Source organism: Lutra lutra, chromosome 13 (genome assembly GCF_902655055.1).
Source record: "Lutra lutra chromosome 13, mLutLut1.2, whole genome shotgun sequence".
Taxonomy (NCBI): Eukaryota; Metazoa; Chordata; class Mammalia; order Carnivora; family Mustelidae; genus Lutra; species Lutra lutra.
The window spans coordinates 27,118,931-27,407,288 of record NC_062290.1 but is presented as its reverse complement, the minus strand read 5'-3'; the positions used below and the strand labels follow the sequence as shown (position 1 = coordinate 27,407,288).

At 39.2% G+C, this 288,358-nt stretch overlaps 1 protein-coding gene across 1 annotated transcript; it reads left to right on the top strand.

Moving 5' to 3' along the window:
• Positions 1–82,146: 82,146 nt before the first annotated feature.
• On the top strand, positions 82,147–240,338 carry AGTPBP1 (ATP/GTP binding carboxypeptidase 1). The gene is given in 28 exon segments (XM_047700023.1): positions 82,147–82,323; positions 82,326–82,387; positions 115,878–116,002; positions 125,020–125,087; positions 128,460–128,523; positions 128,973–129,119; positions 129,928–130,059; positions 132,303–132,396; positions 140,634–140,671; positions 143,812–144,020; positions 146,253–146,430; positions 155,004–155,101; positions 160,139–160,255; positions 170,908–171,623; positions 181,092–181,175; positions 182,761–182,847; positions 182,931–183,079; positions 202,003–202,090; positions 205,438–205,582; positions 208,093–208,246; positions 209,378–209,439; positions 209,441–209,559; positions 211,704–211,774; positions 211,777–211,835; positions 212,817–212,948; positions 215,221–215,397; positions 219,534–219,694; positions 237,185–240,338. Coding segments are annotated over 28 exon segments (3,855 nt in total). The 5' UTR covers positions 82,147–82,182; the 3' UTR covers positions 237,363–240,338.
• The last annotated feature ends 48,020 nt before the right edge of the window (positions 240,339–288,358 follow it).

The window sequence follows — 288,358 nt, the reverse complement described above, 5'->3', positions numbered from 1 at the left end:
AAGTGAAAATATATAATGTGAGGTTAAAACCAAGAATAGGATTTATTCAAAACTGAATTCAGTAATTAAGAATGCAAAATGAAATCTACTCTAACAATCTTTCTTACCAAAAGATTACCAAATAATTTTTAAATAATTACCAAAATAATTTTTGATTACCAAATGATTACCAAAATAATTTTTAAATAATGCAGATAAAATATACTGGCAAGTGTAGAGGGGGAAGAAAATGTTTACCTGGTACAAGCTAGGATTAGTAAGTTTTCTAGTATCACTCTAGCCTTTTCCTCTTTAGGGACATTCAAGAAATAGGATTTCTGTAGATATACCAACATATGAAATGTAGAATTCACATTATTATGTAATGGCAGCACATGAGTATTAAAAAAAAATCTAGAGTTATACTAAAGAATCTGATGCAGCATAACTTCCAGGTTCTAGAAGAGTCTAAGCTAGAAGATCGATCCTTCCACATACCCATAGATCAATGAAATCAACCATGGTATCTGGAAGGTCTTTGGAACACTATTCTTTCATTATTTGCTCATTTTTTTTGGAAATTAAGGTAGGTGGGGCAAGACACAAAACGCCTATTTCGTAGGGTTTTTGTATAGAACTTTCATTTCTGCACACCCTTTTTGTTCTGCTAATCACAGCATACATTCACATCATGGAATCTTTCCACACAACACAGACCCGTGAAGAGTGTAGGATTCCTTGAATCTTCACGTGACAATGACTCTTTATTCCACATGAGAAAAATATGAAGAGAAATTATCTTGTTACCAAGTCCTTCATTTCCAACACTACTTTTCAGTTCTGAAACTTTTACTGATTACTTCTATAACTCAACAAGTATTTATTACGTGCCCTTTTTTGCCATGTGCTCTCCTGTGCAGTGGCAACATCTCAGAATAAGAAGCCAACAAGATTCTTGTTCTCACAGAACTTACAACTTGGGAAGATTAATTATGCTGGTGTTTTATTATAAAAATAAGTCAAATCCGAGGTTATTCAGAAGAAAGAAAGGCAGGAAAAATGAATTCTACCCCAACACAATTATTAGCAGTTCAGTTTCTTTGCTTCTAGTCCCTCCCCCCGCCCCGTCAGAATTTGTGGTTGATTTCCTTTGTTGGGGGGCTGGGTACGACAGAATGTTAACATACCACATCCTACGTTTTTCTCCTTTTAAGCATGTGCCCGTGTAACTGCATAATTTTCAAAAGGATCATATTTTAAATAAAGATTTTATTAACTTATTTGGCACACAGAGAGAGATCACAGGTAGGCAGAGAAGCAGGCAGAGAGAGAAAGGGGGGAAGCAGGCTCCCCGCTGAGCAGAGAGCCCAATGTGGGACTCAATCTCAGGACCCTGAGATCATGACCTGAGCCTAAGGCAGAGGTTTAATCCACTGAGCCACCCAGGCACACAGAATCATTTAAAAAAAAAAAAAAAGATTTTATTTGACAGAAAGTGAGCATGCACAAGCAAGGGGGCAACGGGCAGGCAGAGGGACAAGGAGAAACAGATTCCCAGCTGAGTAGGGAGCCCGATATGGGGCTCAACTGCAGGACCCTGGGATCATGACCTGAGCTGAAGGCAGACGCTTAACCAACTGAGCCACTCAGGCACCCGAAGAGATAGTCATTTTTGTAGTTTATACTATTCAAATATTCAGTTTCTTGAGACTGATATTTGGATGGAATCCTGAACTCCAGTTCCTATTCCATCCTTAGGAAAAACTAATCTCTACTGGGGTTTGTGAGAAATGTTCTTTATAATCCAAATCCTTTAACTTCAGTCTTGCTGATCAGGGATCTCGGGGTCTATAATGGGTTTACACAGACATGGTCCTGTTGATGCTGCTGCCCAATGATGGGACATATACTTTCTCATAGAAAGAACATGATGAACAGCACTTCAATTCCCAGGCCAGGCCAGAGAATGAAGGGCTTTATTGACCTAGGATATACTTAGTGTAGCCTTACCATTAAGCTTCTTCAAAAATTCAAATGGCTTTCGATCCCAGAATTGTGAACAACTGCTATCGTGTTGGTGTCAGAATATGTTTGGCATTATAAAGGGATACCATACCAATGAATTTTTACAATAGGACTTATTTATAAACTCTTGTCTGTTGTAACAATGCTATTTTTCCTTGTCAAAGAAAACAATTGTCGGTAGATAGAATGAGTTGTGCTCACCCATTTATTTTATCAAGATATAAAATGAGTGGGTTGCCTCTACTTGGAAAAGAAAATCTCTGGCTTTAGTGATGTTATTTGAAATTCTTCAGATAATAGGATCTATAATTCACACCTCAATTCCCAAAGAAACTTTGTGTATGTATGTACAGAGAACAATCTAGGTTTCTGGTATGCTAAAAGACATGACCATCAACTGGCTTCTAATGTCAAGGAAGAGAGTTATAGGCTGACAACCACAGCAGGAGCCACAGTGAAGTAAAGTGCCACGATAGTGGTAGTAGCTTTGAAGAAAGTAAAAAGACAACCCAAAGAACAGAAGAAGAGGGGCACCTGGGTAGCTCAGTAGGTTAAAGCCTCTGCCTTCAGCTCAGGTCATGATCCCGGGGTCCTGGGATCGAGCCCCGCATTGGGCTCTCAGCTCAGTGGGGAGCCTGCTTCCCCCCTCTCTCTGCCTGCCTCTCTGCCTACTTGTGATCTCTCTCTGTGTGTCAAATAAATAAAATCTTAAAAAAAAATATTTTTTTAAGTCCTTTATCTGACACAGAATTTGTATATAGAGTAAGTATATAAAGGACTATTACAACTCAAAAATTTAAAAATGGACAAAAGATTCAAGTAAGATACAGAAATGGCCAATTAGCACACCGAAAGATACTCAGCATCTTTAGTCATTAGGAAAATGCAAGTTAAATGAGATACAAACGAGGTACCACTTCACGCTAATAAGAGAGACCAATAATAACAAATGGTGGCAAGGATGTGGATAAACTGGAACCCTCCTATATTGCTGATAGGAATGTAAAATGGTACAGCAGCTTTGGAAACAGTCTAGAAATTCCTCAAAGGCTAAACTTACAGATACTATTCTACTCCTAGAATGACCCCTATCCAAAGAAATGAAAACTTCTCTCTACACAAAAACTTAGACATGAATGCTCAGAGCAGCATTACACTTCATGATAGCCAAAGAGTAAAAATTCACCCACATGCCCTCCAAATGAAGAATGGATAAAATGTAGTATACCCATACAATGGAGTATTAGAACACAAAATGAGGTACTAACATGCGCTACAAGATGGATGGACCTTGAAAAGATTAGGCCAAGTGAAAAGAGCCCATAGGATTCCATCCATGCAGAATATCCAGAGTAGACAAACCGGAAAGAGCTAGAAAGTAGATTAGCAGTTGTCTGAAGCTAGGCAAGATGGAGGGTTACCGGTGATTGCTAAGAGGTACAGGGTTTCTCTGAGGTAATTAAAATGTTTTAAAATTGATTATGGTGTTGATTGCACAACTGCGATTATACTAAAAGCCAGGGATGTGTATACTTTAAGTGGATGAATTATATGGTTTGTGGTTTATTGCTCCATAAAGCAGCTTTAGAAAAACTGGGGTCACAGGATGGGAATGAAGACTGACTGCCTGTGGTCATGAGGATTCTTTTGCGGCTGGTGAAAATGTTTGATTCTGGCGATGGTTTCACAACTCAAAATTTATTAACAGTCATCGAAGTGTACCTTCAAAATGAATAAGGTTTATGGTAAATAAAAATCTGACATAAGTAAGCTCTCAGAGGATCTAAGATTCCAGCTCAGAAACTAGAAACATTCTTGGTCAGAATCCAAAGTTCTGGAATAGTTATGTTCCCTGAAGCAGAAGTTCTGTAGGGCAGCATAATTTGTGGTCAGCCACAAGGCCCAGAGGTGTTGCTGTTAGCAACTGTATTTCACAAATTCCAGGTAACCAGTCATATGCTGATTTTCAACTGGTTAGGTGGTAAAGAAAGGTAACTTGTACAGCTAAGCACTTCTTCATGCCCCCCAGGTGAACCTCCAGAACACATGACTATGGTAGGCTTCCCAGTACAGCATTGTCATCCAGAGTATCTTCTTACACTGGAGTCCTTCTTGGGACAGCAGTTATCGGAGCTCCCCAGAGAGGATGGTTTCCTGGAAGATGAAATGTCCTAATACCTCCAGAGAATGCCAAGGATCAGAGGTTGGGGGACAGAGGGAGGTATTCATCTATACAATGCCAGAAGTCAGAGTTGAGTTTTTATACAAGGGGGAAAATGAAGCGGAGTTGTAGCTAGCTGGTACCTCTTCTCTCTCCTATGCCTGGCATAGAGAGATAGGCCCATATGGTTAGCCATCGATGCAGGCAGAACTGGATCTATGATCCCAAGACTGCAATGTCTGACCTTGAACAGCAGTGAAAGAACTATCTGATTACCTGGTTTCTCTGCCAGTTAGGCCTGTTAGGATTCCACTGAGACCACAGAGCAAGACCATGGAATGGGTAAAAACAGGTACCTAGTGTCTGGTCAAGTATGTAACACTGGTCACTCACTAGAGCATAGCTATCTACTGTGATAATGACAACAACTCCAGAAGGGTCCCATGAAACCCTTCAGGTAGCACCTGGATAAAATGCTGTAGTATGTATCAGTCTTGGTCTTAGGCTAACAGCTACCAACCCCTGGGAACCAAGCTAATGTGGCCCACCACATGGTATCTCATCCAAGATTAGTACCACACCTGGCAATAGGGGGAAACAAAACAAAATGTTGACAGAGAAATTAAGTCAAGGGATTACAAACTAGTACAGCCTGTCTAATCTATGTGGGTTGAAGTACTCAGGATGGATTAGGGCAAGTCCTTAAGAAAGTAGGATCTCCACAGAAAAGTCAGGAGAGTTGAAAAGGTAGGTCTGGGAGTCATCTCAAAGGGTAAGAGGTAGTGATGGCATGATACTTAGGACTGACTACATGAACCTGGACTTGAATTCTCACTCAGGCACTTGCTAAATACCTAAGAAGAAAAGTTTCCTTTCATTCTCTGTAAAACTATCTGCTTTTTAGGCAGGTCAAATATGAAGTGGGAAAATTTTTTTCTGTATCTCTGAAGCCATAGTATTAAGTGAGACACTCTCTCTCCCTCCCAGCAAAGGCTCAGAATAAGAGAGAAAAAGCAGAAAGGACTAATGATAACAAAGATGGCAAATATCTGAGGACTGGTTTCCTATCTGCTGATAATCAAGAATGAAGCAGGATGAAAATATAGGTTATCAAGATAGGGAAAACAATTTCTGTTTAAATATAAAATGTGACAGGGTGCCTGGGTGACTCAGTTAAGCATCTGCCTTCGGCTCAGGTCAGGCTCCCAGGATCCTGGGATCCAGTCCTGGGTCACACTCCCTGCTCAATGAAGAGGCTGCTTCTCCCTCTCCCTCTCCACATCCTCCCCACCCCCGCTTGTACATGCACATGCGCACTCCCACTATAAAAATGAATAAAACCCGTATATATATAAATATATATATATTTGACAAACTCTTAAGAAAAAGTCAGCAACAATTGAATGTTTTATGAATGTAGTATTTCAGTGAGTATTTTGAACATGCTTATTTTAAGAATTTTAAGTTACTTTAAATTGAGGTTTAGGTTACTAACTTGCCAATAACCCATTAATTCTGAGAATTGTCATAAATTATGTTATCTCTTATGTGACTCCCAGTAGGCATCCAGAGCTCACTGCAAAGTGAAAACAGATTTCTCAGGTCACAGAGGAACAATATTTTAGTTAGTATCTCAAGGCAGTGAAACAAACAGATATTCCAGCTAGAAGAGAGTCAGGCAGGAAAAGTTTTCCCTTGTGTGCAGGAAGGTGAGCCTTTTTTGTTCTGTTCCTTCAAGTGATAGGATGAGGTCCACCCACATTTGGGAAGGGAATCTCCTTTATTCAGTCTACGGATTCAAAGGTTAATCTTATCCAGAAATAAGACAGGATACACAGCAGCATAATATTTAACCCCTCTTCCAGTTCCGTCCATGTTGCTACAAAAGTTGGGTATTCATCCTTTCTGATGGAGGCATAATACTCCATAGTGTATATGGACCACATCTTCCTTATCCATTCGTCCGTTGAAGGGCATCTTGGTTCCTTCCACAGTTTGGCGACCATGGCCATGGCTGCTATAAACATTGGGGTACAGATGGCCCTTCTTTTCATGACATCTGTATCTTTGGGGTAAATACCCAGTAATGCAATTGCAGGGTCATAGGGAAACTATTTTTAATTTCTTGAGGAATCTCCACACTGTTCTCCAAAGTGGCTGCACCAACTTGCATTCCCACCAACAGTTTAAGAGGGTTCCCCTTTCTCCACATCCTCTCCAACACATCCTCCTCTTCTCCACATCCTCTCCTGTCTTGCTAATTTTGGCCATTCTAACTGGTGTAAGGTGGTATCTCAATGTGGTTTTAATTTGAATCTCCCTGATGGTCCTAGCTGGATTTCTGAACAGCAAAGCAGTGCAAAGAAGGGAAGATGAAGCAACACGAAGCAAAGAAGATGAAAAATCAAAGTTATGAGGTGAACTCGCACCTCTTTTATTCTAACAGGGAAACATTACTATTACTTTTGGCAGGTTTCCATTCTGAATATTTGTTTTTAAGTGATTTTCACATTAGTCTACCAGACTGAAAGTCACTGAAGCAGAGATTTTCAAACCCAAGACTATCGGATCTCCCTGTGGCGAGGGTCAGGGAAAGAAAGCTTGTCCGAAAGAGGAGTCCTGACCATCTCCCCAGAATCCCGATAGGTCTAGGGTGGGGACCATGACCGCATTTCCAGCAGGTTCCCAGGTAAGACCTTATTATTGGTCCTTCGACCACACCCTAGCATCGCACTAGAGGACAGAATCTGTGCCTCAAGCATTTAACAAGTGCCCCGTATGTTCAAAACCCTGCATTAGCTACTTAGAAAAGAAAGAACACACATGTTTTCAATAGGCTCCTAGTCTTGTAGGAGCAAACAGATATAAAATATTTTGTTTCATCAAATTTAAATTTATTGAAGAGAAAGTTCCCCTAACATAGGGATAATGATAGCATTCCCTTCATAGCATGATTGAGAAGATTATAAAAGATCAAACATGAGGGGGGTGGGAGGTTGGGGGCACCAGGTGGTGGGTATTGTAGAGGGCACGGATTGCATGGAGCACTGGGTGTGGTGCAAAAATAATACTGTTATGCTGAAAAAATAAAAAATTAATAAGAAAAAAAAAAGATCAAACATGAAAAGCACAGACCGTAAAGAATTTTTCAGCAGTGACTGGCACGTAGTAGAAGCCTATATCTTGGTCCTTAGGGGTGTTTGTACAGGAAAGGGGAAGTGAGAAGCCATAGCCAATAGTAGGATTCTGAAGAGTCAGGAGCTGGAATCACTCACCTGCGGTGGGTGCACACACTGATGGCCATAGCAGGCAACTGATATGAAACCAAAGCTCCTTTTCAGATACAGTATAAAAGCTTCTCCAAACCAAGTGGCAGGCAGCACTTCTTGAAAGTCCAGCAACAGAATTCAGCAGACGGAAGGAAACAGAAACAACTGGAAGAAAGCAAAAATCGTACTCTGGGAAACTTCCAGAAACACGACTGACTGCAGCTCACCTTTCTGTACCAACTACAGCATGGAATGGAGCTTTTAGAAGGCATGCACCAGATGAACCCAATGAATCCTTGATTCCTTGATCAATAGGGAGCTGCCGGAAATTATGTTGAATCACATGAATCAATTCAAGTAATTCTGTTTCCTCTTTCAAAGCCTTTGTTTCTACAGAAGCAGGGGTTCTCAGCCTTGATAGCACATTGGAATCACCTAGAGAGCTTGAAAAACTACTGATGTTTGGATCTTATCCCCAGAGACTCTGACTTAAGTAGTCAGGGTTTAGCCAGGACATAAGGATATTTTAAAGTCTTCTCTAATGACTCCAACATCTAGCCAAGATTGAGAACCGCTCTCAAAGTCTTCGTGACCCTTCTATGCTTAGTTATAAAGCATAAAAGATTTTATTCCATCCAATACGTGGAAATTTCTAAGTAAGTGTCAAAACTAATTGAGGCTACAAAAGGTCAAAAGAGAATTTGTTATGAAGGTTTCTTTGGAGGGGCGCCTGGGTGGCTGAGTCAGTTAAGCCTCTGCCTTCGGCTCTTGTCATGATCTAAGGGTCCATGGGATCGAGCCCCGCATCGGGCTCTTTGCTTGGCAGGGAGCCTGCTTCTTCCGCTCTCTCTCTCTGCCTACCTCTCTGCCTACTTCTGATCTCTGTCTGTCAAATAAATAAAATCTTAAAAAAAAAAAAGGTTTCTTTGGAGAGCATTATTCTGTAATGCCAATCTCCAGGATGGAAGCATAGGGGATGACTTCCTCTTCCCCTTGGCTAAGAGGGGCTTTAGCAAGATTTATTAGAATCTTCTATTTATCCGACATACCAGGGAGAAAAAGTGGCCTGGTATCTGACCATTGGAAAATTTAAAGGCAGAGAGAAAGAGTTGCTAACTGCTCCAATGTTGAGAGGTAAACTGTTTTGTAGGACAAAGCATGCCTGAACACACTGCTCAGGACATACAAATTTGCACGGTCCTGAAGGTTCATTCCCTTCATCGTTTCAGTAGATTAGCAAAGAGCTGGCCTACCAGTCTGAGTTCATTGGAAGGGAAAACAGGCTGATAGAGACAGCTGATCTCAGAAGGCTTCCTCTTTCTATTCTATATTTTTATTTTTATCTTTCTTTTCTCATTTCCTAAAAGTAAGAGAAATGTCATGGGAATGCCTACAGTTTCAAATAGAAGCAGGGAAAGTAACTTCCCACTAAATGATTTAAGGGGACAGTGGAAGTCAAAAAAGAAAGAGTGGTTTTAGCAAAATGGATAACCAGGAGGTCCTAGCCCCCACTTCAACCCCTCGAAAAATCTCCCAGAAAATAAACTAACATGAATCACTATATTGTACACCTGAAACTAATATAACACTGTATGTTAACTATACTATAATTTTAAAAATTAACAGCATAATAATTTAACAACTACCCATGGATGGAATAGCCTGGGAATATTCCAGATGATAGTTAAGAAGTACAGCAACTCAGTGGAACACAAAAACCAAGGATGGCCAAACAGAGAAGGTAGGAATCATTTTACCTGCCCCCTAGCCCCAGTGCCAAGAGGAACCCCCTACACTGTGAGTTCTTCTGAGGGGGATAAGGAGAGCAAAATGACCCCAGTGGCTTTTACTACTAAGGCCTCTAGCCACCCACACTGCTTCCTTGGATCCCCATAGCCTTCACAGCTGAGGACCTGAACAGTCCTCGCCAATGGAGATCTCAGCTGCTAGAGACCCAGGGAGCCCAGGCCAGTGTCTCCTCCCCCTGAAGCAGCTCCATTATGGCCCACCTCCCTTCCACAGCCCTGTTACCACCATATGCACACCCACCCACTCCAGATCTGGAGATTCTGCATACCCACGAGACCCAGTGAAGTGACATGGACTCAATGGAACTCAGAATGTGTCCACAGAATGGGGATCACCACATGTCCCCTGCCGTCCCCCTGGTGCCCACTACAGGTGAAAGTCTCTCCCTACTGATGCTAGTCCTTAAAGTCTAGAAGAGGTGACTGCTTCTTAAAATGTGCTGACAGAAACACGAGGCTACAAAGAACACACACAAAAAACAGGCAAACATGACAGCACCAAAGGAGCACAACTAATTTCCAGTCACTAGCCCCAAAGAAATGGATACCTCTGAATTACCCGACAAAGAATTTTAAAATAATTCTTGTGAAGAAGCTCAGTGAACTCAGTTGAGCTCAGATAGACAATTCAACAAAATCAGGAAAGCAATACATGGACAAAACAAGACGTTCATCAAAGAGATAGAAATCATTAAAAAAAGAAACAAACAGAAGTTCTGGAGCTGGAGAATACAATGAATGAAATGAAACATGCAATAGAGACCTCTGACAGCAGACTCAATCAAATAGAAGAGAGAATCAGCAAACTCAAAAACCATTGGAAATTATCCAGCTGAAGGAGAAAAAGGGAAAAGAATGAAACACAGTAAAGAAGCCTACAGGGTAATGGGACATCCTGAAGTAAATCACGTGGGAGTCCCAAAAGAAGAAAGAGAAAAGAAAGGGAGGGTATAAAGAGATTATTTAAATAAATAATGTCTGAAAACTTCCTGAAACTGGGGAAGGAAATAGACTTTTGCATTAAGGCAGCCCAAGAACCCCAAAGAGGTTGAATATAAAGAAGTTTAATTTATAATTAAATTGTCAAAAGACAAAGGCAAATGGGTGCCTTGTTGGCTCAGTGGGTTAAGCATCTGCCTTTAGCTCAGGTCATGATCCCAGGGCCCTGGGATCGAGTCCCCTGTAAGGCTCCCTGCTCAGCAGGGAATCAGCTCCTTCCTCTTCCACTGCCCACCCCCCACTTGTGCTCTCTCTTGTTCACTCTCTTTCAAATAAATAAATAAAATCTTTAAAAAAAAAAAGAAGATGAAGGCAAGAGGGAATTTTGAAATCTGTGAGAGAAGAGTGACTCATCGCACAGAAGGGATTTCCCTTATGAGGCTATCAGTGGATTTCTCAACCATTACCTTACAGGCCAGGAGAGACTGGGATGATATATTAAAAAGATATATTCAATGAGTATGATATATTCTTCCATTCAGCTAAATGGAAGAAAACTCTCAACTAAGAGTACTATGTCTGGCAAAAGAATCCTTTAGAAATGAAGGACATAAAAGTCTTTCCCAGACAAAAACTAAGGGAATTTGACATCATTAGACCTGCCTTACAATAAATGCTTAAGGGAGTTCTTCAACTTGAAATGAAAACTTGTTAAACAATATGAAAGCATAAACCTCAAAGCAGGTATTAAAGCTGGCTCTAGAGATGGAGAAGGTTATTCTATGATGAAAGGGTCAATTCAACAGAGAGATTTGGCAATTATGAATATATATGCACTCAACATCAGAGCACCTAAATATATAAGGCAAACATTGGCAGATCTGAAGGGAGAAATTTACTGCAATACAGTAATAGTGGGAGTCAGTACTCTACTTTCAAGAATGAATAGAACATCCAGACAGAAAGTCAATAAACACCTGACTTAAAAAAAAAAATTAGATAAAAAGGACCTTTAAAAAGCTGAGCTCCGGGGTGCCTGGGTGGCCCAGTTTAACCAACTCTTAGTTTTGGCTCAGGTCATGATCTTGTGGTTGTGGGATCCAGCCCCATGCCCATGCTTACCACCGTGCTGAATGTGTAATCTGTTTCAGATTCTCTCTCTCCCTTCCCCCATCACATGTACTCTCTCTCTCTCTCTCTCTTTCTCAAATAAGTAAATAAATAAATAAGTCTTAAAAAAAAAAAGCTGAGCTCATAGAAACAGAGTAGAATGGTGCTTATCAGGGGTTGGAGGGTAGGGGAAAAGGTGAAAAGGGGAGCTGTCGGGTAAAGGGTATAAACTTTCACTTATAAAATGTGTATGATCTGAGGATTTCATGTACAGTACAGTGACTACAGTTAACAATACAGTTGACCCTTGAATGATGACCCCTCTAGCAGTCGAAAATCCATGTATAATTTTTGACTTCCCCAAAACTTAACTACAAATTATCATCTGTGGACCAGCAGCCCTACCAATAACATAAACAGTCAATTAACACATGTTTTGTATGTTATATATATTGTACACTGTATTCTTTTTTTAAATTAATTAATTTATTTATTTATTTTTAATAAACATATAATGTATTTTTATCCCCAGGGGCACAGGTCTGTGAGTCACCAGGTTTACACACTTCACAGCACTCACCATGGCACATACCCTCCCCAATGTCCATAACCCCACCCCCCTCACCCTGCATACTGTATTCTTATAATAAAGCAAGCTAGAGAAAAGAATATGTTATTTAAAAAGTAATAAAGAAAAGACATTTACAGTACTGTACTGTATCAGAAAAAATGCATGCGGTTCAAAACCTGTGTTGTTCAAGCGTCCACTACTGTACCAAGTACTTGTAATCTGTGAGGAGACTAGATCTTAAGTGCTCTTATCACCAGGAAAAAAAAGGAGCGGGGGAAGAAAAGCAAGAAAGAAAGAAAAAAGAAAGAATGAAAGAGAAACTCGTAACAATGTGAGATGATGGATATGTTCATTAGCTTGATTGGGGTGATCATTTCACAACATATAAATATACCAAAACATCAAGTCGTAAAACCTTTCATGAAAAACCAAGACAGAGACTACAGTTTAAATATACCCCTGGACCAAACATCAATAGTCACATAAACAAAATATAAAATTGTCCTGATTTCCCTGTAATCCTGACCCAATGAGGCTGAAAAGGAAAAAGAAAGATAGAAAGGTGTTCTCTAATTACGCTCCTTAAATCAAGACAGCTTGTTCAACCTACTGGTTTTGTTACCTTTCACCCCTCATTTGGGAAAATCTTAGAATATTTGATAACACCAAATATTGGTAAGAATGTAGGAAAATGGAACCCTCATACTTCACTGGGGGAGTCATTCAGTCAAGGGTACTTGACTGGTGAAATGGATAGGCGTACCATATCCTCTAGACCAAATAACCACATACTGCATGCACCCAGAGAAAGATACACACAGGTCACAAAGGGTACATGTACAGTGATGTTTGTTGCAACGTTGTTTGGGATAACGAGCAATTGTAGGAAAAGTATAAATAAGAGTTTAGCTTCCAGTCTTTGTATAGAGACACTCAGGAAACATAGTATCCATCACTTAAGTCTGGTTTAAACTGGAATTCTTAGGATCAAACTAGAATACCTAAAAAAACCTTACACAACACCTGACTTCTGGATTCCATGTCAGATCTAACCAGACACTGTCAGGTTCCTGTGTGTTTCTCCAAATATTAAACTATGACTTTTTTTTTAAAACACTGATAGTGTAGCTAGTGCCTTGGTTCTTGGTTCACGTGGGTTTTGCATACTCGGTTCATTTTTACAGTCGCACCATCTATATTTCTAGAGCACATTGCCACTATATATTGTATATTCAATGTATCTGTTTTCTTTTTTGCTTGTCAGGAGTTCTTTATGTCCTAGGTTCCACAAGAAGGGTCATTGGAGGGGCGCCTGGGTGGCTCAGTGGGTTAAAGCCTCTGCCTTCGGCTTAGGTCATGATCTTAGGGTCCTGGGATCGAGCCCCGAGTCGGGCTCTCTGCTCAGTGGGGAGCCTGCTTCCTCCTCTCTCTCTGCCTGCTTCTCTGCCTACTTGTGATCTCTGTCTGTCAAAAAAATAAATAAAATCTTAAAAAAAAAAAAGAAGGGTCATTGGAATGATATTCTGCAAGGTGTTGCATGCTCATCAAAATTTATCAGGGACCTTAATTCTTTTTTCTTTTAATTGATGGGAAATTCACATAAAATCAATTAATCTTTTCAAAGTGAACGATTCAGTGGCATTTGGTATATCCACCATGTTATTCAACCACTACTCTGTCTAGCTGGGAAATATTTTCATGACCCCCAAAGGAAACTTTGTATCCATTAAGTAGTTACTCCCACTCCCCTTTTCCTGGTCCCCAGCAAACACCCAATCTGCTTTCTATTTCTACGGATTTACTTATTGTGTTCATATATATGGAATCATGCAATATGTGATTTTCTGTGCCTGTCTTCTTTTTCTTAGCATAATGTTTTTTAATTCATCCACATTATAACATGTAGCAGTACTTTGCTCCTTCTTATTCCCAAATAAGACTTGTTAGTGAGATGTGGTTTTTTTGTTATATTTTTTTCCCTGTTCTCAGAGCCCTCGGAAGCCTTACTTTTGCTCTTTGTACTTTACAAATGCAGACACCACGTTGTTCTTTCCTTGTTCGTAGATTGTGAATACCCACCCATACTTTGGATAAGATATTTTCACTTTGCTATCTTAAATTGCTCTGCCTACTGTTAGGGAAATATTTGAGGAGATTAAAAATTGCACTTATCAGTGTCATCTTCCCAGAATCCCTCAATTCACTATTATTTATTTACTGTGTGTGTGAGAAGGGGTAGGGGGACAGAAAGAGAGGGAATTCCAAGTAGGCTCTACTCTCAGCTCAGAGCCCAAGTTGGGGCTCCATCTCATGACCCCAAGATCACGACCTGAGTCAAAATCAAGAGTTGGATGCTTATTTTTTAAATAAAAATTCAGTTCAGAGTAGCTCCAAGCAGAAGATCTGTGATATGCCCCAACAATTGTCCACCCTCACTGCCACTGCTCCAATCAAAGGCGTCTTCTCCAAAAGATATGATCTTTCTTTTTTGCTTGGCTGTAAAATCTCTTCCTGAGTCTTAATTCTTTCAACAACCCAAGCCATACATTAGAAAATTCCTTTACTAAAATATGAGGTTAGTATACTGAGATGTGATGACAATATCCTTTGCAATAATTAAAAATTTGAAAAAATCTGTGAGTGTAATCCACCAATGGATTCTTTTTCCTCTCTCAAAGGTGTTTGAGACACTGTGCTCGCTTGCAAAGTTAAATCTTGGCAATAGCAGCAGTCTCAATCCCTAGATTTTACTTGAAGTGCCTTTCTTTTTCACCAACTATTTTTAAAACTTCTTGATATCCATTTCCTCTGAGGGTTGTAGTACTGAATGTAGTGACATAGTGGCCACATGCAGGTGTGGGGCAGCTGGGTGGTTCAGCCAGTTAAACACCTGCCTTTGGCTCAGGTCATGATCTCAGGGTCCTGGGATGGAGCCCTGAGTAGGGCTCCCTGTTCAGCAGGGAATCTGCTTCTCCCTCTCCCTCTGCCCCTCCCCCCCACTCATGCTCTCTCTCTCTCTCTCTCTCACTTACTCTCTCTATCTCGAATAAATAAATGAAATCTTTAAAAAAATAAAATAAAGGGGCGCCTGGGTGGCTCAGTGGGTTAAGCCGCTGCCTTCGGCTCAGGTCATGATCTCAGAGTCCTGGGATCGAGTCCCACATCGGGCTCTCTGCTCGGCAAGAAGCCTGCTTCCCTCTCTCTCTCTCTCTGCCTTCCTCTCCGTCTACTTGTGATCTCTCTCTGTCAAATAAAAAAAAATAAATAAATAAAATAAAATAAAATAAAAAGTGCAGATAATGAGAGTACCAACCCTGTATGGCAGTTTTGAGGATTGTGAAAAATCAAATTGTGAAATTGTGAAAAAAAAAAAAAAGCTTAATTGGAAATTTATCCTGAAACACAAAACTAAACAGTGTAAAAAATTTATCTTATGTTGAACAAAATTTAACTAATTTCAGCTAACCATTAGATGATAGAATGAAGAAGAAGAATTCCAGCATTGATTTTTATAGGACAGTGGACATGCCATCCTTCATAATGGACTTTCACAGCCTGAGTATTTTCGCCGAAATATTAAAGGATGTAACCTGATTTTCATGAGGCCTATCTTAATCCTTTGTTGGTTAACTTACCCTCTTTTGAAACTCCTCCCATGTCCTAATCATCCTCATTAATTTCTTTCCTTTCCTTTACTGTCTTAGATATGTCAGGTCATGTGGCATCTCCTCTCTCTCTCTCTCTCTCTCTCGCTCTCTCTCTCTCTGTTTTTTAGATTTCATTTATTTATTTGAGAGAGACCACAACAGGGAGAGGGTCAGAGGGAGAGAGAAAAGCAAGCCCCAACTCAGGGCTTGATCCCAGGGCCCTGAGATCATGATTTGAGCCAAACGAAAGCAGACCCTTAATGGACTGAGCCACCAAAGCGTCCTGCGTCTCTTCTCTTTTATGTGACTTCTGCTTCCCTTTACAATCTTGTAACTGCAGGAGTTAGTCATGAATTTTCAGAAAACACAATCCTCTTAGAATAATTCCTATCTTTTGAGGTGGTATAAATAACATTGTGTTCAAAATGAGCCCCTTCATACTTTTTGAACCATTATAAACATTTATAAAAACATGCTATTTCCTGCAATTGCTTTAAGGTTTTAAGATAATGTTAGAGAAAGACTTAGGGGCAGGAATACCTCTTGGTATATCCATATTTTTTTTTAACATTTATTTATTTATTTGAGAGAGAGAGGGAGAGAGAGAGAGAGAGAGAGCACCAGCTGGGGAAGGGGCTGAGGGAGAGGGAAACAGAGAGAATCTCAAGCTGACTCCCCACTGAGCAGGGAGCCAGACGCAGGGCTCAGTCCCAGAACCCCGAGATCATGACCTGAGCTGAAATCAAGAGCTGGATGACGAACCGACTGAGCCACCCAGGCACCCCTTGGTATACATGTTTTTGTGAAAGTTTACCAACTGGCATATTTTGGACAACGGCATGGTGCACTTCTGTGCTTGACTGTCTCCACAATTTCACAGTTACAGTGAGAACATGTGGACATATTTAAGGAAGATGTGTCTCAGGCCTGTGAAAGGGACTGTCCCCTTTTTTGTGATGTTAAATAACTTATATCCCAACTTAAAATCAAACAACAAGAAAGCAGCCAAAGACACTCACATTTGGAATAAGAGCATGTCACAAGGCTATCATAACTGAAAATGACCAGTAAACCTGGAGATAGAAGCTAGCAGGTTACACTTCTTCCTTTGGTCCTCAGTGACCCCCCCAGTCCAGACATTAGACAGACTACAGCATCTTAAGGCAGGTACTAAAGTCATTCATGTTTTGCTTGACAAATTAACATCCATAGTTGCAAGCACTTATTAGAAATGTGACAGTATTTCAATGAAAAACTCATCCTACCAGCAATAAATAATAAGGTTTTATATGAATGCGGCAGTAGTCCTTTCTATATCTTGTTCATATTGGATGAATAAAGATTTTGTGCCCGTGGATGCCTCTCTCGCATCATTTCTGTCTCAGTTCAAAGATCACCTCTGCCAGGGCGCCTGGGTGGCTCAGTGGGTTGGGCCGCTGCCTTCGGCTCAGGTCATGATCCCAGGTCCTGGCCCCGCGTTGGGCTTTCTGCTCAGCAGGGAGCCTGCTTCCTCCTCTCTCTCTGCCTGCCTCTCTGCCTACTTGTGATTTCTCTCTGTCAAATAAATAAATAAAATCTTTAAAAAAAAAAAAAGATCACCTCTGCCAAGAAATCTTTGACCGCCTCATCTTGTATTCCTACATCACTCTATCTTATCATGCTGTCCCATTTTCTCATTACTACTTGAAATTACCTCGTTCATTCATCTGCTTAGTTATTTCCTCCCTCCCCCAAGAATGTAATCTGCTCAAGCACAAAGAGTGTACCCATCTTATTAAACTATATCCCCAATGCCTAGAGCTGTGGTTGTTTGGCACATTTCAAATATGTTGTACAAATGAAGGAATTATGAAGTTGCAAGGGTTAGTCAGCTACATTAATACACAGGAGGCTTAGTGGGTCTCAAAGTTCCATTGAAATATTTGCATTAAAATGTTAATATGCAAAAAATTAACTTGCAATTATCTACAGAACACAATGCAAGCATCAGATACATGGTCTTTTCAAGCTTTCAAGCTTTTCAGGCTTCCATTATTCAAATATGTTTTGTCAGCTCCTAAGATAGCTTTCCTGCATTGGATATCTAAATTTGTATGCAAATCTGGCACTCTCTCTGTCTACTTCTTAGAAATTTATATGCTACCCAAAGGTAGAACGAGACAGAAAATATGCAGCTTGAATAAGTTTTGCTTTAATTCAAGACAATTTTTATTCTTAGTCGACAGAAGTTACACACTTATCTTACTCTAGAAATGAAATTCTTTTCTTTCCATCCTCTTCTCTTTGAAAGAGCAATCCACATGACTGAGACAAATGCACGTGCCTAAGAATGTTGAAATCATCCCGTGGTGAAGTCAATGTTTCATTTTTAGCAATTCATCTAATAATTTCTTTTTCTTGCATACATTGTAAATTTTAGTATGTATGATAAATTAGACTATCAAAAATATTTCCCTGTTTTCAAAAACACCTCAATAAGCAAGAAATAAATTAAGGAAAATATTGTTGCCCATATTATGTAGTTAGCTCTTATGTATTTATGATCAAAGATGAGGATAACACACATGAATGAAATCAACACCTCATTCCTCAGTTTATTCATTAGTTCCAGCTTCTCCTCACTAAATCCATTACTGAATGAATAATGAAATATAGAATCAAAAGCTTATGTTTTACCATTTGTTAAAATTAGGCTAGGTTTATTAAAATTAGCCTAGGTATCCTCCCCCTCGGGTAGATTCTCCACCACAAGCTTCCAAAAGAAAGACTTCTTCTCAAACATCATGTCTGTAACACTAGTGCTTATCCTAGGCCTGTGTTAGGGTTCAAGAACTGTGTTATTGTCATGTTGGAAAGTCTCTGTAGAATTGTATATTGGTATGTAGTTGTGAGTAAAACAACATCCTGCTGGACTAACAGGTCAGCCAGTTTACAACCTTAATTTTAATTTTATTGTTATAGTTTAAAAGTCAGGAGACTTTGACTTAGAACAAGGAGATCAATTCTACATTCAGAAGTCAGTGGGATGGAGGTGGGCAAAATGGGTGAAGGGGAGTGGGAGATATTGGATTCCAGTTAAGGAATGAGTAAGTCACAGGGATGAAAAGTGTAGCAGAGGGGCACCTGGGTGGCTCAGTAGGTTGAGCATTTGACTTTGGATCGGGTCATGATCTCAAGTCCTGGGATTGAGCCCTACATTGAGCTCCCTACTTGTCCCTTTCCCTCTGCCCCTCACCCTCACTCGTGTGTGCTCTCTCTTTCAAATAAATAAATAAAATCTTAAAAAAGAAAGGTACAGCATAGGGAATATAGAAAAAAAAAAAGATTCAAAAACCCTGTGATGGACACTGGCTGATTCACCCACATATATTCAACCCCAGAAAAGTAGTTGTCTAATTCATTGTAGAAATTCTATTTCTCTTCCAAAGTGGAGTGGTGAAACTATTCTTGGGTTACCAGTGACAGACTTCCACTAAGGAATGCACCAACTCTGAAGGGTGCTAGGGTGCTATGCCTCTTGTAGTTGGATTTAGTGAAATTATGAATTTCTTTATTGTTTAAGCCAGCTTGAGTCAGGATTTTTGTTGTGCACAGCAGAGAACAGATCCCCAAGAAAGGAGTCCATTGCTGTGATTCCAATTCACTAAGACGGACCTCAGAGTTTGGGTATCACTATAAATCAAATGCTCCAGAGAACAACTTCTAGATTCGGAGACCAGGGCCCTCAGAGCCTCGAATGGACCTCTTTTTAACTTTTTGGAGGCTAGGAGAATCTTGTCTAGCTTGACATTTTTTGTAATGGCCCCTGATCTCTCTGAAAACTATCACTAGTTTTATCCATTTATTATGCATGCTTTTGAGAGCACTTGGGATTCTCCAGGGTTCAAACACCCTGTACATTCCAATGTGGCATCTTTTTAGAAAAGTAATGCCCAGCAATTTCAGTGCCTATAGATAGAGGAGGGGCTTGATTATTGCATTAAAATAACCTAAATCTGTAGGTTTGTATTTTATAGCTGCCTCTCTGTCCCTAAAAACAAATGGAAATGAGATCTACTATTACCTCCGAGATTGTTAAGTCTACTTTGATAAGTAGACCCAGGGTGTCTGAATTTCAGCAAGGTGATCCAACAAAGCCTCTCATGCTTTGTTCACAAACTGGACAAATGTGAGCTGGCTATTGACTTATACTAGCTATTGCTATTATTGATTTATACTTGTCATTACTATTTAAATGCTCAGGTTTTCAGAATGCTGTTTAATGGATCAAGTTGGCTTTGATCCATTAGTCAGGTCAACTTAGGTCAACTTAAAGTTCTCCAGTGTCTGCTTTGAAACATTCCCATCCAATGTGCTCTATTCAGTATTTTTCTTTTTTTTCCCCCAATATTCTTCTCAGTGAACAAAATGAAAGCACAAAAGCATGTTTTTGGATCATTTCCCAATGATACAACATTGAAGAAAGCGTCAATATGATGGATAGCTGCGGCAGAATCCAAAAACAATTCGTCAAGCTGGATCAATGAGTCAAATCTAAAGAACGCTATTTTCATAAATAATATAGAAAGATGGTGAAGATCATGTAAAATGCTGCTAAAAAGAACTTGGAATAGGAAGAGGAAAAAGGAGGTAGCCATATTCATTTTTTTGCAGGACTATCATCTGGAATTAGAAACAGACATATTATCTGTAACTCCATAAATACACCTAGGATGAACTTTTTGGCTCCATAAGGAAGGGACTCTAATATTGGAGGTAAAGGATCTATGTAAGAAAAGAATAACCCAGGGGCAGCTGGGTGGCTCAGTCAGTTAAGCATCTGCCTTTGGTTCAGGTCATGAACCCAGCGTCCTGGGATGGAGACCCGCATCGGGCTCCCTGTTCAGTGGGGAGCCTGCTTCTCCCTCTCCCTCTTCCTGACGCTTCCCGCACTTGTTCTCTTTGTCTCTCTCTGTCAAATAAATAAATAAAATCTTTAAAAAAGAAGGGAAGAAGGAAAAGAATGATTTGGAGTGGGACATAGCGATGTAGTGAGATGCCTACTGTTTACAAGATCAAATCAAAGCTGAGTGGCTGTATGCAGTGAGTTTCACGTTATAGATAACTTGAAGAAGAGGAACTCTAAACTCTGTTCCCTGGGATTTATTTTTAAATTAACCCGTCATTTTTAGTGCTTGGGTTGGAGCATTTCATTGCTTTATATTGACTGTAAACATTTAAATATTTGATTACGTCATTCTATATTTGTGATTACTACGTGATTTATGTTTGCTTTGTTCTCTGTTTCTTTTTCTCTCCCTTTTGATGTCTTTTAGATTGACTGATTTTTTAAAAAAATTCTACTTTTAATCTCTATTCACTGAGAGGTTACATATTTCACTCCTCTTTTGGGGTTGCCTTAGAGATTACAACATGCAGTTTTTACGTTGCCAAATTTTAATAATAACAGCACTTTTACTCATTCCCAGTACAATGGGAGGTTTCTGCAACAGTGCAAACCCATATACCTCCCTCCCAAATTATGTACCATTGTGGCCTTATATTTAACTCTATAAATAATTTAAATTGCGTAAGACATTATTATTTTTGTTGTATATCATAAATGCATTTTTAGATTTACTAATACCATTGTTTTTATTATTCCTCATTCCTTCTGTATTCCTGACCTTCTACATTGATGCATTTTCTTTTTACCTGAAGTGCACCCTTTAATACTCATACTATGGCCTTGCTGGTGATGACCTCTCACTTAATTTTTTTTCTTGAAAATGTCTTTATTTCTATTTCATTTCTAAAGGGCATTTTCACTACTGATAGATTTTACCAAGTAGCTATGGCAGTTAATGTCTTCTTCTTTTTAAAAAAGTTTTTATTTCAATTCCAGTTGGTTAACACATAGTATAATAATAGTTTCCAGTGTAGAATTTAGTGATTCAGCACTTCTATATAAAACCCAGTGCTAATGATGACAAGTGTCCTCCTTAGTTCCCATCACTGATTTCCCCCATCCCCCCACCATCCTCTCCCCTGGTAACTATCAGTTTGTTCTCTACAGTTAACAGTCTGTTTCTTTCTTTCTTTTTTTAAAGATCTTATTTATTTATTTAGCACACACAAGTGGCAGGGGGAACTGTGCACTAAGCATGGAGCCCAAGGCGGGACTCGATCTCACAACCCTGAGATCATGACCCAAGCCATGATCAAGAATCAGACATTTAACCAGCTGAGCTACCCAGATACCTCCACAGTCTGTTTCTTGGTTTGCTTCTCTTTTTCCCTTTGCTCATTCATTTCTTATCTTCCACGTATGAGTGAAATCACATAGTATTTGTCTTTCTCTGACTGACTTATTTCCCTTAACATCATGCATGGTAGCTCCATCCCTGTCATTGCAAATGGCATGATTACACTATTTTTTATGGCTGAGTAATATTCCATTGTATGTATATACCACATCTTCTTTATCCATTTATCGGTTGATGGACACTTGGTCTGCTTCCATAATTTGGCTATTGTGGATAATGCTGCTATAAACATTGGGGTGCATGTATCCCTTTGAATTAGTATTTTTGTATCCTTTGGGTAAATACCCAGGAGTACGATTGCTGGGTATGGCAGTTATTTTCTTTTAGCAAATCGAGGGTGTCATTTCATTGCCTTCTGGGTGCCATTATGGCTGTTGAAAAGCAAACTATCATTTCAGTTGTTCATTTCTAAGATGATCTGCCTTCTTTTTCTGATTGCAGTTAAGACTTTCTTTTTTTTCTTGGGGTTTGGCAGTTTTACTCCAGTGTGCTTAGGTAGTCTTTCTTTTTCCAGTTTTGGTTAGTTTTCTCAGAGGTTCTTGAACTGGTTGGCTGATATCTGTACAAGAGTTATTTTGTGTGTCACTATGCCCATATGCTAATGTTTCCACAGATTCAGGTCACAGCCCTGAGTCCCATCCCCACCCCTGCCCTCTGTGGTGACCATTCCCAGTCCCTTGCCACACTTGAGCTCAGTCTGCCAACGTCTCACCGCATACACTCCCTATGTACTTTCATCTCTTGCCCTGGGGCTTCCCAGTGCGGCTGAGGCATGACATACCAAGGCACTCACTTGGCACTTACACATACACAATCCTGAAGTTCAGGGCTTAATACCTAACTGGGGGACTCTATCCAATTCAAGAGGAGAACTGGTAGATAATTTTCTCTCTCTTTCTCCTCCTAACCAGATTGTTGGAATACCAGTTGCATATATATGAAGAGTCCTTGTGAGACTAAATGATGAGCTTGGCACAAGTTTATGGCCAGGTCGACAAAACACATTCTATATATTTATATAATCTCTTTCTTTGTCTCATTCCATTTTTACCTCCTGCTCCTATGGGATTAAGAAAATGTTATGACAAATAAGCATTTGCTTCAGGTTCTGTTTTCTAAGTGATCTGGGCTAAGGCAAGGTCTTCAATTAGCTTAGAAAATCCTCAGCTATAATCCCTATATATTTCTTCTGATCTACTTCCTTTTTCTTTTTCTTCTGGAACTTCAGTGAAATGCAAGTTAGATTTTTTTTCCACCAAGTCCTCTGGTTCTATCCTCTCTTCTGTAATATTTATCTGTTTGTCTCTCCGTGCTTCACCTTGGATATTTTCTTCTGTCCTATCTTATAGCAATTAACTCTTCATCTGTGTCAAATTGGATGTTAAACCCACTCACTGAATTCTTTCTTGGGGGTGTAAAAGATTTTGTTTTCAAAAGCATAATGCTGCACGGATAACTTCATTCATTATTTATTTTATTTATTTTTTCAATTTAATTTTATTTTTTCAGGGTTCCAAGATTCATTGTTTATGTACCACACCCAGTGTTCCATGCAATACATGCCCTCCTTAATACCCACCACCAAGCTCACCCACTGAATTCTTAATTTCAGTTACTGTACTTTTTCAGTTCTAAAATTTCTGGATACTTCCTTTGAAAAAAAAATCTTCTATGTCATTTCTATATAATTTTCAATTTTCTGTTGATTTTTTTTAAATTATTTATTTGATAGAGAGAGAGGGAGAGAGTGCAAGTGCACAAGTGGGGGAGAGGGGAAGAGGTGGAGGGAGAAGCCGACTTCCCACTGAGCAGGAAGCCTGACACAGGGCTTGATCCCAGGACCCTGGAATCACGACCCAACCTGAAGGCAGACCCTCAACCAACTGAACCACACAGGTACCCCTCTGCTGAATTTTCTATCTAAAATTTTATCTATTTGTTTATATGTTAGTTCCAATATCCAGAACTTCTATAGATCTAATTTTCCTGCTTATGATTTCTAACTGGACTTCATTCATGTTGTCTTACCTTGTGATGTGCCTGGTTATCTATAAGTATGTGCTAGTTATTGTATTTGAGCAAGTCCTAGGATGTTATCTTTCTCCAGAAAAAGAGTTGCATTTGTTTTGATCAGGTGTCTGTAAGTACCACCATCTTGGATTACCTTTGTCAATTTCAGAGACTAAAGTTTTTATGAGCCAGCTAGATAACTGGGAGCTGGGTTGCAGTTTGATTGAGGGCTGTTATGCCTTGGTTTCCTCTTAAGCCTAGGCTACCACCTTTCAGTGTACTGTTCCAAAGTGGGGCTTTATCAGTACCTTTCCCTTAGTGGGCCCTGAACTTTTGTTCCCCTCTTAAATCAAAGCTGTCAAAAAACATCACTCGGTCTTTCAGCTGACAAACGTCCCAAAGGCAAATGACCTCAGATGTCAAGATCCCTGTCTTCTCTTGGATTTTAGCAATTCTTCCTTACCTTGTTAGCTTTCTGATGCCTTCAAGTAGAAGGCATCAAAATATAGGAAGCCCTATATTTTGTCCAGCTTTTCTGATCATCACCAATGAGAGTTATCGGTCAAGCAGCAGCAGAATTCTATGTCTGGCCTAGAGATGCACTGAGCCTCTTCACTTCAGGACTAAAATCCTGCAATTGCACTAAAATCAGTACTTTTATTTAGTTTTTATAACTTGGAGGTGTTTTGGTTGATAGAGCAGCAGCCTATTGATCTATCTATATAATATATACATATATATGATATATTTAATACTTCATTAATAAAATGGTAGTGTGTGCTTATCATGATAATAGGGTATTTAGACTTCTTAATTTCTAAGACTTTAAAATATTCCATTTTAATTTAAATTTTCAGTGTAGACATAAAGCTGGAGATTCTGTTTTTTTCAAGTACATTCGAAATAATAAAAATTAACATCAACCACCATTATTATTCCACAAAAGAAAGAAAATTTTAATGCCAAAAAATCAGTTAGGATATAATCTCATGAAAGATCATCTTCAAAACTGGATAAATTAGTGTTATGTAAAGCTCATTATCTTTTTATTTTTCTCCCTTCATCATGGATCAATGAAAATTTGATTATCTGGAAGGAGAAGTGTCAGACTAGTACTTTGGAGCAATTGCTTTATATTATTTAGCTTATTTTCTACAGTGGTATTTAAAAGAGAGTAGAAAATCTAAATACAAGACTTATTATTGAATAAAATTCATGTAGGTTTCCAATGAAAGTCTGTCTAAATTACCACTCTTATGCTAAATTAAGATAGATTCTCAAAACATGTGCCAGCAGAGTCAAGCTTGCAATGATCTTCTTCTGTGTTGCTAAAGAAATCTGACAAGTATTTATACTTTAGAAATACAGATATTCCTAAAAAAAAGAGGTCACCTTGTATTTCCAAGTCAAGATTACACCCAGAGTTATGATTTATCCAGTATGAAGAGTAATAAACAGTCCTTATCTGTAGATGCCATGATTGTCTACATAGAAAATCCTAAAGGATATACAGAAATACTAAAACTGTTAAGTTGAGCAAGGTCATAGGATACAAGATAAACATACAAAAATCAATTGTATTTCTATATACTAGCTGTAGACATGTAGACACCAAAATTTAAAATGTGGTATCATTTACAATTGCTCAAAAAAGGGAGAAATGTTTAGGTATCAATCTAACAAAAATGTGCAAGACTTGGATGCTGAAAATGATGTAATACTAATGAAATAAATCAAAGAAGATCTAGACAAATTGAGACACATACTTTGGTCATGGCTTGGAAGAGTCAGCATAGTAAATTTTCTAATTCTATCCAAACTGATACATAGGTTGAATACGATTTCTACCAAGACCCCAGCAAAAACTGTTTGAGGATATAGATAAGTTATTCTAAAACATATATAGAAAGACAAATGAAGTAGACTAGCTAAAATGATTTTGGAAAAAGAAGAATAAAATGGGAGGAATCAGTCTACATGGTTTTAAACCTTATGTATAGATACAGTAATAAAGACTGTGATATTGGGAAGGGGTAGACACATACATCCATGGAAGAGAGCAGAGAACTCGGTAATAGACCCACAAAAATATACTCAAATGACTTTTTTTTTAAGTTTTTTTTTTCAATTTTCAGCGTAACAGTATTCATCGTTTTTGTACCACACCCAGTGCTCCATGCAATCTGTGCCCTCTCTAATACCCACCACCTGGTTCCCCCAACTCCCACCCCCCGCCCCTTCAAACCCCTCAGGTTGTTTTTCAGAGTCTATAGTCTTTCATGGTTCACCTCCCCTTCCAATTTCCCCCAACTCCCTTCTCCTCTCTAACTCCCCTTGTCCTCCATGCTATTTGTTATGCTCCACAAATAAGTGAAACCATATGATAATTGACTCTCTCTGCCTAACTTATTTCACTCAGCATAATCTCTTCCAGTCCCGTCCATGTTGCTACAAAAGTTGGGTATTCATCCTTTCTGATGGAGGCATAATACTCCATAGTGTGTATGGACCACGTCTTCCTTATCCATTCGTCCATTGAAGGGCATTTTGGTTCTTTCCACAGTTTGGCGACCGTGGCCATTGCTGCTATAAACATTGGGGGTACAGATGGCCCTTCTTTTCATGACATCTGTATCTTTGGGGTAAATACCCAGTAGCGCAATTGCAGGGTCATAGGGAAGCTCTATTTTTAATTTCTTGAGGAATCTCCACACTGTTCTCCAAAGTGGCTGCACCAACTTGCATTCCCACCAACAGTGTAAGAGGGTTCCCCTTTCTCCACATCCCCTCCAACACATGTTGTTTCCTGTCTTGCTAATTTTGGCCATTCTAACTGGTGTAAGGTGATATCTCAATGTGGTTTTAATTTGAATCTCCCTGATGGCTAGTGATGATGAACATTTTTTCATGTGTCTGATAGCCATTTGTATGTCTTCATTGGAGAAGTGTCTGTTCATTTCTTCTGCCCATTTTATGATATGATTATCTGTTTTGTGTGTGTTGAGTTTGAGGAGTTCTTTATAGATCCTGGATATCAACCTTTTGTCTGTACTGTCATTTGCAAATATCTTCTCCCATTCTGTTGTCTCTTTGTTTTCTTGACTGTTTCCTTTGCTGTGCAGAAGCTTTTGATTTTGATGAAGTCCCAAAAGTTTATTTTCGCTTTTGTTTCCTTTGCCTTTGGAGACATATCTTGAAAGAAGTTGCTGCGGCTGATATCGAAGAGATTACTGCCTCTGTTCTCCTCTAGGATTCTGATGGATTCCTGTCTCATGTTGAAGTCTTTTATCCATTTTGAGTTTATCTTTGTGTATAGTGTAAGAGAATGTTCGAGTTTCATTCTTCTACATATAGCTGTCCAGTTTTCCCAGCACCATCTATTGAAGAGACTGTCTTTTCTCCTGAAGCTGGTTCAAAAAATTGAAGCAGAAGGAAAACTTCCAGACTCTTTCTATGAAGCCAGCATTACCCTGATCCCCAAACCAGGCAAAGACCCTACCAAAAAGGAGAATTTCAGACCAATATCACTGATGAATATGGATGCTAAGATTCTCAACAAGATCCTAGCAAACAGAATCCAACAGCACATTAAAAAGATTATCCACCTTGACCAGGTGGGATTCATTCCTGGGCTACAAGAATGGTTTAACATTCACAAATCAATCAATGTGATAGAACAAATCAATATGAGAAGAGAGAAGAACCACATGGTCCTCTCAATTGATGCAGAAAAAGCATTTGACAAAATCCAGCATCCGTTCCTGATTAAAACGCTTCAAAGTACAGGGATAGAGGGAACATTCCTGAAGTTCATAAAATCTATGAAAGACCGCAGCAAATATCATCCTCAATGGGAAAAAGCTCGCAGCCTTCCTGTTGAGATCAGGAACACGACAAGGATGCCCACTCTCACCACTCTTGTTCAACATAGTATTAGAAGTCCTAGCAACAGCAATCAGACAACAAAGAGAAATACAAGGTATCCAGATTGGCAATGAAGAAGTCAAACTCTCTCTCTTCGCATATGACATGATTCTTTATATGGAAAGCCCAAAAGACTCCACCCCCAAACTACTAGAACTCATACAGCAATTCAGTAACATGGCAGGATACAAAGTCAATGTACAGAAATCAGTGGCTTTCTTATACAATGAAAATACAGAAAGGGAAATTAGAGAATTGATTCCATTTACTATAGCACCAAGAACCATAAGATACCTGGGAATAAACCTATCCAAAGAGGTAAAGGATCTGTACTCGAGGAACTACAGAACACTCATGAAAGAAATTGAAAAAGACACAAAAAGATGGAAGACCATTCCATGCTCTTGGATCAGAAGAATAAACATTGTTAAAATGTCTATACTGCCTAGAGCAATCTATACTTTTAATGCCATTCCAATCAAAATTCCACCGGTATTTTTCAAAGAGCTGGAGCAAATAATCCAAAAATTTGTATGGAATCAGAAGAGACCCCAAATCGCTAAGGAAATGTTGAAAAACAAAAATAAAACTGGGGGCATCACGTTACCTGATTTCAAGCTTTACTAAAAGCTGTGATCACCAAGACAGCATGGTCCTGGCATAAAAACATGGAACAGAGTAGAGAGCCCAGATATGGACCCTCAACTCTACGGTCAAATAATCTTCGACAAAACAGGAAAAAATATACAGTGGAAAAAAGACAGTCTCTTCAACTCAAATGACTTTTGACAAAAGTACAAAAGCAATCCAATGGACGAACAATAACTTTTTTGGTAAATTGCTCTGGAGCAGTTGGACACACATCCGCAAGAAGATGAAATTTGACTTCAGTCTCACACCTTATATAAAAATGAACTTAAATGGATTACAGACTTAAATATGAAAGGTAAAATTATAAAGCTTTTAGAAAAAAAGCATGGCACAAGATCTTTGGGATCAATGGCTAGGCCGAGAATTCTTAGACAATGCTAAAACCAGATCCAAAAAAAGGAAAAACCAATAAATTGTCCTTCGCCAAAATTATAAACTTTTGCTCTGTGAAAGAGTCTGATAAGAAGATGAAAAACAAGCTGTACATTGGAAGAAAACACTTGTGAAACACATAACTGACAAAATACATATATTTATATTTATAACACATATGTAATGTGTTTTTAATATATTTTTATAATATATAATATAACATATAAAAATATATGAGTATAAAACAACTCCCAGAACGCAACAGTAAAAGAGCAAGCAGTCCAAATAAAATATGGAAAAAAGGTATAAAGAGACATCATACTGAAGAAGATATGCAGATGGCAAATAAGTACTTGAAGAGAAATTCAATATCATTACCTATTAGGGAAATGAAAATTAAAACCACAATGAGATATCACCGCATATCTATGAGAATGGCTAAAATAAAAAACAATGACAATACCAAATGCTGTTGAGGATGCAGAAAAACTGGATCATTCATGCATTACTAGCGGGAATGTAAAATGGTACAGCCACTCTGGGAAACTGGCAGTTCCTTAAAATGCAACATGCAACTCACCTACAACTTAGCATTTGCACTCCTGGGCATTTGTTCCATAGAAGTGAAAACTTATGTTCACACATAAACTTGCAAGGGAATACTTAAAGTAGTTTTGTTCATAATAGCCCTGAACTAAGCACAACCCAGCGACCCTTCAACAGGTGAACGGTTAAACAAGTTATGGTACCTCCATATCAGGGGTTACTACTCAGCAATACAAAGGAATGAAATACTGATACACATATTAACCCAGATGAACCTCTAGATAATTGTGCTGAATGAAGAAAGCCAATCCAAAAAGGTTACATGCTATATGGCTCCATTTTTGTAACATTCTTGAAATGACAAAATTATTGAAAGGGAGAACAGAGTAGTGGTCACTTGGACAAAGTGGGGCTTGGGGGAAGTTGGTGTGACTAAAAGGAGCTACGTGGTGATGGAACTGTCCTATATCTTGACTCTATCAATGTCAATATCCTAGTCAATATCTAAAAACCACAAAATTTTTTATTAACACACACACATATAATTTATCTTCTCTGTCCTTCAAAATGTGAACTTCTTTAGAAAATTCCCTGGCAACCTAAGATTCTTCACTAATTAATTTAGTGTATTCCAAGGTCTCAAAATCAGTTAGAATGTATAATCTAAGTTGACATTAAGTTATTAAATCACTATTAATATTAAGAAGGCATCAGAAAAATAAAACATCCCAGGATGGTGTAATTGGAGGATATCTGCAGGTCCACATAATCTTCAGTAATGTCAGAAATTTACAAGAGCAAATTATATAACCATCATTTTAAAAAATTCAGTTTAACGAAATCTGTTTCCTTCCGTATACTAAATAATGGTATAAAGAATAAGGATAACAAATTTAGGAGGTTACAGTTAATTAACCTTTTTGCCAAAAACAAATTCAAATTTGGCACAAATGACAATGTCATATTTGCACTTAAGTTTTGCACTGTGATATAAATCAGAGAGAGGGCATTCAACTATCCTTTAACTCCAATTCATAAAATAAAGTTAATTTAAGGATTTTTCAGTATTAGAAGTGTTAAGTAAACTTAGCTAATGCTTAAAATAGAATTCTTCAAATTAATTTTATGGTCTAGAATTAAAACCCTCCAAACCTTAGTAAAAGATCTTAACACAGAAAAATTCCTTAAAGATCTCTTACAATTACTAATTGTTGGCCCAATGCCAGCAGTGCCAATGTGCCTCTCTTAGGTCCTGATCTTACAATTCAGAAGCAAGGATCTTGAAGAATACTTTAATAAACCAGTTATATTTTCATTTGGTAAAGATATTTACCTTTAAGCAATGGTCTCATAACTCAGTTGAGTAATTGATTTTTACTTGGAATAGAACGAGGATCTTCTCCAGGTAGAAAACCATTATAAGATTTAGTTCCCTAAAGACTGATCTCTTAAATCTATTTTAAAGTATTTGTGCAAGTTACAGAGTATATTCTACTGCTTGGCATTATCATGACGTTCACACTTTTATTTCTTCCATCCTGGAAAGATTTTCTCAAGAAGCATAGCTCATATAAAGCATTAAAGATTTTATTTCACTTCTTTTTTCTTTCTTTCTTTCTTTTTTTCCCTGGCAAACTTTGACACTTCTTATTTTAGATCTGTATAAGTTCTTGAGAGTGTCTAAAAATCAATAGAAAGAGAAGAGCCATTGAATTTGGGACTCAGGAATTTTATCTGTTAATTCTCTATGGAGGCAGGCCATCCTCTCTTTTTCAAAGATAGTTTCCAAGGGAAGCACATGTCCTTTACCAGAAGTGGTGTCCCCATAGCAGCTTGGGAGCAACAGAGTCCTTATCCAAATGGGGAAAAATATGTTTCACAAAGTAGAGGCATCTTATCAAAATCTGATTTGAAGGAGGCCCTCTTTTGAGGTCAGGAGTCCCTACCTCTAGTCTAGCAGAACGACTCTTGGATGGAGATCTTACTTAGCAGGGTGACATTAAAAATGTTGGACTGTGGATGTAGCAGAGATGGATGCCCGACAGCATATGGGAGCTGCACATCAGAGCTGGAACCTTGTCCAGTTAAAAATCTCTAACTCTGGGAATTCTTAAATAGCACATGTTGTTTCTTCCTTCCATTATGCACCTAAAAAAAGAAAACAAATTTAACCAATCAGATCGCGAGAGAGCTAGGTCTTCCTGCAAACATTTCAAAACCCCACAGCAAATCCTTGCTGCTAGCACTCAGAGCTTTTCCCCACAGCTTGACTTGACTCATCTTTGTATTTCTATGAAATGTATCTATTTTTTCCGAGGCTGAAGAGCAGAGATGCTTGGGGAGAGTTTAGGAAGGAAAAGTCTTTGTGCCAATGTACCCTTCCTCCTGCAGATGAGATTGTAAGAAGGGAGAGAACACGTATTCCCACGGATGCTGAGAGCTTCCCATGAACGGGTTTTCTCTCTGGTGTTTATCCTCCAGGTGGCAGCAGTCCCTGTTCCTGAGGAAAGGTCATCTGGTCAGCTCCGGTTCCGTGTCTAGGGGTCTCTCTGTGACAGACGCCCCGGAGTCACCAAGACCGGAAGCAAATGAATCTTCCAGACTCAAAACTCACAAAAAGAAAGACTTGCCTAAATTCTAACCCCAACAACTCGCAAACCTAGGAAATAGCTTTCCCAATACACGTAGTCCTGTGTGGCTGTCTGACCTGATGGGGCAGGAATGGCTAGCTGTTCACAGATAATGCTTTTCTGCTTCCAAACTGCACAATTAAACTATATACATTTTCCAGCCCTCCTGCCAGTTAGATGTGATTACCTGAATGAATTTAGCTGATGGCTTACAAGCGGAGGTGACTTTACAGAGACAAGTGTATGCCTTTTGTCCCCTTTTTCCTGTTTCAGGTTGCAGACAAGGAGATCCTTAACTATAGCCACAAGATCCTTAACTAAACCCACTAGAGGAGTCTGGGTTTCTGAGTCACCTCGCTGAGAACAGAGGCTGGATCCCACTGACCAAGTGAGAAGCCTAGTTCTTTTGTGTTTGAACCATTGCATTTCTTTGTTCCTTTTGTTTGTTTGTTTGTTTTAAAGATTTATCTATTTGAGAGAGAGAAAGAGAGTGAGCAGGGGGTGGGGCAGAGGGACAGGGAGAGAGAGAATCCTGAAGTAGGCTCCCTGCTGAGTGCAGAACCCCATGCTGGGCACCATCCCAGAGCCCTGCCTGAGACCATAACCTGAGTCGAAGTCAAGAATCTGCAGTTCAGCCTACTGAGCCACTCGGGCGCCCCTCTTGGTTTCTTTGTTCTAGCAGTTTAGCCCACTCTAACACTATACTTGGTAAAATACGACTCAGCAGATCATGTTAAAATTGACATTTCTGAATTTTTTGTCTGCATTTATAAACGTAATCAATAAGGATACCTACTGGATATTTCGAATCCTTTTTTCCTTATAGATTTTATTTATTTATTTGAGAGAGACAGAGAGAGCATGAACAGGGGAGGGGCAGAGGGAGAGGGAGAAGCAGACTGAGCGGGAACCCAGAGGCAGGGCCAGATGTCGGGGGAACCTTGATCCCAGGATCCCAATACCATGACTTGGGCCACCAGGCACCCCTCGGATATTTCAAATCTTGAGTAAATTCAGATACTGACTTAAATCTTTCTTATAGATCAATACTTTTAAAAAGTAATTAATTAGGGGTGCCTGAGTGGCTCAGTGGGTTAAAGCCTCTGCCTTCCGCTCAGGTCATGATCCCAGAGTCCTGGGATTGAGCCCCACATCAGGCTCTCTGCTCAGCACGGAGCCTGCTTCCCTTCCTCTCTCTCTGCCTGCCTCTCTGACTACTTGTGATCTCTGTCTATCAAATAAATAAAATCTACCCAAAAAAAGTAATTAATTAATTAATACTGTTTCCAAGTAATGTAGTAATAGTCCCCCCAAAATTGTAAAACTTATGTTTTTGCATTGTATGCTCTCACTTTTATAAGGGTGGTTCCCAAATATTGTCAAAGAATATTCTAGAATGTATGTTTTTTATAAGAAAAAAATAACATCCATATATATTTTTTTGTAAGGCATAGTGTAGGACCCTACCTCTCAGTTTGCTTATAATTGAACACAGAAGAAATAAGTTATGAACAAATAACTTTAGCACATTAATTGGTGATAGGTTCTAAAAATTGGTTTGGATATTCTTAAACATGAAAACAGTCATTACCAAGAAAGTATGTATGTTTCTGAAGGACTCAGAATTATCTCAGAAATGTCAAAGCTAATAACTATAATAAAGCATTTACTATAAAACAAAGATGAAATCATTTCTACTTCTAGTTTTGGCAATGGAAAGACAGAAATTAAAACATAAAATGTACAGATGTTTCCAGTGCTCAAAGACTTCACATACTACTAAAATGAATAACTATTTTGAGACCTGTGGGAAAAAGAAACAAGACAAAACCACCAGTCATGAGAGTAATCAGGGATATTTTAGAAAGACTCCGAGAGTATTATCAAAGACTTGGAGCTGACATCATGGTAGTGGTAAAACGTCCATTCCTTCTTTCAGTGGACTCAGTCTCTCATCAGCATGCGTTTAACCACAGTATGTCAGCCACACTCCTGCATGTTCTCTAAAGCCAAATAAAACTGGTTTTCCTACACTGGGTAGGAATCCCTGGTAGAGATCCCTCTACCCAGGTTCTAGACTGTGGTCTAATAGATGCAGCTGTTCAGTAACAAATGCAGGCTGTGTAACATTTCCAAAAGCTCGTGGGTGGACACCACGAAATCCTAAGGGCAGAAAAGAATTTCACTCTTGACTTTAGTAAGTCTAGTAAACCATGAAATTCATATTTCGTCTTTTTATGAGGAATGTGATAATTACAGAGGATTTCATGGCCAACAAAATAGGTTCCAGATTTTCAATGATCTTTACATAGCTTATGTTCCCTCCTCCTGTGTGAGCGCATGTGTATATGTACAATCTTACTGCTAACTAAGATCCCTGGAGGCCTTCCTACTGCATGCCCCAATGCCTGTGATCTTAATTTCAGGGAATGGAGGGATGCTTTTCTAACCCACAGGACATTTTTTTCTTTGTTGTTTATGCTAGGCTGACTTACCAAACGAGAAACAGCTATTTGCTAATTGAACAAAATCAGAAGAAATTATGAATAGATATTAATGAAATACATTTTTAGCATGCCTATTTTCCCAGTCCTATGTATTGGAGGTCCAGCATATCTCATGAATTTAAGTTATATGAATTAAACTACAGGCAACTGACAAAAAAGAAAATTGATTACAAATATAGGTATAGTATGTTTTTTCTGGATCTTGAGGGATTTTAAAGAGGAATTTTAACTATCTCAATTTTTGTGTTTTAGATTAGAACCTAATTTCCATGTATGAAATAATTCTACAGCATCTTCTTTTTTTTTTAAAGATTCATTATATTTGAGAAAGAGAGATAGTGAGAGAGAGCATTAGCAGGGGAAACAGGGAGAAGCAGCCTCCCTGCTGAGCAGGGAGCCTAGATCCCAGGACCCTAGGAACATGACCTGAGCCAAAGGCAGACACTTAATTGACTGAGCTACCCAGCCTCCCCCTACTGCATCTATTTTTTTTAGAAATATCATTACCATTAAGAAGATGAATCTTGATGGCTTTCTGTAAGGTATAACCTAACTTTGCTCATATTTTTTTAGAGTTCGCATGTGGTAACAATTATTAATTTTTGTGCCTTTACAATGTAATTTGATTTTATTTTTAAAAAATTTTATTGAGGTGTAATTGACATATAATATTTTGTTTGTTTCAGGTATACAACACATGATTCTATATTTGTATATATTGTGAAATGATCACCACAATAAGTCTAGTTAACACCTGTCATTGTACATCATTACAACTTCTTTACTTGTGCTGAGAATTTTTAAGGTTTACCCTCTTAGCAACTTTCACATATAGAATACAGCATTATTAACTAGAGTCGCCATGCTATACATTAAAATACCTTGACTGATTTATTTTATAACTGGAAGTTTGTACCTTTTGACAACTTCGATCCATTTTGCTCACTCTCCACACCATACCATTGGCGACCACCAGTCTGTCCTCTATATCTATGATCTTGGGATTTTTGGTTTTTGGTTTTTTCCAGTTTCCACATATAAGTGAGATCGTATGATATTTGTCCTTCTCTTCTATTTCACTTAGCATAATGTCCTCAAGTTTCACCCATTTTGTTGCAAATGGCAAGATTTTGTTGCCTTTTATGTCCAAATAATATTACTTTAAAAATATTTATTTACTTACTTACTTATTTATCTGAGAAAGAAAGAGTGTACAAGTGGTGGGAAGGGCAGAGGGAGATGGAGAGGGAGAAAAGGAGACTCCCCACTGAGCACAGAGCCCAACACAGGGCTTGATCTCATGACCCTGAGATCATTACCTGAACCCAGACCAAGAGTTGGCCCTTTTGCCAACTGAACCACCCAGGCGCCCCAACCTAATAATATTCTATTGCATATATATATATATATATATGTATATATATATACATATACATACATATACATATATGTGTATATATATGTATTTATAAGGATATATAAATACACACACGCACACATATATATAAATATATATATACCACATTTTCTTTATCCATTTGTTTGTTGATGGACACTTGAGTTGTTTCTGTATCCTGACTATTGCAAATAAAGCTGCAATGAACAAGGGGTTGCGTATATCTTTTTGAGTTAATATTTTCATTTTCATTGGATAAATACCCAGTAGAATTGCTGGATCATATGTAGTTCTTTTTTTAAATCTTTGAGGACCTTCCATGCTGTTTTCTGGTGGCTGCCTCTATTTACATTCTCACCAACAGTGCATGAGTGTTCCTTTTACTCACATCCTTGCTGACCCTTTATCTTCAGTAAATCTTAAATTACATTGTTCAAGTCTTTTAGCTGTCTTAGAGATTAAACACTTAGTCACCTAAAATGCCCTGGGCTGGTTTCACCTAAATTATCCTTATTTTCCCAATTTCTATTGCTTCGAGAAGTTCCCATCCAACTGTCACTGTTCTCACTTTCGTTTCTTTAAATCCTTTTTGAAAAGATTCATTTAATAATTTTAGAGAAAGTGTGAGCATGGAGAGAGACAGAAGGGGAGTCTCTCAAGGAGACTCCCAGCTGTCGGGGGAGCCTGACGTGGGGCTCGATCCCACGACCCATGAGATCATGACCTAAGCTGAACTCAAGAGTCAGACGCTTAACTAGCTCGGGTACCCTGGCACCCTCAAATGCTTTTTAATTAACTGCTTGATTTTACGATGTCTTTAATTCTTGAGATACTATTCTCATTCTATTGCCAGGCTAATATTTTCAATTCAAGGAGTAATCGCCACATACTTTCCTATGAATCACTGTATGTGGGAGAAAAAAGAGGAGATAATGACATCTTTGCCTTTATAGTAAATAACTGTGATGCATGAAATATGTGGAATGTATGCTAAAATGAGTTTTAGCAGTAAAGTGATGTCTTAGCTTGGGTTGTTATCACAAATATCATAAACTGAGTGGTTTTTCAGCAACAGGAATTTGTTTCCTTATAGTTCTGGAGATTGAAAGCCCCAGATTAGGATCCCAACATGGTCGAGCTCTGGTGAGGATCCTCTTCTGTGTTACATGTAGCTGACTTCTCATTGTGTCTTTCTATGGCTGAAGACAGGGTAAGCTGGCTCTTTTCTTGTCAGGGCACTAATCCCATTTGTGAGGGCTCCACCTTCGTATGTTAGTTACCTTCCAGAGGCCCTCCTCCCAAACCATCACATTTCAGCATATAGATTTTGGGGGGACATAAATATTCAGCCCATAACCCCTGAGATATGGGTTCTCAAGACTAATTCCAACCAGAAGAATAATCTGGAAAGACTTCAGGGAGGAGGGTGTATTTGAACTGGACACTGAAGGATAATAGTGGTGGTGATGCAGGATTTCTCATAGCATCGATTGTATAAAAATGTAAATTTTAATTTTCCTAAAACCAAACTTCATTTCTATTTCAGTTCCTCATTTCTGCCTCATGTCAGAAAATTTAATCTAGACACTTCCAGATAAACTCAGCCAAATGTAGAGAGCTCCTATAAATTTCTACTGAAATTCAGTCAAACCCAGCTTCGCTAGTCAAGGTGTAGTCTTGAGCTGCGTAGCATCATCTGACTGTGTGCTAGAAATGCAGACTCTTGTCCCGCACCCTAGATCTCCTGAGTCAGAATTCAGATCTCATCAATATTCCCTGAGTCAGAATCAGCGGTTTAACATGATTCCCAGGTGATTTGTGTGCACATTACAATTTGAGAAATCCTGAAATAATACATATTTCTCCTTTCTTCTTAGTACACTGTCAATAATCTGCTCTAGGTTGCCAACCAGTCTGCCCTCAGAGGGCTGAGCCCTCCCCTGTGGCTAGCTTCACCCATAATGAAGGCTTGTGTCCATCTGATCTCTGGTCTTACCTTTCCTCTGGTACTGTGATTTCTTTTGTCCTGGCTGCAAGACCTTTTTGTTGTTGTTGTTAAAGACTTTTTATTTATTTATTTGACAGAGGGAGGGAGAAAGTGAGAGAGGGAACACAAACAGGGGGAGTGGGAGAGGGAGAAGCAGGCTCCCTGCTGGCGGAGTTCATTCCCAGGACCCTGGGATCATGGCCTGAGCTGAAGGCAGACGCTTAATGACTAAGTCACCTAGGCGCCCCCTGGCAGCAAGACCTTTAATGACCTTTTACATCTCTCCCTTTTTACTAGTCTCATATTTCTCTGGTGTTTTGAAATTTCCTCCATTTTTCCAGAAATTTTCTGGCTTGCTTGGTCTTTATAGGATCTCATGAGTCCAGACACCCGCTGGTAGTTAATTACCACAGATGCAGCACAGACCTTGGTTTAGGGGACAAGACGTACGGGCTGTGTTTGGCTGCACAATGCTGAGTTCATAATAAACAATAAATACTGAGTGGAAGTAAAATGTAGAAGGTGCTAAGTATGGAGGCACAAATTCTTCAGTAGTTAACTTATTAATTCAGACTCGGCTGATTTAGAATATGTGATAGTCCAGACAAGGTCTGGGGTGATGGTTATTTGTCTAAAAGATGCTCTAACTCACAGCCAAAGTTCTTTCTAGCTTCAAGATCATCCATCCCTCCTCCTAATGAACATTTACTGAGTGGCCAATATATATCAGACTTTGAGCTAAAAATTAGCTTTGAAATTAGTATAGTCCCTGTTTCAAGGAGATAAGAGAAAGATATTTAACGTTAGTTATATGTAAGGAAAATAATGGAAGCAGACTGTAGGCACTCAGGTTACCTTATTGGTTGTAGGGGAGAGAAGGGGCAAGCTTATAATCCAAATAAAGTATAAAGGATGTCAGTCATATTTTAATAAACAAATGGCTTTCATACAGTTTCAAATCCAATTACATATATTGTACTACATTTTATAATTCTTATCTGTTAATGAAAAGTATTTTCTTTATTAATAAATGAGAACTTTATTAGTCAGTGCAAATGTGGCCAAATGTTTCCTAACTCTACATATATGAAGGTAGTAAAATTATTACAATTTTTTATTTAAAGATTTATTTATTTACTTTAGGGGGTGTAGGGCAGACTCTGAGCTGAGTGCGGAGGCCAACATGAGGCTTGATCTTATGACTCTGAGATCACAACCTGAGCTGAAACCAAGAGTCGGATGCTTAACAGACTGAGCCACCCAGGCACCCTGGTAGTAAAATTATTTTTAAAAACTACCTAATTCAGAGGGGCGCCTAAGTGGCTCAGTGGGTTAAGCCCCTGCCTTCGGCTCAGGTCAGGATCTCAGGGTCCTGGGATCGAGTCCCACATCGGGCTCTCTGCTCAACAGGGAGTCTGCTTCCCCCTCTCTCTGCCTGCCTCTCTGCCTACTTGTGATCTTTCTCTCTGTCAAATAAATAAATAAAATCTTAAAACAAAACAAAACAAAAACTACCTAATTCAGAATTTTTCAATAAATGGTAATAAATGGCATGGAGAATAAAAAGACATAGAGAAGATAATCAGATGCTAAAACATAGGGAATTCTCTTGCCTAAAAGAGAAAGGTTGGGGCGCTTTGGTGGCTCAGTTGGTTGGGCATCTGACTCTCTCTCTCTTTTTTTTTTTTAAGATTTTATTTATTTATTTGACACAGAGAGAGAGAGAGAGTGCACAAGTAGGCAGAGGCAGGCAGAGAGAGAGGGGGAAGCAGGCTCCCTGCTGAGCAAAGAGCCCAATGTGGGGCTCGATCCCAGGACCCTGAGATCATGACCTGGGCCGAAGGCAGAGGCTTAACCCACTGAGCCACCCAGGCACCCCTAGGGCATCTGACTCTTGATTTCAGTTTAGGTCCTGATCTCAGGGTGGTGAGGTCAAGCCCGGCATCAGGCTCTGCACTCAGTGTAGAGTCTGCTTTTCCCTCTCCCTCTGGTCCTCCACCTGTTCACATTCTTTCTCTCTCTCTCTCTCTCTCTCATAAGTAAATAAATAAAATCTTTTTTAAAAAGTAAAGGTATCACTGAAATACTTTTGTTTTCTAGAATAAGAGTATCCATAGATAACCTTGCCTTCCTCAAACTAAATATAGTCTTGTCAAACAATTCAGCAATTACACTGGTAGGTATTTACCTATCTGTGTTGTAAATCTAGGAGAGCACAAAATAACTGTGTCACATCCATATAATGGAATGCTACTGAGCAATAAAAAGAAATGAGCTATTAAGCCATAAGACATGGAGGACACTTGCATGCCTATTGCTAAATGAAAGAAGCCAGTCTGAAAAGGCTGCATACTGTGATTCCAACAATATGACATTCTGAAAGAGGCAAAAGAATAGAAATAGTAGTAAAGAGACCAGTGGTTGCCAGGAATTCAGGGAGCGGGTGGGGACTTTTAGAGAAGCAAAGCTGTTTTCATGATAGTGTAATGGTGTTCACACAACATCATGTATGGGTCCAAATGTACAGGTCCTTACAACACAAAGAGTGAATTGTAATGTATACAAATTTAAAAATCCACTTGGAAGGTTAGGGGATACCAGGAAAGCATCCAGGCTCTGCTGAGAGAATCTAACTGCATTATGAGTAAATGAAACAAACTCACAGAAGGGACCAAGGAAAAGGTGCTGACCTAAATAACTTTGGCAACGAATGGAGTCTGTGTGACCAAGGACAAAATGAACTGCACGAAGTCCCATATTCTAGTTGATAACAATGTTTCCTCTGGCGGGATAGGAATGCTGATATTATACATGTATATTGTGCTTGAGCAGTTAAGTAAATTGATGACAGATGTGGGAGCCAGGCTTCTCAGTATTGAAATAGGAAGTGACAGATCAGGGAGGAGGCAGAATGGCCCCTATGGCACTCAATTAGAGTTGGAGACATCAGGAAGAACTCAGGTTTAGCATGATGTAAATACTCATGATCATATAGAGAAATATTTTTATGTGTGTATATACCCGGTGTTTTAGTTTGCTGCAGCTGCTGTAGGAAATTATCATAACTGGATTGCCTAAAACAAGTGAAATCTATCCTCTCACAGTTCTGGAAGCCAAAAGTCTGAAATCAATGTGTCAGCAGGGCTGTACCCTCTCTAGAGACTCTAGGGGAGAGTCCATTCCTTGCCTTTTCCAGATTCTGGTGGCTTCAGGTATTTCCTGGTTTATGACTGCATCACTCCAGTCTTTGTCTCTGTGATCACTCTGCTTCCTCCTCTTTGTCTGTCTTTCCTCTTTGTGTCTCTTTTATAAGGATACATGTGATGGCACTTGGGGTCCACCCAGATAATCCAGGATTATCTTCTCATCTCAAGATTCTTAGTCACAATTGCAAAGACAGTTTTTCCAGATAATGTACATTCATAGGCTCCAGGGATTTGAGGTAGGGAACTTGACAGGTGTGTGTGTGTGTGTGTGTGTGTGTGTGTGTGTGTGTTTGTGAGAGAGAGAGAGAGAGAGAGAGAGAGAGAATTTTTGGCTTACCACATACAGATTAACATACACACACACATTTCTTCACCCTGGCAGCTTAGAGAAACAACACCCCAGTAACAACAAGTATATCCATTGCCCAGACATTGGTTTCTAATACCATTACCCAATAGAAGAACCAGGGTTTCTGGAGAAATGTGTGATTCTAGGACTGGGACAGGAGCTATACAAAATGAGTCTGGAACATTTTGTAGAACCAGAAAGTAAGGAAGTTTTCAACAGCAACAACAGAACAAATTTATGGGAGCGTTTTAAAGGGACGGAGGAGTCAACTGAAAGAGCTCTCAATGGCCAAAGTTGGAAAAATTTGAGCAACAAAATAAATAAAGTAGTATTGGATTATAACCCAAAGTTTAAAAAATAAATAACTAAAAGTCCATACTAATATAAATAAATGATTAAGTAAATCAATAAACAGAGGAGAAGAGGCAAATCTTCTATAAAGAAGACTTCCAAATACTTTATGTAGAAACTCCATTGTAAAGGAGGAAAGCATGACTCCTTGTCCCTTAAGTGTGGGCTGTGCATAGTGACTTCCCTCCAAAGCCTGGAAAGGGGTGTGTGTGGGTGGGTTGGTGGGGAGAATGACTTTACAGTGGAGAAACATGATAGATACTACTTCAGCCAGGTGATGGAAGTAAACATCGACAGTTAAAAATTATGTTGATGTGATGGAAATGACACCTCCGTGGTTTTCCTCCCCCCAATCCATAATCCTAGTTATCATGATAAAAACACAGGCAAATTTAAACTGAGGCAGATTCTACAAAACACTTCACCAGTACTCCTCCAAATGGTAATGATCATCAAAAATGAGGGAAGTCTGAGAAACTGTCACAACCAAAAGGACTCTAAGTGGCACGACAACAGGATGTAATGTGATATTCTAGATGGGATCCTGGGACAAAACATGAACATGTGGGAAAAAGTAAGGAAATGTGAATAAAGTGTAGACTATAGTTAATAATACATCAATATCACTCATTAATCATAAAAATTTAGCACACTAATGTAAAATGTTATTAATAGGAGCAATTATAAGCAGAGGTGGGGCTGTATTTTGATACTGTCTGTACTATTTCTTTAATTTTTCTGTAAGTCTAGAACAATTCCTGAATCAGTCCATTAATAGAATAATATCTTCATTATTATTCCACTGTCTTCATAGTCAGTTCTTTTTTTCTTTTTCTTTTTTTTTTTTCAGTTTAAGGAGTATAACTTAGTAGCCAGCCCACTTGGATGTGCAGACAGGTTGTGGATTCTAGAATGAGCTGCACAGCCCACCTCCTTCAGGGATCCATGTGGGCTTTGACAAGGTTCTTAGCCTCTCTCTACATCAGTGGCCTTGTGGGCAGAATAACATGTTTCAGCTACTTCATGGAGATAATAATGTTATACCTCCTCTCCTAGATTTGTGAGATTTAAATGAGTTAGTATCTTGGTGGTAAGTTCCATGGGTCAAGGAATCTCATCTTTTTTTTTTTTTTTAAAGATTTTTAATTTATTTGACAGAGAGAGATCACAAGTAGACGGAGAGGCAGGCAGAGAGAGAGAGAGGGAAACAGGCTCCCTGCTGAGCAGAGAGCCCGATGCGGGACTCGATCCCAGGACCCTGAGATCATGACCTGAGCCGAAGGCAGTGGCCTAACCCACTGAGCCACCCAGGTGCCCCAAGGAATCTCATCTTTTATGACTCATCAGTGATCAGTGTACCCTCTACCCCTGGTCTGCCTGGTACATTGGTCAGTAAACTTTACGTATAAAAATGCAGATAGAAAATATCTAAAGCCTTAGGAACTACGTGGTCTCTTACACCAACTCAACTCTGCTTTGGGAGCACAAAAGCAGACTTAGACAATATGTAAGTGAATGGGTATGGTAAGATGCCATTGAAACTTTATTTATGGATGCTGACATTTAAATTACATATATAATTTTCATGTGCCAGGAAACATACTCTTCCTTTGATATTTTTTCCCTTAACCATTTCAAAATGTAAAACCATTCTTAGGCAGGAACTAAAGCTCACTTCGGAGCTCGTGCATCAAAGTTAGCTAGCGGGAAAGTAAAGCTCTTTTAATTGTTAAGGAAGAAAGGAAGAAAGAAAAAGAAAAAGAAATTAGCAAACTAAGAAAAACCTGAAATAGATATGAGGATAGGATTTTTTAAGATATTAAATCCAGACAGTGGGCTGGAGTTAGCCTACTGACCATAATTTGCCGGCCCCCGATCTAAATCTAGATAGTATTCACTAAATGCAAAAGGTATTTGATAGTAGAATAATAGCATTAGTATTATCGCTTATTTCTTTTATAACTATAGCTAGAAAGTGAATGCTTACAGATCCTGAGATTTGACTTTATAATTTCAATTGTATCTTTGCAATGTTCTCATTGAAAAACACCAAAACAATACCTTCCTATCCACAGACCTCAAGTTTTATAATCACAGACCTTGGCACTCTTAACTTCCTAAAGGATTGACAACATTGGAAAAAATTAAAATCATTTTTCATTTTCTTCACCTTCTTTCATAAATATGAGGTTTTTAGAAATAAGATATGGAGGGGCGCCTGGGTGGCTCAGTGGGTTAAAGCCTCTGCCTTCGGCTCGGGTCATGATCCCAGGGTCGTGGGATCGAGCCCCACATCGGGCTCTCTGCTGTGCGGGGGGCCTGCTTCCTCCTCTCTCTCTGCCTGCCTCTCTGCCTACTTGTGATCTCTGTCTGTCAAATTTAAAAAAAAAAAAAAGAAAGAAGATATGGAGTAAAAAAATTTTCAGTCTGTTCATTTACTTTATAGATCCTTTGCCAAACTGTTTCAATCAGCTCTGGAGATTCTAGTTCCAAGCCTCAGAGAGAAAATAAGTACCACTATGTGGAACAATTAAGTGTCTCTGACAGCATGTTAGCTTGTTTTTGTCTAGGTTCTGTTCGGGAACATTCTGTGTTGGGGGAGCTGCTGTGCATTCCCTGACTGCTAGCACAGTGTATGGAAATATTGAAGAACCAAGGGTATGGTTTAACAGAATCATGGGTATGACCCTAAAGCCAGAAGGCAGTTTTTCCACAATAAATCTGAAGAAAAATAGAAAAGCAGAAGCTGCTTATTTCCAAACTCTTGGTTCAAAGTCTTATGCTTGGTGACGCTTCCTAGACAATATAATTTCTAGGTGAAGTAGGACTGTTTTCAAGGACAAAAATGCTGGGAGCTTGTTGAAATGGCCTCAGAAATCCACTTGATGCCTAGCTTTTTGAATCAAGCACTGATCTTGCCTTTTGTTCTGTCCTCCACAGTACCTAGCAACCATTTTCCAAATCATATGTGCTGCACCGTGGAAGTGGATTACAAATTACCATTCATTTAATTTAGCTGTTGGAGTGGAACCAAGTTAGAATAGAGGAGACCCAGCCAACCGTTGGAAGAAAGCATTAGTTAACCTATGGCACCTCCTTCATTCTTCAGAAAGACTCTTCTGTACTCTGGCGTGCATACCGCATGTGATGACTTGGACGTAAAAAGCACAGATTCCCTTGTCTTTTCAAATTAAAGCAGAAGAGGATGTGTGTCTTTAAAATCAGACCTCCCAAGTGAGGGGCTTTGAAGCCTTCTGGATCAAAGAAGACTTCTGTAAACTATGATGTTCTAGATAAATGTAAGACTTAATAAAATTACTCTAATTACCAAAAAAGTAATGTATTTTATTTAAAACTACTTAACAAAGTGATTAAAATTAATGGAAGGGGGCCCGTGGGTGGCTCAGTCGGTTGAGCATCTGACTCTTGGCTTCAACTGAAGTCATGATCCCAGGGTCGTGAGATTGATGCCCATGTTGGGCTCCAAGCTCAGCAAGGAGTCTGCTAAAGTTTCTTTCTCCCTCTGCCCCTACCCTCTTTCTCTTTCTCTCTGTCTCTAATAAATAAACAAATCTTTTAAAATATATTTATAATGGAAGGACAAACCGTTACATTTAAAAAGGAGGTTGCCTATAGGAAGGGAGAGAATAGAGGGGAGAGAGAGAGATTTCTTCAAATATGTTTTGCTCATATATTTGATTTTGGAACCATGTACATGTTTCACATAATCATAATATAAAATTAGATGTAAAATTAAAATATAATCAAATGAACTTAAAAATAGATCCAGTCAATGGCATAACTACAGAGAAGCGTTAGTCTCAATGTCTCTAAAATATAGTAATTTGATTGCATATACCTAGAGGTATATAACCCAAAAGACTAAGAACGGTAAAAATAATCCTCGACTGGCACCTGGGTGGCTCAGTTGGGTAAGCGTCTGCCGTTGGCTCAGGTCATGTTCTCAGAGTCCTGGGATGGAGCCCCCCATTGGGCTCCGTACTCAGTGGGAAGTCTGCTTCTCTCTCTCCCTCTGCTCTTCCCCACCACTCCTTCTCCCTCTCTCTCTCTCTCTCTCAATTAAATTAAATTAAATTAATCCTCAACTGTTTTCAGGAATCATATTGTTGGAGGTCATGGTAAACATGGGTGGAGTTTGCTGAATTCTGTTCTGTGCCCCCACCTTTCTTATGGTCTATCCTAACTTTTTCTCAGTGTTGGCTTCCAGAAAACTCAGCCTGTGACAGAGGTAGTATTTGTTTTATTCTAAGACCTTTATATGTGTAGTTTGGCATAAAATGAGTAATCATGTCCAGTTTGTTTTAAATCAGAATTTTTGAGGTAGGAGAAAGACATTTCAGTAGAAGATCGAGGCTTACATTAAAAACTCTGTAGATTTGGATTTTAACTTAAAGTATTAATGTGAACCCATGATATACTGTATATTTAAAATACATATTTTTGTATCAGCAAGCTTTTACAGCTTAACAAACCACCCAGAGTATAATGGCTTCAAATAACAAACATTTTTATTTCTCATGATTCTGTGGATTAGCTGGGCGGATCTTCTGGTTTGGGATGGCTAGTTTGGGAAGGGATTGTGTAGGTTAGAATAATTCACATATCTGTGGCCTCAGCCAGGACAGGCTGGATGGTGCGTGCCTCTCTCCATGTGGTTTTTGATCCTCGAGGAAGCCAACTCAGGCTAGTTCCCAGCATTACGATGAGTAAGGCTGTATTGCACACGTGCTGTTTTAAGTCCCTGCTTTTTTGCCTTCACTGCGGCCCATTAGCCAAGGCAAATCACACAGCCAAGCCCAGATTCTAAGGTTAGAGAAAGAGAGTCCACCTCTTGATGGGAGGAGTGTCAAAGTCACAGTGCAAAGAGACATGTTGTATACAGGAAGAGGAGGGGCTTGGCCCCCTTTTTACAATTTACCATGATTTAGTATTTACCATATTAAGCATGGCAATATTTAAAAGACCTGGGAACAATGATCTACTGATAAAATGTTATTTTGAGATCATAATCTGGCCACTACAGGTCCTCATTGTCACCTGGTTGGCCATTATTTTTAGGTATTTTCAAATGAGTTGGAATGAGCACCAGAACCTTTTGGAGAAATGGCTGATTTCAGGTCTGGGGCAAGCAAAGTAAAGGATAAGGCTGGGATACTTTATAACACAAGATAATAAGAAAGCTACCAGGAGGGGCGCCTGGGTGGCTCAGTGGGTTAAGCCGCTGCCTTCGGCTCAGGTCATGATCTCAGAGTCCTGGGATCGAGCCCCGCATCGGGCTCTCTGCTCGGCGGGGAGCCTGCTTCCTCCTCTCTCTCTGCCTGCCTCTGCCTACTTGTGATCTCTCTGTCAAATAAATAAATAAAAATCTTTAAAAAAAAAAAAAAAGAAAGCTACCAGGAATAGCAGTATGTATCAAAGGGACTTGGAATATGAAAACAACCTAAGTGTCATTGACAGATGAATGAATAAAGAAGCTGTGAGACATATATAATGGGATATTATTCAGCCAGAAAAAAGAAGAAAATTGTTCCATTTGCAAAAACATGTATGGATGTTCAGGGCATTATGCTAAGTGAAATAAGTCAGAGGGAGACAAATACTATATGATTTCACTCATGTGGGAAATCTAAACAACCAAAAAAAAAAAACAAGCTCATAAATGCAGAGAACAGATTGATGGTTGCCAGAGGCAGGGTGGGGGGGTGGTCAAAATGGGTGAAGGTTGTCAAATGTACAAACTTCTAGCTATGAAATAAATGTCATGGAGATACAGTGTGCAGTATATTTACCATAGTTAATAATATTGTATTGTATATTTGAAAGTAAATCTTAAAACTTACCACAAGAAAAAATATCTATAATTATGTATAGTGATGGATATTAACTAGACTTATCTGGTGATTATTTTGCAAGATATAAAAATATCAAATCATTATGTTGTACACCTGCAAGTAATATAATGTTGTAGGTCTATTTTACCTCAATAAAAAATGCCTCATAATACACATGAGGATATACACTACTATTATGAGACACTGCACTTAGTAAAAAAAGAGGGGGAGGGCATGGAACGAACTTATATAGACTTCCACTGGCCAAAGATGGAGACATTTGAACATTAATAAGGATAATAACTGCAAGATATTAAAGTACTTCAAGTGTGTTTAAAATCCATGAGCTCATAATGACACTAAAGAAAAAAATAACATTGGTCATCTTTGGAGGATTCCAGGGAATGAACTCATTATTTTAAAAACTGGTAAAGGACAAAGAATCAAGCATTTATTTTGTCTTTCTTATATTAGTTGTACCACAAGGTAATCCAATAATTGATGATGGAAAGTTTCTCTTTCTTAAAAGTATACCAGCTAGGGGTGTCTGGGTGGCTTAGTTGGTTAAGTATCTGCCTTCAGTTTGGGTCATGATCCCAGGGTCCTGGGATTGAGCTCCGCGTTGGGCTTTGTGCTCAGCGGGGAGCCTGCTTCTCCCTCTTGCTCTACCCCTTCTCCTGTTGGTGCTCTCTCTCTCTCTCTCTCTCAAATAAATAAATAAAATATTGGGAAAAAAAAGAAGAAGTATACCAGCTAACAAATGAAGAATAATGACAGAAGTAGAGTATCTCCATTTTTCAATTCCTGGTAAATTAATCAATCTAGCCAGTTATCCTCAATTGCTAACACAAACATACATGCAAAGACTACTATCCAGCATGGGCTTCCTGAGGGAAGAATATGGCACCACCTGGGAAATTATCTTACTCTCCCCCCCCACCCCAATATCAAACCTGAATCTGGTCAACACTCTAAATTGAAGCATCAGTGTCGAGGTCAAAGGAGTGTGTTAAATGACACCCTAGGGACAAAACCAGAAAATCTAGCCTTGTGGGAAACAGCTAAACTTTGTTTCCTTTAACAAAAAGTCACAAGGTATTTAAAAAAAAAAAGGAGAAACCTATAGATTAAGGGACCTAAGACATATCAAACAATTGCAATAAATAAACTGAATGTATCCTCTCAAAATTCATATGTTGAACCTTAACTCCCAATGTGATGGTATTTGGAGAATAGGACCTTTAGGATGTAATTAGGTCTTGGGGATAGGGCACTCATCAATGGCATTAGTGTCCTTATAAAAAACATCCCAGAGAGATCCTTTCCCTTTCCTCCATGTAAGGATATAAGAAGAAGATGGCTGTGTATGATCAGGAAGTGGATTCTCAACAGACACTGAATCTGCTTTGACCATGGACTTCCCAGCCCCCAGCACTGTGAACAGTACAAGCTTTTTGTTTAGGCTACCCAGTCTATGGTATTGTGTTAGTCCAAATGAACTAAGACAGATCTTATTGGGATTCTGATTCAAAAAAAAAAGCATAACAATTTTTGTGAGGCAATCCGGAACTGTGAAATCTGTGTGGTAATGATACTGTACTTACATTTCAAAGAATCTTTGTCTTTAGTGATACATACTGAAATATGTGTGTATGATGTCTGGGATTTGCTTTAAAATAATCTGGGATGGGTAATGGTTGGGATTACAGAGGTGGAAAGATTGCCCATGAGGGTTTTTAAAAAATTTTTATTTATTTAAGTAATCTCTACACCTAATATGGGACTTGAACTCACAACCCCAAGACCAAGAGTTGCATGCAATTTTGTCTGAGCCAGCCAGGTACCCCTGCCAATGAGTTTTTAACTGTTGAAGCTGGTTGGTATAATGATACATTATTCTGTCTCCTTTTATAGATGCTTGAGAATTTCTGTAACAGTTATATTTTTTACACACAAAGACAACATTTATGGTAATGAGGCCAATAATTAGGTCCAACTGGAAAAAATGAAGACAAATATACCTACTACAAGGGGAAAAATATGAAAGTGAACCACAGCAGCATTGACTCTTGATTTGAAGGTTTCTGTCATATTTGACTTCCTTCCTCATATCTGTGGCCATTTTCTTTACTATCTCAAGAAAACCTTCTTTTGTACTTGTGGTAGCTGACCAATCATGATCCATTCTCTTGCCTTTCTTTGACTTGTTCCTGGAGGCTACCTCTAGGGATTGTGTTATCCAGGCTCACTTGTAGACTGATTTCTGGTTGGATTTTGCCAGAGCTGTGTGGAGGAGATAGCGGACAGGGTATTAATTCCACCATTTCCTACCTCCTGGGGCAATGTGGTTTCAACACTGGTCCAGCTCTCCCAGGATGGTTCCTTCTCCCCAGCTCTGCTCTTCCCAAATTCTGATGACACTATTTCCTCCCCTTGTTCTTTTAGCCCTAGCGTAGTTTTGGATTCCAACTGCTGCAGGCTCTAGATGCCCCAATATCTCTTGCTGGGTCCTTGTGTGAAGGACCAATAGTCCCTTCATTAAATAGTCTATTCATTAAAGCCTCCTCAGGTAAGACACCTGAGCCTAATTTCCTACCAGGAAATACCCTAATTTCCTTCACTTCTCTTACATTCTCTTTTCAACATTAGAATTTTCTTCTTTATTGTATTTTACCCTGCTCAAAGGTGAAGTTGAATTAAGTCAACAACCATTTATTAAGCACCTATGTGCTGCACACTGTGCAAATACAATGGTGAATGAGAAAGGTAAGGTCTCTGCCCTCATGGGACACACTGTCTACTGGTAGGGGTGGGGGGTAGTAAGGCAATATAACAAGATCCTTTGAGTTGCAAGTAATGGAAAATCTAAACCCAAAGTGATTTATGGAAAAAGGGTAATTTAAAAAATAAATCCAGGGGCGCCTGGGTGGCTCAGCAGGTTAAAGCCTCTGCCTTCCGCTCAGGTCATGATCTCAGGGTTTTGGGATCGAGTCCTGCATCAGGCTCTCTGTTCGGCAGGGAGCCTGCTTCCTCCTCTCTCTCTCTGCCTGCCTCTCTGCCTACTTGTGCACTCTCTCTCTCTCTGTGTCAAATAAATAAATAAAATCTTTTAAAAAAATAAATCCATAAATAGAGCTTGCTTCCTATGAAGTTTTATCTAGGACCTCAATTTAAGTAACAGAATCCAAGTTCTCTTTGTCTAGGGCTTCTGGTTTTGCTTTCCGTTTGTGGGCTGCACACTTTAACAAGCTTGCCCCTGATGCACAAAGGTGTGGAAGCAGTTTGGGGAGGAGAAGTTCCCAGAATACCTCTCATTATTTCTCATTTGCTGATTGGGAATGTAATGTTGTGATTGGCCCGTCCGGCCCTCCCAGACATTATTAGACCCCAGAGTGGAGTCTTCACTTGGAGGCCCTGGACTGAGAATAACAAAGGAGACTTTCTCAGAGGGACAGACTCTCCCCAAACATTAGCTGTTCATGAACAAAGATCAACAATAATGTACCTTGATCAGTAAGTAAAAGATAATCTATATCGTTATGCAAGATGATGGAAGAACTACCTACTTTAGCAGAGCCTCTGTAGGGCTTAACTCACTTCTGATTTTAACTGTACTTCTAGGGGTCAGTTCTCCTGTGTGTGGATGGATAGACCTCCACTTCTGATTCTGCCTCTTTCTTGGTAGTTTTGGGTACCAAGGTTTTCCACATACAGGGCAAGTGGAAGTGTGCACTATGAGCAACCCTTAGACAAGAGAGGAGAAAAGTTGGTAGATAAAAGTCCCAGCCTCTGATCCTTCTAGGAGGACAATTCTGTAGCCTAATCTACATGGTTCATTAGAGGGCTCCTGGGATGGGGGTGGGTGGAAGTCTCAGTTGCCCCTAGTCACAACCAGCCACTTTTTGGGGCCTGTGATTGGTTTTCCTCCTTTCCCGTCTCATTCCTCTCTCTTCCCTCACTACTGCTACCAAGAATCCCTTCCGAAGTGCTTATCTCAGTCTCTGCTCTGGAGGTGTCCTCCTGAAACCCAGTTGAGCCCAGAATCCTGCAAAGGTGCTAGCCATGGAGAGGCCAAGAGGAAGACCAGGGTTTTGAAAAGGAGAATAGAGCTCTTTCATCAAATAGGAAAAATAAATTACATCAATTTCAGGTCACAGGGGAGACCTATGTAAGGTAAACAAGAAAGCGCATTTAATGAAAGTAAGACTGAATTGTGTGTACAGTTCATTAATAAACATCCTTATAATTTACATATTAATAAACATAATTTATCATGTTAATAAATGTAATGTGTATCGTTATTAAAGTTGATTAGCCTTATTCACACATCCAATGCACTGCAAATTTTTTAAAGCAAGAAGTGCTCCATCCAAACCGTGATCTCTAAATTAAATTAAACCCAGCAAATTTGCATTGAGTGAAAAGTATATCCAAAGTACTTTGCCAAGTGCTGTAAAACAAATTGTATTTGCTCAAGAAGCCCTCAGAGTCTAGTGGAGGCAACAGATATACATAAATGGCTAGCTTAAGACTTACCAATGGAATTACAGGTTTATGGGTATAATCCTAGTACCCTGTGGCCACTTAGTAAAGGTCATATTCATTCACCTTTCCTTTAGCATATTTTTATGCCAGATTTGATGAGGCACTTCTAATGTTTATCATTATTATCCAGTTGTGAAAAACATTAATGTGTCTTCAAAGGCCAAAGTTTCTTACACCTACCTGCAAATTCTCTACCTTTGCCGTGAACCTCTTTCCTGCCTTTCTGAGATTTCCAAAAGAAAATAAATTTGGTCTTTTTCATGGCTTCCTATGCATAATCCCGGGAGTTTGGAATCTCTCCTTCTGGAAAATGCAAATGCTTATCTCACAGATTCACAGAATGTTAATTCTGAAAGGGATCTTCATATTTTCTAGTGTTTTTCATAGACATTGGTGTATAGACTGTACACCAAGAAAATGGATCAGGAGGTTTGTGGCTCAAAGTAGCAGACCTAGGGGTTCCAGCAGACCCATAACCAGGGGTGGGCCTCACACTTTTAACAATCTTTACTGCCCGGGCATTGAATCAGAGTGCACACTGGACACCAACATGACTGCTCACCCATAAAGCTGTCCCCATTACGTTGATATTACTTAGCATACATGCTTGGAAATACTACCTTCTCCAAGGTTTAGTTCAGCCCCTCATTTTGTTAGTTTGATTATTTTCCAGCCTTTCAATTTTAGAAAAGAAAGAACCAAGGCCCAGCGAATTGGTGTGGCTTACCCGAGGGCACATACTGAACTGGAGTTTCTCCCAATAGCTCTATTTAGAGATGATGACTCTTTACCGCTGTCAGGTCCTCTCAGGATGCTGTTAGTCCATGCTCCCCACCTTCCTCTTCCTTTGTTTATGTCTAGTGGAGGCAAGAGATAAACATAAAAATACCATTCCATTATCCCATTCCAATTTCTTCCCTCTTGGTAACCTCCTATTCAACCTTCAAAACCCAGTTAGATTCTTCACCTCCTTTGTCTAATCTTCCTTAGCCACTCTGGACTATTAGTCACTTCCTCCTCTTTTACTCATTCCCTTGTCTTTTACCAGTGATTTATTTTTTTAAAAAAATCAGCTTTGAGGGGGAGGGCAAGATGGCAGAAGAGCAGGAGACCTAAATATCATCATGTCCCCCGAGTTCAGCTACATAATTATCAAACCATTCTGAACACCTACAAACTCAACAGGAGATCGAACAGAGGAAGAGCAACAATTCTAGGAACAGAAAATCAACCCCTTTCTGGAAGGTAGGTGCAGAGAAGTGAATCCAAAGCAATAGACGGGAAGAGAGACCATGGGGGGAGGGGCCAGCTCCCCGCAACCAGTGGGACAGCAGAGCACAAAATGGGAACTTTTAGAAGTCTGCTCCCCTGAGGGATGTCGCTCCAGAGGCTAAGCAGGTGGTGCAGCCCTAGCGGGGACAGTGTGGGCTCAGGACCCATGGGGTCACAAAGGACCGGAAGTGTCTGAGTGTGGCAGAGCTCCCAGGTATCAGAGTAGGGAAGCCAGCTATAGAGATGGAGCTGAGGAGTGAGCTCTCAGCTCAGGGTTAACTTAAACTGAGGTCTGAGGTGCAGTCGGGCCACTGCTCAGGGACCCCACAAGTGGCAGTTCTGGGGAGACTCACCTTCCTTCCCCAGAGGGAGCAGTGTGGGAGCATGGTGCAGGAATCCGCTGGATTAGAAGACTCCAAAGGGGGCCTTGCGCCAGAGATAGAAACCATCAGTCACAGTCCAGGTGAACTTGGAGTGCAGCCGGAGACCAGGGAGACAGGAGGAATTGACTGCTTTTCTCTGAGGGTGCACGAAGGAGTGGGGCCTAAGCTCTCGGCTCCTACAGGGCTGGAGATTAGGAGGCTGCTATTTTCATTCTTGTCCTCCAAAGCTGTACAGAAAGTGTTCAGGGAACAAAAGCTACCGAGAGTGAACCTGAGCAGATTGCTTACCTTGACCCCTGGCAAGGGCAGTGCAATTCCAGCTCAGGCAAAGACATTTGAGAATCACAGCAACAGGCCCCTCCCCCAGAAGATCAACAAGAACATCAAGCCAAGACCAAGTTCACTGATCAATGAGAACTGCGAAACTCCAGACCTAGGGGAATGCAGCACATAGGATTCATGGCTTTTCCCCCCATGATTCTTTAGTCTTTCAAAGTAAAATTTTTTTAATTTTATTTTTTTCTTATTCTATTTTTAAAAATTTTTCCTCTTCCCTATTTTAACCTTCTTAAGCTATTTCATCAATTCCTTTTTAAAACTCTTTTGTCATATTCATTGTTATAGTCATATTCTATACCTTCATTGTATTTAATCTTATTTTTTATATACATATAAGTTTTTTTTTCTTTAAAATTTTGGGATACAGTTTCTTCTAACAGATCAAAATATACTCTAAATCTAGCATATGGTTTTGTTCTAGTCTCCAGCCTGATCACATTCTCTCCTTTTTTCTTATTTTTTCAACCAACTTCTTATCAATTCCTTTTTTAGAATTTTAAAATTTTCATCTTTATATTCATATTCCACCCTTTCATCATTTTTACCCTTATTTTTGTATATATATTTTTCTTTCTTTAAAATTTTGTGAGACAGTTTCTTCTAACAGACCAAAATACATTCCAAATTAAGTCTGTGGCTTTGCTCTATTCATCAGTCTATTCATACATATACACACACATATATATACACATACATATATATGTGTGTATATACTATAAATATATTTCATATATACATATATGTGTGTATGTATATATAAATCTGTATTTATCTATCAATATATCTATATCTATATCTATCTATGTATATCTATATATCCCCCCTGGGGTCGCTGCTACCCTTTTCGTATTTTGTTTTCTCATTCATCTATTCTTAACTGGATAAAATGACAAGGCATGATATATTCAGAGCACTAAATGAGAAAATATGCAGCCAAGAATACTATATCCAGCTACGCAGTCATTGAAAATAGGAGAGATAGGGGCACCTGGGTGGGTCAGTGGGTTAAGCCTCTGCCTTCGGCTCAGATCATGATCTCAGGGTCCTAGGATTGAGCCCCACATCAGGCTCTCTGCTCAGCAGGGAATCTGCTTCCCCCTCTCTCTCTGCCTGCCTCTCTGCCTTGTGATCTCTTTCTGTCAAATAAATAAATAAATAAAATTTTTAAAAAAGAGAGAAGAAAATAGGAGAGATAAAAGTCTTCTGGGATAAACAAAAACTAAAAGAATTTGCAAACACCAAATCAACCCTACAGGAAATATTGAAATGGGTCCTCTAAGCAAAGAGAGAGCCTAAAAGTAATAGACCAGAAAGGAACAGAGACAATATACAGTAACAGTCACATTATAGGCAATGCAATGGCACTAAATTCATATCTTTCAATAGTTACCCTGAAGTAAATGGGCTAAATGTCCCAATCAAAAGTCACAAGATGGGGGTGCCTGGATGGCTCAGTGGGTTAAAGCCTCTGCCTTTGGCTCAGGTCATGATCCCAGGGTCCTGGGATCGAGTCCCGCATTGGGCTGTCTGCTTAGCAGGGAGCCTGTTTCCTCCTCTCTCTCTGCCTGCCTCTCTGCCTACTTGTGATCTCTGTCAAATAAATAAATAAATCTTTAAAAGAAAAGTCAGAAGGTATCAGAATGGATTAAAAAATCTATACCCATCAATATGCTGTCTGCAAGAAACTCATTTTAGACCCCAAAACACCTCCAGATTTAAAATGAGGGTGTGGAAAACAATTAACCATGCTAATGGACATCAAAAGAAAACAGGGATGGAAATCCTTATATCAGATAAATTAGATTTTAAGCCAAAGACTATAATAAGAGATGAGGAAGGACACTATATCATACTTAAATGGTCTGTCCAAAAAGAAGATCTAACAATTTTAAATATCTATGCCCCAACATGGGAGCAGCCAATTATATCAAACAATTAATAACAAAGTCAAGGAAACACATTGAAAATAATAAAATAATAGTAGGGGACTTTAACACCCTCCTCAATGAAATGGACAGATCATCCAAGCAAAAGATCAACGAGGAAATAAAGGCTTTAAATGACACACTGGACCAGACAGACATCACAGATATATTCAGAACATTCCATCCCAAAGCAATGGACTATACATTCTTCTTGAGTGCACATGAACATTCTCCAGAATAGATCACATCCTGGGTCATAAATCAGGTCCCAACCAGTATCAAAACATTGGGATCAATTCCCTGCATATTTTCAGACCACAATGCTTTGAAACTAGAACTCTACCATAAGAGGAAAGTTGGAAAGAACTCCAATACATGGAGACTAAAAAACATCCTACTAAAGAATGAATGGGTCAACCAGGAAATTAAAGAAGAATTTTAAAAATTCATGGAAACAAGTGAAAATGAAAACACAAATATTCAAAGTCTTTGGGACACAGCAGAGGCGATCCTAAGAGGAAAGTATATAGTAATACAAGCCTTTCTCAAGAAACAAGAAAGGTCTCAAGCACACAACCTAACCCTACACATAAAGCACCTAGAGAAAGAACAACAAAGAAAGCTTCAACCCAGCAGAAGAAGAGAAATAATAAAGATCAGAGCAGAAATCAATGAAATAGAAACCAAAAGAAGAGTAGAAAAAAATCAACAAAACTAGGAGCTGGTTCTTTGAAAGAATTAATAAGATTGATAAACCCCTGGCCAGACTTATCAAAAAGAAAAGAGAAAGGACCTAAATTGATAAAATCCTGAATGAAAGCAGAGAGATCACAGCCAACACCAAAGAAATACAAACAATTATAAGAACATGTTATGAGCAACTATATGCCAGCAAATTTGACAATCTGGAAGAAATAGATGCATTCCTAGAGACATATAAACTACCAAAACTGAACCAGGAAAAGATAGAAAACCTGAACAGACCCATAGCCAGTAAGGAGATTGAGGTGGTCATCAAGAATCTCCCAAAAAACAAGAGCCCAGGGCCAGATGGCTTCCCAGGTGAATTCTACCAAACATTTAAAGAGGAATTAATAACTATTCTCCTGAAACGGTTCCAAAAAATAGAACTGGAAGGAAAATTTCCAAACTCATTTTATGAGACCAGCATCTCCTTGATCCCCAAACCAGTAAAAGACCCCATCAAAAAGGAGAATTATAGACCAATATCCTTGATGAACATGGATGCAAAAATTATCACCAAAATACTAGCCAATGGGATCCAACACTACATTAAAAGGCTTATTCACCACGACCAAGTGGGATTTATTCGTGGGATGCAAGGTTGGTTCAACATCTGCAAATCAATCAATGTGATACAATGCATTGATAAAAGAAAGAACAAGTACCATATGATATTCTCAATAGATGCTGAAAAAGCATTTGACAACATACAGCATCCTTTCTTGACAAAAATTCTTCACAGTGTAGGATAGAGGGTACATACCTCAATATCATCAAAGCCATCTATGAAAAATCCACAGTGACTATCATTCTCTTTTTTTTTTAAGATTTTATTTATTTATTTGACAGAGATCACAAGTAGGCAGAGAGGCAGGCAGAGAGAGAGAGGGGGAAGCAGGCTCCCCGCAGAGCAGAGAACCCGATGTGGGGCTCGATCCCAGGTGCCTGGGATCATGACCTGAGCTGAAGGCAGAGGCTTTAACCCATTGAGCCACCCAGGCACCCATGACTATCATTTTCAATGGGGAAAAACTGAGAGCTTTCCCCTACTTTCAGGAATACAACAGCACTGTCCACTATCACCACTACTATTCAACATAGTACTAGAAGTCCTAGCCTCAGAAATCAGACAACAAAAAGAAATTAAAGGCATCTGAATTGGCAAAGAAGAAGTCAAACTCTCACTCTTTGCAGATGATATGATACTTTATGTGGAAAACCCAAAAGACTCCACTCCAAAACTGCTAGAACTCATACAGGAATTCATTAAAGTGTCAGGATATAAAATCAATGCATAGAAATCAGTTGCATTTCTACACACCAACAACAAGACAGAAGAAAGAGAAATTAAGGAGTGCATCCCATTTACGATTGCAACCAAAACCCTAGGATACCTAGGAATAAACCTAACCAAAAAGGCAGAGTCTGTACTCAGAAAAGTATAAAGTTCATGAAAGAAATTGAAAAAGACACAAGAAATGGAAAAACGTTCCTGCTCATGGATTGGAAGAATAAATATTGTGAAAATGTCTATGCTACCTAAAGCAATCCGGTGAAAATACCATCAATTTTTTCCACAGAAATGGAACAAATAATCCTAAAATTTATATGGAACCTGGAAAGACCCATGATAGCCAGAGGAATGTTGAAATAGAAAGCCAAAGTTGGTGGCATTACCATTCCAGACTTCAAGCTCTATTACAAAGCTGTTATCATCAAGAGAGTGTGGTACTGGCACAAAAACAGACACATAGATCAATGGAACAGAATAGAGAACCCAGAAATGGACCCTCAACTCTATGGTCAACTAATCTTTGACGAAGCAGGAAAGCATGTCCAATGGAAAAAAAGACAGTCTCTTCAACAAATGGTGTTGGGAAAATTGGACAGCCACATGCAAAAGAATGAAACTGGACCATTTCCTCACACCACACACACAAAAAGACTCTACATGGATGAAAGACCCCAATGTGAGACAGGAATTCATCAAAATCCTTGAGAAGAACACAGGCAGCAACCTCTTCGACCTCAGCCATAGGAACTTCTTCCTAGAAACATCGTCAAAGACAAGGGAAGCAAGAGCAAAAATGAACTATTGGGACTTCATCAAGATCAAAAGCTTTTTCACAGCAAAGAAAATAGTCAACAAAACCAAAAGACAACTGACAGAATGGGAGAAGATATTTGCAAAAGACATATCAGGGCTAGTGTCCAAAATCTATAAAGAGCTTAGCAAACTCAACATCCAAACAACAAATAATCCAATCAAGAAATGGGCAGAAGACATGAATGGACATTTCTGCAAAGAAGACATCCAAATGGCAGACAGGCACATGAAAAAGTGCCAACATTGCTCAGCATCAGGGAAATACAAATCAAAACCACAGGGAGCTACTACCTCACGCCAGTCAGAATGGCTGAAATTAACAAGTCAGGAAATGACAGATGCTGGCAAGGATGTGGAGAAAGGGGAATCCTCCTACACTGTTGATGGGAATGCAAGCTGGTGCAACCACTCTGGAAAACAGTAGGGAGTTTCCTCAAAAGTTGAAAATAGAGCTACCCTATGACCCAGCAATCACACTACTGGGTATTTACCCTAAAGATACAAATGTAGTGATCTGAAGGGGCACGTGCACCCAAATGTTTGTAGCAGCAATGTCCACAATAGCCAAATATGGAAAGAACCTAGATGTCCATCAACAGTTGGATGGATAAAGAAGATGTGAAACACACACACACACACACACACACACACACACACACACACTATGGAATACTATGCAGCCATCAAAAAATGAAATCTTGCCATTTGCAATGACGTAGATTGAACTAGAAGGCATTATTATGCTAAGCGAAATAAGTCAATCAGAGAAAGACAATTATCATATGATCTCTCTGATATGAGGAATTTCAGAGGCAGGGTGGGTGGTTGTGGGGGGCAGGGAGGGAAAAAATGAAACAAGATGAGATCGGGAGGGATACAAACCGTAAGAGACTCAATCTCTGGAAACAAACTAAGGGTTGCTGGGGGGGTAGAGAGGGGAGGGATAGGGTGGCTGAGTTATCGACATTGGGGAGGGTATGTGCTATGGTGGGTGCTGTGAATTGTGTAAGCCTGACGATTCACAGACCTGTACCCCTGAAGCAAATGTTATATGTTAATAAAATTTTAAAAAGTCAGCTTCAATAAGATATCATTTACACACAATGAAATGAACCCATTCTTAGTGGACAGTTCAGTAAACTTTTTTTTTTTTTAAATAAAGATTTTTTTTTTTTTAAATTTGTCAGAGAGAGAGGGAGAGAGAGTGAGCACAGGCAGACAGAATGGCAAGCAGAGGCAGAGGAGCAAGGAGCCCGATGTGGGACTCGATTACAGGACGCTGGGATCATGACCCGAGCCGAAGGCAGCCGCTTAACCAACTGAGCCACCCAGGAGTCCCAGTTCAGTAAACTTTTTTTTTTTAAGATTTTATTTATTCATTTGACAGAGAGAGATCACAAGTAGACCGAGAGGCAGGCAGAGAGAGAGAGAGAGAGAGAGGGAGAAGCAGGCTCCCCGCCGAGCAGAGAGCCCGATGCGGGCCTTGATCCCAGGACTCTGAGATCATGACCTGAGCCGAAGGCAGCGGCTTAACCCACTGAGCCACCCAGGTGCCCCAAAACTTTTTAAAAAGATTTTATTTTATTTATTTGAGTGAGAGTAAGAGAGCATGGGCAGGGTGAGGGACAGAGGGAGAAGCAGACCCCCGCTGAGCAGGGAGCCTGACGTAACATGGGGCTCAATCGCAGGACCTAATCGGTAGATTTTTCCTTTCATGGCTGTGTATCCATCATACTGATAGACCCACATTTGTTTAACTGTTCACCTGTTGGTAGGTATTTGAGCTGTTTAAAGTAAATTGGCTGTTGTGAATAAAGCTGGTGTGCACCCCACAGTATCTAACATTGATTCGTGCTATAGCACTTTTTGTATTAACTGTAATTATAGATCGGATATAGTGGAAAGATCACTGAAGCCAGAGCCGAACCCTAGGTTTCTGATTCTAAGATAATGTATACAAATTGCTCAGCGCATAGTAAATGCTTAATAAATAATAGTTATTATGGCTGCTGTTCTGTTTAGGTGTGTGACCATGAGTAAGTTACTTAGCCTATCTGGGTCTCAGTTTCTTCATATGTAAATGGAAAATTTCCAGGGTCTTGTGCACAATGCCGACATGCTCTGTGAGGGGTATCCAGCCATCATGCACTGTATTGGTGGGGGATGATTTCCCTGTGGCTAAAGAGTGGAGGGTATAACTTGAGACTTGTTGGTGGGGAAACAGATCCAGCCGATTCAGGAAGAGGGGTGTGTACAGAGGATGCAGAAGACAAATTAGATTGTGCCCATGAAGTGAAGGTACTCTGTAGAGAGGCAGTGGAAACAAGGAGAAGCATGGGCATAGGGAGAAGTAACAAAGTTCATGGAAACTTACATTCAGAAACACACAGTGGGGGTGCCTGGGAGGCTCAGTCATTATGTGTCTGCCTCTGACTCAGGTCATGTTCCCAGGGTCCTGAGATCAGGCCCTGCATCCGGCTCTCTGTTCAGTGGGAAACCTGCTTCTCCCTCTCTCGCTCCCCGTTTGCTGCTTGTGTTCCCCCTCTCACTGTCTCTCTCTCTCTCTGTCAAATAAATAAATAAAATCTTCAAAAAAAAAAAAAAAAAAAAGGAAAGAAAGGAAGAAACAAACACAGGATGTAGGACAGAGCTTTTTTTGTTTCAGGGAGCATGTCCAGAATGGGCTTAGATACTGAAGCAAGAGAATTATGATGATTCTCCCAAAATAACTTTTGCTTTAGAGCTAAGGATATCCAGCCAGGCTCAAGGTTGCACAGACCTTTCCCCACAGCTCTCTGTTAATTGAATTAAACCCCTCTTGGCAAGAAGGGAGTCTCCCAAAGACTGACCGGAAGAATTGATTCTGCACATAGTATGATTCAGTCTTCTGGTTGCTTTCAGGCCGCATGCCTCGGCGTAAAGTCTTCTTTTAGCTACTGTCTCCTTTCATATTCCTGTAATGGTTAGCAATACCTGATTACATGACATGCTGACGGCCTTTCAGGTGTCATCTGTTGACTAATACAATTACTGCTGTTTCCTAGGGGAGATGGCTCTTTCTGGGGCTGGTATGTCTTCATAGGGTCCTCAGCCCCTTGTCAGTTTCAGGGGCAATGCCAAAGGAATTAAAGCACTTCAGTTAGAAGTGTTTTGTTTTCCGAACCATGCATGTGCTGGAATCACAGCCAGAAAGAGACTCTCCCTCTGTCTCTCCCTCCTGACAGAGGGAGAGAGATCACAAGTAGGCAGAGCAGCAGGCAGAGGGAGAGGGGGAAGCAGGCTCCCTGCTGAGCCGGGAGCCGGGTGTGGGGTTCGATCCCAGGACCCTGAGATCATGACCTGGGCCGAAGGCAGAGGCTTAACCCACTGAGCCACCCAGGTGCCCCTATACTCAATTTATAAGCTCACTGTGACTTGTTCTGCACAGAGCCTGCACACAGCATTGTGCCAAGCTCAGCACCTACCTCCCTTTCATTCACAATAACTCTTTGGTTGTCTATTTCCTTTCTATGAAATTAATAATTCCTTGAAAATTGTGTTTCTAACTGCTAGGTCATCTTCCTCGTAGGTTAAATATCCCCTAGCTATGAGTTCCTTTGGACAATTGTAATTGACCTGAAATTGGTGACTCCTAGCCTAGGAATTTCAGGTCCCTCCATGTACCTGCAGTTAGAGATATTTTGGAGTAGGCAGTTATGCTAAGCATTTTTCCTTTCACATCAGCCATGAATGCTAGCTAACACTGCCTAAGAGATGAATGAAAATATTTTACAGAGTTTGTGATTCTGCTCAAGATGGTAACCTTACATGATTGTGCAAAAACCTGAAGCAGGAGCTTCTTCATTTTGGAAATCAGAACTGGTCACCCAGGTCCTCGGTGTGAAACAAAAACAAAGGGATAGGACACAGTGAAAAGGGACTTACTCAATTATTTGTTTGTTTAGATCCAATTCTTCCACGGCGGTGTGAACACAGCATTTATTAAAAACTGCCCATCTCCCTTCCAGAAGTAAACAACAGTATGATTCATAAGGGAGAAAAAGGTCTGTACGGTATGAAATCATCACAATTTGCCAGAAACACTGCCGTCAATAAATAGTGTGACTTTCAGAATTGGGATGCTCTCTGAACATGGACTGTAAGGATTATCACATGACAGGTAGATTTGCCCTTTACAGAAACCCTCCTGTAGAGATGGTTTGTAGGTATGGGATCATTAGAGATTCAGGAAACCACTACCTTTAGGAAAGATCTACATAGATCACCAAGCTAAGAACATCACCAGAGAAAGCTGGGGCCTAATTAACTGTATTATAGCCCCAACATCTGAACAAATGAAGACATGGCAGGTTGTGTTCGGCACAACGAGCACACAGAATAGTGTTGTGCTGGAGTCAGCTGAACAGGCTTACAGGCTTGATTGTGAAATACTTGGGAATTTTGCCAGCTGATGTTAAATTCAGTTGGTAGTTTGAAATCAGCCATGATGGCAGTGTTTATATGATAGAAATTGGCAATTGCTGGAGGCTAGGGCATATCATTGGGTAGGTTGGTCTTGGTTTGCCTTCAGAAAGCTAGTTTACCAGCCTACCACTGCCTAGTGCTATTGAAGGCAGAGACTGTCGGTCAGGATCGATGTGTTTCCACCTCTCAGAGGGGTGTGTGTTATTGTGGAGCTGCAGTAGCTCATCAGACATTTCCCAGAACCCGGACTTAGCATTCCTCCAGTTCTCTTGCTCCCTGAGCAACTTGCTGCAATTCTTGGTGGTGTCGTTTTTTGGTGGTTTTTTTTTTTTTTTTTTTTGGTACCAGTAAATGAATTGGTGCTCGATGGTGTTCTTAAAGTCCTGGGGATTCTAAGGAGCTCCCTGGGGGGACATCTGGGGAAGGGAGGAGAAGAATTACTTGAGGCTGAGCAGATCTTTATCTATCTGCAACTGGAGCAGCTTCATTTTCTTTGTTTTACATGTTGGTCCCCCCACCAAACAGAAACAAACAGACAAGCAAACAAAAAACAGAAACAAAACAAGCCAACCGAACCATTGAGTGAAGACAGCAGACCGCTATGATAAAAACTTTGGAAAATAGTAAGCCAGAGCTCTTTGCTCCCCTGAAAATCATATATCTTACTGTTAACAAATGATCATTCTGCTGGGCATAATTCAGTTACTTGTGAGTTTAGTTAACATCAGTTAGTTTCTCACCAACTGATAAAGTAGGGACCCACGAATGGAAAATTCAAAATTTCTTAAGTAACCATGTTGAACCCCAGAGCCATTGATTAGGAATTGTCCTTCTGAGATTTTGACTGCGGTAGTCAGCACACTGTCGCTGTCTTAAAGGTAGCAACTGGGAAACTCTCTTTGCTACAAAAAAACTGGAAAATGAATCAGTTGGGTGAGCTGGGCTGAAATCATGGGAGGTTCTAACCTTTTAAATACCTTCTAGGGGTGCCTGGGTGGCTCAGTGGGTTGGGCTGCTGCCTTCGGCTCGGGTCATGATCTCAGAGTCCTGGGATCGAGCCCCGCATTGGGCTCTCTGCTCAGCGGGGAGCCTGCTTCCTCCTCTCTCTGCCTGCCTCTCTGCCTGCTTGTGATCTCTCTGTCAAATAAATAAATAAAATCTTTTAAAATAAATAAATAAATAAATACACCTTCTAAAATGGCTCCTCTTCTAATTACGAAAGCAACCCGAATGTCCCTTATAAATTTTTAGACAGTTAAGAAGCAAAAAGTTCAAAATGAAAATCACTTTATCCACCATCCAAAACCAGTAGCTTCTTTAGAAACACACATATACACCCACATACACATGACTTTTCTTTTCAAGAGGAGTTTTTCAACTTTGAGATCATGATGTAATGTCACTTGACTGGTTCTTATCAGTGTGATCATCTGTTATACACAGGTGCACTTGATCTATACATGAAAGATCTCCTCTCTATATAAAATTCTAAAGAACTGCTAATGTAAAAGCCTCACATTTTAAAAAATCGAGTAGTAATTATGGTGGACATCACAGGCATATGGTATCATTTACAAGCACGATATGGTATTCAATAAACTGTAGCCCATCAATTCTCCCCAGAAGCAAACATTGTTATCAATTCCTTGCTTATTTTTTCTGAGATCTTCCGAGTATATGCAATCATATCTCTAAATTGTAATAGTTAACGTAAAAGATTTCTGACTTATATGTGAGAGTAGAACTCCAGCATTTGTAAATCTCTTAGAATCTTTTTTTTTAATCTTTTTTTTTTCTTCTTAGAATCTTTTTTTTTTTTTTTAAGATTTTATTTATTTATTTGACAGAGAGAAATCACAAGTAAGCAGAGAGGCAGGCAGAGAGAGAGGAGGAAGCAGGCTTCCTGCTGAGCAGAAAGCCCGATATGGGGCTCGAACCCAGGACCTGGGATCATGACCTGAGCCGAAGGCAGCGGCTTAACCCACTGAGCCACCCAGGCGCCCCTCTTCTTAGAATCTTTTTAAAAAGTTTTTTTGTGAGTGCCTGGGTGGCTTAGTTGATTAAACATTTTCCTTCAGCTCAGGTCATAACCCCAGGGTCCTGGGATGGAGCCCCGCATCAGCTCCCTGATCCACAGGAACCCTGCTTCTCCTTCTCCCACTCCCCCTGCTTATATTCCCTCTCTCGCTGTGTCTCTCTCTATCAAATAAATAAATAAAATCTTAAAAAAAAAGAAATCTGACATAGGTCTTATTAGATGAAAATTAAGATTTTTGACAGGGCTGCCTTCCTTTCTGGAGGTTCTGGAGAGAATCCCTTTTGTTACCTTTTTCAGTTTCTCGAGACCATCCAGATTTTCCAGCTAATGACCTCTTCTCCTTTTTCAAAGCCAGCAATGTTGCGTCTTTCTGAGCCATCCTCTGCAACCGCATCTTCCCCTGACCACAGCCAGGAAAGGCTTTCTGATTTTAAGGTCTCATGTGATTATACTGGGCCCAGAGAATTCAGAATAATCCTGATGATCCAGAATAATCTTCCTATCTCAAGGCCCTTAATTTAATCAAATCTGCAAAGTCTGGGGATTAGAGTGTGGATATCTTTCGTGGTTCATTATTCTGCACACTATAGAGATCAAGAGAAATGAATTCTCAGAAGAAAGAAGCATTCCTTCTCTGTTATCCTGTGTTGTGAGGGATTCTCAAGGAAATCCCAGAATGGGGCCTGAGATGTCTGACCCTACCTAAATTGCAATTTTTCATTTCTTATAGAAACAATAATCAGCATATTGTGAACATTGTTCTTAAAAGCAAGGCAGGCCAAAGTCACTGAGTATTTTTCTGTGAGATGTTTTCATGTCTCACTGAGAAACATCTGGTAATCTTTTGGTTGAAATCCTTCTTATTTATGAATCCTGTTTCCTTGTGTTTTTGACATGTGTTTCTTTATAAATAATCAAGTTATAAACTTCTCACTCTGACTCTCAAACCATGCAAAGGGAAGTTGTAAATTACTTTGACCAGTGTCCCGGAATTAAAGTCTGTTCAGACTACAGAGACTCCACAGTAAGGCCATGAGAAACTTCAATATCTCAGAGAGGAATTACAGTTCTAGAATCTTTTGGGAAATTGAGGATTCCCGTGATAGAAGGAAGACTGAAAGCATTACAAATAATACCTAGATATTTTGGGGACATTGTGTATATGACTAGTTGTCTGAGGAAGAAAATAGATCAAGCCTGGTTTACAGCTAGGTCTGTAGAATGTGCTAGCTCTGCCGAGAGTGGATGGCTAGAGCATTACAGCTCCTCTTAGCAGTGATGCCGAAGGACAAGGGTGAGGGAAAATACTTTCAGTGGGCAGGATTTTGAGTGATAGATTTGGTTTTCCATGTCTGGAGGGAGACAGCCAGCAGAGTGGGTCTACACTGCTTCTTGGGCTGTTGCCAATCATTGGACTAGTGGGTCAGGGACTTGGAAGAAACAGGATTGAAAGATTGATGACAAGGAAGGGTCATCAATTGATGACAAGGAAGGGTCATCAATTGATGACAAGGATGGGCACAAACTGGGAGGATTCGTGAGCTCCACAGGAGTCTACGGAAGGGCAGCCACAGCCGAGAAGGCTCTTCATTATTAGATGGACAAAATGATGCTCTCTGAGATCTCAGACAATTTCTCTAGCCACCCCAGTGTTGCCTCAGCAGATCCTGGAACAAAGTGACTGTGGGGAGGGAGGGATGGAGGCTCAACAACACGGACTTATCCTTCCTGAGGGTGACTTGGCTAAAGTTACTGTTGCATGCCTCGTTTACCATGGCAGAGACCAACATTTTTTCCCCTTGGGTGCCTTCTCCAACACATGGCTTCAGTAGCACCCAGCTGATCACCTTCACCACCAGTAGATGACCACCAGCACCCAATGGCCAGTAGCTGGCACCCTTCCAGGCAGTCTCACAGCAAAGTGTCTCCAGTGAGACACCTCCCATGAACAACTTTTCCCAGCACTCTAGAGAGTGGATTTCCAGCCATGTCTGTTAACAGACAAAACTGACTTCTCTGTCATCCATTTAGCCACTGCTGGAATCTTTCCAAGATCTGGATCTCCAACATGGAGACTGATGCAAATAGAGAATAAAGAGGCCCTTTCGGGACGCCTGGGTGGCTCAGTGGGTTAGGCCTCTGCCTTCAGCTCAGGTCATGATCTCAGGGTCCTGGGATCGAGCCCCACGTTGGGCTCTCTGCTCTGCAGGGAGCCTGCTTCCTCCTCTCTCTCTCTCTGCTTGCCTCTCTGCCTACTTGTGATTTCTCTCTATCAAAAAAATAAATAAAATCTTAAAAAAAAAAAGAGGCCCTTTCATTCCTTTGATTAATTATTGTCCTGAAATTTCCATCTCAACATGATGTGTCAAAGGATACAAAGTGATAAATCAGGGATTAAAGCCAGGTCTAGCCCTGAGAGGATGAAAGTATCTCCCAAATTTCACATATTCTAAATAGGAAATAGTGTTTCTTCAAGAAATTGTGAAAATGTATGTCTTATGTTTAAACCTAGGGTAAATATATCAAGATATTCTGGATGAATTTTCTTTATAATTAGAAAAAAGTCCAAATCCTCCATATTCCTATCAACAACTGTTTTATTTTTTTTTTCTCTCTCTTTTTCTCTCTCTCAAGATATATATCTCCACATGGATAAACATATGGATATGTATAAGTATATAGATGTGTAAAAGCTGTTTTATCACATCTATGGGTAAGTTTTAGTTAAAACTCAAATTTTTCAAGCCCAATTTCATATACTTGACCAAGGAAAGGAATGTGCAGAAGAGTACAAATAGGTTTGATTTATTATAGAAGACTATCAGGAAATTAGCTAAAAAGCAAAATTGAATTAGCTGTGTTGATTTTACTTTTTTTTTAAATTTTATTTTTAAATTTTATTTTTTATAAACATATAATATATTTTTATCCCCAGGGGTACAGGTCTGTGAATCGCCAGGTTTACACACTTCACAGCACTCACCATAGCACATACCCTCCCCAATGTCCATAATCCCCCCCAACCCCCCTCCCGCCATCAACCCTCAGTTTGTTTTGTGAGATTAAGAGTCACTTATGGTTTGTCTCCCTCACAATCCCATCTTGTTTCATTTACTCTTCTCCTACCCCCTTAACCCCCTATGTTGCATCTCCTCTCCCTCATATCAGGGAGATCATATGATAATTGTCTTTCTCCGATTGACTTATTTCACTAAGCATGATACCCTCTAGTTCCATCCAAGTCGTCGAAAATGGCAAGATTTCATTTCTTTTGATGGCTGCATAGTATTCCATTGTGTATATACACCACATCTTCTTTATCCATTCGTCTGTTGATGGACATCTAGGTTCTTTCCATAGTTTGGCTATTGTAGACATTGCTGCTATAAACATTCGGGTGCACGTACCCCTTTGGACCACTACGTTCGTATCTTTAGGGTAAATACCCAGCAGTGCAATTGCTGGGTCATAGGGTAGTTCTATTTTCAACATTTTGAGGAACCTCCATGCTGTTTTCCAGAGTGGTTGCACCAGCTTGCATTCCCACCAACAGTGTAGGAGGGTTCCCCTAACTCCGCATCCTCGCCAGCATCTGTCATTTCCTGACTTGTTAATTTTAGCCATTCTGACTGGTGTGAGGTGATATCTCATTGTGGGTTTGATTTGTATTTCCCTGATGCCGAGTGATGTGGAGCACTTTTTCATGTGTCTGTTGGCCATCTGGATGTCTTCTTTGCAGAAATGTCTGTTCATGTCCTCTGCCCATTTCTTGATTGGATTATTTGTTCTTTGGGTGTTGAGTTTGCTAAGTTCTTTATAGATTTTGGACACTAGCCCTTTATCTGATATGTCATTTGCAAATATCTTCTCCCATTCTGTCAGTTGTTTTTTGGTTTTGTTCACTGTTTCCTTTGCTGTGCAAAAGCTTTTGATCTTGATAAAATCCCAATAGTTCATTTTTGCCCTTGCTTCCCTTGCCTTTGGCGATGTTCCTAGGAAGATGTTGCTGCGGCTGAGGTCGAAGAGGTTGTTGCCTGTGTTCTCCTCAAGGATTTTGATGGATTCCTTTCTCACATTGAGATCCTTCATCCATTTTGAGTCTATTTTCGTGTGTGGTGTAAGGAAATGATCCAATTTCATTTTTCTGCATGTGGCTGTCCAATTTTCCCAACACCATTTGTTGAAGAGGCTGTCTTTTTTCCATTGGACATTCTTTCCTGCTTTGTCGAAGATGAGTTGACCATAGAGTTGAGGGTCTATTTCTGGGCTCTCTATTCTGTTCCATTGATCTATGTGTCTGTTTTTGTGCCAGTACCATGCTGTCTTGATGATGACAGCTTTGTAATAGAGCTTGAAGTCTGGAATTGTGATGCCACCAACTTTGGCTTTCTTTTTCAATATTCCTTTGGCTATTCGAGGTATTTTCTGGTTCCGTATAAATTTTAGGATGATTTGTTTCATTTTTTTGAAAAAAATGGATGGTACTTTGATAGGAATTGCATTAAATGTGTAGATTGCTTTAGGTAGCATAGACATTTTCACAATATTTATTCTTCCAATTCAGGAGCATGGGACATTTTTCCATTTCTTTGTGTCTTCCTCAATTTCTTTCATGAATACTTTATAGTTCTCTGAGTATAGATTCTTAGTCTCTTTGGTTAGGTTTATTCCTAGGTATCTTATAGTTTTGGGTGCAATTGTAAATGGGATGGACTCCTTAATTTCTCTTTCTTCTGTCTTGTTGTTGGTGTAGAGAAATGCAACTGATTTCTGTGCATTGATTTTATATCCTGACACTTTACTGAATTCCTGTACAAGTTCTAGAAGTTTTGGAATGGAGTCTTTTGGGTTTTGCACATATAGTATCATATCATCTGCAAAGAGTGATAGTTTGACTTCTTCTTTGCCGATTTGGATGCCTTTAATTTCCTTTTGTTGTCTGATTGCTGAGGCTAGGACTTCTAGTACTATGTTGAATAGCAGTGGTGATAACGGACATCCCTGCCGAGTTCCTGACCTTAGCGGAAAAGCTTTCAGTTTTTCTCCATTGAGAATGATATTTGCGGTGGGTTTTTCATAGATGGCTTTGATAATATTGAGGTGTGTGCCCTCTATCCCTACACTTTGAAGAGTTTTGATCAGGAAGGGATGCTATACTTTGTCAAATGCTTTTTCAGCATCTATGGAGAGTATCATATGGTTCTTGTTCTTTCTTTTATTAATGTGTTGTATCACACTGATTGATTTGTGGATTTGAACCAACCTTGCAGCCCTGGAATAAATCCCACTTGGTCGTGGTGAATAATCCTTTTAATGTACTGTTGAATCCTATTGGCTAGTATTTTGGCGTGAATTTTTGCATCTGTGTTCATCAAGGATATTGGTCTGTAGTTCTCCTTTTTGATGGGATTTGGGATCAAGGTGATGCTGGCCTCATAAAATGAGTTTGGAAGTTTTCCTTCCATTTCTATTTTTTTTGGAACAGTTTCAGGAGACTAAGAATTAGTTCTTCTTTAAATGTTTGGTAGAATTCCCCCGGGAAGCCATCTGGCCCTGGGCTTTTGTTTGTTTGGAGATTTTTGATGACTGTTTCAATCTCCTTACTCGTTACGGGTCTGTTCAGGCTTTCTATTTCTTCCTGGTTCAGTTGTGGTAGTGTATATGTCTCTAGGAATGCATCCATTTCTTCCAGATTGTCAAATTTGTTGGCGTAGAGTTGCTCATAGTATGTTCTTATAATTGTCTGTATATCTTTGGTGTTCGTTGTGATCTCTCCTCTTTCATTCATGATTTTATTTATTTGGGTCCTTTCTCTTTTCTTTTTGATAAGTCTGGCCAGGGGTTTATCGATCTTATTAATTCTTTCAAAGAACCAGCTCCTAGTTTCGTTGATTTGTTCTATTGTTTTTTTGGTTTCTATTTCATTGATTTCTGCTCTGATCTTTGTGATTTCTCTTCTCCTGCTGGGTTTAGGCTTTCTTTCTTGTTCTTTCTCCAGCTCTTTTAGGTGTAGGGTTAGGTTGTGTACCTGAGACCTTTCTTGTTTCTTGATAAAGGCTTGTACCGCTATATATTTTCCTCTCAGGACTGCCTTTGTTGTGTCCCACAGATTTTGAGCAGTTGTGTTTTCATTATCATTTGTTTCCATGAATTTTTTCAATTCTTCTTTAATTTCCTGGTTGACCCATTCATTCTTTAGAAGGATGCTGTTTAGTCTCCATGTATTTGGGTTCTTTCCAAATTTCCTCTTGTGATTGAGTTCTAGCTTCAGAGCATTGTGGTCTGAAAACATGCAGGGAATGATTCCAATCTTTTGATAATGGTTGAGACCTGATTTAGGACCAAGAATATGATCTATTCTGGAGAATGTTCCATGTGCACTAGAGAAGAAGAAGGTATTCTGTTGCTTTGGGATGAAATGTTCTGAATATATCTGTGATGTCCATCTAGTCCAGTGTGTCATTTAAGGCCTTTATTTCCTTGTTGATCTTTTGCTTGGATGAACTGTCCATTTCAGTGAGGGGAGTGTTAAAGTCCCCCACTATTATTGTATTATTGTTGATGTGTTTCTTTGATTTTGTTATTAATTGGTTTATATAGTTGGCTGCTCCCACGTTAGGGGCATAGATATTTAAAATTGTTAGATCTTCTTGTTGGACAGTTCCTTTGAGTATGATATAGTGTCCTTCCTCATCTCTTATTATAGTCTTTGGCTTAAAATCTAATTGATCTGATATAAGAATTGCCACTCCTGCTTTCTTCTGATGTCCATTAGCATGGTAAATTCTTTTCCACTCCCTCACTTTAAATCTGGAGGTGTCTTCGGGTTTAAGATGAGTTTCTTGTAGGCAACATATAGATGGGTTTTGTTTTTTTATCCATTCTGATACCCTGTGTCTTTTGATTGGGGCATTTAGCCCATTAACATTCAGGGTAAGTATTGAGAGATATGAATTTAGTGCCTTTGTATTGCCTGTAATGTGACTGTTATTGTATATTGTCTCTGTTTCTTTCTGATCTACTACTTTTAGGGTCTCTCTTTGCTTAGAGGACCCCTTTCAATATTTCCTGTAGAACTGGTTTGGTATTTGCAAATTCTTTCAGTTTTTGTTTGTCCTGGAAGCTTTTAATCTCTCCTTCTATTTTCAATGATAGCCTAGCTGGATATAGTATTCTTGGCTGCTTATTTTTCTCGTTTAGTACCCTGAATATATCATGCCAGCTCTTTCTGGCCTGCCAGGTCTCTGTGGATAAGTCTGCTGCCAATCTAATATTTTTACCATTGTACGTTACAGACTTCTTTTCCTGGGCTGCTTTCAGGATCTTCTCTTTGTCACTAAGACTTGTAAATTTTACTATTAGGTGACGGGGTGTGGACCTATTCTTATTGATCTTGAGGGGGGTTCTCTGAACCTCCTGGATTTTGATGCTTGTTCCCTTTGCCATATTGGGGAAATTCTCTCCAATAATTCTCTCCAATATACCTTCTGCTCCCCTCTCTGTTTCCTCTTCTTCTGGAATCCCAATTATTCTAATGTTGTTTCGTCTTATGGTGTCACTTATCTCTCGAATTCTCCCCTCGTGGTCCAGTTGCTGTTTGTCCTCTTTTGCTCAGCTTCTTTATTCTCTGTCATTTGGTCTTCTACATCGCTAATTCTTTCTTCTGCCTCATTTATCCTAGCAGTGAGAGCCTCCATTTTTGATTGCACCTCATTAATAGCTTTTTTGATTTCAACTTGGTTAGATTTTAGTTCTTTTATTTCTCCAGAAAGGGCTTTTATATCTCCCGAGAGGGTTTCTCTAATATCTTCCATGCCTTTTTCGAGCCCGGCTAGAACCTTGAGAATCGTCATTCTGAACTTTAGATCTGACATATTACCAATGTCTGTATTGATTAGGTCCCTAGCCTTTGGTACTGCCTCTTGTTCTTTTTTTTGTTGTGAATTTTTCCGCCTTGTCATTTTGTCTAGATAAGAGTATATGAAGGAGCAAGTAAAATACTAAAAGGGTGGCAACAACCCCAGGAAAATATGCTTTAGCCAAATCAGAAGAGATCCCAAATCGTGAGGGGGTAGAAAAGGGATAAAAAGAGGTTCAGAAAGAAAAAAGAAAAAAGAAAAAAAATTAAAAAACGAAAACCAATAAAGAAAAAATATACAAAGGAAAAAAATATATATATATTAGATTAACTAGTTAGAAAACGTTACAAAAGAAAAGGGTAAAAGTTAAAAAAATTTAGCAGAAGAAGCGAAAAAAAATGAAAAAGAAAAATAATTAAATTAACTGCAAGGCTAAAGAATCATGGGGAGAAAGCCATGAGTTCTGTGCTTTGCTTTCTCCTCTTGAATTCCGCTGCTCTCCTTGGTATTGAAACTGCACTCCTTGGTAGGTGAACTTGGTCCTGGCTGGGTTTCTTGTTGACCTTCTGGGGGAGGGGTCTGTTGTAGTGATTCTCAAGTGTCTCTGCCCCAGGCGGAGTTGCACCCCCCCTTACCCGGGGCCGGGCTGAGTAATCCGCTCAGGTTTGCTTTCGGGAGCTTTTGTTCCCTGAGCGCTTTCCGTTGAGTTCCGGAGGGCGGGAATAAAGATGGCGGCCTCCCGGTCTCTGGCCGGAGGAGCCGAGCGCCCGGGGCCCCGCTCCTCAGTGCGCCCTCACAGAACAGCGCCCAATTACTCCTGCCACCCTGCCTCTGGCCGCGCTCCGAGCTGACCAAGCTTGCGACCAGTTCAAGGTAACCCTGAGCTGAAAGTCACTCCTTGGTTCTGTCTCTGTAGCCGGCTTCCCCGTTCTAATACCTGTAAGCTCTGTGACACTCAGACACCCCCGATCCTTCTGTGACCCTGCGGGATCCGAGGCCACGCTGACCCCGCGTGGGCTTCACCCCGGTTAAGCCTCTGGAGCGATGTCCCTCAGAGGAACAGACTTTTAAAAGTCCCGATTTTGTGCTCCGTTGCTCCGCTGCTTGCCGGGAGCTGGCCCCTCCCCCCGTGGTCTATCTTCCAGTCGCTTTGGATTCACTTCTCCGCCAGTCCTACCTTTCAGAAAGTGGTTGATTTTCTGTTTCTAGAATTGCTGTTCTTCTTCTCTTCGATCTTCGTTGTATTTGTAGGTGTTTGCAATCTTTAGATAAGCTATCTAGCTGATCTCCCGCTACCTGAAGTAGTCTCAGCCTGCTACTTCTCCGCCATCTTGACTCCTCCCTCAACTCCTGTTTTAAATGGTGTTTGTCCACAAGGTTCATTGTGACAGAAGAGATTACTGTGTGAGTGAGACTTTCCAATGCTCACATTTGGTTTCAGGCTAATGCAATCTATTGTGTTCTGTGCCTGCTTTAAAGCTTGAAAAACAATAATTAATATTTGTAAGTGCCTTATGATTTATCGCCTGCTTTGACATATACTCTTATCTTTTAATCTACACACAAAGTTAGTCACGATGACAGTTAAATTATGTAACATTTTAGTTTTTTTGTTAAAATATTATAATTCATTGTAGAAAATGTGATAAACACTGAGAAATAAAAAGAATTTAAAATGATTTGTAATCCCACTAGTAAGTGATAACTGTTGTTAGAACTTCATTGTATATGCTTCCAGTCTTGTTATTATGTATATAGACATGTTTTTACAAAAATGAATTCATGTTGCATGTAATCTGTTAGCTTACATAACAATATATCATGAATATGTTATGTCCCTGAGTGTATTCCTTTTAAACCATGTCCCTAATCCTTTTGAATTAGGAAGTCTTTAATAACCTAATGAAAGCTACCTTCCCTAAGGCCCAGACAAGCAGCTATGCAAATATACAATTGAAATGTATCAGTAAATGAACAGAGGAGGATCTAGAATTTGAGCAATTTGAAACCTACATAATTTTGGAGACTCTCTTTTATTTTCTTGTTTTCAATTTTATCTTGTTTTTTTTTTTTTTTTTGTTACATTTCATGCTTTAAAAATGTTTAAACAGTGCAAAATATATAAGGCAGCAGCTCCTACTTCAACCTGTCCGGAAGTAATTCTAGTAAATGGAATTGTCTCTTTCTTAGAAAATAGAATCACATTTTTCTTTTAACTTTGTTTATGAAACTGGAAACGCATAGTATATTCTATAGTATTGATTTTTTAACAATACCAACGGGCTCATACAATCTATTCAGTTCATCAACCTGCTTTTCTCACTTAATGATATATTAAGCATTGAAAAGTTTCTTTCTTTTTTTTTTTTAAGTTCTTATTTATTTATTTGACAAACAGAGGTCACAAGTAGGCAGAGAGGCAGGCAGAGAGATGGGGAAACAGGCTCTCCACTGAGCAGAGAGCCCTATGCGGGGCTCAGTCCCAGGACCCTGGGATCATGACCTGAGCTTTAACTCACTGAGCCACCCAGGCACCCCGAAAAGTTTCTTAAATGTGAAAAAGTGAACTTAGTTTTGACCCCATTTCTAAGTTTCAGTCTCATTAATGGTTAGTGTTGGGGGAAGATTATTGAGAAGACATGACCCCTGTGAGCTGGACCCCTGATATCACAGCCTCCTTACCTTCTTCCTTGTCTTTGGAATGTGCATTCTCTACTCCAGAGGCTATCCCAAGGACATAGCCTTAAGACACTTGATGTTGAGACTGTCTGGATGGTATCTGTGACTGAACCCAGTTAAGGCCTCTACAGAAACTTTTAAGAATTGTTGGGTGGCTGCAGAGAACTCATCTCGTGGCTGCACAAGACAAGGCTCTGTGTAAATTCTCTTACTTATTAAGCCTATCACCTACCAGTCTGGAGTGGATTGCCTCTTTCCTTGGTGTCTTGATGACTTCCACCTTGTGTGTGGGGGGAATAACGGGGCTGGCTTCAGATTGCCCCAGGGAAGCTCTGGACAGCTGATATGAACAATTCCCTTAATGTTTTCAAATCAGTTAATTATTAATGAAGAAGTCTTTTGGAAATGCTGAGCAATTTTATTAAATAGGAAAAAACAGTACTTCTAGTATTTATGATTTTCATTTAAAAAGTTTATTTTGGTAATTAAAAGCAAAACAAAGAGATTAAGGAGTGCATTTGTGATGAGCACCAGGTGTTGTATGGAAGTGTTGAATCACTATATTGCATACCTGAAACTAAGATGACATTGTATATTAGCTATACTGGAATTTAAATAAAAACTTAAAACAAAACAGTAGTCTAAATTGTAAGATTGAGAAACTGACCCAAAAAATGATGGAAAATTTTCTTTTTCTCACACTGTGGGAAGTCCTCTAAAAGGAAAACCACAAAATTATATATAAATGTGAATGTTTTTGTTAGAAGTAGTAATCACACTATGTTGCTGGAAACAGAGATTCTGGTCCTTTTTATTTTCTGTTTACAAATTTTAAAGATTATTTTTATTTATTCATTTTTAAACTTTTAGTATAGTTGACACGCAATGTCACTTAGTTCCAGACATACAACTTAGTGATTTGACAAGTGTGTACGTTATTCTGTGTTTAACCCAAGGGGAGCTACCATCTGTCCCCTTACATCACTACTACGATATCCTTGACTGTATTCCTTATTCTGTGCCTTTCATTCCCATGGCTTATTCATTCCATAACTGGAAGCCTGTATCACCTTCTCCCCTTCACCCATTTTGCCCATTCCACCTCACCCCTCCCTTCTGGTAACCATCAATTTGTTCTCTGTATTTATAGTTTTAATTCTGCTTTTTGTTTGTTTATTCATTTTTTTAAAAATTTCCACTTATGAGTGGGATAATATGATATTTGTCTTTCTCAGTCTGGCTTATTTCACTTAGCATAATACTCTCTAAGTGCATGCACGGTGTCTCAAATGACACCCTCTCATCCTTTTTTAATGGCTAAGTAATATTCCTGTGTGTGTGTGTGTGTGTGTGTGTGTGCATGCACGCACATGACATTTTCCTTATCCACTTGTGTGTTGGTGGACACTAAGTTGGTTCCATAACCTGGCTATTTTAAATAATACTGTAATGAACAGAAGGGTACATATATCTTTTTGAATTAGTGTTTGTGTTTTCTTTGGGTCAATACCCGATAGTGGAATTTTTGGATCCAATGGTATTTCTGTTTTTAATTTTTGAGTAAACTCTGTACTGTTTTCCACAGTGACTGTACCAACTTACATTCCTACCAATAGTGCATGAGGGTTTTTTTTCTCCAAATCCTTGCCAACACTTGTTATTTCTTATCGTTTTGATTTTAGCCATTCTAACTGATGTAAGGTGATATCTCATTGTTGTTTTGATTTGTGTTTCCCTGAAGATTAGTGATGTAGAACATCTTTTCATGTGTGTGTTGGCCATCTGTCTGCATTCTTTGGAAAGGTGTGTATTTAGGTATTCTGTCCATTTTTTAATGGACTAGGTTTTTTTTTTGTGTGTGTGTGTTTTTATGTTGAGCTGTATAGTTCTTTTTTTCCCCTAAGATTTTAATTATTTATTTGAGAGAGAGAGAGCAAGCACAAGAGCGGGAAAGAGAGTGAGAGAGAATCTGAAGCAGGCTCTCCATTGAACACAGAGATGGACACCGGGCTGTATCCTACCACAGTGAGATTTCAACCTGAGCTGAAAGCAAAAAGCAGGTCTTCAACTGACTGAGCCCCCCGGGGGGCCCGAGCTGTATAGATCTTTATGTATTTTGGATATCAACCTCTTATCAGATGTATCATTTGCAAATATCTTATCCCATTCAGATTATCTTTTAGTTTTGTTAGTGGTTTCCTTTGCTGTGCAGAAGGTTTTTATTTTCATGTAGTTCCAATAGTTTATTTTTGCTTTTATTATCCTTGCCCTAGGAGAGATACCTAGAAAAATGTGGCTGTGGCTGATGTCAGAGAAATTACTACCTGTGTTCTTTTCTAGGAATTTTGTGGTTTCAGGTTTCACATTTAGGTCTTTTTTTTTTTTTTTTTAAGATTTTATTTATTTATTTGACAGAGAGAGATCACAAGTAGGCAGAGAGGCAGGCAGAGAGAGAGAGAGGAGGAAGCAGGCTCCCTGCAGAGCAGAGAGCCCGATGCGGGGCTCGATCCCAGGACCCTGGGATCATGACCTGAGCCGAAGGCAGAGGCTTTAACCCACTGAGCCACCCAGGCGCCCCCACATTTAGGTCTTTAATCCATTTTTGAGTTTATTTTTGTGTATGATGTTAGAAAGTGGTCCAATTTACCCAGCACCATTTACTGAAAAGACTGTCTTTTCCCCATAGTATATATATTCTTGCCTTTTTTGTTGTAGATTAACTGAGTATAATTGTGAGTTTATTTCTGTGGTATCTATCCTGTTCCACTGATCTATGTGTCTACTTTTGTGCCTGTACCATATTGCTTTGATTGCTACAGCTTTCTTATATCTTGAAATCTGGTATTGTGATACCTCCAGCTTTGTTCTTCTTTCCCAGGATTGCTTTGGTTATTGAGGTCTTTTTTGGTTCCATGGAAATTTTTTTTTTTTAAAGATTTTATTTATTTATTTGACAGAGAGAGATCACAAGCAGGCAGAGAGGCAGGCAGAGAGAGAGGAGGAAGCAGGCTCCCTGCCGAGCAGAGAGCCCGATGCGGGGCTCGATCCCAGGACCCTGAGATCATGACCCGAGCCGAAGGCAGCGGCTTAATCCACTGAGCCACCCAGGCGCCCCAGTTCCATAGAAATTTTAGTATTACTTGTTCTAGTTTTGTGAAAAATGCTATTGGTATTTTGATAGGGATTGCATTGAATCTGTGCATTGCTCTGGGTAATATGGGAATTTTGACAATAGTAATTCTTCAAGTCCCTAAGTATGGAATATCTTTCCATTTGTTTGTGTCATCTTCAATTTCTTTGATCAGCATTTTATTGTTTTCAGGGTATAGGTCTTGCAGCTCTTTGTTTAAGTTTATTCTTAGGTATTTTAACTTTTTCTGTGCAATTGTAAATCGTCTTGTTTTTTACATTTCTTTTTCTGAGACTTTGTTGTTAATGTGTAGATACACAGTGAGGGGTGTCCGAGTGACTCAGTTGGTTAAGCAAGTGCCTTCAGCTCAGGCCATGATCCTGGGGTCCTGGGATTCAGCTCCGTGTTGGGCTCTATACTCATTGGGGAGTCTGCTTCTCCTTCTCCATCTTCCCCTCCACCCTGCTTGTGCTGTTTCTCTCTCAAATAAATAAGTAAAATCTAAAAAAAGAGAGAAAGAAAGACTATGTATTAGCCACTTTACTAAATTCATTTATTACTTCCAGTAGTTTATTTATTTATTTTTTTTTGGTGTAATCTTTTGAATTTTCTGTGTATAGTATTATGTTGTCTGCAAATAGTGACAGTTTAACTTCTTTACCAATGTGGATGTCTCATTTCTTTTTCTTGTCTGATTGCTATGTCTAGGACTTCTAGTACTATGTTGAATAAAAGTGGTGACAGTGGACATCTTTCTCTTATTCCTGACCTTAGAGGGAAAGCTCTCAGTTTTTCTCCATTGAGGATGGTATTAGCTTTGGGTTTTTCATAGATGGCCTTTATTATGTTGGGGTATGGTCCTTGTCAAATGCTTTTTTATGTCTATTAAGATGATCAAGTGATTTTTATCCTTTGTTTTATTGATGTGGTGTATGATGTTAACTGATGTTAACTGATGTTGAATAGTTGTAACAGTCTTAGAACTTCAGAGGCCTGGGTATGTTTCAGAAACTTCATGATCGAGATTATGCTCTTAATATTTATGGTTCAAGATGGAAATGGCTGTAGACCTTTGAGATGGTCCATGGCTGTTTTAAACCTTAGGGCTTATATAGTTTTGTCAAATATTTGTTGCAATTTGGATGTTACTCTTTTTTTTTTTTTTTTTTTTTTTTTTTTTTTGAGAGGGAGAGCGGTGGGGAGAAGGGCATAAGGAAAGGGAGAGAGAGAGAGACTCTTAAGCAGGCACCATGCCCAGCCCAGAATCTGACGCAGGGCTCCCCCTCATAACCCAGAGATCATGACCTGAACCAAAATCAAGAGTCGGATGGAGGCAGGGAAACAAACAAAAGAGGAGAAAGAGATAGCTGGGCTCCACTGTTCATTTTTCTTTGTCTGACTAGTCCAGAGTTAAAAAAGCAAACATTTATTGAATTCCTATAAGGCAGTGGCTAGACTGACTTGAGGAATTGGAGTTAAATGAATATTATTAGATGATCAGACTCTGATCTACATCACACAATTATTTATATTTAGTTTTATACATTGTAACAAGGTGTGTTGAGGAAACCATATAAAATAGTGGAAAAAGGTGATAGACAGGGAGTGGCTCTGCTTCTTCCTTAGTTGTGTGGATTAATCTACCAGGTCTGTGTCCTGGCCATCAAACCACACTAACAATGCTTTGCTTAAGTGGAATTCAAATTCTATATACACATACATTCACATTTATGTCTGTATCTTTATATATTGCAGGTTGATTCATTAAGGAAGATACTCTTTAAATAAAGTTTTATGTATATTACATGTACTTGATTTCTGTAAAATGTCAAATATTCTTAATTAGGTGTTGTCAGATATGCTTTTCAGATAGGTGATCTGGGGTGGCTCTTGTTTAAAGTTACTTAAAACACTGTTATCTACTTTTTGGTACAGCCATGGAAATTATGGTATTTATAAAATGGCAGTCCCTTTCCCTTCTTAATCCTAGTCAAGATATCTCTCAAGGGCATACTGTGAGAAGCATGTGTGGTGCACCTCAGATTACCTTGTGAACTGCTTTCACATCTGTTTAATTTCGTTTAAACATGGTGATAAGAAAACACAACAAAAATCCCACAGCTCTCAATTTATTTCTCTATCTGGCTGTAATAATTTTACATTCTGTAGCAGCAGTATAAACAGCAGCAGACATGATCTATGATCTTGGGAAAAAGTAAATGTTGAGTATTTATTAAGAATCTATTATAGTGTCTTTATGTGCAGTCAAAACAGAAGGGGGTGTATCAGTATTCAATCTCTCTGACGGATTACTCAGGCTCTGATTAAAAAAATACTCTGCGTTCAGGGGCCAATTTAACATTACCATTTTCGTGACTATATGCAGGCACATTACGACAAAGCAAAAAATAAATCAGCATGCTATTTTTTTTTTCTCCGCAGCTCTAGGCTTGTAATTTATTGAGGTTTGGCCATAAGGTGTAATTTCCTTGGGTTCTGAAAGCCCAGCTGTGGTAACTGCAGGTCTTCCAGCTGCTTCTTATGGACTCTCCTTGAGGTCAGGAAAAGGCTGAGCTTTACCACGGTCCCCAGGGGCTGATTCCACGTGGAGGAATTAAGAACCGCTCCTCCAGTGCAGCTATCAGCCTCCGAAGAGGGGGGTGATTGATGGTGGTGGGGATGGGAGCCGGCTTAGTTCCGGGAAAAGGGGGGAGGCTCTTACTGGGACCGTGGGGGAAGATGAATTGCAGAAAGTGGGAAGCCGCCCGCGAACTGATTCGGTTGGGTTGGACGCCGGCAGAAGGCACAGGGCCCCCGGCGCGTGCAATCACCTTCCTTCGACCCCGGCCGCACCTTCCCCGCCCTACAGCGCCAAACGCCGGCGCGCGCGCCCTGCCCCCCTTCCTGCGCACGTTCCCTCTTTGCCCACGCGCGCTCCCTGAGTCCCATCCTTGCTCAGGCTCGCGCGTGCCCCTCCCTCCCACCAGCGCGTGCCCACACGGCCCGCGCGCACGCGCACTCTGCCCTCCCTCTGCCCGGCGCGCGCTAGCCCGCTGGCCCCGGGCGTGCGGTGGGCGGGGCGCCGCGCTGACGTTGCTCGGGATGCGGGCAGGTTCCGCCGCCGCCGCCGCCTCAGCCTCAGCCTCCGCTGCCTCCGCCTCGCCTGCCACCGGGGTTTGTATGAAAACACCGGGCGGCGGGCGGCGAGGAGTCCGCCGTTCTTCCAGAGAGCAGCCGCTGGCGCTGCCGACGCCGAGCCGGGTGCTGCGGCTCTGCTCAGCCCTTGCCAGCGCCCCGTCCTGAGCCGGTGAGCGCCCCGCCACCGTCCGTGCGTCCGGGTCGGCCCCCTCTCGGCTGCGGCTTTCCCGCCCGCCGCCCTCTGCTCTCTCCCGGCCGCGGCAGAAGCGGGAAGGAGCGACCCCGGGCCCGCCGCGGTCTGCGTTCTGGGACCCCGCCGCCCCTCACCTGACAGGTTGTGTAACGCGTGTCTCTCGGGGGGAGTGGACCGGGGCTGGAGGGAAACCCTTGATGGCTAGGGGCTTTGGCTGGTTTTTGGAAAACGCCCCACCCCGCCCCCACCTGCGGACACTCGGTGGCCCCCGCCTCAATCCCAGGCGGAGGGTCGCCGACGCAGTTTTCGGGCAGAGGCAGCCCCGGTGCCCTGCCCTTTCTCTGGGGCCGGGAGCGCCGGTCGCCGCGTTGCAGCGGGGAGCAGAGCCGAGGGGCGGCGGGCCGGGGGCGGGCGCGCGCCCTGCCTGCCCACCCACCCTGGCACCCACCGTCTAGGTGCGCCTTGCTTTGCAGTGGGGTTGGTGTTGTGTGATTTCGGCGGTGGCTAGGTTTGCTTCCTTTCACGGGGTGGTTTGGCCTGAAGTGTGTTCTCTGTTTACAACTTGTCGCCTTTTGGGTTTGGTTTGAACCTGAATCAGATCGCCCTAGATGACAGTGCAGAGTTTCCTTACAGCCTGCCTTCCTGAGTTGCGGGCTCTTCATTGCAAGTATTCAAGGACTTCTGCAACCCCCGCGCAAAGGCTTGTCTCTACTGTTGTTGTTTTCCGCTTGTGCCGGTTAAGCCTCTTATTAGTACTAGTGCTAGTATTAGTACTAGTGCAGTTTTGAATCGGTTGGTTTCCTGGGCATTTACCCATTATACAGTGGAGTTTTTATACACCTTCGCATAATCGATATGAATGTTGATAATTTAAAGGCCATTTCTTGTTTTAACATGGCTTGCTCAATTCAGTGCTTGAAGGTCCAGCGCTGCTGATGACCTAATGTGTTGTAACACTTACCGGATTTTTTTTTTTTTTTTTTGGCAATGTTAATTCCTTGTGGGTGTTTTGTTTTTCTTTAGGTGTTGAAAATTGTGGCAGTGTTTAATTATAATGCATGACAGTTTGCAGTGAGAAAGGACATGAACAGTCTTCTTGATCACTCATTTTCACTTTTATGTCCATGTTGTAATTTTTATGTAAATCGAGTTATATCACTTTCTTTAATAACCTCTGAATTCTTCTTATAAATTGTCTTTTTTCCTGAGAAAACTAGAAAGTTATTTTTGTAATAGTGTAGTGGAATGTTTTCAGTTCAGTAAGCTGAAAAGTAGTAGTTTATTTAAGACACTTTAAATGGTACCTATTTCAAAACATGTGCCAAATACTAATCAAAACCAAACAAAACCCTGGGAGATGTGTAAGTATTTACTATAATTGCTGTCATTAGTCCTGTAATTGCTGTGAGATAGCCATGTCTTATCTACTGCTTATTTTCTCATTGTGATATGACTTTAGTTTCCCATTCCACCTGGCTTGAGTTAGGTTCTGCAGTGAAGCTATAGATTCATTTTTAATGACCTCAAAACTCTGCCTTAATTGCTTCTACACTTAGCACTGCTGTCTTACCCTGAACTTTGAAATGAAGGGGATGGACTTGGAGTTCCTCTACAGAGCATTTAAGTGTTTTAATGTAACTTAAGCTTTTGTAGAAGCAATTTTTATGAGGCTTTTCCCGTTGACTTGCATTGAGGCATTATTCTCTTTGAAACAGATTAGCTAGACTATTATATAATGATTTTTTTTTTTTAATCTCCAACAGCAGAGGGAAAAGAGATCGAAGACTTTTGAAATTATCTAATTTGTATTAGATTCTACATTTTGGAGTTTTCACTAAATCTCCACAGTGTTCACCTTCCAAAATATACTCTTGCCTAAGGTCCTTCAGTACCTGGAAGTTGAACAGTCTGTCAGTAGTTATGGATGAAACTGTCAGAGAGCTCTCTGCAAGTTGGGAGCCTTCCTTAGGCGGTGGCTCTTGATGTGAATGACGGAAGTTGTTTAGAGTGAACAGGGACTTTTAAATTTTATCTATTGTTCTTGGTTACTGTGCCTTTGTACTGTACTGTAGTGCCTAGGAAGTTGGGCTTCATAGCCACCCTGGCTGGGTTTGAATCCTGGCTTTGCTTGAGGCAAGTTATTTATCCTCTTTGTGCTTCAGTTTTCTCAGTTCCAAAAATGGAGTAATAATGGTTATGCCCTGAAGATCTTGAATATTAAATGCACATAAAGTGCTTAGCGCACAGTGCCTGGCATGTAGTAATCTTTCAGTAAATATAACTGCTACTGCTTTTCCTCACTCTTCCAAGGGATCTAGTAAGCTGAAGAAGGACTTTAGGTTGATGGAACATTATTACTGTAGAATAATTCTATGGTGACCCATTTGCTCCTTTGGGGCTAAATAAGAACTTAGTCTCACTATCTTGCCTTGGAAGCATGTAATTTAGTTTTAAATAGAACAGCTAGACCCTGAACTGTGTGCCCTGCGATGCTGCTGGAGAGGTGCTGAAGTATCCCTGTTTGTCCCTTCTGACAGAACCTTGGATTGTCTCCCTCTTGGTGGTCATGACTGCTATTTTAATCACCTGTTTTTGACTTTGTGATGGTGTGTTTCTTTGACTGTGATGTGCTGCTATCAAAAATATTATCTAATTATTAATAGGTATATATGAGTTTATCTGCAGTCAAATGCTCTACCGCTGAGCTATACCCCCTATATGAGTTTATCTGATCAAGATACTGCATGATGTTTCCAGGACATACAAAATCACTTTCATCTATGCATTCTTTTATTTTCTTCTTTATTGGTGTTAGAGAGTGAGGTTGGTTTTGATTTGACATTGTATTCCTTTTCAGCTTTCATGTAATTTTTCTAGGAAGGGTTTTTAAAAAAATTAATGGTTTTATGTACTTAACTGTTCTTCTTTGTTTGCAAGGATCTGATATTAATACTCAGTTCTTTAAATCAGTTGTTTTCAGACTTTTGATTTCAGGACCCTTTTCCATTCTTAAGAGTTACTGAGCACCCCAAAGAGCTTTTGTGGATTATGTCTGTAGTTATTGTCTTATAATTAAAAAGATATGTGTAACTTTTATTAATTTACTTATATCTGACAGTAATATGTTAATATAAACATTTTTATTGAAAAATAAGTATTTTCAAAATGAATAAGGCAGTGAGAAGAGTGGTTTTGTTTTACTTTTTTTCTCTAATGTCTAGTTTAATAGGAACATCTGGATTCTTCTGTCTACTCCTGCATTTAGTCTTTTGCAGTGTTTTTTGGTTTGAAGTATATAGAAAGACAAATCCTGCCTTACATAGCTAATGGCTGGAAAATAGAGGGAGGCATTTTAATAGCCTTTTCAGATAATAATGGATTTTCTTGTTTGGTACTACATCACAGCTCCACATGTGTTGGTTTTTTAATTATTTGCAGTGTGGAATCTGAGATCATGTCAGTGGACTTTTTTCATAGTGTTACATTAAAATTGATTGGTCTGAACTTTGAATGGATCTTACATAACTATGCCTGAATTTGTAACATCATGCTGTGGTCTTCTTTAAGTGTTGGCTCAGTTATGCAGATCTTCCAAATGTTGACACATTTCATATGTTATTAAAAAATCACATTTGTTAATATCACCACTTATCAGAAACAAATTATTGGGAAGCTATCCTGGTCATGATATGATTGATGGTGGATACGAGTTTTCCAGAAATTTGATTTTTGCTTGAAAGTGCAAATTTTATCATTGGCAAGGAATATGACTGCCAGTTGTTTCCTAGAAGTGACAAGCAGATTTTGTTCATCTCTGAGAGAACCTCTGCCAAAATATGTTAAGTGTGAATAATCGTAGTCATTCTTTCAAGTAAAAATGGTGTTTCATGAAAAAAAGAGACTAGTGTTAGCCCTTAGTTCAGTCACACAAGTACTTTACCTTGAGACAGCCATCAGCTATTGTAATTCAGTATGTGGCCAGAAATGCTTCATGTGTACTTACCATTTTGTCACATAGAATATTTAAAAAGATGTAAAGGTGTATATTCAAGGGCTGAGAATATAAAATTAATCTTCACTGTTTTCTTTTGGAAATATTTTATTTATTTGAGAGAGAGAGCAAGAGAGAGAGAGTGTGAGCATGCACTCACAAGCAGGAGGAGGGGCAGAGAGAGAGAGAGAGAGAAGCAGACACCCCACCTAGTAGGGAGCCCAACATCAGGCTGGATCCCAGGATCCTGGGATCATGATCTGAGCTGAAGGGTTGCTTAACCAACTGAGCCACTCAGGTGCCCCTTGAAGGACATTCTTAAGTGAAAAAGGCTTTTTTTTTTTTTTTTAAATAGCGACTGGTACTTGATGGTGGAAAATATAATGACTAATAGTGCAGTTTGTTGCCAGTACCATAAGTTGTTCCAAGATGCCAGAAAGGTTATACATCATTGCTTTTGTACCATTAGTATAAATGTGTACAGTTAAAAAGGTTAATGATACTTTAGTGTTACTATGAAAATAGTTTTGACCTTGTGGACCCCCTGAAAAGGTATCAGGTGCCAAGGGGACCATGGACCACATTTTGAGGACTTCTCATATAAATCAGCTGATTCCTACCAAACTTTGATAAGGAAGGGAAGTGGTGGTGACAAAAACTAGTCTGTTTTTGCTTCAGACTTTTGGTCCTCAGTAAAGGCTGTCTTAATTTTTTTTTAAAGGCCCAATAGAGGTTATTCACAGAAAGTTGAGGGTTCTTGAGATTTCTTTTGGTCAGGTGCTGATACGGGGGATCTATAGTATTAGTATTATATAGTAGTATAGTAGAACTACAGTACTAGTAATCTGAAATTAGATTATCTAAAAAAGATTTGGGAGTATGTATCCACACAAATGTTCAAATCTAATATGGGGGGGTTGCATATTAGACAAATAGTGAAGGCACAGTGTGAAAAGCTCAACTGATACTGAGCTCTTAAGCTAAAGTAAGCATTTTAGCTTCCCTTCTTAATCTCTGTTCATTTCTTACCTAATTCATGCTGAGGATGAACCATCCTAAGGAGAGGTACCCCGCACTTGCTCTCCTTGCCTCACATCCTACCTTAGGGAGAAAATGATTTAAGATTATGAAGATTCTAAGGGTATAGGTAACATGGGGAATAAAAATAATAAGGTTTGTGAGGATTTATGATGGAATAATGGTAATAAAAATGTGAACACTGCCTACATATAATGAGTTTAATGAATTGAAAAGGATACTACTTTGGATGAGAATTCTCCAGATTTATTAATTTGTTGTAGGCACAGTTTCTAGTTGCATGTAGGTAGAAGTGATAATGGGTAATGCAAGATAGCAAACCTCCGTGAGGAGCTTCTCTCCTATTTGCAAAGTAAGAGAATTTGACTCCCAGCTGATCTTTGAAGCTTCCTACAACTCTGGAAGTCTGGATTTTTTTCTTTGCTTGTTGAGAATGTCTTTTTCATTTGTTAATTCTGTTTTACCAATTATAATTTGTGTTTTCATTTGAAACTTGTTTTTCCCAATTCTTAACATTGATTTATATTTATATTTTTGGTTCATATTTTGATTTTTAAAAATTTACTTTTAAAATTATGGCTGTATATATATAATATAAAAATTACCATTTAAAACATTTTTTTTTTTTTAAAGATTTTATTTATTTATTTGACAGAGAGATCACAAGCAGGCAGAGAGGCAGGCAGAGAGAGAGGAGGAAGCAGGCCCCCCGCTGAGCAGAGAGCCCGATGCGGGGCTCGATCCCAGGACTCTGAGATCATGACCTGAGCCGAAGGCAGCGGCTTAACCCACTGAGCCACCCAGGCGCCCCCATTTAAAACATTTTTAAGTGTTCAGTTTATTGGCATTTAAGATGGTTGTGCAACCATCACACTGTCCATCTTAAGATCTTTTGTCTTGCGGAACTGAAACTTTGTATCCATTAAGCAATAACTCATTTTCTTCTTCCTGTAGCCCCTGACAATCACCATTCTACTTTCTGTCTATGAATTTGACTTAAGTACCTTTTATGAGTAGAATCATAGTATTTGCCCTTTTGTGACTGGCTGTTTCATTTAGCATTGTCTTCAAGATTCATCAGAATTTCTTTCTTTTTAGGGCTGAATAATGTTCCATTGTTTGTATATACCACATCATCTGTCATTGCGCCCTTGGGCTGTTTCAGTAACCTTTGGCCATTGTGACTAATGCTGCTTTGTACATGGGTGTACAAATACTTCTTCAAGACCCTGCTTTCAGTTCTTTTGGGTACATATTCAGAAGTGGAATTGCTGGGTCATATGGTAATTCTATTTTAAGTTCCTGTGTCACAACCCTACTGTTTGCATAGCAGCTGCACCATTTTACATTCATACCAACAGTGTGTGAGGGTTCCAGTTTCTCCACATCCTTGTAAACATTTGTTTTCTGTGTGATTGGTCTTTCTCTTGGGCGGGGACTGGGTGGGAGGTGGGGTGGTTTGTGCAGTCATTCTAATGGGTGTGAGATGGTAGGTATCACATTGTGGTTTTGATTTGCTTTCATGCTGCTGAATTTGGTTTGCTGCTATTTTGTACATCAGTGATCAGAAAGGATATTGATCTGTAGTTTCCTTGTAATGTCTCTGTTCGGCTTTGGTATCAGGGCAGTGTAGGCCTCATAGAATTAGTTAGGGAGTATTCTCTTACGTTACTTGACAGAATTAGGATCGATGTTCTTTAAATGTTTTGGATAATTCACTAGTGAAACAATCAAATCTGGGGCTTTTCTTTTTGGGAAGTTTTTGATTACTCATCCAGTGTCCTTAATAGTTAGGAATTTATTCAGATTTTCTGTTTCTTTTTGTTCAGTTTTGGTACGTTTTGTGTTTATAGGAATTTGTCAGTTTCATTTAGGTCATCAGTCTGTTGGTGCACAATTTTTCATACTATTCACTTAAAATCCTTTATATTTCTGTAGAATCAGTGGCAGTGTCTTCACATGCTTTCCTGGTTTTAATAATTCGAGTCTTCTGTTTTTTTTCTTACGTTTAATAAAGGTTTATTAATTTCATTAATCTTTTTAAAGAACCAATTTTTTTATTTGATAATTTTCTCTATTTTTCTATTCTCTATTTTATTTATCTCTGCTCTAATCATTATTTTCTTCATTCTGCTAGCTTTGTGTTCTGCTTTTTCTCGTTCCTTAATTTGTAAAGTTAGGTTGTTCATTTGAGATCTTTATTTATTTTTTGAATTTATTTGAGATAGAGTGAGAGTGAGAGCAAGGGAGGGGATGAGCAGGGGAGAGGGAGAGGGAGCCTGATGCCTGGCTCCATCTCAGGACCCTGGGATCATGACCTGAGCCTAAGGCTGATGCTTAACTGACTGAGCCACCCAGGTGCACCCCCACCCTTTTTAAAAATTTACTTTTTTTTTTTTTTAAATGTAAGTGTTTATAGTTGTAAACTAACTTCCTAGCACTGCTTTCTCTGCATCCCATAAATTTTGGTATGTTTTATTTTCATTTGTCTCATTTGCCTTGATCTTTTCTTTGACCTGTGATTAAGGAGTGTGTTTAATTTCCACAAATTTGTGAATTTTCAAGTTTTCTTTTTCTTATTTATTTCTAACTTTATTCTGTTGTGGTTGGAGAAGATACTTTGTATAATACCTATCTTTTAGAATCTGTTGAGACCTAATTTGTGGCCTAAAAGATGATCTATCCTGGAGAATGTCCCATGTGCATTTGAGAAGAATATACATATTCTGTTGTTTGGTAGCGTTTTATATATGACTGTTGGTCATATAAACAATAGTTGGTTTATAGTGTTGTTCAAGTCCTCTGTTTCCTTATTTGTCTTATGTCTGGTTGTTCTATTCATTACTGACAGTGGGTATTGAAGTCCCCAACAATTATTGTAAAACTATTTTTCCCTTTAATTTTGTCAATTTTTGCTTATTGTATTTAGGTGCTCTGTTATTAGGTATGTGAATGGTTGTAATTGTTATATCTTCTTGCTCTCTTGAACCGTTTATTAATAATTAGTGTCCTCCTTTGTCTCTTGTAATCTTTTTTAATTTGAAGTTATTTTGTCTGATGTTAGTATAGCTACCCCTTATTGCTTTTGGTTATTATTTGCATGGAATATCTTTTTCTGTCTTTTTACTTTCATCCTATTTGTGCTTTATATCTAAATGAGTTTCTTGTAGAGAACAAATTTTTTGGATTGTATTTTTAAATCCATTCCCCATTCTCTGCCTTTTCATTGGAGGTTTTAATCCATTTACATTTACAGTGGTTACTGGTAAGGAGGAGCTTTTTTCATTTTGCTATTTTTTATATGCCTTATGACTTTTTGAGTCCCTCATATCCTATATATTTTGATTTTTGCTGGAGCTGACTGTGGCTGTGATACTTAAAAAACAAACCATTTTAATGAGTCAGTCATAGGTTAGGGACAAGGAAAATGTGTGTTTGTAGGCAAGAATTTTAATTTCAGATATCACCTATTTGATATTTGATACTTAGGAAATTTGGCATTTGTTTAAGTCTAAAAATAGTTGGAATCTGAGCTGAGGGAAGCATCATATTAAATAAATTATTACTGTTAGTTAGATTGAAGTGTGGTGCAACTCTTCTCCCCCAACAGTAAAACCTTGTTATTTGTAGTATAATTAAAACATCACATAGCAAATTAGACCTTCCATAAGTGCTGAAACATCTTTGTGGCATAGTGTGTGAGCTATCCAAACTTGTGTTTTTAATGAGGATGCCTGATAAAGAAAGGTAAAAGGTATAATTTTTACAGGTTTACTCTTACCAGTTTTTTGGTAAAATTAATGATAATGTAGGTGAAATAAAGTTGCCTGTTTGCAGGTTGGGTTAAAACATTCATAAACTACAGTTGACCCATAACATGGGTTTGAACTGTGTGAGTCTACTTATCCACAGATTTTTTTGATTAATACGGTACTGTAAACATATTTTCTGTTCTATATGATTTTATTAATTTTTTTAGCTTCTGTATTGTAAGAATCCAGTATATAATACATTGAATGCAAAATGTGTATTACTTTATTGTGACAATACAGTATATAATATATATAACACAAAATATGTGTTAATTGTTTACATTATTGTTAAGATTTCTGATCAATAGTAGGCTGTTAATAGTTAAATTTGGGGGGAGTCAAAAATTTTATGTGGATTTTTGAGTGCCTCGGGGTCTGTGTTTGTCCCAGTCCTGTGTTGTGAATGACACTTGAATAAGGTAACTGGATGAAAATGTATTCCTCAGTAATAGTAATTTAGAGTAAGATAATGCTTATGGATGTAAAGATTAGTAGTATATATATAATTCTAGTTCAAGCCATCTTTAAATATATAAAAGTCAACTCGAATTTATATTCCACTTAAGGAAATGTATACTGTGAATTTTTATGTATAACACAGAAGGGTTTTTTTATTTGTTGTTTTTTAAGATTTTATTGATTTGACAGAGAGAGACAGCAAGAGAGGGAACACAAGCAGGGGGAGTGGGAGAGGGAGAAGCAGGTTTCCCGCGGAGCAGGGAGCCCTACGTGGGGCTCTACCCCAGGACCCCAGGATCATGACCTGAGCCAAAGGCAGACTGCTTAAGGACTGTGCCACACAGGCGCCAGTGTTTTTTATTTTTATTTTATTTTATTTAATTTTTTTAGTCTCTGCTGGATGAATAACTTAGAATACATTTCCTAAAAACTCAGGTGGGTCAATAATTTTGCTTTAGTGTAAAAGGATATATTTTATTATGGGAATCAGGTGCTGAACTACAGAGGGTGTAAACCTCTGACCCTAATTTAAGGATGGGTTGAATTAGAAGGTTCTAGCAGAGACTAAGTTGTTTTTGTTTTCTTTTTAACAGGTTTTATTGAGCTAGAACTCACATACTGTCAATTTTCACTTTATAATATGCACTTCACTGCCCTTTAGTACATTCATAGAGTTGTGCAACTGATGTAGTTTTTGGAATGTTGGTGTTGGTGGGGTCTGGAGTTGATGTCCAAGAAAGAATTCTTGACATGTGTCTTTGGTGCAAAATGGTGGTTTTATTACGCCTCAGAGACAGGACTCATGGGCTGAATGAACTGCTGCTGCTACCTGCTTTGGCTGCCTGCTGTGGCTCCCTGATGCCCTGGAGGATTGGGAGGAGCAGCTGATTATACACCTTGGGGTTGGGGGCGGGGGGGGGGGGGGGGGGGGGGGGGAGTACAGATGAGGGAAGTTCCAAATGACTTTTGTAGGCTAAAGAAGACTCACAGGATCCTGGAGGAATCTTACACTCTGCCTATCCCAAGTATTTGTCAGTGGGCTGCAGGTTATAATTATAATTATAATTATAATTTTATTTACATTTCCTTCTACCTTTGTTTCCCACATCACAACTATAACCACAGTGAATTTTTGAACATTTTTATTACCCCCAAAAGAAACTCCACATCCTTCTAGTATGTCCCCTCCTCCATCCCATTCTTTTCTAAGTCCTAGGTAACCATTAATCTATTTTCTGTCTCTATAGATTTACCTGTTCTGGGTATTTCATATAAATGGTATTTTATACTATTATATAAAGTAGAATCATATAATGATGTCGTCTTTCATGATTTGCTTCTTTTACTTAGCATAATATTTTCAAAGTTTATTCATGTAGTACATATCAGTACTTTGTTTCTTTTTTATCACTGAATAATATTGTATTGTATGGCTATACCACATTTTATCTATCCATTCATTGGTTGGTGGATATTTGGGTTATTCCCACTTTTTGGTTATGAATAATGCTGCTGTGAACATTTGTGTACAAATATTTGTTTGGATAGAAGTTTTCATTTCTTTGGGTATATACTTAGAAATGGAATAGCTGAGTCACACAGTCACTTTATGTTTAACTTTTTTTTTTTTAATTTTATTTATTTATTTGAGAGAGAATGAGTGAGAGAGAGCATGAGAGAGGAGAAGGTCAGAGGGAGAAGCAGACTCCCCAAGGAGCTGGGAGCCTGATGTGGGACTCGATCCTGGAAGTCCGGGATCATGACCTGAGCCTAAGGCAGTCGCTCAACCAACTGAGCCACCCAGGCGCCCTATGTTTAACCTTTTGAGGATCTGCTGGATTGTTTTCAAAGCAGCTGTACCATTTTACATTGCCATCAGCAATGTGTGAGGGTTCTAGTTTCTCACATTCTTGCTAAAGCTTGTTATTGTCTGCGTTTTTTTATTATAGCCATTCTAGTGGGTGTGGAGTGGTATCTCATTGCAGGTTAAGTTTTTAAATAGTAATTAAGCATAACAGGAGTGATAATACTCTAAGATGGAGTTAATATTACAATTAAAATATTTAATAGGCTGACCTAGGAAGATAATCATCAGAAGCCATTCTTAACCCTGGCTCTGCATAATTAATATCACTTACTAATTAAAAAAATGATGTCATAGATTTATCTAATCTATGAAGGTATTGTATGTTTTTTTTCCCACGAAATTCTTTATTGAAAAAGAAAATTGAAGTCTGAGTTGCGGAGAACAGAATTCACTCTAGATACCTTAAGCAGAGAGGGTTTATTTTTTTTAAGGATACTAAATAATTTAAAGAGTTGTTGGGATGTACCAGTCTGGGTCCAGTCAGGAAATAGAAACCACATGGTAATTTAACAGGGAAAAATTAATGCAAAAATATTTTGGCTATAACAGGGATTAGATAATTGAAGGCTTTATCAGCAAGAAATAAAGATAGCTCTAAATAGAGGAATAGCTGTTATGGAGACCAGTTATTACCCCCAGGGCTGAGATAGAGTGGGCCCCTCCCTCCCCTGAAGACTTGTTGGAAAGGGCAAGGTCAAGGTTAGAAAGGGCAAGGTCAAGGCAAGTAGGTGTGGTGTGACCCTAGTGGAATTTGCTGAGGGTTTGCCCTCTAGAGTGTCAGGGAAGGCTGTTTATAGGGAGATGTCTCACCAGAGGCACCCTGCCACAGAACAGCTTAGGCTCCTGTTGGAGAAGCTGCATGTGCTGCGGGAGCTGGTGCCATAGGAGCCGTCCTCGTTGCAGGGATGGGTCCCAGAGAGGCCTTGCCCGCTGCAGCCCAGTGAACACCCTGAAGCCAGAAAGCAAAATCCTTTTCGTCTGCAGTGTCTTTCCAATGCCCTCTTGATAAAGCTTAATACCTTGCCAGCTGGCTAGGAAAATATTTTAAGGGCACAAATCCATTTTCACAGAGCAGGCAAAAAGGGTGAATTTGGAGATGAGGGGCAGTACATCAATATTTGGCACAGGTTTTAAGTGGTTTACAGAATTGTTTGGAGCTTTGTAGAGAAAGAGATTCTAGTTTGCGCTGTAAGCAACAACTCCCAAATCCCCTACATAAAACTGAGAAACCAAGGGAGACACTGTCTCTTTTATGATTAAGAGACTTCCTGTCTGTGAAATTGCTTCTAGATCTTCATGGCTAGAACTGCACTGATGTTTTAAAATTAGGAAGCTGTTGCCTCCACATCTGGGGATGCTTGCTGCTCTCGACATTTGACCCAGCTTCTTTCAAAATGTCTCCTGTTCACGAAATTCTCTGCAAGCTCAACTTAGAGGGTTGAGGGTCCATACCCCCACGTGCATATGGGTTGGTCAAAGTGTACACCAAATTTGTTAGTGTGATGCTCTGAACACTGAAATAGTCATTAAGACCGTAAGTGTGCTGTGGTCACTATTGCCAACATTTTGACCAACGGCAGCAATGAGCAGAGATAGGAATTAGAACTGAGTATAGGTACCGTTACAGGTCAGGCCGTGCCAGCCTTAAGTACCAGGTTGGTGACCAAGATGCCCATATGTACTTCACGAAATACACTTTTTGTTTTTTTTGTGATACGTGAGGACTTCTAAAGTGCAGGATCCAGAGCAGAGGCCCCTCTTGCCCAGGTCTAAGGTACTGCCCTTGTGGTGTTTGCTGTCCTTGGCTACAAACAGCATTATGATAAACGTTCTCATTTCTGTCTCCTCAAGGATCTGTGAAGAGATACATACTCAGGAGTCAAATTGTTGGGATATAAACTGTAACACTTTTTTTTTTTTTTTTAAAGAAGGGTGGTTAAACTGTAACACTTTTAATTCCACTTAATATCGATGGCCCTCTACAACAGCTACACGAATTTACACTCCCTGCTGAAATAACATTTTCTCTGTTATTCCATGCAAATATGTGATTTTCAAAAACAAAATGATACCGTCCTCTAGCTGTTTCACAGTTTGAACTTCTCATTTGTCTAGTTTGATATTGATCCATTGGCTGGATTGTCTAACCGGTAACCACTCGGTTATACCAGCATCTGAGCCTGTTTCTGCATCCTTCATTCAGTTACTGCATTTGTTTATCTGAAGCACAGACTTGAGAACTGTTCTAGGCATTGGGGGACCCAAAGACAAATGAAACTTAATTAATCCCCTACACTCAAGGACCTTGGAGTCTGAAAGATGTAATGAGAAAATATTCCAAGACCTTGTAGAACTCAAGATTTACTGTCATTTTCACTTTTTCTTTTACAAATTAATTAATTCTGTCAAAAGAAAGAAAGTTAGGTTAATCTGAGAATACATGTTCCAAACTCTCACCTTTTTTTTAAAGTTTTTTCTTTTCAGCGTAACAGTATTCATTGTTTTTGCACCACACCCAGTGCTCCATGATATCCGTGCCCTCTCTAATACCCACCACCTGGTTCCCCCAACCTCCCACCCCTTCAAAACCCTCAGATTGTTTTTCAGAGTCCATAGTCTCTCATTGGTTCACCTCCCCTTCCAATTTCCCTCAACTCCCTTCTCCTCTCCAAACTCTCATTTCTAATAATGCATTTACTTGGTAAGAGTACATAAATGATACTTTTTAAAAAAAAAGATTTTATTTATTTATTTTACAGAGAAAGAGAGATCACAAGTAGGCAGAGAGGCAGGCCGGGGGAGGGAGGGGAAGCAGGCTCCCCGCTGAGCAGAGAGCCCGATGCGGGGCTCGATCCCAGGACCCTGAGATCATGACCTGAGCCGAAGGCAGCAGCTTAACCCACTGAGCCACCCAGGCACCCCCATAAATGATACTTTGAATAATCCTTTCCTGAATCCTTATGACATGCTGGAGAGCATCAAAAAGGAGGGCAAAGGAGACCTGGAAAGTGCTTTCCTGAACCTGTTCCAGTGCATTCAGAGCAAGCCCTTAAACTTTGCTGACCAACTGTATGATTCCAAGAAGGGCAAGGGGACTCATGATAAAGTCCTGATTAAATCTTAAAAAAATTTTTTTAAAGTTATCTCTGCACCAGACGTGGGGCTCAAACTCCTGACCCCGAGATCAGGAGTCATGTGCTTTACTGACTGAGCCAGCCAGGTGCCCCGATAAAGTCCTGATTAGAGTCCTGGTATCTCTCACAGTGAAGTGGGTGTGTTGAAAATTAGGTCTGAGTTCAAGAGAAAGTATGGCAAGTTCTTGTACTACTGTACCCAGCAAGACATGTAAGGCAGCTGCCTGCAGGCTATACCTGTGTGGTGGGGATGACTGAGGCCCATGATGGCATGAGCATCCAGAGGTGGTGCTCCTTTGTTCCAGAAAATAGCTTGTGACCAACAGTCCCCTGTGCCCATCCCTTCGAGGATGATGTTGTTAGCATTGCCCCCTCCTTATGTTCATTTCAGTTGCCTGAGCATGGCCTGCTTCTCGTGGGCGTGTCTAGTGTCTCCTATTAGCCAAAGAAATGAACATTCCAGGGAGTTGAAAGTGAAATCTTAATGTGAAACACTTTGACTTTTGTGTCCCGTATCATAAACAGTTGAAGAAACTGAATTTTTTTCTTTATTAAAAAAATAATAAAATCAGGAAACTGTGCTGGTCAGGAGGCCATAGTGATCAGGATTGTCCTTCTATACTTACCAGCTGTAGATCCACAGTGGACCAGTACCTGTTGTGGTCTGCATCAGCCCTGCGTATTGGCTTTTCTCTTTCTTTATACCCTGTAGGATCTGTGAAATAATTTTCAGGTCTCAGGGAATTCCTCCATAAAAATTAGAACATTTACAGCTGTGATATTAGTGTGAAGAGAAAGTTTAGATATAATAATTGTTTTTTGATCACCTATTCATTGGTGAACGAGGAATCTTCTCTCTTAAGTAGTGTGACATAGCTGCTACCTGACATTGACCAGATGATATTAACAACAGTTCATTAGTCATATATTCACAGCGGGGGAGTGGAGGATACCACATGTCTCATGGGGGTTGCACTTGGGAATAGAGTGAACCAGTCACAGAGGCCTTGGCAGGCTTTGTAATAACAAAAGGATGAAGTAAGAAGGACTGTTGCCCTCATGGGAGGATATGATTAGTTTGAATAATTCTCAGGCCTGACAGCTTGACTGAGTGGAGTGCAGCTGGTTCAGCTGATGGTGGAACTAGCTGGGTGAAGTCTTTTGTGCTACGTGGGAATACATGTGCCTTTGGGACACTGTGAGGCTCAAAGCATTTGAAATTTTAGGTCTATGTGTTAGTACTCCAGTAATGATTGTTAATGCCCTTTTGAAAGAGAATATTTTCCTGTGCATTTATTTTGGCCATTTGATTAGTCTATTTTTCATGTGAATCTCTATCCCCATAAAGGATATAAGCTCTAATGTGAGTTAATAATGCAGGTAGGAGAAGCAGGTTTTCCATTTCTGAAATTTCCCACTTTATTTTTTTATTTTATGTAAGTAGGTCTAGGAGCCTTACCACAGATTTTTACTATACAAGATATTAATAAATTATGGCTTGGGTATATGATATATATAAGAGTAGTTTTATTTTTCTTTATTTGAAGCACACACAAAAAACTTTAATGAACCTTACATGAGAAGCAGATAGGTAGTCAAACTTACCTTGCCATTCTGGGAACTAATGTTTTTCCTTTTCATGATTTTTAAAACCTCATATGGTGAAGATAATTTTTTTTTAAAGGGGTGAAATTTATGGCCTAGTGCTATATACTTTATTTATTTATTTATGAACATTTTACTTATTTGACAGATAGAGAGAGAATACAAGCAGGGGGAGTGGGAGAGAGAAGCAGGCTCCCCACCGAGCAGGGGGCCCATACAGGCCTCAATCCCAGGACCCTGGGATTATGACCTGATCTGAAGGCAGATACTTACCACTGAGCCACCCAGGCGCCCCAGTAAATTTCTATTAAATAATTGACTTCAGTTAAAATGGGATTCAGTTTTTTTAAAGGTAGGCTGGGAGTACGTGGGTGACTCATTCGGTTTGCCCATGGTAGTAGTTATGGTGAAGTGATCAGATTCTGGATATATTTCGAAAGTAGAATTATCAGGATTTGCTGATGGATTGTAAGACAGTCAAGGAGGAGGTTAAGGTTTTGGACTAAGGATTGGAGAGAGAATTATCTTTACAGTTGGAATAGCTGAGGTGAGAGCACACTGAGTAGGGAAGGGCAGATCAGGGGATCAGTATTGGATATGTTGAGTTTGTAGTATTATTAGAGACCCATGTGGAGATGTTGAACATTTATGAGACCTGATGAGATCACTAAGGAAGAGACTGGAGTTAGAAAAGGACAGGAAAGAGCTGAGCTTGGGGCATCCAGTGAAGGAAACTTAGATAATATGGCCAAATGGGGAAAGTACTTCCAAGAAAAGGGAGTGACCAGTTCTATCAAATGTTGCTGTTAAGACAAGTAAGATGAGGACTAAGAACTGACAGTTGGATTCAGGGAAATCTCCATTCCCTGGGACTGACAAGTGGGGTGGGGAGAACCTGACTGGAGTGTGTTTAGGAGAGGAGGGGAAGAAAGGACTTGTTAACAAGTGGGGGTAAACAATACTTTGCTTTTGGGAGGGAAGAGAAATGGGACAGAAGCTGGATTTAGGAAGTGGAGCATAGTCCTTTTTTTTTCCTTCAAGACAGGGAAATAGCAACATGATTTTATGGTGATGAAAATGACTCAATAAAGGGGCTTATACCCAAACTTCATGGTCAGTTTTTGTAGTTATGCCCTTGTATGCAGTCTCAGTTTCTTTGCCTCTTTCTTGCTTTGCCACAAACTTGGTGAAATGCAGCACTTCTTCCAGGTGCTTGTTCTTTGAATTACACGATGCTGTAACAAACACAGACTGTGAAAATAGAAAGTTTTTGTGTTCTCTGGGGCCACTCTGGCCTTAGGCTATAAAAAGTGACCACAAGGGACAAAACTGGCTTAGCTCTAGGATGATGGGGTTGAGAGCTGGCCTTCTTCCTGGGGGACTCTCTAGTCCCAGAAAGCAGAATTCTTTGAGGTTATCAGTTTCTTTAGTGGAGATAATTTGTCAAAAATTCTAGGACTGGCTGTTGAACACTTCCCACAATGATGAGGTATGGGATATTGAGGAGGTAGGAGGTTATTTGGAATTACAGAGTTTTCATTAGCTGTTGAGCAGTCTCTTCCTCTCTTGTGATTGGCACCTCCAAGTCCTTGGCTTCCAAGTTTCCTGAGTTCTGGATAGGGTACCCCCCCCCACAACTTTAGTTTTTCTTTTTGTCACTGTGGGCTTAAACATAACTTAATTTCTCTTTATTGCTTTGCTGTTTATTTTACTTTAGTCCTGGGAGGGAAAGGACAGGAATGCCTGTTGTTTGACTGTATTTTATTTTGAATTGGAAGTTTGAATAATTTCTTAACTGTTGAAATAGAATTGGTTGTGATTTAAGTTAACCAGCATTAACCTTTCCAACTCTACCAGCTCTAATAAGAGTCACAGTAAGCTTTTCATGAGAGGAGCTATTAATGCACTTTTAGAGAAAGTCCTACCACCCAGCAAGTAGAAGTAACTTAATTAACCTTACATTTATGGCTGCAGTAGTGCTTTTGAAATCACAGGACTTTCCCGCCCCCCTTGGATTTTTGATTCTTAATTTGGAAATGGGAAAAAATTACTTTGACTTTGTAGTCTTTTCTTAAGTCAGTTAAAAGAAAGAATAGTTAGCAGTTTTAAATTTCTTGCCAGCCTGAAAAATAGTCCATATAATTTTTGTACACAATCTTAAATAAATATGATTGAATTAATGAAAAAAACTGAAAAAAATCATGTGTGTTTTACTGAAGTGAAAGTTCTTTGTTAATTGAAGAAAAACATCCAGAGTAGTTTTTAAATCTACATTCTTTTGTATATTTGTTTCCCTTTAAATAGCTTTACTAAATACTGCATAAATATGTGAGAAACTTGTTGAACTGGCCGTCATTTTTTTACTGTCTAGTGATGCCACAAAATTCTGCTTCAATAAGCAGTGATATGTAAAATGAAAAGATGTCCAGGGTTTTTTTTGTTTGTTTTTCTTTTTTTAGGGGGTGAATGGTTGCAAAATAAATCTGAAAAGTTGTAAAGATTCTGTGAATAATGTGTACTTTCTAATGACAAAACTGGTATTGATTGAAGGAAAATATGTATTAAGTATATAAAATGAGATGACGATATAGGTGGTTTTTACTGTGTACATAGTTTGTTATTTAAAAGTGTTCTTACATAGAAATAATCTTACATACTTACCAGTATTTGACCACTGTGAATAGTGGACACTAAGTACAATGCTATAGTTTGAGTATTTTAAGGAGAATAGTAGTAAGGAGGACTACAAGAACAGGAAAAGATAATGTGAATTGTCTCAAAAGAAATCTTAACACTAGATCATAGACTGTTGTGTTAGTTTTTTTTCATTTTTGTAGCTCTAGGATTTTGATAACATTTTATGGACTGGTTTTAGATCATGTAATAGTCACACATTTTTGCATTTTTTAAAAGATTTTACTTATTTGGTAGAGATGACAAGTAGGCAGAGAGTCAGGCAGAGAGAGAGAAGGGGAAGCAGCTTCCCACTGAGCAGAGAGCCCGATGTGGAACTTGATCCGAGGACCCTGGGATCATGACCTGAAATGAAGGCAGAGGCTTTAACCCACTGAGCCACCCAGGCGCCCCCATTTTTGCATTTTGAAGTAACTTGCCAGAAGCACATAAAACTCAAACATTCTCCTTTGGTTTCCAGTTTCCCATAATAACTTTTAGTGGTATGGTTTTTGTGATATATATATAAACTATTGTGTATTTAATACAACTAACATTTTTTCTTTTAGATTATCTGCAATGTTGAAATGAAGTAACTCAAGATGAGCAAGTTAAAAGTGATACCAGAGAAAAGGTACTGTAATTCTAAATCCCAGTATGTATCAGTTATGGAACTATTACATGAAGTGGTTATTTGAAACTCCTTATTTGAATTTATTATTTATGTTTAAATAATTGTGTGTTGTATTTATATTTTACAATTAATATTTATTAATGTTTAACTTTTCAGTTAAAGCAGGAGTTAGCAAATGATGACCCGTGGATCAGATCTGATCTACTTCTTGTTTTTGGATGGCTCATGAAACAAGAATAGTTTTTAACATTTCTAAATGGTTGGGGGAAAAATTAAAAAGAATATTTATATGAAATTGAAATTTCTGTATATATAAATTAAGTTTTATTGGAACACAGCTGTGCTTTGTGTATTGTCTGGACACTTGCTCTACAGTGGCAAAGTTGATGAGTAATGACAGAGACTATGTGGCACATGGTGCTTAAAATATATTCTGTCTGGCTCTTTCCAGCAAACTTTTAACTAACCCCTGAATTAAAGCATCATCTCTATTAAAGTTCTTATGTACCAAGAAATTGTCCTTAGCAAGGTTTTACTGTGGACTCTTTCAGTGAAAAGTCAGACAAACTGATTGATTCTGTTTTGGAATTTTTTTTAGCCAGATTGCTTAACTCTGTTAAGTCTCTGTTTTCTCATCTATATAATGAGTGAAATACTAATGCTATCATTTTGAACTTGTGAAGATTAAACAGTGTCTAGCAGGCTCAGTAAATGACAACTTATTAATATTGATGATAATCAGTTTTTGCTTTGTAGCAGTGTTGTATGTTATATTTTTACAACTTTGTGTTTACAGGTATGGTTTGACTCTGTTTTATAATGAGAAATATATACACAGTTTAGATAAAGATTTGTTCCTTAAACTGTTAGGGTTTCCAGTTATTAACTATGTAATACAGTAGAACATATTTCATTGTTAAGTATTTTTGTAATTTCTATAGGAAAGGAATTAGGTAGTGATTGTGTTTTATTTATTTTTTAATTAAAAAAAGATTTTATTTATTTTGAGAGAGGGCAAGAGCAGGGCAGGGAAGTAGGGGATGCGGGGAGGGGAAGAGGGAGAGGGAGAGGGAGAAGCAGACTCCTTGATTTGGGAGCTGGGAGCTGGGAGCATAACGTGGGACTCTATCCCAGGATCCTGGGATCACCTGAGCCAAAGGCAGGCGCTTTACCAACTGAGCAACCCAGGTGCCCCAGTTTTTAAAATTTTTATTTTTTAAAGACTTCATTTATTTACTTATTTTAGAGAAGGAGAGAGTATGTGTGCACACTGAGAAGTGGGGGTAGGGGCAGAGGGAGAGAATCATAAAGGAGACTCCCATGTTGAGGGCAGAGCCTTGTGCACCTCTGGGTTCCATCTGGTGACCCATGAGATCATGACCTGAGTTCAGTAGATTAAGCCTCAGACTCTTGGTTTTGGCAGAGGACATGATCTCAAGTTTGCTAGGAAGCTGCTTCAAGATTCTTTCCCTTTGTCCCTACCCCCTCACACACAGACGCCTGCTCACTTGCACGTGCACTCTGTCTCCCTCTCTCAAAAATAAATAAATCTTAACAGAACAAAACAAAAAGAAGGTGCACCAGTCTTACTTTTTGGATTAGGTCAAACAAGTAATCCTATTTCTTTTGATCAGCTAGACTATCTAGAATTATTGGATTGGTGTTCCATATGAGTATGAAATGAATTTGACAACTTCTGGCTCTTAGGGTTAGTTTTCATTTTTTTCTCCTGAGATAGAATTTACTGGATATTTATTGTTATTTTTGTCACTGTTTTAGGCTAACTAAACTGGGATTACTGCAAGTGGTCTTCATCTAAAAGAAATGACTTTTCTACTTTCTACTAATACTTGTCATTTTGTTCTGTGAAGAAAGCTGGATGCAGAAAGATGAATTGAGATCCATAGATAAGGGTCAAAATCTTTCTTCTCCTTCCTATACTTTTGGCTCTTGGCATCTTTCTAACTCCCTTGGTCCAGTGTCTGCTCTATAAGCCCTGCCTTACCCAGAATGATAATCTACTGACTTTTATTTTCTCTCATTCATCTCCTCCTTTCTTACCCAGTGTAGGTCCACCATCTGTCATTACACTCTAAAAGACCTGAAGTGTCTTTACCTGACTTTGTGTTTTTCCATCACATGCATCCCGCAAAGCCCTTTCTCTGGATAAACCTTTGATGAGCAGCTAAATGATGTTGGAGGATGAACTAACTTGGTAGATATTACTAAAAATTATTGCTCATTGGCCAGAACTGAGCCCCGTAATCTTGCAACTATGGTTTTCTGGAAAAGTTCATTTTCTCAAGTTTCATAATGATTATTTTATACTTTTTATCCTTTACGTCTTTGAAATTCTCAGATGTCTCAAATACAGACCCTCATCAAGTGGCCTTCCCTCATGATATCACAGAGATAATAAAATCTATTATCCTCATGTTTCTTACACGAAAAATTTACATATTCCCCTTTTGATCCCATCCTCCTATTATTTACTCCAATAGAGAATGTATCCCTTTTCTTGTCAGATGTTAGTATACTGACATCTGTGTTACTGATTTCTTCTCCCTCCTTCCTTTTCACGATCTTTTTTTTTTTTTTTTTCATGGTCTTTTAATCATTTATTCTTCTGTCTTGAATCTTTAACTCCTTCATTCCTTACTATTTAAATAAGATCTGGGCTTCTCAGTGTTTAGACTATGCTGTTCTGTCACTACCCAATATATCTGCTTCCCTTAAAAGCTAAAAATTTGAAATAGTCTGTAAATTCAGTCTATATCTCATTTCACACACTCCAGCCACTCCTGTGTCATTTCTGCCTTATCTGGTACACTAAGATAGTACACTTATCTGGTACACTAAGATAGTACACTTATCTGGTACACTAAGGCCCCCTATAATTTTTAAATAAATTTATTGAGATAGAATCATCATATGCTACAGACTGAACAAAGAGAGTACAGTTTGGCAAGTTTGGCCTATATATATCTGTAAAATCGTTCAATCAATTGGCTTTGTATCTTTGTCAAAAATCAGTTGTCTGTGTATGTATGGGTTTATTTTTGGCCTCTGTTTTGTTCCAGTGATTTAGATATTTATCTTAGTGCTGATACCTCTCTGCCTTGGTGACTTTATAGTGAGTCTCAAAGTTAGTGTTGGTCTATCAATTTTGTTCTTTTATTTCCAAAGTTGGGCTTATTTTGCATTTTCATGTCAATTTATCATCAGTTTTACAAGTTTTACATTCTATACAGTAGCCTGCTGGGGATTTTTACTGGATTGCCTTGATTCTATAGATCAGTTTGGGGAGAATTGCTATCTTAACAACATTCAGTCTTTTTTTTTTTTTTTTAAAGATTTTATTTATTTTTTTGACAGAGAGAAAGGAAGGGAAGCAGGCTCCCGCTGAATAGAGAGCCCAGCGCAGGGCTTGATCCCAGGATCCTGGGATCATGACCTGAGCCGAAGGTAGAGACTTTAACCCACTGAGCCACCCAGGCGCCCCAACAACATTCAGTCTTCAGTACAGCATATTCCTTTTTTATGACCTTTCTTTAACTTTTTTTTTTTTTTTTTTTTTTTAGCAATGCTTTGTATTTATCAGTGTACTCGTCTTTCAGGTTGTTTGTTAGATTTATTTCTTTTTCCCATGAAAATAACAGCTCTTTGTGTCTCCTCTATGATTTTTTAATGTAAAGGTATCATGATAGAGGCCAAAAACCCCCTCTACTCTTCCCCCCCCAAGAAAAACCCCAAAACAAAACTGAGAGCCTCTGACCTAGCCTATAGTAACTTCTATATTAAGCTAAAAATGAGAAATGTGATATACAAGGTGGCCATATGCCTGATTGAAACTTGTCACTCTGAAAGATAGAACAGATACCAGGGCAAAGCAGTTAGCCACTAACACGTACCTAAAGTCCCAGTAGAACAAAACCAGAGAAGTTACAAAAATAATGAATATAAAATAATTAGCATTTAATTAACTTTGGTAAAGGAATTTAAAGGATAACTTGACTAATTATTGCTGATGCTAGTATAAATTTAGGCAGTTTAAAATTTTAACAAGTTTTTTCTGGTTGTCTATAACAAGTCACTTGGTAGTGTTGAACTAGAATTTATTGTTAAAGAAGTCTTTTATGCATTTAATTATAAGAAGTAGAGAACTAGTTGCTCTTCTCTTTCAGTTATAAGACTATTGTTCCAAATTTACATATTTAAATATTTAACTTTCTACAAAAGAATGATAATGAAATTTCTATTTTTCATTGTCCTTTGATTTATGGTGGAAGAAAATAAAGTTATGTGTTCAGAATTTGGAAAGAAACAGTAAAAATAAAAACAAAGCAAAAGTAATAAAAGGTTAAAAAAGGCCTGTAAATGAGGATCAGATGTTTCTGAAAGATAATGTGCATTTTGGAAATAAAACCATACTGTTTGAAATTAAATCTTAGTTTCTGTGAGTCATGTTTAAGTCTAAAACCGTAGTATATTTCTGTGAATTTTTTTTCTGTGAGATGTTTTTTATTTTTATTTTTTTTTATGAGGACAGCTCTCTGTTACCTGCAATTTAAGGTAAAAAAGGTGGTAACATTGATTTATAATATGAAGGTAGGTTGCATATCACTTGCACTTACTTGGGAAATTATTTGTTGCAAAAATAGTATCTGCACATCATTGGGACTTTTGTAATATCCAAGAACATTTATGTTTTCAGAAAAATAGGTAAGACTGAGAGTTAACTCAAACATCAAGTAGTAGGAGACTACTACAATGAAACAAATATTTGAGTGATACTGTCTTTAAACTACCACTTGAAAGTTAACTTGATTTGATGTATTTCATATTGATCATATTTTTAATTTGATGATTTTCTCACTTTATGATAATTAACAATCATAAATCTCTGAAGTTTGGTCTCATTTTGATTAATCTAAAAGCAGGGTAAGTAAGGAAGATACATCCTTTTCTGAATTGTGTTATTTAAAAATTTTCTCAGTGTAGTTCAGATTGTCCTTTGAATAGCTGTATAGCTTTACCCCACCCTCCAATTTTCCAAAGTCTAAAAATTATTCAGAAGGTAGAGCTGCCCTCTGGTGTTCACCCTAGATTCTTTCAACATTAGTGTCAACAACCTTAGAGTTTTAGAGCTGAGTTGGGGTGGCTTAAGATATTTTGTTCAGTTTTCATTCTGTAGATTAAAAAAGTAGAAATAGAGAGGGAAATTGATTTGCCTGTGTTCTCAATTTCCTTTTATTTGCCTCCCTTGAAAAAATTCATCCATCTGTTCATCCATCCATCATTTGAAATAGCATGATTCTTAGAAAGGAATCACTTCAATGAAAGGTTTTTTTCTTTTTCTTTTTTTTTTATATGTAATGTAATTTAAAATTTTAATAGTTACTGATAAAATAAATTCTTAGTTGGGGATAGAATTGACTGTGTGTTATGCTTAGTGTGTCTTGTATGTTTGTGAATTTTTTGAATAGTAGATGTTTATTAACTACTGAAAAACAGTGAGATGATCTTTAAGAAAAATGTGAATTGAAGAAAATTTAAGAAGCACTCCATTATTAAATATCAGAAGTTTGGTTTTCTTGGGACACCTGGGTGGCTTAGTGGGTTAAAGTCTCTGCCTTTGGCTCAGGTCATGATCCCAGAGTCCTGGAATCGAGCCCTGCATTGGGCTCCCTGCTCAGCGGGGAGCCTGCTTCCCCTTCCCCCAACCCTGCCTGCCTCTCTGCCTACTTGTGATCTCTGTCAAATAAATAAATTAAAAAAAAAAAGTTTGGTTTTCTTAATGCAAATTTCTCTTAAGTTTGGGTTATAGAATTGTTTTTAAAGATGTACTTTGTTCCTTAGTTTTCAAACTGTGCTCTCTTAATATCATTTCTCATCAAAAAGAACCAGGACTCTTTGGAGAAAGGGCTGATTCTAGGTCAGGAGCACAAAATGTGCAAGATAAACCTAGAGGAATAGTTCTCACATTTTTTAGCTCAGAACCTCTTGGTGCTCTCTTAAAGTGATGAAGGCTCCAGAAAGTTTTTGTTGATGTGAGGTATCTATTGATATTTTACATTGTTATATATTAAAACTGAGAAATTAAAAGCATTTATTTTTTTTAAAGATTTATATATTTTTAGAGAGAGTGTCTGTGCATGTGGAGGCTGAGGGAGGGGAGCATAGGGAGAGGGAGAGAGAAGCTTAAGCAGATGCCATCCTGAGTGCAGAGCCTGATGAGGAGATCCACATCATGGCCCTGAGATCATGACCTGAGCTGAAACCAAGAGTCTGACGCTTAACTGCCTTTTGTCACCCACAGCCTCTATTTAGTCACTTAAAAATAACAATAAACCAATTGTATGATAATGTTTTAGAAATAACTATATTTTCAAATGTGGAAGACTAGAATTATTTTATTACATTTTTGCAAATCTGATGTGTGGCATAATGGAAGATGGCTAGATTCTCTTATCTGTTTCTGAGTTTAATCTGTCTTGATCTATGTTACATATAATATGTGCACATATTATACATGTGTATGTAGTTTGTGCATGTGTGGTGTTCTTGTTATTATAGAATATGAAGAAAATCTGGGCTTACATAGATATGTGATTAGAAAAGGAGGAAGTACTTGAATCAAAGGCCCTTTAATTCGTTCATTAATTATATTTATTTATTTGTCAGAGGGAGAGAGAGTGAGTGCAAGCAGGGGGAACGGCAGGCAGAGGGAGAAGCAGGTTCCCCACTGAGTAAGGAGCCTGATACAGAGCTCGATCCCAGGACACTGGGATCATGACCTGAAACCGAAGGCAGGTGCTTAACCAACTGAGCCACCTAGATATCTGAGCCATTATAGATAATTGTGGATAATTGTCGTTTGATTTATGGTGGAGGAAAATTAAGTTGTGTGTTCAGTATTTGTAGAGAAACAGTAAAAATATGATTAAAGCAAAAGTAATAATTATATACGAGGAATAGATATATATAAATTATAATACTGTTCTTTGGAAATAAAGCCGTATTGCTTGAAATTCAAATTGAAGTGGATATTCTTGCTAAGTAATAGTTTTCTTAAAAGTTAATTGCAGGGTGGAATCTGAAACCATATTAGTGAACTTTCTGTTCTCTGTTAAATTCCGTTGGTCTTTTTTTGCACTTTGAATAATTTTTTTCCATATTTAAGTTTGTAACATCCAGCATTGGTCATTTAGAAATAATTGATTCCATGACTAATGCAGATCTTCTAAATAGTGGTACATTTTATTATACAGTACTGAAAAATTACATGTATTAATGTCACCGTTGATTTTTATCTGTAAAAAAAGATGTTTTTAAGTAGATTCCATACCCAACATGGAGCCCAACGTGGGGCTCGAACTTACCATCCTGAGATCAAGACCTGAGCAGAGATCAAGAGTCAGATGCTTAACTGACTGAGTCAGCCAGGTGCCTAGAAAATTTTCTAGGGAAGCTGACAATGCTATGACAGTAGATCCACATTTTTCGAAATTCTATTGTTTGCTCAAAAGCTAGATTTTATCATTGGCAACAGATCTGTCAGTTGTTCTCGTGAAATGATATACTCACTTTGTTTACTTCTAAAAAATGTATGCCCAAATTCCCCAGTCTGAATAATCTTTGTCAATTTTTTAAAATTTCTTTTACTATTATTTTTTGACTTGTTTTTTGAAGTAACCATGTTCTGTGAAAAAAGTGGCTAGTTCAGCTTGCATTTTACACAGTCACAGGTTTTCTTCCCCCAAGGTAACCATCGTATTTAGTGTGCAGCTGAAATGTTTAATGCACGCACACAGTATTAAAGAAATACATACTCATGGGTGAAACTGGAATTTTTGTTTTTAACTGAGTTCAGAGTGGTGAAAAACACAGTGACTGGTGTACAGTTTGGTGTCACTGTCTTGATTTGTGTCAGGGTGCTAGCCCTTTACCCACCAGTGCTTTTAGATCATCAAGGCAAATCTCAACACAGAGTCAGATAGTATTTTTATGAAAATAGACTTTGACTTTGTAGATTTTATGATAGGGTCTCAGGTACTTGACAGGGTATTATAGAATACTTTGAAGACTTTTGGCCAGGAATAGTCTTGTCATGCCTGAAAGCCAGAAACCTATCAAAGCCTAGGATCATACCAAAAGGACTCTGGAACCAACTTGGGAAGCTCCTATTTATTGATCATTGAGTGTTTATAATTGTAGTGAATAAATACCAAATGTTTTTAAGTTTTTAAGTTCATACTGATGCATGAAACTAAAATATTTCATTGGTTATCTGATATAGATTTTAGGGAATAACTCATTCTTCTGGAAACTGGTAAATACAAGTAAGTTAAAAAAAAAAAACAAAACCCAAACAACCCAGCATTTATTTTGCTTTTATTTGATGAGTTGTACCTCTGGATCATCAAATAAGGAATTTTTCTCTTTATGGAGTTGTTTTAGTTAACACATGAAGAAGGAGTGGGATGATAAGGTATCATTGTTTTTCGATCCTTAGTGGAGTAATGGAGGTAGGCATTGGTGACCGGTGACTGCTTATATAACAAAAGTAAGAGAACCAGACACTATTTGCCTTGTTATGGAAGGTTATAGTACCACTTTAAAGAATTCACATCTCCAAGCCTTCATCAGATTAGGCTTTTAAATTCAACTGCCAGTTTACAGAAAATATGGAAATAAACATATTAATTATGCTGTGGATATGTAATTGGCAAAATCCAGAATGTGGGAAACTAAAGCCCACTAATCAGGCTGCTTCAGCAGATCAATTGTGAGGAAAAAAAAAGAGTAATAGGAAACTTGTAGATAAAAAGACAAATGCATATATATCTAAACCTCATTTGGTTTCTGATTTGTCCAGATTGTTAAAGAAAATGTGAGAGAATGAGAATGAACTAATAAATTTAAGAAAATGGAATTCAGACTAGATTTTGGTATTAATGGGTTATTGTTACAGTTTTTAGTATGGTAATGATAGTGTAGTTATATTTTGAAGAGTTTTTATATTTTGGGAAATAAAGGATGCCGAAGTATTTACAGAGGAAATGATCTTTCTGAGACATGCTTCAAAATTAGTCCATTGACGTGTGCACTTGTAGGTAGGTATGTGTGTGTAAAATAAGATTATCTGTGGATTGATGATTGTTAGAGCTGGGTGATGAGGACATGGTGGTTCATTATACAATTTTTTTCTTTTTTTGTTCATTATAGAATTTTCAATAGTAATGTTTTTGCTCATTCAGACTTATAGCAGTTTTAAGGAACCATCCCTTTCTCCTGCAACAGTTGAAGAAAAAGAAAATATGTACAAATATGTACAAACATGTAACATAGTTTTATCTCTACAGAATTCTTTTTTTTTTTTCTTTTTTCTTTCTTTTTTTTTTTTTTTTTTACAGCTTTATAAACATATATTTTTATCCCCAGGGGTACAGGTCTGTGAATCACCAGGTTTACACACTTCATAGCACTCACCATAGCACATACCCTCCCCAGTATCCATAACCCCACCCCCCTCTCCCAACCCCCTCCCCCCATCAACCCTCAGTTTGTTTTGTGAGATTAAGAGTCACTTATGGTTTGTCTCCCTCCCAATCCCATCTTGTTTCATTTACTCTTCTCCTACCCCCTCAACCCCCCATGTTGCATCTCCTCTCCCTCATATCAGGGAGATCATATGATAGTTGTCTTTCTCCGATTGACTTATTTCGCTAAGCATGATACCCTCTAGTTCCATCCACGTCGTCGCAAATGGCAAGATTTCATTTCTTTTGATGGCTGCATAGTATTCCATTGTGTATATATACCCAAAATACTAGCCAATAGGATTCAACAGTACATTAAAAGGATTATTCACCACAACCAAGTGGGATTTATTCCAGGGCTGCAAGGTTGGTTCAACATCCGCAAATCAATCAATGTGATACAACACATTAATAAAAGAAAGAACAAGAACCATATGATACTCTCCATAGATGCTGAAAAAGCATTTGACAAAGTACAGCATCCCTTCCTGATCAAAACTCTTCAAAGTGTAGGGATAGAGGGCACATACCTCAATATTATCAAAGCCATCTATGAAAAACCCACCGCAAATATCATTCTCAATGGAGAAAAACTGAAAGCTTTTCCGCTAGGGTCAGGAACACGGCAGGGATGTCCGTTATCACCACTGCTATTCAACATAGTACTAGAAGTCCTAGCCTCAGCAATCAGACAACAAAAGGAAATTAAAGGCATCCAAATTGGCAAAGAAGAAGTCAAACTATCACTCTTCGCAGATGATATGATACTATATGTGGAAAACCCAAAAGACTCCACTCCAAAACTGCTAGAACTTGTACAGGAATTCAGTAAAGTGTCAGGATATAAAATCAATGCACAGAAATCAGTTGCATTTCTCTACACCAACCACAAGACAGAAGAGAGAGAAATTAAGGAGTCCATCCCATTTACAATTGCACCCAAAACTATAAGATACCTAGGAATAAACCTAACCAAAGAGACTAAGAATCTATACTCAGAAAACTATAAAGTACTCATGAAAGAAATTGAGGAAGACACAAAGAAATGGAAAAATGTTACAGAATTCTTTTATTTAAAAAGTTTGTGGAATGTTTCTGAAAACTAAAAGGATAGAGAATACTATAAGGAACACCTGTGTACTTATCACCCAAGGGAAAAAAATTACAAACACAGTGTGTATTATTGCCTAATAACATTTTTTCCCTTATCCCAAGGTAATTACTATTCTGAATTGATGTTAATCATTTCCATGCATGTTTTTATATGTGTGTGTGCGTATACAAAATGTTTTCATATATATACACACATTAAAGAATATATTGTATTGAATTTGTGTATTTTAAAACTTAATGATATTATACTGAACATATTAAAGTTTTTTGGGTTATTTTTATACTTGAAGATTTATACATATGAATATATGTCTATGCTATGTTGGCTTTCTAAAATATGGGAAATGTTACATTATTTTAAATGGTACATTAGGCCCATTTTCAAATGTATGCTTAAATGTATGCTTAACATTAGGCCCATTTTCAAACTCTGATACCTTTTCAGTTGAAATATCTCCAAATTTAAAGCATTTGGCACAGTTAATCTGGAAAAAAAAAAACAACAACTGTTTTTCATTTTCTAGATATGTATTGTCTGTGCTATACCAGCCAATGTTTGAAATGCTAGATATATAGAATAAGACATGCAAGGTCTTCTACCTCTAGAGAATTTACATAATTTCAAATTATAATAAATTCTGTAGGTACATTTTAATATCAGAAGTGGAGGGGCAGGTGAGGAAGTGGTCAGATGGTTGGGTTGCAGCCTGAAATGTGAAGTTGCCAGCTCTAAAGAGAGTTGGGAGAAATCACCCTCCTGAATGAGAGGAGTTAAGACTTTGTGGAAAAACTTGCTGTATTCAGGGAACTGATAGCCATTGAGCTGGATCCCAGTGCATGAGGGGATTGTTGTGAGAAATAAAGTCTGAGAGGTAGACAGAAGCCAGATGACAAAGGGCTTAGAAGGCTGTGATAAGTAAATTTAAGATTTTACCTAAAGTCTGAAGGGCCATTGAAGGGTTTTTTAAAGCTGGATAGCAACTTGATTAGATCAGTGGTACTACAAATCTACACATGTGTTGAATTGGCCTGTAAATACATGCTTAACCACTGCTAATTCCCTGGTTTTTGCTATTGCCCTGTAGTTCATGTAAATGTGACCATTGGGGAAACTATGTGAAAGGCAGAAGGGACCACTCTATAGTTTTTGCAGCTTCCTGTGAATATTTACAATTATTTTAAAATAAAAAGATAAAGGTAATCACTGAGAAAATGGATTATTGGCAAGCAAGAATGAAAGCAGACTAGTTATGAGGTTGTGATTTCCAAGTGAGAGATGATGATTGTGTGGACTTGGGTAGTCATAGTAGATATGGAGACAAGTGGATGAAGCTGAGTTGTTTCAAGAGATGGAGCTGATAAGGGGTTGGTGTTGAGGCAGAGAATCCTGATTTTTTCCTGAGTAACTGATGGTTTCATTTGAGTTTGGGAGGGTTAAGATCGGAAGAGCAATACGTTGAGAGGAGGAACTAGAAATTGTTTTATATTGGGCTTGTTAGGTTGGGTAGGCCATCAGAGTGAAGCTGTAGTTGATTGTCAGAGCCAGGCAGCATTTAAATCATAATTACAGTGGTGGGATTAGAGGAGATCACACTGGCAGAGTGGAGAGAGTGGAAGGAAGAGGGCCGGGAATACAGCTGTCCATGAATCAACATCTAGAAATGTGTCACAGGAGGAGGAACCAAAAGAAGGTATCTCGGAGAGCTGATGATAGGAAGAAGGTAGAGAGTGGAGTCAATGAAACCCAGAGAAGGGAGGTGAAGGAAGAGGGAGCTCTCTGATTTGGATAGTGCTGTGGTACTGAGTATAAGGAAGGAGGTGACCAGAGGAGGTTGGGAAACCTCAGGGTGGGGAAGGCAAGCTTGAAAAGTGAATGGGATGTGAGAAGATGAGGAGAGCAAGTACAGGTAGGTACCTCATTCGTAGGAGAGAAATAAGGTGGTAGCGAGTGGGAGCTCTTCTACATCTTATTAGTGTGCCACTGGTATGATCCAGTTGAAAGGGGGAGAGAGATCATGAATCAGGGAAAGATTAAGTGAAGGAGCAAATACATTGAGAATGCAGGAAGGGTTACTGGGTCATGTATACAAGAGAGGAATTGTTCTTTGCCTCAACATACCAGCCAAAGAGAGCCTTTTAAAAACATCAGAGCACATCACTCTTCTGCTCAAAAACTTTCTTTCTTTCCTTTTTTTTTTTTTTTTTTAAGATTTTATTATTAGAGAGCACAAGCAGGCAGAGTGGCAGGCAGAGGCAGAGGGAGAAGCAGGCTTCCTGCTGAGCAAGGAGCCCCATGTGGGACTTGATCCCAGGATCCTGGGATCAGGACCTGAGCCAAAGGCAGTGGCTTAACCAACTGAGCCACCCAGGCGTCCCCTGCTCAAAAACTTTCTATCCCACTTAGTGTAAAAGTCAAAATTCCTACAGTGGCCCGCAAAGCTTTAAATGATGGTGCTCTCTCCCACCTCACCCCCCACCTCTGACCTCCTCTTACTATAATTCTCCTCAAGTCTGCTCCAGCCACACCGCTGGCTACCTCACTTTTAACTCAGTATAGCAGACCCCTGCCTTGGTCTCAGTGGTTGTGTCTCCTTCCTGGACAGCTCTTTCTGGTTTCTGCATGGCTTACTCCTTTATTTTTCTCAGATCTTTCCCTCGGTGGTACCCTGTCAATGTAGTTTTCTCTGACCACTGTGTGAAATTGCATCCGTCCCCCTAACCTGCTGTTATTTAAAGCACTTCCCACCACCTTAAATACTGTATGATTATTTACATATTTAACTTGCCTCTCACCATTAGAATGTTCAGTCTGTAGGGGGCAGGAATTTTTGTTTTGTTTACTGTTGGTAATACCTAGTATGGTAGCAGATGTGCAGATGTGCAAATGTAGAGAATGTGCAAATGAGCAAATGAAAGAACAGGGAAGAAAGTGGGTAGAAAATCAGATAGGTTTAAGGATATGGTAGTGGGAAGATGGTGTGTTCCTGTTTGGGCTTGTAACAGTAATAAAGCAGGACTCTGAGAAGGGACGGGGGTGGGAAGGATGATTAGAGTTTTGAGGTGAACATAGGAAATGTAAGAAATATTCTCAGAGTGAAAAGGTGAATTTTCAAAGTGTGATGTAAGATTGCTGGACAGGGTTGAATGCACATTTGTGGTTTCCTGAAATGGAATATGTTTCTCACTTACTAGAATTTTAGCAATGTTAAGCTTTAAAACAGTAAGGATATGTGGCATAAATGCTTCACGTTTTTAGGAAAGGGCAGAGTTTTTTTTTTTTTTTTTAATTTATTTTTATTTAATTTAATTTTTTTTTAAGATTTTATTCATTTATTTGAGAGAGAGAGAGAGAATGAGAGAGAGAGAAAGCATGAGAGGAACGAGATCAGGGGGAGAAGCAGACTCCCTGGTGAGCAAAGAGCCTGATGTGGGACTCGATCCCATGACTCCAGGATCATGACCTGAGCTGAAGGCAGTTGCTCAACCAACTAAGCCACCCAGGCGCCCCTGTTTTTTGTTTTTTAAACAGTGATCTTTATTGTATTGAATTTACAAGTGATGTAGAATGTGTCGTAATGTAAATTAACATTCTTTCTAGCCTTACCAATAATTCTCGGGTCGTGGGACTCCTGGCTCAGCTGGAGAAGATCAATACTGAATCTTCAGAATCAGATACCGCCAGATATGTCACATCAAAAATTCTTCATCTGGCTCAAAGTCAAGGTAAATTTTAAACTTTTGCTTCTGAAATACTTTTTCAGTTCTTTAAATGTAGATGTTAAGAATTTTCAAACTTTTGATAGATGATTTTCTGTAAAAATTGAACTTTCTCAAATAGACTCAAGAAGTAGAAAACTCAGTAACTGTGGAATGAATTGCTGTTCAAAGCATTCTTTCTAAAAATGAGTATGATTGCCCCACCACATTTTCAAACAATACTTAATTCCAGTGTTACTTGTTCTAGAATGTTGGCAAAAAGATGTCAAGTAGATGGTTATGAGTGTGATCCCTACTTCAAATGCAAGCTCTGTCATTCAGTGGTGGGGTGATTTTAGGGAAATTTCTTAGGATTCAGCTGCACCATCTCCGAAAGAGAGATAAGAGATATCAGTAATTACCATGAGATTTACATGAGAAGCATGTAAAAAGAATGTTAAAGTGTTCAATAGATGATGTCTATAATTAGGCATCACTTCAGTAGATACTGAAAAAGGAATTTAAGGTTCCAAAACCTCTGGTTGATTAAAACAAAACAAAACAAGATGACACCTGATTTTTCTTTTAAAATAAGGGTAAACCAGCAGCTACCTTAATATTTAATAGCAATATATTGAACACATTCTGTTAAAATTAAAGTCTAGACATTTTATAATTAGTATTTAATTTTTGGAATTCTTTCATGCTGGGGTTTTAGGTCCTTTAGTAGCCATTTACTGTGTTCAGGAACTCTGTTAACCCTTATTCATGGTCACAGACTGTTATTTTGATAACTTCTTCCTATGCAGTCCATGTGTTTAGGGGGTAGTTGACAGCACTCCAAAACCTAGGTGAGGTCTCTAATAGATGACATTTGTTTCTAGCAAAATCTAAGATACCTCTCTATACTTTTAAATTCAGGAAGTCACTGTGCTGGATTCTAGCCTTTGAAAGTACTGTGCTTATTATCCAAGGTCAATGTACAGGGATGTATATTATATTAGTGCAGAGTTAGAGGTACCAAGTATATTCACTGTATTATTATATGAAATACTTCCTCAAAACAAAACCAGTAAAAACAAAAGAAAACACATTTCTTAGAGGAGTGTAGCTAACACTCGTATATACTGCTCCCACCACTGCAGACTTTCCCCAGTGCAGTCTGGATGCCCCTACTCCAACATCACCACTGCCCTTGTATGCTATCACTCACCTCTGAGGTGAGTGATACCCCACTCACTCCCGGGTTGTGTAAGTCAGTGACTTTATGTTACCTTGGATTAGCCATTCAAGACCGTGTCAGTTAGTAGTGGAAGAGGGTCCCATCATCATTATAGGATAATTCAGTTGGCTATCCATTTGAGAGAAAAAGTTTGGAAATTTATACTTCAAGGAAGAAGAAATGCAAGTAACCAGTAACCTATGAAAAGGTTCTTTAACTCCTCCAAAGTCAGGAATTGCTAATGAAAACAACAATACACTTCTTACTAGTTAGATTGGCAGAAATTAAAGAATGACAGCATCCAGTGTTGGGGATGTGAGAAGTAGGGTATTCTCTTACACTGTTGGTGGTGCAGTAGTTATTACTAACTTTGGAGATAAGAATCTGGCAATGTTTATTAAAATTTAAAATGCATTTGCCGGCTGACTCTCAGGAATGTATTTGAATGTTTGAGGATGTTTTGCAGCATTGTTTGTAATATCAAAGATCAGGAAACCCCCTAAATGCCCATCAGTGAGAGAATGGTTGAGTTAATTTTGATGTGGCCAAATGGTGGAACTTAAAAAGTATATTATGTAGTTATTATCATGAAGTTATTTGTGATATTTGGGACAGATAGTTTATGTGTGGAACTCTGTGAATTGTTCTGGAGTCCTAAGTTTAATGTATTAAATAAAAGAGCAGATTTCTTTAGTTCATGTAACTATATGTGTAGCCTCATTTTTATACAAATAAACCATTAAATATGCATGTAATGTTTATATGAGCAAGGCAAAAAACCAAACACAAAACCAGAAGAATGATACCAAATTTTTAGCAGTAGTTATCAGTGGGATGGAAATGGAGGGGAATGAGGTAAGTTCCTGATTTACTTAAAGTACTTTTCTACTGTTAGAATTGTTGCAATAAGAACATACTACTTATGTATTTAAAAGATTAAAAAAAAACCCAAACTCCTACAGTACCTGTTTACATACTGGAGACACACATTTCCACAATTTGGTGCTAGTTTTCTTGAGTGCATTACATTTTTTTATCTTTTTTTTTTTTTAAAGACTTTATTTACTTATTTGACAGAGATCACAAGTAGGAAGAGAGAGAGGGGGAAACAGGCTTCCTGCTGAGCAGAGAGCCCCATGCAGGGCTCGATCCCAGGACCCTGGGACCATGACCTGAGCCGAAGGCAGCGCCTTAACCCACTGAGCCACCCAGGCGCCCCACATTTTTTATCTTTAATAATGTACTACTCATAGCATGCATGGTACTTTTTGTAATTTACCCTTGATTTTTTTTTTTCCTAGAAACATAATAATTATCCATTTCATGTAGGTGGTCTAATTTGTTGGCATACATCTTTTGGTTGTAATTCCTTTATAATCCTGTGAGTTTCTTTAGGGAAGGAAGTAATGTTCTTTCTGTCATTCTCAATTTTTATCATTTGTGTCATCTGTCTCTTTCATGATCTGTCTAGCTCAGTGGTTCTCAGCTGCGGTGATTTTTTCCCCTCCACTTGCCCTAGGACACTGGCAACGTTTGGAGATATTTTTGGCTGTGAAAGTTGAGAAGGGGATTGTTACTGGCATCTACTAGGTAGAGGCGAGGGATGCATTATTTAACACACAGTACCACTCCCTATAAGAATGAATTATTTGGCCCCACTGTCAACAGTGCTGAGGTTGAGAGACCCAGGTCTAGCTAGACACATTTGTCAGTTTTTTGAAAGAACCAACTTCGGGTTTCATTGATTTCCTGTTTTTCTTTTTTCTATTTCACTGATCTCTTATCTTTATGGCTTCCCACCTTCTATTTGGTTCCACTTTGATTTGCGCATCCTTTCTGGTTTTCTTAAAGTGGAGCTTTGATAATGGATTTTGAGAACTTTCTTTTATAATGTGGTCATTAAAGTTTATAAATGTCCCTGTATCCACTGCTTTAACTGCATTCCACAGATATTGATATGTTGTATTTTTATTTTCATTCAGTTCACATGTGTTCTAATTTCTTTTGTGATTTCTTCTTTGACCCACAGATTATTTAGCAGTGTGTTGTTTAATTTCCCATTATTTCAGAATTTCCCAATTTCTTTCTGCTATTTTCTAATTTAATTCCACTGTGGTTGGAGATTTGTAGGATTTTAGTCCTTTTGAATTTATTGAGATAGGTTTAATGGCTTAATATATGGTCATTCCTGGAGAATGTTCCATGTGCACGTGAATGTTCCATCTGCTGTTGTTGGGTGGAGTGCTCTATTAATGTGAGTTTCTTTAGGGAAGGGAGTAATGTTCTTCCTTCCAACCAGGTCAGGCTGGTTGATAGTATTGTTCAAATCTTCCATACCTTGTTGATTTTCTAGTTAAGTGCTCTATTAAGTATTAGAATTGAGTATTGAATTCCCTACCTATTGTTGAACTATATATTTCTCTTTTCAATTTTGGTAGTTTTAGTTTGTTTATATTTGAAACTCTGTTAGCTGTGTAACATTTAAATTGTTAAATCTTTTGGTGGATTGGTTTGATTATTTCATTATTGTGAAATGTCTCTGTCTCCAGTAATATTTCTAGATTTAACATCTGTTTAATCTAAAAAAAAAGTCTGTTCATAATAATACAATCATTCTAGCAGTTATGATTATTCTTTCCATATTATACCCTTCTCTTCTTTTCCCTTCAATCTGTTTCTCTTAAGACAGTATATTGTTGGATCTTGCTTTTTAAAAATCTAATCTGTTTGTTTCCAAATCAGTGTACTTATTCCTGTGATTGGATTTACATCTGCCTTTTTACCATTTATTTTCTACATGATTCATGTCTTTTATATTCCTCTTCTCATCCTTTACTGCCTTCTTTTGTATCATCTGTTGATTTTTTTAGTTTTTAAATTTTTAGTTATTTACGTAGTGGCTCTGGTAGGGATTACAATATACATTGAATTTCAGATTAGTACCAACTTCTTTCTGGTAAAATATTGGAACTTCCTTTCAGTATAGCTCCATTTCTTTCTCACTCCTTTGTGCTGTATTGTCATGTATATTATATTTATAGATGATAGAACTCAGTGATACTCTATTATCGTTATTGCTTCCACAGTTTTATGCCTTGTAAAAAAAGATAGGAGAAAAGTGGGAAATTCAGTACAGGGGTCTGAATGAAGAGCAGGTTTTAGACCCAAAACTTGGTAGTTAAAGTAATGGAAATGCAGCGAAGTTGTCTCAGGAGGAGATGTAGAGGGAGACAGTTGAGATTTGTATTCTGGGAACTGCCTACATTTTGTATTTTGCTATAATAGAGTCCTGTGAAAATGATCAAGTTCATTTTTATGATTTTTATGTTGTCTTGATGAATTTACCCTGTTATCATTATAGAATGTTCCTCTTTCTCTGTGGTGGTTTTCTTTGCCTTGATATTTAGCTTTTCCCATTTGTTTCCTTCTAGCCTGTTTGTACTTTTGAATCTAAAGTGCGTCTTTTGTAGATAGCACTTTGACATTCTTTGCCTTCTAATTTGAGCATTTAGTTTGATAACTTTTAATATAACGTGATTGGACTTAGGTCTACAGTTGTTTTCTGTTTGTCTTTTCTGTTTTTATTTTTTGTTTCTCATTGCCCTGCCCTCTTTTCTATTATTTGAACAATTTTTAGAATTCCACTTTAATTTACCTATTGACTTTTTTTAGTTATACCTGTTTGCATTTTTTAAAAGTCATTCCTCTGGAGAGGTTAACAAATCTTATTTTAAAAGTAAATAATCATTAACTTTTTGCACTTTGCTTAGAATTAATATTGTAACCTCATATGAAATTCAGAAACCTTGGAACCTTGCATACCCATTTGTGTTTACTATTCTTTAGCTATAGTTGTGATAGTATCACATCTCGATACACTGTTAACCCTAGAGACAATTTTTGCTTTAGACAAGACATGTGTATTGTAAAGACATTAAGAAGAAGAAAAGTCGCTTTTATATTTACTCACATGTTTACCATTTCTGAAGTTCTTTTTTCTTTGCCAAAGACATGAGGTTGATCTGGCATAATTTCCCTTTAGCTACAGACTTTCCTTTGGTATTTCTGTGGATATACCAAATATATCCACAGTGATATATTCCACTTCAGTGGAAGTCTGCTGTGGGAGAATTTTTTTTTTTTTTTTTTTTTTTTTAATCTGACAAAGGATTTACTTCACCTAATTCTTAAAGGATATTTTTACTGGGTGTAGAATTCTGGGTTGATGGTTTTTGTCTTTCAGCACTATAAATTACCTGTAAAACAGTGCTTTTACTATTTTGTGGCCTCCATAATTTCAAAGGAGATGTCTATTATTTGAATCTTTGTTTTCTGAAAATTATGTGTCATTTTCCTCTGGTTGAGGTCATGATTTTCCATTAGTTTGGTTTTCAGAATGTGTGTGTAGTTTTCTTTGTAATGCTTGGAATTTGCTGAGTGTCTTGAATCTGTAAATTTGTCTTTTATCAATTTTAGGAAATTTTTCCTGATCAAAATTTTGTTATTCTTCTTTCTTCTTTTGGTATATAATTATACATATGTTAGACTTTTAGAGATTGCTTCAAAGTCCTTGAGTCTCCTATTTTTCTTTCTTTTCTTTTTAAGATTTTATTTAAGAGAGAGAGAGAACGAGAGAGAGCGAACACAAGTGGGGTGGTGTGGGCAGAGGGGGGCAGAGGGAGATGGAGAAGCAGACTCCCTGTTAAGCAGGGAGCCCAACATGGGGGCTGATCCTGTGATCATGACCTGAGCTGAAAGCAGACGCTTAATGACTGAGCCACCCAGGCTCCCTGAGGTTCCTATTTTTCAATCTTAATTCTCTGTGTTGTTCAGATTCAATAATTTCCCTTTTTCCATATTGAAGCTACTGCCTTTTTCCTCTGCATTCTGCCATTATGTATGTCTGATAATTATTTACATATTATATTTTTCTTTTCTAAATTGTGTGTGTGTTTTTTATACTTTTTATTTCTCTATTTTGTGATCTCTTCTCTTTTGGTTCATAGTGAGCTTGTTTTCCTTAATGTAATTGAATGTAATTATAGTAGCTGCTTTAAAATTCTTGCCTGTTACAACATTTAGGTTATTATTAGCATGTAGTGGTATAAGAACTGGGAAGGACTGTTTTAGAAAAGCCAAGGGTGTTAACATTGTCTGGGATGTTAGGAACAGAGAGAGGTTAGTTAAAATAAAGATCTTTTTGATTTGACAATTAATAAATTATTGGCCACAGTAAGATCACTTTCAAGTGGTGGAATTAGAAGGAAGATTGCATTATGCTGTATTGTGAGTGGCAAATGAAATAATGACAGGGAGTGTAGACTTTCTGTCATGGGGGGAGTTCTACTGAGAAAGAAGAAGGAAATAGAGGAGGAGACAAGTTAAAGTAAGATTTGTTACATATGTGGGAAAACAAAACAATATGTGGGTAGAGGTTGAAGCTGTAGGTTTATAAGTAGGTAGGAAGGATGGGATTTAGAACACAGAAACGATACATCCTCATTTTTCACCCGAAGGCTGGAAAAAGGAATGCAGAATCATCAAGGATTGGATACATGAGTGTGTGGAGCTTGGTCATTGTTTATAGAATTTTATCTCTGGTTGACTTATCACTTTGTCTCAGTTCACTGAGGAAATGTAGATGCTGAGAGTTAGAAATGGGTCCAGAGATTGAGAGGAAAGGTAGAGAACTGGCACACTTTTTGGAATAGCTGTGGGCTATGGCAGAGCAGATGGACATGGCTGAGAGTTGAGGTGAGTAAGAACAGTAGTTTTGTGTTTCCAAATGAGGATGGGAATGGTGAATTTTTTGGTACTAAGAATCTTAAACTTGGAGAAGAAATTCTTGTGGCCTTATTTTTACTGTGATGTAGGAATAGAGAATGCACATTTTAGCATTTACTTAATTATAAGGGTTCATGCTGATAAAGTTTAAGGGGTGAGCCTTGGTATCCAAGTGGGCATGTCTAGAACTGATTTTACAGGAGAACAGCACTACCACTGATAGGTTAGAAGTTTCAGTGAAAGTGACAGTGAGGCTTCCCTTATTTTCTGAAAGCAAAGAGAAATGGGAGTGTTAGGAGGCTGTGGTCTGTCAGTGGGAGATTGGAGGCTAAGATTTCAGAGGTAGGGCAATTTGAGATTTGAGAATTGAGAGGGTTTATAAATTGGAACAAAGTGGGAAGGGTTTTTTTGTTGTTGTTTTTTTTTTTTTTTTTTGTTACATGGTCAAAAAACTATGTAGCTAGGTGTTGAAGGAATCATCCACATAGACCCTGAATTCTCCTTAGATGATGACAGAGTCTAGAGTAGAGTAGAAAACTGTAGTGCCTAGTTTTCATTTAGTGCGTGGAGTAAACTCCATGATTGTGGATGTTACAGTAAGGGGAGTTTTTGGTTTGTCCCATGAAGGTGAAAAAACAATGGTTTTTTAGCAGAGGAGAGCTCAGTCTTCTGACTACTCTGTGTGATTACTATTGAAAAAATCATTTGGCTTTAACATTAAATCAGTTGTCTGATTTAAAATGTTAAATCAGGGGCGCCTGGGTGGCTCAGTGGGTTGGGCCTTTGACGTTGGCTCAGGTCATGATCTCAGGGTCCTGGGATTGAGCCCCGAATCGGGCTCTCTGCTTAGCTCTCTTCTCTGGGCAGAAGTGTGATGTTCTAAAGGCTTAGCCTGACTTTACCCCCCCTCCCCTTATCAGGGCTTCAGGGTACATTCTGATCTTAGACTGCTTGATTATCTCTATGTAAAACAGATTTGATACTGTCAATCTCTTGAACTTTACTGTGTAATATGTGCTGTATAGAGAATAGGTTATTTGTGTTCTGTTTTTAAAATCTCAAAATGTGAAAGGAATGGCATTGTCATCCTATTTCTGGCACTAATATCCAGGTGTGAAACAGTTGGAGAGGGTTAACAAGTCTCTTATGCAACAGTCCTGCCTAAAAGAATGATTCCTGTGGGTCTTTTAGAAATACATGAAATCAATGAAGGACTGTAAGCTTTGGGTTCAGAAACACCTGGGTCACCTGGTTTCTTTCACTTACTTGCTCAGTGACTTTGTGCAGGTTTCTTCTCCTTTCTGAACTCAAACTCCTGGTCTATAAAAAGAGTGATTTTTCTCCTGAAGGGTTAAAGTGAGTCATAAATGAGGTCAAGTACATATAATTTGTGTGTGATCTACCTAAATGTAGGCCTATGATCTACCTTTCTTGTCTTGTTAATCGAAGGAAAAGAATAGTGGAGAAATTCTAGAAACCTTTAAATAGTATAAAAATTTATACTGCCCCCCCATAAAAGGGATTATTTGCGTGATCTGGTCTCCAGATTCTTGCAGAGGCAGCAAGTTTTGTTTATTCCTTAGTTTTGTTTATTTTTGGGTAATTCAGAATTTTAAAATAGCATTAATTCAGTAAAAACATTTGAAAATGGTACTAAATTTTTGTTTTTACCAATTTTGATGAAATGTTTTCTAGTTCTAGTTGTAAAGATAATAAAGAGGCCTGCCATTATCACCTTCTACCTCACCTCTAGTTCTGGTATTCATGCTCTGTTGTTGATTTTAAGATTGTAGATGGATTGACAGGGATTCATTTAATTCATGTCAGGAGATGTTATTAAATGCAAGGAAGGGCTTATAAACTGAGATCTGGAAGTTCCCACCCGGTAGAATTAGCAGCATCAGAGGGAGAAACATCTAAGAACCAATTTAGAATGTTTACTAAACCAATTGAGTCATGTTAATTCTATATTAGCTGTAGAATAAAGGTATATGTAATTTTTTCTTGTTTTAGAAGAAAACTTTTTTATACCTTTCAGAAAAGACAAGGAGAGAAATGACAGCCAAAGGTTCTACAGGAATGGAAGTTCTGCTGTCAACCCTAGAGGTAAATCATGGACAGGCTTTAATTATGTAACTATTAATACCAACAAGTAGAAGGAAAAAATGTATATACAAAGTACAAAATTTTTATCCTAGAGTTAAAGCAAATGAATGGAAATTTTATGTTTTAAATTATCACTTGAAACAGTGGCAGAAACATTCTAATATATATTAGGTAACCTCTAAGTGTATTTCTCTATGATTATAATGTTAACCATATTTTATAATTTTAACGTGCCACTTGGTAATAAAAAAATAAAGCATTACCTGGAAATAAATCTTTAAAGTAAATGATTGATATTGGAAATTCTCATTTATTGTATTATTTTAGGTGATATATATTTGTGATTTAGTTTACTACATATATTGGTTGAATAACTATATTATGTTTGTAACAATTAAATTTCTATCCCAGTGTGACATTTTTGGGTGGATCAGAAGGATATATTTAGGATCAGAATTTTAAATTTTATTCAGTGCTATGTTAAAAACAGGGGGTATGTTGTATACCTTAAAAGTACATAGTATTATATGTCCAATTATATCTCAATAGAACTGGGAAAAAAAAAGAACTGAGAGTTGAATTCATATTTTTTGATAGGAATTACTTCCTATTAAAAATGGTACAAGATGTCATTTTCCCCTAAATTAATCTATCAGTTTAACATAATCTCAGTAAAAATACTAAAATTCTAAAGTCCACTGGGAAAATAATAAGCAAGAATAGAAAGGACATTTCTGAAAAGAAGAGAGAAAGGACTAGCTGCACCAAATATCAGAGAACATTGTAAAACTTTAGTAATTCAGATGGGTTAGAAATTGTATGTGAGTAATAGACATAAGTGTAACAGAGTGGAAAGTCCAAAAATAAATTAAGATCACAGGGCTATTTATTTATTTATTTATATTGTGTTATGTTAGTCACTGTACAGTACATCATTATTTTTTTTGATGTAGTGTTCCAAGATTCTTTGTTTACAAATAACACCCAGTGCTCCATGTAATACATGCCCTTCTTAATACCCACCAACAGGCTCACCCATCCCCCTCCCACTCCCTCCCCTCTAAAACCCTCAGTTTGTTTCTCGGAGTCCACAGTCTCTCATGGTTCGTCTTTCCCTTGGATTTCCCTCCCTTCACTTTTCCTTTTCTTCTCCTAATGTCCTCCATGTTATTCCTTATGCTCCACAAGTAAGTGAAACCATATGATAATTGACTTTCTCTGCTTGACTTACTTCACTCAGCATAATCTCCTCCACTCCCATCTATGTTGATGTAAGAGTTTGGTATTCATCCTTTCTGATGGCTGAATAATATTCCATTCTATATATGGACCACATCTTCTTTATCCATTCGTCTGTTGAAGGGCATCTTGGCATAGGGCGATTTAAAACCACTTAAGAAAGGTAGCATTTCAGATCAGTGAGGAGTAGAGGGATTATTTACTAGGGGGAGCTGGGACAGATGGTAGCCACTTAGAAAATAATAGTGGATCGTTACTTCCTATACCAAAGTAAATTCCATATCAGTAGCAAAGATTTAAGCATGGAAAATAAAATCATAATACTAAAGGAAGTAATGGGAAAATTTTTTAAATAATCTTAAAACAGGGAAGGCTTTTCTAATACAAAAGACCCAGGAGCACTAAAGGAAAAGATTGTTAAATTCAACTATATTAACAAAAGTACATGAGGAAAAAAAACCATAGACACTTGGCAAATTGAGGAAAAATGTTTCAAATTGTATAATTTTTTGTCATATAAAGAACTTCTACAAATCAGTAAAGAAAAGTTAAATCAATAGACTTTGATTTAAATGTGTAGACATTATAGACAGTTCCCAGGAAAAGAAATGCAAATGGCACTTGAGATTGAACACCATTCCTTGGTTTGTCTGTTTGCTCTATCACAATTTATTGAGATCAGCAGGAGTGGGAGGCGTTGAATTATATATGGGAAACTTGTCTGGGTAAGGCCTAGAGATAACAGTGCAACTTCCATTCAGGTTTCAATCTGAGCTCAGTCACATGGCCCAAATCTAATTACTGAAGGGCTAGAAAATGTCCTTTGGCTGTGTACCCAGGAAGAAGATGAGATCTGTTTGCCAAACACGAGCAATATTTTGCCACAGTCCTCTCTTCTCTTTAACACATGTCTGTCCCTCTCATTGTTCCAGATTCCTCTCTAGTGAGTTGGTGGTCCGTGTCATACCCCCAATGCTGAGACAAGTGTTTCTGGTTAATACGTAATCCTCTAACTGGTCTGGATGTGGCTTTTTGGTTCCGTTAGTCTATAAGGTCAAATGGTGAAGCAGAGACAACATTCACTCCCTTTTGGAAGGGCAAAGAATAAGGGTCCCATGCCAGTTTACCGATACACAGCACTTCTCAAGTTCCTCTGTATAAACATTTAAAATTCCTTTACTTTGGAGACGAAGCAGTTCCTTAAATAGGCCATAATTCTGCTTTCTCTGGTTTTCTTATCCAGGCATTGCTTTTAATAAAAGAGATGTAACCAAAGTACAGTGTTTAAACATTTTCTCTTTTAGATTGGTTATCCAGACCTTGGGACATAGTTACTCTTCTGCGTTGTTGGTGGGAGTGTACATTACTCCATGAAGGACAATTTAGTAAATATTCATTGAAGTAAATACCCATATTCTTTGACTCAGAAGTTCTAAGAATTTATCCCATATGGAGATGTACTTGATTCTGTATAAACATGTTAATTTCTTGTTGCAGTTTTTAAGTAGCAAATGATTAAAAAAATTAAATATTCCACTAGTAGGTAACTGGTTTCATAAACAATGGCATAGCCATATGGTTGTCCTTTAAAAAGGGTGAAGAAATGATTTATTGATATATAAAAATATCAATGTATTAAATAGTATCCATAGGTTAATACCACTTGGAGAAATGAATCTGTATATACACATATATTTACATGGATTTCTTTCCTGTGTACACATTATCTTTGGCTGAATACGCAAGCAACTGATAATGCCATTGCCTTCTGAGAGGGGAGCTAGGTGACTGAGTAGTCACTATATATACATAGTTGTGCCTTTTACATTTTGATTAATTCATTTGGGTTATCTATTTGGTAGAAGATGGTGAGTTCAGATGACAAATTAATTCCTCTTGTAATAATGTTGATACTAAGAAAACAATAGCTCAGATGACTTGTAGACATTCTCGGGGGCAAGAAGAAGCTACTGAAGTGTTAAGTGAGAATAGTGCAAGCCTGAATACCTTTGTGCTTAGGGAAGTTGGAAGGGTCATTTGTAAAAATATAGGTAGTTCACAACAGGATCAGAAAAGGTTTGGGAATCATAGATTTACAATGGTTTAATACAGCAAATAAACTATTTATTTCAGAACACGAAAGATCTTCAAACTACACTTAATATCTTAAGCATTCTTGTTGAGCTGGTGTCAGCTGGTAAGTTTTTGTTTCCTTTGGTCTAATTTCTGTTTGTAAACAGTGATCAACAATATATCATGTGTACTTTATTTGGAATTTTCTGATACTCCTATAGAGGCTATTCTGAGCATCAGAATTTGGAAACCGAAATGTCGTACTCTTATTTTTGCTTTGTTTTTGATTTGAGGGGTCTTCAAGTCTCCCTCAAGCCACCCCAAAACCCATTTTCAGAGCCTTGAATGTAGAATTTTGGCATCGCTTGTATTTACCCTCATTGCTATGTTCTAACTAAGACACTAAATGAGATAAAAGAAAATTTGATTTTGAGGTGTTTGATTTCAGAAGTCATCATTTGAAATATTTCTTGAATGCTAACAAGTTGGGTTGTCTAGTATGCTATGGGAAGATGTGCTGTTTAAGCAATTAAAAACAAATTTTTTTTTTTTTTTTTTTTTTTTTTTTTTTAGGTGGAGGCCGAAGAGCAAGTTTCTTGGTCACCAAAGGTGGTTCACAAATATTGTTGCAGTTACTCGTGAATGCCAGCAAGGAATCTCCCTCGAATGAGGAGTTGATGGTGCAGATTCATTCTATTCTTGCAAAGATTGGACCTAAAGGTAAGGCTTCCACTTGTGTGTTTATCATAGAACCATTTGTGACATTGATTCTGTTTGCCTTGAAAATTGGTAAATTTTGAAAATCTAAAATAGTGCTGCTTTTTCTTGGTCTTAGTCATGGGCTGCTTTTTACAGCCAACTGGTGACCTGAAAAAATTGAGGATCCTAAATTCATGAGGAATTCTGTTGCATAGATTGGAAAAAGGGAGAAAGATATCAGAATCACAAGTGTGTCTCAGTGTGTGTGTGTTTGCTGTGTATGTGTGCAAAGGATGCATATTACATGGATATGGTTGAAGCTGGAAAGAGGAAGTATGGATGGGAATGCTTCAAGGAACATGTAGGTAAAATGTGTTTGCTTTTCATTAGTACTCATATTGGTGTTACACACTCTCAGTGCTTAAAAAGCTTATGATCTAGTCAGACCAAAAGAGATATAATAATTGTAGGACTGATTATTATAATAGTAAGACAGGCAAAGTGTTAAAAAGCAGAAATTGAGAAAACATGGGATTTGAAACAAGGAGAAAGCTGATTTAGGTTAGGTTAACAGAGAAAGGCATCCTTGGAATAGAACCCAATTTCAGCTTATAGTTGTCTAGCTACGCAGATTAAAATGATTCTCTAAGCTCTTAGAATAGTGATTATTTAGGAGTTCTCCCAGTGCTTTTGTGGCATACATATGAGATAAATTTTGAAGTGTTTGGTTAAAATGCTTATTCTAAAAAGTGTGTATATAGTTTATGACCTTTCATTTCATTCAAAAACTATACATGAATAAATTGTGTGTGTTCATTTTTTCAAACAGACAAAAAATTTGGAGTGAAAGCTAGAATTAATGGAGCTCTTACTATAACCCTGAATTTGGTCAAACAAAATTTGCAGAATCATCGCTTGGTTTTGCCTTGTCTTCAGCTTTTACGAGTATATTCTGCCAACTGTAAGTATGTTAAGCCTCTTTCAGTTAGCTCAGTGCTGTCAGCTTACACAAAATGAAAATGTAAAAGTACCCGAACTCCTTAAATCTCTAAAAATTGTAGACAAGAAAAGATAATACGTTAATATGACCCTTTGTAATTCCTAATCCCACCACTACGGAAGTGATGTGGGGTAGGAAGGTGCGTTGACAAAGTCTTGAGAATTCTCATTTCCTGCAGTTTGTAAAAGCTTGTAGTGAAGGGAATGAGTAGACAGTCCGTGGAAAGATGTGGAAGAATCGGAGGGTATTGGCAGCTGGAAGAACTGCTGAGCCTGTTTGGATTTTCGCAGATGAGAGGAAAGCTGAGAAGGAAGGCATATGGAAGGTTAGTCACCTGGAGCTAATTATTTATAGGGAAGTAGAAGAACAGAAAAATGAATAGTATAGCATCCTCCGAGGAAGCTGGAGAGAAGAGAGATCACAGAGAGTTTCCCAGTGCAGATACACACTGTCTCTAATATTAGGTCCCAAACCTAGGAGGTATAGATTTTCTTTCTATTCCCTGACTACAGGATTAGGGTGGTTAACAAAATACCTGAAATTGAAATTGTGGGGAGTACATGATATTGCAGAATAATGGCATTCAAAGCAGTAGAGATGGGGGTGTATACATATGTGTGTGTGTGTATAAAATTTTATGTATGTCTATGATTATTTATATTTATACTTTGACAGTATGGCTAAAGGTGAACTCATAGGAAAATAGCTTTGGCCACTTAAATAATTAACACTTATGTAATTAAAAAGATAGAAGGAAGTGAATGAATTGGATATCTAACCAAAGAAGTTAGGAAGGGAGCAATAAACACAAGGAAAACAGAGGAATGTAGAGGAAAAAAGAATACATTAGGGAAAAAACCCCAGTTGATTTAAGAAGTGAAATGATTGGATTAAAAATAAAATAATACTGTAATAGCAATATAATGGGACAGATGGTAGCTATGTTTGTGGTGAATATGGCGTAATGTATAAACTTGTCAAATCACTAAGTTGCACACCTGAAACTAATGTAACATTTGTGTGTCAGCTATACTCAGATAAAATTAAAAACTAAAACAGATAAACCATTGAATACCCCAATTAAGGAAAAAGGAAGACCACGGAGAGATAAAATTAGAAAGGATAATGGAAAAATAGATACTGAGGAAATTAAAATCATACAAGACTTTAGCTGACATATTTGGAGGCATCTTACTGAATTTACCATTAGAAGACTAGTAAATGTTTTATCTATGACTTTTAAAATATATTTGTTCAGAGTGAAAATGTTAGGCACATTTTTCTGGTTAGGTAATTGTTTGCATATTCTGTGTGAAACTCTACAGTTGTTAGAGTTTTCTTTTTCCCTGTTACAGCTGCTTTAGCCAGGGTCCTCGTCACCCTTCAGCTGGACCACAGCCAGCGACCGTGTCTCTCAAATCAGTCTTCCCCACAGTGCTGTGACATCTGACCTGTGTATTAAAATGCATTTCTGATTGGTCGGGCCCTTTTGGGCAATTCCATGTAGTTGAAAGAACGAACAACTTCTAGGGCTTTGTCATTTGTTTACCTTCTTTTCCCACCTCATCATCCACCAGCTTTTATCTGGTACTGTATGTTTTAATGTGTAACTTTATACCCATGGTGTTCACTGACTCTGTTCTGTTTGCTGTGTTATCCCTGTCTCCAGAGACATTTCCTTACAGCAGCCCCTGTCCTAGCTAGCTCCTCTTCATTGGTACAGAGTGAGCCCAGGCGTTGGTTTCTCCAGAGATACCTTCCATTTCATTATGGACTTGGGGCTCCATACTGGTGTAACTAAATAGCCTGCAGCTCTTAATCTGTTTCGAAAGTAACTTATTAATTATTTGTTTATTTTTGTCACTGTCCTCTAGACTGTATTCTCTGACAGCCCACACTGTTAGTTTTTGTCTTTGAATCTCCATGACCTGGTATTTAAATTATTGAAGAAATAAATAGAGCATCTTAAAACTCTTACTTTAAAATAGTAACATTTTGTTGTTTTATATAACTGCAAGGTAGTAAATAAAGCCAAAACGAAAAACAATAGTCTTCCCTTCAAGTGATCGGCTAAGGTAGTCTTTATGAGTGACTTGGGTCTGCTAAAGAATTTGTGTATGTTTTCAGCTCTATAGCACCAAGAATACACATTTCTACTTGTTGAGGTTTTAAAATCATTTTGCATCCTTTCCTCTGCCTCCTAGCTGTGAATTCAGTATCCTTAGGGAAAAATGGAGTTGTGGAGCTGCTGTTTAAAATCATTGGACCATTTAGTAAGAAGAATTCGGGTCTCATGAAGTGAGTAAATACTTTGGGTATAAATAGAGGTGTATTTTTTCTGGGCCCCATCATCTTATCTGTGCAACCAAGAGGTTGAATTGTATTATATCTAGGGTCCTTTCTTAGTTCTTAAATACTGATTTTTGTTATGGTAAAGATTTTCTTCAACGGAGGTGTATCAAAATTAGAAACCTTTAAATTTGTTGACTATAGTGTTTTGGAAATTTAGATGTCAACATTCCTAGATAATATAAGAGGAAAATGATCATTGACAGAGTAGCATTCATTCAGAAACATTTATTGAATGCCTACTATATTCCCTACCCAGGTTTGCAATCTTTTAATGACGGCATCCTTCATTCTCACAATTATCTGAATGTATTTTAAATTTATACATTTCTTTTTTGTCAAAATAATGTCATTCTTTTTCTTTTTTCTTACTTTAAATTATGTATATATATTATAAGATATACATATTTATTTCTTGGTAGATCTTTCAGCCTCAGAAAATACAGCAATTTCTAGTTATTTGGTTATATTTAGTGTTTTTTGTAAAACCATATTAGAAGTCTTTTTTTTCTTTTAAAGATTTTATTTATTTATTTGACAGGCAGAGATCACAAGCAGGCAGAGAGGCAGGCAGAGAAAGAGTGGGGTGAGGGGAAGCAGGCTCCCCGCTGAGCAGAGAGCCCCGATGTAGGGCTTGATCCACGGACCCTGGGATCACGACCTGAGCCGAAGGCAGAGGCTTTAACTGCTGAGCCACCTAGGTGCCCCTAGAGGTCATTTTTTTTTTTTTTTTAAAGATTTTATTTTTATTTTATTTATTTGACAGAGAGAGAGAGAGATCACAAGTAGGCAGAGAGGCAGGCAGAGAGAGGAGGAAGCAGGCTCCCTGCTGAGCAGAGAGCCCGATGCGGGGCTCGATCCCAGGACCCTGAGATCATGACCTGAGCTGAAGGCAGAGGCTTAACCCACTGAGCCACCCAGGTGCCCCTAGAAGTCATTTTTTAAGAAAATATTTTATTGTGGAATTATTCAAAGATACCTGGAGTTTATATTATATTAGGCTGAAATTATTTTGAATTAGGTTTATTAATCACTTACTTGAAATTAGTAGTTATAACATTCTGTCACTTTTGTTTCATTTATTTCCCCTTTATGCTTTTATTTTTCCTGAGGTATTTTAAAGCAAATCCCAGATGTCCTTCTCATATATGAATTTCTGTAAAAAAAAAAAAAAGAAATCCAAGATATTTTATCATTTTTTTCCCTGAATACTTTAGTATATCATTCTACTAAATAGCAACTTAAAAAATAACCATAATACTAAAATCATACTCAACCAAATTATTAATTTTCTCCCATAGTCTCAAAGTGCCCTTGTATAATGAGTTTGTTTGAATCAGAATCCAAGCAAGGTGCACACATTATTCCTCATCACATTTAGGAGATTTCTAAACCTACACAAAAATAGACTAGAATAATTACAGACCTATGCAAAACTAGAAGAGAACTGATGTACCCACCACCCAGTTTCAGCAGTAACCAACCTTGTGCCGTTTTGATCTCCATTTTCCCTTCCCTGTCCTTCCTTTTTTTTTTTTTTTTTTAAAGATATTTTTTTTAAATTTATTTGACAGACAGATCACAAGTAGGCAGAGAGGCAGGCAGAGAGAGACAGGAGGAGGCAGGCTCCCTGCTGAGCAGAGAGCCCAATGCGGGACTTGATCCCAGGACCCTGAGATCATGACCTGAGCCGAAGGCAGAAGCTTTAACCACTGAGCCACCCAGGCGCCCCTTGGTGGGGTATTTCAAAGCAAATATTAGCCATTACATTTGTTCTGTGAATTCTTTAGTATGGTCACTATCAGACAACTTTTTTCTTTTACTGTTTCTGGACTATTGTTTCTTTGTCCAGCAATATTAATAATCCCTTAATATCATCCCTTAATATTTTCTGGCTGTCTAAGAAATGTCTTCTTTACAGTTGGCTTGTTCCAATCAGGATCCAAATAAGATCTGTACATTTTATTTGATTGCTATATATTGAAATCTTAAAAAAATCTTTAAAAATCAATAATAATTCCTCTTTTTGGATTTTGTATTATTTATTTGTTGAAGGACTTGGGTGATGTCTTGTAGATTGTCCCAGCATTTTTGATTAAGATGACTGTATCCTGGGGTCCTTTAACATGTACATATGTCCCTCCAATTTCCTGTAGGCCAGTAGATCTGGAGGCTTGATTAGATTTGGGTTCCATTTTTTTTTCTAGTCAAAAATATTTCATACGTGGTACTAGTACTCTGTTTTGCACCACTTAAGATCACTGGCTTGAGGTGATCCCTCCACTTCTCAACTAATAAATTAGCAGTATTTCATGACATTGTCTAGATCCATATTTCTTTAGGGGTTGCAAAATAGTGACTTTTCTAATTTTCTCATTCTTTCTACTTTTAGTTGTGACTCGTGTGTGGAAGAACTCACATCAACTCTTTGGTTAAATTTTACCAATAAGTTTAGAACATTTCCAGTCTTTTCACTCTTTTTGAAATAAAGATCAGGGTGAAGAAAAAAAGTCAAATATTTTAGCTTATATCCTTCTTGAAAATGGGAGCTTATTTGCACATACATTTATTCATGGTGGGATGTCTTAACTCTTTACTTATGTAAAGATCATACATAATTCTGGAACATCTGATGAAATGTAACAAAACAAAAAGTGATTATATCACAATTAAGTAAAACCAACTTACAGAATTGGTGTAGTGTAGTGAGTGGGCTCTGGAGGTAGGGAGACCTGGATTTGCATGTTAGCTCTGTCGTTTACTGGCTCCAGGATACCTGGTACGCTACCTAACTTATGCCCTGGTTTCATGTCTATGAATAATAGTATTAGCCCCTACAGCAGAAGGTTTATGTTAGGTTTTAATGAGATGATTCTTCTAATTAACACAAAGCCTATGAATGCAATGTAATCAGTTTAAGTAAGTAATCTAGTAATGTGGATGTGAATTAATTCTAGTTAGGACTAAATGTATAGTCAATATTTTTAAATTTATATACCATTTCTCTCCTTGACCTGTAAAGTACTTCTTAATTTGTTTTTTTATCTAGTGGTTATGATCTCATTCTTAAGGTCTATATTAGCCTATTCTTTTTTTTTTTTAAAGATTTTATTTATTTAGGGGCGCCTGGGTGGCTCAGTGGGTTAAGCCGCTGCCTTCGGCTCAGGTCATGATCCCAGGTCCTGGGTTCGAGCCCCGCATCGGGCTTTCTGCTCAGCAGGGAGCCTGCTTCCTCCTCTCTCTCTCTGCCTGCCTCTCTGCCTACTTGTGATTTCTCTCTGTCAAATAAATAAATAAAATCTTTAAAAAAAAAAAGATTTTATTTATTTATTTGACAGAGGTCACAAGTAAGCAGAGAGGCAGGCATAGAGAGAGGAGGAAGCAGGCTCCCTGCTGAGCAGAGAGCCTGATGTGGGGCTCGATTCCAGGACCCCTGGGATCACGACCTGAGTTGAAGGCAGAGGCTTTAACCCACTGAGCCACCCAGGTGCCTCCTATATTAGCCTATTCTAACCAGTTACCGAATCTAGTATAATGTTCCTGGGAGAAACAGAACATTTCACAAGTGTCATTATAATATACATTATGGGGATATATCCAAAATTAGGCAGAAATCAATGGGTCTAAACTCCTGAGAAAAGAATAGAGTTATCTAAATTATTCCTTCATTCCTTCCTGTATTTATATTTAAAAAAGAAAAATTTTTTCTTTGTTTTTACTTTAAAAAGAACAAAAGATTCATTGATCAAACATCTGTATCTTGCTCTCTATCATTTTTAATAATATTAGGGTCTCTCCCTTAATTAAAAAATCTTGACATCTGGAACACTCTTTTTGCGGTTTTTCCTCCCCTAAAACAATGCCCGGTGCTTAGTGGAATAAGATTAGGGTTATTATTTATTATTATTATTTATTATACATATTATTTATGTTTGAAGGATGATGCTGCCCTTGAAGATGTCCTTTCCTTTCCAATTTAGGTTTTGGATTTAAACACTGTTAATCCAGATGGAGGGAACCCAGGAAGTAATGGGTTCTTCTTGAATGTCCCCATAAGGATTGACACCCCCCCCAATTTAAAGCAGATACAGCTTTCATGAGTACCTGGAGCTGAAGCTCTTCTTCCTTCTCTGCTCCTAAATGAATAAGCCACAGGGTGTTTTTTAAGCAGTTGTTGGTTGTATTATTCCATGTGGGACATAGGAAGATTGGAAAAATATATGAAAAATATATGAGGAAATATAAAATAGTATTATGTACTAACATAATACGGACTGTGTATTTTGATAAATTTGTTATTCTAAAATTCTTCTGTTCCTTTTTATAAATTTGTCGTGGCTTATAAGTGTCAGAGAATTTCAGAAATTTTTTTGTACTGAAGTTTTAAAAAAATTTATTTTATTTTATTATTATTATTATTATTATTATTTTTTAAAGATTTTATCTATCTACTTGACAGAGATCACAAGTAGGCAGAGAGGCAGGCAGAGAGAGAGAGAGAGGGAAACAGGCTCTCCGCTGAGCAGGGAGCCTGACGCGGGGCTCGATCTCAGGACCCTGAGATCATGACCCGAGCCGAAGGCAGAGGCTTCAACCCACTGAGCCACCCAGGCGCCCCAATTTTATTATTTTTTAAGAAGATTTTATTTATTTGTCAGAGAAAGCAGGCAGAGTGGCAGAGGTGGAGAGAGAAGCAGCCTCCCTGCCAACTAAGGAGCCTGATGCGGGACTCGATCCTGAGACCCTGGGATCATGACCTGAGCCAAAGGCAGTGGCTTAACCAACTGAGCCACTCAGGCGTCCCTAAAAATACATTTTAAATAACATTTTGGTAAAAATATCAAGTGACTTTGCACCAAACTTCATAATTTCTTTCTTTCTTTCTTTTTTTTTTTAAGATTTTATTTATTCATTTGATAGAGAGAGCACACTAGTAGGGGGAGCTGAGGCCTAGGCACACTAGACAGAGGGAGAGGGAGAAATAGGCTCCTTGCCAAGCAGGGAGCCCAGGTTGGGGCGTGATCCCAGGACCCTGGGATCACAACCTGAGCCAAGGCAGACAGCCAACCGACTGAGCCACCGAAGTGCCCCTAAAAGATAATTTCTTTTAATCTAGTGCAGCTGTGAAACAAGCATGATGAGCTTTGGAGACAGAACTGGGTTCACATCCTAGTTTTGCCAGTGTTAAAGAATAACCATCAACCCAAAAATATGTAGTTTAAGGATTCGAAGCGTCAGAATCACTTTATTTGGTTCAAATATATTTTATTTTATTTTTTTAAAGATTTTATTTATTCATTTGACAGATAGAGATCACAAGTAGGCAGAGAGGCAGGCAGAGAGAGAGGAGGAAGCAGGCTCCTGGCTGAGCATAGAGCCCGATGTGGGGCTCGATCCCAGGATGCTGGGATCATGACCTGAGCCGAAGGCAGAGGCTTTAAACCACTGAGCCACCCAGGCGCCCCTCAAATATATTTTAAACTACTATCAACCAGGGAGAAAGACTATTTCTAAAAGTACTCTAAGATATTTAAAATTTTGAATATAGTCTTAACTGTAGGTGGGAAAATCCTGTAAATTCATTGCAACTGATTGCATCCAAGTGATTGTATTTGTTTCCTAGAGCTATCCTAACAAAGTACCTAGTACAAATTCGGTGGCTTAAAATTATAGAAATGTATTGTCTTGCAGTTCTGGAGGCTAGAGATCCAACTTAACCTGTCAGCAGAGCCAGTGCTCCTTTGGAACCTTTATGGAGAATCCTTCCTTGCTTCTTCTGGCTGGTGGTTTGCTGGCAATCTCTGGTGTTTGTTGGCTTGGAGCTGCAGCATTTCAACCTCCGCCTCTATGCTTACATGAGGTTCTCTCCTTGTGTGTCCGTCTTCAGATAGTCTCCTCTTCTTATAAGGGCACCACCAGTCATAATGGATTAATGGCCACGTATTCCAGTATGACCTCATTTTAACTAATTACATCTGCAGTGACCCTCTTTCCAAATAAGGCCACGTTCGGAGGTACTGGGGGTTAGGACTTCAACCTCTCTTTGGCGGAGACTGATATTTCTGATTTTGAAAGTTTCCTTTGCAACAGGAGACTTTTATTATTTTTCCATAGCATCTCATTTTTATGGGACCCTAGGCATATTGTATTCTGAAATCTTTGGTTTCTTTATCCATAAAATGTGCCTGTTCTATGGACCTGGATTGTTTTAAGAATTAAACTCGGGGGAAAAAAAGAATTAAACTAGAAATTTCACTCAGGGACACCTGGGTGGCTCAGTCGGTTAAGCGTCTGCCTTCAGCTTAGGTCATGGTCCCAGGATCCTGGAATCAAGTCCTGAATTGAGCTCCCTGCTCAGCAGGGAACCTGCTTCTCCCTATGCCTGCCACCCCCCTGCTTGTGTTCTCTCTTTCTCTAATAAATAAAACTCTTTATAAAAAAATAAACTAGAAAACCCATATGTAAGGTATCTGTAACTATTTCTGGCATTTATCAGATGTTGCTTCTTTTCTATTTCTTATTTTGTATTGCTGTTTCACTTGGAAGATCCCTTTAGTTCTGTGTTTAATTTTGACCAATTTCAAAGCCATCCTTATGCTCATGGTTGTATAATCTTAGGTACATTTTAGTGCATAATTGTAAGGTTATGGAAACTTTCTTACTGATAATTTAGTGCCATGAAAAGTCAGTATGTAATTTCATAGTTTTCATTTACTTTTAACTCACCATTACAAGTACTTCACATTGTTTTGAGAAAGTTCCAGGTTTGAATTTGTAATGTTTCTTTAAAGCATATACTTTTGTTTTTCTTTTTATGAATGTTATCTTAAATAAAGGTTTGTATAATTGCTTTATTTGTGTCAGTAAACCAAAGCATAGCTGTTAATGACTTGCTCTAGAGGGTAGCATTAATGAGCATTTATTATAAATGAGCACTTACTCTGTGCCGAATTCTAGACAGTCGTTGCAGGTTTTACTGTGAACTAGCATCCATCTGCAGTCTTCCAGTCAACTGTGCTTTTTGCCGTTAAACACTTTGTCATGCTGTGTTTCCAAACACACTAGTGTGTGCAGCTTTTACTTCATTGTTTTTTGTTTTAATTTCTTGAGCAGTTTTTTCATAGGTGTGTATATTTTATCACATTATCTAGTTTGTAAAATTGTTTGTGGAAGAGATAAGTTTTCTAATTTTATACCAACGAAGAACCTGCTACTGTTAGTGTCTAGTAGGCATTCAACAAATGCTTAATGATGAGTGACATGCTTACATTTGACAAAGTGCGCATTTTTATGCAAATTATAGTTGTTGAAATCTCGGTAACAGGTACTGTAGTCTGTAGCCTTAGATTTTTAGATTTTTAAAGTTACTGAAATTAAGATTTTTAAAGTTATTGAAATTAAGTGCCATTTCTTCAGTAACTTACTTTTTTTTTAATGTTTGAATTATAGATTTTCCACGGTGATGTTTTGCACATTTTTAAAGCTAAGTAATGGCAGTTGATTTCACTGTGCATATTGTATATTTATGTTCAAAGAAAATATAAGAACTTTTAAGTTTTTGGGCGATTCCTTGTCCTCTAATGGGCAGTAAGAGTTTTTGAGATATTAATTGGGTTCATTATTCTCTTTGGTGCCTTATGGTTGAAAAATGTTAAGGGCTCCTACTTCTCCCCAAACCTCCTAGTTCCAAAATATTTTACATTTGTTATCACCTCGAATATTAGGATTATTGCTTGATAGAGCTAAAATTCTTTAAAGTTAGATAGCTATGAGTGTCTGTAGAATTTTGTAGTTATGAATTTTGTGTTAAAACTTGTTTTTGTTTTAATATTTTCTGAATCAGGGCCTCTGATTCTTAATACTGTTATTTTGTGAATTCTGTCAGGGTCAGATACAAGTACAATAATTGATTCTATATATCTAATCTCCTATATAAAGACTTAAACAGTGTTTTTTATTTTTCCTTAAAAAATTTTTTTTGATGCTTGCCTGTTAAAATTTCAGTCTTTCTCATACCCAATTTTAACCTGAAGAGAGAGATGCATCAGAGAAACACCATATGTAGTTGACTATAATAGGAATGACTTTTGGAATAGATAATAATTATCTGAAAAGACTGTATGAATTTACTATTGTAGATTAATTTTACTAGTTTTGTTGTTGTTTGTGTTTTTTCATGTTGACAGGGTTGCTTTAGACACTCTTGCTGCATTGCTAAAATCAAGTAAGTTTTTAAATACTAGAAATACTAGATACTATTTTTCCGAGTATTCTGTCTACTATGTTAAAGAAACTGGAAATGTAGATTTAGTCTGTAGTTACAAAGCTAGCTTGTTATAATTAATGTCAAAGTTGATTCTGTCTTTTCATATGGTTGATTGATACACATCATAGCTAATGTCCTTTATGTTTATTGAGCTATAATATAGTACATTCATATAATTTATTCTAGTACATTGACTTCCTTTTTATAAGTTCAGTATATAATATAAAGTCCTGTTAATAGAGACAAGTAACATGTAAATCTTATGTAAGTATCATCTTTTAAAAAATGAAGCTAACATGATATTGGGGATATTTACTATGAAGTATATTTTGAACTACTGTATATTGAACACACATGATTTTCATTTAGAAACCTCTTATGAGAAGTTTTATTTCTATCAAGTTCAAGTTTCAAGCATTAAAAAATGACTATTAATGTAAATTTATAATTTATTAAGTTCATTTAAAAACTAAAGGAACTGTGTTCTTTATCTTCAGAATTGAAGCATTGGAGAAAATGTGTCTTTTGATATGATTCCTTTGGAGAGTAATTTATCTGTATTATATGTTCTCTCTCTCCAGGGTATTCAGTATCTGTGGTTTAAATATTAACTTTTGTTAGCACTTCCATTCTCATTGGTTGATTAAATTAACATCTTAACCACAGTAATATATAGACCCAAGGATATGTTGGCTTTTAATGTTGTTTTTCCCAAAAACTGTCTATCAAGGGTGAAACCAACTTGTCCTTAAATTTGAATGACCAGAATTGTTCATTTGAATAGTAGCAAATGATTAATTGATTGAAAATCTGGAATTTGGTAAAGTAATGATTTATTACATGTATTAAATTAAAAAAGTCATCTTAGGTATTAGTATTCTATACCAGAGTATATAAAATTTAGTTAAGAGTTTTATCTTTGAAATGAAATGTGTGGGACTCAATTAGATGAGCCATGTAGTTTTATTTTCATGTATGATGTGATAAACTTCAGACCAAGATCAGAGAATAGTACTTGGATTAATTTTAAAGGATATTTGTAGCCTGGCTTTATTGTTCCCTGACTTTGTGGTTCAAATTGTCATTTAAAGATTAATTTTTAAATTAATATAGGCATATATTTTTGATTTAGAGTAGATTAAAAGAGCTATTACAACTGAAGTTATTAATTTTCAGAATCACTGATGACAAAATCACTAAGTTAGTAAAAACTAAAACCCTCATAAATTTCGACTATATATAGATATTGGATAATCTGGTATCTTGTGTTTTAAATCGTAATTTTCCTTTTACTCCCTCCTCCTTCAAAGGAGGATGGTGGAAAAACATACCTGTTTTACTTCGTCAGGTAAAAAAAATGACCAGTAGGATAAGTCTAGTTTATATCAGGTATGTTTTCTTAGGGCACATGGCACTAAATAGAATAAAAATTAAATAATGCAACATAATGTTTAGTAGCACTTGCATATTTTTAAGTGCACTGGGGCATTTTGGAACATTCTCATTCATTGCTTTTTTTTTTTTTTTTTTAACTGCTTTCAGGGAGGGTGCAGTTACTTACTTTAAAAGGATAAATGAGAGGAAAAAAACAAAAGGATAAATGATGCTACCAAAAAACCCTGAGCGAGTATAAAGCAAAGAACCTGTGTACACACACAGTGCAGAGGGACAGGCAGCCTAAGGGCCAACGCTAGAGTGTAGAGGAGATGCCGCAGTCTAACCGGGAACCTGAGTTGTTTTTTAACCGGAGAGGGAAGAAGAGACATAGGCTGATAGTGAGTTAGGTGTCCTGAACACAGGAATAAAAACCCCTTCGCTAAACTTTTTAGTTGTGCTCAGTTGCAGATTGCAGATAGCTCTGTTCAACATCTCTTCATTTAGCACCTGTGTTTGAGTTATAGGCAACTTTCTTATTTGATCTTTAATAAGAATTTAAATATTTCACATAAATACCATTTAGACTCATAGTGTCTTTTAGGAAAATCATAGTCACAACCAGTAAACTAAAGGCTTATATGCTCCAGGTGGTGTAAACAAAGTGTATATTCCTTTAAAATACAGGAAACTGCTGTTAGTCGGAACTATTGACCAGATTGTGTAAATAGCCACAGCTTTGGCCATCTAGCTCTTGAAGACACAGAAGAAGTTTTAAAGCTTTTACATAAGAAAGCCCCTCTTCCCACCCTGTGAATTTCTTCCAGCTCCCTGAAGTCAGAACAGGGTTTCTGAAAGAGCATTAATAGTTTGCTAATCTCGACATCTTTATGTTTTAGGTACATATTAGCAATTTGGAAGCTGTAGTAATTCTTTCAGGTAACTAAATGTAGCAGAACCTTACCTTACAGTTACGTTATCTTGGTGCTTATGCCATGAGCCAGGGTAAACTTAGGTTAAGGAGAGTTGGAATTTCTTTGTAACTAAAGAAGCTTGGATGGATTGGTATTCCCCATTAGTTCGTGTTCCCATCATTGGCCCACCAGTGTTGTACTGAGGGGCTCAGGATGTTGCTGTGATAGGATTTCCCTACGTCCATTTTAGTGAAATCTCCCCTTTTGATTAATAATCTAAAATATTAACACTTTAATAAAACATCAGATTTTTGGATTTCTGTTAATTCTACCCCAGTAAAACCAACCATTTACAAAAGAAACCTCTTTAATCTAGTTTTTATTGCATTAGATAATTAATGACCAGAAAACAGTAAAGTGGTTCTTACATTTCATTTACTAAAAGTTTTATAAGTATTTTTAACTTAGTGTTATTATGACATGGATATTTATATAATTGTGGGGGTAATCAAAGCAGTTGATTTTAGTGGAAATACATACAGTTTGTAATGGAAGCTACAGTTCAATAGAGTTAATTTCAGTGGAAACAAGGTTTATAATAGAAGTTACAACAATGGTAATGTAGTTTGCTATCTGGGACTTCTCATTTATTTTGTTAGAGGAAAAAATATTTAAAAATGTGGCTGCTATATATATTTTTTTTGAAAAAAATGGTAAGAACTCATTACAGTATTGTGATAATTTTAATTTATTCTACCATTTTCTCTTGTCATTTAAAAAATGTTCTTTCTCAATTTTCTTTTGTTAAAGAAACAAATGCCAGAAGAGCTGTAGACAGAGGATATGTCCAAGTCCTTTTAACAATTTATGTAGATTGGCACCGCCATGATAACCGGCATAGAAACATGCTCATTCGGAAAGGAATTTTACAGAGTTTAAAAAGTGTTACAAACATCAAGTTGGGAAGAAAAGCATTTATAGATGCCAATGGCATGAAAATTCTGTATAACACCTCACAAGTGAGTTTTTAATTTTCTTCCTATTATTGTGGTTATGTGTTAATGATATTATTTGGTTCTTAAGAAAACTTAGTATTTCTTATAAATACTCAAAAAAGTATGATAAATATATTTAAGAAAAAAATCTGAAAACCAAAAGGCATAATAAACCTTTCGGATGTGACCTCCTCAGACTGAGTTGGAGAAAGGGCTCCGTGCATATCTCTGCAATATGAGATTTTAGGTGAAAGGAGGATGTATAAATCCATCCACTGGGCAGGAGGGGAATCTGTATAGCCATGTTTTCTAAGATGTGCAGTTGGCTGTACTCAGTTTTACATGTTCCCCTCATAAGATATTTATGGGTACTTTACAACTGCAGTGTAAGGCAGTTCTCTGGTTTGGGAGCATTGTCAGGGTCTTCCTTCTGGATGGAGCATTTTTACACAGAGAAGGTACAAGAGTGAAACCTGGAGTTAGGAATTTTAGTTCTGCCGGCCATCTTAATCATAAACCTTCTTAACAGTATCTTTAGCAAGAAGACTGTCAGCCCTGGGCAATGGGGATGTTACAATGCAACCATTTTGTTTTTAGAAGGTTATAATTATTAGAAGGAAATCTGTCTTTTTAATATTGCAGCCACTCATCTTGGTTGTGCCCTCCTGGTCTTACACACAACAGTCTCTTTTTACATGGTACCTGAAAACACAATTGATGTTTTCCCTAAGCTTTTTCTTTTCTAGATCAATCATATGCACTTGTTTTTACTATTCCTAATGTAGGCAGTCATGGATAATTGATATATCAGGAAGAGTTGGGTGACCTTGTTTATGCCACTTAACATTTCTGAGCCTTAGTTTCTCATCTGTTCTGATAGGTCAGATGTGAAAGTTTGTATTGAAAATTTTATGGGATATGAAAATGCTATCTAAATGCCAGTTGTCAATAATAATAAAAATTATAGTGTTGTATGTTACAAGTTCAAATCCCCTGTCTATTAGCCCTTGTCAAGATTGGATACCAGGACAGTGTATTAAACTCTTAGCACTTAAAATCATGGTATTCAGACTAATTTTTATAAGTTGAAGAGTCAGCTTATTAAAGGTGCTATCGTATGATAGCTGATACAGTTCTGAGAAAAGCTCAGCCAGTGCACCTTCCTTATTTCTTATTCCTTTCTTACTGTCTTTTTTACTTAATTGTTTTTTCTTCTTCCCTTAAATTAAAAAGAATTTTTATTTTGTGCCCTAGGCTTGCTAACTGCCTTGTAGGTCACTTATAGATACTACTTAGCATAGTAGTCCCCCCTTATCTGCGGGGAATACGGTCCAAGATCTCTGGGAACTTAGATGCCTGAAGCCTTGGATGGTACTTCGCCTTATATATACAATGTGTGTTTTCTTAAACATACATATCTGTGATCAAGTTTGATTTATTAATGAGGCCCAGTAACAGATTAACAACTAACAGTAAAACAGAACAACTGTAACAGTATACTGTCATGAAAGTTAAGTGAATGTGGTCCCTCTCTCCCAAAATATCTTATTGTACTGTACTCATCCTTACAATGATGATGTGAGATGATAAAATGCCTCTGTGATGAGATGAAGTGAGGTGAAATGCTGTAGGTATGTTGTGTTGTAGCATTAGGGCTAGTATTGACCCGAGGTCAGAAGGAAGATCATCAGCGCTGGGCCACAGTTGACCATGGGTAACTGAAACCAGGGACAAAGCAGGACTCATAGACTTTGGTGACTTCGGGGGCCAAAGATGGTACTGTTTTCTGCTTAAAGTATTTTAGGAAGAGTATTATTAAATTTGCCATATGAAGTTCTTACTTATGAAGAGATACTTCTGAATAACCAGAGCTATTTTATAACCATATTACATTAAAATAGAGGTTTTTGTGGTATTTGTCTCTTGAAAATTATTATTATTATTATTTTTTAAAGATTTTTTTTTTTTAGGATTTTATTTATTTGACAGAGATCACAAGTAGACAGGCAGGCAGAGAGAGAGAGACAGAGGAGGAAGCCGGCTCCCCGCCGAGCAGAGAGCCAGATGTGGGGCTCGATCCCAGGACCCTGAGATCATGTCCCGAGCCGAAGGCAGAGGCTTTAACCCACTGAGCCACCCAGGCGCCCCCTCTTGAAAATTATTGATGTATTATTTTATGAAGTAATGTAAAGTTGATTCATTTATTCACCAAGGGCATGATATCTTTTTTCTTTTTTTCTTTTTCTTAAAAAACAGGAATGTTTGGCAGTCAGGACTCTTGATCCCCTTGTCAACACCTCTAGTTTGATAATGAGGAAGTGTTTTCCTAAAAATCGCCTGCCACTCCCAACGATTAAAAGTTCTTTCCATTTCCAGTTGCCAGTTATTCCTGTGACTGGGCCTGTGGCCCAGCTCTACAGTTTACCCCCAGAAGGTAAGACCGTATGTTTCCCGCTGGCTTTCAGTGGTCTTAGAATTGTGTGACTGTTGACTTTTTTTTCTCATTTCTAGTTCCTCAGCAAAAGAAGGCACATAATAAACACAATAAACTTTCACATTATATTTTAGTTAAATATTTCTTCAAATATAAGAAATTGAGATCTGATAATTAAGGGCAATAGTATAGAATGTGTTATATTTATGTAAATTTGAATTTGAAAAAATTTTAAGCATTACATAGGAACATTATTTCATAGTTTACATATATTTTCAAAGGATAAGAGTGTAAACATTAAATATTTAGGTAATTGTATTTGGGCTTACATTTATAACTTTCTTGTGAACTTCATTTTTTTTCAAGTTAAGAATACCTAATCACCAAAAATATGATTTTTTTATTTTATTCTATTTTTTAAAAAATTTTTATTTATTTATTTATTTATTTGACAGAGATCACAAGTACGCAGAGAGGCAGGCAGAGAGAGAGAGGGGGAAGCAGGCTCCCTGCTGAGCAGAGAGCCCGATGCGATGCGGGGCTCAATCCCAGGACCCTGGGATCATGACCTGAGCTGAATGCAGAGGCTTTAACCCACTGAGCCACGCAGGTGCCCCCCAAAATATGATTTTTTAAAAAAATCTTATTGATTGGAGAAGGGAAGTGCAGAGCCTAGAGATTGACGCAGGGCTCAATCTTAGGACCTTGAGGTCACGACCTAAGCCAAAACCAGGAGTCGGTGGCTTAACTATCTTTGCCACCCAGGTGCCCCTGCACTCATTTTTTATTATAAATAATTTATCTCTCTTCATAGAGTTTCTGCATATTCCCATGAAATTTCTGTGGCAAGAAAGAACTTAACAGATGATTCACTGATTAAAAAATTGAAAAGAGAAGGTAATATGTACTTTAAGAAGCCTAAAAAAATATTAGTCCAAATTAACAGAGTAATTTCTGTCTACTGCAGTAAGGTTCAGCTATTTAAATAATACTTAAAAATTTTACAATTTCTATTATCAGGATTAGATTCCTTATGTAAATTCATAGTTCTCTTAAGAAAAAGTTTTGATATTAGTGCATATGGTTCACAGCAGTGTTTTCTAATGATTCAGAATTTGCATATAAATATGCACAGTATTATAATGCTTGGGAAAAGGGAAGGTGAAAATAGAAAAACATCTACCAATATTTTTCTTTTTTTAAAAATATTTTTATTTATTTTTTTTTATTATGTTCAATTAGCCAGCATATAGTACGTCATTAGTTTTTGATGTCGTGTTCAGCAGTTCATTAGTTGCATATAATGCCCAGTGCTCATCACCTCATGTGCTGCCTTCCTTAATACCAATCATCTGGTTATCCCATTCCCCCACTCCTCCTCCCTTCTGTAATCCTCAGTTTGGTTCCCAGACTCCAGAGTCTCTCAGGGTTTGTCTCCTTCCCTGATTTCTTCCCATTTAGTTTTCCTCCCTTTCCCTGTTGTTTTCCGTGCCATTCCTTATATTTCACGTATGAATGAAACTGTATGATAATTGTCTTCTCTGCTTGACTTATTTCACTTAGCATAATCTCCTCCAGTTCCATCCAAGTCAGTGCAAATGGTGGGTATTCATCCTTTCTGATGGCTGAGTAATATCCCATTGTATATATGAACCACATCTTCTTTATCCATTCATCTGTTGAAGGACATCTTGGCTCCTTCCAAAGTTTGTCTGTCGTGGACATTGCTGCTGTGAACATTGGGCTGCATGTGCCCCTTCTTTTCACTATGTCTGTATCTTTGAGGTAAATCCCTAGTAGTGTCTTGGGGAACCTCTAAACTGTTTTCCAGAGTGGCTGTACCACCTTGCAGTCCCACTAACAGTGTAAGAGGGTTCAGATACTTCTCCAAAGGAAACATACAAACGGCTAACAGACACGTGAAAAAATGTTCAACATCACTAGCCGTCAGAAAAATGCAAATCAAAACCACAATGAGATACCACCTTATGCCAGTAGAATGGCAAAAATTAACAACACAGGAAACCAAAATATTATGGTTTATGCTTAACAAAACTTGCGTGTGACTTACCTAAATAAAAATAATGCAATTATCAGAAGTTGGCTGTTTGCCATTTCAGTACAATATTGGGAACATAGTAAAAGAAGAAAGAGTTGAAATTTTAGTATGGGGAAAAGTAGAATTTTGGTGGGTAAGATCTAGTTAAATGGAAAAGAGAATATAGTCTAGACTATTATTACAATTTCTAAAGTATTTTCTCATCAGTTGATAAATTTTTTGCAAGAAAAATGGGAAGTTTTTTATATTTATAAAAGTAATTACTTGAAATAAGTGATGTAAGAGAATTTTCAGGTAATTATAATTAGTTTTATTATCCTTGATACAGATTTATTAGTGGTATATATCACAGAGTACACTGTTAGGATTTTATTTTAAAAATATTTTATTATTAAAGTACACCTTTAGTCTATGTAAAATACCAAAATGGATTATTCAGAAACTTACTTTAAAGGGTTTTAAAAGTCTACAACTCAGTTTGAAACTTGAGTAAGATAGTGAAGTGAAAACTGTGGTCTAGTTTCTCTTTCCCATTGATACAAAATTACCCACAGACGTTAAGAATAGGGGAAAGTCTGTACCAGAAGTGAGAACAAGGTAAAAGAAGCATTCTCATGAACCACACGTAGAACATGCACCGTACGTGGTGGAGGTATGGATGGATGTACTGAAGAGCATCAGTTCTCTGCTCTCCCTTCTTAAATGCAGTTATGTCTGTCTCCAAGTTGAGGCACCAGTAGCACCTAAGTTGGATGGACAGTCAGGGAGCAGTTGGAGTCCCTTTCTCTCCTGTATCTCAGTGTGGGATTATGGGGGTTTAAGCGGTGGTTGTAACTGGTAGAAAGCCAGCGAGACTTCTGTATGATACAGCCGGTGGTAATACTAGGAGGGAGATAGGATATAGGATCTACCCTATAGTGTTCTTTATTCAGTGTACAGAATAATCATATAGGTAGAGGAAACTGACTTCTAGTGCAGTGAATTCACCAAACATGGGGGAAAAAAAAATGACAGAGAGATGATATTTTTCTGAGGGCTTCTTTCCTGTCTCATTTCAGACTAATGCATTGCTCACTAAATTAGAAAGGGAGATTTACACTGATTGTCAAGACTTAATGGTTAAGATATGAGAGGAGGGTTTTGACAACAACTGTGCAGACACAAGGAAAATACCCTCTTTCTGTTCACTGTTACTTTTTCATATATCAGACTTCATTACATTTCTCACAGTTTTCATTATTTTTTACCTTCCTCAGCTAGAATATAAGTTCTGTGAGGATAGAACTGTTTTTTTTAATCCTTCATTGTACACAGTTAGTGTACACTTAACATTTGTTGTTGAAGGAATTGACCTGACCTCAAGACTTACTCTCTAGAACGTTAAATGCCAAAAGATAGTGAAGCAGCATCTTACAGAGGTTTGGAGGAAAGAGTCCTGATTCTAGATTTCTGAACACTTGCGTTGCCATCCATATGTGAAGGTGACATATTCTTAGGCCTGTAAGGGTATGGGAGTAGAATACCCAGGTACCCTTTCGAAGTAATTACATGAAATACTACTCGTCTGGCCAATGATGAATTAGGATGACAAGAATAGAGACAATATGGTAGCAGAATCATTGTATTAAACAGTACAAATTGTTAATTATGTAATACTAAATAATTGTAATACTATTTTGAAATACATCAACCAACTCTTGGCCAAGGATACATAATACACAGCTATAACAAACTGGGTTTTTTTTACACAAACTAAAATTTTTATGTTTTATATTATATATAATTTATATTACTTATATTGATAGAGTTCTTGTTCTTAGGAATATTACACTGTTTTTGCATTTGTAAAATAATTATAGGAATAGTGGTTCATATATGCATTTTAAACTTTTTTTTTTTTTAAAGATTTTATTTATTTGACAGAGAGAGATCACAAGTAGACGGAGAGGCAGGCAGAGAGAGAGAGAGGGAAGCAGGCACCCTGCTGAGCAGAGAGCCCGATGCGGGACTCGATCCCAGGACCCTGAGATAATGACCTGAGCTGAAGGCAGCGGCTTAATCCACTGAGCCACCCAGGTGCCCCCATATATGCATTTTAAAATATAAAAGTATGTCCGAAACCGAGATCTGTAGTCTGGGATCTATTGAGCCATAGGAATCCATGAATGGACTTCAAAGACTACGAACACTTTGAAATTCTCTATAAAATTATGTATTTTTTTTCTTTGGGAAAGATTTTTTCAGGGTAACTATTGACAAGGTCAGGCAATCCAGGTGCTGCTACACAGCTGTTCTTGTCCAGTTCAGACCTTAATTCACAGCTTTTATAGAGCAAGGGGCAGTTGTGGTGAAATGAAAGGGTAATTATCTCAAGTGGTGCTATATGTGCGCCAGAGGATCTCTCCTTGGTATCCAAAGTGGTGTCATCTGTGCGCCACTTGAGGAAAGATCAGAATAAGCCTTCATGCTTTATGGTCAGGGCATAACTGGGCCCTGAGGGAGATCGCTGCTTGGACATGAACAAGACGGCCGGCCGGAGATGGAGTCAGTGTTATTAGCACTTCTACACAGACCATAATATCTGGTGAACCTAGATGCAGAAATCCATAGCAAAGTAACAACAAAGTGATTTTAGCAACAAATTAAAAGGATAGTATACCATTATCAAGTGGAATTCATCTTGGGATACGAGGACATTTCAACATCCACAAATCAAAATGCGATAAACCACATTAACAACGAAGGATGAGGGGTCATATGATCATCTTGATAGATGAAGAAAAAACATTTGACAAAATTAAAAATCCTTTTATGATAAAAATTCTAAACAAATTAGGTATGGAAGGAATGTTCCTCATCATAATAAAGACCGTATATGATAAATCCGTAGCTAATATTGTGCTCTATGATAAAAAATTAGAAGCTTTTCGTATAAGATCAGGAAGAAGACAGCGTTTTCCTCTCTCACCATTTCTATTTATCACAGTACTGGATATTCTAGCTATAATAATTAGGCTGGAAAAAGAAATAAAAGGCATCCAAATCAGAAAGGAAGAAATAAAATCATCTGTTGGCAGATGGCATGATCTTATATATACGAAACCTTAAAGTCTCTACCAAAATACTGTTAGAGCTAATAAACAAGTTCAGTAAAGTTGCAGGATATAAAATCATACATAAACATCAGTTGTATTTCTATACAATTACAGTAAAATATCTGAAAGAAATTTAGTAACCCTGTGTACAATAACATTAAAAACAAAATAGGAATAAATTTACCAAGGAGCTGAAGACCTGTACACTGAAAATTATAAGACATTGATGAAAGAGATTGAAGAGGACACAAATAAATGGGAAAGATACCCTCTGTTTTTGGATTGGAAGAATTAATATTGTGAAAATGCCCATATTGCCCAAAGTGGTCTATAGATTTAAAGTAATCCCGTTAAAATTGTAATGGCAGTTCTGACAGAAATAGAAAAAACTATCCTCAAATTAATGGAATTACAAAAGACCCCCAGTAGCCAGAGCAGTCCTGGGAAAGAAGAACAAAGCTAGATATTACAGTTCTGGATTTCAAACCATTACAAAGTCATAGTAACCAAACAGTATGGTACTCAAAGCAGGCACATAGACCTATAGTGGAATGCAATAGAGAGCCCAGACAAACCCATGCATATGTGGTCAGCTAATTTTTGATTAAAGACACTAGGAATACAGAGTAGGGAAAGGACATTGTTTTCAGTAAATTGTATCAGAAAAGCTAGATATCCACATGCAAAAGAATGAAATTGGATCCCTGTCTTATACTAGTCACAAAAAATTACCTTGAAATGGATCAAAACTTAAGACCTGAAACTGTAAAACTCCTGGAAGAAAACTTGGGGATTATTTTTGACAATGATTTCTTGAATAAGATACCAAAAGCACAAGCAACGGAAGCTGAAATAAACAAGTAGAGCTATCACAAACTAAAGAGATTCTTCACAGCCCAGGAAACAAATAAATTGAAACAGCAATTTCAATTTATTGCCCTACAGAATGGAAGAAGATATTGCAAAACATTTATCTGGGAATGGGCTACTGTCTAATACACACACACACACACACACACACACGTGTGTGTGTGTGTGTGTGTGTATAAATACAGCTGAAGAGTATAAAAGCAAGTAATTCAATTAAAAATTGGGCAGACCTGAATAAATATTTTCCCAAAGAAGACATACAAATGGCCAATAGTGTATGAAAAAGTGCTCAGCATCAGTAATCATCAGGTAAATGGAAATAAAAACCACAGTAAGATATTACCTCACACCTGTTAGAATAACTGTTACCCAAAAGAGAAGACATAGGAACTATTTGCTAGGTTGTAAAGAAAATGAACTCTTTAATACTGTTGGTGGGGATGTAAAATGGTACAGCTAATCTGGAAAACAGCATGGAGGTTCCTCAAAAAAATTAAAAATAGAACTGCCTATGATCTGGCAGTCCTCCTGCGTATATATCCAAGGAATTAAAATCATTATCTTAAAGACAGATCTGTACACCCATCTTCCCTGTGATATTCTGTACAGTAGCCAAGATTTGGAAATAACCATAATGTCCTTTGATGGATAAATGGATAAAGGACAGTGATATATATGAATATTATTCAGATAATATAAAGGAAGGAAATCTTGCTATTTGCAGCAACATGGATGAACTGGAGGGCAGTGGAATATGCCAGACAGAAAGGCAAATACTGTATGGTATCACTTACATGCAGAATCTTTAAAAGCAAACAAAAAAAATATGATTTTGTAGAAATAGAGAATAGAATGTTGGATTCCAGGGGTCAGGGGTGTGGTAAATGGGGTGATGGGATCAAAGGGTACAGATTTTCAGTTTAAGAAGATTAAGTTCTGAGGATCTAATGTACAGCAAGCATGGTGACTGTAGTTGTTAATGCAATATTGCATATTTGGACATTTCCCAGAGGAGCTCTTGCACGTGTGTGTGTGTACACACACACACACACACACACACACACACACAGAGTAACAATGTTAATTATGTGAGGTGATGGATGTGTTAATTATCTTCATCTTGGTAATCATTTTACCACGTGTATTTGTATCAGATCATCACATTTGTACACCTTAATATATACGGTTAATATTTGTTATTTCTTCTTCAACAGAGTTAAATAGTTTAGAAAAATGTCCTTTTAAAATATTCTCTCCTTTGTTTTAAAGCACTCAGTTACTTACCTGAGTACTTGTGCACTCGTCTTGCCTTGTCTCCCCCACAGCCGTGGTCCTCATGGACCTTTACATTCTGTGCCCTGAGTTTTTCTCTAACGCATATTCCTTCTTCATCCCCATTCCTGCTGTACTGGTTCAGTTACTGTCTCCTGTTAATTGGTCCCCTTCCATGCATGTGCTCCCTCTCTCACGCTTGCCAGAGTGATCTTTTGAGCAATGTTAAGTTGAATTAAGCCATTCCCCTCTTGAAAATTCTCAGTGCTTGTCTTCCATAGGTTAGAAGTCTAATCTACTTGGCCCCTTCGTTTTCTCATTCTTATTTGCCTTTTTTTAGTACTTTCCTAATTATACATGTTTAGTTACACTTGCCGTTTTTCAAGGATATCATCTCAACTCTTTTTTTCTTCTTAAAAGCCACGCTTACCTACCCTTATTTTGGCCTTGAAAGCTGCTCTGTTTTCTTCAGGTTACTGCTTAATTACTACCTGTTTTGTGGAGTGATCACTTATAGCCCCTTGACCCAAAGCAGTTTGCAGTTAGTTATTCCATCCTTTGTTTTCCCAAACAAACATTGCCTTCATTAACATACACTTTTGTATTGTAGTTTTGTCTTTTCTGCTCTTTAACCTCATGAGCCCCTGGAGGGCACGAACTATATTTACATATATTTAAAAAATTCCCAGTGCACAACACTGTATTCATGGCACATGGTAGCTGTTGAAACAAATAAATGGGTAATCAGTTGTTAAAGGAATAAAATCAGTTCTTGAAATTTATCATGTACAGGAAATAAGCAGTTTGATTCAGTCTGTTGCAAAAGAAGACATTCATTTTTAAAAACTGAGAACATCAGTAAGAACACCCATATATTTCTACCGTACTTTTTCCAAATTTTAATATCTCATAGGTTTTTCAACACCTAGGATAGCCTTAGAGACATTTTTTTAAAAAAAGATTTTATTTATTTGAGAGAGAGAGATCACAAGTAGGCAGAGCAGCAGGCAAAGGGGGGAAGCAGGCTCCCCGCTGAGCAGAGCGCCCGATATGGGGCTTGATCCCAGGACCCTGAGATCATGACCTGAGCCAAAGGCAGAGGCCTAACCCACTGAGCCACCCCGGTGCCCCTAGGGACATTTTTAATAAGGAGTTTCATTTACTTTTCCTTTGGTGATTGAAATACCAATGTTGTATGTAAATAGCATCTTTCCTTCGGATGTGCTTGTTGTAGAATGCTTACCTCTGACCTACTTATAGCATGTTTTGTGTCACAGTGGATGACGTAGTAGATGAAAGTGATGACAATGATGATATTGACTTAGAAGCTGAAAATGAAACTGAAAATGAAGATGACGTAGATCAGAATTTTAAGGTTGGTATAAATCTCTATCTTCTGTCTACTTTATAAATTGGATATGCAGTTGTAAAATAAAGATTGGGGAAATAGGTGTAGCTCAATGGTAAATTAATTGGTTTTGTCCACATCTTTTTATTGTGATGACTGTGGACACTAAGGAAAGGGAAAATAATGTTGCTTTGAATGCATTGGTCTGAAAAGGTTCTTAAAATATCTTATTTTCACTCTTCTTGACCAGGACAACCTCAGGTAGCCCATCTGACTTAAGTTTCAAAGTCTAAGGAAATCTGAGCTTGAAGAAAAGTGGTTTGAGACTCTAAGTGGCAATCTGTTCCTCTTTTAGCAATCTTTTGGGGATATAAAAATAGTAGGAAAATAATCTGTAACTGCTGGCTTTTTGGTGAGAATTAGTGTTTACATAATGATTCTTATGTTTCAGTTACTTGGAGAAGAAATGGGCAAAAGTGTTTATTGAATTGAAACAAGATAAAAAAATTATTGTCATGATATAAATGCGATGTTAAGTAAAGAGGCAGGAGAGTTTTTAGAATTTTATGGCACTTCTGGAAGTGTAGAGACGATATTTGCTTAATTTAGCGTCAGGGGGTCATTTTGGTATCTGTGGAGAAATGCCTGCTTAACTCCTTCAGTTTTCAGCTGTTTAGCTTAGTCTGTTTTGGTGTGTGGGGAGGGATTCATTTGACCCTTGCCTGCTTGGCCCTTTTTCTCTTGAAATGCTACATCAGAATTGGGTACACTGAATATTAACCCTCTCTGGAGACAATCTAAGATACTGGATGGAGATAATCCATTTTGATAGTAGATGTAGTTCCAGTTTCGTTATTACTAAATGCAATCACCAAGGCAGGCTTTGGCAGAATTGTCACATTAGCCAATCTAGGCAGCATAATGGTCTGTAGCCTTGCCTCAAGAAGGTAGAAAGAAGAGAAACAGCACAGGCTCTGATTCTCAAGGGAAAAAATCTGGGTTAACTGTGTGTTTGTGGTTCTGGACCTGATATAAGTGAAAGAACTATGCGATCCAAGCTATGAGAATTTAAATTCTGTCATGTAAAGTGTTCTTTAGATAATAGGAGCTATATTAAAAATCACCTGTTTGGATTCTTTGGGAACTGAGTGTTTAGGGATAGTAAAATTTCAGGTTGATAGTAAATTTATACTTTAATATATTGTATTTTGATAGAAACCTTTCTCTTCTGTGTGTTCCCATGTTATTAAAAACATAGTATATTGAGTATAATTTATTCTTTTTTTAAAAGGTTTTATTTACTAATTTGAGAGAGAGACAGAATGAGAGAGAGAGAGAGCATGAGAAGGGGGAGGGTCAGAGGGAGAAGGAGACTCCTTGCTGAGCAGGGAGCCTGATGTGGGACTCGATCTTGGGACTCCAGGATCATGACCTGAGCCTAAGGCAGTTTCTTAGCCAACTGAGCCACCCAGCTGCCCGAGTATAATTTATTCTTTATGCCTCAGGATCCTCATTAAAAATACCTGTGTTGTGATCACTACAGATGGAAAGACAGAGATTGATGGGGAAATAGAACTCAATGGGAATTGTAATAATGATTCTAATTTTGCTGCTTGGAAATTGTCAGTGTGTATACATGAATACATACTTAAAAATTTTTAAAAAATCATATGAGGGTAAGTTACATATATTATGTATCATGGCCCTTTACCCCTAAATATGTCAGTGATTATTTCCTAAGAATAGTGGTACCCTCTTATGTAAACATAATGCCATTATTAACTTAATAAATTTATAGTGATACAACATTTTTAGCTAATCTATCATCCATATTCCACTATATAATAAATGTCCATCATGAGGTTTTTTTTTCCTTCTCTTTAGAGTAGGAGCTAGCATCAGGTATTGTGTTTAATTATTTTGTCCTTTAAGTCTCCCTTAATTTAGAATATTTTCCTTTTTTTTTTTTTTTTTTTTGTCTTTTGTGACATTCATATCTTTGAAAAATACAGTTGTTAGCTGTATTGTTCACTGGAGTAGCCGCGATTTCTTACATTCTCTCCCACTTTATGTTAACACACCAGTTATAATAATGAGAAAAAATAATATATTGAATTTATTGAACATCTAATCCTATTCTAGTCCATGCTCTTTTTAAAAGTAATTAATTTATATTATTTTTTAAATTTATTTGAGAGAGAGAGCACAAGCAGAGGGAACAGCAGAGGGGGAGAGAGAAGCAGACTCCCTGCTCAGCAGGGAGCCCAACGTGGGGCTCGATCCCAGGACCCTGAGATCATGACCTGAGCCAAAGGCAGATGTCTAACTGACTGAGCCACCCAGGGGCCCATGCTCTTTTTTTTTTTTTTTTTTTTTTTTTTTTTAAACTGAAGTACAGTTGACATACAGTATTTTATTAGTTTCAGGTATACAGCAGTGATTTGACATTATGAAATGTTCACCACAATAAGTCTAATTAGATCTTTTGAATTTACCATCTATGCTAGTCCCTGCTCTTTACCTATAATAACTATTAAAGCCTCATGTCTATCCTATAGGTACGTGATATTATTACCTCTGCTTTACAGGGCTAATTATTAGAAGAAGGAGGCACAGAAGGATTATTAATGTAGCTTAAAGATGTGGCGCCAGGATTTAGAATAAAGCAGTCTGATGCGAATGTCAGCTCTCTCTACCACCATACCATACCAAAATTTATTTTTTTTAAAAGATTTTATTTATTTATTTGACAGAGAGAATGAGGTAGAGGGAGAAGCAGACTCCCTGTCAAGCAGGGAGCCCGACTCGAGACTTGATCCTGGGATTCTGGGATCAAGACCTGAGCCGAAGGCAGATGCTTAACCCACTGAGCCACCCAGGTGCCCCAGCCAAAATGTTATTTATTTATTTATTTTTTAAAGGACTACAGAATTGTTGGCTTTTTGAGACTATTGAGCTGTATTATCTTCTTTTTCTTCTTGACCACAGTTTGGCTTACTGTCATTGGCAGTTACGTTTGGACTTAATTTTTCCTTTTTATCTAAATCTTGTTAGTTATTTCCTGTTAGGTGAACCTGCTACATACAGGTTTAATATTTGTTTGTGTTTGATTGTGGTTGTAGCTTTAGAGACTGTTTTTCCCTCACCATAGTGATTCCATTCTCTTTATCCCAGATTTTTCTGTTTGTAGCATTTATAGAAACTTGGAGATTTAGAAAACTCATCTCCAGTAGCCAGCACTTGTTAGTATATAAACTTATACACATTCTTTTCCCTTACTTTACTTTAGAAGAACTAACTATAAGGAGTGATGATAGGTGGTTGGTTTTTTTTTCCCCTAAGACTGTCAGTAGCTCTTCATCTTTGTTTTCCCCTAAACCAAAACACAAAATTTCCTGCTATTGACTTCTCAAAGTGTAGTTTTTATTTCACAGTGCCTGTTTTACAGATAAATTAATTTTTTTGAAAGTAGAGAGCACATATGTAAGGCTCTGTTTTCACAAAGTAGTGTTGAAATGTAGTAAATGTTGTATTCAAAGTAGTATTGAATGTTGAATTCTAGTCTGTTTAGAGAAAGAATACTTTTGTAAACTTTTTGTTATTTTGAAGCATTGTCTACTTTATTACATGCCAGTCAAGGAAGTTATGTATTTTGGTTCATCAGTGCATAATTTAAAGATCTATGAAATTACATATTCATGTCCTAGTAACTATACAATAATTAATTATATACTAACGTGATACTCTTCAAATACAACCAGTGTTTATTATTTATGGCAAGGGAGAAAATTTTTATTGGTTATACAAATAATAGCTAACCTGAACATGAAATATAAAGTACATTTTTCCTTTTAAATTACTTGGTAATATGTAATATATACTTTTAGCCAGATACATGTATATAAAGCATTATAAGGATTAAAGCATGGTAGAATAGATTTAAGGCTAAAAGTAGGTTTACTCTGATATTAAGATAGTTACAAAATTAAACCCATTGAAAATTATTAAGTGGTCTTATATCTCTCTTTAGCAATGAAGATAATGGTGAGTGTGTATTTATGTGAGGCCAGATTTGTTGAAGGTCATGGAGAATAGCTTGGATGGTAGGTAGACTGACACTTGTCTTTCAGGCACAGTGTATATTAGGTCTTTGAGTAGATAACAGATCGAATTAATCCCAGATACATGTCCTGTTTTTCTGAGGTCATACCTCCCTTTTAAATTTACCCTCTTCCTTCCTTAAAGGAGCATGGAAATCATTTCTGGCTGTATTTCAGTTTTCTACATCCCAACCCCACCCCCACCGCCCGTCCTTCCCCCTCCACCCTGAAAAACATACTGTGTGGTGATGCTGAACTTTTCTAGGGGGAACTTTGTTGACCATGGAATACGAGAGTACAGGGTGATCATTGGTTTTCTTGAAGCAGTGCATTGACTGTTATAACAGAGTATGCTTTGAAATAAGTGATTAGTTTTACATCCTGGCTCTTTGCACACTGTGTAATTTTGAGCAAGCCCCTTAATCTCTTTTTACCTCAGTTTCCTCTTCAGCGAAATAGAAGTGTTGATACTATCTACTTGATAGTGTTCTTCTGCAGATTAAATTCTGTAAAATCCTTAGCATAGTGCTTCTCACATTTTCAATGCTTAGTAAATGTTAGTTATTTTGATTATTGCCACCACCATCATATATTTATATTTTTTAATTTAGTTTTCTTAAGTTTAAGTGCCCTTTAATATGAGTAAAAATATGGCAACTAAGGAGATTGAGGGAAGCATCCTTTAGTCTGGATCTTGACACTAGGTTTTCTATCTTGAGGAGCCCAAATACTGTGTTCTATTAGAATAAACTCTGACTAAAACAAAATACAGTGCAGTAACCAAAACAGCAACAACACGACAATGGCCCAATACAAGCAAATTTTAACTTACTGTAAAATTAGTACAATCTTTATTCAGTGATTATTCTCTACATGTAACTAATAATTTGGAAAACTTTAATCTGGAATGTATTTTTCTTAACTGGTTACATTTTCTTAACTGGTTACATTTCTGTTATTTCAGAATGATGATATTGAAACGGATATTAACAAACTAAAACCCCAGCAGGAACCTGGACGAACGATAGAAGAACTTAAAATGTATGAACACCTTTTCCCTGAGCTTGTTGATGATTTTCAGGTATAAATATAGAAAATACAGCATCTTAATTGATTTTAAGAAACAGTTCTTTTTTTTTTCCCCTTCCTTAGGCCTATAATCATTGTTTTCCTTCTGGTTTTTATTTCTAATATGAAAGTATTCTGGGTGACATTGGGCAGTTACTTTAGCATTCTGAGCTGCAGACTGCTTATCTTTAAAATGAAGGGACTAGCTTATTAAGTTTTTGGACTAGCTTTTGCATTCTATCATCACTTTGGCTCATTGCTTTAATTAGCATAGTTTTTTACTTAAAAAAAGAAATCTTTAAAATGGCATTTTAAAGTCTTAAGTTGAAGTCGTCTTTCTGTCCGTTCCGTCCAGCTGAAAGGGGAGGTGCAAGCTGAGCAAATGCTGAATTAAAACGGGAGTCTCTGCTGGTTGGCTTGTTTTTCCTGACAGTCACCATATAAACGGGGACTCTGGAGCCAGGGGAGGACAGCCCGAAGCCTTTATGTCTGAGTTGGTTTATAGGGAGACTGACTCCTTGTTAACATTTCTTACGCTCATTTATTTTCTGGAGTGTACTTACTTAGTGTGGGTTATGCAGCAAGTAAACCAGATTGAATTGATGGGAATTAGTAGATAGAGTTTCTTACTCTCATTCAGCTGCTCCCTTATGGTGGGTCCCTGAATAAGTCCCTGAAATTGCCTAGGATCTTAACCTGTAAAATAAAGCATTTGGGCCAGATAATCTCAGATTTATTCAGCTCTTACTACAGGTCCTCATGCCTCCCAAATCCATGCATTTAATTCCTAGTTGCTTAAAGAAAAAAGACTTCAATGTAAGGTTATATGTGAAAAATAAAAAAAGGAAGTACAGTTGACCCTTGAAAAACATGGAGGTTAGGGGTGCCAACCTCCCAATAAAGTAAAAAAATGCATGTATAAGTTTGGACTCCCCCAAAGCTTACTTAAAGCCTACTGTTGACTGAAATCCTTACCAATAGTATAAGCAGTTGATGAACACATTTTGTATGCTGTGTATATTATATATTGTGTATATATATATGTGTGTATATATATATGGAAGGAATTTGGGGAAGGGATTGATTATTATGTGAAGAAGTCATCTACTTTCTTCTATCTGTGTGTATAAGAACTATGTAACATGAATAAAAATGGTAAGAGTTTTGATGTGAGAGTAAAGAAAAATAATTTTTGTAATGGGTGTCAAGGCTGGGATTTTGATTCTCATTCTTTCGCAGGCCACTTCTTCTTTCTTGTAAGTTGTGATGGTGAGTTCTTGTAGGTCTGCCTGTTAACGCATCACCTGCAACAGGCTACCCTTGATGTTTTCCTGCTCGGCACCTAACAGCTGGCCAGCTTGTCCTTTAGTTTGGTTGCTGAAGAGAGCAGGTTCCTACTTTTGGTCTGACTTGGCCAAGGTCAGATGGTAAAGACAGGCTAGTCAGAGTATAAGTGCTCTGAAAAGTCTCCCCAAGTGAGTCACTTCTTTTTATTATGTTTAAGCAAAAGAAGCTGCATCAAGTATTTCAGATAACATGTATTTATTCCTGTGTCTCTCGACTTTGCCATAAAGTTTAATGTAGAACAGCTGCATTTCTGTAGCATATGTTACAGGGAATAGCACATTGTCTTTTATTTACATAACTGGAAAATCATTTCTGAAGTAGTTGTGTTGGCACTGGACTACCTTTCTTATTTTTCAGTTTCAGAGGAATGCATTGTTCAAACACGTTGGTCTCTATTATATGAAATGTGTGTTGGACTATATCTAAGCAGCAGTTAAATTATTTAAGTGAAATATTTTTGAGAATTGAAAATATTGGTTGGTTCCAGATAAGTATTTGAAAGGATTTTTTCAGCCATCATATTATCAAATACTGGCAGATCATGACATATTAAACATTAAATGAAATTAAGTTCATTTATAACTTTTTCCATTTGGATTTGCATGTCATTTTCAGTATCCACCATTGGAGCTTAAAATTACTTGATGTGTTTTCTGTACACCATCCACTTTTGTTTCCAGATGTGTTAAGGCGGTTACTCAGTAGCCGGATGGAGGCACATTGAATACATTTGAAGGCAAAATATAGAATTGTTAAAGTAATTATCAACAGACTTTTTGAAGGACCTTACCATGCTTTTAAAACTGTGATTATTTATTCATACTGACGGTTACAGTTTTATTTGCTTTTGTTTCTTAATAGCAGAATATTGGGAGTGTCAAAATTCTGAATTTTCACAGCTCTTTTTTCATATGTCTTTGGTAGCATGATGACAGTTACCATGTGGATTTCTGTTTTTCTTTTTTTCCTCTTTTTAATTCGGTTTTAAATTTTTATTTAAGATATGTATGGACAGAGTTTAAAGAGTTACATAATTTTACAGTTTAATCAGGAAAAACTGGGTCCCCTTCCTACTTGCTGTTTCCTAGAATCACTTTTAGCATGTGTTTCAAGTTGAAATCCCCATGCATCTAAACAGTAGGCTTACAGTGCCATCTCTTGATTTTCCTGCTTTTGGTCACTGCCCCCCCCTTTTTTCCCCCAGTTTTTAAGATAGGCATCCAGTAATTATCAGTCTTCTTTTCCAGGATGTATATTTTCAAGTTATAAATTTCTCTCCAGTTACTGGTTTAGCTACATCACACATATTTTGATATTTAGTATTTTCATTATCTTTGTTTTGAAACTTTATTTTCATTATGAATTTTTCTTTGATTCATTAGTCATATCAAAGTAAGCTTTTTAAATTCCAATTTTGCATTTATCTTTCTGTTGACTTCTAGCATTTGTAGCAGGATAAGAGGGCAGTCTACTTTTTTTTTAAGATTTTGTTTATTTGAGAGAGAGAGTTGGGGGGAGAGAGAGGAAAAGAGAGTACATGCAGAGGGAAAGGGAGAAGCAGACTCCCCACTGAGCAGAGAGCCCGATGTGGGGCTTGATCCCAGGACCTTGGGATCATGGCCTAACCAACTGAGCCACCCAGGTGCCCCAAGAGGACATTCTTTATAATTAGAATCTTTTGAAATTTTTGAGGCTTATTTTATGGCATTGAATTTGGTCAGCTTTTGTTACTATTTTTGTATCCTTGGAAAGAACTCTTCTGGAACTGTCAGGCGCAGTGGTATGTTTTCCCATTGGGATAAGATTGGTCATCATGTTGAGAAGATTTTTTCTGTCCTGGATTTTTATTCCAGTCCTATCAATTACTGTGAAAAATGTGTTAAAAATTGCTCACTGTGATTGCAATTGTGTCTCCTTCTTTTTGTAGGTCAGTTTTTGTTATGTATTTTTGAGATAATTTATTTATTGCATATAAATGTGAATTGATTTCTGTTCCTCCTGGAATGAACTTTTTTTTAAAAAGATTATTTTAGAGAGAGAGTGAGAGAGAAGAGCGAGCGAGTAAGCGAGAAGGTTGGGGGTGGGGGAGAGGGAGAGAGAGAATCCCAAGTAGACTCCCTGCTGAGCGTAGAGTCCAATGCAGGGCTCTGTCCCAGGACTCTAAGATGATGACCTGAGCTAAAACCAACAGTCGGACATTTAACCATCTGAGTCACCCATGCATCCCTGAAATGATATTTTAATAGTTACGAAGTTGCTGATGCTGTAAAGTTGCTCATCTCTAAGAATTTATCTAAGAATTTAAGCCAAAAAATGTTCAATAAAATATTAATGTAGCTAAGTTAACTTTGGTGACTTGCCTGGTGTTTTTATTTTTATTTTATTTTACTTTTGAGAGAGGGAGAGCGTGTGCGTCAGGGGGAGGGGCAGAGGCCGAGGGAGAGAATCTTGAGCAGGCTTGATACTCCAGTGCAGGCTCCATCCCACAACTTTGAGGTCACAACCTGAACTGAAGTCAGAAGTCTGTTGCTCAGCCTACCAGGCCACTCAGGTGCCCCTTGCCTGGTATCTTTTAAAATCTTTTTACTTTCAGCTTTTTGATATCCTTAGATGTATATCTTTTTAGACAGTATATAGTTGGATTTAAAAAAATCAGGTCTGAGTCTTTGCCATTTAACTGGAGCATTTAGTTCATTTACATAGAATTATTACTGTATTTGGATTTATCTTTATGAGATCTTATTTTGTGTTTCCATTTGTCTCATCTCTGTTATCTTTGTCTTTTTTTTAGCCTTCATTTCGATTGACTCTTTTTTTGTTTCACTTTTTAACCCTTATCCTTTTGAAAGCTGTACGGTCTTGTCATTTTTTAAATCAACTTTGTTGATGTATAAATTTACATACAATAAACTATATCCCTTTGAAGTGTAAGTTTGAATATTGACATATATACAGAAATTCTAGCTACTCTTGGTGTTGTAACATACATTTTTACTATTCTGATGTTAATTGGAGCCTTTCTTCTTTTAACGATAAAATGAAACTTTAAGTATAATCACCTCCCAAACCAATGTACATACTTTTAATTTATGTTTTAACGCTAGCTTAAAAAGAAAAAATCTATACGATGGTACTGCTTTGTGTTTTACATTCAGTGTTATGATTTACAGACATTTTTACTACTTTTTGTTTTTTACTTCTTGTTTCTCAGACCTTTAGTCTGACTTACTTTCTTTTGCTGGAATTATGTCTTTTAGTGTCTCTCTCTTTTGGTTTGAAAGTGTCTTTACTTTGTAATCATTCTTGAAAGTTAGTTTCTCTGGCTAATTTCTAAAAATCAGCTTTAATGAAATATAATTTACATGCAGTAAATTATTCATCTTTAAGTTCAGTGAGTTTTGACAAATTTGTGAAACTGTGCAGCTACCAACCCAGCCAAGATACAGAATTATTCCTGTCACTCCAAGTGTGTCCCTGGGCCCCTGTGTCTGTGTGGTTAGTCTCCCCACCTCCTGCCCAGGTAACTACTGATCTGCTCTCTGTTACTGTAGGTTAACTTTGCCTGTTCTAGGACTTCTCATAACCAGGATCCTATGTGAATGTACTCGTGTTAGGCCTCTGTGTTTGTCTTACGGTTTTGAGGTTCACTGATGTTGTATGTATCAGTGGCTCTTTCCTGATTGCTGAGTGGTATTTCATTGTATGGACGTACCATAATTTCTTCATCTGTTCACTTGATGAACACTGGAATGGTTGCAGTTTGGGGCTACTGTAAATGAGATTGATACCAGAATCTGTGTAAAAAGCTTTTTTTGTGGAGATTTGCCTTCATTTCTCTTGGGTGAATAACTATGAGTGAAATTGTTGGGTAGTATGTATGGGAATTGTATGTTTTCACTTTATAACACATTGTTTGTGGTGACTTTTGGGATAATTTCTTTAGTTTCCTGCTCCACAGTTTCCCAGTAGTGTTGACTAAGGGTGGGTATTCTTTTTTAAATCTTGTTTGGAATTCACTGTCTTTTGGAATCTGAGTTGTTTTCTCTTAGGGGTTGGAAAAACCCATCTCTTCTCCAGAAAGTGCCTTTTTCTCTTTCCTTCTCTCTTCTTTTGGCATTACTAGTTGGATGTAGACCTTTTTACTCTCTTCTGTTTCTTTTAACTCTTTTTCATGTTTTCCCATTTTTTCTCTGTGCTGCATTCAACTGAATTCATTCAAACAGTCTGCCAGTTCTGTAATTTTATTTTTGGCTCTATCTGATTGGTCATTATAAACATCCATTGGGCATTCAAACTTGTTTTATTTTTTGGTGTTGAAGGTTTAAAAAAGATCTGTTTTGTCACTCTTAAACTTCTTGTTTCTTGTCTTTTAATTCTTTTGAACATATTACATATAGCCATTTAGTTAGTCTTAAAGTTTTAGTGTCTGAAATTCTTGTAGGTCTTTTTCTACATCTGTTTGTTTTAGTTCGTTCTCTTCTACTTGCTTAATTTTCCATTTAGTTGTTGTTGTTTTTTCCTCCCTACGAGCTGACTTTCTTTATAATTCTGTTTTCTTTATAATTCTGTTTGTGGAGCTTATGTGGAAACACCAGACATTTTTGTTGTTATTTCCTTTGACAAGCACTTGTATAGTTTACATTCCTCCTTGAGGGTTTTTGGAATACTCAAGTAATGTGAGTTCAGGCTTCAGTTTGTGTGGTGTGTGATGTTAGGCTTTTGGTACCAATTTATGAGTAGTCATTTTTTTTTTTTTATACTCTTAGTGCTAAGGTTTGAGACTGTTAGTTTTCTTCACTATTTCTTTTGTGGTGGGACTATTTCTAGGGGATTTATAGCAAAGGTTTCGTTCTTTATGGGGTTTCATCTTTATGGGAGGAGGACCTTTTGGTAGACTTCCGATCTTATGCAGGTTCTGGGATAGTCTCCTATTCTTTATACTCTGAGATAGAAAAACCTAAACCCCAGGTCACCTGGTTTAGCAAATGTTTTCCAAGTGAAAGTTACTTTGGGATCCCGTCTTCATTACGATTTCCTCTTTGTTTTTGCTGTCTTATTCACTTGTTGTACTTAAAATATTTTAATATCTTACCCAGCAATTATAAGAGTTTCTGAGGGGTGATACCTAACTCACCATGTTTCCTACAACAGGATTTTTTTTTTTTTTTTAAGAATTACAGGGTCACATTTTAATTCCTGAATTTTACAGTTCAGCATTAATAATCACCACATGTGTACAAATGGTATAAGATAAGCGGAGTGGTGTTTTTGATACAAAATAAGCATCTGTTTTATTAAAAAACTATCTTTCATATCTACACGGCAGCCCATATTTTCTTTTTTTTTTAATAAAGATATTTATTTATTTATTTGACAGAAGTAGGCAGAGAGGCAGGCAGAAAGAGAGAGGAGGAAGCAGGCTCCCCACTGAGCAGAGAGCCCGATGCGGGGCTCGATCCCAGGACCCTGGGATCATGACCGGAGCCGAAGGTAGAGGCTTTAACCCACTGAGCCACCCAGGTGCCCCCAGCCCATCTTTTCTGAACAATCTTTTCTAACTATAAAATTTTCCAGAATAGGGGCTCTCTCAGGAAAAATGGACTCATAACACATATTACGAGGGTGATCTGAAGATTGTAGCTAGAATTACTATTTTTACTTTTTTACCCTAATGCATTAAATTGTATTTTGGGGGATATTGTTCTCAATTCAGCATGATCTCAGATCATAGGTGAGCAGATTAACATCAAAATATTTACAGTTAACTTGCTGTTCAAAAAATCAAACCTCTTAACTGTTTGCCTCAACTTACTATTTTAAATTCATTTATGTACATGGAATGTGCTTACACTCTTTAAAAAAGGCAGCTTTCATATTACACTCTTGTTTGTTTATGGGAAAACTTCCTCTGCTGCATACCGACTTTGATACTGAAGTAACTTCTTGAATCAAAATGGCATCTAGATATTAGATGCCACTTAATTCAGCACTATTCTGAATGCCAGTCTTCATAAATCTACAGAGTTTTTTCCCCTTCAACAGCTGTAATGCACAGCCACCTACCTACTACCTCCTTTGTGCCTCCACTGTCTCCTTGGATTAGACGTGGTAGAGGGGCTGAGAGTGAATCATCTTTGAGTCCCTGGTTTTTATACAGTGGGTATTTAAGGAATGAATCACAAAGGAAAAGTTTCGTAATTTTCATGACATAATGTGTCTTAAAAAGTTAAAGAAAATTAAAAGAAGTGCAAATACAGAAAAATGTTTGCAAAAAATGGGTTAGAGGATTAGTTTATGTGTGTGTGTATGTCTGTATTTTTTTAATGGAGGAATTTATACAACAAAATAAGAAAAACCCTCTATTCCAGGAACAAATAAGTTATCTATGAAGAATTAAACCAGTTAACAGATGAATAGACAATTTTTGCTTTTCTCATAAGGAAATTAAAATTTAAATGACAAGAGATGATACCTCTTAACTGCCACTTTTGAAGAAGTGTTTTAGAACTATAGTAGCTAATGTTGGCAAGGAAGAGGAGCAGTTGGAATAGATAACCTCACACAGAGTGAGAATAAGCATTAAGATATGTATTATGGGAGAGTATTTGGACAATTTGTATTAAATATTAAAATTTATTGTAGTATCTGTCCCTGTAATTCCATGTCTGTGCTTAGGAAATCATGCTAAAGAAAGAAAAATTTTATGCAAAAGGATGTTCATTACAGAATTCTTTATAATAATAAAATTTTGGAAATGGCTTACATATGCTTTACGTGTTTAAATCCTTCTCTGTTGTATAAAGGATTTAATGCCCAACTGTGGAATAAAGGTTAAGTCAATTGAGGTATATTTCTTTTATAGAGTCTTATATAGACAAAAAAATATTTATATAAATCTAAAAGGAAAGAAGGCTACTTGACCTGTCAGCAGCATCCTTTTTGTAAGCTTGGCTTTCAGGACATTTTTCTTTCCTGGTATTTGTCTTTCCAGACTGGCTTTTCCTTCTCTGTCTCCTTTTCGGTTTTATCTTTATCTCCTCAACCTCTGTAGATTGATTTTAGTGCCCCGGTGTTCAGTCTTTTTTCTTCTCTTTAGTTCTTTCCGATGATGATTTCCAGTCTCATTGTTCAGAATAATATCTGTATGGTAATGACTCCCAAGTATTTGTCTTCTGGACAAATTTGGAAGAAATGGATATTTCTTCTCCATTCTAGACTCGTATGTCTAATTGCCTACTTTAATAGCTCGCATTTAACCTCTCAGAGCTAAACTAAAGCTTTTCGTTTATTCAGGCAAGCACTTTGGTGCCATATGTGACACCTCTCTGTACCTTCTGTCCTGCATCTGGTCTTTTGCAGTGTCATGGCATTTCTGGCTCACGGTGCGTTTGGAATCCACCACCTTCTCATCAACTTGCCTAGACTCTTAATTGGTCCTCAGTCCTTGGACATTAGAACAGTGGTTCTCAGCTGGGTTTGTCTCCAGGGGGTGTTTGACAATATCTGGGGACATTTTTGGTGATCACAAATGGGTGGGGATGCTACAGGCATCTAGGGTGGACAGAGGAGAGAAGCCGGGGATGCTGCCAAACATCTTATAACGTGCAAGTTGGTGCTGCCTATCTTGCTACACCTGACCGCTGAAATACAGAACCAAAACCCAACAAAAAAGAAACACACACACAATTTCGAATTTTTACTTAAACTCTAGTTTAAACATTTAAACATAAGTCTAGTTAACATTTAGGGTAAAATTGGTTTCATGCATGGAATTTAGTGATTCATGACTTACAGATAACAACACCCAGTGCTCATCCCAAGTGCCCTCTTTAATGCCTGCCTCCCTCCAGTAAACCTCAGTTTGTTCTCTGTGGTTAAGAGCCTCTTATGGTTTGTTTCCCTCTCTCTAAAAATGAATTATCTAGATCAAATGTCTCAACCACTTTGGTTATGAAACCCTGTACTCTAGGTAGTTAAGAAAGTCTGTGCTTACACAGGTTCTTTTTTCTTTTGTGTGTGTTTTTTGTTTTCCTAAATATAAGTCATCTCATGGCATTCCTCTTCCCCAAACTGTCCATTGGCTCCCAGTGTAGCCTGCAAAACCCTACAGTATCTGGTCCTCTTTTACATCTTGGATTTCATCTTGCTCATTCTGTGCCAGCCATCCTAACTCCCTTGGTGGTCTCTGCGTACATCAGGCATTCTTCTACTCTGGCTCCTGAGCATGGCAGCCCTTTCTGCCTTTGCTTTTATGTTATCTTCTCAGTGAGGCTTCACAAACCCATGGGATTTCAAATTGTAGCCCATCTTCCCTCCCCTTGGCACTCCCAGTCCACAGTACCAGTATCCCATTTTCCCCTCTTTAATACTTTAGCCTACTCACCTTCCATAAAATACATTTTTGTCATTTTTAAAGAAAGATTTATTTATTTTAGAAAAGGAAGAGAGAGGGTGCACATAGGGGTGGGTGCAGAGGAAGAGGGAGGGGATCCTCAAGCAGACTACCTGTCACGCCCAGAGCCTCATGGGGTGGGGGACTTCATCTCAGGACCCTGAGATCTTGACCTGAGCTGAAATCAAGAGTGGACTCTTAACCGACTCAGCTACCCAGGAGTGCCTGTGTCATGTTTATTACTTGATGTGTTGATAGTCCTCTCCCTTCCTTCCACAGAAGGAAGCTGCAAGAGGGAAGAGGTTTTTGTTTTTCTCTCTTTTTTTTTTTTTTAAAGATTTTTATTTATTTGACAGACAGAGATCACAATAGGCAGAGAGGCAGGCAGAAAGAGAGGAGGAAGCAGGCTCCCCACTGAGCAGAGAGCCCGATGCGGGGCTCGATCCCAGGACCCTGGGATCATGACCTGAGCCGAAGGCAGAGGCTTTAACCCACTGAGCCACCCAGGCGCCCCTCACTTTTTGTTTTTAAGCTGATGGTATTTAAGTGCCTGAAACATTGCTTGACACAAAACAGACACTCTAATTGTTGAGTTAATGAATAACAATTCAGTTGTGTTTTCTTTAATAGGAGCCTGGATGCTTTTAATGTCTTTGTGCTTTTGTAAAATTTCCCATATTTCTCTTATATGTAGGCATTATTTTTATAATAGAAAAAGTAAAATAAGTATAATGAATTTTGTGGCTAAATATTTTGTGATTTCTTAGTGAAATTAAAACGTACTCTTTTTATCCATCTTCCTGATTTTCAAAATGTTAGGTTTCTGAAGCAGCATATACAAGAATATAGTCTTAGTTTTGTTAATACATTTTAATATTTACAGGTAAAAGATTGAACGTATTTTTTTTTTTTTTTAATGTTCAAAGGACTATGATTTAATCTCCAAAGAACCAAAGCCTTTTGTATTTGAGGGAAAAGTACGTGGTCCTATTGTTGTTCCTACGGCGGGAGAAGAGGCATCTGGGAATCCAGGCAACTTAAAAAAAGGAGTTGTCAGGAATGCGAATGTGTCTCCTAAAGGAGAGGAAGGTGATAAAAAACCTACCTGTATGGATGTGGCAAAAGAAGATATTAAGAATAATGACAGAACATCACAACAGCAGCTAGGTGATCAAAACAGAACTATTATATCCACCCAGGGCGTAAACAATGATATTGTGAAGGCCTTGGACCGAATTACGTTGCAGAGTATCCCTTCCCAGACAGCCCCAGGTTTTACTGCAGGAGCCAAGAAGGACTACAATCTCCCTCTTACCGTCCTCACGTGCACTAAAGCTTGTCCACACATGGCCACTTGTGGAAATGTTCTTTTTGAGGGAAGAACAGTTCAGCTAGGGAAACTGTGTTGTACTGGAGTTGAAACTGAGGATGATGAAGATACAGAGTCTGTTTCATCAGTGGAACAAGCGTCAGTGGACGTCTCTGACGGACCCACACTCCACGACTCAGATCTCTATATTGAGATTGTGAAAAATACAAAGTCTGTCCCAGAATATTCAGAAGTGGCTTATCCTGATTATTTTGGTCACATTCCGCCTCCATTCAAAGAGCCTATTTTAGAAAGACCGTATGGTGTACAAAGGTGAGTTTCAGGTTTCTTTTTTCTCTTAAACAAGCCCGTTGTCAAAATATGGGTGCTTAGGAAGAAAAGTATTCTGAATTAAAGTTACTGTCATATTTTTATCCTGCTTTGGAAATTTGCTCTTATTTGCAATTGTCCTTATGGGTTAACTTTATTTTCTAAGCTCATTACTTATTCAGATGGAGCCAGCATAATAAACCTGACCATTTGGACAATTTAGAAATTTTTATTTAGATGGCATCTGAATATATAAATTATTTACTAATCTTTGAATAAATATTAGTAGTAATATATTAATTTAGTATTTTATTATAATTTGAACTTGATTTAGATATACGATTTAAAAATAGAAATGTGGACAAGTATTACTTTGTTGCAAAAATTGAAATTGCAAATAGTATGAAAATTTGGGTCTTATAAAAACAGTAACTAAAGTTATTAAATCTTGCCAATTAATTTCATAAGTTACAAATAGTATTAACTATTACCATCTAGTAATACTTGGCTTATAAGTACATTTGTGGTGCAACTTGACTATTTTCAGTGATTATGTTTAGGGTTTTGTGATGATGGTTTACTAGTGCCTAATCTCTGTGCTCTTGTTATGAGTATAGCACATAATGATACAGAAGACACTGCTGTGGGCATTTGATTTTCCTTGGACTATAGGCTTTTTTAAAACAACAGTTGTATCTTCTTAAGTTTTTAATATTTAATGTATTATATAAATTAATCATTTTTACTTAGCAACTTAGTGTATGTTTAATGCTACCATTTGGCTCCTTGACCTACAGGTATGGAATCACATACGACGTAGTATCAGAACTGGGAAAGGTGTGTACAAGTGGGCGTGGCTCTGGCATCCACTGGATGCATCACACACACACACACACACACACACTGCACTGTCCAGAGGCACCTGGCCTCTTAGAGTGCCAGAATGGCCTTCAAAAGGCCGGTGAAGCTCTCAATTAGGAGGAAATACTGTGTAGTAATGGCTTGCCATCTTTCAAAATGAAGTATATGTACCAAATTAGAAACTTCCATGTGGTTCTGTATTCCCAAAAGAAAGAATGTGTAAGTCTCATACCAGGAGGACCAGGAGGTAGGGACAGGAAGTAGTCCTACCTACCTGTGGCTCGCAGTGTTCCACTAGGGGACTTGGCACTTTCTGTCCCTGTACCTCCGAGCTCTGCAGGGTTAGTAGTCCTGGTTCCCAGAGTGGATGTTGTCTTTCGATGGGGGATGTAATGAGGGTACAACTTCCCTACAAGCTGCCAAGGGTGTCTTTAGACTCTTGTGTCTAGGACCAGGAGGCAGAAATAGGCTCTACCATCTGGACCCAGATCAGCTAAAGGAGGTAAGATTGCTTGTACGCCATGGCAGCAGGTTGACTATGTGTGGCGCTCAAGTGATCCACTTGTTTTAAGCATGAGTGGACATGTCACAGCCCCCCAGAATGAGAAGAGATGATTGCCAGGGGCTCAATTAAGTTTGGGTCACTTAATCCAAGACTTGCAGATGGAGCTGAGGGGGAGGGGGATTTAGATTGATGCTGGAGGATTGAGATGAGGCATTGCAGCCTTGGGGAGATTGCTGTGTTGGGAACAAAGTTCATCCTGGTCACATTTCTCTTCTCAGGTTCTCCTTAGGAGATGCCCACAGGAAGTGTGGGGGAACTGCATGGGAACTGCATTTGTTCCTTCAAGTGACAATAATTTGAGACTGGAGGAACAAATGCATGTAGCAAGCATACTTGAACCAGTTGGTTTGACTTGGTAAGCGTGATGAGTCAGTGGGGTGTGTCCTGGCAGGACAGGGCACTCTGAAAATCAAGCCAGAGTGTTTGGATTCTAGACTTGGCTCTCCCACTGATTCTGTGTGTGTATGTTTGAGTGAAATAACTCAATTTCTCTAGATATCAATTTTATTTTCAAACAATGGATTGATGCCCATTACTAACCTGTATTAAAGGAGAAAATAATAGTGTGTCATATGTAGTACAGCAAAGTATTATTTTATAAACTTTTGTTTATAAACTTTTGTTTCGGGGCATGTGTGTATGTGCATGTGCACACTCATAAGCAGTCTTTTTTTTTTTTTTTTTTTAAGATTTATTTGTTTTAGAGAGCGAGTGTGCCCAGGGGATGGGGCAGAGGGAAAGAGAGAGAGAGCGAGAATCTCAAGCAGGCTCCCCACTGAGTGGGAAGCCTGATGTGGGGCTTGATCCCATGACCCTGAGATCATGACCTGAGCCAAAATCAAGAGTTGGGCACTTAACCGACTGAAGTACCCAGACGACCCATTAAGACAGTGATTTTTTTTTTTTTTGAAAGATCTTATTTATTTATTGGAGCAAGAGAGGCAGAGATAGGGCAGGATCAGGGAAGAGAGGGAGAAGAAAGCTACCTGCTGGGCAGGGAGCCTGATGTGGGACTTGATCCCAGGACTCTGGGATCATGACCAGAGCCAAAGGCCGTCGCTTAACCAACTGAGCCACCCAGGCACCCAGTACAGTGATTTTTAAAATGTATTTCTAGTAGGTGATGATCAGAAAACTTTGTCATTCACCTCGAAAACACATATGCAAACTATGGCCTGTTGTGTCAAATACAGCTCACTACTGCCTGTTTATGTTCAACCCACAAGCTAAGAGTGGTTTTACATGTTTAAATGGTTCAAAAAAATTTAAAACAAAACATTTTGTGACACGTGAAAATTATATGACATTCATATTTATGTTTATAAGTAAAGATTTTTGGGGGCACAGCCATTCCTGTTTGTTTATGTATGATCTGTGACTGTTTTGGTGCCACTATGGTAGAGTTGAATGGTTGTTGTAGAGACTGTGTAGCTTGCAAAGCCTATAATATTATTTTTTTTCTTAAAGGAAAAGTTTGCTTGACCCCAGTAGCTAGGTCTGAAGGCTTCCTGGTTCTGTATATGTGATAAAATATCCAATACAGGCCAGATAGTAAGATTTCTTATTACCCAGAAATGCTCGGTTTTTGAAATACTGCATTGAGGATGTTGTTTCTAGTTTGCTTATCTTATTTGCCTAGTCTTCTGCAACTTAGGTTTTGAGCAAATGATAAACGTTTTATAAATTGTTTGCCAACTTTTAGCCCAGCCCCTGTTCAAATGCAATAAAATTATAAATGAATAATGTCAGAATTAATAAGGATTTCTTGTTTGATCATTTTCAGAAAAAGGAAGCATTAGACTTCTTAAAATTAGTCAGTGAAAATATTTTTGTTATTTTGAATTTCTACTTTCCGAATATCACTGATCTTTTTTTTTTTTTTTTAAGATTTTATTTATTTATTTGACAGACAGTGATCACAAGTAGGCAGAGAGGCAAGCAGAGAGAGGGAGAGAGGAGGAAGCAGGCTCCCTGCTGAGCAGAGAGTCTGATGCGGGACTTGATCCCAGGACACTGGGATCATGACCTGAGCCAACCTGAGGCAGAGGTTTTAACCCACTGAGCCACCCAGGCGCCCCTATCACTGATCTTTTAAGCATTAATATTTTTGAAAATAATGCAGCAAATGAATAAAACTTTATTAAAAATTTCTTCACCTCATATGGAAGGGGAAAAACCTACTATAAGCTTTGTATTTCATTGTAGATTGTACTTTAACCCTTGAAATTTTTTTTTACTGTAATCACATACTGATAATTACTTGAATCCATATTTTTTATTTAAGTTGGCTTACAAATTAAAGTGTAACTTACCTCTTGTGTTTTAAAGTGTGCATAGCTTTTTGGGGTGCATTTTTCCTGTTTTTCATATTCTGTAAAATAGAGCATGAGAAAGCGTAGAAAGAAGAAAGGTCACTTTGCCCCATTCACCAGAGGTGGTAACTTCTAGCATTTGATTTTACTTTCCATTATTTTTCTGTGTGTTTTAAGATTGTCTCACTGTATTTTATAATAGGATATAATTTGTATTGCCTTGTTTTAAAAAGCATTTAAGACATTGTACCAACATACTTTTATCAAAATAAAATGAAATATATGACAAAGAAATACGGTGACTCTTAATCACAGAAGTATATCAACTTCTCTCAAAATAAAAGAAATGCAAATTAAAAAGTACTGAGAGGGGCGCCTGGGTGGCTCAGTGGGTTAAGCCGCTGCCTTCGGCTCAGGTCGTGATCTCGGAGTCCTGGGATCGAGCCCCGCATCGGGCTCTCTGCTCGGCAGGGAGCCTGCTTCCTCCTCTCTCTCTGCCTGCCTCTCTGCCTGCTTGTGACCTCTCTGTCAAATAAATAAGTAAAATCTTAAAAAAAAAAAAAAAAAGTACTGAGATACCATGTCCTACATAAAAATTGCCAAAATCTAGACATTTGATAGCTCATTCTATTAATGAGGCTGTGGAGGAACAGGCTCCCTTATACATTGATAATGGGATTTCAGATTGATAGTCCTCTTGTGGAGGGCAGTCTTACAGGGTCTGTCAAGATGAACAATACATATTTCCTTTGACACGTTAATCCCACATCTGGGAATTTATAATTTATAAATTATAATATATATATATATATATATATATATATATATATATATATATATGTATGTATAATTTACACATACGTGAAATGGTATTCAAAGTTTTTTGTTGCAGCATTGTTCCCATGCCAGATTAGTTTAATACATTATGGTGTATCTTTTCTGTGAATACTATGTAGTGATTAAAAAATAGAAAGATCTCTAGGCACTGATGGAAGGAGCTATAAGATGCTTACGGAGGGAAAGTAATAATAGTAGTTAACTGGATAGAGGGAGGATATGGGTTGTTTGGTTCCATGTCAATTTATTACCTGTTCAGAAATTTAAAATTAAAAAGTAGGTGAGGGTCGCCTGGGTGGCTCAGTGGGTTAAAACCTCTGCTTTTGGCTCAGGTCATGATCTCAAAGTCCTGGAATCGAGCCCTGCATTGGGCTCTCTGCTCAGCAGGGAACCTGCTTCCCCCTCTCTCTCTGCCTGCCTCTCTGCCTATTTGTGATCTGTCAAATAAATAAATAAGTAAATAAAATCTTTAAAAAAATAATAAAAAGTAGGTGAAAGAATTGTGGGAAAGGCAAAAATAAGGAAAGCAAAACCCTGAATTTCTTTATATTAAGTCTAGAATGGCTCAGGGGAAACGTAAGTACTTCTGGAACAGACATAATAGCAGAACTCTTAGTAGGAGCAACAGCAGCAGGTAACTTTTATTGAGTGTTTTTTATGGGCCAGACAGAGAACTAAGTAATCAGCACTTTTTATGCCGTGTATATGTGTATTTAAAGTAAGGTGTATCACTTGGTTCTGTGAGGAACTTGATATTCTTCCTCTTACTTTATATAGGACTGTGCTGAAGCTAGGGTTTTTGAGCAATTTATCCAAGATTACACTGTTAGTAAGTGGCAGAGCCAAGAGTCAAACTCTGGTCTAGGTCATGAGTCTGTCCTGTCCATCCTTTAGATAGAGTGATCATGTATATGTGGTTATAGTTAAACCATATTCTATATAAAGATTATCTTCTGTGGATCCTCAGGGAGTACCTGTGTGATGAACAACATTTCCCATAACACCCTTAGAATAAATATAGCATCGAGATGTATTAAATTCTTTCTTGTAACGCTGCTCTTTAGCGGTTAAAACCTAACTAACACAAGACAGTGTTGCTGGTGGCCGCATATCGCATGACCTTCTGAGTATTTTCTGTTCAGACTGCCCTGCAGGAATTATCTTCCGGGTGAAGCCTTTGATAGATACTGAATGTCAGTAGGTTTGAGGTTACAGTCCCCAAGGGTACCTGGAAAATTTTTATTGTTTGTTTTGGCTGGAGATCTGTATATTTTAATAAGCAGGTAAGGTAAAGGAAGGATTGATAATTTATTTATTTATTTATTTATTTATTTACTTATTTTTTAAAGATTTTATTTTATTTATTTGACAGAGAGAGAGAGAGAGATCACAAGTAGGCAGAGAGGCAGGCAGAGAGAGAGGAGGAAGCAGGCTCCCTGCTGAGCAGAGAGCCCGATTCGGGGCTCGATCCCAGGACCCTGAGATCATGACCCGAGCCGAAGGCAGCGGCTTAACCCACTGAGCCACCCAGGCGGCCCGGATTGATAATTTATGAAAATTGTGTCGCTTCACACAAATCCATATCTGACTAAAGGACTGGTTTCCCTCTTTATTAATGAGGGCTGATGGCAGGGAAGATATTTCCCTCAAATGTAATTTTACATGGGCCACTATGTCCCCTAAAATACAATGTCAGAGGTTGAAAACCAGTGGCCCATTGGCTATATTAACTTGCCCATGATTTTGGCTTCACTTGCAAACCGGTTTTTGTTTGTTGTTTTGTTTTGGCTTGCTGATTGCTTACATTTAAGATTAGGGAGATTCCCCATAGAAATCTAAGTTTCTGATATTTCTTGAGAAATTGGTATGATAGCCTTAACCTATGGTTCATACCTGGTAGTTTTAGATAGAAGCTGTGCTCTACAGTTCTCCACACTGGTCACTGGGTCAGCTCACATAGTTAGAGCTGCCTGCTACATGGCTGTCAGTGCTGTTCTGACACACACACACTCTCTCTCTCTCTCTCTTTTTTTTTTTAAGATTTTATTTTTTTGACAGAGAGACAGAGATCACAAGTAGGCAGAGAGGCAGACAGAGAGATAGGGGGAAGCAGGCCCTCCTGCCGAGCAGAGAGCTGGATGTGGGGCTCGATCCTAGGATCCTGAGGCGATGACCCAAGCCGAAGGCAGAGGCTTAACCCACTGAGCCAACCAGGCACTCCTGACCCTCTCTTACATTAAGGAACTTTGCTATAGAACTGAGCTGTTGTATCAGCCTGTTAATAACATTTTCCTTAAAACAAAAAAAACAAAACTCGGACTTTTGTAGGTACTATTTTTTGCACATTTGTGGTATGTATCAACCTTATTTACTAAATTATTCTGACGAGTGGATGTATTTAGTCTTTCACACATACTTGAATACTCTTTTTTTTTAATATGGCATATCTGAATATATGTGAGTGCCATCTCTTATCAAAGATCTGGGCGATATAAATTTTGGACTTGTTTGTTATTGTAATTAATAGCTTTTTTTTTTTTAAGATTTTTTATTTATTTATTTGACAGACAGAGATCACAAGTAGGCAGAGAGGCAGGCAGAGAGAGAGGGGGACGAGCAGAGAGCCGATGCGGGGCTCAATCCCAGGACCTTGGGATCATGACCTGAGCTGAAGGTAGAGGCTTAACCCACTGAGCCACCCCAGGCGCCCCCATAATTAATAGCTTTTTAAAGGTTTAGAAAGAATTTGGCATTTGAAAGTGATGATATGAGCCTTACTCAAGGATTTATATCATAATCCTTTGATACTCATTTTTTGATAGACTGCTTATCAGTGATGAACTATTTTTTGTAGAATAAACCTAAAAATAAATTTAGAGTTGTACATTCTTAATTTTTCCTGTATTATATTTATCTCACCTTTTAATGTTTTCCTGATAATTTTGAGTTCATCAGAATAGATTCTTAGCTTATTCTGAAATTATACTGTGATATGATTAGATATATTTCTAAATTATATGAGAGTTAATACTCCATAATCACAAAGAAGTATCTTTGTACAGGAGACAATTTCACATCTACCTGAAGTTCTTTAGTGGATTCTTAACATTTTATTATAACCATTTTGGTGAATTTTCCCACTCCGCTCTATTAGTAAATCAAGAGACCACAGTTCTAGTCTGCATTACCAGTCTTTTTATTGTTTAAAGTTATTTATTTATTTATTTGTCAGAGAGAGAGAGAGAGAGAGCACGCATGCACATGCAGGGGGACAGCAGGCAGAGAGAGAAGCAGGCATAGGGAGAAGCAGACTCCCCACTGAGCAAGGAGCTCCACTCCAGACTTGATCCCAGGACTCTGGGATCATGACCTGAGCCGTAGGCAGATGCTTAACTGATGGAGCCACCTAGGCGTTCCTGCATTACCAATGTTTAGCTGAAACAGACAAACTTAAAATTTAAATCATTTCATATAATTGGCTTCCTTTTTAAGAATAAGTGCTAATATGACAAGTGACACTGTGACTATTACCACCAACAGACATCTTCCCACCAGGACCCTTGTGGCCAGTCTACCTGGAGTTCCAGGCATCTGGTTTTATGGTCAACATTTATTCTGGTTTGGTTACAGTTTGGTGCCACTTTCAGTGATTGGTATATTCCTTGGCTTAATTAATGACAGGGAGAATTGTGAGGTCTGTGTGTGGCTCACTCTTCTAGGACAGTGGCAGGGATTTTAGGAATTTTTCAGTTAGCTGGTGTCCATTTTGTTGGACTGAAATAGGGGGAGATCAGGCCTAGAGAATCCTGGAGTTTGAGGGTCCATACTTGCTTTCTGACAGAAGTGTTCCCCTCCCTTCCACATTTCCTCTCCAGCCACAGAAGAGAGCACAGATTCTGTGGAATGTGTAAAACTGTTTGCCATTTACGTTTTAGCTGAATTCCAGTAAGGGTGGGTTTAAAAAATCTCCTTTGTACATAATTTCTGGCTTCTTAGATCTTTACTGCTGTTATTATGTATGTAAAATTATTTGCTTAAGGACTAGAGTGTAGCTTCATATTATTTCTATGTAGAAAGTTGTCATAAACATTCAAGTTCTATTTTTTTATTATTAATTTTTTTTAAACATATATTTTTATCCCCAGGGGTACAGGTCTGTGAATCGCCAGGTTTACACATTTCACAGCACTCACCATAGTACATACCCTCCCCAATGTCCATAACTCCCCCCAAGCCCCCTCCCCCCATCAACCCTCAGTTTGTTTTGTGAGATTAAGAGTCACTTATGGTTTGTCTCCCTCCCAATCCCCTCTTGTTTCATTTACTCTTCTCCTACCCCCTTAACCCCCCATGTTGCATCTCCTCTCCCTCATATCAGGGAGATCATATGATAGTTGTCTTTCTCCGATTGACTTATTTCACTAAGCATGATACCCTCTAGTTCCATCCACGTCATCGCAAATGGCAAGATTTCATTTCTTTTGCTGGCTGCATAGTATTCCATTGTGTATATATACCACATCTTCTTTATCCATTCATCTGTAGATGGACATCTAGGTTCATTCCATAGTTTGGCTATTGTAGACATTGCTGCTATAAACATTTGGGTGCATGTGCCCCTTCGGATCACTACGTTTGTATCTTTAGGATAAATACCCAGTAGTGCAAGTTCTTTTTTAAGCTGTTCGACTTACAGCTACATGAAAATCCTGATTTTTGTCTTGTTATGTGTTGATAATTTTTTGTGTGTACAAATACATAGAGGAGGCTCATTTTTCCTTTAAGAAAGTTTTGTCATTTTATACGTTTTTCATCCAAAACTTATTTTGGAGAAAGTTGTGCCTTGGCATAATAATAATGAATTTCGGTGGTCACACTTCTCTTTTATGATTTCAGGACAAAAATTGCTCAAGATATTGAGAGGTTAATACATCAGAGTGATATCATAGATCGAGTGGTATATGACTTAGATAACCCCAAGTAAGTCTGTTGTTGCTGTTGTTGTTGCTTTTACTTTTATTAGTTTTATTTGTACTCTCAAATTTCAGTGTTGTTTGTAAAAGATAAAAAAAATAGAGCTAAATTCCACCAAGTTCGCCCTTACTCCATTTTCATCTTTAAGCAGGGATGTAATGGTAATGTAAAGTTAATCATGATAATTTGAATATATCACAGCCTTTTGCTTTTGTTCATCGGTAGACTTTTAATGGGCTTAATAAGGGAAAGGCCACAAAGTGATAAAAACATCTCTAATTACCTGCAGTGGAGAGAGTGGAGGATTTCACATGGAAGGCTGCAGTTTTGTCCTGTAATATTGAATCTTCATTTCCTTGGGCAACAAATTACCATCCCTTATAGAAGGAATATGGGTTGCCAATTTCTCCTGTGGTCCCTGTTATTCTTTCTCATCTTTTACTGCTTACAGTATGCATTGGTCCTTTCTGTTTACTTTCCAGACCTTTGAGGCCATTTGCTTATGATGCTTCATGCATTGGTATTATTTACGGTTATCACTGGTATCATCACATTTTAGGGTTTAAATATAAATAAATAAATGAAAATTAGAAATGATGAATGTGACTATTATTTGCCTTCTCAGAGGATAAATTTAATTAGCCCTCAATGGATTTCCCCCTCCTTCAACATTCTAATATTTGGGGGGAAATTTCACATCTTAATGGTCTTTTTGGAGGAAACAAAACACCTTTTAAAGATGTTTGTCAGAGAAATAAGGATAAAAGCTGTATCAAAGCTGATTACTGAATTTGGAATAATCTTAAAAATGGAAACCAGATCTCCTTATTCAAAATATCTTAGTTATTTCAGTGGTTGTAATTCTGTGTCAGATCAGGCAGATGTGATAAAAAGAGAAACTCAGGAACCTTGAGGATAGCTTAGACACCAGAGCTATTTGTAACTTAAATGACTTTGGCAAAGTCCTTGAGCTTCTTGGAGTCTTAGTGTCCCCCTATTAGAGTGTAAGCTTCAAAAGAGCAAGCATTTGTATTTAATCAGGGAAACAGACAGACAGACAACTAAAATTGAATCTGGAACCTAGTAGGCAATCAGTAAATACTAAGTAGTGACTATGTAAAGTGAAGATAATACCTTTAGCTTCTTGGTACTAATTAAATAAGATAATATCTGTTATCTAATATAACTCTATAAATTTAAAATAAAATTTTTACCTGAGAACTACATAGTTTAATTAGAATTATTGCTACTTAATACAGGTCATGTGCATTTAAAAAAATCTGGCCTTTTTATATGATTATTAGTATTTAGGAATGACATTTATTCAGTGAGGTGAAATTTCTTATTTTGATTATCATTTACTATAAATGTGAGAACACATCTCTACTTGTAGTTATGATTTTTAAATCTATAAATGTTAGCCAGAGTTTGTGTTTTGCTTGTGTTGGTTGTATTTTTTTGGTTTAAAAATAATGAGGGTGAAGTGGCCATAGTGGTATAGTTTTAATTTGTAGTGTAATTTTATTTATCTTTTGTTCACTTATTTACATGCAATGTATTTTATTAAACTTATTTCAAAAATTTTGTTTAGTTACACTATTCCAGAAGAAGGAGATATTTTGAAGTTTAACTCCAAATTTGAATCTGGGAATCTGCGCAAAGTAATTCAAATTAGAAAGTAAGTCATTTAAGTTTTCACATTTTGTCTATACACAGATATTTTCCTAATTCTAATCAGATTTCTATATTTTCTATTTTCAGAAATGAATATGATCTTATTTTGAACTCAGATATAAATAGCAATCATTATCACCAGTGGTTTTACTTTGAAGTCAGTGGAATGCGACCGGGTGTTGCTTACAGGTTTAACATCATTAACTGTGGAAAAGTCCAACAGTCAATTAATTATGGTAAGGACATGTTTTGTTCCCCTAATTTTAAAAAGTATGTAGGCATCTTAACTGAGGGACAGGAGTTGTTGTTTTTTTTTTTATTATGTGACTTGTTTAAAAAGGTTCATTGTTCTTTGTTCTTTTTTTCTCTAGTTCTCAAAATTCAGGTATTTATTATGCAAATTTAAATAAACTGAGTTTTGCTTTGATGGGGAAAAACCCTTTAAAATGTAGTGAGTATCTTTGATTTCATCCAAATCAAATACAACCAAAGATTTATTACTAATGCTGCATAAAATCTAGTTTTTTATGTCAGTTTATCTAGAGGAGAATTATATAAAGTCATCTTTCTAAATTTTTAATAATCTCCCAGAAATATGATAGAAGTTGAGGAAAGGTCTCACATTCTCTTCACTGAATTTCCTCAAGTGGCTACGTCTTCCAGAGTCAGGATTTGACGTTGGTGCAGTGCGGGTGCAGAGTTTCATGCCATTTTATTACATTTGTAGGTTCTTGAACCAGTCACTGCACACCAAGATGCAGAATACTTCTGTCAGCACACAGCCTTGTGCCCCTCCTTTATCACTCGCCTTTCAGCAAGATATTAGCTATAGTTTTCTGCAAATTTTTAAAATCTAGGTTGAGGAGGTTTCCTTCTATTACTCTTTGCTGAGGTTTTTGTTTTGTTTTGTTTTTAATCATGAGTGGGTGTGTGAACTTTGTCATATGCTTTGTTTTCAGTTGGTCTGATCATTTTCTTTTCTTTTTTAGATTGTTTTTCTTCTTTAGATGTTACTATGGTATATTATATTGATTGAGTTTTGAATATTGAACCAGCCTTTTTTTAAACCATGGAATAAAGTCCACTTTGTCATTGTGTATAGTTGCTAACATTTTGTTAAGAATTTTTGTATTTGTGTTCAGGAAGAATATTGAGCTATAATTTTCTTTTTTCTTTTTGTATTCTGTTTCTTCTTGGTATGGTGGTAATACTGACCTCATAAAATGTTTGGGAAATGTTTCCTCCTCTGGTTTTTTTGGAAGAGCTTGTATAAATTCAGTGTTAATTCTTAAACATTGATAGAATTTTCCAAGTGAAACGATCTGGAATCTGGAAGGATGTCTTTTTTGATAGTCTTTGAATTACAAACTAAATTTCTTAATAGTTTTAGGGCTGTTCAAATTATTTCATCTGGAGTGAGTTGTGATATGTGGTAGTTTGTGCTTTTTAGGAATGGATCCATTTCTTCTAAACTGTCAAATGTGTGTGTAGACACCGTTAGTAACCTTTTGAGGTCTGCATTGTCTGTAGTGACACCCCTTATTTCAATTCCTAATAATAGTGATTTGTGTTTTTCTTTTTGTTTTCCTTTGTCAGTCCTGCTAGAAGTTTGTCAATTTTCTTAACTTTTTCCAAGAACCAGCTTTTAGTTTCGTTTTTTTTTTTTTTTCTCATGAGACAGTTTTAAAAACTCTAGTGTTGTACCAGCAAAAATATTAATGGTTGTTAAGTGTGAATATGATGATGCTTTTTAAGGGCATTTCTGGAAATTACAGCTTTCAAGAGTTGAAAACGGTGTGTTCAGTTGTCATTATTTTTGTGGAAAATAGGAAACTGTATATGCTGGATGATTACATGTGTGGGATAAAAGCTTTAGGCAGATTCACTAATTTAATGCAGTAATTATAGGAAGATTGGGTTGACTAATATCTGGTTTAGTTATAAGCATTTTTTAAAGTTTTTAAATATTTTGTAATCTTTAAATAATCCATTTTTAATGTGTATTTCTTATTTAAGGAGTCAATGGTTATATTTTGCATGGAGAGTAATATGAAAATTCTTGATACAAACCTATTTAACATTCTTTGTTTTTGGGATTTGGGGGCATAACTAGTAATCACTGAATGTCACGTTTCTTAGAAAAATTTACTTTTGACCCTAAACCTTCATATAATTTTTAAAAATTACCTTATTTGAAACTCAGATTATTACAGCAGTTAGGAAATCTCATGTTTTCCCTATTTAACTTGTAAGTGTAATGCTAGCATAGTATTTTAGAGGGGAAAAGGACATTCAATGAAATGGAATTATATTTGTATTTTGGGTGCTCCATAAGAGCATATAAATATAAAGAGGCTTTTGATTCCTGAAATGATCATTTTCAAATTGTAGACCTATAGGTAGATGACCTCTCTACTAACTGTTCTTATTTGTTTACTTTTATAAAATAATACTCTTACTACTTTAAACTTTATTATTTTAATTTTTAAAATTAAAAGCTTGTAGGGGTGCCTGGGACGCTCAGTTGGTTAAGTGGCAGACTCAATTTTGGCTCAGGTCATGGTCTCAGGGTTCTGAGGTTGAGCCCTATGTTGAGCTCTGTGCTCAGCAGGTAGCCTGCTTGAAATTCTTCCTCTCCCTCTCCCTCTGTTCATGCTTGCCCTCTCTCCCAAAAATAAATGGATACTACATACATAAAATTAAAAGCTTATGTTTTGGACCAGTGCTCTATTTTTAAAAAAATTTTATTTATTTAATTAAAAATTTTTTCTATTTTTTTGAAACTTGTACCTTCATGTGATACATTAAAAAACAAAAAACAAAAAAACTCTTCCTTTAGTGTCATTTTAAATTTAAAATAAATAAAATTTTATAACTGAAACCGAATCAAAGCAATGAGACAGATGACTACTTTATTTTAAAATTTTCCCTTCTCTTTAGTACTTGCCCTTTGGGTATTCTTGTGTGTTTGTCACACTTTCCAAACTCAACCTCATAGGGATTTGGGTAACAGAGTGGTGTCAAGAAAATTAAAACCATCAATAGTGCATCATCCAGAAATAATCACTTTAATATTGTTTTTTTCTAAACTTTTTTTTTTTAATAAGGCAATATATGATTTCTACATATACACAGTTAGGTATTTATTTTTAAAAAAATAAGACATGTAACCCATGCAGTTTCACAGTCTGTATGTTAACCAAACATTATATTGTTAACACTTTTTCTGGTAAATATTCCTCTGAAACAGAGTTTAAATGGACATCCTACAGAGTTACTAGAACTTAACCAAACCTTTCTTTGTTGTCGATTTAAGTTTCTAATTATTTTCTATTTTAAATAATGCTGAGATCAACATTATTGTATAAAATATTTGTAAAATAATTATTTAGTTACAAATTCACAAAAGTGGAATATCATTGACTGGCAGCTGTGAATACTCTCTTTTCTGATGAGTAAGCAATGGATTTTTTTTTTTTTAAGATTTATTTATTTTAGAGAGAGGGAGAGAGAGAGAGAGCATGCATGTGCAGTGAGGAGGGAGGGTGGAGAGAGTTTTAAGCAGACTCTCCACTGAGCAGGGATCCTGAGGGGGGCTTGATCTCATGACTTTGAGATCACCACTGAGCCGAAATCAAAGGTGGGACACTTAACTGAGTGAGCCAGCCAGGCGCCCTAAATAGTGGATCTTTATGTGGGAAATTTGGCAAATTAAAAACGATTTAAGGGTGCCTAGGTGGCTCCGTTGTTAAGCATCTGCCTTCAGCTCAGGTCATGATCCCAGGGTCCTGGGATTGAGCCCCACATGGGGCTCCTTGCTCAGCAGGAAGCCTGTTTCTCCCTCTTCCACTCCCCCTGCTTGTATTCCCTCACTCGCCATTTTTCTCTCTCTGTCAAATAAATAAATAATAAATAATCTTTTAAAAATTAAAAAAAAAACATTTAGAGAAGAATCTTACAGGAAGAAGAGAAAACCACCATTTAGCATTTTGTTATCTATCCTCAAACTTATTCACATAATTTTAATATTAAATTTTTTCCTTTGATAGGTTCATTTTACAATATGAAAATTCACGCAAAACTATTTTAATTGCACAATATTTTATAAAAAAAACTTCCCATGCCATCAGTATTTCAGTGACATCATTGCTATGTTTATATAATATTCTGTTGAGTAATGTACAATGATTATTTTAATGATAACAGTTTGGGAATTTTTTTCAGCATTTCAAAATTATAAGCTGTGCTGTGCTTGATATCCTTAATTATTTTGTGTGTGTGTGTATTTCTGAGTATTGCATTGCCATCAATTCCTCCAAGTAGAATTTATCAAAGAAAATGAACATAGGTTCCTGAAGACTAGGGAAAAGGGGTACTTTTTGTGCTGGTAGGGGTGTTAAATTAATTCAGCCTTTTTCAAGTGCATTTGATAATATGCTTTCATTGTTAATATTTAATCATCTAGGATTTATTTTGGTATATTCTGTGAATTGGGATCTCACTGAATCCTATCGTTAGTAGTTAAGTCAGTATTTATCAATATTGACAAATTGAGTTATTTCTCAAATGTTTACATTTGTAACTCTGTTCCTGACCCTTTAGTGAAAGAAGAGGAGGAAACATTGCTTAGAAGACATTATATGTGGTTGGTCTGTGGGAGCTCTTACAGAAAAATGGTGTGGTTAGTAAAAACAGTTTGGAAACTGGTTGGTGAGATAGCACTATTAACCTGCACATAGTTACTGCCTTTTTGAATCTAGGTTGAATTATTCTGACCTTCTTCTCATATTATTTGTCCCCACTGGTTTGAAATACCACAGTTCTCAGAAGCAGTGGTCTAGCCTTTGTTTGGGGGCTGTTTGTTGTTCTAGTACCACTTGACTTTCTGTTTAGTGTAATGTCTTTGGTTTTTTTTTTTTTTTTTTGTCTTTTTAAAAAATTTTATTTTTGATTTTTTCAGTGTTCCAAAATTCATTGTTTATATACCATACCCAGTGCTCCATGCAATACGTGCCCTCCTTATTAATACCCACCATGATGTCTTTGTTGCTCTAGTACCACTGTTGTGTAAGTGACTGTATAGTACAGCTAACACTTTTTTCAAAAACAATTTTAAGAATTTTTTCTACCTATTTTTCCAGAATAGTTTATTCTAAATAATATTCAAATGGTTTTTTCAAGTGCCAAAAATTTCCATTGCATGAAACTTGTAGAATAATCTGCGAGAAATTGATTTTTTTTTTTTACAAACTGATTTTTTTTATATTAAGTCTTACTGCTTAAGAACATGGTGTATAGGTTTGTTTATTCATTTGTTATGGCCTCACCTAAGTTTTTTAGTTTTCTTTTTGTAAGTTCTGTTCATTTCTACTTACTTTCAAGTATTTTATGTATTTTTTGGGTTTCTCTTAGGAAAGAGTACTCCCTGTTTTCAGGCTTGTTATTACATATAATTAAGAAAGCTGTCAGGTTTTATATATTCACTTGAAAATCAACCTCCTTACTGAACTTCCTTACTAGGTTTCATAGTTTCTCATTTGATACTGTGGGTTTTCTTGGTAGGTCCCTAGGATTTTTCCTTATCCATATTTATACTGTGTATCTTTCATTGTTTCATACCTTTTATTTATTTATTATTTATTTATTATTTATTATTATTTATTTAAAAGATTTTATTTATTCATTTGACAGAGAGAAATCACAAGTAGGCAGAGAGGCAGGCAGAGAGAGAGGAGGAAGCAGACTCCCTGCTGAGCAGAAAGCCCGATGTGGGGCTTGAACCCAGGACCTGGGATCATGACCTGGCCGAAGGCAGCGGCTTAACCCACTGAGCCACCCAGGCGCCCCTGTCTCATAACTTTTATATATGACTTACGAGAATGTTTAAAGTAAAAAGGAGACATTAGGCATCCTTGTTTTATTTTGACTTTAATGTGAATTTTTCTAGTATTTACATTAAATACATTAGTTCTTCTTTTGAGTATGGATTCTTTTTTCTAGTAAAGAATTTCTGTTGTTATTAAGTTTTAAAAATCAAAAGTATTTTTTTTTGTATTTATTAATATGATGTGACCATATAATACTATGAGCTCTTAATGTGCTTGTACTAATGTTCTTACTATGAAATCATCCTTAGGTTTCAGAAGTAAATTCACTTTGCCATGTGAATTAATATTTTAATATATATCTATTTTTAATTTATTAGTATTTTGTTTTAAAGGCTTTTTATATCACTGGTCATAAGTTAGGCAAGTCAGTTTCATTTTTGGAGGGCTGTCTTCATCCAGTTTTGGAGGCAAGCTGATGCTAACTTTGAACATTTAAATGGAGAAGGTTTTATTTCCCCCCACTGTGTTCTGGAGCAGTATAGCATTTACATGTCTTCATGAAATTTGGAAAGAATGCATCTCTAGACCTATCTTGATTGTGTGCCCCTTGGGTGGGAAAGGGAGTAGCTGGGTAACTTTTTCAGATATCTGTGACTTAGTCTCGTTTTCTATTCCTTTTTTTTTAAGATTTTATTTATTTGAGAGAGAGAGCACGAGCATGAACGGGGTTGCGGGGAGGCAAAGGAAGAGGGAAAAGCAGGCTCCCCGCTGAGCAGGGAGCCCCGCATGGGGCTTGATCCCAGGGCCCCAGGATCTTCACCTGAGCCGAAGGCTTAACTAACTGAGCCACCCAAGTGCTCCTAGTTTGCTATTACTTATTGTGGCAATCTTGATAATTTATATTTTCTTATATACATGACATTTAGATTTTCAAAATTCACTAGAAATCATGTAGATTTCTATACAGTATCTGCAGTATGTGTGCTCGCTTCTTTTGCTTATTTCCCTTTTGTTGTGCTCACAACATAATTTATTGTTTTAAAAACCTAGGTCTTGGTTTTATTCATTATTTCCTTTCAAAGATTTTTATTTATTAATTTTTCTGTTTTCCTCCCTGAAGTTTGACTTTTTTTCTTCTTTTTAACTTTCGGTTTGTTTACCTAAATTTATTTTTGATGACCAAGCATTTGCTCTTGATTATAACTTATTTCTATATCCCTTCCCCTCTAGATTTTAATATTAAGACTCTGTATTATTTTCTAGATTGCCTCTAATTGTATGTAGTGTTGGTATCCTTTTTGATCCAAGAATTATTTAGGTAAACATCTGTTACATTCCTATAGTTGATTAGGTTATTTTGATTAAAATTTTTAAATTATTTTCAAGTTGTAATGCATTTTGTTCATATACATAGAAAATTTATGACTTGGAATAACTTTTTATGGCTTAAGATCAGGTCAGTTTTTGATTTCATGTTCTCTCCTGGCAACAACTTAATATACATTGTTAGTTTAGTGTTATAAGTTCATTTATTTGGTTTTCTGTGTCCTTATTTATTTTTTACCTTCTCTTTCTGCCTCTTAAAAAATTGTCTTTCAGGGGCACCTGGGTGGCTCAGTGGGTTAAGCCGCTGCCTTCGGCTCAGGTCATGATCTCAGGGTCCTGGGATCGAGTCCCGCATCGGGCTCTCTGCTCAGCAGGGAGCCTGCTTCCCTCTCTCTCTCTCTCTCTCTCTCTCTTTGCCTGCCTCTCTGTCTACTTGTGATCTCTCTCTGTCAAATAAATAAAATCTTAAAAAAAAAAAAATTGTCTTTCAGTTCTGTGTTTCTGTCAATCCCTCATTTACAAAAACATATTTTTTTCTACTTAAGCAATATTATTTGGCACATAGTTATAACTTTTCCATATTCCTTTTGTATGTACCATTTAATGGTATAAATTAATAGCCATACCTCAGTATTGTTAGCCTTGAATTCTATTTTTATATTGTTTTGGTTTGAATTTGCTTGATATATCTTTGCCTGTTGTTTCTTATAAATAGAGGTTGATTTTGTTGTTTGACCCTTGTCTTTAATATGATTTTAACTTATATGAAATTATTTTTATAATTGACATGTTTGGTTTTTTAATGCTTCCTCTTTTTGTGCTTTATTGTTTTATCTGTTATTCTTTAAGGGACTTCAAGGTGTAGTGCAGCACTTTTTTTTTTTAGCTGTGGAAATCCAAAATACGTATATGAAAAAATAGAGCATGAGGCATATTGCATTGGATTTTTCTCAGTCCTGCTTCATCTGCCTCAAGTTTACTAGAAACTCCTCCCAGATTCTGACAACAAGTGGTCTCTTATGAGTTCTTCTTATTTTCATTATTTATAAGTATTTAACTCAGAAGTTGTTTATAGCTGTAAAATGAGCTTTTAGGTAGATGTATTTTTTTAAGTTAAACTCTGTCATTAGTTTTGTTGTTAGTACAACATAAAGGAAATCTTGGTTTTTCTTAACATCAATAGAAGAAGGAAGGGACTAGTATTTTAGTAAAGTGGAATTCAACATTTTAAGAAATTGCAACTAGCTATGTAATTAATGTTATTGTCATTAGATTCATTTTGACTTCCCTTCAGGGATGGTGCTGATGATTAAAAATACTTGCAATGGAAACTTGTTCAGCCAGAAGGATTTGTTTAATTGCCATACATAATTGAAATCAGGAAATAATATTAATTAGTTTTAATTGTTTTTCTTTGTTTGATTGGGACGTTCTGGTTGCAGGAGTATTTAAGTATTGGGTTCTAGCAAATATGTCCAAAAATGTCTTCTTTCGCAGTGCCCCCAGAAGAGGCAGCATTACTGTTGCTTTCGTTTCTCAAATTGCCCTTTTCTTGGGAATTTTTCAGGTGATTGTATTAAATACTTAGTTTTATCACAGGTGAATGATCTTATTTGTGAATTTAATTTGAGAATTTCTGTCACTGTATAATAATGCTGTTCTCTGTTGTAATCTATTTCTCTCTCACCGCCCCCCCATTACTTGAAAGGGGTTTGCTTAGATTACCGCTAGATGGCAGTCTTGCATTTTTGTTACTTGGAGCTTTCATTTCTAGCTCCTTCCCTGTTGCCTTTGTACTCCATTTCTCTAGGTCCCACCACCACCCTTCCTTTACCTCCTCCCCCCAGCCATGTCTCCCAGATACATGAGGATTTTTAACCACCTTCTTATATAAATCGAACATGTGTGGAACCAGGCAACAGAATAGAATTTTGGAGTCTTGTCTGTAGCACTCCCACCTTGCCCACGTTAGTTAATTCCGTGCTTGGAAGTTGAGCTGAGCTATCTCTGGACTAAGGAAGCCTTCCCTGACTCTTCAGGCCGGATTAGTACCCTTGATAAATGTTCCTTGTATTTTTTCTTCTTTGGGGTGTTTATAACAGTTTTATGTTGTTTATGTGTGTGGCTGATTAATCCCTTTCCTGCCCCCCCCCGCACTTGTTATAAATTCCACACAATCAGGGACAGTGTCGCTGTTGCTGACTGCTGTACTCACAGTAGGGCATGAATGGATGATTGATAAATGAATGAGGCGACGGGTGGGTGAACTATGAAGAAAATCCCATTAGGAATGTAAAATGAATATGCACAAAATAATATGTCAAGAAGATTCTAGTTTGGGGCACCTGGGTCACTCAGTTTTGAGTGGCCAACTCTTGATTTCGGCTCAGGTCATGATCTCCGGGTCCTGGATTGAGCCCTGCCTCAGGCTCCATGCTCAGCGGGGCGTCTGCTTGAGGATTCTCTCTCTCCCTCTCCTTTTACCCCTCCCCACTTAAAAAAAAACAAATCTTCAAATAAAGAAGATTCAAAAAAGATTCTAGTTCAATTTATGATAAACTTTTTCTAAATGTTTTGAAATACTTTCAAATTTATAGAAAAGTTGCTCCCTTAATGCAGTCGTTGAGGATTTGAAATGATGCCTCATTACCCTAGAATACTTTTGGTGTATTTTCTAAAACAGTGGCATTTTTTATTATAACTACTAACATTAGGAAATTATAATTGATACGTGAATCCTTTTTAATCCATAGGCCCCTCATTTGAGTTTCGTCTGTTTCCTCAATAATGTGCTTAATAGCAAGAGGATTCAGCTCAAACCATGTGTATTTAGTTGTTAGATGTCTAAACTCTTAATCAGGAACAGTTTTGCAGGCTTTAACATTCATGACCTGACATTTTTGAAAGTTATAGGACTCTTATTTTGTAGAGTGGTTCTCAGTGTGGAGTTGTCTCATGTTCCTCGTGACTCAATTCAAGTTAGGTTTCTGTGGCAGGAATGTTACAGAGGTGATGTACTCTGGTGACACAGGATGTGTTTGTCCCATTACTGATAATAATCATTTTATCACTTAATTAAGTCTGAGTCTGTCAGGCTTTTCCATTGTAAACTTACCCTTTTTCTTTTTGTAATTAATAAGTATTTTAGGTGGAAGTATTTTGAAACTATGTAAATATCTTTTTCCTCTTCAGACTTTTAATATGTGAATATCAGTCCAGAATGGGTTTCCTGTTTTATTGGATGGATTGTAATTTGTTTCTGTCATTATTTATTTTCATGCTCAAATTGCCCAAGCTTTGGCCAGTGGGATCCCTTTAGTACTGGCTTGTGTGTCCTTTTGACATATCCCTATCATTCTTTATGGGCGTCCTTGCTTTTTGGCACACAGCGCTCAGAGTTCCCCTTGCCTGGTACCGATCATTTCTAGGAAGAGCCCTGGTTTGTTTTAGTCATGAATCGTATTTAAAAACCAAGGTCTGGGGGCGCCTGGGTGGCTCAGTGGGTTAAGCCGCTGCCTTTGGCTCAGGTCATGATCCCAGGTCCTGGGTTCGAGCCCCACGTCGGGCTTTCTGCTCAGCAGGGAGCCTGCTTCCTCCTCTCTCTCTGCCTGCCTCTCTGCCTACTTGTGATTTCTCTCTGTCAAATAAATAAATAAAATCTTAAAAAAAAAAAAAATAAAAAATAAAAACCAAGGTCTGTGTGCACTGTATGCATATTGTTACTGGACTTCTCAGTAGACAGAGCTGAGGACTGTATGTTTGTATATACAAATATATATACAGAAATTTTCATTTGTAGTAGTTTCTCCGCATGTATGTATATATTTATATATATATTTATATATTTATGTTTGTGTGTGTGTGCACATATACACACATCCCCATACAATCTCCATGAGGTCACGCTTATACCTTTAATTCCACAGATTCTGTTCTGGTGGTTTTCCCTATATTTACAGTGTCCTTCTCCAACATGGAGAATTTGGGCTTTCATTATCCTTAGTGTATTTACATAGTGATCAGTTCCAGTGTATGTTAAAATCCTTCTGATGCCTTTTTGGGCAGATGCCCTCCTCACCTCATTCAGGGTCTGACACCTAAGTCAGCTTTTCTTCCCACCCCGCCCCTGCAAGTGTGCCTCTCTGCTTGTGTTCATTTTGTTTTTAATTTCTAGTTTTATCACATGGTGACAGTTTTGTTTGTAGTGTTTCTTTTTTATGGAACTCCTGACATTTCCTTTTGATCTAATATATAATCAGTTTTTGTGAGTATTTCACGTGCTGTTAGAATAAGGTATATATATTCTGTATTATCAGGATATTGTGTTCAACATCTGTATATAAGATTTACTTTATCGATTATGTTCTTTAAATCTTCCGTATACATATTCTTCATTTTTTTTCACTTGGCCTGTCACGTACTGAGAGTGGTGTGTCCGTCTACTATAAATAGTATGATTTGTCTTCTGTATCTCCTGTAGTTTCTGCTTTACACAGGACGTTGGTCTTACCTGGTGCATAGGTACTGTATGTTATTAATCTTCAGTGTGAATGGTCACTTTATAAAGTTCTTTCTTTGTCTCATTTAATATATTTTGGCATTTAATCTACTTTGATCTCAACGTTTCAACCCCTACTTTGTTTCTATTTGCCTAGTGTGTCTTTGCCCATTTTTAGACTTAGGGTAACTTAATTAAAAAATTTGGTGTAGTCTGTCTTCTAGTAATGCTGAAAACCTGGGGGTTATGTGTGGTTTTATTTGTGCTACTTGTTGAATTTATTTATTTACTTTTTGGTGGTGAGGATATGTGTGGAGATTCAGATTTAAGTGGCCATCATTATCCTCCAGACCAACAATGTGGTCTTCCTATTTTTAGTATAAATTTCTGCTGTAATACTAGCCATATTAGAAGTGTGTATTTTTTCTAGGTGGAATTACCATGTCCAAATGATATGTGCAGGTTGTGATAGGTGCCTTAAGGTTATTCGAGCTCCATTTTAAACTTTACTTGTCCCCCTTCTCTGTTAAATGTGAGAGTAATAGCTTCAACTTGAAAATTTCATGAATCTGTGATTCATAGTACATTTGATGATTAGGCCTAAAACACCTTGTCTTTCTTCGTGTCTGTATTGTTACTGAGCATCTACTCCCTACAGCTTTGGCCTTTACACAGCTATTATTAGAAGCCAGTGCCATTGGTTGTTGGCTTCGTCGTGGCAATTTAGTATTTTGATTGTATTCAAGTGACAAGGTTGACTGTTCTTAGCATATTTTTTATGCATATACAGGTTTATCCTGTGGCTGATGACAACAGTTATAGTCAAAATGTCAGGTTGAATAGACTGTTTATTCAGTCTGAGTTACCTCATTTGATTGATTCTTCCTGGGGCTACTTCTTTGGTTCAAATGGTTTTTGTTATAGTCAGAATTTTCAAATATCCCTTCTTCCACTCTAACTATAATCAACTATCATTTAAAAAGTACTATAAGAATACATTGTCTTCTATAAAATTAGAACACTTCAGATAAATCTAATGTGCGCTGACTTCAATTGGAACCTTACCATAGTTAACTATGATTATGCCTTTTATGTGTCTAGAGGAGTTTGAAGTTTCAGATTGAAATGGGCCAGTGAATCCTAGGAAGGAATAAAGATCCTGGACTCCATTATATGCTCCAGTGAAATACTTGAATTTCAGGTGTAAAGAGAGAATCTTAACATACTTCCACTTTAAAACAACTGGTTACTTAAATAATAATAATAAGAGCAGCTAACATTTATTGAATATTTGCCGTGTGCCAGGCCTTATTTCTAAGTGCTAACACATGTGACACTCTTCATCCATTAAACAGAATCCATTTTACAGCAGAGAAAAATAGGGCATCAGAAGTTTAGTAATCCGCCTGGGATCATGCATCTGGCAGGTGATGAAGTTGGAGTTCAGACAGGTAGTCTGGTTGCAGATTGTATGCTCTTAATCACTGTGTTCTGCATGTGAAAAAATTAGATTAGTGTTGGACTTCTCATCTGTGGCACTGGAAGCTAGAGGACAGCCAAATGTCTTTTGCGAAATCTGTCATTTGTTTGCCATTACCAACAAACTACATCTTTGTGTATGTAGAATGCAGAAAATATGTTACCCCTGAGCCCTCTGTGAGAAAAATAAATGAGTAAAAGATCTCAAGATAGAAACGGAATTTATAAAATGTGTTAAAAGTTAAAATGTTCTATGGGGGGGTGACATGGAAGAAGTGAAAGTTAACTTATCTTGGTGGGATTGCTTAGTTACTGATACAGTATCAGTGAAATACCAGTTAATCCTAACTATGAGGATGGGAGGTAGAATTGATGAGCACAACAGAAAGCTTCCAAATAATGGGAAAAGAAAAAGAAATTGGAGAAATGTAACCAGGCCAGTAATAATAAGGTAGAGAAGAAAAAAGAAACATTAAATAGTAGAAAGAAAATTAGATGAAAGGAATGAGATGAAGTGTATATCTGTCATCACTGACTTGAGCTGAAATGTCTTCAAAAATAAAATATTGGAAGTTATACAGGGGACGCCTAGGTGGCTCAGTTGGTTAAGCATCCGCCTTCAGCTCAGGTCATCCCAGGGTCCTGGGATTGAGATCTGCATCAGGCTCCTTGCTTAGTGGGGACCCTGCTTTTCCCTTTGCCTGCAGCTTCCTCTGCTTGTGCTCTCTCTCTCTCAGACAAATAAATAAATAAAATCTTTTAAAAAAAATTATACAATAGGAAGGAGGGCAGTGTTGATTAAATGACAAAGTTGAAAATAAGTGCTTAGGCAGAGATAAACTAGCCAAATGCAAATAAAATATAGCAGAAGTGGTTCTCTTATTGCCAGAAGTGGAATTGCTGGATCATATGGTATATCCATTCTCAATTTTTTGAAGAACCTCCATGCATGTTGTCCGTAGTGGCAGTGTCCGTTTACATTTACATCCAGACAAAAAAAAATTCAGGTTCAAAAGCACTGAATAGATACTTCATATGTACTAGTTGCAGTTATTGAAGATGTATAATAATCACAAACATTTTTTTAAAGATTTATTTATTTGAGAGAGAGAGAGCAAGCAAGGACCAGTTGGGGGAGGGGTAGTGGGAGAGGGAGAAGCAGACTCCCTGCTGAGCAAGGAACCCCACGACACAGGGCTTGATCCCCTGAGATAATGACCTGAGCTGAAGGCAGATGCTTAACTCACTGAGCCACCCAGGCGCCCCAATCACAGACATTTTCTCAACTGAGGTATAATTGACATAAAATCTTATGTTAGTTTAAGATGTATAACATAATGCTTTAATATTTGTATATGTTTTGAAATGATCCTCTCAAGAAGTCTAGTTAACATCTGTTGCCACACGGTTGTGAAGTTTTTTCTTGTGATGAGAACTTTGAAGATCTACTGTCTTAGCAACTTTCAGATGTGTAATATAGTATTATATATTAACCATAGTCCTACTGCCATACTTTACATTCCCCAGCCTTACTTATTTTATAACTGGCAGTTAGTGTCTTTTAATCACTTTCATCCACTTTGCCCACCTCTGTTTCTACTCCCTCTCTGCCTTACCAATCTGTTCTGAGATTTTTTTTTTTTCCAGTTCTACACATGAGATCTTACGGTATTTTTCTTTCTTTGTCTGACTTATTTCACTTGGCATAGTGCCCTCATGGTCTATTCATGTTGTTGGAGATGGCAAGATTTCCTTCTTTTTTATGACTGCCCATTTTTTTTGGTAAAGATTTTATTTATTTATTTGACAGAGAGAGATCACAGGTAGGCAGAGCAGCAGGCAGAGAGAGAGAGAGAGAGAGAGGGAAGCGGGCTCCCTGCTGAGCAGAGAGCCCGATGCGGAACTCGATCCCAGGACCCTGAGATCATGACCTGAGCCGAAGGCAGCGGCTTAACCCACTGAGCCACCCAGGCGCCCCATGACTGCCCATTTTTTAATCACTTTTTTTCTGTTGAGTTGTATGAGTTCTTTATATATTTTAGGTCTTAACCTCTTATTGAATACAGGATTTGCAAATATTTCCTCTCAGTTGGTAGGTTGCCTTTTCATTTTGTTGATTTTTTCCTTTGCTTTGTAGGACACAAACCTTTATATAATACAATAGCAACCAAAACCACAGGGCATCCGTATAGGTCAAACAAAAGCTCCAATAAATACAACTTAACTAGAAGACAGCTATTGTAAGAATTTAAAATGCCCCTTTCAGAATTTAACATATCAAGAAGACACTACATAAACGATACAGAAAATTCGAGTAATACAGTCAACAAGCTTGGTTTTTGGATTCATTAGGATTCTATTTTGAGAATATGTTTGAAGATGTGTTGCAGCCGACCGAGAGTGAGATGTAAGGTCTGAGATGGGAGAAATGGTGGAACTAATCTGGGATTCCACTGTGAACAGGATGAAAGCCGAGTAGCATTTCTAGAAAGCAGCTCATCCAAATTAGAATTGGAAGTTAGTGGGATCCTGAAATTACACCTTAAAAAAAAATTGAAGTGATCCCAAGAAATGGTATGCTATAATATGATTATGAAACTGAGAAATGTTAGGGACATAGGACAGAAGTCCTTTGTATCTTTTCCCACAGAAGGATAAAACAGAACTGTAAAAAAAGTCACGCTACAAATGTGAATGAAACAAAATGTCACATGAGTTGGAGTGTTTGATGAAGTGTATGAAAGAATCCATTTGAACTTGAGCCTGGAAATTCTTTATTTTGGGGGGTGGGTGAGCAGTGAACTATACTTAGAGAATCGGAATATAAGTACCGTTGTTTTTCACATTTTACATTCTGCTTTATAGAAGGAGTGCAAGAAGGTATCCTCCTTATGTTCATGAAACATTTAAAACTTTTAGTATATTTTGTTAAAGGCACAACTTATTGGTGATTTAAAAATACTCATATTTTACACATTTCATTGTGATTCAGAGTATTAGTTTTTCCAAACAACAACAACAACAACAACAACAACAACAACAACAACAAAAAAGTGGGTACTTGGAAATATAAAGTTCCTTCTAAAAAAAAATCTGAAAATTTAAAATTGGTGTTTCAGATCACTGGAACCATGCTGTCCATGTGGCTATTTAAATTTAAGTTAATTTAAAGTCAAAACATCTGTTATTTTAGTGGTGCTCTGCCCATCTCCCATCCTTAATAGCCACAGGTTGCTGCCATTGTGGACATTGTAGATACAGAACATCTCTGTTCTGATGGAGTTCAATTGAACATCTCTAATGTAGGGAGTACTTCAAAAGAGGACACTTTGTAGACTTATGGTATATAACTAAACTGGTAGCTGAAGGGAAATTGAAAGCCTTTAATAACTTGTATTATTTAAAATATAAAAGGGGAGGCCTGGGTGGCTCATTTGGTTAAGCGTCTTCCTTCGGCTCAGAACATGATCCTGGGGTCCTGGGATCGAGTACCACATTGGGCTCCCTGCTCAGCAGGGAGCCTGTTTCCCCCTCTCCCGCTCCCCCTGCTTGTGCTCTCTCTCTATCGAATAGATGGATAAAATCTTAAAAAAAAAGAAATAAAATAAAATAAAAAAGACGGAAAGTAAGTGAACTAAGTACTCGACAGTAGAAAAACAGGAAAATAAACCAAAAAGAAGAGAATGAATTTTTAAAAAATGCTGAAAATGATGATAGAAATAAAACATGCCAGAATTGATTAATAAAAAGTAGGGATTCTGAACATACTGTAACTTTAGAAAAGGAAAATAAAAATGTATTTAGGGGTCTCTGGATGGCTCAGTCAGTTAAGAGTCTGCCTTCGACTCAGGTCATGATCTGGGATCCGGCCCCACATGGGCTCCCTGCTCAGTGGGGAGTCTGCTTCTCTCTCTCCCTCTGCTCCTGCCCCCACTGCTGGTGCTCTTGTTGTCTTTCTCTCAAATAAATAAATAAAATCTTTAAAAAAACATACACCTTAGATGGTATTTCAGCTGAATTATATTTATCTTTTAAAAAATAGGTTATACTTTTACTTATTCCAGTAAATAATGGATAGCTTCTCAGTATATTTTTCTGAAGCTAGTGTAATCTTATACTGATACTTGGTAAAGGTAACTTTTTTTTAAAGGGGTCAATTTTTAGATGCAGAAACTAAACGAGATTTTAGCTAATATAATTATATACTAGTAAAAGAATAGCATTTTCTTGGAATGCAAGGATAGCTCACACTAGGAAACCTATCAACATATTTTACTGCATCAACAGATTAAAGGAGACAAGCTGTGTAATTCTTTTAGTGGATGCTGAAGAGGCATTTGATAAAATAATTAAAATACTTAAGTGTAATAATTTTATGAAAGAAACTACTCTAGTTATGGGAGTAACCATAGCACCTGCCACAGAGGGTTGTTGTGAGGATTTAATGAATTAACACATGTAAAAATGCTAAGAGCAGTGTCTGTCACACAGAAATTACTCAGCCTGAGCTCTTTTTATTAAAAAATGGTACAGTTGATATGCAAAAAGAGTTGGCAGATGTTGTATTGAATGCAAAACATTTTGATTAAAATGAAAAACAAGACAGAGTTGTTTGTTTTCTTACCTCTATATTTGGAATCAATTTTTGAGGTTGTTCCATTTCTCTAAGACAATAAAGTAGAAATAACTGATACAAACACTGAAGAGGAGGTTAAAATACTTTGAATTACAAATTATATGATTTTCATATGGAGAAAACCCAAGAGACTACTAAAGACTAATAAAAATATTCAGAGGTAAATTTAACAAAATTATTCTGTAGCAAGACAATCAAGAAATTATTCTGTCTCTAGGAAAGTCAAAGTAGGTCTTAAAAAATTTGTCAACAATTCTAAAATTAACATAGGAATTTTATTAATTCCATTTAGAAGTCTAGTGTATTATTTTATGAAATAGAGTAGATAATATTAAAGTTCATATATAGAATATATTTCCATAACTACCTAAGAAGATACACTATATATTTGATCCTATTTTTGTTAATACTCTTTACACCTCCTCCCCACTATAAGCACATATGTGGAGAAGTTTGAAAAAGAAAACAATCTTGACATTTTTGTGATATTTTCCTCCTTAACCTCAGTATAGAGTTAAAGTGTGATTATATACAGTTTCTTTTTTTTTTTTGTCAATAAAAATTAGAAGGATTATTAATTTCCAAGTCCTTTGAGAAAGCAAAACTAATGCACCACAAATTGAAAGATCTAATTAATAAATTTAACAACAAGCCCAAGTAATTTTGTTACATAAATTAACCCATGTATTATAGGCTAGCAGTGTTTCAAATGATGGAGCTTTTACTGGTCTTCGAACTCTGTCCCTTGTGTGAAGGCAGACTTGATTGTGTCGGCAGAAGTGGTGTTCTAGGTCCAGGCACCACCAGCAACGGTTTTCATGCAGGAGCCACAATGCCAGATCCCCACAGCTCCTCTTTTCATCTTGGTTTTGCCCCAGAAGGAGCAAGTGTACTTGGTGTGCTGGCTTATTTTAGTCTTCTTCACCATTTTCCTGAGGGAGGCACCATAACGGTCCCGTGTTTCCCCACAATTCCGACCTTCTTGGTGCATTTAGCCATGTTTCTGCAAATTAGGTCCGGCCCAGAGAGGATATACACTATTTCTTTGTATATTTTTTTGACTCTCACTTGCTCCAAGGAATACATTTTACTTATTATTTTTATTATTTTTACTTGATCTCATATAGAGATCAGTTAATAAAATTTAATAACTTCTCACTCATCAAAGTTGTAATCCCATTTTAGGTAAACTGGGATTAAAAGCATGTCATTGGTGGACTTAGAGGAAATTTTAAAGAAATACCTTTTTTTTAATACATACTAAAAACTGAAATGTATTTTCTTTTAGCTTTGCTGAACATTTGGTGCTTTCTATAATGGTGTGATTAATTTTTAACTCAGAAACTCTGAAAAGATTTTTTTTTTCCTTTTTTTCCTATTTCTCTGTCAAAGGTATGCAACCACTCATGTATTCGGTTCAGGAAGCATTAAACGCAAGACCGTGGTGGATTCGTGTGGGAACGGACATTTGTTATTATAAGTAAGTATTCTAAGAATAATAGGACATCAGGTGACAGAAGGGGATCTTCATTCTCTTTCAATTTGAAGGTTAGAAAATAGAGTCATTGCATTATTTGAACTATGGTGGTATGCTGTACTGTTATCTTTAACAGAGTCCTTTAAAATTTGAGATTTATGGAGGTGGTATATGTAGTGGAAATAAAATGTGTCTTAAAGACAGATCTTCTTAGTCCAAATCTTATCTTCACCACTTAGATAGCTATGTGTCCTCAACTTTTTTAGCTTTAAAAAGACTCTGAAAACTCAAATAAAACTGAAACTAGGAATTCTAGGGAATAATTATCAGTGACTTTTTGTTGTTCTGATGATATTAAGTGCAGTTCTTATCTTTTCTCTTTTGCATGCAAATATTTACTTGATTTGAATTTCCAGGATATTGTACGTGGAGATGTATTCCAAAATTACATTATTATAGCAGCCTATGCAGTTCAACTTGACCTCAAATAGGCCATCTGCTTATCAAGTCAGAAATAAGTGCTTGAAATCATTTATTGCTTCATGGGAATGATTGGATTATTCTTCAACTTCATGTCTAAGTAATCTGGCATTATTATATGTCTTGCTTCCGTTTTTACTGTTTTTAATGTGTAATATGTTTCTAGATAACTTCCTCTTCCGAATGCATTTGACATCCCTGTCTTTTCTTTGTTAATAATCTTAATCCTGACATTTTTGTTCAGTGGATTTTGGGTTTTTATATGGTGCTTAACTAGCTCTAATATTCCTTTTTTTTTAATCAGAAGACTTCTGAAATTAAATGTTCTTACTGGTTAAGACATGACTTTGGAAAAACCTAGCTTTTAAGTGCTATTACTTTCTGAGAAGGACAGTGTTTCCTAGAATTCATTTCAGCAGGGTTTTCCCCCCTACTTGTAATAGCAAAATAAGTCGTAAATGAGGGATGGAAATATAAGATGATATGCAATCATCTGTGCCTGAATACATTCTGTATTTCTTTTAATGGTAGGCTAATATAAAAGTACCCTTAACTTATCTCTTTCTCATAAAATTGGAATTGAAATAGTCTATCAGCGAGTGCTTTTCTTTTTCACATAGTCAAGTGAAAAGTCATAACATGACAGGTGTTGGTTCTGTTTTGTGTAGGGGTGATGGCAAGGATTTTTGTTTGTTTGGTTTCATTTTTGTTTCTTCTTTTGGCTACTTCCAGACCTGGAACTGGAATTCAGGTCAATTCGACAGATGTTTATTAACTGTTTTCCATGTAACAAGCAGTATCCTAGTTGCTTTCCTGAAACCTGAAATCCAGATAGGATTAAAATCTGTCTTTGCATGTGTCTTAACTTTTCATTTGTCAACCAGGTCTTCCAATGCTTCTTTGTCTCCTCTGCACAATGAGAATAAAACTACTCCCACCAGTCTCTGAGAGAATATAACTGACAGACTACTGTATAGCTGTAATGTGGTTGTTATTAATACCTCTCCAATTAGATGTTAAACTTAGGGGGGAAGAGAGTTGGCCAAAAGTTCTGGAATTTATTTTGTGCTTTCCTCAACCCATAGCACCTTGTCACTGAGTACTCAAGATATGGTGGCTACATTAATGAAGACAATAGCGGTTTGAAAATACCATGCCCATGTGTATGTGCGTGCACGTAAATAAACTGTTGGTCGTGGATTTCCTTCAGTTTATGACTTAAATCACAGAAGATGATTTGAAATTTTAGAAATTAGGTTGATAGACAAACTGCTGTCAGGCCATCAAATGTCAGTGATATTTAAAAGTCTAGAAAGTAATGTGTAGTTTTAAAAACTTTTTATTAGGGAAATCTTCAAACATTTACAAAAGCAGGTAATAGGATAATGAGACCACATCTATTCATCACCCAGTTTCAACAGTTACCAACGCGTGTTTGGCTTTGTTTTAGGAATACTTACACTCCTACCGCCACACTGAATTTTTAAAAGCATTTCCAGATATCATATTTATGATAAATACTTCAAAGATCTTTGTCTTTTAGAGATTTTTATTTTTTATTTTTTTATTTTTTTAAGATTTTATTTATTTATTTGACAGAGAGATCACAAGCAGGCAGAGAGAGAGGAGGAAGCAGGCTCCCTGCTGAGCAGAGAGCCCGATGCGGGCCTCGATCCCAGGACCCTGAGATCATGACCTGAGCCGAAGGCAGCGGCTTAACCCACTGAGCCACCCAGGCGCCCTGTCTTTTAGAGATTTTTAAAGACAGTCTAACCATGATGCTATTATCACACCTAAGAAAATTCCTTGATATGATAAAATATCCTGTCATTGTTCAGACTTCCCCAGCTGTCTCATAATTATTTTTTTTTTTAAGACTTATTTATTTTAGAGGGAGATACAGAGAGCATGAGAGAGCAAGCAGGAGCAGGGGGGAAGGGCAGGGGAAATGCAGAAGTGGGCTCCCTGCTGATCAGGGAGCCTGACAGGCATCCCAAGGGCTCTATCCCAGGATCCTGAGATCATGACCTGAGCTGATCATGATCCGAGCCAAAGGCAGACACTTAACAGACTGAGCCACACAGGAGCCCCTCATAAATGTTCTTTTATAGTTGATTTATTTTAATCCGACCAACCAAGGCTGCACATTGCATTTGATTTTGTTGCTATGTCCCTTTAGTCTCCTTTAATATGTAGGTTGCCTTTTTCCCCCCCCTATTCTTTCTCCTTTATTTGTTGAAGAAACTGGGTCATTTGTCATGCAAAATTTTCCACATTTTGGGTTTTGCTGGTTGCATCCCTGTGGTGATAATTATTTCTTCTATTTTACTGATTTCCTGTAAAGTAGTAGTTAGATCTAGAAGCTTGATCAACTTCAGGTTTGAGTTTTGGCAAGAGTACTTCATAGGTGGTGCAGTGAATTCCTGTTGCATCACATCAGGAAACACATCCTGTCTGGTTATTTCTTTTTTTGTGATCTTAAGATTGATAGTGAATTTAGTTATTGTCCTCTCTGATCCATCCACTTGAATCGTTGCCATTATTAGCTTTTCATCTAGTGTGGTAGCAGTCACCGATGGTAATTGGTGAGATCCAGTAATGTGAATGTCTAACGAGGAATTAGGTTCTAAAATTTTTATTAATGTGTAGAGTCTCATCTCCATTTAGTAGTAAATCCAAAGCTGAAAACTTACGTCAGTTGATAGCAGTTAACTGCTCATTAGTACCAAGTCTAATTTTTATAAAATATTTAAGCTAAACTTTTTATAAACTGTATGGGTTTACCCCCAAAGTTCTGTTTAAAAAAGTAGTAAGGAAAATCAGAACTTTGTGTGGAAGAAATAAATATGTTTTTTGCTTTTCTATTGTAGAAATCACTTCTCAAGAAGTTCAGTTGCTGCAGGTGGGCAAAAGGGAAAATCCTACTATACAATTACATTCACTGTCAATTTTCCACATAAAGATGATGTTTGCTACTTTGCTTATCACTATCCATACACATATTCGACTTTACAGGTGAGAAGTCATTGAGTTGTATTATGGCTGTCATTGTGCTATATGCATGTGTCAGATAATTGGGAAAAAATGGTTTAATGAAATATCTTAATAAGATGAGAAAAAAAATCCAAGGCTGAATATTTTAGAAAATACAGTACTTGTTGAAAACATTAAAAGGAGTAAAATGGAAATATTTTAAATATTCTTAAAAATATTTTAAAAATTTGAAAAGATTTTTACTCTCCATCTTTGTATAGAAATCTATAGCTTTCCATGATTTACACATTTTAACTAGGTGAGATTTCCACTTGTTTTAATGAGAGGCATTAAATCTCATAGAAAATCTAACAATAGAAAAATGTGTAAGTTTTTCTGTAGGGAATTCATTTCTTTTAGTGGTTTGATATGGAGTTCTAGATCCAGATTCTTTAGAATTTAGGATATAAATTTTTTGGGGGGGGGTTCTTTTGAGATATTTGAGTGTTTACATTGTAAAACAAAACTGAAAAATGAATTTGAGTAATTACTGTGGTAGATTTTTTTTCTCAATACAGAATGTCCTAATGATCAAGGATCATAGGGATATGATCAGTTTACCCAGAAGGACATTGGAACACTGTGATTTAGAAACAAGCTTCCAAATTATGAGGGGAAAAGGAGAGAAAAACATACTCTGCCCAACAGAAGAGATAGAAAGGCTGAGAACATTCAATGTGGCTGACATTATTTTAATAATGGTTACAATTTACAATAAAGATATTACCATTTATCTTTCTGTGCCAAATAACATAACATCAGAATATACAATGTTATTATTCACAGGGTTATATATTATTGTTCTTTATTGACGTTACCTTTTAATGTATTTTGAATTCCTCTCCTTTTTTCCAATGGCACTGCCATGACCTTTGCAGGCATTACTGCTGCCTCTCCTCTCCACTCTGCCACTTCTTCTCACTGGTGTTTTAGAATTCACTTCTATCCCTTTTCCTCTTCATTAGTTTTTCACTCACATTATAGCAGGAGGGCTCCTTGGTGGGAAGATCTAATCCATAAATCTTGTCTTAAAGCTCCTTAGTGCTTTCTCTTGCCATTTTTATGAAGTCTGAAAATCTTCATGTCATCATTTCTCTACTGGTTTTCACAATTTTTTGCCATATCCACGTATTGTTTGAACTATTTATATACCCAATATTTATCTTTAAATGGACTTTAAAATAACTCACTCTTTAAAGTTTGTCCTCCAGCTAAGTTAATATTTGTGGTATTAATTCACAGTAAAATATTTGCCTGTTCATTTTTTGTTAAGGTTATCCACATGTCACTTATTTCTGTATCAGTTACCAGCCATACATATATATGCTGTGCCTTGTGAGAGAATGGCCTACGAGGCCCTTCAGTCTGTGTTAATTCTGTTTCTCAGCTTTCATGGTCATCTTTCCAGGGCATCTTTGTCAGTTCTTTATTTCTCTTTCTTTTGTCCTGGTCTTCCCACGTACCTTCCTTCTGCCTGCAGCACTCTCCTCTACCCTCTTCACTCATCCTTTGGATCTCAGTTTGAATGTGACTTCTTTTAGGAGACCTTTCCTCACTGTCCAGATTCTACTAGGCTTCCTGCCCCTGATCACAGGCTTTCATGGCACTCTGTATTTTCCTGAAGGTAGGGTCTAGTTGTTCCCTGTTACATCCCCAATGCCAGGCACAGTTTCCTGCACAGAAATAGTGGCCACATAGTAAATTGTGATTATGTGAGCAAACATAGGCAAAAGTTTGGAAACCAACTAAGTATCTTAAATAAGGGATTGAATAGTTTATGTGTGATATAACCGTATACTAAAACCATTAAAACGTGTGTTTTTAAAAGACACATAATTCACATGTTGAGTGATATAATAGAGTTCATAATTATGAATGTTTGTGTGTGTACAAATTATTAAGTGATCAAAGCAGGTTACATTGGCATTTGTTAGTAGTAATCTAGGTGATGCAGTTACGGGTGTTTTAAATTTTGTTTCTTTGTACTTTCTGTGTCTTCTACACATTTTACAATTAATCTTGAAATCAGGAAAAGTTGTTAAAAAATTTGTGCTACATATTTCATTCTGCAGGTCTGTAGTCACTTTTATAATTCCAAAGTTCAGAAAGCTTTAAAACCAAAAGCTTTTTCGTAGCCCATTTGGCAGCAAAGCCTGGCCTGAGTTGATGTGAGCTTATTTAGGATATTGATTCCACTTCGAGTGACCCCATGCATGTTTTGCTGCAGAAATAACAACGTGCTTATCTCAGGCCACTGGCACTGATGCCTCTGGGGTGTTGCCAAATTAACCGTATATGCACCGTATCTAGCCCCCTTTCTCACCTGCCTCAAGTTACCGAGGTTTGAACTACATCTGGCTCCCTGAGGGTTTCAGAGAAGGAATTAGGAGTCTGATTCACTTTCGTTGTGTGGAGCTCTGGATACAGTTGTTTCTGTTTATCCTAGGGAGTTTTTAAATGATTGTATACTTTGCTTTTAAATTTTTATCAAGATGCATCTTCAAAAATTGGAATCAGCACACAATCCTCAGCAAATCTATTTTCGAAAAGATGTGTTATGTGAAACCCTGTCTGGAAACACCTGTCCCTTGGTGACTATAACGGCAATGCCAGAGTCTAATTATTATGAACATATCTGTCAATTCAGTAAGTCTGTCTTCTTCACTCAAAATACCAGTTATTCTTATTTTTCTTTTCTTTGTATATATTTTGTAAGGGCAGCAGTACTAGGAGTAGGTATCAGAAGTCCTGGGTTCTAGTCTTAGTCCTTTTACTGCCTGGCCTTTGGCCTACTTCTGGGCCTCATTTTCCTCATTTCGAAAATGGGGGAGTTTTGTGAGATTATCTCTGAGGTCTCTCTCAATATGAATATTCTGTAGTTCTTATCATAGAAGTCCTACCCAAAGTATAACACAACAAAATGTTTGAAGAGTTTACATGAACTCTTAAAACATTTAAAAATTTGCATTTTAAATGTTTAAAATTTAAACATTTAAAATGTAAATTTTGCAATTAAAAATTTATAATAAACTAATTTTATTAAGATTAGTAGTTTACTTATTAAACTAATAAAATAATTTTATTATAAGTAAAACCACCAGAAACCTATCAAATGCTTTGATGCCAGCACTGAATAGCTACTTCTTTTTTCCTGCCATTTATATTTTTAAAAATTGTCTCAGATGTACAGCGGTAATAGAAAAAATAAGAAAACTGCTCTAATTTTGATAAGAAGGTTATGATTGGGTGGACTGAATCGTTATATTGTAGACCTATATATCTAAATGTATAGTGAAAAATTGAAAAAATTTTCTTTGTAAATCTCTGAGCAAATATACCTTATTTTATCTGTGCTTATCATAGCAACTATAAAACGGATAAAATGACATTTTCCCTCCCCCCATGACTTTATGAAAAATAAATTTATATTTAAAGCTTCCCCAATTACTTATTCTTTATAAAAAGCGAAATTATATAAAAGAACTTGTTTTAGATGTCAGGTTAATTATTGGGAAATAAATAGGCAACTCAAATAGTATTTGTTGTGTTATATTTATACTATGAACTCCTTTTAGGACATGGCTTATATGGGTTTTATCTGTTTTCTCTAGAGGGCCTTGTGCCACTCTTGTATATAGTAGGTGCACAGGAAATTGTTGCTATGAATGTGTATGAGAATTTACAATTGAATGGAAATATTTCTAAATCTCAAAGTCAGACAGCATACAAATTCTTAGTAGCTGTTCATTTTAATTTGAGATTTTATGTGTACTTTAGGAAACCGCCCTTATGTTTTCTTATCTGCTCGGGTACATCCTGGAGAAACTAATGCAAGTTGGGGTAATGAAGGGAACATTGGAGTACCTCATGAGTAATAACCCTACTGCCCAGAGCCTACGAGAATCCTATATTTTTAAAATTGTCCCTATGCTGAATCCAGATGGCGTCATCAATGGAAAGTAAGTGAAGCAAACATTAGAGACATGCTATAGACAATGTGCTGTTCAAAATACTAGAGTCCAGGTTAATTTGGAAAACAAATTGAGAGATTTTTCTAGAACAAAGAAATTGTTGGTGGGGAATTTATCTAAGATAAATTTTTAAAGGAAAATACATTTTATGTAGTAGTATCATATTTTGAGAAATTCTGTATTTATTCCACATGAGTATGATTTTATGAAATGTATGTCTTGCTTGAATTGTTTTAGAAAAATCAGTGTCGGGATATGAGAAAGATATTTAACATATTCCCTTTTGTTTGTCAGTGGCATGATCTTGGCTTGTTCTAAGATTTAGAATCTTCTGGCATCTCTTTCCACTGATATGGGTTGGCTCTATCTACTGGCCTCTTCCTGGTAGGAAGAAGTATAGTTTTGACAGAAATAATTCTTTAGACTGGAAATACTAGAAGATATCTTCTTCTTTGTTTTTGTTTTGTTATTTTTATTAGCATATAATGTATTATTTGCCCCAGGGGTACAGGTCTGTGAATCATCAGGCTTACACAATTCACAGCATTCACCATAGCACATGCCCGTCCCAATGTCCATAACCCAGCCACCCTCTCCCTACCCGCCCCATTCCTCTAGCAACCCTCAATCTGTTTTGTGAGATTAAGAGTCTCTTATGGTTTGTCTCCCTCCTGAAGATAACTTCTTTTTAAGTGGAGATGGCTTAACAGTTAGTGCAATTTATGTTTTGTGGGAATTAGGAAAGGTCTCTGTTTCTGAAAGATGGGAATTTGGTCTTGATGTTACGAGCATCTGCAGAGCTGAAGATGCCGTATTTTATTTATTTAATAAAGATAGCGTGGATAGTTCTCATATTTTAGGAGATTTTTGATGAAAAAGCTTAGAATAATGTCCTTTTAGGTACTATCTTACAGAATTCAAATGAGATTTTTATGACTGGTTTTAATTTAGAAACATATTGGCTAGTTAGAATTCCGTTTATATTTCTGTTATCACTTTCTGATAGTTTGCTTAAATTTTTGCTCAGTTGCAATACTTAATACCTGCAATTAAATGAAAATATATTTGAATTTTTCAGGAATGTAAACTTTTCATATACTTCTCCTTTTTAGGAGGACCCAGCTCAGAGAGCACTTTCTCTTTTTTTTCTTTACTTTTTTAAAAAGTAGGCTCCATGACCTGTCTGGAGCCCAACACGGGGGACCAGTGTGGGTTAGAACTCACAACCTTGAGATCAACACCCAAGCTACCATCAAGAGTCAGATGCTTAAGCAACTGGGCCGCTGGGCGGCCCCCAGATAGCCACTTTTACATAGTAACTAATACAGTTGAAGTACAGGATATTAGTATGTAACAAGTGATTATTACATAGCCAGAATGGAAATAAATTTAGAGAGACTGGAATAAAACGAGAATTAATTTTTTCCTTTTTAAAGATTTTATTTGGGGCGCCTGGTGGCTCAGTGGGTTAAAGCCTCTGCTTTCGGCTCAGGTCATGATCCCAGGGTCCCTGGAATCGAGCCCCACTATCGGGCTCTCTGCTCGGCAGGGAGCCTGCTTCACACTCTCTCTCTCTGCCTGCTCTCTGCTGGCCTCTCTGCCGGCCTCTCTGCCTACTTGTGATCTCTCTCGTCAAATACATAAATAAAATCTTAAAAAAAAGATTTTATTTATTTGCTTATTTATTATCTATCTGAAAGAAAGAGTGAGTACAGGTGCAACTCTGAGTGGAGGGGGGCAGACAGCAAGAGGGAGAAAGACTCTCAAGCAGGCTTCTGGCCGAGCGCAGAGCCTTACCCTAAGCTTGATCTTAACGACTGAGATCTTGAGCTGAGATCTTGACCTGAGCTGTAATGAAGAGTCAGAGGAGGCTCAACAGACTGAGCCACCCAGGCGCCTCTTAGTTTCCCCAAGTTTTTTTTTTTAATAGGTTGACAGCGTTGGCCTAAGTATCTGAAAACTTACCAGGTTAAATGCATGCAAAACAAGATCTTACACAAAGCAAATACTTAAGTGTTTATTTAATGACTAATGTATTACTGGAAATAGTAATAGTTACTAGAATCATCAAATTAAACATAGGCAAGAGTTTATCAGTACTGATGTTTGTGGTTGTGTTTACATATGTGTAGTCACCGCTGTTCTTTAAGTGGAGAGGATCTGATAGACAGTGGCAAAGGTCCAAATCCAGATTTACATCCTACAATTATCATGCTAAGGGGCTGCTACAGTACCTGGCTGCTGTGAAGCATTTGCACTGGTACGTATTTGTCTAGTCACAGAGATGCTTTTGTTAATTAACAACTCAGCATTTTATGGCTATAAAAGTTAAGTTTAATTTCTATTATCAATTACTTCTGTTATCAATTACATAGTATCAGTGTATTCTGATACCAATTAATACAGTGTATCCATATTCTTATTTCATCAGGTTAAGTTTTATAGTTGCATGAGCTCTTTATCTTTTTTGTTATGAATATGGTAACTCCTGGTGGTAAGTTTTAGGTTTTTAACTTCATTGTTTAAACAATGCTAAGGTAACAGGATGTGTCTTCCAAATTCTCAAACTGGAAGAAGCTTATTTCTGAGTTCTTAGTCAACTCCGAAGGAGGTAGGTCTCCAGTTTACACACGAAAGGTGGCGTAGGCACAGTGGTAGACTTCCAAACATATAGACGCTATATGCTGCTTCTGTTTTCCGCAGAATGTTTCCGTTGTATTATGGTTTAAATGAGGTAATCTTCCTTTGGGAAAGATAGGAAATCTGTAGAGAAGGAGCAGCAGTGACATGCAAGCCTCTTCTTCATTTTAAAAATGATGCTCTTAAAAATTAAATTGAAACCATACCCTTTTTTAAATAGTGTTTTTCATGAGAGCATTTTCATGTTCTTTTAAATTAGGTAAATGTTTTAACAACCCTGGATCAGTGATGATTGCTGCTGTAGATTTGAACTATAATTGACTTTATTGTTTTTTAAATGGTAAATAGTAGATACATAAGAAAGAGTGGAACTTGTGGCTTAAAATGCAGGTCCTGGAAAGGATTTAGCCATTCTGGAATTAATCACAGATCCTTTCCAGAACACAGTATTGCTACTTTTATTAGTTCTACTTGTTAAATGGTGGTTCAGTTACAATGTAAAAACAAAGAAACAAACCCATTTATTGTCTTGGTATTAATTAGCTTTATTTGGCAGTATATGAATTTGTAACTTTTTAACTTTTAAAATATATCGTATTTTCCAGGTTTATTGTGATTATCATGGCCATTCCCGAAAGAAGAATGTATTTATGTATGGCTGCAGCATCAAAGAGACTGTATGGCACACCAGTGATAATGCAGCTTCCTGCGACGTTGTGGAAGATGGAGGATACAGGGTAATTATTACAGATACGTGTGGAGTTTTGGAGTTCGAACATGCATAGCACTACAGAAAATAATTTAACATACACGAACTACTCCGATTCAGCAAGTGTTGCCATTTTGCTGTGTTTTTTTTTTTATTTTTTGTTTCAGATTTTTTCAAGTTAAACATTCTAAAATTTTTGCTTTTCATATTTAGATTCTTGATCTATTGGGAATTTATTTTTGTATGAGGGTTGGGGATCTAATTTTAGTTTTCCCATATGTAGCCAGTTGTCTCAGCCCCATTTATTAAACAGTACATCCTTCCTCTGCCAATTTATAAAGCCATCTGTTACATACCATGTTTCCACGCGTCTGGGTATGTTTTGAGGCATGCCCAGGACTTAAGGAGATCCGACTGCTTCACGCCCTGGGTGCTCTCCATTTGGGCACAGTGGCTTTCCTTACTGTATTTGTGCTCAAACAAAGCACCCCAGGTTATTTTCCCAAAAGAGTTTTAGTAGCATACCACTGCCATGAGCAGAAATTCAAAGGCACATTTTCTTTTGGTGTCTTCTTCCTTCTTCCCCTTTCCCAAATAAAATGATTAGGGTTATATAAAAAGAAAAAAAATGGGAACACTCCAGAAACAAAAGTAGTAAGTGAAAAAAGTTATCTCTCAGTCACGAATCATTTCTACCCTGTGTGTTGTGAGATTGCCTCTAAGAACATTAATTCTTAAATGTATGTACATGTAGCCTATGAAGTTCTCTTTTAATTCCCATACCACGGCCAGTGTGCATTGCTTTGGATTTTTATCCCTGTACAGACGTACCAAAATTTGTTTACTTAGTAGTCCAACCCGTTAGTGGCTATTTGAATGGTATGGCCAGAGTGTCCTACAGAAAGGTTGTGTAAGTTGATACTGCTCCGTACAACAGCTGACAGTGTTGTTTCCATCCCCTTACTACAGCATGCAGTCGTCTCTGCCAGGGAAAAACTGATGGTTTTAATTTGCATATCTGTAATTATAAATGAGGTTGAGTATCTTTTCATATGTTTGGCCAATTATGACCTCTCCCTCTCTTTTATAGGACTTTTCTTATATTTGCTTATTTTTATCCTGGTCATCTAATCATTATTGTTTTTAAGCTAGCAACTCTATATGTATCACAAATATACTAAAACATGTTTTGTGTGTATGTGGTAACTTGAAACTTGCATCATGTTTATTGATTTTTTTTTTTTAAAGATTTTATTTATTTGATAGATCACAAGTAGGCAGAGAGGGGGAAGCTGAGCAGAGAGTCCGATGTGGGGCTTGATCCCAGGACCCTGAGATCTTGACCTGAGCCGAAGGCAGAGGCTCAACCCACTGAGCCACCCAGGTGCCCAATTGATTTTTTTTTTAAACGACTTCTGAGTTTTGAGGCTTAGAAAGACTTCTTATCCCAAGATTTTTTTTTTTAAAGTCCCACGTTTACTGTTTTTAATTTCATTTTGCAATTTTACTAATTGTACGTTTAAATTCACGATCCAGCTAGACTTGAACTACTGAAGAGTGGCTTCGGCTCGTTTATCCAAGTGGCTCTCCAGTGGTACCAGCAGTTAGGGAGTGATCAGTCTTCTCTCCATTAATCATTCTAATTTTAACATCTGCCTTTGGTTCTAATTCAGAATTCTCTTTCTTTCTGGAGAGGTATCTACTCCCACACACTATCACAATTTTACTTCCCTTACATATGTAATTAGGTTAATATATGTTGGATCATGTCTCTAGTCAAAGCCTCTTCTTTCAGAGTTGCCCTGGCTCTGCCCCCATACTTACACACTCCAAGAGAACCTGAGAATAATTTGAAGTTGAAGAGGTATGGGCATTTTGATTGTGATTGTCTTAGCTTTGTTGATTAATTTAGAGGTCATTGACATTTATAATGTGAAATCTCTTAATTAGTAGACCAACTTTCATGACTAAAGTTGCTTTGTTTTTTAAACATGGGTTTTTTTTTCCCCCATAGTTTTAAAACATTTTTTAACATAGTTTTTGTTCATTTATTGGTTGCTACTATGAATGTGATCCTTTATTCTGTTTTCTACCTGATTATTATTCGTCCAGGAAAGCAGAACATTCTAAATTAGTAAAGAATGATTTGGATGCTTGGAAAAGCAGAGGATAAAGCAAGAAGATCCACATAACCCTGCTCTAATCACTGTGCTTTTGTGAAAATTTTTAAAAATTACAAAAACAATATTATTTTAAAAAAAAAACCTTCATGAAATCTTATGTCATTCTTACCTTTGCAGACTTTGCCTAAGATACTGAGCCATATTGCCCCAGCATTTTGCATGAGCAGCTGTAGCTTTGTAGTAGAAAAATCTAAAGAATCTACGGCACGTGTCGTAGTTTGGAGGGAGATCGGGGTACAAAGAAGCTATACCATGGAAAGTACTTTGTGTGGCTGTGATCAGGGAAAATATAAGGTAAAACATCTCAAGACTTCAAGCAGTAAAAATTATTTTAAGGACTTCCTTTTCATATAGTATGCTGTTGGTTTTTAAGTATGTATTAATGACACATTTGTTATACTGAGTTAAATGTAATTTGCAAGACTAGAACTGAATCATATGCAATTCCTTTTTACTTCTCTGTACTTGTAGCTTGCTTTTGGTCTTTATGAAATCTTGGTTGATCCTATCTACATCATAATTATTAAGGAGGCATGTTGTGGTATATTAAATATTGACTGGTAACTTATGAGCGGTGTAGGTAGTACATTATGAATAAAAGTTTTCTATCATTTTAATTTATTGGATGTAGTTATATTTATATGCATTTAGAAATACATTTATAAAGTTTTATATATTTAGATGTATGTGTGTGACTTTTAAGTGCATATTCCTTCATTAAAATGTTTTCTTTACTAAGACTGCTCCTCTCTAGTGTTGTAGTTTTTTTTTAAAGATGTGTTTATTTATTTAAGAGAGAGAGAGAGCATGAATGGGAGGGTAGAGGGAGAGAGAGAATCTTAAGCAGATTCCACACTGAGTGCAGCGCCCACCACTGGACTCAGTCAAGACCTGAGTGGAACCAAGAGTTCGATGCTTAGCTGACTACACCCAGCGCCCCTGGTGCCATAGTCTTTTATTGGAAACAACTGGAGCTTAAAGTTTACTTTTGAAATTAAAGATTAATAAAATACTAGGTGACTTTGAAGTTTTTAATTTGGAAGATTGAGAACCTAATGGGCAATCATTTGAATCTTGGATAATCAACAGCAAACAAATAAATATTGCAAGTACTTATTTTTCTTGCCACAGAAAGATTTTCAGGTGTCATGCTAATTACTCCTCATTCTGTTTGATTTGGTTTGGTTTGGTATAGGGCAAGAGGAAACTGAATCTAAGAGTGATTTTCATATACTTCACATAAAATGGTTGTAACTTTGGAAGGAGTTAAAAATTTTCCAATTGGTTAGTAGTAAAAATGTCAACATATTATAGTTGACTGAAAGGTTAAATGGAGAGCCTAAGTAATGACTTTTTCAGTCTGTACCAAACTGGGAGAAAATTGTAGAGATCTTGCAACTGACATTCAAACTTTAGGGGCCTTGTAGAGTAGAAGTTAATGAAATTTCAGTACTTTCTATTGAGTGACTTCTCTAAATTTTAGGTTGACCAGAGTATATTATTCTTACAAAATGTCTTTTGAATTCTCTTCAAATACTGTGAAACAATGACTTCTCATGTACTAAGGACATGGTGGTGATAGGAGATAAGATGTCCTAGAGTACTCCTCTAGCATCCAGCCCCTGTCTCCTAATCATTGCTGTCGTGGACAACTTTGACAAGAGTCTCACGTTCTGTGTGTAGGATGGGAACAAAGCTTGAGAATCACTTTTGTATAAGACCATGGGTGTCTCTGAGGAAAAAACCCTTAGGCTGTATGATTTATGGAAATAGACTGTAAATTACTTCTTAAAGAGATCCTTTATGCAGTCAGATAGGAGAAGGCAACCTAAAGTGTCAGTGTTTTTGAAACTGGCCCCTGGGGGTAGGCAGAGAAGTAGGGAAACTGAGGTTTACATGCCATTTGAAATCAACTGTAAGATATAGCAGTAGTGCTTTTTTACTATATTTGGATTCTACTGATAGACTTTCATTGGATTTTTTAAGACATTCTATTTGTATTTTGATCAATTTCTTTGGTGATTTAAAAAAACATTTAAAAAATAGCTAAAATATATTTGAAACATAAAATGTTAGACCAGTTTTCTAAAAATTATTAAAAAAAAACTGTAGACTTTTAAAAAATAAAATGGGTACCTAGTAAATACTCATTTCTTTTTTATATGATTTAGTTAATAGAGTTAATGTTGATTTAAAACTTTTTTAAAATTTATTTTTTTTAAAAGATTTTATTTATTTATTTGAGAGGGAGGCAGTGAGAGAGAGCATGAGTGAGGAGAAGGTCAGAAGGAGAAGCAGACTCCCCGTGGAGCTGGGATCCTGATGGCGGGACTCGATCCTGGGAGTCTGGGATCATGACCTGAGCCGAAGGCAGTCGTTCAACCAACTGAGCCACCCAGGTGTCCCTAAAACTTTTTTTTTTTAATTTAAAACTCTTATGCAGAGAAATGTCCTTTACTAAGCCATTTTTTTAGTGTCTAAAATTCAATACTGTGATCATAACATTTACTTTTTATAAGCTTTTTTGTTATTGTTAATAAACTTTGGTTTTGTTTTAGATGCATAGCAGAATTGAGTGGAAAGTACGTAATTCCCATATATTCCCATCTGCCCCTACCCATGTAACATATACTTTTCAGACTTGTTAATGTTAGCTAATAAGTTGTACAAGTTTAATGATATTTTAAGAAACAGTTCTCTTCACCTCAAGAATGTTCTTATATGGGCACCTGGGTGGCTCAGTGGGTTAAAGCCTCTGCTTTCGGCTCAGGTCATGATCTCAGGGTCCTGGGATCGAGCCCCGCATCGGGCTCTCTGCTCAGCAGGGAGCCTGCCTTCCCCATCTCTCTCTGCCTGACTCTCTGCCTACTTGTGATTTCTGTCAAATAAATTAAAAAAAAAAAATTAAAAAAAAAAGAATGTTCTTATATTACTGAATTTTAGGCTGTAAATGATCCTTATTTTTATTTTCTGTGAGCTACTTCAGAAACAGTCATAGCCTTTCTAAAGCTTTTAAATTAGGAAGGCAAATGAATCTTCTCATAAAGTTAGGTTAGAGTGTTTGGAGATGGATACACTGTCTAAACTGTCAGTCAACTGGGGCGGCTGGGTGGATCAGTCATTTGAACGTCAAGCTCTTGGTTTCATCTCAGGTCATGATCTCATGGGTCATGGGACCAAGCACCATGTCAGGCTCCCCACTCAGTGAGGGATTTGCTTGCAGATTCTCTCCCTCTCTCCTTCCCCTTCCTCTCAAATATAAAATAAAAATAAATCTTAAAAAAAATAGACAGTCATTATTATAAAGGCATGTGTTTTGTGCAGGGTAGGGTAAGTAACAGTTTTTACAATTTATTTTCTTCAATTACTCTGTGCTTTCAGTCTGGTCGTTGTAAAACTGTTTTAAAGTACCTTTTCTCTAAATGATGTGTGTTCTCATTTTCACTGCAACTTTTGTTGGTGTAAGGATTTCACTTAGAGATTAATTTTAATCTGAAAATTAAACAATAAGCAATGTTTTGATTTGTAGTCCATTTTTATCATTTTATGTGATAACATTAAACTTTTGATAAGCCTTATATTGTTTATTGGGGAACTGTCAGAAAAGGATAATGAGTTGCAGTAAAATTTTCTTTTTGCTGCAGTAGACCAAATTTGAAATGGCATTCCTAATTGACATGGAATGTAGAAATTTATTTTACTGCTACCTCATTGACCTAGATCTGTTTGATTTCTTTTTTTTTTTTGACATAGTTACCTTTCTTTTGTTTTTTATTTACCATTTTCTTTTATCATACAGTAAAAAGGATATATGGTAATGTTCAGATATACAAATTAGGGCCTTGATTGACAGTACAGTATTTCAACATTGTCATCCAAAGTAGTGGATTACAAGAAATACTAGCAATGTCTCGCAAAAATATAATTTCACACATGAACTCCCAAGAGTAATATAACCACAGAATGTTTTTTTTTCCCCTGTGTGTTAGTGAAAATAGTTTGCATGTCATGAATGAGAACAAACATTTAGAAATGTTTTTTTTGAGACAGTTTCCTTTGTGACCTAAAATGATCTTATATTGTTAAGACATTGTGCTTATTGACTTGTAGCCCCATACAAAGCACCTTTTAATTTTATTAATGTAATTATAAATTTCACCCATGTAATTATAATGATGACAGCCAGAGGACAGTGAGTGAGTTGGAGGAAATCAGAGGTGGAGACAAACCATGAGAGACTATGGACTCTGAGAAAAAAACTGAGGGTTTTGGGAGGGAGGATTGGGGGTGGGATGAGCCTGGTGGTGGGTATTAAGGAGGGCATGTATTGCATGGAGCACTGGGTATGGTGCATAAACAATGAATTTTGAAACAGTGAAAAAAAAATTTAAAAAGTCCTAATTTTATGTATGAAATTGCTTTATTTCTAGGGTTTACAGATTGGTACTCGAGAATTGGAAGAGATGGGAGCAAAATTTTGTGTTGGTCTATTGCGTTTGAAAAGACTGACGTCCCCATTGGAATATAATCTGCCTTCCAGCCTGCTTGACTTTGAAAATGACTTGATTGAATCGAACTGCAAAGTAACTAGGTAAGATACACTTGTTTCCTTCTGTTATTATGTGTAGTATACTGTTATATATTCATTAAATTGAGGAAAGGCACAGAGATTTTGATAGCCAAGAATAGTTTTAGAATTAATATAATTAAGTTTAAATGTCTAGATTATATACTTATTTGTTCCAAATTGTGATAATATTCTTCATTCTTTTATTTGGATTGAGATTGTAATGAAACATCCTTGTGTTTTAAATGCTATTTTTAGTGATCTTAATGATTTACCTTTTTTTTTTTAAAGATTTTATTTATTTATTTGACAGAGAGAGAGAGAGAGAGAGAGAGATCACAAGTAGGCAGAGAGGCAGGCAGAGAGAGGGGGGGAAGCAGGCTCCCTGCTGAGCAGAGAACCCGATGTGGGGTTCGATCTCAGGACCTTGAGATCATGACCTGAGCCGAAGGCAGAAGCTTAACCCACTGAGCCACCCAGGTGCCCCAGTGGTTTACCTTTAAACCCCCAAAAAAGCAATGTGGAAAAGAGTACTTAGGTTATATTTAAATTAAGAGGACTTGGAATCAGGATTCATACTTGAAGTTTTATTTTGTTGATATCTACACACATCAAATGGCTTTCCAGTAACCTTCTGGTTACATATACTAAAACCAGCTAATTAATTTAATATCCTGCCAAATAATTTAATTTAACTTATTTATTTAATTATATTCGCCAAGTAATATTCTCAGTAGATAAACCTTTGCTCCTTAAATATTTATAAAATTTGATCAGTTACAGCCTCAGATGTAATTCAGTATTATAAATCTTAATCATAATACCAGATCTTAGCATTTTATAGTTTGATGGATATGGGTAAGAAAATTCTCATTTTGTAGAATCTTCACGATTTTTCTTGTTAGATATTGACTTGTCATTTGTCAGTTTATTGCTATGCTCTGTTACATATATTAGTTTAGGAGTTTTATGTGTGTGAAACATTAGTTAGAACTCTGTTCTTTTTAATGTGATAATTGAGACAGTAATCACCTGAGTTCTCTACTGGAAGTACATATTTATTATTAAGATTGTCCATTGTTCTGACTGATATTTAGAAGCCTTCCTTCAAGGTACTTCAGGTGTTCTTTATTCTCCTAGGTTTATCGAAGTATAATTCACAAATAGAATTGTAAGATTTTGTGATGCTTTGATATATGTATGCATTGCACAAGGATTGCCCCCAACATACCCATCCATCAGTGCATGTGTTTACCGTTTTGGTGTGTGTGTGAATGAATATGGCCATTTCAGTTCTGCTCTTCAAATTTCAGTCATACAGTCTAGTATTATCAGCTGTAGTCACCATTCCTTTTCAGTGACGCCTTCAGACCTTATTCATCTCGAGGCTGAAAATTTGTACCATTTTACCAGTCTCTCCTTTTTTCCCTACACCCCAGTCCCCTGGCAGCCACTTGCCTACTTTCTGTTTCTCTGAGGTCCATTTTTTTGTTTTTGTTTTTCTTTTGATTCCACATGTAAGTGACACCATATAGTTAGTAACTGTCTGTCTTTGGTTTATTTCACTTAGCATAATGCCCTCCAGTTTCATCCATGTAGCAAATGAAAGGATTTCCTTCTTTTCAAAGGCTAAATTATACTTCATTATATATCTGTATATTACATTTTCTTTATCTGTTCATCCATTGATAGACACTTAAGTTATTTTGATACTTTGTTACAAATAATACTGCTTTGAACACGAGAGTGCAGATATTTCTTTGACAGCTAATGATTTTATTTCCTTTGGCTACGTACCCAGAAGTGGCGTTGCTGGATGATATGGCAGTTCTACTTTTAATTTCTTGAGGAACCTCCATACTGTTTTCCAGAGTGCCTATACCAGTCTATGTGGTGACCAGCAGTGTACAGTTGAGCAACTTTTCATATATCTGTTGGCCGTTCATATGTCTTCTTTGGAAAAATGTGTATTTAGGTCCTTTTCTCCATTTTAAGAAATTGGGGTTTTTTTGCTTTTGAGCTGTGAATTCTGTGTATGTCTGGTATTAACCCCTTATTGGATGTGTGCTTTGCAAATATTTTCTCCTATTCCATAGGTTGTCTTTTTATTTTGTTGATGGTTGGTTTTCTTTGCTGTATAAAAGCTTTGTAGTTTAATGTGGACCTACTTGTTTATTTTTGCTTTTATTGCCTTTGCTTTTGGTGTCAAAAAAATTATTGCTAAGCCCAGTGTCAAAAGAGTTTACCCTTTGTGTTTTCTTCTAGGAGTTTTATGGTTTCATTTCTTACTTTCTAGTCATTAATCTGTTTTGAGTTGATATTTGTATATGGCATAAGGTAGGGGTCTAGTTTTATTCTTTTATATTTGTCTACCTAGTTTTCCCAGGACCATTTAATGAAGAGGCTGTCTTTTCCCAATGCATATTCTTGGTTCCTTTGTCAAAAATTAATTGGCTAGATATGCAGGGGTATACTTCTGGGCTCTCTTTTCTGTTCATTGATCTGTGTGTCTGTCTTTATGCCAGCACCATGCTGTTTTGATCACTATCACAGGATTATTTGAAATCAGGAAGTGTGATGCCTCCATCTTCATTCTTTTTCAAGATTGCTTTGGCTATTCAGGGTCTTTTGAGTTCGATTGTTTCTTCGAAAAATGTCATTGACATTTTGATAGGGATTGCATTGAATCTGTAGACTGCTTTTGGTAGTGTGGGCATTTTAATGACATTAGTTCTTCTAATCCATGAGCCACAGACTGTCTTTCTGTTTATTTGTGTCTTCTTCAATTTCTTTTATCGCTTTCTTATAGTATATATCTTCTACCTCCTTGGGTAACTTATTTTATTCTTTTTGTTTTATTCTTTTTGCTGCCTTAGTAAGTAGGATTGTTTTCTTAACTTCTCTTTCATAGTTCATTGTCGGTGTATAGAAATGCAACTGTTTTTTGTGTATTTTGTTTCCTGCATCATTACTGAAATTACTCATTATATCTAACATTTTTTTATGAAGTTTTTAGGGTATCTATATATAACCTTTCATTTGTACTAAGAGAAAATTTTACTTCTTCCTTTCTGATTATGATGTCCTTTGTTTCTTTTTCTTGCCTAATTGCTCCTAGGATTACCAGTACTAGGTTAAATAAAAGTGGTGAGAATAGGCATTCTTGTGTTGTTTCTAATCTTAGAGGAAAAGCTGTAGCACTTTATCACTGGATATGATGTTAGCTGTGGGCTTATAATATATCAACTTATTAGTGGAGGTGTATGTCATCCTCTTTCAGTTTTTATCATGAATGGATGTTGAATTTTGTCATATATTTTTTCTGCATCCATTGAGGTGATCGCATGATTTTTATTCTTCATTTTGTTAATGAGGTATATCACATTGATTGGTTTACAAATGTTGAACCATCCTTGCATCCCAGAGATGAATCCCACTTGATTATGGTATATGTTTGATCCTTTGAATGTATTGTTGAGTTGAATTTCCTAATACTTTATTGAGGATTTTTGCATCTAAGCTCATCAGGGATATTGGCCTGTAATTTGTTTTTTTGAGTGCCCTTGTCTGGCTTTAGTATTGTTATGCCCCCCCAAAAATGGGTCCATGATTAAAGGAGCGAGACTGATATAAAGCGAAGGTCAAGTAAAGCTTTATTGTGCACCAAGCATCAAGAATCAGACCGAATGTTTGGGGATGCACCTCTTACAAGAGAGGGCGACCCTTCTCTGTTTCACAGACTAGCTTTTAAGGGCAAAGGCCATGTGGTTGGGCCTGGCCACACACAGGTGGCCAGTGAAACTGTCACACACAGAAAAAGCTGCACAGTCATGCGAGGTGACCAATTGAATAACAATTTACCCTAGTAGACATTTGAACCAGCCTATCACCTTGGTCAGAATTGGCGCCCAAAAGGTGCCCAAAGGACGGGGTCCATACTGTTTGATAACTAGGGAGACAGTATGCATCCCCCCCACTGATCGGATGTCTCCACCTGGCCTGACCCACCCTTGTATTTGAGCTTTGTTTCCTGGGGCTGGTTTCCGGGACTTGTTTTTAAGTAAGTCCCCTGGGGGAAGGGGAGCAGGGATAGTTTAAACAACATTATTGTTTTAACCTTGATGGAAGCCTCTGGCTAAATAGGTCCTTACGGCATCAGGGTAATGCTGGCCTTGTAATATGAGTTTGGATGTGTTCCCTCTTCTATTTTGGGAGGAGCTTGAACAGATTGATACTAGTTCTTCTTTAAATGTTTTGTAGAATTCATCAGTGAAGCTCTCTGGTCATGAACTATTCTTTGTTGGGAGATTTTTGAGTACTGATTTAGTCTCCTTAGTAATAATTGGTCTGGTTAGGATTTTCCATTTATTTTTTCATGATTTAGTCCTGGTAGATTGTACATTTCTAGGAATTTATCCATTTCTTCTAGGTTATTCTATTTGTTGGCATATTGTTGTTCATAGTAACCTCTTACAGTCGTTTGTATTTTTTTGTATCAGTTGTAATATGTCCTCTTTCGTGTATAATTTTATTTGAATTCTCTTTTTTCTTAGAAAGTTTAGTTAACAGTCTTTTTTTTTCTTCAGAACATTAGCTCTTGGTTTCATTCATCTTTTTTTTCTTTTTAGTCTCTTTTCTTGCATTTATGTCTGCTCTGCCTTTGTTATTTCCTCCCTCAGCTAACTTTGGGCTTAGTTTGTCCTTTTTTCTTGAGGTATAAAGTTAGGTTATTTATTTGAGATCTTTCTTTTTTCTTATGTAGGTGTTTATCACACTAAATTACCCTATTAAAACTGTTTTTGCTGTATCCCATAAATTTTGGTATGTTGTGTTTCTATTTTCACTTGTCTCAAGATATGTTTTGATTTTTCTTGACTCATTGGTTGTTCAGGAACATGTTTAATCTTCACATATTTGTGAGTTTTTTTCTTTTTGTAATTGATCTCTAATTTTAAATCATTGTGGTTAGAAAAAATGCTTGATATGATTTCAGTTGTCTTTTATTAAGATTTATTTGTGTCCTCACATGTGATTTACCTTGAATAATGTTCTATCGTGTGTTTGAGAAGAATATATTATTTTCCTACTGTTGGTTGGAATGTTCTGTATATTAATGTTCTGTATGTTAAGATCCATCTGGTCTAACATGTAGTTTAATTCTAGTGTTTTCTTATTGATTTTCTGTCTGGATGATCTAACCATGTTGGAAGTGGGTACTTGAAGTCCCCTGCTAGTATTGTATTGCTGTGCATTTCCTTCTTTAGATTTATCTATATTTGCTTTATTTAATATGTGCTTTTATGTCAAGTGCATAGGTATTTATAATTATTATATCCTCCTAATTGACACTTTTATTGTTTATGATGACCTTCTTTTTCGTTTTTTTTTTTTTTTTTTTTTTTTTTTTTTCTCTTCCTGATGTGAGTACAGCTGACTCCTGCTGTCTTTTGGTTTCTATTTGCATTGAATATCTTTTTCCATCACTTTGCTTTTGGTCTATGTGTGTCCTTAAAGCTGAGGTGAATCTCTTACAGGGAACATAGAGTTGGGTGTTATCATTTTTTTTCTTAAATCCATTCAGTCACTCTATATTTTGTGCTTGAAGAATTTAGTCCACTTACATGTAATGTAATTATTGATAGGTATAGGCATACTGTTGCCATTATGTTGTTCATTGTTTTCTGGCTGTTTTGTAATTTCTTTGTTCCTTCCTTTTTTGCTTGCTTCCTTTGTGACTTGATGATTTTTTGTAGTGGTATACTTTTTTTTTTTTTTTAACATGGCTATAAAAAATTTAATGGCTTCAGAGAATGGTGTAGTGGTATACTTTGATTTCTTTATCTTTTGTGTGTCTACTATAGGTTTTGTGTTGTGGTTACCATGAGGGTTACATAAAACATCTTATGATAGCCTATTTTAAGCTGATAATTACTTAACTTCAAATATATACCAAAACTCCTCCTTCCCCACATTTTGTTTTTGACATCACAGTTTGCATCTTTTTTACATTGTATATCCATTAACAAGTTATTGTAGTTATAGTTATTTTTAATACTTTTGTCTCTTAACTTTCATACTAGATTTATAAATGATTTTCCCACTACCATTGAAAGATTACAGTATGAATGTAACTATATATTCATCTTTACAATATGATTGTAATTATATATTCATATACCTATATTCACATATATTCATATACAGTATGAATGTAACTATATATTCACCTTTACCAATGAGTTTTATGCTGTCACTTGTTTTTCTGTTATTAGCATACTTTCATTTGAGCTTGAAAAACTCTCTTAACATTTCTTTTAAGCCCAGTCCTATGGTGATGAACTCCTTCAGTTTTTTAGTCTGGAAAATTTTTTATTTTTCCTTCAATTCTGATTGACAACTTTGCCAGGAAAAGTATTCCTGGTTGGTTGGGAGTGTGTTTCTTTTAGCACTTTGTAGGTATCCTTTCACTCACTTCTAGTGAGCAAGATTTCTGCTGAAAAAAAATCTGCTAATAATCTTATGTGGGTTCTCATGTACATAGCAGGTTGCTTTTCTCTTGCTACTTTAAAGATTTTCCTTGTCTTTAACTTTGACACTTTAATTATAATGTGTCTTGGTGTGGGCCTTTTTGGATTCATCATTTTCGATCTTCGTAAACCTGGGTGTCTGATATCTTTTTCTTTCCCCAGGGTAGGGAAATTTTCAGCCATTATTTATTTGAATAAGTTTTCTGTCCCTTTATCTCTTCTTCTGGGACCTCTGTAATGAATATATTGGTTTGTTCGTTGATGTCCCATAAGTCCCTTAAGTAATTTTCACTCTTCATTCTTCTTTTTGTTCCTCTTTGGATGAATCCTGCTGCCCTTTTGGAGTTCACTGATGCTTTCTTCCATTTGCTCTAGTCTGCTGCTGAAGCCTCTATTGAATTTTTCAGTTCAGTTATTATATTCTTCAGTTCTATGATTTCTACTCAATATTTTTTCATATCTTCTCTCTGTTGAAATTCTCACTTTGTATGCATTGCTCCTGACTTTGTTGAAAATCTTTATTACCATTAGTTTGAAATCTGTATCAGGTATATCACTTATCTGCATTCTTTGAGATCTGTTTCTAGGTATTTATCTTGGTCTTTTGTTTGGAATATATTCCTCTGTTTCTTCATTTTCCATGACTCTGTTTTGGTTTCTGCACATTAGATGAAATAGCCATCTCTCCCAGTTTGTGGCAGAATGTTCTTGTGTAGGAGATAAACTTCATTCATTATTCTGGCTTAAGCTTCTAGTTGTGTCTCAGGCTTTTATGATTGCCCAGGCCTCTTTCTTCATTTTTAGTGCCAGTGGTTGAGGGTGCCAGGTCATAGTAGTATCCCAAAAAGGAGGATCATAATCGTGCTTAGATGCAGGATGATTAGAAGCTAGACCTTCTAGCAGCAGCTAGAAAAGTCTATAGTTAAGCCCTTCCAGGGAAAAACTGGGAGATGGGTTTTTTTGCCTCTTCACTTTGTGGTAGCCTGACTATAAGGCTATTAAGACGTGCCTCTGTGCCTAAGAACTGTTTGTTTGATAGAGTACATGGGACTCATGGATGCAGGCCCTGTTGGCTGCTAGAACCAGGCTGTCTGTAGGTCTGTCTCCTCAGCGGCAGCCACAATAGCTGAGGCGTCAGATGTAACGTGCTTTGGTTACTGGAACACCCTGCAGGAAGAAGGCAGGATATGTATCTGCTGACTTCCCCAGTCTCTGAAAAGGATGGCAGCCCACAATTCCTGCTAAATTAGAAGTCTGGCCCTCAGGCTGCAGCTTCTAAAATATGCCAATGAGGGGCGCCTGGGTGGCTCAGTGGGTTAGGCCGCTGCCTTCAGCTCCGGTCATGATCCCAGGTCCTGGGTTCGAGCCCCGCGTCGGGCTTTCTGCTCAGCAGGGAGCCTGCTTCCTCCTCTCTCTCTGCCTGCCTCTCTGCCTACTTGTGATTTCTCTCTGTCAAATAAATAGATAAAATCTTTAAATAAATAAATAAATAAATAAAATATGCCAATGAAACTTTTTAAGGGAAAGACTGGGAGACAGGCAGTTTTGCCTGCTTCCCTTGTGCTGAACGAACACACACACACATGCGTGCTTGTGCATTCCAGTCAAGACTTGGTTCTTTGTTTATTATAGCCTTGTGCATCCTGTGAACACAGGTCCTGTTGACTGTCAGAGCTAGGTGCTTTTTCTAACCAACTTTTAATTCACCTATCCTTTCTTTAGCTGGGTCTAATCTTTTAGCTTTCTAATTCTTAATTATACTTAATTAGGGGGATTTAGGGGAAAAAACACCTGCAGGGCACTGGGAGGTGATTTAAAAAATTTTTGAGAAATGTTGCCGTGGGGCAAAGGTCCAGTAGCTATCATTCTGGAGGCCCAGTTGGACTTACCTTTGAGCAGACTTTCACTTACTCTCCTGACCTTCATTTCTGTCTTTTGGCCCTAACTGAATAGCCTCTCTGATAAAAGTCTTTAGAAAGTCATCTTTCCCACTTTCTAAACTAGGGAATATCCTGAGGAAGGTGATCTGAAGATCTAACTGCTCTTTATAAAATCTTTTAATCAATTATTCTCTTTTCAATTGCACCCTGATAATCAGGTTTATCGCCCAGATTATTTTAGCTTTCCTTTGACTTTGTAATGCAAATCAGCGTTTTTCCCCATGGCTTCCCCTGTTGTAAGTACTTGAGCAAAGTAGAGGTTGGTACTCAGACCCCGTTCATTTTTCATCCATCTGCTTTCATCTTCTAACATTTGTTGATGTCTCTTCTTTGCTATTATTTCCTCTTCAGTTTTCTTTTTCCTGTGGATTATCCTTTTAACAAAGTTATTCTTTTACAATCATCTTTGTTGCTCTTGAGATTCACTGTATTTACCAGAAGTTATAGAACTTCCTTTTCAGCAAAGCCTGTGGTTGAAAATTAATCATGTTTTATATTCCCAGAGTATTCATTGGAAATTGCCATACATTAATCATTTTAACTTTACTTAATTGTATCTGTTGTATAATAAAAATTTCATCGGCTATAACACTAAGTCTGCATTATATCTTTCCTAGGGGCGTGTGTTTCTTTTAGGTCAAAGCTGGGAATATTGGTAGAGCTCATTTAAAACTTACAACTATGTAGCATTTTTGTACTTTAGCGAAAGTGTTTTATTTTACCTGTCACCTGAGCTATTAAAGAGTCCTCTCAGTGAGTCTCATTTAAAGTATTTGAGAACTAATAAAACATTTAACAGTGCTGCTCATCAGGATATGGTTAGTGGGGACTATATTCAGGATATCACATATACAGAAGTACTTGAAGTTTGAATATATTTAAAACATTATAGGAAAGCAAAGTTGAAAAATGCCAAACTCTACAGTGTCTTATCATAATAAAAACATAAGCCTGTGTTTAAATGAAGCCTAATGACTGTCTTATAATCAGCGTTTTGACCTGTTTTCTTTCTTTTTTTTTATTGAGATGAAATTCATACAGCATAAAATCAGTCATTTTAAAGTGAACAATTAAATGGTGTTTAATATGTTCACAATATTGTGTAACTACCAGCCACCTCTTTCTAGTTCCAAAACTTTTCACAGCACCCCCAAAGAAAACCCTCATACCCGTTAAACAGTCATATCCAGACCCTGACAACCACTCATCTGCTTTTTGTCTCTGTGGATTTACCTGTTCTGGATATTTCAGATAAATGGAATCATATGGTTTATGGTCTTTTATGTCTGGTTTCACTCATTTAGCTTTTTTACAAGGTTCATCTGTGGTGTAGCATGTGTCGGCACTTAATTTGCATTTGTGCATACAGCATGGACATTAGAAAATTTGGTGAGAAATTGTTCTTAATGCAACTAATAAAATAAATAGGACTTAAGCTGGAGAAAATCTTTAAAATATGCTTAGCATTTGTTCTATTTTTTTGTTAATACTCTTTAAAAAATCTAATTTGATGCATTTTGATAAAGGTAGAGTACTTTTCTCATCAGGTATAGAGAATGAGTACAGGCCTGTGAATGAGTTAACATCATCATGTTTCTTGGTTAAAGGCTCTGCCTCTGTTGCTAGCATTATCAGAGAGACTGGCTGGAAGTTACTGGTAAGGTAGTACAAAGATAGTCATTGCTACAGACTGTTAACACTAGAATGAAATATTAGCCTCTGTATTTTCTGTACTTTTTTCATGTGAAGCTAGTGTTTAGTGTAAATATGTAAGAACTTTATCTTCTGAGAAAATTAAATTAATATTATTAAAGAGAAAATTATTTGTGACACTGTTACAGACTAGGAAGGCAGACTGTTCAGGAGGACTGCTACTAGGGGTGAAGGCAGTGAGGCAAGGTGGAGATTTACAGCCAGGGAGTAGGGAGGGGGCTTGGTGGATGGAAAATTACTAAGAGGAACTCACGTGTAAGGGAGATTCTGGCTAAACCTACTTGCTAAAGCAGGCCAGACTGATGAGATACAGAGAGTCAGGGATTTTGCTGACTCAGCAAGATTCTTACCACAGCTAGACTAAGCAGGGGAGTCCCTGAGGACAGAGCCCAAGGTCAGGTCAGGTTAGAGGACTCAGAAGAACCTAATTCAAGTTTGGTCAAGGACAGAGTCTGTCAGTATAGATTGTTTGTGGCCACATGTTAATGGCAGTATTTACAGCAATGCAGTCAAACTTACTGTTATTAATGTGCTTTATTTTAAATGTACAGTTTACCGTTTAATCAAGCTGCTCCTTAAAAAATCCTTTTTAATGGCTGTGATGCACATGCTTGAGTCTGGTGTTCATTTGTGAGTGTCATTTATTGTAATCGTGCAGAAATTCTTACAGCTATAATTAGATTAGAATATTTCCTAGGCAGATAAATCATGCCATGTAATTGAAGATCATGTTACCTCTTCTGTCCAGTGGAAATCATAGTTGCTCATAACTAAAAGTGAACCATTTGTGTTTTTGTGCAAAGTCAATGAAATGCTGTTGTACCTACAAATACAGAGGAGATTAAAATCATCTGGGAAAATAAGTTGGGAACTTAATGTGAATACTTCAGGACCCCAGGCCAGATTTGATTATAATGAAAGCTTTGAGGCTTATCATAAGAGAAAGAAATGATCCTTATCATTGAGATCCAGATAAGTATGAAGTTAGTAATTGTTAATCTCTAAGACAGCAGTATAAAGAATTTGATGATTTTTTTAGGTACTTATTAATATTTATAAGCTGTATTCTCAGTAGCCTCTTGGAAGAATGAAGTTATTCCTCTTAGTGCCTGTTTGAGATGCCAAAGTAAGAATATGGTATATCAGAATAAGGAAGAATACATATTGTTTCCAAGAGGATTCATTCTGTCCTCTGGCAGGCTGTGGAGTAGGCAGGTGGTCCCAGTCTGGCAAGGGACAGAGCTAACTGGAGGTGGGTTTGCAAAACTTGTAAAACTTGTCTAGCCATGGTTCACGTGTCCCCTCTCTAAGTGGTTGCCCTCCAGAGGTCACCGTGGAAGGCCTAGGGCTTTGCCTTTCCTCAGTACCACAATACTGCCCCAGAGTCCCTTGTTTATTTTCTGGTTTGTTTGTTTTGCTGCTTTCTGCTTTGCTTTTCAGCCTCTTGCACTGTGTGTTTTATGAATTTGTCACACGCCTCCAGGGGAGAACTGTTGGGGTCATATCTCTGCAACTCCCTTTTTTCAGGAAACGTGGCAGCTCTGAACTCCAATTTTTGCCTCCAATCCTTTGAAATTGCTGAAAGCTCTGATGACTTCTCTGCCTCTTAGCAGCTGCCCTTGCCTTGCCTTGGGTTCTTCTGGACTTTGCCCCATGCACCTTTTCTCTTGATTTTGCTTTGTATCCTTTCACTGTAATATCCGTCACAGCTGTTAATGCAACTGTGTGCGGAATCCTGTACGTCTGGCTAGCACATCACTAAACCAGGGATGGCCCTGGGACCCCAAACACGCATGCCAATTTTGAGTTTCTGTTAAGTTTGATTATTATCTCCAAGGTTTTTCTGTTCTATTGAGAACGATCAGAGACAGATGGTATTGTAAACCCCTTTTCATGTGTGTAAACTGAGGTCAGAGATGAATTGACCCAAGGTCATCTGTCTGGTAATTCCCAACAAAACCAGGAATTGTGCCCAGATCGGACTCCAGAATTCCCCTGTGCTTTCATTGTATCTTGTATCTTCCAAGTGACTAAGCAAAATTATTAGAAAAGGGAATGGTTTTAGCTTTTGAGGGTGTCCTGTATTATTGGGAAACAACTATTTAACCTTTTCATTTTGTATAAGGAATGTTTTTAGATCAATAGTAATATAAAGTCAGTTGGAGTTTAGTGACTGTTTTTTGAAGGCAGCTTGGTTATATTTGTGGTCCAAAAAATATCAGTAAATTAACAACTTTCTTTCCTTCCCCTCCACCATAGATGATCCTGTTAGAAATTCTGTACTCTAATTGTGTGTTGAGCATATATACCTGTGTAGGAATGTGCAAATACTTGTGTATATACACTGTGGACAATTAAGACTGACAAAATTGTTAACTTGTATTTTCTATGGATAATTTTGTTTGCTTTGATATTTAGTAGATAAAACATCTCTTATAGGCTGGGAATCAAATTATATAAATAAAACCTTCTCTGATATTTAGGCAGATAGAGCCTTTACTTTCACATGAGACCTGATAATTCGATACAAGAAAGACATAATCAGCAAGTCACAAATTGCTGCTGATTTGGGCAATGGAGTATATTTCTGTTTGTGTATCAGTTTCAGAATTTCTCCCCTAGGATATCTTTATTGTGCTGTCTGAAAACAGGTAGGTTAGTTTCAAAATTGTGGAAGAGTATGAGGTTAAGGGAGGATTCGGAGTTACAAAAGTAAGGCAGTATTTTTAGTCCTTTTGGTGTGGTAGCAGCCCATTACCTGGGCCCTTTAGGAACTGGTTAACTTTTTTCTTTAACAAGGTAGGTTTTATTAATTTTATAATAGCATTTTATATTTGTACAGTTTAAGAATTTACAGATGCTTTCACACTTACTACCTAATTGGAGTCAAACAACTTGTGAGGTAGTGGGGCTGACACTGTTATCTCTGCTTTTATTCTGGAGAAAAACCAGTGCTTGGAGAGAGTACGTGACTTGTTCAGGGTCATGCGGCTGGCTAGTGGGAGAAGAGAGGCGCAGGCCCAGAATTTCTGACTCCATGTCCAGTGTTTTGCTTCTTTCATGCTTGTATATAGGTAACAGAGATGAAGATCTGCGTCCAGGTGTCTCAGATGTCCAGTCAGCTCTCCTACGAGTAGCTGGGCATACATCAGGGGAGTTGGTGAATTTATTAGGTTCAATATTGCATATGCTTACTAGTTAATGTAGTGATAGGCAGAATACTTTCTGAATCTGAATGAAGCACAATTTTTCATCTTTGGAAATCAGTTGGAATTTTAAACCTTTTCTACATCGTAGTGACACCATACAGCAGAGAATTTCAACAAATTCATCCTGTGAGAAAGCCATTTGGGTGAAGGTTTTGATTTTTTTTCCTGAAGCACCATGAGAAATATTTGGTTTTGGATTAAAATGCTATTCTCTTTTATAATGAAATGTTTCTTATTGATTAAAATCCAGAAAAGAAGGATGTTAGGGCAACGATACAGAGGCCAGCTGTTGGAGAATGAAGCAGAACAGGGAAACAGGAGTAAGCTTAGATGAGGAAAAGTGGGGGACAAGGAAGTTGTGATGGGAAAAAGGTAATAGTGATAGGAAATAATTGAGTGCTGATTAGAATTTCTTTTTGTGATCAAAATTTTGTGATTGAGTTCCTTCCTACCGATGTCAAGGGATTATTTTATAACTCTAGGGCAGATTATCTTAAGGTCTTCCTTTTACCTGCAGGTTATTGTGAGATATAATGTATATGAAGGCCCTTCCTAAGTTGTACATTGTTCAAAACATGTTGGAATTACTAATAAAAGCAAAGCTGAATTGCTGTGGTCTTGTGCCTTATGTGTTTTGTTTTTTTTTTTAACATAAAGTATAATCAGTGGGATGGGGTAATGTAAAAAGCAGTGATCTTGTGGGCCCTGTGGCTTCTCGTAAAGAGTTCGGCAATTATTTTTTGGGGGGCCTGCAATGTGTCGAGTACTCTTAGGAGCTGATAGGAGGTACTAATGTGGGTAAGTCACAGCTCCTGACCTTAACGTGTTTGTGAGAAGATGGACCCACAAATAGATGGTTTCACCTGCATAGGAGAAGGGATCAGACAGAATGTGCAGGGTACGAAGGGAATACAGAGAAAGGGTGCTTAGCCCCAGATGGGCTTTCATAAAGGAAGAACATCTGCAGATGAGCCTGAGCTATAGTTTGAAGGAAATACGAGTCAGTGGGAGATAGAAGGTGGGAAGTATGTCCGAAGGAGAGGAAGCAACATCAGTGAAGGTCTGTGATGTAAATGTGAGGCAAGAAGTAGCTCAGAGCTTGGCTGGCAGGACTTGCTTGCTGAGAATTGTGGTTTTATGACTCACTGAGTGGATAATGTTGGGATGAGAGCAAGCAGAAGCAGGCTTGCAGAGGAGTCTGGTGAGTTCCCTTGCAAACAAACATTGGGGGTATATGCGAGATAGCCATGTGAACCTGTTCGCAAGTGCTTGTGTGCACAGTGCAAGTTCAGGGGTGAAGTCACGGCTTGAAATTTGGAATTTGGAAATGACCAGAATGCAACTTAAAATATGTGAGCTTACTCAAAGAGAGCGCACCAGGAGAGCGTTTTTATAAGCGCCTGTTTTTGAGGCATAGGAGGGAGGATGGAGAGCACTTGATCAGCAGTGAGGAGGGACAGAGGGGAATGCGGCACACCAGAAGGGAGGAGTGCTGGAATTTCTACCAGTTAAGGGCAAGAAACAATGGACTGGAGAGTGGCAACTGGAACACCGGCCAGAAGGCTCCTTTCAGGGGAGTGATGGGGATTGAATTCCTCTGTTCCTGCTGTCTGAGGATTCCCGCAGCTCTTTGACCCTAGGCTTACCCAGCACTCTCCCCGCTTCCACATGTGCACAGGTTAGCACTGAGGGCTGCTTTGCCGTTGCTGGATAGACTCACTGCATTTCAGCCAGACGGTACACCTTCATGAAGCTGAGGCTAGGAACATGACCGATAGGACCTGCAGAAGCAGGCATCAAATAGCAGGGTCAGTGTGGGTTCCGGGAATGGACTTAGAGTGTGAAACCGGTCCATTGCTAGGTGTCACGATGGTTGATGCCACAATGTGGATGGAGTTTATGTCACAGTCAGCATATGAAGGAGCCAAGATCAGGAATTGACAGGCTCAAAGTATTTTCTGAACATTCGTTATTATGGGATTTCTTGTGCTTCTTAGACTTAACAAGTCTAAGACTTGTTAGACTTATCAAGTGTCTGATCCTAGCACTGTTCCAAGTCTCCTTGATGGCTAGGAACTTTTTTGGCTTGATCCTGGGCATTTTTATTGCTTCTGAATCATACTTCTTCTGTTTCCTTAACTTATAAGACTGTTTTCTAGCCTGTAAAACTAGGTTTTTTCTTTAAACCCTTTCTTTTAGGTCATGTTGATTAATGTTCTAGTACTAGGTCCTCGCCCTGACCTTCATGTAGTGGCTGGGGTTCCGGTAACCAATTTACTTTGTGCCAGTCTGTTTTCTTTGGTGGTGGTATGGGGGGTGGAGTGCAAGGGTGGGGTGGAATTCTGCTGTCCATAGATCTCCCGAACGATGCTTGCCCACCCACCTACCCACCCACCACCTGGATTTTGTGCTCTTCCTACCTGTCGGGAGACCCCACGAAGCTGCAGGTAACTGCGCTGCTCTAGTCCCAGTGCCTTCTTGTGTGGAGTGAGCCTCTCCGGTCCTGGTTGGTCTCCCCAGCCCCTGTACCAGTGGAGTACATGGCTTTTGAGGAAATCTGCCCCCTCCCTTGCATCCCTTCTTCTTGTTAGGACATTTCTTTTGTTAGGACAGTCTCCAGGAAGAAAGTAAGCAAGAAACTTCCCTCATTTCTGTCCTTCCCCCTCTTTTGCCCTAGCTGAAGCCTCCATCTGTCCTAAGAGTCTGTTCTAATAGTCCTCAATGTATGCGGTGATTCACCTGGGACACCCTGAGAATTTGAAACACCAAACTCAAGAAGGAGGAATGAATTACTGTTTTTTAAAAGAAAAATGGTCATTTTAGAAGGCAAAAATGATTTTTTCCTTCTAATCTCATTTTTTCCCTAAAGACCTAGTAGATTCATCATAAATATTTTAGTTGCATACTTGAAAGCTATGAAACTTGTGAGTGTTAGGTAAGTCATAAAGTCTCACGTAGTCCTTCAAGCCACTCAGCTGGCTTATCAGGGATACTCCATCACAGGGCAAGCTCTGAACTTTTAAAGAAGTTTGCTACATAAGACGAAGGGGGTTTTGCAATATATTTTTAATGAGCAAGATAAAAACAATTCTAGGGAAAAAAGATAATCTCGGTGGATGAGTTTTGCTTTTTCTTTTTAGAAAACGAGAACAGTATAATCCAGTAACTTGTCTTTCCTGCTTAGACTTGGAGATAATCTGAACTGAATTTCATATTCAGTGCAGGACTTCTTTCATTCTAGATGCCTAATGACATTTGCCTCTCTGCTCATTTTAACAGATTATTGTTCCCTTTTTATTGTCTGATTTTATAGCTTTTAATTGCATCCATGATGGGAAATCCTTTTTGGAAGCAGGTGGGATATAAAACATACATCTGTGTGAAATTAAGATAGTTTTGGTCACAAAATGGGGACATTGAAATGTTTGTGTAGTGTTTCTTTGATAACGCCGTGTGTTTGCACGCATGCACGTGTGTGTGTGTGTAAAATCTCCCAAATGGGGAGAAATCAAGATGGAAACGCTGTCTTTATCCCAGCCTACCTAATGAAATATTCAGAAGCACTTAGTGCTTTTAAGCAAATATCTTATTCTCTGTCCCAAGGGCAAGTAATTAATCTGGGTGTGGAGCATTCACTTGTTTTTCATTTTTATTCTTGACCAATAGAAACTGGGAGGAAGTGCGTATGGGCTGTTTTATGGCAAGTAATCATTGTATAGACTTAGAATAAGTGGTTTTAGTGTTTAAATACAGCACTTTCTTATAAAGGATGAGTTAATAAGATAAATAAAATAAGGCTTACTGAAATGGTCTGTTTAGCCCTGCAAATTGATAAAAGTCCTACAAAAAAGCAACCAAATAGGGGAGTCTCTTGTTTTTTATAGCTGTCTAACTGTAGGGTGTATGTTGACAACCTTGTTGTACAATTAATACTTAACATGTCACCATTTATAGTCTCAACTATTATAAATCTCTTAACTTTTTCATTTGGATAACACTTTTAAAGCTAACGCAAACTACTTGTATTATTTTGAAATCAGAGTTAACCCACTGTGGTCAAATAACCTTGTATTAGAACCTTAGGATCTAATGAAGTCTCGTGTGCTCTATGTGCTCTGGCCACAGCCCTACCACTTACGTTTTGGATGAAGATGAGCCTCGATTCCTTGAAGAAGTGGATTACAGTGCAGAAAGTAATGACGACTTAGATACTGAATTGGCGGAAAACGCAGGGGATTTTGAACCTTCTGCTCAGGAGGAAGTACTTTCTGACTCTGAATTATCAAGAACATACCTACCTTAAACCTTCTGCCATCTCTTGAAAGTGCAAAACAGAAAGGAAATAGCTTGTTTTTTCTTACACAGGAAGTTTGAGAGAAATGAGTTAATAGCTGACTCAAGAAAGACAAAAAGTAACTTGGGCCTGTTTGGTTTCAAGACAATAAATATGTTATTAATTCATGATAAAATTGGCACTTGTTTTATTTTAGATATTCAGTGCACTTGATATGGCATTGAATGATCAAATATGGGATTTACTTTTTAAAACAAAACAAAACAAAACAAAACCTGAGTATCATTGCATGACTTTTTATCTTCTTATGGTTATATCCTGCATCAGATGGATACATTTTGAAGTGTGTGAGACTATAAAATCTGAATCCCGAGTTGTTGAAAACAAATATATATGTACATGGATTTCTCTAGCTGTGACTGTGTAGGGTGAGTAGATACTGAAGATAAGACTGTGCTTCAGAATCATGTTAACTGTGGACTTGTGACTGAAATAACAGAGTTTGCCTCGAAAGCGTTACGTTCTCCACTTACCAAATTAAAACAAATAAAAGCTATATTAAATGTTGAATTCATTTCGTCATCCTTTTTAACCAGCTCAGATTATTTGATTTATAGAATCTTTGTGAAGATATTCTAGAAATCCAACATCCGAGCACACTGATAAAAATTTGTTAAAAAAAAAAAATGCTGAATTTATTAGTGTTAGGTTTTTTAGGGTATAGGTGTACCTCTGAGTGTCGTAAACAATATATTCGAACGGCTCTTTTCTCTAAAAGTGTGTCTCTTGGGTGCATCTAGAGTGTGTATCACAGTAGTTTGTTCCGCTTGAAACATGCAGTGAGGATACGATACAGTGTTAAATGTGTATCTGTATATTAAGCATATTTAGCATTTCCTGAGCTGTGTGATGCTGACCTTGGCGTCTGAGTCTAGATGACTGCAGTGACCGTAAGCCATTCCTTGTAGTGACATCTTTCCGGTTGAAGCTGCCCTGATGCTGAAATGACTTTGTCTTCACGTAGAATAAAACTAGTTCAGCGACTTTGAATAAATGCCCTAAGAACTAAGGTTCTGTTGTAATAAAACAAATCTGAAAGAGATACCTCATTAACAGATTCTTGCCAGATTTTGGTACATTTGGTGCTTCTGTTTTGGTACATTATTCCTGATTAGAAATTTTTAATCTTTTTTTTTTTTAAACCTATAATGAAAAGAAATGATAAAATGTATGTCAGATTTTTGCATTTTCCAAGTCAGTGATTTTCACTGTATCATTTGAGGCATTTTCTCCATAGTGTAGCTCATTTTTGACATCCTAGCAACTATGTTTAAAAACATAGTATGGGGCAGTTGATAGAGTTCTTTTTCTCTTAGTAGCCTAAGTCTTAATTAATCTCAGAAAATAGAAGACTAGATTTTGAGGATTGGCAGTCCTCTTGGTGTGTTGATTAGCTAATTTGGGAAAGATCAGGATACTTTAACAAAGCAAAATATTATTTATTTAATAATTTATCTAATAATTCATAAAGTTATTTATTTTAATTTATATATTTCACATAGAAAATAATTGCATATTTAATTATGATTTTTTTCCAGAGAGTGGAATATGGAGCCACTATGTATGTAAATTTTTCTTGATTCTTATAAAACTAGAAATGGAAACAAGGTATCCATGTATGAGAAGCAATTACAGTTACTATAGTGTGCAGATAACTCAAAACTTCAATTTATTATGTTGACAGTGTAAAAATCCCTTGTTGCGTACTATTATAAAATTTCGTATGGGTGACATCCATCTTTTAGTATATGTTACAAACCTGAATATGCCTTTTATTAAATCATTATTCACAAGGTTGAAGAGAAAGTCTTCTATAGTTAAGAAATGATTTTTCCCTTAATAAATAGCTTTGGAAAAATAAAAATTTAAAATCCTAACTTTCTGAATTAGTGGGTGAAACTGTCACTGACTATTAGTAGCTAAAATTGCCCTACATTTTATCTCTGTGGCTATTTCTTTTCAGGATTTTCAGAGAATGTTTGAGATGCCTTCAGTGACATAACCCTGAAAAAGTAATGCATAGCTGACAAACTGAACCTAGTGATAGAGTTTAGACGGATTTGATTTGCCTTGTGTTTGGAACTGCGAATTTCTTAAATGTGGTTTTGGTCTGATCCAGTGGTTCTCGTACTGTGTTGTGTACGTCAGAATCACCTGGAGGACTTGCTTCCCAAATCAGAGATTGCTGATCCAGTGTGGCTCTGGGCAGGGCCCCAAATGTGCATTTCTTAAAAATTCTCAGGTGGTCATGCTGTAGGAACCCCGCTGGGAGAACCACTGTCCGATCTGATGTGCTCCCTCGGCCTCCAGTTTCCTAGGAGTCGCAGGACCTGTGAACTGTAGATCAGCACCAGGGATGGTTTAGATCAGACTCAGGTGTAGAATCAAGACAGTAGACGCACAGAGGTCAAGCAGGATCACCATGTTCAGGGTTTCACCCCAGGTCTGCAGGCGACTAGCCTCGTGTTCTTGCCGCAGAAGGAGGTGCTGTCCTTGGCCTTTCCCTCAGAACGTGAAAAGCTTGAGGGTCTTTGTTTCTTGAGTCTGTGAAATTTATCCAGGAAAGGCAGAATGCAAAAAAACCTGTGGTTCACATCGGCATTTCCTTTATTGCAGTCATACTATTGTTTGAAGAAAGGGTTTCGTCCCGCTTTAAGTACCCTTCCTTACTCAGTTCCTGCCACGTCTGCCGCTGGTGTTGGGTGTTCAGAGACACGGACGTTTGTTTGATTCTAATTACAAATAAGTAACTTGAAGTTCCACTTCAGATATGCACTAACAGCAATGAATATGCTACTTCAACATTTTAAATATCCAAGTGAAGATGACCGTATTATTATAAGCACTAAAGTGGATAATATAATAAATGTACTGATGGAATTGTCTTTGTGCATGATCCAGAAATAAATGACACTAATGAAACCATAAATGTAGCCTTATAAATCCTTTTGTTTTCCTATACATACATTTTTAAAAAAAGATTTTATTTATTTGAGGGAACACGAGAGGGGGGATGGTCACAGGGAGAAGCAGACTCCCCGCCAAGTGGGGAGCCTGATGCAGGACTCGATCCCAGCGTCGTGACTGATGCTTAACTGGCTGAGCCAGCCAGGCGCCCTTCCTGTATGTACTTTAATCGTTATAAAATATTAATTGAAAATCCGTGAATTCAGTGAATCAGCTACATGTAAGCCCTAGGTCTCTCCATTTGGAAAAAGATGGTGAAGCGATATTTTCAGTTGAAAGACCATTCTACTTTATCCAATGGGATGTTCTTACTAACATGAAGCAAATATTTCTCCGGCTAAAGCACATTTGAATTCCTGCACAGGAAAAGGGAAACTCAGAAGAAAGTCTCATTTTCTTTATGAGAATTCATGTTTTGAGGGTTCTGTTCCTGGAATGTCAAATTTCAGTTGTTTTCCACCATTAATCATCTATATATAGCCTTTGTACTTACCTATACGGGGCTGACCATTAGGGCCTTCTTTTTTGAGACCCTAAGCAGTAACTTAGGCCTGTCCCCTACTCCTTCCACCTCATAGCCTTCCTTACACTCCAAGTCCTTTTGACCTCCTAGCACCTTCGATCAGCTCTTAGGCTTCAGAGCATGGCTGGTTATTGGGGTCACTGAATAAACTTTGCAGTTTGAGGTGGATGCATAGGCAGGACTGAAATCCTAATGAATGGGCCTCCTGTGGTGGCATTTGAGGCACTGTGCAGGCCAGCTAGGGTGACAGTTTAGAGTCTGGGGCCTGGCTGACGCTGTGAGAACTGAAGTGAGCTCTGCCTGTGCGGTTGCGTGTGTGCGCACTCCCAAACCCCTGCAGAGCGGGGGTGGACTTGTGGCGCCCTTCGCTTCATAAACCCAGCAGCTTGGGACACTTTGCTGCAGATACTCAGAAGGTTTACCTTTACAGTAACATGTGGGGCTGTCCCTTTCCAAGATGTCCTGATAGGATGCCAAGCAAATATGAGGCGAACAGTAACAAAAATCTGGCCGGGGGAATCATGACGCTGGTTTCCGAACATTTTTAACGTGCTCTTAAACTACATACAGAGCTGTAATGAATGGCAGATGGGAAGAAATTATGGAAGGCAAGGATGCTTGTTACTGAAAAATAAATGGAAAAGGCTCGAGTTTAATAAATATGAATAAAGTCTGCACCTTTGAAAGTAGATGGGCTTCTCTGTAGCTGTTCCTCGAGCAGAAAGTGTAATTAAATTTTAAGACTGGAAACTTACCTTCATGTTCAGTGCTAAATATTTACTAAAGTCAGGTTACATACTCTCTTTGCAGTGTCTTGACTCTATGCTTTCTTCCATGTCATCTGTATGACTGCTTTTTCTCCTGTTAATACTTAGAAATGTTTGACATTTCATCTATTTTTCTTTCCAGTTGTGGGCACTTGAAACACAGTCAACGAATTGTATAATTTCGTATAAAAAGATAAATTTCAAAATCTGAGAAGATCCCTTTTAAAGGATTACAATTTGTGTTTAACATAGAGAGAGGAGTGTCTAGTGCACACCTACCTTTGTCAAGGTTTATTTCTCCCTCCTAAACGGCAACATGAGATGAAAATCTATCAAAAACTAAACCACCATTCTCATATACGTGAAAATCCAGATCGCTTACAGGATGGAATGGACCCGGGCATGCTTGCTTCTTGACTATCCATCCTCCCCTTTGCCCCAAACCATGTTCAAAACCTGTGTGTCCTGCGGTCAGCACCTTTCCCTGAGGCTTCAGGAGTGGGGTACAAGAGCTGAACCCCTTGGCACGCGCCCCCGCCCATGCAGCCCACCACAAGGATGGTCAGGCAGGCATGTGATCCACGTGAACTCGAACAGAGCAAATATTGGGACTTCAGCGAGTTATGCTAGGACAAAGGCCCTTCCATGAAAAGGAACATTGTAGCTACTGCTGGCCTCTGTGCAGCCCCTGAGAGGAGAACACTCCCAAGACGAGCCAGTGTTGAAAGCACAGAGCCGAAAGTGAGAGAAACTGGGTCCTTTTATCATTGGAGCCCTGTATTGAGCTTTCTGTGAAACCTTGAATTAGGCAGTTGCATTGTTCAGGCTTTTTAAATTGAATCTCACTGGTGAAGGTATGTCTTACGCAGATGTGTCTGAAACCTATCTGAAAAACCAGCAACCTTTAGTGTCCATCCTCGGCGGGATGGCCCTACCCAAAGCACACATCCTGAGAGCGGTTAAAAGAAAGGGACAAATCCTTTTACCCAAAGGGACACTCTGGAAAGGCAAAAACAGCTGTCGTCTCGAGCATGTCAAACTAGTTTTTATGTCTACCAGAAAGATGTACTGGGCCAGAAATGGGCCATATTTCTGTCATCCTGCTCTAAACTTGGGAATTATTTCCTCCAGTTTTGAGACTTGTCACTGGTGTGTTCAGAGGTAGCATGAGCCCAAGAGCTGACTATTCGACATCTTGAAAGTTCTCTGTTGTAGCAGCGGAGAACACAAACGCGAACTACTCATACAGAATAGGGGGCGCGCCTCTATGATGGTGCATCATAATAGGATGGACCCGGAGCGCAAGCTGAGAGGGAACAGAGATCCCTTTGTTGAGTTCCATCAGTTAGACCAGTGAGCAAATATAATGGGATGAGGATTCAGTGGTATTTAGTTAGCCGTCTCCCAGCTGTTTCTATCCCCCCCACTGATTGGAGTTACAAATCCCTCCCTGCCTTATCTCCACACAGGATTCATATATAAGGAGTGTCTAAATAGCCCTTTAAAGTTTAGGAAGTACTTCCCACAGGTTCCCTTATCTGAGCATCACTATTGATAAGCAGATATCACTAGTATTTCCACTGAATGCATGAGGGTTAGGGCATAGGCCTCCACCAGGCTAGCTGGTGTGCAGCAGAGTGAGAACCCACGCCCGGGTGTCAGGCCCTTTGCTGGGGCCCCGTGCTTTCTCTCCACGTGCCGCCAACCCGTGGCCTGTCCCAGCCCTGTGAGTGAGTTTGGTAAACAGGTTGATGATTCTGAAAATCTGCAACTGGGTCCCTACAGAGGGCGGGGTGAGCTAAACCTGACAATATTATCTAGTGTGTGTTGACCACTCTCCTGGGGGGGTTATGAAAATGATCTCGATGGTAACATTTTCTCTCAGATTTTCCAAATTACTGTTTTTTATGGATGGTTAGGTAGAAAGTGGTACATCCAGTTTTTGTGTCTAACCAATTTGTGGGGGTCTTTTTGTTTTCTGTTTTTTAAAGAAAGAGACCCTTGAGTCTTTTTTATTTTAACAGAATAGGTAATGGTTTAGTAGAAGCTCTACTCTGTCTTTTCTTGTTTTTCTGAAGGCTTAGAAAGGCTGCTTTTATAGCTATGATGGTAAGGGAATAGTACATTTTTTTGTCTATCAGACAAAAAATAAATTTTGCTTCACTTCCTTAAAAAATTTCCATTTTTATTGGGAAAAGAGTTTAATCTGTAGCTTCATTATCACTTTAACTGGCAGGGCCAACAAATCAGTTTTAGGAATAAGCCAACGGTGATCTGTTTTCTAGAGCAACATAATCTTTTTTTTTTTTAAGATTTTATTGATTTATTTGACAGGCAGAGATCACAAGTAAGCAGATAGGCAGGCAGAGAGAGAGAGAGAGAGGAGGAAGCAGGCTCCCTGCAGAGCACAGAGCCCGATGTGGGGCTCAATCCCAGGACCCTGGGATCATGACCTGAGCCAAAGGCAGAGGCTTTAACCCACTGAGCCACCCAGACGCCCCAACATAATCTTTTTTATAACACAAAACAAGAATAAGATGACTTCAACACCCTGACTTGGATTTGTACTCGTGTCTGATCACTTTGTTGGCAAAATTTTTATGGAGACTTTTTAAAATTTGTTGTTGATTAAGCTAAGCAAGCTGATTCAATCATCCTCAAAGTAGTGCAGTTGTAAGGGTGTGAGCACGGTCTTTAGCAACTGGGCACCTGAGGCCTCTGTGACGGTTTCTGACAAGGTGGGGTCCTGCCTGCCTGCAGAAGATACCCGCCCCCTACGGATAAGTCTTAGGGTGTGTATAGGAAACTCAAAAGCGCAAGCCTCCTAAACAAGCAAGAGGGCCCTAGGATCCTTCATGATTTTACTCCTAGTTAATGGGATCAGGTAGGTTTCACCGTGTCTTTACAGGTAAACCCATCAAACCTAAAAGTCTTTCAATAAGACCAAAGTATGCCAATCTGTCTAACACTTAGAGTGAACAAAATAGTGACTTTTTGCTTTGGTGATAGTAAAGGCTAGCATTTACTGAGTGCCTTACTAAGCCACCAATACTGATCTGTGTACCTATTTAATCTTCACAGTAACTGCACGATGGGTATTATTATCCCCATTTTACAGATGTGGAAACTAACCTGTTAAAGATCAACAGCTAATAGAGGTTGAAAAATAAGTTGATTCTTATTCAAGTCAAGCAGGAAAGTGGCAACTAAGAACCACCTAAAAACTGGGTTTTATAGTCATCATCCCAGATTCCACGGTGTCTGACCAGGGGGCACATTTCATAACCGATACAGTTCAAGAAAAGCTTATGGACGTGGGCCTGCCATTTTGCTCATTAACCCCAGGACCAGGTGCAGTGGAGCACGTTAAGTCCAAGCTTAGGAACCTCAGTGACAGAAACTGTCGCCAGATGGCCTCGGTTCCATCATATTTCACTTTGCAGTCTGTGTTGTGTTTCCCCCATCGCAGGCCTCCCCATAGCCAAGAATGATGGAATTCAATAGTCACTCAGCCACGTACTGTCCACTCTGCCAATTGTAGCCATCATAAGCCTTTGTTGTTGTAGGAGAGAGAAAATAGGATCAGAACTGTCCTGTTGTCTTGATTAGATTAAAGAGAACATGGTTAATTGGGGCCAAGAAAAAAAAATAACAAATACATGTTTCTAAAATAAATATCTCCCATGCTACTTGTGCATAAATCTGGAGGTTGGGGTGTGAGTATTCACCCCCTCTTGGGGGAGGTGTCGTACCTTCCGGCACTTCCTTTCCCTGGGAGGCTCCTGCCTGGGGTGCACTGAACAGGTCGTGTGGGGGCAGAGTGGGGCGTGGAGGAGCTCTCTCTGGAGACCAGCCATGGACTGTCTACCTGATCACTGTACAGATGCCACCTGTAGGAAACCTGGGGTGGAGGGAGTGTTGGAATAAGTTTTTAGGCCCAAGGTGGGCAGCCGCTGTCCAGGATGCCACAACAGCAAATGGAAATTTAGATAACCTTCTTTCTCCATAAATGCTCCGCTTGGCCAGATGTGGTATATCCAGGCAGCCAATCTCCAACGCCCATGCCAGCCCTGGGCTCCGTACTTACCACCCTGTTCCTTCTCACCCTAAACAGGTTTGACATTGGCTCCTGCCCATCAGACATTTTCTGGATTTTTTTTTTCTTTTTCTGTTCTTTATTCCTTATCCTGTAAGAGCTTTCTGCCTTATGCCTTACTTGGCAGTTCAGCAAATGGAGAGAGACTGTGCGCTGCATGAAGGGTTGACTTCACCTCAACTGTCTTCTTGAGTCTTTCAATAACAGGTGTCCCACAGGGCTGGGAAGGGTCCCAGTGCTCAGGGAGGAGAATCAGGGGGTGATCTGGGGGGCAGTGTGGGGGCAGCGTCTCACAGCAGGAAACCACCCCACGCCCACAGAACTGTCGCATTTGCGTTATATACTGTTATCAGCTTGTATAGGAACATGAAATGTTTCTCCAGGCTTAGGGAGGTGGGAATTGTTTAAAAAATGGTGTCATTTGATAGGTCCATACAGGTAAAAGCTAGGCATAACAAGACTACTTTCTTGGTTAATTAACTAAATAGTGCCCACCCTATGTCAGAGCTACCTGCTTCGGAGCTGACAAGGGCAGAATTAACACCCAGAGGCGGAAATCCTCCAAAATCCACCGTAGGTCTTTGGAATGATTGTTTTCATTTTTAACCTCTCCCTGACCAACCCCACCCACATGTTCTCCCGCCCTCCCCAGTAGGTCTGCTTTGTGGTCCCATCTTGAGAGCCCTGGAATCTCGTCAGCATGGGTTCCTTCAAATTGCCTGACTCTGTTCGAAGGGACAGAGGATGTCCTTCCACAGGCCGACCTTTCTGATTTGCAATTAGTTTGCAGCTGGTGAAAGATTTAATGTCTGTTTAATTAATTCACCAAATATTACAGTCACAGCGTGTGAAGTTCTGGAGGCCCAAAGTAACAGCAACAACCTGTTGGCTGAAGGAAGATGGTACTAGTCTGCTCGAGTCCCCTAACATAATAGTATGGGTTTATAATGGAGAGAGGGAAGGAAAGCAAGAGATACTCTACAGTCTCTCTCTTCTTTTTTCTGTAATCTTTATATCTTGCTTTAAAATTGCCTCCTCACTTTGGGTCAAAAATGCCCCTAAACTTCTTGGAAACTGGGGACACTTTAGTCAATGAACCACGAGAAGTCCAAACTCTAGAGCTCTTAGTACCTAATTCAGCCTTTGCATCTCTATCAGGCCCATGTCCCTATCTTGGTGTCTTTATTGATGAAACTGATTGCAATACCCGCTCCCCCCCCCGCCCCCGGAAAATGAGTGTTTCCCTGCATCAGGTTCTCACAGGAGGGGTTCAGAGGCTGGTGTGGGCTTGGGAAGTCACTCATATTATTGTGTAAGTGGAATCTAAAGTCAATAAACTGTGGGACAGGTTGTCCTTTCAGAGGTCAGCTTTTCTAATTTGGAATTAGTTTGCAGTGGGGGAAGCAGCTCATGTCTGTTTAATTAATCCACCCAACATGGCTTGTGAAGTTTTAGAGACCCAAATTCGTAGGATGTCAGGCACAAAGCCCTGCACAAAATAACAGCTCAATAAATAGCATGACACTGTGGGTGGCGGCCCATTTGACTCCATCTCATTTACTCTGCTTAGTATTTCAGAATTTTTCCGTCTCAGCCCTCATAGGTCCTCCAGTCCCGCTCTTGTTTAGATGAAGAAATTCATCCAGGAAAAGCGACTTGCCTGAGGGAGGCCACCCGCTTTCTGACTGCGTCTCAAACCCTCCGAATCCTTTCTGATGTGTATAACGCTCTGCTGGCACATGCTTTTAGGCTGAGCAGAGCCGGCTCTAATTTCAGACTTGTTTCATATTCTGTTGACAATTACATCGCCCATCTTTCATTTATAGCCTTGACTTTATAGCTTTGGGAAGCACCTTAAAATATAATTGCAAATGCTCTACCCATCCAAATGTGCACGCTCCTTGCCTAATAATGAGGCTTTTAAGTGGCGGCATAGGAGAGCAGCAAGATGATGACAGCTCATGTGAAATGGGGAATCTGGGCAGATGGGACTTGGTAATGGAGTCAGTGACACCAGTTTTCTGATCATCGGTCCGCGGTTATGGGGGCACATTTTGTATTTTGAAAGGCACAAAGTGTCAGGTCATTGCCCAAAGACTGGTTAAGATTTTGATTATTTTGCAGAATCTTAACGAAGTACCTCAAGACTGACTTTTCATTTTCAGAGCTTTCTGTTTGATGTTTCTGTCTTTTGTTTACAAGTGGTGCTTGTTATTGTTTGTAGATCTAGCAAAAAGCCAACTTTTCCTCTCCTGTTGCCTCAGTGGTTTCATTTGCTCTATTCTTGGAGTCGAAGTCCCAGCTGCCCTTGGACTTGAGACATGCGACATTGGCCTGTGTGCTTGGCATCTCTTAATCGAGAGCATTCATTCATTCATTCATTCATTCGTCAAACTTCTTGCAAGTACTGATGTGCACGGCAGCAGAGGGGGTGAAGGTACACAAAAGCGAGTAAGACGCGGTCCTTACCCTCAGAGAGCTTGAGTCTCGTGGAAGAGAAGGGCCTGGTTTCAATAAACAGCAATGAGTTAAGGCAGAACACGATGCCAGGACAAGGGACACCACGCCGAGGGGTCACAGGAACTGACTCATCACCAGGTGGGCCTCTGGGAAAGGGGTCACAATGTGAGTCCCAGCTGGACCTCAAGGAATGCTGGGAATTATGAAACGTGGAGATGGGAATTGGCAACAGGGGGCAGGTCGAGAGTGGGTGAGCAGGGTCAGCATTCCAGGCAGAGGGAACGAGGTGAGAGAAGGTGGAGGCTGGTTGACAGCTGAGGAGAGGGAAGCAGGGGTCTGGTCACAGAGGGCTTGGAAGTTCTACTATGGAATCTGTACCTGTAGGTCAGTGGGAGGCTACAGATGGATCTTGAGCAAGGAAGTAAGGGGGGTTGCCTTAAATCGTAAATAGATAGGGGGCTCTTGGGTGGCTCAGTCCATTAAGTGGCTGCCTTCAGCTCAGGTCATGATCCCAGGGTCCTGGGACTGAGTCCCCCATGGGACTCCCTGCTCAGCCGGGAGCCTGCTTCTCCCTTTCCCTCTGCCTGCCACTCTGCCTACTTGTGCTCTCTCTCTGTCAAATAAATACATTAAAAAAAAATAATAAATTGTAGAAAGACAAAAAAGAATCAGAAGGGTATAATCTCCTGATTTCCACTTTTGGATCTGATAACCAACCCAGTGGGGTTTCTTAGGTATGCCTCTACCTCCCTTCTTTGGGTAGGAGTTTGTCTCCGACTCCCAGCTCCCTCTGGCCACGGGCTGCCCCTTTGGATCAAGCCTCCCGAGCCCTCGGAGATGAGCCCCTGCCTCCCTCTGAGCCAGGCCTGCCGTGCCTGCTGTAGCCCAGAGGGAGTGATAGTGATGATCACACCAAAGTTAACTCCTGCTTCTCGAATTTCATAAGCTCGTGTGAGCTAGGGATCTTGAGGTGTCAGTTAAGGATTCCAGGCAAGATCAATGTGGGCATAGAATGAAGTTCCCTAAGTCTGGCAGGTCTGACAGAAACTGACAAATAATTCTCCTTCTCACCCAAGCTGCAAACAAATTCCCGATGAATGAATTTGCTGAGTGAATCCCTAAGGGGAGCCATCTTCGGGAAATGGACAGAACTGATTCGAGGGGAGCCAGCTGGTCTAATCAATGCACCCTGGTCAAATCTTCAGCAAATAGTGCATCTCCTTGAAATTCATCTTTTTTGTCTATAACGTCAAAGTATTGAGAGATCCTAAGGTCCCTTGGCTCTTTGATTCGATGATTTGGCCCAACTTTATCTGTTAAAACATGTATTAGATAGGTTTCTCTGGTTTTTCTTACATATAACGGAAAGAACTTGAATCAATCACATTAACTTTGACGAGTTTGATAAATTCATGGTACATATAGACACTTCCTACCGCTAGTTCTAACGGGGTGGAGAGTGACCGCCCCTCCCCCTCTGGACCGAGTGGAATCATTACGCAGACATTGGCACCCTCCACTTCCCACTGCAGGCCAGTGGCTTCCCCACCCGTTTGAAGCTGGTCTTCCCATGGGATCTGCTTTGGACTCCGACACAGAACTGGAGGTGTGCCAGGACTAACTGAAGAAACAAACGTCAATGTTGTAAGCAGTACTGTGGCTCGTTCTTGTCACTATGTCTCACATTGAACTTGGCTCTCTATCTCTCAGATGCAAAATCTAGAAGCCCTCTTAGTGGGACTGGGAGGGAAATGTTGGATTAACATCTGTGGGTTGACTAGGCAGGGCGGATGAGGTTCACATCCGTTTGGGATGAGGGGAAGACAGAAAAGGGAGAGGTGAGGGAGAGAAGGGGGAGAGAGGGAGAGAGGACATGAAGGAGGAACAGTTAAGTCAGGTTCGCAGGCGTGTGTCCAACCCTTGTATCGCTTTTTTGTTTCGGGCTGGGCTCCGTTGCCTAGGAAGGTCTGCGAGGTGGGCCACCTCCTCTCTGTCCTACCAGGGGGACCGTGGGGGGACTCAGTCCCTGTCCCCTACAGTTGGTCAGCACCTGCTGTGCCCACTGCTGGCTCACCAGGCCCCAGCGAGAGGGTGACCTGTGTACTGCTGAAGCTTCCAGAAAGTGTGCAAATGCCTTGCAGGTGCAGAGGAGAAGGAAAGTGGAGAAAACAGTGTCGAGCCACTGGTCTACCTCCCCACTTCCTGTGGCTGAGCAAGGGGCAGCTCTCCTGGGTGGTCCTCACAAGGGTGACCCACACTGCGGGGTGCCTGACCTTCCTAACCCCCCCACCAGGCCTCCCTCATGCTCTTACCTGCCCAGTGTCTGGCTCCCTTGTCCTACAGTGATGCCACCCCCTGCCCAGAGTGAGAGCTCCGGCTCCCCCAGATTCTCTCGTACCTTCGGAATTCTCTGCTTTGGCGCATAGGTTTGACTGAGTTTTGAGTGAAGCGGGAGAAGCTCTGGTTCTGGACAGGGTGGGCTGGGGAGAAGGCAGGGACCTCTGCTCTGGATGGGGCTCTCACCCCCGAAAGATCCAAAGACAGACACCGCTGGCCACTTCTCACTGGAGACCACCCATCGGGCCCCTGTGAGGCAGGTGCTTTCCTCATAGTAGAGCAACGTTGGCCATTTTTCCTGAGAAAAATTACTGTCTTTAGAAGGAATTTCCTTGTTAACCATGTTATTTGAACAAATGGTGCCATTTTTACATATTTCATTGCTCATCTGAAGGTTTGTAGAGCTTATCTCCTTTTAAGAGGTATGTGTATATGGCGTGGGGGGGATATGCAAGTGCACGTGTGGTGTGTGTATGGTGTATGTGGTGTGTGTGTGTCGTATATGCACGTGGTGTACGTGTGTGTGTGGTGTATGTATGGTGTGTGCGATGTGGATGTCTGATGTGTGTGGTGTGTGTGTGGCATGTTGAGTGCGTGTGTTGTGTGGTATATGTGTATGTGTGTGGCGTGTTGATGTGTGTGGGGTATGTCTGTGAGTGTGTGAGTGTGTGGGTGGGCGCTGATGGAGAATGGTGAGAAAGAAGCTAGCAGGAGGCATCACCCCTCACTCTGGCGGAGGCAGAGAAGCTCCATTCGTGTTTTCCAAGTCGGATTCTTTGCAAGACTGTGCTCGTTTTCTCTGAAAGCAGGCAGTGCCTCGCTGCTGGCGGGGCCATGCGGCCGGGGACGCATGGCTGACCAGGCCACCCTGCTCTCCCTCCGCAGCGGGATCCCGACTTTGTGCAGGATGGCAATACACACCATCCCAGGAGCTCCCCTCCAGCGGCCGGGAAGGCTTCACAAAGGAGCTGGTGTCAAACTCCACCGACTGTGTGTGTGTGTGTGTGTGTGTGTGTGTGTGTGTGTGTGTGTTGTGACTGACTCCAGCCCTGGCGTGTAGTTGCAAGCCCAGTGCTTCCCGGCCGAGGCGGCCAGGTGGATGGCCGTCCAGTTGGAAGAGCAGAGGGAAAGTGACAACATAGATTCAAATTACCTGGCTCTCTAACCACACAAAGAAGAAAATTAACCTGAAAAACAAGTTAGTAAATGGGAGCAGAAGTAGAGGGAGGGAGGCAGGATTCTAGAGATGTTCTGTACCAACATCTTCCCCCTCTTCCCATCAGGGCTCTTCGGCTGGACTAATAATTACACTGGCCTAAGTCAGATGGACGGGAGAGTGCGGGAGCCCGGAGAACTGGGAGTCTCAAAGAAGGGACCAGCGCAGCCCGCTTTCATGCACGTTTTTTCACTTTGTGAAGATCTGACAAAACACAGGGGGGTTGGGTTTGGGATAGCAAATTTATGAAGAAGCAACGAAGTTGGTTGATAGCATCTCCTCAGCCTTCTGTTCCCCATCTCTGGCGATAAGGACGCTTTTCTCCCTGTACTGGGGGGTTCCGTCATTTGGGAGATTTATCTCCTGCTTTCGGAGGGACCAGAGAGGATCGGAATGTCCTTCTTGTGTTGCTGTTTCTTAAGTAACTTTATTTTTTTTTAAAGATTTTATTTATTTATTTGAGAGAGAGAGAGAGAGAGAGCACAAGCTGGGGGAGCAGCAGAGGGAGTAGGAGAAGCAGGCTCCCTTCATGGGGCTCGATCCCAGGACTCCGGGATCCTGATCTGAGCCTAAGGCAGACGCTTACCCGACTGAGCCACCCAGGTATTCCCCCCCCCCCCCCCAAGTAACTTTAACTCAAAAGAATCCAAAAGGGGGTATCTAGAGAAGGAGAGGAAGACAAAGAACGGAAAGCCAGCCGCCCAGCCACTACAGGGCGATCCCGCAGGTTTCAGATGGGTTGGCAACGCGATTTCTTTGATAGACAACACAAACCACCCCTCCTGTCGCTTGAGCTCCAACTTGCACGTTTGGTCTCAGCTTCGAGGTGCTGCGTTTTGTTTGTTTGCAAGCGTATTGGAAAGTTTATTTTAATCCCCTTCTGAATTAGGAGAAAATACACTTTCCTTATTTAAAAAAGTCAAATCATTCCAAATGCATTGAAGTTTCAGGCATTTTATGGGATTAACACTCAATGTGGAGTAATATTTCGGTTGAAGTTTTGGGTGGAAAGAGAGAAAAACATACCAGATGAGACCGTGAAGCAGCCCAGCACTGTCCTTTAGGATTGCCTGGAGGTCTGGGACTTGCCTCACCCAGTTGGCCCCAACCAGCTTGGCCAGTTTGGGTGTCCTTATTTGTGTGGAGTGATCGATAATACGTAGATGTCCTGAGAATTGCATAACTCCATAGGACTCTCAGGCACGTATGCTTTTTCCCGGATTTCGAATCTTGTACAAGGTTCCACTTTGTCAGAATGACCTTGGCCTTTTTACCCTTTTAATATCAGAAAGGTGGACTATTCCAGCTGCCGGTTACTGAGTGTGGTCACACCTATGCCTTCAGTGCATGTGGGATTACAATGAGCAAAATTCCCTGAGCCAGTGGACCCATATAGAAAAGGTGGGGTGGTATATGTGCCTGTCGGCGGGCCCAGGGAGGGGGAGCTGGGGAAGCAGCTGTGCTGGCCATGGTTCTCCACTGTCCCACTCACTGGCACTGCCCAGCAGATGGGCTTCCCCTGCCCCAGGGGCTGTATGCTGGGGGCACAGGCTAGGGGCACTAAAGAGACAGCAGGGAACTCAGCCATAAGGAGGCCCCCTCAGGCTCCTCTGAAGGACTCAGACACAACCCCCTGAAATGCCCACCCCTCAAAGGGCACCAATAGCGACTCGGTGTGAGCCAGAAAACTTCAACAACCAGCAGGAGGTGTATAGCTGGTTATTATAAGCTAATCTTATCCCTAACTCTTAGTCCAAGAAGTGGAGGCAACCCGTGGGAAAGGGACTACATTGGGACCCAGTGAACTAAAGAAACACCAGCTCTTTTCCCTCTCCCTGCGCCATCCCCAACAGGCCAGAGGAGCCCTGCCCTGAGAGTCAGGAGCTGATTCAGAGCTCAACCCTGACCCCTCTCTGCACACATTCAGGGTCTGATCAAGTTAGTCCTTGAGGAGGGGAGAAGATGAGCCTGAAATAGAATTTGAGGTTAAGTCCATGGTATGAACTCAAAATGGCATTAAGGGGAGGAAATAGGAGAGTTGACACAGTATCATCAAAAAATAACCACTGGACGTTATGCTAGGTGAAGTGAGTCAGACAGAGAAAGGCCAATACTGTATGATCTCACTTCTGTGTAGAATTAAAAAAAAAAGGTGGACCAAAGAGGGGGTGAAGGGGGTCAAAAGGTATAGATTTCCCACTATAAAATAAATAAGTCCTGGTAATGTAATATACAGTATGATGTATAGTTAATAATACTGTACTGCATATTTGAAAGTTGCTAAGAGAGTAAATCTTAAAGTCCTCACCACGGGGAAAAAAAATTTGTAACTAGGTGTGATGAGGGAGGTTAACAAGACCTTCCCGTGATGATCATTTCATAATATATGCAAATAGTGAATCATGTTGTACAGCTGAAACTAATCTAAAGTTCAATGTCACGGGCCCCTGGCTGGCTCCATTGGAGGAGCTTTTGACTCTTGATCTCGGGGTTGTGAGTTCAAGCCCCACGTTGAGTGTTGAGATTATTTAAAAAAACAACAAAAACAAACAAACAAAAAACAACTTTGTCAATTTTGTCAACTTTGTCAACTATGTCAATTACACCTCAATTAAAAAAAAAAATCACTGGAGGAAAAAATAAAACTGTTTCATGCTTCTATCCCCACGGAGCTGAGAACTGTCTTGTAAATGGATACAGGTGTCATATAGTAGAAGGGTGACACGGGCTCCAGGTGACACCCCCAGGTTCTGGGTAACGGTGTGAGAGCCAATGGGTTTGGACTCAGTGTAAGGAATGACTGGAGGTAGAAGAAGCCGACCATGGAAGAATGAGTTCTTTGTGTCTTCAAGGAGGCGGGCTGATGGGAAATTGGAGCACATAGATGCTCCCTAAAGTCACGCCAAACCCAGGGCTTTTTCTGCCTCTTCAGGGACCCTGGGAGAGGTGAGTAGACAGAGGTAGCTCAGGAGAAGAGGGCAGATGGGGGATGGTCTGCAGCTGCGGATGCCCCCCGGTCCAGTCAGGGCCTGGAGGTCGATGGTACGTGGAGCTGGATTTCTCCCGTTGCCTTTGCCTGGCCTGGGGTGGGCTCTTCTGAGGGTCCCTGCCGCCTGCTGGCTGTGGCCATGACGGTGTTTCACAACAGTTGCACTAGCTGCTGCACTGGGTCTGCCCCAAGGCCTCCCAAGGGGGGTGTGGTGGTGGCAGCCACCCGCTGGGCCCTTGACTTTCAGGCCACCCTGCCTCTGCTCTCGCAGGAGGGCCGGCCACCTCTCCTCCCACATGGTCGTCTCTGCTGTGGTGTGAGGTGGACGTGAACTTTTGCAAGTGGAAAGGGCCAGGCCCCAGAGCCATCGCCTGGGACCGTTAGGAGGTACCTCTAGAGCTTGGTCGTGGGAACTTGTGTGCTGGTTGCTGCTAATTTCAGATTTTGGGGGAAGAAAGAAACCCAAAATCACATATGAGATCATGCAGTTTCCCAGGGCTCAGGAGGCCCCAAAGAACCTAGGGGTTCAAGTCCTAAGATTCCATGGGCCTTAGTCCTCACACCTATTTCCCTACAGCATCAGTCCTTTTATATCTTCCCCCTCTTGACTAAATAAAAAATCATTCCTCTTCCCCAGCCTCATCCTTGCTGGGCCCAACCGCCTCCTTGGGTTCATGGGCAGAAGGCTCTGGTCCTTGTGCAGGTAGAGGCCCACAGCAGACTTTGCAGTGAGGCCAAGGTTGCCAGATTCAGCCAACAGAAAGATCGCACACACAATTAAACTTGAATTTCAGAGAAACAGCAGTGTGATATTTGGGACATACTTGCACCAAGACCTTCTTTATTGTTTGTCAGAAATTCCAATTTAACCAGGTGACCTGGGGTATCCTTGCCCCCTGGGGTTGGCACAGAGGTGTTGGCAAATGTCAGGCCCTCCTTGCCACCTCCCACATCCCCAAAAAACAACTAGGGGGATCCACTTCTTTCGCTGAGTGCCACACTACCTCACGTTGCTTTAAAAACTGCTCTTCAGGGTTTGATGTGCCTTTGCTCAGCGCTGTGATGAGCCCTCCCCCGGGACCTTCGGCAAGCCTCTGTGCTTCTCTGAGGGAAGCTGCTTACCCATGAGGCTTGAAGGATCAGCCGCCTTTGTGCCAGGGTGCCTGGTTTGGGAGGGCTGCCCAGCTAGCTGGTCTGGGTTGAGCTGGGCTTTCCTGTCAAACGCCCGTTTTCCACTGAGGGCCTTGTTCTTGTCCTGTCGTCTGACCGTGGTGGAATGTTCTAGTCCGACCAAGGGGCTCCTGTATCATGAACCGCAACGACTCAGGTCACTGCCCCATCCTTGCACCCCCGAGAAAGTGTGTTGGCTTCCGGCAAACGTTCTCATGTCCTGTCAGCTCCTGCCCTGCCTATGAAGTGTGTCCCGAAGGAGAGGCCTTCGTTAAGGCGCCAGAGCAGAGGAGGCCAACTGCCTTGCTTTATAGAGGCCAGAAAGTCACCTGAGTAACTTTTTCTCAAACCAAATGTGTCGTGCCCATCCAGACAGAAAAGCAGTTAGAAATTTTAAGGTGGCAGCTTTTAAAATTCTGCCTGATCAAGCTTTCGAGCTACCTGAATGAGAGACAGAACACAGGGTGGTCGTCCGGAGTGCTGGTTGCCTCACAGGGCTGTTTTAAGGCGTGTGAACCATGGCTTTGGAGTGGTTGTCTCAAGTGAGAGCAGACTGAGTGTGTGTGCGTGTCTGTTTAGTGTAAGTGCAACGAGCCTGTGCATCCTCCAAGGGGGCAGTCGGCCAGCCTGTCTCCTGTCACAGAGTGTTTCTTCAAAGTGCTAAACACACATAGAGTCCATATTGTGTTTTAAGGAGACAGTGGTTCAAAGGCTTTGCGAGGCTATTTTTAACATCGAAGTCTGGAAGGAAAATGATGTCATGATGCTGGGAAAAGGGTCCAGATATTCCAGTAGACCACAGCTGAAGAATTCTGGGTTTTATTTGTGTCTCACAGATTTGGGATCATTCAAAGAAGGTATCTTAAACCCCACATTCCTAAAAGCTTTGCAGCTTGAGCTGTGCCTGGAGCAGCTTTCCCTCCTGCAGTTTTTCAAATAGACACGGGCCAGGGTGGGAATGGGGGAGCTGGTGGGAAGACAGGAGGGGAGAGGTCTTTTCCTCACAGCAGACGGATTCGCATTCCGGGGGAGCAGAAGGCCAATAGCCATGTTAAGGTGAGGAGAAAACCATAATAACAACAAAAAGATGATCCTATTAGGTTTTCCTACCTTTGCTGTGTGATCTTGGACAAGTCGCTGAACCTCTCTGATTCTCAGTTATCTCTTTTGTAACGTATGGCAATACGGACCTCAGAAGATTTTTGTGGGTATTGATACATTAATGAATGAGAGCAGCTGTTTTAGCACATGGTACGTCCTAGGTTAAACAAGCATTAACTCTTGTCTCTGCTTTCCTTTGACTTTGTTCCATCAGCATGTTTTTTGGCCCCCCACTGTTTAGGAGAGAATACGTGTTACAAAGATCTCCCCAAATTACTCTGGCCTACCATCTTTAAGGTAGGAGAAATAAAGTCATGGGGTGGGGGAAGAAGGAGAAAGAATATGTCTATGTGGAGTGGGGGTTCACCTGTCTTCGGGAAATAGGGGTTTTATTTGCAGATGAGTGCGGTCCTGACATCATCCATGCAATGGCCGGGGGACTTCAGGGGCTGGGTTTCTCCCATAGGGATGGAAATTGTCTGATAGAGGAAGGTCACCTCTCTTGGCCAGCACTCCCAGAACCGCCTGGGGCTGTTTTGGTATTTAAGTGTGAGATAACAGGCTTTCAGGGAGGCTCTGACCATTGGTGGGCTTCCCAGTGAGAATTGTATTCTTTATCATTTATTTCGCTTTTGCCCTATTGCCTGGGTTTCTTCTTTGTCTGTACAGGGGCTGGAGGGAACTAGAGATAGTTGATTATTGCTCTGGGGGGGACCCAGCCAACTCCCAGGCAGAACGGAGCAAAGCAGGCCCTAAGAGGGAGAGTTGAGACCTTGCTTTCAGAACCTGGCGTGGAAGGTCATGCCTGCTCATTCCTCTCCGGGAGAGAACGTTGGTCAGTTTTGGGTGGGGTATGTAGGAATCTCTTGACTACTGTGCAAAACCTGGAAACTGACCCAGCTTCCTCCTCTTCTGCTTAGTGCTCATACAGTCCTTTTATCTCACTGACTTCTTTTTTATGGAAGAAAGCGCCTCACGAATGACCCATCTGGTGGTCATGGTACAGGGGTCAGTTGGTCAGTTATCCTGATGAGAAAGGTCCCCTCCTGGAAGGATGAGGCTCTTGCCTACTGTTGCTGTTTGCTGACCTGCCTGCTTCATCTGCTGACCAGCCTCTAGTGTTGGGTCAGTGGCCTAAAGGATGAGAGGACGAGCCCCACAGAATGATGGCCCAGCAGGCTGGGGAGACCTTATGAGATGGGGCAGAGGGCGCTCCGGAGGTGGGCATCTGTCTTTCTAGAGCAAATGATGTTTTTAAGCTCAGCCCTACAGAATGAACTTCAGCCTCTGAAGCCAGAGCAGAACATTCTGAGTGGCAGGAACAGGATATGCAGAAGGCCAGAGACAGGCACAGAGGTTGGGAGAAACTGCGGGTTTCAGTGCACTGTGTGGAAGGAGGGAATGAGAAAGCTGGAGAGGGCAGTAGGGGCTGGGCTGTGCGGGGCCTTCACTCAGACAACTCTGCTTGCTGGGCTGAAGATGGCCTCCTTGTCAGCACCTGCGCATAGAAGCTCCTGCTGAGGCTTGGGATAGAGATGGGGGCCTAGAGGCACGTGGCATATGGGCTGGCCACCTCCTCTGGACCTTCTTCCCACCTTAGTGCCCACAGGTCCCACCTGTAACAATACCAGCACCTTCCCTGCTTCACCAGATGGCCTTCTCTTTCTTCTGCCTTGACTTTGCCGTCAATATGTCGGGCTATAAGTTCTGAAAAATTAATGTCCCGGGAGCCTCACTGAACCAGGAATTCTCAGGGCTTGGTGGATACATACCCCACCTTCCTGGCTACCATGGGTACGATAACTGGGCTGTTTGACCCTGGCTTTCAGAGTTTCCCTTATGGGATTAAACCCCATTTGTCCAAACTTGGACATGCAGATATGATCAGAACTCAAAGTTCAACTTCCTGGTGCCCAGCCCCCAACTTCACCCCTCCTTTTTTTTTTTTTTTTTTTTAAATCACCAGGGGGCTGAGTGCCTTCCAAAATTTGATTCCTGATAGAGAGTTATGTTAGTAAATTAGTGGCTTGGTTGCCAAAGAACAGCCAAAATCATAGTGCCGTAAAAAAAGATAAGAATTTTTTTCTCTTACCAGTGTGAGCAGTACAGGAGAAATGGTGGTGCTGGGAGTTCAAGAACCCAAGATCCCTCTCTTCTCTTGTTGGCTGGTAGATTAGTCAGGAGAGGCGAGGTTATGCTGCAGTGACAAACAATCCCCACATCTTAGTGGCTTAAAAGGATAATTTTATTTCCCTGTTATGCTCCCTATCCACTGAGGGTCAGCAAAGGGGTGTTGTCCTTATCTGGGACTCAGGCTGATCAACAGCCACTACTGGAACATTTCTGGTGGTCACAACAGCAGCCTCATATCCGTGAGTGACATGCTCACACACAACTCAATGGGCATAAATTCTCCAACAGGTGTGCCGGGACAGAGGTGAGGACTAAACAGTGGCAAGCAGTGTGAAGGGTGGCCACACGCTGCCATTCACAGCAGGCTTCCAACCTCTGGGTCTCAGATGGCTGCTCTGTCTCCTACCATAGAGGAGATAGAGTCAGCAGAAAGGGGACAAGAGAGGTACAGGGCCTGCCCCTTCCCTTTCAGGTCATGATCCAGACAGTGGTCATCCCATTGGTCCAGACATGGTCACAAGGCCAAGCAAGATGCATGGGCAGCTGGGAATTGTAGTTCTTTTTTTTTCTTCTAAGATTTTATTTATTTATTTGACAGAGATAGAGACAGTGAGAGAAGGAACACAAGCAGGGGGAGTGGGAGAGGGAGAAGCAAGCTTCCCACCAAGCAGAGAACCTGATGCGGGGTTTGATCTCAGGACCCCTGGGATCATGACCTGAGTTGAAGGCAGATCTTAAACGACTGAGCCACACAGACACCTCTGGGAATTGTAGTTCTTATGTGAGTGGCCACGTGGCCAGATAAAACTTGTGGAAACATTGGAGACTTGATTCAGGGACATCACCACGAGGTCACTTTGGCAAAAATTCCTAATACTTTCAGTTAGTGCTGAAGTATCTGAGAAAGATGTGACGGAGGCATTAGGATCGTTTGCTTTCTAACACAACTTACTCATTCAGTTTCTGGCCCTAGAATCTAACCCTCCATGGGTAGAGATCTTCTTTATGGTCTATTTTTCAAAGATTTTTTTTTATTCATTTATTTGACAGACAGATCACAAGCAGGCAGAGAGGCAGGCAGAGAGAGAGAGAGAGAGAGAGAGAAAGAGAAAGAGAGAGAGGGGGGAAGCAGGCTCCCTGCTGAGCAGAGAGCCCAATGCAGACCTCGATCCCAGGACCCTGAGATCATGACCTGAGCTGAAGGCAGAGGCTTAACCCACTAAGCCACCCAGGTGCCCTTTATGGTCTATTTTTATTTTTTTTTTAAAGATTTTATTTATTTATTTGACAGAGAGAGATCACAAGTAGACAGAGAGGCAGGCAGAGAGAGAGAGAGAGGGAAGCAGGCTCCCTGCTGAGCAGAGAGCCCGATGCGGGACTCGATCCCAGGACCCTGAGATCATGACCTGAGCCGAAGGCAGTGGCTTAACCGACTGAGCCACCCAGGCGCCCTATGGTCTATTTTTTTTTTTTTAAAGATTTTATTTATTTATTTGACAGACAGAGATCACAGTAGGCAGAGAGGCAGGTAGAGAGAGAGAGGAGGAAGCAGGCTCCCTGCCGAGCAGAGAGCCCGACGCGGGACTCGATCCCAGGACCCTGAGATCATGACCCGAGCCGAAGGCAGAGGCTTAAACCACTGAGCCACCCAGGCGCCCCCTATGGTCTATTTTTAAGAAGACTCAGTAAATAGGAAGGCTCCATGAATACGTGTCACAAATACTTGAAGAATTGCTCCAGGATCTAGTTCTGAATTGAATGGCCACGATATTGCTATTTTTTTTTTAAAGATTTTATTTATTTATTTGACAGAGATCACAAGCAGGCAGAGAGGCAGGCAGAGAGAGGAGGAAGCAGGCTCCCTGCTGAGCAGAGAGCCCGATGCGGGGCTCGATCCCAGGACTCTGAGATCATGACCTGAGCCGAAGGCAGCGGCTTAACCCACTGAGCCACCCAGGCACCCCTATTGCTATTTCTTTATTACTAGTGAGTGTTAACCTTCATGGACGGCCACAGCTGTCCATCATATTTGAAATAGGGAGAGATCTCGTGATCTTTCGAAAAGAAGTCTATCTGTATTCGATGGGTATTCCCTAGAACAAAGCCTGGAATCTTTACCTAAAGTTCCCTTCCCCACCTCCCCCCTCCCTCCACCATGGAGAAGCCCTGGGAGCACACTCCAGTCTCCGGCCCTGGCTGAGCTTTCAGCTGACAGCCAGCACCAAGGACCTACCCAGGAGGTTGCTATGTCCATGGAAAGGCCTTCATGGGACGCAGCCCCAGCCGACATCTGAATGCAATGGCATGAGAGTCCCCGTAAGAACCGGTAGCTGAGGTCCATAAACACACTGGACTATGGGAGATAATGTTGTCTCAAGTCAAGTTCTGTGCTGGTTTGTTGTGCAGCAGCGGTTGACTGGAACATGAGGGATTTGTACCGACATCCTTTACAGGGACTTTCTAAGCTTTCCTAAATGCTCTAAGTACAAAGACAAACTGTCCCATGAAAGCAAGTCAAGATCCTTGGTCGAGTACATCAAGGATTAACCACATGGCGTTCAAGGGTGCAGTGAGGTGTCACACAGCCTCTTGGCACAGAGAGAATGCTGACGACGTGGGAAATTCCCAAACGCAGAAAGTGCACTTGTGAGGAAAGAGGCACTCTTCTAAGGATAGGGACGTCTCTCTACTGCCAGTGGTGAGGTGCCAAGGGAGACAGTGTTATCCAAAGATGAGAAGAGGTGATTAGGGACAACCTGGATTTGACCTTCAGGAAAGCTGATGACTCCAGGATCCTCCAGTCTGCGCATGTGTAGGTGGTGGACCAGTTCTCCTTGGTCTTTTTGCTGGAGGGGTGGAAAGAGGAAGGATGAATGAGACACACAATGAGGGCAGCAGGCATTCCCAGCCACTACTCAGCAGCCTCTTTTCCTTCAGCCATGCTGACAGAACCCTTGTTTCCTGGGGACGTGTGTGTATGTGTCCCAATGCAGTGGCCCCAACCAAAAAGCTACACTTTCCATCTCCCTTGCAGGGAGTAATGTCCATACAACACAGTTCTGGCCAAAGAGACACCATTGAGCTTGTTGGCTGAACCTTCTGGAAAGTCTGTCAGTGGGTGCAGATTCACGGGGGCATGTGTTCTTTGCCCTTGGCCCACCCCCTCCTGTAGGTCTGGGGCAGAGCTTATGAACTTGGAGTTTGCACGTGCTCCTGCCAGTATGGATCTGCCCGCCCAGAGACCACGCTTGTGGAACCACCGCTGGGCCACCCTAAGAAATGGGGTGGAAAATCGCACGGGAGTGGTTTTGGATTCCTTCTAGCCCCAGAGCAGCCGGGGGGGGGGATCTCAGGGGGAAAAGGGTGACAGGAGTCGTGACCAGAAGCTTGGAGGGAACCGGACTCCACCGCTGTCACCATTGGGATAAACAACGTGCGCCTTTTGTTCTTCAGGAAAGGTGGGCACGTGACCAGATAAGGGCGTGCTCCCCGGCGCGCGTCCCCACGCGTTCCCCACGCCGTGGCTGGGCCCCCATCGCCGCCAGCCGGTCCTCACCTGGCTGCGGTCGGCCGTCCCGCCTGCGGGAGGGCTTCTGCATGGCAGGCGTGTTGGATCCATCATGACTTGGTTGTTACTATACACGGTGTTTATTTTTCTTCATAAAAAGATGCAAGCTGTGTGCCTCCAAATGCTGGAAGCTCAGAATATTCCATTTGTTTGTGGAGACACAGACTGGATGGCACAATTTCAATCAAACTATGAAATGCAGCCTGGCATGCCTGGAGAGAGAGAGAGAGGGAAAGAGTAACACTGCGTGCTCTTCTTTCCGAGAAGCCTGAGAGCTGCACACTCGGTTAACCCGTCAGTGCCCGGAAGGGGTCCTGGCGGACATATGCGGGTGACCAGGGAGCTCCGGCCAGAATGCCGGCGCCTCTCGCTGCAGACAGGCCGGGCCGCGTGGCACGCGCTGTGCCCCCACAGATTTACCCTGGGTAACCAGGCCTGTGCCCTTTCTGTTCATTGGCCATTTTCCCTCCTCATTACAAAAACATGATCACTTTAAATTTTTCAGGAAACAAAAAGTATAGATTAAAAACAAACAAAAAAGAGCCATAATGTCTCCCTGCCTGTTTCTATTATCTAAGCTGCTTTTTTTAACGACGGACATCTTTCAGGGGCAGCCTATGCGGTCTATATCCGAAATGGTCATGCCTGAGTATCATTCCACCGTGGGGCTCTCCCAGCCCCGAGGGACGGTTGGTAAGTTGCCAGCTGTGTTTATCCTTAGACGTGGGTCTTCCCGGCCCTTTGTTTTACGATCTGCCTAGGCTCACCTCTTTGCAGTGGAACTGCTGGGGAAAAGCCATGAAGACCCGCCCGGAGCTGCCCTCCTTGACGCCTGCGCTCACGACATGCCCCCCAACCCCCAACCCCGCCGGACCCTCCGGACCATAGCGGTCATTTTCTGCAAGCATCTGACTTCTCTTAGATGTCTGAATGATTAGCATATCCTGACATGGGAAATTTTCATGTAATAAAGATTTTTTTTCTCCTTTTAAATTATGGTTATAAGCTTCTGATTATTATAATAATAGTATTTATTTGGCTGTTTGCTAATTGCAGTTTGGTTTTTCTGTGTGTGTGTGCAAATAGGGGAACACCTGGGTGGCTTCGTTGGTTAAGCCTCTGCCTTTGGCTTATGTTGTGATTTCAGGGTCCTGGGATCGAGCCCCAAGTCAGGCTCCCTGCTCAGTGGGGAGACTGCTTCTCCCTCTGCCTGCTGTTCCCCCTGCTTGTGCCCTCTCTTGCTCTCTCTCAAATAAATAAAATCTTTTTTAAAAAAGGAAAAGAAAATGTTCAAACTGTGAGAAAGTTGAGATAATGGTGCAAGGAATACCCACATACTTCATCTAGATTCATTTACATTTTGCTACGGATAGGATGTACCGAGCTCTATAGGAGTCTGTATTTAAATTTTCCTAACTATCGCAGCACTATTATCACACTAAGAAAATATCAATAATTTCATAATAACAGCTGACGTCTAGTCCATGTTTAAGGTAACCCAATATATGCGAAGTATTATTTCACTATATTACACTTAGCAATAACATTCAGGGCTCTCAATCCTGGCTTATACATCACAAACTCGGGGCTACGTTTTTAACAGGTGCTGGGCCTTGAATTCAAAATTCTTCAAAGAACCTTGACAGGTAGGGGCTGGAGGGGAGAATCTGGCTAAAATGGGAAGTTGTTCTGCCAATCAGCACACATATGGGAGACGAGATACCGAAGGGCCCCTGACACAGGGACGGTAACAGGCAGGAGAAAAGTGACCACCTGGGGCACTCCAGTCACTGCCCCCCGGGTGCCCCTGCCACTGTGAGCCCTGCAGCGGGAAGCCGACACAGTTGCAGGAGATGGGATGTTGTGTCAGGATGCCTGAGACAGCGACCCGGGTGGGAGCCTAAGGACGCCTGGTCATTTGCACAGGCTGGTTGTGAGTTTCCGTGAGGCAGGGATGGGTGTTCAGACTGCCCCGCCCCCGTCTGTTCCCTGTGCTCTGTTGCCTGTTTCTGACTCCCCATGGGGGAGAAAACCAAACAAAGTGTGAGTCCCAAGTTCCCTAAGACTCTCATTGCCAGGAACGTCCACTTCATTGGGAACTTGGAACCACCATGTCTTTCAGTAGCCTGAGGAATGAGCACTAAACTTTCTGGCCTGCTTAATGGAGTACATCTCTCCTGCAATGACTGCAATAATGTGCTTTATTTCCCCACTTTTTATTAGCTCTCAGCTAAAGGCTATGCTACATGAGCCCCTGTGGTCTTCTTTTGGGAGCAGTGGAAAGCTCATGCAGTGGTAAACCAAAGCCATTGAAAATGAGATAAAAAAAGAAAGAAAGAAAGAAAGAAAGAAAGAAAGAAAGAAAAAAGGAAGGAAGGAAAAGAAAGAAAGTGAGATTTTAGCAATGACAGTGGTTTGCCGTCTTTGATCTTATAAATGCAATCTCTTTTCCTTTTATATTTGTTTGGATTTATATTAAGTTGGATTATGTTAGCAGTCAGGGTGTTTTTTTTTTTTTTAATGAGACTGATGATGCCAATGTAAAAACAAAAAAGTTAAAATCTTATAATCACAAAGAACAGATTAAAGTGGGGGATGCACCACAGGGATATTTCTGGGATGTGTCTGAAAGTTGGATTTCTGCTCTGTTTCCAGAGTGTGGCTTTCTTTTGAAACATCTTTGCAGTAGGTTTAAAATCATCAGTAATCTTTAATTGGTGGCAAAAATTTGGTATTTGTGGTGGGGGGGCAGATAGAGAAGGAGAGGGAGCGAGACAGACAAGGAGAGAGGGAGACAGAAAGGTGGTTGGCATTAGGCGTCATCAGGGACTTACTTGGCTGTTAGCCTCAGTGTAGCCATTTCTGAAGCCACTGACTCCAGGCTGAGCCTAAGCCTCCTCAAAGCCTCCTTATCTCTGGCCTTGAACATCCCAATCCAGATAGGTCTGGACTCCATCAGTGCCAATGAGCTCTTCAAAAGTGGGACGTTACAGTCTTTATTGCATTTCCTGGGGCAGTAAACGAGGAGGCCCCCTCTTCCCCCAATCAAAACTATAATATGAATTTTATATTTAACCATAATTAGAAGGAAAAATTGTGAGTTAATAGCATCTGTAAAATATCTATCACAATCAGGCTATGAACAAAAGCTTTCCTCGGTTTTCTGGGGCACTGCTTTAGGGATAAATCCTAATTCTCCCATATTTTTTTAATATGCAAAACTCTAAAGGATGAAAGACCAAAATGCCTCCGTGATTTCTCTGGACTACCTGAAACCACCAGCATGTGAACTCTCTGTCCATTTACCCATCCACACACCTGTCGACGCACCTGTCCATCCATTTACCCCCCATCCATGCGTTCATCTAACTATCTACCCATCTCTCCATTCATACACTGCCCACCCATCCATGTACCCATCTACCCACCCACCCAACCATCTACCCATTTGGTTATTGTCTCAACTTCTTTTAAGCATCTACGGTATTAACCATATTTCCAGCTTTGGTAAACTCGAGGATTTAATAACATCTGCTGTGCGTGCACATGTCAGACACACGTTGTTCTCCACAACTGGATGATATGCCTGAATCACCTTGCCTCTGTGTCTGTCTCCCTTGATACCTCCCGCTTGCTTGGGAGGAGTCCTCCTCCTATGGGTGTGCTTTTCAAATACAAAGAAGTCCAGCCAGAGTCCACACATCCAGCCACCTTCCTTATTGGACTTGCACACTTGGGGCCACCATCAACGTGTCCTAGCACCCCAGATGCTAGGCTTCTAAGAACAGCTCCTATATTCCATTGTCCTCTGAAATGATTCCAAGGAGCCAATGCTAAACCTGCTCACCCTATTCCCTCATTCTTCCCATGGAAACCACAATAAAGGCTCTTGCCCCTGTTCTCCCCTCAGTCCCTCTGCATCCCCGCCCGCACTGGGGCTTCCCCATATGGCGCGCCGTGACATGGTGGCGTGCTGTGCTCTCTCCTCTTGGGAACTGGGACTAACATACCATCATTTCACTGGCAGTCCTCTTCTGGTCTGTTGGCATTGGCATACCAGAATAATATTAAAAACCTATTAAAATCTGCTAGTCACAGCACTGTGAAACTGAGCAAAACAGAGTCTCTGCTGTAAGGATCCTTGCAATTTTGATGTGGACACGGACAGGCAAACACAGATTGACAACACAGTGCAGGAAACACTACCTTCATGGTTGCGCCATGAACCAAGGGCAGGGCCTGGAATGCTGCTTCGGAGCCCATCTTGAAAGAAAAGAAAGGGAAAAGCCTACACAGAGGACAGGGCTGGAGTGGGTGCGGCATAGTAAGAGGGGCCAGAAGTTTGGAGTGGCTGGGATGCAGGGTGCGGGATGGCAGGAAGGCATAGGACAGTGAATTGAGACAGTCTCAAATGCCAAGCCAAGGATTGTGACATTGATTTCTGAGTGACGAGGAGCCAGTGAGGGAAAGGGCAGGATGAGGGAAGGGCAAATGTTTACCTGCCTGTAGAACTTGCCAGGGAAACCGAGTTAGGGGTGGCACGTGAGTGTGGTGTAGCGCCTACCCGAGCCTTAGCTGGGAATGAGATTGCCCGGAGAGAAAGCGGAGCACAGAGACCTGGGGAGGCCCTGGTAATCCCTCTTGGGTCCTCCCCAGTCTATTCACTTCCTCTTCTCCTCTTCCCCTCCAGCCTTTCCCAAATTGCTGCATGTCGCACACACCGTGGGCGAGCGCATGTGCACACACCTGGGTGGGATCAAGGTGGGGTCCTCTGGAGTTTGCTGGGAGGTGACGTAAGTACAGGGGGAGAAGTTGAAGCACTTGGGGCGATGCCAGATACTTGAAACCGAAGTGGAAAAAGATAGGAGAGAGGACTTCAGTTTAAAGAGAGGAAGGGGGGGGGGGCGCCCGGGTGGCTCAGTGGGTTAAAGCCTCTGCCTTCAGCTCAGGTCGTGATCCCGGTGTCCTGGGATCGAGTCCCACGTCGGGCTCTCTGCTCAGTTGGGAGCCTGCTTCCTCCTCTCTCTCTCTGCCTGCCTCTCTACTTGTGATCTCTGTCTGTCAAATAAATAAATAAAATCTTTAAAAATAAATAAATAAATAAAGAGAGGAAGAGGGTCTCCTTCTTGACACTAAGGGAGCAGGTGAGAACTGGCGGTGGGGAATGATTGGGGGTGGAGAGAATATTAGCTCCGAATGTTTCTCCTTTCTCAGTGAGTCTGGGGGGAGAGGTGGATGACTTGTGGGTATTGTGGGCATGTTGGTGGCCCTTGGAAGAGAGGGAGAGATGCTGTGTGGCCAGTGGCAGGTGCTGGGTGAACCGCATTGCACGCCTGCTGGGCCCGGGGGCCAGTGGCTGTGCAAAGGCCCGGAGATGAGTGTCCCAGGTTTGGCCTTCATAGAACAATGCCCTGGTGGTGGAACCTGCAGCCTCACCCCAGATGCCCGACAAAGCACAACAGAAGTGCTCCAACGGCCACGAGCCGGAGCCCCAAGGGACCAAGACCGGCTTCTCAGACGATGTGGCATTTGAGGTTGTCTTAAAGTATGTGTAAGAGTCTGAGAAAGAAGACAGAGGCTTAGGTTGCAAATATGACAAGCAGAAACCTCAAACCCCCTTGGGGGTGGGGGAGTGAACCTAGGTGGTGGGGGCCAGGAATGAGGACAGTTTTAAAAATAATGCCTGAGAATGGAGATCTTCCCAGTGTGTGAACAGCGATGAACATGTTTTCTAATTATCACATCGAGTCTTTGATCTGTTTTAATTATTTGTTTCTCCTGCAAACACAAATTTGACTCCCCGGTGCTCTGCTTAGCCAGCTGCTCCACTTGGAGGTGCTTTGGAAGTGGGTCATGAAGTTTCCCAGGTGGAATGCAAACAACCTGCCTTTCTCTATGGCTTCACAAATATGGAGGTCCTACTAAGCGCTAAACAATGGTGGGGGGTTGTAGCAGTGACGAGGACCCCATCTGGAATTGCGCCCAACGCTTTCGATGGTCTGACTCTCCCCAGGAGAAGATTCTGGAGGAAGAAAAAGGAAAAATGATAAAAATTCTGATTAATTTAGAACCCAATTTACAGAAATATGGACACCTGGCAGATGTGTGGAAGCTGGAGACTTAAAAGAAAGCTTTCTGGGTAGGTCTTATGGATTCACAATGTTAGCCCTCTATTTGAAGCTTCTGCACCTTTAGTGTAAAATCTTCAGCAATAATCAGTTGAAAATGTGCTATGGTCCTCTCTACTGACTGACCGAGGCTGGGAGGCAGAGGCATGCAAAAAATATTTTAAAAGACAAGTTTATGAATTTTAGAATTAAAAAAAAGTTCACTGGGGCATATTGTAAATATCTTCTAATTTATCCATTTCAAGTGCTCAATTCAATGATTTATTTTTTAGTAAATTTACAAAGTTGTGTGATCATTACCATAAAATCACATTTAGAACATTTCTGTCACCCTAATGAGATCACGTATGCACCTTTACTGTTAATCCCCATTTCTCCCTCTCCGCTCTCCAGGAAGCCAATTATCTACTTTGTATGTCTAGATTTGCCTTTTCCTGGACATTTTTTTATAAGCGGAATCATCCACTCTGCAGTCTGTTGTGTCTGGCTTCTTTCACATAACAAAACCTTTTTTGAGGTCCATCCATATCGCATCACGGATCTGCAGTCTATTTGCTTTCATCACTGCAAAATATCCCATTGTATGGACATACCACATTCTTTTACTCATCCAGAGCTTGTTGCCTGCTGGAATTGTGTCCAGTTTTGGTCTGCTATGAACAATGCAGCTCTGACCACTCCTGTACAAGTCTTTGTGTGGGAGGAAGACTGAAAATTTGGAATGAAAATATCTGCCCGAATTCTCAGTTATCCAGAATGCTATACAGCTCAAGAAGAAGGATTTACATGCCAGCCAGCGTTTCATGTTCCCATCTGCGGAGTACAAAAGCCTGGTCTGCAGAGAAATGCGCTGAGTCCTATAGCCAAGCTGTAACTGTTAAAGCGATGTTGAGCTGGTAGGTACCCGTCAGTGTGAGGCGTAAGATTCCTGCGTATCTGAATCCACCACTAAAAAAAAGAAAATGAAGTACAACTGACATGCTAAGACAAGAAAGGAAATGAAACCATATTAAGTGATCAGTTAAAACCAGGCAAAGCAGGGGCGCCTGGGTAGCACGGCTAGTTAAGAATCTGACTCTTGGTTTCATATCAGGTTGCGATCTCTTGAGGTCGTGATCTCGCTGTCGTGAGATCGAGTCCCATGTCAGGCTCCACGCTCAACACAGAGTCTGTTTCAGATTCCCTCTCTTTCCTCTGCTCCTCTGGCTTATGCTCTCTCTCTCTCTCAAATAAATGAATAGATCTTTAAAAAAAAATAAATAAAATCACATAAGGCCAAAAAAAGAGAAAAGTGGAGGAAATGTAAGACAACAATGGGCACACCGAACAAGGGCAGCCACTAGAAAACAGTAATAAATATGGAGGCTGTCACTCTATCAGTAACCGCACTGAGCCTCAGTGGTCTAAAGGCACCAGTTTAAGGGCAGAGATCGCCAGAGTGGATCAAAACGTGAGACTCACCTATATGTTGCCTACAACAAACTCACTTTAAACACATGTGGATTAGAAGTAAAGGAATAAAGACAGGTACACCACACTGACACCACTCAAAGGAAAACAGAAGTAGTTATATTCATTTCAGACAGAATGGACTTCAAAGCAAGGAAAGTTGTCGCAGATCAAGAGGGACCTTACACAGTGATAAAAGTCTCAGTTCTCCAAAAATACCTAAAAACCCAAATGCTTTTCCTCAAATGTTAGGTCTTATAAGAGGGCCAGGCATAATAGAATTTAGTCCAAATCCCTTATGTTGAGCTATGGAAACTGAGACTCATGGAGGTCAAGTGAGTCTCTGAAGGTCACATGATGTATCTGTGGGCAAAGCAAAAACTTGGACTCTAGTCTTTGGCTACGCCTTTCGATCATTTAAAAATTTTTATTTAGTTACTTCCTTATGCAAACGAGGTACACATACATATGTCTATTGGGCATTAATAAATTTGGCTGCATATGTAGGGACTAACTTTGGTCTGAGGGAAGAAAGAGAGGAAACAGCAATGTACGGCTGTCTTGCCAAATTTTATATTTCGGTATAATATAATGAACTAAATATAAATTTAATTTACAAGTGTATCTTTTATTCTTTATTGCCTTGAGAATGGAATAAAAAGGGAAAGAAATTTCTGTGGGGATAAATGAGGATAAATTGAATGAACCAGGACAAAGGGAAAGAGACATAATCCCGAGAGGTCTGGTGAACAAAGCTTCCCCTGACATACAGGTGTCATTATTCCCGTTTGTTCAAAGCCCCCATTCACCCTTTGCACTGGTCACTCTAGTGAGGGCCTCATATATGTCATTTAACCATATGAGGTTGGCAGTATTATCCCATTTCCAGAAGATGAAAATGAGGCTTGGGAGAGATTTAAATAATTTGCTTGAGGTTCAAAGCTGGCAAAGGAGAGATTCATTCTTGGAACTCATTATTTGACAGCCTTATGGAATAGAATTCTGCAAGCCTCCTTTCTTAAGGAAAAGGCTACAAGTTGGTCACTTGAGAAGGAAAGCCTCTGAGCCTTCTCTGACTCAGGGTAAGGTTGTCATCTCTCTGCTGTGGATGGGTGACTAGAAGGGTGTCTTTGTAGAGTGGCCTGGTGGGTGGTTCACTGTGGCAAAAGAGAATGGGTCTACCTGTCCCATCTGAGGGGTGCTGGGACCATGGTGTCAGCTGAGATTTGAGATGAAAAAGGACCCCAGACAACCAGGACCTGGTGGTGGACATGAATCTCATGCTGGGGACCCAGGTTTTGCTCCTAGTCAGTCACTATTTTCCAGCCTGGCTGAGGGGGGCTGTAGGCTCTGAATCTGGGGGTAGTTCTCACTGAGCGGATTGAAGCTGGACACTGATTTTTTTGAGCTTACCTCAAAATTTTTTTTTTTTTATTTTTATGGGTTTTCTTCTAAAACAATTTCAATCCCAGCTCTTAGATAAGGCAGGTAAAAAAGAACTTGCCTATCTCTATAGGAGGAGATGGGAGAAGTAGAGGCTGGATGGCCTGCTGGTTCCAGGAGTCTGTTTCTCATTATGCCTTTGATCTGGTATAATGTGAGACTCTATCTTGTGTGCTGTTTGGAAATTTTCCTCCTTTGCTTGAACTCCTGGGCTGAGTCGTAGGTTGGACATGCCAACTGGGGCTCATCCTCTCCAGTGAGGGATGGTGAGATCATCTACAAGTGTCTAGAGCTGGGGTCAGCAGACTTTTTCTGTAAATGGCCAGATAGTAAGTATTTTTGGCTTTGCAAGTCGTACAATCTCTGTCATACTCAACCCTGTCATCGGAGTGGGAAAGCAGCCCTAGACAACATGCAAAAAACAGGCAGGGCTGTGTTCCAACCTAAGTTTATGAAAACGAGTGACGGGCCAGATTTGGCCCCCAGGTGTGGTTTGCCATCCTTGGTCCAGAAGGTGGACTTGATGGGAGGACTCCTTCCACAATGTATGCATTTACCAAATCGTCGCTGTGTACACTTCAAATATTTTACAATTTTACTTATCACATATACCTTGATAAAGCTGGAAAAAAATTTAAAAAAGAAGGGGGAGCGGCCATAGTCTTCACATGAGTACCATTGCCCAGAGAGAAAAGACATCTTAGGCTGATCTAAGAATTTGTACAGCAAGAGCTCTGCATACCAGCCAGCTCCGTGCAGGCCTGGAGGCGATGTCTGTCTAGCTCAGAAGGCTGGGGAGCCTGGTTTGAGAGCATCGTGTTTAAGGAGCCAGGGGCGAGAGTAGGGGCCTGGAAAGTGTCAGTGACGATGTCCAGCCAGTCCAGCCAGTCCAGCTTGTTCTCCAGAGCTTGCCAGCTGGGGCTGGGCCAGGGCCGAGGCTGCATTCGGAGGCTGAATAAATTTGCCAACGGCATGTTTTGCCAACAGACACACCCTCAGGACGCATTGTTCCGATTACCCTGGCCCCTCACGGGTGCTCTTAGAATACTTCTGGGGTTTAAATCTACTGTGAATCAGGCTAATTCCAAGATACAGAGGGGTCACAAAGAGGTGTGGGGCACGAGCTCTGGGGACTAGGGCAGCCAGGCAGGCCCAGGTACCTAGCACGCAAGGGAGAAGTGGGTAGTCACATGAAAACAGCTTTGGTGTGGGGGAAGCAAAGAAGGAAGGGCTGACTTTGGCTGAGGTGCTAGCCCTCAGGGAGAACCTTAAAGGCCAGGCCATATTTAGAATATTTAGGCCTCCCACGAGGGGGCCAGGGGTGGGAGAGCATGGGCACACTTTGCTAACAGCTAGAGGTTTCATTTGGCTTCTACTTATTGGGCAGATAGTATTTTCCAAAGATGATCCCAGCAACATCTCCCATGCGTCATGGGAGGTCTTCTCTTCTTTCTTTGAAGAGTGTGGCTGGTGCCCCATATGTAGCTGCTGGAAGGCTGTGTCAATGATGATGCCGGATCTACAAGGCTTGGCCATAACCGGACTTGCGGTTCCTGCCCGGGAAATGGGAACACTCACATACAGAGCTCTGAATCCCCATGAAGAAGTCCTACCCCCGGGCATGCAGAAGCCACTCCACAAAGAGCAGCTGCATGCCCATGCCCCGGCGGGCCGTCCTGACCTCCTCCCAGCCCGTTGGAATGAACCCAATCTCAGGTCTTCCCAGAGAATGCCCCTCACATGCCGCAGTAGAGGTAGGCCAACCTCGTAGGTCCTTGAGCAGTGGGCATGTGAAGAGATCTCTGTGTTTCCCCCGAGGTGAGGGTGGTTGTCCCATGGACTCAGGGGCCCGAGTGTGGGAAAGCAGCTTGACACAGGTTCTTTGATGCCCTCCAAGCTAAGTTCAGTCTTGGGGGACTTACAAAAAGACAGCGGGAACCCACTAGAAGGTCTGCTGGGGGACACAGCTTACCTCCGGCTGTGCTTTTAAAGACTGCTCAGTGTGCTTTTAGGAAAAAAAAATCTGCAGCAAAACGCAGGGCAGAGTAGTGGGTAGAGGCTGGAAAGAGGGGTGGAGACTTCTTCTGGTTTTAGAAGAGGCACAGTCTCGGGTGAGCATGGCCATGGGGACTGAGAGTTGTGCAAGGCTAGAGAGTCCTTCCTCCTCTTTCACACCATGGTGAGGACAGAGCCCACGCAGGCATGCCCTGGGACCCGGCTGGCATAGTCTTACAAAAGCAGGGCTTCTGTTTTGAATAAGCTCAGAGTTCCTCACCCGACCTGTGGAGGAATGAAGCACTGAGCTGATTCCTGGTGAGACGCTGCGCTATGTGGTTGGGTGGGGCACCAAGGAAGAGCTTGATCAGTGTCCTAGAAGGTCATCAGGCTTTGACGGGTAAGGGATGTAAGGGTCAATGGCTGTGACAGATCTGGGAAGACAGGCCACAAGCTCCCTCAAAACACTAAAGTAAGATTGGTCTGCCTTACGGCCTTATCCCTATCCTCGTGGGATGCTATCATGGAGCTGCTGTAGGGCAAAGTTGTACCCCCCCCACTCCCATTGTGAATGTGTCTTTCATAGAGATTCTGCCTTTTCTTCCACAGTCGAGATGAAGTTCAGCACAGATGCTTTACTATCTTAAATTCATACTATGGTGTAAATGACTGACACATGAGCATTTCCTGAGTGAGAATTCTGAAGCAAAGAGCACTGGGCCACATGAAGATATTGATTGCTGAAAGAGGTAGAATGGGAGGCAGAGAAAAGATGCAGAAAGTGGAGGCTGGCAGTCAGAGTCCATTGACCACAAGCTTGTTTTTAGGTCCGGGTTTGTCTACAGTTAGAGCTCTTCCCCTGACACAAGCCATTGTTATTGGCCATTGTTGGTTCTGACCAGCTGAGTGTCAGTTCTAACTTGCCAGGCATCTCTCTCTTCCCTTAGTACAAACCCTGGGGCCGAGACTGTGGTATTCTACCAACGTCCCCACAGCCCTCATCATTCTCACACGCTCCGCAAGCCCACTTCCAACTGCAAGTGTGTGCAGACCTTGCCTTCCTCTGGCCACTGCAGCCCCTGGGCACGCTCTCAGGGCAGGCTGAAGCATGTGATCATTCACGTCCCACCAGGAGCAGCCCTCAGCTGATGATGGAAGGGATGTGGTGGACGGATACTCCCGATGCTTCTCCTCTTGACTGGGATATCTCAGAGGTGTGGTCTACACCATTTCCCAGAGCTCTGCTGTAGGCATGAGCCCCGTTGCCTGCATTGCTAACCTGCCAATTCCCTCCCCTTCATCACTTCTGGCACTCCCACAGTGTCTCCTGACATCGCCTCCCAAATAACCACGTGCACTGACATCCTTGTCTTGGGGTTTCTTTTGGAGGCTCCCAAACCCAGACATCCTCTCAAGGACGCCCTGGTTCAGGGAAACAGAAGGCAGAGGGTGTATGGGCAATTTCTGCTGTTTTCTCTGTGACAACACTTCTTTGAAGTCAGGCAGCAAGAAAGACATGGCTGCCTGCTTAGCTCTCAGAGGGAAAAACATAGCGAAAACCAAACACAAACTATTAAGGCAATCGATGGTCCTGTCTCAAATTCAGGTGGGCCTGAAGTCAGCCCCTCCTAGACCTCCTCATCAGGCAAGCCACTAAATCCTTCTGGTGTGTGTTGAGTGATTCTTACTTGGAGCTGGGTTTCCAAGACCTGCCACAGCCAAAGTCCTGCTTCACTGAAGATCTCAGACTGACCATCTCAGAGTGGTTCTGTCATGTTATGCAATGGTCTGAATGTTGGTGTCACCCCCCCCCCCCCCCCCCCCCCGCCAAATACATATATTGAAATCCTAACTCCAGGATGTAACGGTCTTAGGAGGTGGGCCTTTGGGAGGTGATAGGTCATAAGAGTAGAGTCCTCACAATGGGCATGTGTGTCCTTTATTATAAAAGGGACTCTGGAGAATCTCCCCACCCCTCCACCCCTCCAGTTGAGAAGGTGGCCATCTATAACTGGAAAAAAGAGGTCTCCCCCAAACCTGACTGTACTGGCACCCCAACCTTGGACTTCCAGCCTTCGAACCATTAGAAAGAAATGTCTGTTGTTTATAAGCACCCCGCCCACACCTCCAGATACATCCCGTCTATTATTTCAGAATCTCTACTGCAAAGTTTAAAAAATTCCTCCTTTCTCAGAACTAACAACACTGCTCTGTGGTCAGGAATTGATCCCACCTTTGAAGACTTGGTTTTCTCAGCTGCTAGTGTGAGGGGCTCACCCCTTCACATCCTCAGACAGAAGCTCTTTCAAGCTCTGTGCCCTCCAATGGTAGGATGACATTAAAGCAAGCGTCCTGCTTCTGCTGAGAACACACCTTGGCAGGGTCCTCGGGTTCCTGGCGCGGACCCCTTCCCGGCTGCCATGCTGGTCACCGTGGACATGGAGCAATCGCTGTGGAGAGGGCTGCTGCTTTGTGGAATCTGCTTTTGATGGGGACAAAGGAGCTAGTCTTCAGTTTGCTTCTTTAAATCTCCCAGGGATTTGAAGTCAGAACTAGAAGCAGTGAGGGTAGGGAAAACAAAGAGCTCCGAGCTTAGGAAAAACATGCAGATCTGAACCATTCCTCCATGCATTTGGGAAACCCATCTGAAAAACACAGAATCTGCTTGTTTAATAGGTATTTGGTATGATTTCCTTTTGACGCCTCCCTTCGAGGGCATTGTGTCATGTCAAGGGCGCAGGAGAAAATAAAACAAAGGCCATCCTTATTAGGGTCAGCAAGTCCTTCTGAGGGACCAGAATGTGTGTAGAGCTGGTGTCTGTGCACAGCACATTCTAGAGGCTTTCCTTATCAATGGTTAAGAGAGTGTTCATTAAAGTTTTGTTCGTTGCTTCTCTGCTGATTCATGAAGCAAGCTTCTCCCCCAACCCAAGCGAGACCAATGATGAGTCCTTTCTCCTCACTTCCTCTGCTTCCCTTTCGCTGCCCTTTCCCTTTTCTTCTTCCTCTGTTCCTTTTCCATTTCCCCTCTGTGTTCCTTTCCCAGGGCTGCCATAACTAAAGCTCACAGGCAGGGTGGTTGAAACAACCGACATTTATTTCTTATAGTCCTGGAAACTGGAAGTCCAAGAGCAAGGTGTTGGGCCATTTGGTTTCTCCTGAGACCACTCTCCTTGGTGTGTCGACAGTTGCCTTCTGACTGGGTCCTCACTTGTTCTCTCCTCTGTACTGGTGCATCCATCTAATAAGGACATCAGTCTTATTGGATTAGGCTTCACCCTTGTGATCTCATTTAACTTGAATTCCCTTTAAAAATGTCCATCTCCGGGGTGCCTGGGTGGCTCAGAGGGTTAAAGCCTCTGCCTTCAGCTCAGGTCATGATCCCGGGGTCCTGGGTTCGAGCCCCACGTCGGGCTCTTTCCTTGGTGGGGAGCCTGCTTCCTCCTCTCTCTCTCTGCCTGCCTCTCTGCCTACTTGTGATCTCTCTCTGTCCAATAAACAAATAAAATCTAAAAAAATAAAAAAAAAATGTCCATCTCCAAATTTGCTTTGAGGTACTATGGGTTAGGGCGTCAATATATAAATTTTGAGGGAACACAGTTCAGGCCATAATATCCTTTTCTGCACTTCTCTTCTCAGAAATGGTCTTGACGAATCAAGTGGCCTGGGTTCAGATCTTGGTTTTACCATTTATAAGCTGAATTGGATTCAGTCCTATTGGATTAGGCTTCACCCTTGTGATCTCATTTAACTTGAATTCCCTTTAAAAATGTCCATCTCCGGGGTGCCTGGGTGGCTCAGTGGGTTAAGCCTCTGCCTTCAGCTCAGGTCATGATCTCAGGGTCCTGGGATCGAGCCCCGCATCAGGCTCTCTGCTCAGCAGGGAGCCTGCTTCTCCCTCTCTCTCTGCCTGTCTCTCTGCCTACTTGTGATCTCTCTCTGTCAAATAAATAAATAAAATCTTTAAAAAAAAATGTCCATCTCCAAATTTCCTTTGAGGTACTGTGGGTTAGGGTGTCAATATATAAATTTTGAGGGGACACAGTTCAGGCCATAATACCCTTTTCTGCACTTCTGTTCTCAGAAATGGTCTTGATGAATCAAGTGGCCTGGGTTCAGATCTTGGTTTTACCATTTATAAGCTGAATGATCCAGAAGACTTGCTTGACCTCTTTGAGCTTCAGATATATTATCTGTAAAATGGGAACATTGATACTTCATGGTGGTGTTGTCAGGATGAAAGGGGAGAGCACATGTAAAGAGCCTGGCCCCGTGCCAGGCGTGGGAGAGGCCTTCACTAAACATCGGTGGCCTCTTTCTTCCTCCTCCTAGCCAGGATAGCTGAGCACTTCTGCAGAAGCTGTCCTTAAATGCCTTTCAGAGGTCTTGGGCTGCAGGGTGCCCAGAAGGATCTGAAACCTGGGGTTCCTGATGAAAAGCCCAACTCCCCAGCCCCACTTCCAGAGATAGAGGTGGGGCTTGGAAACTGGACTCCTCAGGTGTTTAGGATGTATTACCAGGTTTGGGGACTGCTGCCCTGGAGGTTGCTGTTCTTTTGGATTTTAGACTTAATTCCTTTTACAGACTAGGTACATTGATTTGAAAATTCTCATCAACATTAGCTGTTGCTTCTTTTTCTTTCTATCTTTCTTTTTTTTTTTTTTAACAGATTGTTACCTCAAAGATGTTTTTCTCTGCTACACATGCATGTGTCTTTTTGGTGGAGTTGGCTACCTTAGTTTCCCCCTTGAAACTGAGAATGGACCAGGTTAAGAAACCCAGAATGAATCAAGTTCAATTTCAGCTGCCTTGATGCTCAGCGCTGCCCTTCCCCACGCACAACAGGGCCCACCCTTGTGCAGTGGGACCTTTTCTCAGCAGCCCAGAGGCCTAATGTCCTACACTTGTATCTGTGCTCTTGGTCCACTGGGCAAGCTCTGTGGGGGCTTAAGGCAGTGGTTCTCAGGGCACAGTCAATGGTTGCAGTTCAAGATCTCTGGGTCGGAAGACAGAAGTTGAAGTGTATCTAAAAACATAAAGGCAAACTGGGGCACCTGGGTGGCTCAACTGGTTAAGTGACTTTGGCTCAGGACATGATTTCAGGGTCCTGGGATTGAGCCCCACATTGGGTTCCCTGCTCAGCGTGGAGCCTGCTTCTCTCTCTCTCCCTCTGCTATTCCCCCTGCTTGTGCTCTCTCTCATTCTCTCTCTCTCTCTGTCAAATAAATCTTATGAAAAACCACAAAGGCAAACCTAGAAGACCTAGAAGGTCAAGAGGTATAGGATGGGGATGCAGCAGGCAATTTAAGGGCAACAATATTCCATCTTTCATAGTGGGAGTGTCAGTAGATCTGTCTAAAGATGATAAGACATGGATGTACAGTGGCCCCTATTATCTGAGGGTTCATTATGTCAGTCTCTGTAGTTATGAGGTTGTACAGAGAATCAAAAGTTGTCAAAGGATGCATATACTTAAAAATTATGTGGTAATCTCCCTGACACTCTCCCTTCTTCTTCTTCTTCTTCTTCTTTTTAATTTTATTTATTTATTTGACACACAGAGAGAGAGAGAGAGTGAGTGAGCTGGGATTATGACCTGAACCAAAGGCAGACCTTTAACTGACTGAGCCACCCAGGCACCCCAGTACCCTCCCTTCTTGACATTCATGGTTGTCTCCATTTATCACTTTAATTCAATCAAAATCCTAAAGAAGATGTAGGGGTTCGTGTAAACTCTAAAGTAAGAAGCACAGCTGCATGTATCACCCTCAAAGCCAAGGGCAAATGAAGGGCTGGCAGGAAGAGGCGGGTTAACAACTGGGAAGGGAAAAGCTGGCCAGAATGGCAATGGTACCATTGCTTGGAAATGAAATTTAATATCTCATAATAAAGAGAAGTCCTTGGGAACATTTATGGAATCTCTGAATACTCTTGGCAAAAATGATCGTCCTATGATTGAACTGTGAAGGTCAAATATGAAACCAAGGATGTCGTCTCCTGCTATTGTACAATTTTGTCTGAAAAATGACTCCCGAAGCTCCTTAAATGCTTGATTCCTTCTTTACTCTTTCTAAGAACTAGTGCCCAGCTGCCATTATAACATAAGTTTTATTAAATAAAAACACATTTATTTTTATAATTTTAGTTTCAGTTTTCAAGATAATCTCCTAATCACCATTTACTGTGAAATTTTGATCTGTTTTAAATGGATTCACTTTAAGTGGCTTTTTTTTCCGGTGCCAATTGTACTTGGATAATGAGGACCTTCTGTCTAAGTATATGATTTAGAGGAATGATTGTAACCAACCATTGAAAACAGAAACAGTGAAGAAAGTTGATGCCTCTGTGGAATGGGGCACAGGAACAAAAAGATGAGAGAGACTTTTATTTTTGATTGCATACGTTTCTGTAATGTTCCAACTCACTTCCATGTATTTTATTTCGTTGAGACGTATCTGCCATTCAAGTTTTCCTTTCTTTTCTTATTTGGTAAAAAAATATCTCAGTGATACAATTGGTAAAAATAGCCAGGATGTGAGGTCTAACATGGGCCCCTGGATTATGAGTTTCTGGTGGATCTTATTGGTGTCCTGCCCTTATTCCCTTAACACTCTTCCTGCCCTGCACTTGCTGGCAGCTTGCCGCTGTGAGCACCTGCGCTCTGCCTGAGCCTGCTCTGGCTGTGAGCCCCACGCAGGGGGCAGGCCTGATATGCAGGGGAGTTGTCCTGAGAGCAGTCTTCAGCAGAATGGATGGGGGCTCCCACCTGTGCGTGGGGCCACTCTGAGGTGCGCTCCACAGCAGCCCCAGCCCCAGAGGCCCCCAGCAAGAGTGAGTCTCAGTTGCCCGCAATGGCCATCTGCTCAACAACATGCTCTCTTTGGGCTTCCTTCCCTTCCCCACTGCACTCCTGGAGCTTCCTGCGATCACCTCCCAGGTTAACTTCTTGCACTTGAATCCTCATCTCACAATCTTGGGGTAAGCCAACCCAAGACTAAGTTCTGGTGTGTATCCTGGGAAGATGTACTGCCTTTCTGTTTTGAGCTGGGGAAGTCAGGTGAGGATGTTCTGAGAAAGTGAGTATTTTTGAGAGGAGAGAAGAGAAAGAACCCCTTCTGGAGTGATGTCCTGCCCCCCAGACTCTCATGAGGTAGAGGGACTGGCATGATGCTTGCCTGTGCCCCTTGCTCCTTTGTTGGTGCTGTAGAATAACAGCACCAGTAGGGAAGGGCCAGAAGGTTGGTCCCTTCATTCTTTCCACACAAGAGACAGTCTGGAGCCCACTGCTGCTGGTAGCGGTCAAGAGCACAGAGCCCCCGCTCGGAGATGCTGGGTCTGGATAGAGTGACTAGGCTCAGTCCTCCAGAGTGAATCTACAGTAGGACTGAGAACAGGCTACCAACCCACCTTCCAGATCCAGTACTGTCCCACACAGGTGTGAAGTGTTGGTCATGTTCTTGCAAAGCCCTTCTCAAACATGTGCAAAAAGGATAATGTAAACCCAGCCACTCAGGCTCTGTTTTCCTGAGGAAGCAACAGGGTTTTAGAAACAAAGAGACTGATTTGGTCTGTGACTTTTTTGGCCCAACACAGTGCAGTGTTTCTGGGCACAGTCCTTACAAGGCCAGACTTTCTCTAGGAACACTCTATCTGGGTGCTCTGAGGGGCTTACCTTTTCCAGCCCAAGTTCCAAACCCATAAAAACATGCAATCTAAGAAAGTGGTTGTTTAAGCCATAAGTTTGGAACTGTTTTACAATAGATACCTGAAATCAGCATGTTCGATCAGAGCCATGACGTTTAGAATCCACTCTTATTCATATTCTGCAATACATGCATTCATATTCTGCAATACAATACAAAACACATAGTGTTCTGTATACCAAAAATTCATGTTTGGAACTATAATCTTTTTAAACATATTTTTTAAATCATTATACTTTCCAGTTAAAGATCTTTAGACTTCCAATCACTTAATGGATTTAAAGCAAAATTCTCAGTTCATGTGGGACATTGATTACATTAATGGTCCCACATTTTCATGTTTCCCAGGGCCCATGGCCTTGATACTCCCCTCTCACAATGACTCTGGATTTGTGAGGATTTTTTTTTCATGTTATAAATATTATTTAAAAAACCAAACCAAAACAAAACACATATACACTGGGTCCCGGGGCTGAAGGAAGGAGTGGTGGAGCCCAAGGGCCCAGGCAGGCAGGAGTAGGCACTGATGCTAGAGGCTAAGGACACTGCCTGTCACCAAACTGTCATTCTTCCCTAGAGGCCCCTTCTCACATTTTCTCTACTGGCACCACCCGCTTCACATGGCATCCCAATCTCTGGTCTGGGGCTGACGGCAAGGACCGCGCTAGTTGCCTGGGAAGTGGAGGACCCTGGAATACCACAAGCAACCTGGGGAGGAGCCAGCCATGGCGCCGTTGGGGGCAGGGCTACTTGAGGAAAGTGTAGGAAAGTGCCACGTGTCATGGGCTGAATTGTGAGTTAAAATTAGGTCATTAGGGTGGGCCCTAATCCAACAGTATTGGTGTCCTTAGAAGAGGAAGAAATTAGGAACTTGACATGGGTAGAGGGAAGACCATGTGAAGACACAGGAGGAGGACAGCCATCCACAAGCCAAGGAGAGAGGCCTCAGAAGAAACAATTGTGCCAACACCTTGATCTTAGACTTCTAGTCTCCCAAATATCACGGACATATATTTTTGATGTTTAAGCCACCCAATCTATACTTTGTTCTGGCAGCCCTAGTAAACCAATACACCTTGGACTTGTTTTCACCAATGGGACAGTGGCAATCTACAAGCAAACAGAAGACTGAAAAAGTTGTTCTGAATGTCTGCTTCTCTTTTCACCCTGGCTGCTCCTCAGAGAACTTGCCCAGGCTAGCCCCCTGGAAGGATGTGAGAGATATGTGGTGGAGAGCCAAGACCTCCCAGCTGAGGCTGCTCTGGACCAACCAGCCCACAGCCAACCTGTTTGATTGCGCATGCATGAGTAAGTCCAGCTAAAACAGCCTTGTCTGCTCAGGTGGGTAGAACCACCCAGATGACACAACTGGTGAGAGATGGTACGTGGGTAGTGCTTGGAAGCACAGTGTTGGGGTGGTTTGTTATGTAGGCTGGCTGTGGCCATAGGTAACTGACAGGCCCCTTTCAAGGCCTCCATGGTGTGCTCAGTGTCACTTCATTCTTCCCTCCGCTGCCTTTACCAGCAGAACAAAATTTACATGAAAGCAAAGCCTCGCCAGCATGTGTGTTTTTACAGGGGCATCATTGCTGAGATGGTCCTCTGCCTGGCTGCCTCAACGTGTCACTCCCGTGTTGGCTTCCAGAACCACCCCACTTAGTTTTCAGACCTAAACCTGCTCTCCTCCAGGCATCACTTCCTATCCTTCCGCACTAGTTCCCTACTGCTGCTGTGACCCGTTACCACAAATTCAGTGGCTTAAAACAACACAAATTTATTCTCTCAGTTCTAGAGGTTTGAAGTCTAAACTCAAGATGCTAGCAGGGTTGTGCTCCTTGGGGAGGCGTCAGGGGATGCATCCGTGCCCTGGCTCTTCCAGCTTCTAGAGGTTACCACATTCCCAGCTTGTGGCCCCCACCTCCCTGTCCTAACACATCCCTCTACCTTCTGCTTCTGTCCTCATTTCTTTTTTTTTTTCTTATTTATTTATTTGACAGAGAAAGAGAGATCACAAGTAGGCAGAGAGGCAGGGAGAGAGAGAGGAGGAAGCAGGCTCCCCGCTGAGCAGAGAGCCCGATGCGGGGCTTGATCCCAGGACCCCGAGATCATGACCTGAGCCAAAGGCAGCGGCTTAATCCACTGAGCCACCCAGGCGCCCCCCTGTCCTCATTTCTTTTTCTCATTCTGATCCTCTTGCCACCCTCTTTCAAGGACCCTTGTGATGACATTGGACTCACTTGGATAATCCAGGATAATCTCCCCACAGCGAGATCCTTAATCCCATCTGCAAAGTCCTTTTGCCGTGTAAGGCACATCCACAGGTGTCAGGGGTTAGGACGTGGATATATCTGGAGGCCTTTATTCAGCCTATTTTTTTCTGCCACATCGCTTTGCTCTGTCCTCTGAACATTCTCTAAACCTGAAAAAATTCCTAATATTGTCCTTGGTAAGCAGAATGCGATTGTTTAAGAGTCTGCATCTACTATTAGACAGTGAACTCCACAAGAAGAGATATTTTGTGCATTATTCATTTTTGAATCAGTAGTACTTAGGATAGACCCTGACACAGGGTAGGACTTCAGAAAAATTTCTAGATATTTAATATTCGTGTAACCTACAGCCTCCTTGTGTATAATTGTGTATAAGAGGCAAGTGTAGGAAAGGGTCTGTGTAAATAGATGTACACAGACACATTTCAATACAGTGTTTTTGAGAGAATGAGTAGGAGAAGCTTGTATTGAGTGAATAATATGGATAATATGATATAATATAATATGATTTATTTTTTATTAATTATTATTTATTTAATCACCAAGTAAGATCAAAGAAGACTTTGCTAATGCATTTATTTTATACTTCGATTTTCCCATCTTAGAGCAACTCAGACCACAAGCCCACGCACAGTGGATCCTCCCATGCATTTTCCACAGCACCTCTGGGGAGGAAACAATGCTTTCATCCTCTTCGGTGGAAGGCTGGACAAGTTGCGGAGGTGCGAGTAACGCGCAGGTGGCTGCCTCCCAGCCCAGCGCTTGCCGCACGGGCCAACAGCGAGGATCACGCAGCCCGGGTGCAGGTGTAGGTCATTACCGCACCCTGTCCTCATGGGTATCACAGCTTTGGGAGGAATTGCTCCGTCGACTGGAAATTTGCTATGATTGGTCGGCATTCCCCGGGAGAGAAGATGAAATCAAAGAAAAGATGTTCTCTGTTTTGCGGCTAGATGGGAGGAAGGTGTGTGTGTGTGTGTGTGTGTGTGTGTGTGTGTGTGTAACACTGCAAACAAAATAAAAACAATCTGTCTTCCTCGTAGATAACAGACTAAAGAACATCTGGCAATTACAAAATGAACCTTCCACGTGCCTATAAAGTTTGAGAAAAGGGAGCACTGGCTTCACCCAGAATTCTCCAGCCAACTGCCCAATGGCTCCGGGAGCATCTCAGCATCATGGTTGGCCCTGCATTTCAGCGCAATGATGGTGGGAGTCGCTGAAACAACGGCAGGATGGGGAAGAAGATGGGCTCATTTTTAGTTGTTTCAGGGTCACTGGAATGAAGCTAAGGCTCAGAGAACCAGCTGGTCTTAGAGGGAGGGATGAGGTCACTCCAGCACCTCTTCCAATTTCTTTAGTTATTGGGGGGCTTTTCCACATTGGAAAATCCTCATCAGCCACCTTACCTCTAAGAAGGTGGCATTTACAACTCAGTGATGATCCCTGGCTTTGCAACAGAGATCTGCCCTCACCTCATTCCTCCTAGGAAAGACTATGTTTAAGGCAGACCAGGCAGGAAGCATTGCTCCAACTTTCTAAACAAGGGCCCAGACTCCTTCTCTTCTCTAACTCACTTCCTAGTGGATCCAGTCTGATAGTGACCAGTCCACAGGGCAAAAGGCGAGTTCACCTGTCTACCTCTCTCACATTCATTTGGATTTCTAAGTGGCATCTCAAATGGCCAAAATAGAATTCTTGATTCCCAGCTTCCTCCCCTAGGCCTCCCTGCCTCAGTTAATGGCCTCACCACTCACCTTGTTCAAACTTTTTCTTTCCCCTACCCTCACCTTACTCCCAATAGTCACAGATGCAATTTATTAGCGAACTGACTCAATGCTATCTCTAACGTAGGTGTCAAAATGGTTCACTTTCCTGCATCTTTACTGCTTCTGCCTTGACCACTATCAGCTCCCTTAGGAAGTACTATAATGGGCCCTCTAATTGCTCTTATAGCTCTCATTCCACTCTCCACAGAGAAGCCAGAGTAGTTGTTTAAGAATATGAATCAGATGGTGTAATCCCCCTGCTAAAAACCCCATAGTGGCCTCCCACCATAATTTAGAATATGATCCAACCGTGGTCCATGAGGTGGTGACTCATTAGACCTTGCTCACCTCCTGCCCTCTCTCATGCCACTCTCTGTCTTCCTTCCTTTCCAGCCACACTAGCATTCTCTTGATCCTCTCCTTGTTCACCCCGCACCCGCCCCAAGGTATGTGCTGTCTGTGCTCTTCTGCCTGAACCTCTCCATCCTCAGATCTTTACAGGTCAGTTCTTCCAGATCTCATTTCAAATGCAGTCTGCTTGGATGCTGTGGCTGTCCCATCCCAAGTGCTTCCCTCATCTCATTTCCAGTTCCCCACAAGCTGACTCCCCAGCTGAAACATAAGTCCATGTGCTGAACAGGGGCTTTGACTCATTGACCTCTGCATTCCAGAATCTACCATGGTGCCCGCACACAGAAGATGCTCAGTTAGTATCCGATGAAAGATGAATGTGAACAGGCCACTGCCCTCTCTGCAACACCACACCACAGCTTGTCGGGTCAGCTGAGTCAGAGATGGAATCAGGAGCGTCGCTGAGGGGGCACGGTAGAAGAAAGATCCTGGATGGGTCTCAAAGATTATGGGTCTACCTCTGACTGCCACGTGGGAGTCACATATTTACTCAGAGCTCTGGATGCCTCAACTGTGCCATGGAGTTAATGCTTTATTTCAGGTTGTTGCTGGGTAGAGTAAATAAGGTCAGACATGTGGCAGTCCTGGGTATACGACAAATGGTCTTGGTGCGTTTTCTATCTCCTTGGCTTATTTGTTCAGAACATAAAGCTAACAAAGTGAGGACACATCATGAATTGAATGTCTCATGAGCTGGCTGCACCTGACTTCTTGGCCTCGGACTCACACTGGTCATCGTCCCTGTTTAAAAGCCATCTCACCGCGTATGTCATGTGGCACCAGGTCTCCAGAGTAACATAGGGAATCATGGTCTCTACTGAGTTGCTGTGCGTATGTGGGACCTAGCAAAGGGACATGGGTGATGAACAGATGGGCTTTTAACAGAGGGAAGGGAGAATGGAAGTGGCGTTTACGGAGCAGCTGTTCCTTCCAGTTGATCCGAACACAGAATTTCCACGGTCACAGCAATCTGAGGAGGGGTCATCATCGTAATGCCTAGCAACCCCAAGCCATGAGAACACGTGTAGGTGGCCAGAGCACGTGCCGGTAATGACCGTGGTGAGCTTATGAGCAATGTGCCAACCAAGTCTTCCGATGTGGAGTGTGCCTAACTCCATGATCATATCTGGCTTCTCCTATTCACCTATAAATAACTGTGACTAAAAATAAAATAAATATAAGTAAAACTGAGCAAGTAGACCTGAAGCCTCTGCAACTAGCCTTGCTGCTTTGAGGGTGTATATTTTGATAACCCTTGCATATGGCTTAATTGGATTCCAAATGCAGTCTGCCATCAAGCCAAGTGGTGGCTATCTTTGAACCTCCCTGTGCAGGGCCTGTGGCTTTGGAGATGACTGGCTTCAGTTTTACACTGATGCAGGTGGATGTAGGGGTCAGCAGCACTAACAGTCTTGGCATAGTCTGTCCTTTCTCCCAGCCTCTAATTAGCCATAGAAAGAGCATTCTGTCGGTATGGGAGGGAACAGTAAACCTTCTTTTCAATTCTACACAGGCATCACCTTTAGTAGTGCCTTGGGTTGCTCTTCCTTGGCTTGAAGTTTCAGAGGGTTTCTCTAGTTCTTCCTCAAACCCAAGTGGAAGACTTTGCTAGATATGGAGCCTGGACAGAACATTTCTAAACTGTCCATTTTGTCCAACCAGCCTTTTCCCAAGTAGAAGGCTGGTTTCTTCTACTTCGATGGTAGTCTTCTACCTTCTCCTGGGTTGATCATTTTCAATGGTTCTTAAATGGAATGATTGATCTGTTTTCCTCATCAGTCCCCAGGTTGATTTACCATTCTTAGATAATCTCTAGTACCTTGGTGGATCTTGCCAAACAAAGCATATTGCCTGCTACCCACTGGTTATCCAGCAGTTCTTCAGATGTGCTTCTGGGAGCAAGATCCACTTTTTAAAGTTGTTTGGAAATGCTTTTAGCACTGTCACTTGTAGAGTCCCAAAGTGGATCTTCAAAATGTAGTTCTCTTTTATTAATTCAAAAATTTCTCTTCTGAGCTTGCCATAAAGGGTAGGTTCCACATAAGAATGTGTCCTCATGCACCTATGCCCCGATGTCACACTGCTGGCTATGGCCATGGGCATTACTAGCTGCAGGAATCCCACAGTGAGGCACAGCATGGCTTCCCCACATCTAAGTGTAAATTACCTTTATGTGGAAGTTGTTAGCATCATAAAGCTGCTTTAAACCATTGTGCCCTCCTGTTTCAGATCTCAGTGTGCCCTGTTGTGAAGGTATGCTCTAACTGGTGTGAGCAAGGCTTTGGATGATCTACCTTGACGCCTTCTCAGAATCTGAATTCTCCCTCCTCACAAAGCTCCACTATAGGGATGACTCAGGAGTCTCAAATACTTGCTTCAGATGTACAGTCTGCTTGGTTTTACGCTTTTTGTGATGCTCACCCCCACCTCAGTAACTTCACGGGGGAGCT